The following is a 288,358-nucleotide window of genomic DNA, read 5'->3' on the forward strand; positions in this document are numbered from 1 at the left end:
ATCCCTGTAGTAGCAGTCTCTCCTGTTAACAAGTACAGACCAGGCTGAAAAAAATTCTACCCCTTGAGCCCTGCACAATCTTTCCAGGGCCGAATTGATTGACAGGGCTCTCATCATATACTCCCTCCTATCGTGTCTGGGCAGAATTGCTTTGATATTATATACTTGGATCTTAGAAAGGCTTTTGATACTGTTGCACATGGAAGACTGCTACACAAATTGGAGCAGTGTGACATTGGAGGCAAATTGCTGTATTGATAAAGGGGTGGTTGAGGGGGAGAAGACAGAGAGTGGTAATCAATGGACACTGCTCGTCGTGGACTAATGTTATTAGTGGAGTCCCTCAGGGCTCAGTGTTGGGTCCATTATTGTTTTCTGTATTTATAAATGATATTGATGATGGTATATCAAGCTTAATGTCCAAGTTTGCAGACGATACAAAGGTTGGCAGGGTTGTCAAGGACACTACTGACACTATGCTGCTGCAACAGGATCTGGAAAGGTTGAGCAGATGGGCTGAGAGGTGGCAAATGAAGTTTAACATTGACAAATGTAAAGTACTACACATGGGAAACAGCAACCCCGGAGCAACGTATCAACTCTGTGGTACTACACTGACAGTGGTAGAGAATGAAAGGGACTTGGGGGTGGTTGTGCAGGCAGATATGAAGTTCTCTGAGCAGTGCAGACGGGCTGCAAGAGTAGCTCATGGAGTATTGTCAATGATATACAGGAATTTTTCCAGCAGGGATAAGGAGGTGATTATTCCATTGTATAAGGCGATGGTCAGGCCCCACCTAGAATACTGTATACAGGTCTGGAGGCCTCATTTCAAGAAGGATGTAGAGCTGCTGGAACGAGTACAGAGAAGGGCAACAAGATTAGTGAATGGAACAAAGGGGTGCTCTTACGAAGAAAGGCTTAAGGTTTGCAAATTACAGTGTCTGGAGACTAGGCACCAGCGAGGTGATCTGATAGAGGTGTATGAAGCCTTGAATGGTTTAAGCATGCTCAATGCTGATGGGATTCTTCCTCTAGCTCAGAAAAATCACCTGAGAGGGCATAAATTCAAATTGAGGAAAGACAGATGTAGGATAGACGTGCGTAAATTTGCCTTTAGCCAGCGGGTGGTTGGTTGGTGGAACAGACTTCCATCCCTTGTGGTGGAGGTTGATAGCCTAAATAAGTTTAAGGCTCAGCTGGACAGGTATTTTGAACGAATAGAGGGGTGAAGTGGAAGTGGGTTTTTTTTTTTTTTTTTTGGGCTGATGCTGCATAAGCTTGCTTTCTTGCATCAAATGCCTCTACTAATAGGCCGCCGTAGCCTAGTGGTCAGGCGCGCGGGTGCATAAGTACACGTGCCTTGAGTGACCGGGGTTCAAGCCCGTGACTGCTGAATACGGTGCTGTTTCTTGTATTCTGTCTATGTTGTTAACTCCTCTGACTGTTTGGTCGTCCCGGAGTATAAACTGAAAATTTATTATTTATTAATGCTAATGCTAATGCTAATTTATATTAAATCAGATTGAGAGTATTGATTGAAAAGTTTGGTATTCTGAAAAAAAAAAAAAAAAAAGCCCCTGACTGCTAAATACGGTCGATCGGCAAACAACACTGAACATAAGTTAATGGTTTTGTTAACTGTAACCTGATAACTGTTCCGGGTTAACTGTAACCTGATAACTGTTCCGGGTTAACTGTAACCTGATAACTCTCGCTAATCAGGTTATTGTTAACCCGGATATCGGATTATTCTGTTCACTATTGAGTACTTTGAACGACACACGGGATTTACGTGTACTGTATTTAAAAATTTTAAATACACGTAATTTAAATACTATAAAAAGACAAAAAAAATTTATTTAAAAACTATAAAAAAGACGATGCAATTATCCGTCTACCAGATGGATAATTGCATTGTCTTTTTATAGTTTTTAAATAAAAACTCTACAGTGATATATGTTTTTTTTATTTTCATCAGCATTCCCTATATCATTAAAATTTCCATTTATTTGTGTTCTAATTTTTTTTTTAATCTTTTAGGGCTATCTTTTGCTTCAGTAAACCGGATGATCCCCTTCCCCCAATTAATGCGGATTAGCGTGGATATATTGTACTGTACTGCTATAACTTAATTAATTAAATCTCACATAGATGTAGATGAATATTTCACATTCCTAAAAAAGATAAATACTGTATATATATATTTTTTTTTTTTTTCACTCCTGATCAGCATACTCATTGAAAAATTTATTTAATAAAATAAATCAATAAACTTGGATTACAATATGGCCATTGTAATCCAAATGCTGAAATCTTTTACATCAACAACTTTCATCCTGTTTTCCCTAAGTTGTCTCCAGGTCAAGGATTTTCAAAAGGTGGCAGCTCCAGGTGGTTTAAAAAAAAAAAAAAAAAAGTAGTGTATATGTGAGCCTGAAATGAGAAACCGCGGCCTTTAAAAGTTAATAGCCTGTTACAGCACATGCTACATAAATCGTTGTGCTATATTTTCCAAAATACGGACTGACATTTCTACTGCTCGGGTTGCTAGAACTCGTTATAAAACATTCGTGTTAGAGCTCCCAGTTCGCATTTCCGGTTGTGTGATTAAGAATGTGTTAAAAAATTGTAATACTGTACTGTAATTTAAACAAAATGGGGATTTTGCTTAGTTTGTTCGCTGGCCAGGTAACGGCACTTTTATTTTCACTGTAATACGTAATACTATGAATATTTACTAAATATTACACAGCACATAATGCCATGTATTATTATTATTATCATTGCTTCATGCAAAATAATAGCCTTAGCTTATATTATTATTGAAAAGATGCACGTGTTCATTTGTAAACATGTCTGTGCTCAGCCAGTAATTACGCTGGTTGAGTGTAAAGTCATTCAACCGAAACTACACTCGTTTTCATTTCCCCCAGCAATACGAACTCCCTAAATATATGATATTAATATGCCAAAGTACGTGCCTCTAACCTGCCATAATGTCAAAGCTACAAAACACGTTCACATCAGGGTTGTCAACCGTCCGTAAAAAATTGCTAAAATTGGACGTTGCGTTTTAAATCCAATCGAATAATTTTCAGGAATTTACAGAATATGTATTATATATATTCTTTCATTTCACTCTCCTCTATGAAAGCATTACAACACCCTCTCTAATAATGGACATTGAAAATGGGAAATATACTCCCTTAATTATACCTTCTTGTGCAACAATTTAAGATTAACACAAAGTTACAATCACATGCTGCCTAAAAACTATACACTACGGAAAGAACTGTCAAAAGAACATAGGCATAGTTACTATCCCCCAATCCTAGAAGGCGCAATATGGCCAAAGTTGCTTTTGCAAAAAATGCAACAACCAACCAATCCTAGATAGCATTAGTAGAAGCATATGATGCAAGAAAGCAAGCTTATGCAGCATCAGCCAAAAAAAAAAAAACCATTCCCATTTCACCCCTCCATTCTTTCCAAATACCTGTCCAGCTCAGCCTTAAATTTATTTAGGCTATCAACCTCCACAACAAGGGATGGAAGTTTGTTCCACGAACCAACCACCCGCTGGCTAAAGGCAAACTTCCACACATCTATCCTACATCTGTCTTTCCTCAATTTGAATTTATGCCCTCTCAGGCGATTATTCTGAGCAAGAGGAAGAATCCCATTAGCACTGGGTGCTCAAACCATTCAAGGCTTTATCCACCTCAATCAGATCACCTCGCAGGTGCCTAGTCTCCAGACACTGTAATTGGCAATGCCTTTCTTCATCAGAGCAATTTTTATTCTCTGCCATTATGTCTCATTAGTTCATCTGACGCCGACCAGGTTAGCCAGGTGGGTAAAGTGACTGCCTGGCAACCCAAAGGTCATGGGCTCGAATCCCGCCTCGGGCTTGGATCAAAGTACTGCAAAAACATTGGGAGGTGCATTATGGCCACAGAAGCTGATGCACCAACAACTACCAAAAAAAAAAAAAAAAAGTTCATCTGACATCCATTTAGGCCTAAACCTTGAACAATATTTCTTAGTTGGTATGTAAAGCCTAGTAGCTTCCAAGATAAGTTCTTTGAATGCTTCCCATTTTGCATTTGCTGTTGGTAACATCATCAGTTGGCCCCAAATTATAACAGTATTCAAATTATAGAATTTGAATACTGTCTCAGACCACCATTGTCACCTTTACAAAAGCAAAAACCTTTCCCTTCACCCCTGATGGTAGTTACCTCTTTGAGTAAATCCCACTTCAGCACACTGTGATCACTGCCACCTAGTGGTTCCTTTATCTTCAGATTCTTAGTGCATGAAGAATCACTGCTGATAATCAGATCAAGAGTATTACTCTCTCAAGTTGCCTCCCAAACATGCTGATGTAGAAAACAAACATCCAATAAATCCACAAAAGCCTTGCTAGTGTGTGAGTGACCAACCCACAAATTCCAGTCAATATCTGGGAAATTAAAATCCCCCATTATAAGACTCTCTGATTTACTGGCCCACTCTATTTTCCTGTAGAGTTTCTTATTATACTCATCAGAGTCATTAGGCCTATAGCACACTCCTACTCTCAATTTTGATCTCCCAATGCTTATAACCCCAGGCTCACATCTGGTGAGTATGGGCTTCACACACCCAGTGTCCTGAGCTGGATATCATAATTCTTCCTTTTCTTTTTGATTCCCTTCTACTTCTCTCTCTCTCTCTCTCGGGGTAATTCAGAAATTTTTTTTTTTGCCTGGTGCAGCATAAGCCCCAGGCTTCCTGACACCATATGGTTAATAATAATGTCACACCAAACTGACTCAACACTGCACTGTCCAGCAATGTCGATTGGCTTCACTTCCTTGGATTTTATGTGTTTCTTAACTAATAGTATAACCCCTCCTCCCTTTCTATTCTGCCTGTACTCCCCAAATTCTAGTTCTGCATTCCTTATATCGGTGTGACACTACGTCTCTGATATCCCAACAATATCTGCCTTTGATGTTTTTAGCAATACTTCAAATTCATCAAATTTATATACCAGACTCCTAGCATTGGTGTACACGCAAGTATACATGTTCCTATTCTTAGCTACCCTAACACAGCCCATGTGTTACTTGTACTGCAATGACTCCCAGCAGTCTCTGAAATATCCTGCATCTTATTCTCCAGGCTGCGGCTCATTCCAATAGAAGCAGTGGAAGAATCACTTTCACCCCTACCAGTGGCTACTGTTAATCTATTAGTTCTTGTATTCCCCCCAAGCTAGCAGTTTTCTGACCCATCTAACACTGCCTCGATAGCATCAGCAAATACTCTTGCATCCTTTCTATTTAAGTGCATCCCATCCCTGTAGAAGCAGTCTCTCCTGTTAACAAGTACAGACTAGGCCGAAAAAAATTCTACCCCTTGAGCCTTGCACAATCCTTCCAGGGCCGAATTGATTGACAAGGCACTCATCATATACTCCCTCCTATCGTGTCTGGGCAGACACTTTCAAATTCAACCCTAATTCATGCCTGTTTTTCAACAGTGACCTGTACTTGTTAAGTAATTCCACCAGTCTCCTACTCTTAATATCATTAGTGCCAACATGTACAACAATATCACCTTTTGTGCCCTTATCCACTGTACAACGTCATCAACCTTTGCCCCTGGCAGACATACCCTGGTCCTGGTCCACCTATCCTTTTTACGTACCATGTTCCCTGTTTCCCTGACAACAGAGTCTCCAACAACTACTAGTTCCTGTGGGACCGGTGCATTCTGCCTTGGAAGTTGCCGTAATGTTGCGTGATGGTCAAGTGCAAGCTCTGGCTTTGATGGCGGCAGCTGAGAGCTTGATGGGCCTCTCAATTTAGATCCTTCGAGGGCATCCACCCTGTCCTTCAAACTCTCATATAAGCCCATAACAACGCTGAGTTGTCGCCTCATTTCCTCACACTCCTTACATCATGCACACACAAAGACATCCCCCTTGACAATATCATGTCCCATACCTGATTGCTCCACAAACATTAAGCAAGCAGTGCATTTTAAAAGGCTGTGATTCAGAGGGCAACTGCCTCCCTCAGTTCTCCCCTGAGTCACAGCAATCCCATTAGCTTGAGCCTTTTGCTTTGCTGCTCTTGTCTAAGTCATGATTTTGATTCAATTTCAATAAAATTTCAATTCCAGTACAAAATTATAACCCTAAACCTGTATCCCAACGCAGTTATAACACTATATATCTATATATTTATTTCAGTATCGAGTATTATCTCCGAGTCCGATATATAACTTCCGTATCAAGTTATGTATTAATTAATTATGTTAAGTTTGCAAAATCTAAGTCATTATATGTATTTAGTTAAAAAGTACAATTTAATTGACAGTGAAGTTTAACAAGATTAATAAATATTTCTGATTAATTGATAATATTATATACTATTCCATACTAAGCTAATGCTATCTAGTTCGGGATATAAAGAATCGTATAACAATGGTGGAAAGTTACAAACGGTAAATCTACGGACACTTAAGTATTAATGAACTTCCAAAATCTCGCTGTGTAAATTCAGAATAAACCAAAGATCTTGTCTAGGTCTATACGCTACTTATAGAAAATAATTAAATATAACAATTAGTCAATTAAGCAGCTAAATATACCAAAAAAAAAACTTTGTTTGTCGGAGCTGCAAAACTTGTAAAACACGTGGATTGGATACCCTTGCCAATTTTAATACCCTTTGGCAATTTTAACTATTTATTATTGATTAATTGCTGGGAGGCTGAATTGCCATTCTTTGGATAGTTCTGCGCATTTCGAATACTTTCTGTGTGAAATATGCAAATGCTTTATAATTTGATTCTTCTATGGTGAACAGATGTTTTTCTTCCCTGGGAATGTGTGCCCTGTCTTCACTCCCGCCACAGGTGCAGTTTGGGTTATGTCAGGCCTAAGGAGGTTAGTTTCGCCTTTAGGGAGCCATGACCTGTCAATGTAAATGTTGAAAAAAGTCCAAGGGCATACCACTTAGGTGGCTTTGGGCAAAAAATTGCCACCCATGGTAGAAACCGTTTGGTAACCAGACCTCTGGTTTCCTGCTCCCACTTTGTTTGCCCTAGCTCATGGAGCTTTGTGGCTATTCTTTTTTTTTTTTCATCATTGAAGGTGTTGGCTAACGCTAAAAATTCTGTGGGTATGCCCTTTTTAAATCTATAATATAAGCCTCTTTTGGCTACTTCCAGGTAAAGTGGGAGAGCTCTGGCCAGCAGCTGTAGTGCAGGTGTGCTTACTGTGCGACATGCTCTGGTAATAGTGAGTAGTATTGTCCTTTGTATTGATTCTAATTTTTTCCTATTTCTTACTATGGGCGAGCAGGTGAACCACACACCGGCTCCATAGGTGATAATAGGTAGGAATATTGCATGGTATATGATTGCCAGGGTCTTTTTCTTGAGCCCCCCAGTCTGCTCAACTGATCCTGGCAATCTTACCTGCATAATTTCTCATTTTCTTCGCCAAGTAGATCAAATGGGGGTAAAAAGTTAATTTTGAATCAAAGACCACTCCAAGATATTTTAGTTCTGATAACATTTTTATAGTGGTTGTGTTAATTTTGATTTGTGTCACAGGTGCAAATTCTTATGTCCAAATTGCCTTTTAAAAGTATTTGTTTGGTTTTTTTCAGGCGATATTTTGAGCATGTGCATTTGTGCCCACTCCAGCAGCTGCAAGAAGGCAGCATTTGATCTTTGCTCTACAACCACTTGCGTGTTACCATTTACAAGGAAAATAATGTCATCTGCAAAGGCTAGGCTTTCTACGGGACCGAGATCCAAGGCCAGAAATTCATCCAGAACAATGTTCCAGAAGAAAGGGCCGAGGATTTAACCCTGCAGGCAGCCTTTATTCATAGGGCATGTCAGTTCCTGGAACCTTGTGCATACTGAGACACTTCTGTCTGTAAGGTAGCTGTTTATTACCTTATAGAGGTTTTGTGGGGCATTTCCTGGCGGAGTCTCCTAAGGACACTAGGCCACCAGAGTGAGTCAAGTGCCCCAGCAAAGTCAATGGAAATTGCCGGCATATATTTCTCCTCTGAGTTTTTAACTGTTGTCAGTAGGTGGTGCATGGCATCCTCCATAGAGTTGCCCTGCTTAAAACCATACTGATTGTTACAATGTAAACCTGCTTCTGTGTAGTACTGAGCTAATCTGCTATATATTAGTCTTTCATATATTTTCCAGGCGCCTACGTAGCCAGGTAGGAAGGAGCAGCAGTGCGTAGCACACGCTTCTTGATTAGACCGGGGATCGAGCCCGTCACCACCAAATACGGAGGATGTGGAAAGGTCAAGGAATGACCACCGCATATCCCTGGAGCAATATGGCCTTAGTTGCTAATGCTCCTAAAAAACTAAACAACATGTTTATCATATATTTTCCCTAGTACAGGGAGTAGGGCTATTGGTCTATATGATTTGGGATCAGTAGGCGGTTTCTCGGGGTTTTTGAGAATTAATCTTAACACAGCTTTTTTCCATATTTTTGGGAATATACCTTGTCATACAGTTATGATATAGTGCTATTAATTTTTCTGGTGTTATTTCCACTATTTTTTTGATAATCTCAACTTTTAAGAGATCAAAATCTGGCATTTATTGTTTTTGGTTTTAGATAGTGCTATTTCTAAGTCTTGTATAGTAAACAGAGGATCAATATTGGCATTGTCATATTCATAAATCCACTCTTGCTAGCTGTTTGTGGGACTGGAACTAAAAAGTTTGAAGAATGTGTTTAATTCTTCAGTGCCTTGGATCCAGATGGACAGAATGCCATCAAAATAGCTTAGAAAAAATTTAGTTTGAAAGGATGTTTTTCTCAGAAATTCTTTTTCAACATTGGATATGAACATTTCTGCAAGAAGACTTCATTACTTATGTAAACTGTAGAAGGAAGGGTATGAATCAGATTGGCCCACTTGATATTGATGATCTGATACTGATATTGCATATACATTCACACTGAAGAATTCTTTGGGGAAAGATATAGCAGAAGTTTATCAAACTCTTAACAGAGAACTAGATTATTTTGTGATAAATGAAAGGAAAATATAAGCAAAAACTTTTGAAGCTAAGAATGAAAAAGGCACCTTGAATGGATGGGATATTATTATTATTATTAGCCATATGGTGCAAGGAAACCTGAGGCTTATGTTGCACCAGCCAAAAAGAATTCCCAAGTTACCCTGAGAGAGAGAGAGAGAGAGAGAGAGAGAGAGAGAGAGAGAGAGAGAGAGAGAGAGAGAGAGAGAGAGAGAGAGAGTGTCAGAAGTAGAAAGGAATTACCAAGAAAGAGAAGAATGGTGATATCCAGCTCAGGACCCTGGGTGTGCCAAGCCCATACTCACTAGATGTGAGTCCCTGGGGTATGTTAAGGGAGGCAGCAAAGGGGGTAATCATTAGCATTATAATTAGTAAAGGGATATAAGGCAAGAAAACAAGTTCATACAGCATCAACCAATAAAAAAATAAAAAAATCCTTCCCATTTCACTCATACATTTGCTCCAAATGTTTGTCCAGTTCTTCCTTGAATTTATTTAAACTATCAATTTCCACAACAACAGATAGATGCTTTTCAGCAGTCAACCACCCGCTGGCTAAAGGCAGAATTCCATACATCTATTCTATAACTGTCTTTTCTCAATTTGAATTTGATCACCTTGCAGGTGCCTAGTCAGATGAAGGGATGAATGAGATTGGTCCACTTGATATCGATGGTTCAACTGTTGATGATCCTGCTCAGGTAGCTAGCAAACTAAATTAATATATTCTGCATCTACATTCACACATAAGGAGTTATTCAGGGAGGGGAATGCCAGAGGTGTATTCAACTCTGGCAATAAGCTAGATAATCTTGTAATAACTGAGAGTAAAGTGGAGGAGAAATTGTTGAAGATAAACATAAGAAAGGCACCTGGGGTGGATGGAATCTATCCAGTTAGATTCCATCCACCCCAGGGTTGTTAATGACACTAATGACAGTACACTGCTGCAACAGGATCTAGAAAAGTTGAGCAGATGGGCTGAGAGGGGGAAAATGAAGTTTAACATTGACAAATGTAAAGTACTACATATGGGAAGCAGTAATCCCAGAATAACGTATCAACTCTGTGGTACCACACTGACAGTGGGGGTAATTGTGCAGGCAGATATGAAGTTTTCTGAGCAGTACAGACGGTCTGCAAGAGTAGCTCATGGTGTCTTGTCAATGAAATACAGGAATTTTTCTAGCAGGGATAACGAGGTGATTATCCTCTTGTATAAGACAATGGTCAGGCTACATCTTCAGCCCATCTGCTCCAGGTCTGGAGGCCTCATTTTATGAAGGATGTAGAACTGTTGGAACGAGTACAGAGAAGGGCAACAAGATTAGTGAACAGAACAAAGGGTTGCTCTTACGAAGAAAGGCTTAAGTTTTGCAAATTACAGTGTCTGGAGACTAGGCACCTGCAAGGTGATCTGATTGATGTATAAAGCCTTGAATGGTTTGAACATGCTCAATGCTGATGGGATTCTTCCTCTTGCTCAGAATAATCACCTGAGAGGGCATAAATTCAAATTGAGGAAAGATGGTTGTAGGATAGATGTGCGGAAGTTTACCTTTAGCCAGCGGTTGGTTGATTGCTGGAACAAACTTCCATCTGTTGTTGTAGAAGTTGATAGCTTAAATAGATTCAAGGCAGAACTTGACAAACATTTGGTGTGAGGGGATGTGTGAAATAAGGGGTGTTTTTTTTTTTTTTTTTTTTTGGCTGATGCTATATAAGCTTGCTTTCTTGCATCATGTGCCCTTGCTAATGCTAATCTCCATATGTTGCAATTGGCAGAACTTAAGCCTTTCTTGATAAGAGCAACCCTTTCTTTCTCCCACCAATCTTGTTGTCTTTCTTTGTACTCATTCCAGCAGCTCTACATCCTTCCTAAAATGAGGCCTCCAGACCTGTATGCAGTGCAGTGCAGTACTCAAAGTGTGGCCTGACCATTGCTTTATAGAAGGGGATAATCACCTCCTTATCCCTGCTAGAAAAACTCCTGTATATCATTGACAAGACACGGTGAGCTAATCTTGCTGACTGTCTGCACTGCTCAGAAAATTTCCTATCTGACTACACAATTACACCCAGATCTTTTTCACTTTCCACTATCCTGAATGTAGTACCACAGAGTTGGTATGTTACTCTAGGGTTACTGCTATCCATATGCAGTACTTTGTATTTCTCAATGTTAAACTTCACTTGCCACCCCTCAGCTCATTTGCTCAACTTTTCCAGATCCTGTTGAAGTAGCATACTGTAACAACCCTGTCAACCTTCGTTTCATTCTCAGACTTGGATGTTAAACCTGATATACCTTCTTAAATATCATTGATAAATACAGAAAACAATGAGCCCAACATGGACCCCTGGGGGACTCCACTAATAACATTAGTCCACAAAGAACAGTGTCCATTGATTACAACTCTGTCTTCTCCCACTCAACCATCCCTTTATTCTTAGCAGCAGGTTGTTCTTAATGCCGTACTGCTCCAATTTGTACAGTAGCCTTCCATATGCGACAGTATCAAAAGCTTTCATGAAATCCAAGTATATCATATCAAAATTATTTTTTGCCTCTGGTTCCTTTGTGTCTACATCATAGTATCAAATCAAATTGATCAGATAAGATTAACAAACCCATGCTGTGTCTGAACTATAACTGCAGTCTTGTCTAGATGCTCCTGCAGTGCTTCTTTAACCAGTGACTCCATTATTTTCCCTGACAGGTCTCTAATTACCCTTGTCACCCTATGATCTCCCTTTGTGAATTGGAGCTATATTTGCATGTCTGCAGTCTGTGAGAACCTTCCGAGTCCAAGTTGCACTCACAATTATGGCTAAGGGTTTGCTTACTTCCTTTGCTGCCTCTAATATAACTGGATAGATCCCAACCACTCTAGGTACCTTTCTTATGTTTAACTTCTCTTAGCATAATATGAGAGCAACTTTCGATTCATTACGGGTTCCTGTGTACTGGAAATGTGTGAATGTATCTCAAATTTATAAAGGAGGATGGAAAGCTGACATGAGTAATTGCTGACCTGTTAGTTTGACTTCAAAGAGGTAACTACCGTCAGGGGTAAAGGAAAGGGTTTTTGCTTCCGTAAAGGGGAGTACAGTGGTCTCAGACAGTTTTTAAATTCTGTACAGTGGGATCGACTGACGATGTTACAAACAGTAAATTCTAAGTGGGAAGCATTCAAGGAATTAATCGTGGAAGCTACTAGACTTTTCATACCGATGAAGAAATATTGTTCAAGGTTTAGGCCTAAATGGTTATCAAATGAACTAATGAGACTCGTGACAGAGAAGAAAAATGCATGGGATGCATATAAATTATCAGGCGACGCAGAAGCCTGTAGCAGATATAAGCTAGTCTGTAATCAGGTCACAAAGGAGGTTCGGCAGGCAAAGGCGGATTACGAGAAATCTTTGGCAAAAGATGCTAAGAAAAACAGCAAGGATTTCTTTACTTATATAAACTCTAAAAGGAAGGGGCTGAATATGATTGGTCCACTTGACATCGATGGTTCGACTGTTGATGATCCTGCTCAGATAGCAAACAAACTGAATGAGTATTTTGCATCTACATTCACACGTGAGGAATCATTACAGTTTGAAAATGGAAGAAGGTTATCAAATTGTAGCAGTGTGCTTAATGATTTTGTAATAACTGAGAGCAAAGTGGAGGAGAAATTGTTGAAGTTAAACATAAGAAAGGCACCTGGGGTGGATGGGATCTATCCAGTTATATTAAAGGAGGCGGCAAAGCAACTAAGCAAACCCTTAGCCATAATTATGAGAGCATCCTTGGATTCAGGGGAGGTTCCCACGGACTGGAGATGTGCAAATGTATCCCCAATTCACAAAGGAGGTTCGAAGGGTGACACGAATAATTACAGACCAGTTAGTTTAACTTCTGTTCCGGGTAAAATAATAGACTCACTGGTTAAAGATGCATTGCAGGATCATCTAGACAAGACTGCAGCAATAATTCAGACACAGCATGGGTTTGTTAAGGGAAAGTCTTGTCTGACAAATTTGATTGGTTATTATGATGTGGTCACAAAGGAACTGGATGCAAAAAATAATTTTGATATCATATACTTGGATTTCAGGAAAGCTTTTGACACTGTTGCGCATGGAAGACTACTGTACAAATTGGAGCAGAATGGTATTAAGGGTAAGTTGCTACAATGGATAAAAGGATGGTTAAGTGGAGAAGACAGAGGGTGGTAATCAATGGGTGCTGCTCTTCGTGGACTAATGTTATTAGTGGAGTCCCACAGGGTTCGGTGTTGGGTCCACTGTTTTGTATATTTATCAATGATATTGATGAAGGTATATCAGGCTTAATGTCGAAGTTTGCAGATGACACGAAGGTTGGCAGGGTTGTTAATGACAGTAATGGCAGTGTGCTACTGCAACAGGATCTAGATAATTTGGGCAGATGGGCTAAGAAGTGGCAACTGAAGTTTAACCTTGACAAATGCAAAGTACTGCATATGGGTAGAAGTAACCCCAGAGAAACGTACCAACTGTGTGGTACTACACTTAAGGTGGTAGAAAATGAAAAAGACCTGGGAGTAATTATGCAGTCAGATATGAAGTTTTCTGAGCAATGTAGACAGGCTGCTAGGGCAGGTCATGGGGTTTTGTCAATGATATATAGGAATTTTGCTAGCAGGGAAAAGGAGGTGATTGTCCCTCTGTATAAGGCAATGGTCAGGCCACGCCTTGAGTACTGCGTACAGGTCTGGAGGCCTCATTTTAGGAAGGATGTAGATTTGCTTGAGCGTGTACAGAGAAGAGCAACATGATTGGTGAGGGGAATGAAGGGATACTCTTACCAAGAGAGGCTTAAGTTCTGCAAATTGCAGTGGCTGGAGACTAGGCACCTGCGCGGTGATCTGATTGAGGTCTATAAGGCCTTGAATGGGTTGAGCACGCTGAATTCTGATGGGATCCTCCCACTTGTTCAGAATACGAACCTACGGGGACATAAGTTCAAATTAAGAAAGGATAGATGTAGAATAGATGTGCGGAAATTTGCCTTTAGCCAGCGGGTGGTTAATTGCTGGAACAAATTTCCATCTGTCGTTGTGGAAGTTGATAGGTTAAATAAATTTAAGGAGGAACTGGACAGGCAATTGGAGGGTATGGTGTGATTTTTTTTTTTTTTTTTTTTTTTGGCTGATGCTGCATAAGCTCCTACACTTGCTTTCTTGCATCAAGTGCCACTACTACTACTACTACTACTACTACTACTATTCCCCTCACCAATCATGTTGCTCTTCTCTGTACATGCTCAAGCAAATCTACATCCTTCCTAAAATGAGGCCTCCATACCTGTACGCAGTACTCAAGGCGTGGCCTGACCATTGCCTTATACAGAGGGACAATCACCTCCTTTTCCCTGCTAGCAAAATTCCTATATATCATTGACAAAACCCCATGACCCGCCCTAGCAGCCTGTCTGCACTGGTCAGAAAACTTCATATCTGACTGCACAATTACTCCCAGGTCTTTTTCATTTTCTACCACCTTAAGTGTAGTACCACACAGTTGGTACGTTTCTCTGGGGTTACTTCTACCCATATGCAGTACTTTGCATTTGTCAAGGTTGAACTTCAGTTGCCACTTCTTAGCCCATCTGCCCAAATTATCTAGATCCTGTTGCAGTAGCACACTGCCATTACTGTCATTAACAACCCTGCCAACCTTTGTGTCATCTGCAAACTTCGCCATTAAGCCTGATATACCTTCATCAATATCATTGATAAATACACAAAACAACAGTGGACCCAACACCGAACCCTGTGGGACTCCACTAATAACATTAGTCCACGAAGAGCAGCACCCATTGATTACCACCCTCTGTCTTCTCCCACTTAACCATCCTTTTATCCATTGTAGCAACTTACCCTTAATACCATTCTGCTCCAATTTGTACAGTAGTCTTCCATGTGCAACAGTGTCAAAAGCTTTCCTGAAATCCAAGTATATGATATCAAAATTATTTTTTGCATCCAGTTCCTTTGTGACCACATCATAATAACCAATCAAATTTGTGAGACAAGACTTTCCCTTAACAAACCCATGCTGTGTTTGAATTATTGCTGCAGTCTTGTCTAGATGATCCTGCAATGCATCTTTAACCAGCGACTCCATTATTTTACCCGGAACAGAAGTTAAACTAACTGGTCTGTAATGATATCAACAAGGGTATATTAGGCTTAATGTTTAAGTTTGCAGACCATACTACGGTTGACAGGGTGGTTAATGACAGTAATGACGGTATGCTATTGCAACAAGGTTTAAAAAAATTAGGCAGATGGGCTGAGAAGTAGCAGTTGAAGTTTAATATTGACAAATGGAAATTACTGCATGTGGATAGCAGTAATGTCAGATGAACATACCAACTCTGTGACACTACTCTCATCTTATGGGAAAATGAAAAAAAGACTGGGGGGGGATGAATGCATTCAGATAATGAATTTCTACAAGCAGTGTGGGAGGGATTATCTCATTCTACAAGGCAGTGGTTAGGCTGTGTCTTGAGTACTGCATACAGGTCTGGATGGCTCATTTTAGGAAGAATGTAGATCTGCTGGATGTAGAGAAGGTCAATGATTGGTGAAGGGAACAGAAGTGTGTCCTTACCATGAAAGGTGTCAGTTCTGCAGGTTAGTATTGTCTGGAAACTAGGCACGTGCAAAGGGGTTTTAAGGCTTTGAATGGATTGAGCATGCTCAATGCTGATGTCATTCTTCTTCTTGCTCACATTATGCTCAGGAGGGTTCATAAATTCAAATTATAGTAGGATAGTTGTGCGGAAGTATGCCTTCTGGAAGTGGGTGTTTGATTGTTGCAACGAACTTCCATCTGTTGTTCTGGAAGTGCGTAGTTTGATAAATTTAAGCAAGAACTAGTTAAATTTTAGGTGATGTGGAAACTTTTTTTTTTTTTTTTTTTTTGTTGATGCTTCATAATTTTGCTTTCTGCATCATTTTCCGCTACTGATACTATCATCTTCAATATGATTTGGGCTAGCTTCATGAATAGTTGGAGAAATGGAAGTTTCATTTTAATGCTGCCAATTAAGGAAAATAATATCCTCTGATTAACTTGTACACTATTGGAGGAAATTGAGTTGAAAGAAATAAATGAGCAGAAAACCTGAGTGTTATGACACAGTCAGACACGAAGGTTACTATGTGGTGTAAGTAGGTGGTCTTGAAGGTATTTGTTGTCTCATTAGCATTAGCAAGGGCACGTGATGCAAGAAAGCAAGCTTATATAGAATCAGCCAAAAAAAAAAAACACACACCCTTCTCATTTCACCCATTCACTCGCTCCAAATGTTTGCCTAGTTCTGCCTTGAATCTATTTAAGCTATCAACTTCTACAACGACAGCTGGAAGTTTGTTCCAGCAATCAACCACCCGCTGGCTAAAGGCAAACTGTCTACAACTGTCTTTCCTCAATTTGAATTTATGCCCTCTCAGGCAATTATTCTGAGCAAGAGAAAGAATCCCATCAGCATTGAGCATGCTCAAACCATTCAAGGCTTTATACACCTCAGTGAGATCACCTTGCAGGTGCCTAGTCTCTAGACACTGTAATTTGCAAAACTTAAGCCTTTCTTTGTAAGAGCAATCCTTTGTTCCATTCACTAATCTTGTTGCCCTTCTCTGTACTCATTCCAACAGCTCTGTATCTTTCTTAAAATGAGGCCTCCAGACCTGTATACAGTACTCAAGGTGTGGCCTGACCATTGACTTATACAAGAGGATAATCACCTCCTTATCCCTGCTAGAAAAATTCCTGTATATCATTGACAAGACACCATGACCTACTCTTGCAGACCGTCTGCACTGCTCAGAAAACTTCATATCTGCCTGCACAATTACCACCAGGTCCTTTTCACTCTCTACCACTGTCAGTATAGTACCACACAGTTGATACATTACTCTGGGGTTACTGCTTTCCATATGCAGTACTTTACATTTGTCAATGTTAAACTTCAGTTGCCACCTCCCAGCCCATCTGCTCAACTTTTCTAGATCCTGTTACCACAGTGTACAGTCATTATTGTCATTAACAACCCTATCGACCTTCATATCATCTGCAAACTTGGACATTAAGCCTGACATAACATCATCAGTATCATTAATGAATACAGAAAACTACAATGGATCCAACACTGAACCCTGGGGGACTCCACTAATATCATTAGTCAAAAAAGAGCAGTGTCCATTGATTAGCACTCTGTCTTCTCTCACTCAACCATCCCATTATCCATAGCAGCAATTTGCCTCCAATGTCACCCAGTCCAATTTGTGCATCAGTCTTCATTGTGCAACAGCATCAAAAGCCTTTCTAAGATCCAAATATATGATACCAAAAGTATTCTTTGCAACCAGTTCCTTCGTAACTACATCATAGTATCCAATCAAATTGGTCAGACAAGACTTCCCCTTAACAAACCCATGCTGTGTCCGAGCTTTAACTGAAGTCTTGTCTAGATGATCCTACAATGCTTCTTTAACCAATATATCCATTAATTTTCCTGGAACAGAAGTTAAACTAACAGGTCTATAATTACATGTCTCCCTTTTATCCTCCTTTGTGGATTGGGGTGGCATTTGCACATTTCCAGTCCATGGGTACCTCCCCTGAATCCAGGGAAGCTCTCATAATTATGGCTAAAGGGTTTGCTTACTTCCTTTGCTGCCTCCTTTAATATAACTGGATAGATTCCATCCACCCCAGGTGCCTTTCTTATGTTTATCTTCAACAATTTCTCCTCCACTTTACTCTCAGTTATTACAAGATTATCTAGCTTACTACCAGAGTTTAATACACCTCTGGCATTCCCCTCCATGAATAACTCCTCATGTGTGAATATAGATGCAAAATATTCATTTAGTTCATTAGCTACCTGAGCAGGATCATCAACAGTTGAACCATCGATATCAAGTGGACCAATCTGATTCATCCCCTTCCTTCTAGAGTTTACCTAAGTAAAGAACTCTTTTCTGTTTTTCTTTGCATCCTTTGCTAAAGATTTCTCGTAATCTGCCTTTGCCCGTCTAACCTCCTTTGTGACTTGGTTACAGACCTACTTTTATCTATCATAGGCTTCTGTGTCACCTGTTAATTTATATGTATCCCATGCATTTTTCTTCTCTGCCACATGTCTAATTAGTTCTTCTGACATCTACTTAGGCCTAAATCTTGAACAGTATTTCTTAGTTGGTATGAAAAACCTAGTAGCTGCCAAGGTTATTTCTTTGAATTCTTCCCATTTTGAATGGGAAGAATTCAAAACATCATCAGTTGGTCCCACCATATAGAATTTAAATACTGTCTCAGTCCATCGTAGTCGCCTTTACGAAAGCAATAACCCTTCCCTTTACACCTGATGGTAGTTACCTCTTTGAGTAAATCCCACTTCACTACACTGTGATCACTGCCACCTAGTGGTTCCTTTATCTGCAGATTCTTAATGCATGAAGAATCACTACTGATAATCAGATCAAGTGTATTACTCCCTCTATTTTAGCATTAGCATTAGCATTAGCATTAGTAGAGGCATTTGATGCAAGAAAGCAAGCTTATGCAGCATCAGCCAAAAAAAAAAAAAAAAAAAACCCACTTCCACTTCACCCCTCTGTTCGTTCAAAATACCTGTCCAGCTGAGCCTTAAACTTATTTAGGCTATCAACTTCCACGACAAGGGATGGAAGTCTGTTCCACCCACCAACCACCCGCTGGCTAAAGGCAAATTTCCGCACATCTATCCTACATCTGTCTTTCCTCAATTTGAATTTATGCCCTCTCAGGTGATTTTTCTGAGCTAGAGGAAGAATCCCATCAGCATTGAGCATGCTCAAACCATTCAAGGCTTTGTACACCTCTATCAGATCACCTCGCTGGTGCCTAGTTTCCAGACACTGTAATTTGCAAAACTTAAGCCTTTCTTCGTAAGAGAACCCCTTTGTCCCATTCACCAATCTAGTTGCCCTTCTCTGTACTCGTTCCAGCAGCTCTACATCCTTCCTGAAATGAGGCCTCCAGGCCTGTATACAGTACTCTAGGTGTGGCCTGACCATTGCCTTATACAAGGGAATAATCACCTCCTTATCCCTGCTAGAAAAATTCCTATATATCATTGACAATACACCATGAGCTACTCTTGCAGCTCGTCTGCACTGCTCAGAGAACTTCATATCTGCCTGCACCACCACCCCCAGGTCCCTTTCATTCTCTACCACTGTCAGTGTAGTACCACAGAGTTGATACGTTGCTCTGGGGTTGCTGTTTCCCATATGTAGTACTTTACATTTGTCAATGTTAAACTTCATTTGCCACCTCGAAGCCCATCTGCTCAACCTTTCCAAATCCTGTTGCAGCAGCATAGTGTCAGTAGTGTCCTTGACAACCCTGCCAACCTTCGTATCGTCTGCAAACTTGGACATTAAGCCTGATATACCATCATCAATATCATTTATAAATACAGAAAACAATAAAGGCCCCAATACTGAACCCTGAGGGACTCCACTAATAACATTAGTCCACGATGAGCAGTGTCCATTGATTACCACTCTCTGTCTTCTCCCCCTCAACCACCCCTTTATCCATAGCAGCAACTTGCCTCCAATGCCACACTGCTCCAATTTGTGCAGCAGTCTTCCATGTGCAACAGTATCAAAAGCCTTTCTAAGATCCAAGTATATAATATCAAAGTTATTCCCTGCATCCAGTTCTTTTGTGACTGCATCATAGTATCCAATCAAATTGGTCAGGCAAGACTTCCCCTTAACAAAACCATGCTGTGTCCTAGCTATAACTGAAGTCTTGTCTAGATGATCCTGCAGTGCTTCTTTCACCAGTGCCTCCATTAATTTTCCGGGAACAGAAGTTAAACTCACAGGTCTATAATTACTTGTGTCAGCCTTTGATCCCCCTTTGTGAATTGGGGTCACATTTGCACATCTCCAGTCAATGGGTACCTCCCCTGAGTCCAAGGAAGCTCTCATAATTATGGCTAAGGGTTTGCTTACCTCCTTTGCTGCCTCCTTTAATATAACTGGATAGATCCCATCCACCCCAGGTGCCTTTCTTGTGTTTATCTTCAACATTTTCTCCTCCACTTTGCTCTCAGTTATTACAAGATTCTCTAGCTTACTGCTAGAGTTGAATACACCTCTGGCATTCCCCTCGCTGAATAACTCCTCATGTGTGAATGTCGATGCAAAATATTCATTTAGTTTGTTAGCTACCCGAGCAGGGTCATCAACAGTTGACCCATCGATCTCAAGTGGACCAATCTGATTCATCCCCTTCCTTCTAGAGTTTACATAAGTAAAGAACTCTTTGCTGTTTTTCTTCGCATCCCTTGCCAAGGATCTCTCGTAATCTGCCTTCGCCTGCCTAACCTCCTTTGTAACTTGGTTACAGATCAACTTGTATCTATCATAGGCTTCCATGTCACCCATTAATTTATATGTATCCCATGCATTTTTCTTCTCTGCCACATGTCTCATTAGTTCATCTGACAACCATTTAGGCCTAAACCTTGAACAATATTTCTTAGTTGGTATGTAAAGCCTAGTAGCTTCCACAATAAGTTCTTTGAATGCTTCCCATTTTGAATTTGCTGTTGGCAATATCATCAGTTGATCCCACTGTATAGAATTTAAATACTGTCTCAGTCCATTGTAGTCGCCTTTACGAAAGCAATACCCCTTCCCTTTACCCCTAATGGTAGTTACCTCTTTGAGTAACTCCCACTTCAGCACACTGTGATCACTGCCACCAAGTGGTTCATTTATCTGCAGATTCTTAATGCATGAAGAATCACTACTGATAATCAAATCAAGAGTATTACTCCCTCTAGTTGCTTCCCGAACATGCTGCTGTAGAAAACAATCATCCAATAAATCTACAAAAGCCTTGCTAGTGTGTGAGTGACCAACCCACAAATTCCAGTGAATATCTTGGAAATTAAAATCCCCCATTATAAGACACTGATTTACTGGCCCACTCTATTTCTCTGCACAGTTGCTCATTATACTCATCAGATTCGTTAGGCCTATAACACACAACTACTCGCTCGCATTTTCTTTCCCCAGTGCTTTTGTCATACCAAACAGACTCAACATTGCATCGTCCACCAACATCAATTGGATGCACTACCTTAGATTTTATATGTTTCTTAACTAACAGTATAAACCCTCCTCCCTTCCTGTTGTGTCTATCCTTTCTGTCCACATTGTACTCCCCAAATTCCAATTCTGCACTGCTTATGTCTGTGTGACACCACATCTCTGATATCCCAATATCTGCCTTTGATGTCTTGAATAGCAGTTCAATCTCATCAAATTTATTAACTATACTTCTCATATTGGTGTACATGCAAATATACATGCACCTGTTTCTGCTCTTAGTTACCCTAACACAGCCCATGTATTTTCTTGTTCCACTATGACTTCCAGCAGTCCTGAAATCCCCATTGTCTTGCTTTCCAGGCTGCTGCTCAATTGCATTTCAATAAAGCAGTGCAAGAATCACTTTCACCTCTGCCAACAGCTACTGTTAATCTATTAGTCCGTGTATGCCCCCAAGCTAGCAGTTTTCTGACTCACCTAACTCTGCCTCGATAGCATCAGCAAATATTCTTGAACTCTTTCTATTTAAATGTTTCCCATCCACGTAGAAGCAGTTTCTCCTGTTAACTAGCAAGTTATTTACTATACCTTTACATCTGGGAAGGAGGATGTATACCATTATGTAAGTGAATAATGAATCTGCATTGCTTTCAAGGTTTGGAGGATCCGTGTAAAGAAAGATTGGACAGCTTGTATGATGACAATAGCAAAGGGGCATCCATGTAATGGACCCCAAAGCTGAGGATTCACACCATTTGGAAATTTGGCATCTCATGAGGGAGGGATGGGTAGAAGTTAATGATGGTAGTATTTCACAACAAGACTAAATCGGGGGTGGACATAAATATAAACTGTTGGGAAAACTAATAGATGGAAGAATAGATTGATCAGTATGTTGATGAAAATGTAAAAAAAATAAAATAAAATAAAATAAGATAAACTGTCTTCCTGGGTGTTTGAGGCTGATACATTGGGGTAATTTTAAGAGCAGCAGCTGTATTTGTACTTTCCAGAAGCGGATTATGATAAGGGTTGATTATAGGTTATATAGATAATTTTTTTTATTATTTTTGAAGCACGATTCAAATAGCTTTCATTTCTTATGTTGAAAGATTTGATAGTAGGCCGTGATTAGTTCTACACAGAATATTTTATTATTCTTTGCCATCATGGCATAAAAAATGGCTTAACTGTACTTAAGTGTGGTTTGACGGGTGGTTGATTGCTGGAACAAACTTCCATCTATCATTGTAGAAGTTGATAGCTTAAACAGATTCAAGGCAGAAGACAAGCATTTGGAGTGAGTGGATGGGTGAAATGAGAAGGGGGTGTATTTTTTGGCTGATGCTATATAAGCTTGCTTTCTTGCATCATGTGCCCTTGCTAATGCTAGTGATACATGATCCAAAAAAATTTTCAAAAATGCGTACATTGACATTTTAGACTTTTGGGAATTATTCTCTTCTATTTTGTTCTCAACTTACATAGTTTGTATATATAACAATGTGATACAGATTCTTATTGATAATTATTTGAATTCAGTAAATATAATAATGTTTTTCAGCTTGCTTGTTGCTGTGGAAGTGCAGCTTGTGGTCTGTGTTGTGCTGCTTGTCCTTCTTGTAAAAATTCCACATCAACTCGTCTCATGTATGCCGTTATGTTATTCCTCACTACTGTCGTGTCTTGCATTTTGTTAACACCATCTTTAGAAAAGGAATTGAGACAAGTAAGTATGTGTGTATATTAAAATTAAAGGTTGCAAAACCTTAACTTTCCAATCTCATTCATAGAAATGTGTTTTGTTTTTTTTCCCAATTTTAATTAAAATCAAAAATTTAGTTTATAAGTAAATTTCTTATCAGAGCAAAAAAAAAAAAATGTATAATGAAAGATGACATTACACTGCATGAAGCAAAAGTACAGTCCATTCCGGTTATTTGGGACACATCGGGACTAGTGCATTTTGGCCCGATTAAGCGGCTGCCCCAATTATCCGAAGTTTCATGTAAATAGTTAAAAATACAATGACCCCCCCTTTGCAATTAGTTCAGTGTATAATCAAATCATGTTACAACGAACTCAACATAGTAAAGTACCGTTCACTATACGATGTACAGTAAGTGCCGGTCATTGTGATCACGTTTGTGAATTGAATTTTAATTCTATTAAACAATGATTCTAATTAGCGAAAATAGGAGGAATATTATCCACAGGCTATAAAAGCAAAAATATATTAAGCACAAATTTACCCTTTATTACCTTACCAATTAAAAAATTAAATGATACGTGAAAATTGGAAGAATATACATGATAATCGGAATAATTAATATGTACTGTAATATGTACATACGAACTAGTTGACATTTCTGTTCACTGCCATTTGTGGGTAGCGGTTAAAATTTAAAACAGTAAAGAGATAAGCAATCAATAACAAAGAACACGGCACACACGCAAGTAACACGATACGTGTAAGTGAGAACCGAGTAACGAGTTACAAAGCTTTCAAAATACGAATGAAGAGAAGATCTGAAAATTAATTTTTTTATATGATTGAAGATTTCATGGAAGTGTAAACACATTTCACCATAATAACCCACAGAATTCCAGCTGTCGGTATTATCTCAAATTCGGTAAGATCGAGTTTACTGTCCATTTATGATAGATTTCACTAACAGAAAAGCCCAATAAACAGGTGACTGCTAATTGTTTTTATTGTTTTATGGTTGTGACCTCCAGAATTTCGACTGAACCACGTGGTACCATCGGAGACAATCGTAGGGTAATCTCCAGTGCTGTGGTCTCCTGCCCCGATTAAACGGCATGCTGTCCCAATTAAGTGAAGTAAATCCTGGCTATTTTCTCGAATGGTTTCTGTTTTTTAAGAATTGCCCCAAATAATCGGCTGCCCCGATTAACCGGTGGCCCAAATAACCGGAATCCACTGTATTTGTATAAATATTTTTATTAGTTCAAGTGGGAATTAAGAGGATGACTCTTGGGAATATACAACACAGCATAGTGGACCTTGGAGAAATGTTTAAAGAAAATAAATGAATAAAATAGATGGAGATATGAAAAACACTATTATAATAAAATAGTGTAACTGTAAGTTTAAAGTCTCCTTATGTGCTGTATTATAATGACTAAGTATATTAAAGTAGCACTGCTTAATTTTCAGCACTCACCTCTTGACGAATCTGCTTGAATGTGATGAGATTATAGAAGACACATAGTTAATAAGAATAAGAGGCTTACTTGTACTAAATGGCACCTCCGTAGCCAGGTGGGCAGGAGTAGCAGTGCGTAGCATACGCTTCTTGATTAGACCGGGGTTTGGGCCCGTGAACACCAAATATGGAGGATGCGGAAAGGTCAGGAAATGACCACCGCATATCCCCAGAGCAATATGGCCTTAGTTGCTAATGCTCCTAAAAACCAAATAACAAACAAACAAACAACAAACTTGTACTAAATGATTACTGAAGTTGTGGTTCAATTTAAATTAAAAAATTAAACATGAAATTAATTTAAACCCATTAAAATATGCACGTAAGAAAGGGAGTGTACGTTCCATTCCGCGGTTGTCAATTAAAATCGTAAAGGTGGGGGATAACCTTGAATAGATTAATTTTTAATGAAAAGCCAATAGTTGTGCACGAGCAACTTTCGATATTCGTCTTCAGTTAGCTTTGTGAGAAGAGGAACGCGAACGTTATTAATAAGAAGAGCTATTACCCGAGATGCAATTCAGAGCACATGGGAACTTTATCTGTGCCAAGTCCCAAATAGGGGACAGGTTGATTGGGAGTTTTGTGTTTAACAAGTTCAATGACGTATGTCGCCGAAACCATTCAATAACTAAAGCTTCATTTTGGAGAATTTTATAATTAGATTCCAATTTAATTATAGTAATAGCTGAAGTTATCAGTGGATTATGATTGTGGGAATGAACATGCTGTGTTAACTCCTTACTAGATAGGTTAGACTTAAAACTATAAAAATGAAAATATGCGCACGTATTTGAGATTTTTGAAGTGCCGAATTTAGTCATAGTTCTCCCAATATAATAGGCATTACAGTCAATTTGGCATTGAATTAGATATATAATATTATTATAATCCTGTGTAGTGTATTTGTGTGTTGTTCTTATATGCATTGATTTGGAACCTAGTTTATTATATGACGAAAAAACTATGGTTATATTTGTGTTTGCAAAGACTTGCCAAAGACGTTTCGCAAATTGCCTTGTGGTAAGGGAGAACGACTTGGGTTCCTAGTTTCCCATCATGATGATTGTTACGTTGATGTGGGTTATTAATTCTGTTATTAATCTTGACAATGGTATCATTTATCAATTGTAATGAATACATCCTATCTAAGAATTTTTCAGTGAGGTATTTAAGTTCAACGCCAAGATTATCTTGTGTATAATTGTATTTAACAGCATTATGGATCTGGTTAAAAAGAATCGCTTCTTTAATGTATAGAGGATGATGCGAATGAAAATGTCGAAATTTACCCGTGTATTCGCATCATCCTTTATACATTAAAGAAGCAGTTATTTTTAACCAGATCCATAATGCCGTTAAATATAGCTATACACAAGATGATCTTGGCGTTGAACTTAAATACCTCACTGAAAAATTCTTAGATAGGAAATATCCACTACAACTGATAAATGATACCATTATCTAGGTTAATAACAGAATTAATAACCCACTTCAACATAACAATTGTCATGATGGGAAACTAGGAACCCAAGTCGTTCTCCCTTACCACAAGGCAATTTGCGAAACGTCTTTGGCAAATCTTTGCAAACACAAATATAACCATAGTTTTTTCGTCATATAATAAACTAGGTTTCCAAATTCAATGCATATAGAACGACACACAAATACACTACACAGGATTATAATAATATTATATATCTAATTCAATGCCAAATTGACTGTGTAATGCCTGTTATATTGGGAGCACCACGAATAAATTTGGCACTTCCAAAATCTCTAATACGCACACATATTATCATTTTAGTAGTTTTAAGTCTAACTTATCTAGTACGGAGTTAGCATTAGCATTAGTAGAGGCATATGATGCAAGAAAGCAAGCTTATGCAGCATCAGCCAAAAAAAAAAAAAAAAAAAAAAAAAACCCTTCCACTTCACCCCTCCGTTCGTTCGAAATACCTGTCCAGCTGAGTCTTAAATTTATTTAAGCTATCCCTCCGGGCTAAGTTATTTGAGCATAGTCTGGAGCCTGATCCGTACTGCACATGCAAACAGATTTATGTGAATTGTTATTGTGTTGATTTATGTCAATTTTAGGCTATCAACTTCCACAACAAGGGATGGAAGTCTGTTCCATCAACCAACCACGCGCTGGCTAAAGGCAAATTTCCTCACGTCTATCCTACATCTGTCCTTCCTCAGTTTGAATTTATGCCCTCTCAGGTGATTATTCTGAGCAAGAGGAAGAATCCCATCAGCATTGAGCATGCTCAAACCGTTCAAGGCTTTATACACCTCTATTAGATCACCTCGCTGGTGCCTAGTCTCCAGACACTGTAATTTGCAAAACTTAAGCCTTTCTTCATAAGAGCACCCCTTTGTTCCATTCACTAATCTTGTTGCCCTTCTCTGTACTCGTTCCAGCCCACTATTTCTCTGCACAATTGCTCATTATACTCATCAGATTCATTAGGCCTATAACACACACACCTACTCTCATTTTTCCTTTCCCAGTGCTTATGTCATACCAGACTCAACATTGCATTGTCCACCAACATCAATTAGATGCACGTCCTTAGATTTTGTGTTTCTTAACTAACAGCATAACCCCCCCTCCTCCTCCTCCTCCTTCCTTCCTGTTTTGTCTATCCTTTCTTTGTAAAATAATAAGTTTACCTCAATATAGTACGTAGAACACTTCCGTATGGTGGTACTCTCCAGAAATTAAAACGAAAAAATCGAAAACTTACATTAGAATAAAAAATAAATAATTAAAAACAAATTTAACACAATTCAAATCAGTTTAACACAATTAAAAATCAATTTAACACAATTAAAAATTAAAAAGAATCTAACGAAAATATTCAAAACGATTTTCCTTCCTGAAGCTGACAACATTGTCAGCTTCAGGAATTGTATTAAATTAATTTTTTTTAATTGCATTAAATTGATTTGAATTGTGTTAAATTGGTTTTTAATTATTTATTTTTTACTCTAATGTAAGTTTTCGTTTTTTTTGTTTTAATTTCTGGAGATTGTCATACGGAAGTGTTCTACGTACTATATTGAGGTAAACTCCTCTTATTATTTTACAAATATTGTCTATCATAGGGTCTATCATATCAGCGTAGAACATATTGAGTATTACAGCTCTGATTCACACTGTCTATCCTTTCTGTACACATTGTATGCCCCAAATTCCAATTCTGCACTGCTTATGCCTGTGTGACACCACATCTCTAATATCCCAACAATATCTGCCTTTGAAGTCTTGACTAGCAGTTCAAGCTCATCAAATTTATTAACTATACTCCTAGCATTGGTGTATATGCAAGTATACATGCACCTATTTCTACTCTTAGTTACCCTACCACAGCTCATGTATTTACTCGTTCCACTATGACTCTCAGCAGTCCTGGAAATCCCATTGCCTTGCTTTCCAGGCTGCTGCTCAATTGCATTTCAATAGAAGCAGTGCAAGAATCACTTTCACCTTTGCCAGTGGCTACTGTTAATCTATTAGTCCATGTATCCCACCAAGCTAGCAGTTTTCCGACCCATCTAACTCTGCCTCGATAGCATCAGCAAATATTCCTGCACCCTTTCTATTTAAGTGTATCCCATCCCTGTAGAAGCAGTCTCTCCTGTTAACAAACACAGACCAGGCTGAGAAAAATTTTACCCCTTGAGCCCTGTACAATCTCTCCATGGCTGAATTAATCGACAAGGCTCTCATCATATACTCCCTCCTATCATGTCTGGGCAGAATTGCAGACACTTTCAAATTAAATCCTAACTCATGGCTTTTTTTCAACATTGACCTGCACTTGTTAAGTAATTCCACCAGTCTCTGGAGACATACCCTTGTCCTGTTCCACCTATCCTTTTTGCACAATATGTTCCCCGTTTCCCTGACAATAGAGTCACTGACAAAAACTAGTTACTTTGGGACCAGAGCATTCTGTCTTGTGGGTTGCTGCTGTTTTGCATGATGTTCAAGGCATTGATGTAGGCAGCAGAGAGCTTGATGGGCCCCTTTGAGGGCATCCACCCTGTCCATAACGCTGAATTGGTGCCTGATTTCCTCACACTCCTTACATTGTGCACACACAAAGACATTCCCCTTGGCAATATCATGTCCCATTCCTGATATAATCAAAAACATTAAACAAGCAGTGCATTTCAAAAGGCTGTGATTCAGAGGACAACTGCCCCCTCAGTTCTCCCCTCATCCACAGCACTCCCATTAGTTTGAGCCTTTTGCTTTGCTACTCTGATCTAAGTCATGATTTCTATTCAATTTCAAATAAAATTCCAATACAATATATATAACCCTAAACTTATATCCCAATGCAGTTATCACACTATATATATGTATTTCAGTATTGAATATTATCTCAGAGTTACGTTATATGACTTTCTTATCGCCTGTCAAGTTATACGTATTATTTTATAATGTTATGTTTGTAAAAACTAGGTCATTATATGTATTTAGTTAAAAAAGTACAATTTAATTGACAAAGAAATTTAATAAGATTAGTAAATTTTACTGATTAATTGATACTACTATACTCGCTATCTAGTTTTCCTTTAAACCTTACACTATCTATTTCAGGGTACACGTTGTATTGTATAACAATGGCGGCAAGTTACGAATGGTGAATCTATGGACACAAAGTATTAATTACTTTCAAAATTGCGCTATCTAAATTCAAAATAAACCACGGACCTTGACTAGGCCTATATAGCTAGGCCTATAGCTTCTTATAGAAAATAACTTAATCTAATAATTAATCAATAAACCGGCTAAATATAATTAAAAACTTAGCATTCATGGGAGCTTTAAAACTTGTCCAACACGGGGATTAGATGATATACTTGGATTTCAGGAAAGCTTTTGACACTGTTGCACATGGAAGATTGCAGTACAAATTGGAGAGGTATGGCCTTAAGGGTAAGTTGCTACAATGGATAAAGGGATGGTTGAGTGGGAGACGACAGAGAGAGGTAATCCACTGCTCTTCGTGGACAAATGTTATTAGTGGAGTTCCCCAGTGTTCGGTGTTGGGCCCATTGTTGTTTTCTATATTTATCAATGATAATGATGAAGGTATGTCAGGTTTAATGTTCAAGTTTGCAGATGATACAAAGGTTGGCAGGGTTGTTAACGACAGTAAAGACAATATGCTACTCCAACTGGATCTAGATAAGTTGGGCAAATGGGCTGAGAAGTGGCAAGTGAAGTTAAACATTGACAAATGCAAAGTACTGCATATGGGTAGCAATAACCGAAGAGCAACGTACCAACTGTGTGGTACTACACTCAGGGAAGTGGAAAGTGAAAAAGACCTGGGGGTAATTGTACAGTCAAATATGAAGTTTGCTGAGAAGTGCAGACAGGCTGCCAGGGCAGGTCAATGGAGTCTTGTCAATGATATATAGGAATTTTGCTAGAAGGGACAGGAAGGTGATTATCCCATTATACAATGCAATGCTCGGGCCACACCTAGAGTATTGTGTACAGGTCTGGAGGCATCGTTTTAGGAAAGATGTAGAGTTGCTAGAACAAGTACAAAGAAGGGGAACAAAGTGGTGCTCTTACCAAGAAAGGCTTAAGTTCTGCAAATTACAGTGCCTGGAGACTAGGCACCTGCAATGTGATCTGATTGAGATGTATAAGGCCTTGAATGGGTTGAGCAAGCTAAATGTTGATGAGATTCTTCCTCTTGCTCAGATTAAGAACCTGAGGGAGCACAGTTTCAACTTGAGGAATGACAGTTGTAGAATAGATGTGCAGAAATTTGCCTTTAGCCAGCGGGTAGTTGATTGGTGAAAGACTTTCAACTTTTGTTGTGGAAGTTGATAGCCTAAATAAATTTAAGGCTGAGCTGGACAGGCATTTGGCACGAATGGAGGGGTGAAATGGGAGGTTTTTTTTTTTTTTTTGACCGATGCTGCATAAGCTTGCTTTCTTGCATTATATGCCTCTACTAATGCTAATGCTGTAGAGATCACAAGCACTTGAAATATCTGAATGATATTTCAAGCACCATTTCACAGTTATCTGATATAGTGGAAGTATAACCTCTATGTCTACAGGCATTTGTTTATTAAATAATTTACAGGATTCCCTGGGTCTTTTTGCTGCCAGTGTGCACTGCATGGAGAATTTCCTGCCTGCCTAAATCATAACTCCCAATATAACCTCTGATACTTTACTCCCCATACTTTCTAATTTAACCTCTGAAGGAGCCCATATCCGTTTAGGAGCCTGAAGACAGCAGAAGAGTTCAGCAGAATCTTGAAACATAGCCAACCTGTACTAACACTTCACTTAAACATCTTAAAAGAAATTTTCATATGGGTAACAATGTCTTCTAGTTTAATTTGACCCACGTATTGTATCCCTTTCAAACAGTTACTGAGAAATATTCATAAATGATCATGTTATAAGACTAAATTTGAAAAAAGGTGATATTGCTATCTCTATCTGCCTAATTACATTACAAAAATGTAGAATCTTTGTTCATAAAATGTTTTTACCATTCATATTTTTACATTAATAATAACTATAACAATCATCATTTATTTCAGTCTTAAATATTCTTTTGGTAGATATGATCTGTTTAATTCTTTCTATTCATTTTGATAGGTACCATTTTGTAAATACAATGTGACATCTTTGAGCAGTGTATGCCAGAATGCTGTAGGATACCTGTCTGTGTATCGGATTCTCTTTATTTTGACATTATTTTTTTTGTTGCTTTCTACAATAATGATTGGTGTGAAATCTTCAAAAGATTCCCGTGCCGGTATACAAAATGGGTAAAGTAAAATAATTGGAATTTTCCTTCTTTTTTAGAGTTTTTTAATGGAAATAGCTCACAACCTAAACAACTCATTTAAAGTTATGATCAGATACACATATGGACAGAATGCAGTGTGAACAATAATAGAACAAGAAAAATCTGATGAGAGGAATGTCTTGGCCTGTCTTCATTGGAAATTGAAATTTTGAAAGAATGCAAAGATAGAATTTCTTTCGTTGGTTTCAGCTGCACAATTACAAAGTAATTACACATGTAATGTAATCCAGTTGAATATTAGAGATTTCTGATGAATAGAGCTAAGGATGGGGAACAAGGAGACATTTCTTGTATGCTAATGCAAAAAAGAAGCAGTAAATGATCTCTTTATACTCTGGCACAACCACATAAATCAGAGGAGTTTAGACCAATAATTTTTTGATGAGAATACAATCATTTCCATATTTAGTAGTTATGTGGGACTTGAACCATGGTCAGTTCAGATGTGTGTGCACTGCACTCCCTCCAGATTCGAAGTAGTGAAATGATAGACAGTTTGCAAATGAATTAACAAGTACAGTCCATTCCGGTTATTTGGGACAAATCGGGACTAGTGCATTTTGGCCCAATTAAGCGGCTGCCCCAATTATCTGAAGTTTCATGTAAATAGTTAAAAATACAATGTACCCTCCCCCTTTACAATTGGTTCACTGTACAGTCAGTCCTCGTATAGCACGATAGTTGTGTTCCTAGAAACCCTCGTGCAATGCAAAATCGTGCAATATAAACAACAGGCCCTATGGGAAAAACAGGGTTAGGTGCCGACCACCCAAGATTGAACACACATTTGTAACCAAAACATTACCAAACACAATAAATAATTGTAATAAAATACGTAAATATTTTATTACGATTATTTATTGTTATACATAATAAAATACGTAATACGTAAGCATTTTAATTACTTCAGTGTTTTAAGTATTACTTAAATACGTATTTTATTACGACTATTACGTAATAAAATATTGCTAATGCTTTTGCTTCTATCGTAAGCAAACTTTTTTGTTTGATTTTCTATCCAAACAGATGACAGCCGTTTCATCTCTTCCAATTCTTTGTGTCTTAATCTAATGGATTTTAATTACACTTTGAGTTGTTCCTGCTGTGAAAGTTGTTTTTATTTTCTCTGCATTCTTTGTAATTCTCGGCATTGCCTCATTTAGGTCTGTAGCACGTGCAATATCACATGGTCTTTCATTTCGCTCAAATTAAATTTCACAATTTAATATTTTTTCTCTATCGACAGAAGCGAACTGGCCATAAGCCTTATCTGGGAAACCCCAGTGGGCCGAAGGCCGCTGTGATTTTGGCCATAAACCATAGTATGATGCCACTACAAATTTTTCTGGGTAAGAATTTTTGATCCAGTCCGCCTCTGTTTATGGATATTGTTTTTCTTTTTCTCTCTGAATCTGCAGTGTCTTCACTAGGACGTTTCCTTTTCACATCTTTTAAGTATTTTACTCATTTTTAGGGAATAAAGCACAATTACAAAACGAGGAGGCATGCTTGATACACATAAACAAAGCTGTTCGCGTGTAGCAACTGAATAAACAACACCGTAAAGGCAGAGATACACTATTAACACCCCACATTTTACTAAAGCACATTTCTAGGGGTTACTACCATAAAACAATAAAAACAATTTCCAGTTGCGTTTCTGCGAGTGGAATCTGTTATAAACTGGTAGTAAACTCGATCTAATTGCATTTGCGATTATACCGATAGATAGAATTGTGTTGGTTTTTACGTTATTATGGTGAAATGTGTTTCCCCTTCACTGATATAAAAAACAAATATATTTTCAGAATCTTCTCTTCGTTCCTATCGTGTTGCTTTCAGTTGTGGTGATTCCGCGTTCGACTGCCATTTCTTGCAAACACAAAGGCGAATAGTGCATAAGCGAATTCGGTTCGTGTTATATAAGATATCGTTCCCCTATTTATAAATCGCGTATGATCAAATTCGAGTAGTGTAAACATGTGTTATACGAGGACTTATTGTACAATCAAATCATGTTACTACGAACTCAACATAGTAAAGTACCGTTCACTATACGATGTGCAGTAAGCGCCGGTCATTGTGATCACGTTTGTGAATTGAAGTTTAATTCTATTAAACAGCAATTCTAATTAGCGAAAATAGGAGGAATATTATCCACAGGCTATAAAAGCAAAAATATATTAAGCACAAATTTACCCTTTATTACCTTACCAATTAAAAAATTAAATGATACATGAAAATCGGAAGAATATACGTGATAATCAGAATAATTAATATGTACTGTAATATGTACATACGAACTAGTTGACATTTCTGTTCACTGACATTTGTGGGTGGTGGTTAAAATTTAAAACAGTAAAAAGATAAGCAATCAATAACAAAGAACACAGTACACACAAATTGCAAGTAACACAATACGCGCAAGTGAGAATGGAGTAACAAGTTACAAAGCTTTAAAAATAGGAATGAAGAGAAGATCTGAAAATAAATTTTTTTATATGATTGAAGATTTCATGGAAATGTAAACACATTTCACCATAATAACCCACAGAATTCCAGCTGTCGGTATTATCGCAAATTCAGTAAGATCGAGTTTACTATCTGTTTATGATAGATTTCACTAACAGAAAAGCCCAATAAACAGGTGACTGCTAATTGTTTTTATTGTTTTATGGTTGTGACCTCCAGAATTTCAACCAAACCACGTGATACTGTCAGAGACAATCGTAGGGTAATCTCCAGTGCTGCAGTCTCCTGCTCCGATTAAACGGCATGCTCTCCCAATTAAGCGAAGTAAACCCTGTCTATTTTCTTGATTGGTTTCTGTTTTTTAAGATTTGCCCCGATTAACTGGTGGCCCAAATAAACGGAATCCGCTGTATTTTGCATCTATTTTTACAATTGAATGCATGTTTAAACTAGGGGAAGAGGAAGAAGAAGAAGAAGAAGAAGAAGAAGCAATGGAGAGTCAGAACATAGTGAGATTAGTGATATATAGCATTAGTGATGTACATAGTGATCTGTGCCCCAACAAGTTGAATATGTAACATGCAATCTCTTTCAACTGATGATTTAAGATACTGCCTATTTCATATAGATCACCTCATGATACAAATACCTCAAAAAGAAGTAAAATAAATAATAAACTAAATAAATAAAAACAGTTTCAAAGTGATTTGTACAAAAATGAAATATGCTCAATGCTTAAACAGCCTTCTTGCCTGCATGTTGTCAGAGTTGCATCTCTTCTGAAACTGCAGATCTGTTCGTAAAATATCAGGACTCTCAGAAACAAATCTGAATTTACTGTATCAAATATTATCTTTAGACTTAATTTTATCATCCTAATTGAAACCTCACTGAGAGACAGTCACTACAATCATTAACACTCAGTTTAAGCTATGAAGAAAAATTGTTTATCTGCTTAACAAAAGATTTGGAGAAATTTTAGTCCTATTCCAAACATGTCTAAAAGTTATAAAATTTATTACATTTGGAGACAGCACTGTCAAAGTTGTAATGACTACATATTGTGCCTTTGTGAGAAAAGTGACACGAGTCAAAACTCAGTTTTCAAGAAACATTGAAGCATATGGATTTATGTATCTACCATCTATATTCAAAATATAAATTGATTTCATGATTCATTATTTGGTACAAAGTGAAGATAAAAATTATATTTATTTATAAATCACTGAAACTCCCGTGGGTTAATATTTCTATACCTATTTTGATTTGTGTCACATCAGAATAATCTAATATTAAAATTTTAAAGTTTCAACATAATTTTTAAGTTATTAGCATTAAAAATGGTAAAATGTGACGTATACTTGTAATTCTTTTTATTATAAATGCAAAAATGTAAAAAAAAAAGATATTGTGTTAAATTTACTATATAATATATAGTAAATTTAATTTTAATGATATCAGAATTTTGAAAATACAAAAAATAAAATTATTACCTGTTACAAACAGTAGTACTGAATTATCATTTAGCTTTATTAAGCTCAGAATATCTTATTTCTTTTTATTCGCTCAAAGGAAGATTTTTACATAAGCATAAGCAAAATTATTTTTTTATCTTTTAGCTGCTTTGGTGTTTGATAACTGTCTTTTGCAGACAGTCTCTAAATTCTGAATCTGAATTTAAATTTGTACAAAACTAAATTACTAGTTGAAATTACAAATTTTTATGTTACCTATATTCAGTGGTAATATTCAAATTATTTAACAACTGATACTCTAAGGCAGCGATTTCCAAACTGGGAAGTGCGGACTAGTGCAAAAGGAGGTGCGAAAAGTTTAACAGAAATGTAATTTTCATAACATAACATATATAAATAAAAATATATATACATATAAATAAACTTTCATAACATAACATTAAATTTTATAACCTATTTTTTAAAGCATTTACTGCCACCTATCTCACTCAACTTCGATATAAACACGAGAAACATTTATTTGGAAAAAAAATATTATATTTTGCTGAAATGGATTGATGAATTATGATTGATATGATGTAATGTAATGTAATGTATATAATTTAGTGTGCACTATGTGTGACATATATAGGTAGATTGCGTAGTATAGCATTAGCTGCATGGTTGAAAATATGGTTTCAGCGGTGTGTGATTTTGTTTTTGGTGTGATTACTTACTGATAATAATTGTTAGTAATTTAGAAGTTGTATTTTTTAAGAATATAAATTTAATCAAAATATTTTTAGACGAATGGATAAATTTTTGACTGGTTACAAGAGAAAATCCACTAATAATGAAGATACTGATGCTGATGCAAGTAAAGGTAGTGAGAATACAAGCAACAGGGAACAAGGAGACAAGAAAATACAATTCATCCTATTTATCATTAGGATTCACGAGTGTTATTATAGATGGCTTGGAAAAACCAATGTGTTTGTTTTGTACGAAAGTTTTGGCTGCAGATAGTATGAGACCAGGCAAATTAAAACGGCACCCTAAAACTGTGCATTCTGAATACGTTGGTAAGCCCATAGAATTTTTTCAAAGAAAATTAGATGAGTTTAATAAACAAAAGCAAACGTTCAAAAAAATAGTTTCTGTTCCATCAAATGCATTGCTAGTGTCGTACCAAGTTACTTACAGAATCGCGAAATGTAAAAAACCACGCACAATAGGAGAAACTCTAGTTTTGCCAGCAGCTATTGATATGGTTAAAATAATGTTTGGCGAATCATATGCGAAACAGTTGCGACAAATACCGCTTGCTGATAATACAGTTGGCAGAAGAATCGATGATAAATCTGAAGATCTTTGCGATCAGTTAGTTTCTTGACTGTGTACTTTGAAATTCACCATATAAGTAGATGAGGCAACTGATGTAGCTAAAGATGCTCATTTAATTGCGTATGTTCGATATGGTGCAGAAACTAATATAATAGAAGATATATTATTTTGCAACCCCATTCCTGGAAAGGCCACATCCAATGAAATTTTTAATATAATTGACACTTTTTTTGATGAGAACGACATAAAGTGTAATAACTGCATTGGACTCTGTACTGACAGAGTGCAGTCAATGTCAGGATGCGAGGCAGGTCTTCGAGCATTAGTTAAAAAGAAAGCACCTGAAGTTATCTGGACGCACTGCACGCTTCACAGAGAAGCTCTTGTGTCAAAAAATATGAGCGAGGAACTTAACAACATTTTTACAAAAGTTATGAAAGTTATAAACTACATAAAAAAACAGTCCTTTAAAAGTTAGCTTGTTTGCAAAGCTGTGTGAAGATATGGAAGCTAATTATACCTCACTTTTATACTATTGTGAAGTGTGCTGGCTATCTTTTGCAAAAGTGATTCAAAGGGTGTTTGAACTCAAAGAAGAGATTGCAATTTTTATTGATGAAAATCATAATGAAAAGGCAAATTTATTTAGGAATGATAACTTTATTGTTAAACTTGCCTGTTTGGTTGAAATTTTTGGAAAATTGAGTGTTTTGAATAAATCAATGCAAGGACCACAAATGCATTCACTGATTCAAAAAGACAAAGTGAAAGCATTCGTAAAAAAAGTGGAGCTATGGAAATCACATTTACAAAAAAATAAGTTCAACACGTTTCCACTTTTAAATGATTTCTGCACCAGAGTTAATATTGAAGCAAACAAAAATCTATTTATTGAACACTTGGATGGTTTGCTAATGCACTTTTCACATTATTTCGAAGATCTTGATTTTACAAAGTTCGCGTGGATACAGAATCCATTTGTCGATGAACAAGATGATGAATTTGGATTGACAACTATTGAAAAGGAAAAATTGATAGAATTATCATGCGATACTTCATCGAAACAAAAATTTCAGAGTGAAACCCTAGTTCAGTTTTGGTTGAATCAAAGTGAAGAATATAATACTTTGTCAAGCAAAGCGAGTTAATTAGTTAGTTATTTGGTTTTTTGGAGCATTAGCAACTAAGGCGATATTGCTCCGGAGATATGCGGTGGTCATTCCCTGACCTTTCCGCATCCTCCGTATTTTGTGGGCACGGGCTCGAACCCCGGTCTAATCAAGAAGCGTGTGTTGTGCACTGCTGCTCCTGCCCACCTGGCTACGGAGGCGCACCCAAGCAAAGGATGCAAGTACTGCTGCCATTCGTAACATCATATTTATGTGAAACGGGATTTTCTGCATTAGCTGCAATGAAATCCAAATATCGAGCCCGTTTAGTAGTAGAAAAAGAGCTATGAGTAGCACTCTACTCAATGACACCTAGATTTGATGAACTTTGTGCTAATAAAAAAGCACATCCATCGCATTAAAAACAAATTAATTTAAAAATGAATATATATATATAGTAAAACCTTGTTATTATTCTGTCAATTACGTTTTTTTCATTTTTTGTATTAATACATTTTTTATCATTTAAAAATGTCTATATTATTTTATGAAATAGAGGGGGGGAGGTGCCAAGATTAGATTTTTTTTTTTTTAAAAGGGGGCGTAGTAACATAAAGTTTGAAAACCACTGCTCTACGGTTTTATGTATAGGGAATGCAGGTAATCAAAATTAAGAAAAACAAACTTTAATGGCAAGAAAAGGAAACATTTTAATTAACATAAATAATATTGAAATAAACATAATTTTTAGCCAACAATGTTGTACAACACGGTATTTTAATAATTTCCAAATCATTGATTGGTTTTGGGAAATTGTTTTTGATGCCTTTTCTTTGACACAATTATCGCTTGCTAGATGATGTCCCTGCCTGAGCCATGATTTGACATATGGAATTGCATCAAATTCTTTCAGCGATTTTCCCATTAAATTGATGGTCATTAGGTGACGTTGTTTCCATAGTAAGAGAATTTCATTTATTCTCAATGATATTATTCATGGTACTAAAGCCTCTTTCAGCTTCTGCAGCATTAACAGTGATAACTTTTAAGATTCTTTTAGCCTTTAAAATACTGTCAGGCTCAGGCACATTATTATACATGATGTCTCTGCTATCAACGAAATCTCAAAAGTCATTTACTGGAATATTGTATTTAATTAGTTGACTTAATTGTTTTAATTTATTTTCACCTTCAATCCATAGAGCTTCACAAACATTACCTGGCTAAGTTTCAGGGTTTAATAGGTTGAAATCTGGGAGTCTGGGGGCGAGGTTAGCCTGTGCGGACGAAGCTCCTTGAAGCTCTTGGAACAGAGAAGTTTTTCCTGATTTATTTTCTGATTTATTAGCTTAAATTGTCATATTAACTTATTTTCTAGAGTAGCTTTATATTCCTAGTTACGATACTTAGTTTAAAGTTTAACTTAGACAGAGATTTGTAGATTATAGACCTAGTCAGGATCCTTAGTTTATTCTAAATTGAGATAGCGAGATTTGGAAGCTAATCAATACTTACGAGTCCGTAGAAGTACCGTTCGAGAATTCCCGCCATTTTTACACGATAGCATAAGCTTAGTGTAGTATAGTGCATAATATAATATTGTCAATTAATCAGTAAATCTATTAATCTTGATAAACTTTATTGTCAATTAAATTGTATTTTTAACTCTATATATATATAACGACTTAATCGTAACAAATAATTAATACATAACTATAGTGGTACACGTGATACGGAAGTTGTATAAAGGGAACTCGTAGAAAACATTAGATACCGAAAAAAAAAAATATAACATAACTGTTTTGGGATATAACTTAAGGATTTAATTTTTGTTTTGAAATTTTATTGAATTAAATCGGAATCATGACTCAGACCAGAGCAGCAAAGCAAAAGGCTCAAGCTAATGGGAGTGCTGTGGTTCAGGGGAGAACTGAGGGGGGGCAGTTGCCCTCTGAATCACAGTCTTTTAAAATGCACTGTTTGCTTGATGTTTGCAGAGCAGTCGGGTACGGGACATGATACTGCCAAGGGGGATGTCTTTGTGTGTGCACGATGTAAGGAGTGCAAGGAAATCAGGCGACAACTCAGCGTTGTTATGGGCCTTTATGAGAGCTTGAAGGACAGGGTGGATGCCCTCGAAGGAAATAAATTGAGGGGCCCATCAAGCTCTCAGCTGCCCACATCAATGCCAGAGCTTGCACTTTGTCATCAGGCAACACAGAGGCAGCCCCCTAGGCAGAATGCGCTGGTCCCACAGGAACTAGTAGTTGTTGGTGACTCTATTGTCAGGGAAATGGGGAACATGCTTTGTAAAAAGGATAGGTGGAATAGGACCAGGGTATGTCTGCCAGGGGCAAAGGTTGATGACGTTGTAGAGCGGATATCATCTTTTAAGGGCACAAAAGGTGATATAGTTGTACACGTTGGCACTAATAATATTAAGAGTAGGAGACCGGTGGAATTACTTAGCAAGTACAGGTCACTGTTGAAAAAAAAGCTGTGAATTAGGGTTGAATTTGAAAGTGTCTGCAATTCTGCCCAGACATGATAGGAGGGAGTTTTTGATGAGAGCCTTGTCGATCATTTCGGCCCTGGAAGGATTGTGCAAGGCTCAAGGGATAGAATTTTTTTCAGCCTGCACTGTACTTGTTAACAGGAGAGATTGCTTCTACAGGGATGGGATACACTTAAATAGAAAGGGTGCAAGAATTTTTGCTGATGCTGTCGAGGCAGTGTTAGGTGGGTCGGAAAACTGCTAGTTGGGGGGGATAAAGGACTAATAGATTAACAGTAACCACTGGCAGAGGTGGAAGTGATTCTTGCACTGCTTCTATTGAAATGAGCAGAAGCCTGAAAAACAAGATGCAGGATATTTCAGAGACTGCTGGGAGTCATTGCGGTACAAGTAAACACATGGGTTGTGTTAGGGTAGCTAAGAATAGAAACAGGTGCATGTATACCTGCATGTACACCAATGCTAGGAGTTTGGTAAATAAATTTGATGAATTTGAGGTATTGCTCAAAACATCAAAGGCAGATATTGTTGGGATAACAGAGACGTGGTGTCACACAGATATAAGTAATGCGGAACTGGAATTTGGGGAATACAATGTGTATAGAAAGGATAGACAGGACAGGAGGGGAGGAGGGGTTATGCTATTAATTAAGAAACACATAAAGTCAAAGGAAGTGAAGCCAGTCGACATCGATGGACAGGGCAGTGTCGAGTCAGTTTCGTGTGACATAAGCATAGGGAAATCAAAATTGAGAGTAGGAGTGTGCTATAGGCCTAATGACTCTGATGAGTATAATAATATATTGTACAGGGAAATAGAGTGGGCCAGTAAATCAGAGAGTCTTATAATGGGGGATTTTAATTTCCCAGATATTGACTGGAATTTGTGGGTTGGTCACTCGCACACTAGCAAGGCTTTTGTGGATTTATTGGATGATTGTTTTCTACATCAGCATGTTCGTGAGGCAACAAGAGGGAGCAATACTCTTGATCTGATTATCAGTAGTGATTCTTCATGCATTAAGAATCTGCAGATAAATGAACCACTAGGTGGCAGTGATCACAGTGTGTTGAAGTGGGATTTACTCAAGGAGGTAACTACCATCAGAGGTAAAGCGAAGGGTTTTTGTTTTCGTAAAGGCTACTATGATGGTCTGAGACAGTGTTTAAATTCTATACAGGGGACCAACTGATGATGTTACCAACAGCAAACTCAAAATGGGAAGCATTCAAGGAACTAATCTTGGAGGCTACCAGGCTTTACATACCAACTAAGAAATATTGTTCAAGGTTTAGGCCTAAATGGTTGTCAGATGAACTAATGAGACATGTGGCAGAGAAGAAAAATGCATGGGATACATACAAATTAGTGGGTGACATGGAAGCCTATGATAGATATAAGTTTGTCTGTAACCAAGTCACAAAGGAGATTAGGCAGGCAAAGGCAGACTACGAAAAATCCTTGGCAAAGGATGCAAAGAAAAACAGAAAGGAGTTCTTTACATACTTGAACTCGAGAAGGAAAGGGATGAATCAGATTGGTCCACTGGATATTGATGGTTCAACAGTTGAGGATCCTGCTCAGGTGGCTAACAATCTAAACGAGTATTTTGCATCTACATTCACACATGAGGAGTTATTCAGGAAGGAGAATGATGTAGGTAAAGTAAACATTGGCAGTAAGCTGGATGATTTTGTAATAACAGAGGAAAGTGGAGGAGAGATTGTTGAGGATAAACATAAAAAAGGCACCTGGGGTGGATGGGATCTATCCAGTTATATTAAAGGAGGCAGCAAAGGAAGTATGCAAACCCCTAGCCATAATTATGAGAGCTTCTTTGGACTCAGGGGAGGTACCCATAGACTGGAGATGTGCAAATGTAACCCTAATTCACAAAGGAGGATCAAAGGCTGACACAAGTAATTATAGACCTGTTAGTTTAACTTCTGTTCCAGGTAAATTAATGGAGGCACTGGTTAAAGAAGCACTGCAGGATCATCTAGACAAGAATTCAGTTATAGCTCAGACGCAGCATGGTTTTGTTAAGGGCAGGTCTTGCCTGACCAATTTGATTGGATACTATGATGTAGTCACAAAAGAACTGGATGCAGGGAATAACTTTGATATTATATATTTGGATCTTAGAAAGGCTTTTGATACTGTTGCACATGGAAGACTGCTGCACAAATTGGAGCAGTGTGGCATTGGAGGCAAATTGCTGCTATGGATAAGGGGATGGTTGAGTGGCAGAAGACAGAGAGTGGTAATCAATGGACACTGCTCAACGTGGACTAATGTTATTAGTGGAGTTCCTCAAGGTTCAGTGTTGGGTCCATTGTTGTTTTCGGTGTTTATGAATGATATTGATGATGGGATATCAAGTTTAATGTCTAAGTTTGCAGATGATACAAAGGTTGGCAGGGTCGTTAAGGACACTACTGACGCTATGCTGCTGCAACAGGATCTGGAAAGGTTGAACAGATGGGCTGAGAGGTGGCAAATGAAGTTTAACATTGACAAATGTAAAGTACTACATATGGGTCACAGTAACCCCAGAGCAATGTATCAACTCTGCGGTACTACACTGACAGTGGTGGAGAATGAAAAGGACCTGGGGGTAATTGTGCAGGCAGGTATGAAGTTCTCTGAGCAGTGCAGACGAGCTGCAAGAGTAGCTCATGGTGTCTTGTCAATGATATACAGGAATTTTTCTAGCAGGGATAAGGAGGTGATTATTCCCTTGTATAAGGCAATGGTTAGGCCACATCTTGAGTACTGTATACAGGTCTGGAGGCCTCATTTCAAGAAGGATGTATAGCTGCTGGAACGGGTACAGAGAAGGGCAACAAGATTAGTAAATGGAACAAAGGGTTGCTCTTACGAAGAAAGGCTTAAGTTTTGCAAATTACAGAGTCTGGAGACTAGGCACCGGCGAGGTGATCTGATAGAGGTGTATAAGGCTTTGAATGGTTTGAGCATGCTCAATGCCAATGGGATTCTTCATCTTTCTCAGAATAATCACCTCAGAGGGCATAAATTCAAATTGAGGAAGGACGGATGTCGGATAGATGTGCGGAAATTTGCCTTTGGCCAGCGGGTGGTTGGTTGGTGGAACCGACTTCCATCACTTGTTGTTGAAGTTGATAGCCTAAACAAATTTAAAGCTCAACTGGACAGGTATTTCGAACGAACGGAGGGGTGAAATGGGAGAGGGTTTTTTTTTTTTTTTTTTTGGCTGGTGCTGAATAAGCTTGCTTTCTTGCATCATATGCCTCTACTAATGCTAATGCTAATTATACTTCTTATTTTTCATATCTTCTGCTTCTTTTTCATGTGGTCCTTTATTTGATTTCATATATTCAATTCATTTTATTGTTTGATGAATTAATCTATCAGCTTTGAATAATGAAATATTTCTTTCTTGTAAAGCTAAAAATAGTTGTAGAATAGATGTGTGGAAATTTGCCTTTAGCCTGCTAGTAGTTGATTGGTGGAACAGGCTTCCATCTTTTATTGTGGAAGCTAATAGCCTTAATAAAATTAAGGCTGAGCTGGACAGGCATTTGGAACGAATGGAGGGTTGAAATGGGAGGGATTTTATTTTATTTTTTTGGCTGATGCTGCACAAGCTCGCTTTCTTCATCGTATTCCTCTACTAATGCTAATGCTAATAAGGCAATAGTTAGGCCACACTTTGAGTACTGCATAAGGTCTGGAGGCTGCATTTTAGGGAAGATGTAGAGTTGCTGGAACGAGCAATTTCATTGCTCGTTCCAGCAGCTCTACAGCAGCTCGTTCCAGTTTCATTACTCAGAGAAGAGTAATGAAATTGGTGAGGGGGACAAAGGGTTTCTCTTACCGAGAAAGGCTTAAGTTCGGCAAATTGCTGCTTTTGGAGACTAGGCACCTGCAACGTGATCTGATTGAAGTGCATAAGTTCTTGAATGGTTTGGGCAAGCTCAATGCTAATGGAATTCTTCCTTGCTTAGATTATGTATCTGAGTGTGCATAAAGTCAAACTGAGGAAAGACAATTGTAGAATAGATGTGCAGAAATTTGCCTTTAGCCAGTAACTTGTCCTAATCGCACATGCCCTAACATTTACTGTAATGGTGAAAAAAGGTCAGGTTACCTCGACTTGAATCTCATGGGAGCTTGAACCTCTCCCGAAATGGAGGTGGTTGATTGCTGGAACAAACTTCCATTTGCCGCAGAAGTCTTATATATTCAAGGAAGAACTGGAAAAACCTTTGCAGCGAGTCAATGAATGAAATGGGAAATTTTTTTGCTGATGCTGCATAAGCATGTCTTCTTGCATCACATGCCTCTATTAATGCTAATCAATGCAAGTGTATGCGAAACTTATTTCTAATTTTAATTCCCAAATATATTTTGTTGTGTTCATTGATCATTACAAAATATATTGAAATAACTGTTTACAATTATTTATTGTTATTTTTTTTGGCCTTGGGGATGCTAATAAGACTGCACAAAGGTGCCTCATAGGCACGTGGTAGCCTTGGCTAGGCTGTTGGGCGAAGGTCAAGAAAGCCTGCACGAGAACGACAAGAAACGTCGGATAACTTACATGGAAAATTAGTTTGCCGATACGGCACTCTAGCGCTGCTCACTCGGTAAACAGACGGTAGGTGTTATTGGTCTGGAGCAAAGTCGAGAACGATATACTGATTGAGGCATGGCAAACGACATGCTGATTGGTGCGCAAACACAACACACGATAACATCGGTTTAGTATCACTGTAGCAGCACTAATGGTAACTTGTCCTAATCGCACATGCCCTAACATTTACTGTAATAGTGAAAAAAGGTCAGGTTACCTCGACTTGAATCTCATGGGAGCTTGAACCTCTCCCAAAATGGAGGGGGTAACCTAACCTTTTTTCTTTAGAATCATGAGTGGACTAGCACATAAATTGTTTATTAATAAAATATTAATTTTTTATTACTATACTTTTATTTTTAAAGACACTCATGCGGATACACACGTATCATTATCTCGATCAGCACGTTAATAGCTATTCAGTATATATATATATATATACAAAGAATCTTTCTTTCTTTTTCTATTATTTCTCAACGTAACATTTAAGTTTAAGTCACAAAGTACAAGGAAACATTTTCTTTTATTTCCTAACCTACCATTTAAGCTCAGGTTATGAAATACAACGAAAAACAAAGAAACCTTTTCCTTTTTTCGTAACCAAACCTAAATCAATAATACAGTAAAAGCACTCATCAACTCCAAAAATATGCTTTTAATAATGAGAAAAAAAACACAATGAAGAACATAAAAATGAACAAAACGAAACTTTCTCAGAAAAAAAATTCATGAGTACAAATCATACAGTTAGACCTGAATAGCTATTCGCAATTTGAGTAACAATATTGTGAAAAGTATCTTTATAATTTTTCCCATAAATATTATGCCACATATATTCATTAATGTGACCCATCAACATATGTTTACAGCTGCCATTTACTCCTTTAGTTACACTTTTTGGTTTCTTCCACTGGGCTTCGATATTATTCGTATGTGCTCCTGTATGTGGATCTACAAAATGTTCCTTGTGTTTCACCGTTAAATGTTTGTACTTCTTTTTTTCTAAGGCCGTAATATGGCTATATGTACGCCATTCATCTGTTATGATGGTAGTATTTTTCTTCACTACTTTTCTAATAATGCGCAAAAGAGTTTTTGCTTTCTGATTTTTTATCAATTTCATGAAGACAAATTTAGATTCTCTTTTGAACACACCAAACACCCATTTCTTCTTAGCAGTTAAATTTCGTCCTCTGTGATGTTTTGGTTGTACCAATACAGTTTTGTCTACTTCTACAATTTTCCCCGATCCACCCAACTTAATGGATTTTTTTATTAACTGTAATTTGCAAATATCTCTTAGTTTCTTGCTAATGCTAACTTAATTGCTGTCACTTTTGAAATTTCCAGATGGAATGCTGTCTTAGTTACTGGCATGCATGTTAACTAAAAGTATATAATGTACATTATCTTTTTCAATGAAACTTTTGTATTTTCCATAAAACTATGTTTCAATAAAGAAACTCGTGAAGAATATTTTTTGCAACACCACAACTTTTCACATGACTCTGTTCGTGATTCAATTAGTTGAAAATAATCATTGCACTTAAAATAGTACAATTTCGGTCTTATCAATTTAGTTTTCATCAAAAAATCAAGCAATGTTTTATTTTCCTTACAAATTTCTTCCATCTTTAAAAGATTCATTGCTACTATTACCTGTTCACCATTCATTACAAAAATATTATGCACCGTTCTTTACTGGTAAATACACATAATGCCAACCAATGACTACGCAGTAGCTTGTCGTCTGTCATGCCCACCACCAATCATTTCATCGTTCGCCACGCCTACCTGTCAATCAATATATCCTCAATTTCTGCTCCAGACCGAGCAGCGCTAGAGTGCCGTATCGGGAAGCTAATTTTCCATGTAAGTTATCCAATATTTCTCGTCGTTCTCGTGCAGGCTTTCTTTACCCAAGCCGACTGTTGTTATTACTAGTTTACACACAAGCTGTGTGTTTTATTAGTTTGTAAAGGACACACACACATTACACATTAAGCAGTGAGTTTCACTGAGATTCAGCTGCTAGGACAAGGCCTCCTCACACAAACATCAAAGGTCAAGGCAGTGCAGAGAAGGGCAGCAAGATTGATGAGGGGAATGAAAGGATAGTCTTAAGAAGAAAGGCTTAAGTTCTGCAAATTAGTGTCTGGAGACTAGGCACCACCTGTGAGGTGATCTGATCAAGATGTATAAGGCCTTGAATGGGTTGAGCAGGAAGGATCCCATCAATTCTGATGGGATTCTTCCTGTTGCTCAGATTACAAACCTGAGGGGGGCATAAATTCAAATTGAGGAAAGACAGTTATAGAATAGATGTGTGATATTTGCCTTTAGCCAGCAGGTAGTTGATTACTGGAACAAACTTCCATCTGTTGTTGTGGAAGTCGATAGCTTAAATAAACTCAAGGAGGAACTGGACAAGAGTTTAGAGGGAATGGATGTGTGAAATGTGTTTTTTTTTTTTTTTTTTTTGGCTGATACTATATAAGCTTGCTTTCTTGCATCACATGTCTTGATTACTACTACTACTACTACACAAAATAGACTAGTGTATTTCTTTCATCATGGGACTCTGGAGAGAATCCTTGGAGAAGTGCCAATATATATATATTACCAATATATAAAGGCAGTTCTAAGAGTAATGTTAGTATCTCACTCACCAGTAACTCTCTCACCAGTCTGACTTCAGTGGTAGGAAAAATCTCGGAAGCAGAATGGCATTTTGAAGGACACACAACATGGTTTTGTTAAGGAAAAATCATGTTTAACTAACTTAGTCAGCTATTTTGACAGTTATGCATGAGATGAATGTAGGGAACAATTTTGACATAGTTTATTTGGATTTTAGCATGGCATGAGAGGTTACCATGTAAGCTGAAACATGTTGGGATTACTGACAAGATTCTAAAATCAATCACAGGGTGGCTGCAGGGCAGAAGGCAGAGGTTTATGATTAATGAATATTCTTCAGATTGGTGTAATGACAGAAGTGGGATTCCCCAAGGATCTGTTCTTGGATCATCACTGTTTCTGATTTTCATAAATGTCATTGCATTGACGAAGGGATGGAGGATGTGTTGTCAAAATTTACAGTTGATGTAAAAGTTGGGAGAGTCATTAATGATCAATGCCAAGCAGTTTTCCTTCAGGATGGCTTCAACAGGTTTCACGAATGGTCAGAAAAGTGGGCTGTGTTTTAATGTAGCAAAATGCAAACACTTGGGAAAAAAAGCAACCCCAAAATAACCTATACATTTGGTGTGGTTGGATTAACTGTAGAGGAAGAAAGGGATCTGGGAGTTAAGATATGGACAGAAAGAAATTCTCTGAGCAGTGTAAACAGGTGGCCAGGAAATCCCATGGCATCTTGTGATGATTTATTAAACAATAACCTGTAGAAGGTCATAATTCACTATATAAGGCAATTGTATGACTGCACTTGAAATACTGTCTTCAAGTATGGAGATCTCATCTTAAAAAAAAAAAAAAAATCTGAAAGGGCTCATAGACAAGCAGCTTACATGGGCAAAAGGGCCACTGTATGAGAAAAGTCTTCAGTTATGTGGGTTACGGAGTTTGGCAACCAGGCACCTTAAAGAGGACTGATTGAGGTTTATAAAACTGAGAGAAGTTAGTAAAATGGAATGAAGTGAAATTTTCACAGTTATAATTACAGAACTAGAGGACATAAATTCAAATTAAAGGGGAAGAGATTTAGACTAGACTGTAAAAAGTTTTGTTTTAGCCAGCGAGTTTTGATTACTGAAAGCATTGCCTCTGCAGGTAGTTGAGGACAACAATTTGAAGAAATCCAGAGTTCAACTGGATAGTTACCTAAGTAAGGAAGGAAGTACCTAATGTGTCTATTTTCTTATCTACTCTCTTTTTTTTTTTCTTTTTTTTTTTTTTTTTTTTTCGGCTAGTGCGGCAAAAGCCTGTGGCTTCCTTGCACTATATAGCTAATACTATTACAAATAATGTAATGGTATTAATGCCTGTTATATTTAAAATTCATTACTTTGTTTGTTCAATGAATGCATTTGTCATCATATCATTGGAGTACAGTACATGAAAAATTACCATTTGCCCAATGACATATAAGTTAACAACTCATTTTCATTTTAACAGCTCATTTCCTAAAACTGCCATGAAGTAAGGTATAACTGTAGTTTATTACATATCATAATAACATCCATGATTTTCCTGCTGCATTGTATAATTTTCATTAACTGCTTCTTAGCAGTTAATTGATTTTGATGAAGTATTCTAGAACAGCAGTTCAAGCATGTTCTGCTTAATCTTTATTATAAATTTTTGAGGTTCTGAATTCTAAAAGTTAGTAGATATTTATTTAATCCTTGTATTATTGAAACAATTTGAAGTAATTTATTGAAATAATGAAATAATGAAGTATTGAAATAATTTATATGAAAATTGTCAATAAGCGTATTATTTATTTCTTTTTTAGCTTTTGGGGAATAAAATACCTTATTTTAATTGGTGGTATAGTTGGAGCATTCTTTATACCTGAAGCTAATTTATTTGGTAAAGGTAGGCAAAAATATCTTTGTGTATACTGTCATATATATTTTTACTTATCCTCAGAGAAAATATAATAAATATATATATAATTCAAATTAAATCCAAATGAATCGAATATTAGATGGAAAAAATAAATGCAAAATTAAATGAAAATAAAAAATAAAGATAGCAGAGCAGACATCTATATATTATTTTATTTATTTATTATTATTATTATTTTATTTATTTATTATTATTATTATTTTATTTATTTATTATTATTATTTTATTTATTTATTATTTATTTATTTATTATTTATTTATTTATTATTATTTATTATTATTATTTTTTTTTTCATTATAGTTTCTTGAGAAGTATAAAAATGCACCAGATAAGCCACATTTTTGGAATGGGTGCAGAGAAGAGTAACCAAATTAGTCAAGATGACAATAGTATACTCTTACCTTTTTATGCAGAAAGACTTTTGGTTCAGCAAATTGCAGCTCTTAGAAACTAGGCACTTGCAAGGAGACCTAATTGAAGTTTTAAGGCTTTAAATGGATTGAGTAAACTTAATGATGATGGTATTCTTACTTTTCTTAGACCACACATGACAGTATACAGTCAGTCCTCGTATAACACGTGTTTACACTACACGAATTCGATCATACACGATTTATAAATAGGGGAACGATATCCTACATAACACAAACCGAATTCGCTTATGCACGATTCGCCTTTGTGTTTACAAGAAATGGCAGTCGAACGCAGAATCACCCTAACCGAACGCAACACGATAGGAATGAAGAGAAGATTCTGAAAATGTATTTATGTTTTTTATATCAGTGAAGAGGAAACACATTTCACCATAATAACGTAAAATTCCAGCTATCGGTATTATCGCAAATGCAATTAGATCGAGTTTACTACCAGTTTATAACAGATTCCACTGGCAGAAACGCAACCGGAAATTGTTTTTATTGTTTTATGGTAGTAACCCTTAGAAATGTGCTTTAGTAAAATGTGAGGTGTTAATAGTGTATCTCAGCCTTTACGGTGTTGTTTATTCAATTGCTACACACGCGCAGCTTTGTTTATGTGTATCAAGCGTGCCTCCTCGTTTTGTAATTGTGCTTTGTTCCCTAAAAATGAGAAAAATACTTAAAAAGTGTGAAAAGGAAGCGTCCTGGTGAAGATACTGCAGATTCGGAGAGAAAAAGAAAAGCAATATCGATAAACAGAGGTGGACTGGGTCAAAAATTCTTACCCAGGAAAATTTATAGTGGCCTCATACTATGGTTTATGGCCAAAATCACACCAGCCTCCAGCCCACCGGGGTTTCCCCGGAAAGGTTTATGGCCAGGCCACCTCTGTCGATAGAGAAAAAATATGAAATTGTGAAGCGCTTTGAGTGAAATGAAAGACCATGGTATGTTGCACGTGCTACAGACCTAAATGAGGCAACGCCGAGAATTAGAAAGAATGCAGAGAAAATAAAAACAACTTTCATAGCAGGAACAACTCAAAGTGTAATTAAAATCCATTAGATTAAGACACAAAGAATTGGAAGAGATGGAATGCCTGTCATCTGTTTGGATAGAAAATCAAACAAAAAACAAGTTTGCTTACGATAGAAGTAAAAGCATTAGCAATATTTTATTACGTAATAGTCGTAATAAAATGCATAAGTATTTTATTACGATTATTTATTGTGTTTGGTAATGTTTTGGTTACAAATGTGTGTTCAATCTTGGGTGGTCGGCACCTAACCCCATTTCCCATAGGGCCTGTTGTTTATATTGCACGATTTTGCATTGCATGAGAGTTTCTAGGAACGCAACTATCGTGCTATACGAGGACTGACTGTACAAGGGAAAAAGGATGGATGCAGGATTGATCTGTGCAAATTTGCTTTCAGCCAAAATAATTGATTGTTGGAACAAGCTACCATATGGTGTTGTAGAAGTGGTGGATAGTTTTAATAAATTTAAGAAAGAATTAGCCATTGTTAGAGGGGATGGAAAATTGGGTAGTGTTTTCATTTGCTGCTGCTGCTAGTAATAATAATAATAATATATTAGACATAAGTCTACAAATTCTGTGCTCATTTAAGCTGTTAGGGGATCATTTGGATCACGTGCAGTTAAAAGATTTGTTTACCAATCTGTTTTTGGAAGTTGATAGCTTAAATAAATTGTAGGAAGAACATTTTGGACCAAATGGACAAACATTTTGGAGCAAATGGACAGGTGAAATGGGAAGGCTTTTTTTTTTATGTTAAAACATCTTTGGCGACACCTACTAAAATAATGAAAATGTGAGATGGAAATGATGCAAATGATGTCACTTCCAAGATGATGCTATTGATGCTGTCTCAGTCACTAACATTGATTCAGTAGAGTAAATAGTGGGCTTGAGTATAAGACATTACATTGTTCATAACTTCTGTTCTAGCTGTTTAATTTTAAAAATTTAAACAGTTTTTATTTTCTTTCGTTGTCTACTATCGAATTGTGAAAAGTGTTGAAAATATCTCTAACATGATATCATATACTTGGTTTTCAGGAAAGTTTTTAAAAACCCAGGGGCTCACATCTGGTGAGTGTGGGCTTGGCACAGCCAGGGTCCTCAGCTGGATATCAACATTCTTCCCTTTCTTGATGATTTCCTTCTAATTCTCTCTCTCTCTCTCACAGAGTAACTCGGGAATTTTTTTTTTTTGGATGTTGCAGCATAAGCATCAGGCTTCCTTGCACCATGTACCTAATAATAATAATACTGTTGCACAAGAAAAACTGTTAAAAATTGAAAAAAAAGTCGCAAGTTAGGGTTAAATTTGAAAGTTTCTGCACTTCTGCCCAGACATGATAGGAAGGAATATATGGTGAGAGAACACTTTTTTCAAGAAAAGGGTGAACAGAAAGTGGACATGGAAGAGTCCAAATGGATTAACAACTAATGAAATCGACTTCATCCTCACTAACAGAAGATATATTGTGAATGATGTTACCGTCCTGAATAAGGTAAATGTTGGAAGTGATCACAGAATGGTAAGATGTACACTTGATATAGATGTAGGAAAGGAAAGGAAAAAACTGACTCGAGTAAATAATACAAAGGTCTTTGAGATAACAGAGGAGGAGAAAAAGCAGTATGTACTGGAACTTAAAAACAAGTTTGAGCTTCTGCAGACTGCTGAGGACCAAGATATCGACGAGGAATATTACAACTTTCTGAAAGTGATAAAGCCCAAGAAACCTATAGGGAAACAGAAATCCAAAGGAGAAAAAATTAGTCAAGAAACACTTGTCATGATGAACCGAAGACGACAAATGAAGAGTGGGAAAAACACTGACAGGGAGAAAATTGAGTATACTGAGTTATGCAAAGCCATTAGAAAGAGACTCAGAGAGGACATAAGAAGATTTAACACAAGAAAAGTAGAACAAGCATTAAGGGAAAACAAAGGATTTAAATCAGCAGCCATGAGCAGTAATACAGAAAGACAAATGATACTGAAACTGAAGAATAGCGATGGTGTACTTATAAACAGCAGAAAAGGCATAATTCAAATAGCAGAAGACTACTATAGAGAATTATACAAGGAGCGAGGGAATGATACCAGCAGTGGGGAAGATGGATTGCAAAGTAGCAACACATACGACATACCCAATATTCTTCCTGATGAGGTAGAACATGCATTGAAGAAAATGAAGAATCGGAAAGCCCCGGGGGAAGATAAAGTTACTGTAGAGTGGTTAAAATTGGGAGGAAGAGACATAACACAAAAACTGGCAAGGCTCTTCACAAAGCGCATTAGAAAAGGTGTGATGCCTAAGCAGTGGAATAATGCAATCATAGTTTTGCTGCATAAGAAAGGAGATAAATCAGAAATTGGAAATTATAGACCAATTAGCTTGTTATCCAACATCTGCAAGTTGTTCACAAGGGTCATTACTAACAGATTAGAAAGAATACTTGATGAGAATCAACCGAAAGAGCAAGCTGGCTTTAGGACAGGATTCTCAACTATGGATCACCTTCACGTAATATCACAGCTAATGGAGAAAGCAAATGAATATAAAACACCATTATGGCTGGCATTTGTGGATTATGAAAAGGCATTTGACTCCATACAGTATAAGGCAATGTTTCGGACACTGGAAAGACAAGGCATAGATACCCCATATATTATGATTTTGAAGAAAATATATGAGAGTGCTACCTCCTTTATTAGAATAGACAAAGACAGTAGCAAATTTAAAATCGAGAAATTAGTTCGACAAGGAGACACAATATCTCCGAAGCTGTTTACTGCTGCCCTTGAGGAAGCTTTCAGAAGATTAGACTGGTCGCAGAAAGGAGTCAATGTGAACGGAGAGTACCTAAACCATTTACGATTTGCAGATGACATTGTGATTATAAGCCACGATCCCAAAGAATTAGAGGAAAATCTTAATCAGTTATGCACAGTTAGTAAGGACTTTGGACTAAAGATGAATATGGCTAAAACAAAAGTAATGATGAACAAGTATGCCACGGAAAGGGAAATAATGATTGAAGGAGCAGTAATTGAAAAGGTGGAGTCATATACTTATCTGGGACAAGTTATTAGCTGTAATAATGATAAATGGCTGGAAGTCAAGAGAACAATAAATTTTGGATGGATAGCATTCAGGAAATATAGTCACATACTGAAGAGCAATATCCCAGTTTGTCTGAAACGTAAAATAATGAACCAATGTATACTTCCCACCATGACCTATGGAAGTGAAACTTGGGCACTTACCAAAAGAATGGAAGAGAAGCTGAGAACTACACAGCGAAGAATGGAACGAATTATATTGGGAATCAGACTGTTAGATAAGAAGAGAAACACATGGATTAGGCAGCAAACTCAAGTAAAGGACATTCTTATCAAAACTAAAGAACTAAAATGGTCTTGGGCAGGACACATAGCTCGAAGACATGATGACAGATGGACTAAGAAAATAACGGAATGGTACCCAAGAGGAGCTAGAAGAAAACCTAGAAGACAAAGGCGGAGATGGATAGATGAAATTCATGAGTTTTTGGGTAGTAAATGGATGGCCAGTGCTCAAAACAGAAGGAACTGGAAAGTTGCTGGAGAGGCCTTCATCCTGCAGTGGATTGAAAATGGCTGATGATGATGATGATGATGATGATATGGTGAGTGCCTTGTCAATCAATTCGACCCTGTAGAGACTGTGCAAGGCTCATAGGGTAGAATTTTTCTCAGCGTAGTCTCTGCTTCTTAACAGAAGACTGTCTTTACAAGAGATGATATGCTTAATTAAAAGGGATGCAAAAGATATTTGCTAATGCTAATGAGGCAGTGTTAGGTGGGGTGGAAAACTGCTAGGTTGGGGGAATACACAGACTATTCCATGTTTGGAAGACTACTGTACAAATTGGAGCAGAGTGGTATTAAGGGTAAGTTGCTACAATGGATAAAATGGTGGTTAAGTGGGAGAAGACAGAGGGTGGTAATCAATGGATGCTGCTCTTTGTGGACTAATGTTATTAGTAGAGGCCCACTGTTGTTTTGTATATTTATCAATGATATTGATGAAGGTATATCATGCCATTACTGTCATGTTAATGAGAGTAATGGCAGTGTGCTACTGCAACAGGATCTTGAAAATTTGGGCAAATGAGCTGAGAAGTGGCAACTGAAGTTTAACATTGACAAATGCAAATTACTGCATATGGGCAGAAGTAACCCCAGAGGAATGTACCAACGGTGTGGTACTACACTTAGGGTGGTAGAAAATGAAAAAGACCTGGGAGTAATTGTGCAGTCAGATATCAAATTTTTTGAGCAATGCAGACATACTACAAGAGCACGTCATGGGTTATACAGGAATTTTGCTAGCAGGGAAAAGGAAGTGATTATCCCTTTGTATAAGGCAATGGTCAGGCCATGCCTTAAGTACTGCATAAAAGTCTGGAGGCCTCATTTTAGGAAGGATGTAGATTTGCTTGAGTGTGTACAGAGAAGGGCAACAAGATTGATGAGGAGGAATAAAAAGATCCTCTTACCAAGAGAAGATTAAGTTCTGCAAATTGCAGCATCTGGAGACTAGGCACTTGTGAGGTGATCTGATTGAGGTGTATAAGGCCTTGAATGGGTTGATCATGCTGAATTCTGATGGGATTCTTCCACTTGCTTAGATTACGAACCTAAGGAGGCATAAGTTCAAATTGAGGAAAGAATTTGTAGAATAGATGTGCAGACATTTGCCTTTACCCACGGGCAGTTAATTGCTGGAACAAACTTCCATCTGTCGTTGTGGAAGTTGATAGCTTAAATAAATTCAAGAAAGTATTCGACAAACATTTAGAGGGAATCATTGTGTAATTTAATTTTTTCTATGTAAACCCCAAACACGAAGTATTAGAACCTATAGTACTTAGTACCGTGCTTGGGTTGGAGGTTGAGAAGACGAAAAAAAGATATTTTTTGACATTGGACTTGAACTTCTGTAGACTGTAATTTTCAGGAAATACGTATGAAGGAAGGTTGTTCCAGAAAACGGCATTTGATAGAATAAACGTGGAAGATGAAAAGTTGGTTCTGTGAGTTTTAAGTTGGACAGTAAATGGATGTTGGCTGGTGGCGGCATGTGTTCGGACTGTTTTGAAAGAGAGAGCGGGAATTATAGAAGCCAATTCAGAAGAACAGTGCCCATGGAAGTATCTGTAGAAGAGGCATGAAGCAGAAACAGTACATCTATGAGACAGCGAGTGGAGAGACTCTGTTAGAGATGATTCATTAATTAACATAACTGCCCTCATCTGGATGGAATCAAGCAGCCTGAGAGAGGTTTTGGGGGCACCACCCCAGATGTGGGAACAATATTCCATGGTAATGCGGATTTGCGATTTATACAGAGTGAGCAGCTGTTTAGAAGAAAAGTAACACCGAGAGCGAAAGAGAAAACCAAGTTTTTTAGATGCAGAGGAAGCAATATTTGTAATGTGCTTGTGCCAAGAGAGAGATTAGAAGTCAGGGTAATCCCCAAAAGAGATATATCATTTTGCCTAGAAATCGGGGTGCCACTACGGATAAGCATAGGAGCAGAAGAATCCTTTTTGTGAGATATAAGACAAGACTGAGTTTTAGAAGGGTTGAAATCAACAAAGTTGTCTTTGCCCCACTGGAAAATTACATGAAGATTGGCATTTAAGGAATTGGTAGCAGATCTTCGAGAAGTTGAAGCTAATTGAGCAGGACAAAGTTTCTCAAAATGGAAAGTGGAATGCAATGTGCTATCATCGCCAAAACTATGGATAGGATTTCCAGTCAATTGAAGAAGGTCATTAATATACAAGAGGAATAGAGTGGGGGAAAGAACTGAACCTTGGGGGACACCGGCATTAGTGGAGAAGTTAGAAGACAGAGAGCCATCTCCATCACCCTCAGTGAGCGATCAGAGAGAAAACTGGATAACCAATTCCTAAAAAAAGTGGCAAACCATAAGATGGAAGCTTGTTTAGAAGACCTTTATGCCAAACACAATCAAAAGCCTTTGAGATGTCAAGAGCAACTACTTGTGTTTCACCGAACCTTTCCATTGAATTTGTCCATAAATGGGTAACATAAGCCAGAATATCACCAGTGGATCGACACTGATGGAATCCATACTGGCGATTGATCAGATGGAGGGTTTCTAGGTAGCTTAAGAGTTGGCGGTTAATTGATTTCTCCATTACTTTAGAAAGAGTAGAACTAATTGCAATGGGACAATAATTGGATGGTAGAGATTTGTCACCCTTTTTAGGAACTGGCTGGATATGAGCAAATTTCCAAACAGAAGGAAAAACACCTTTGGAATAAGAAAGTGAAAAAAGGCGACAAAGAATAGGAGTAAGTTCAGGAGCACAGGTTTTGAGAACAAGTAGAGAAATACCATCGGGACCTGGAGCTTTCTTAGCATCAAGATTCGTCAAAATCCTTCTGACATCCTTTTGACGGAAGACCACAGGAGGCATTGAATGTAGCATGTTGGGAATGGTGGGAGGCGTTTTACCAAGATCATTAATACATGAGTTGGAAGAAAAATGGGATGCTAGCAGGTCAGCTTTATCCTTGGCTGAAGTGACAACAGAACCATCTGGTTTTGACAGAGGTGGGAGCAGAGATGGGAAAAATTTGCGGCCAATAGCTTTGGCAAGAGACCAGAATGCTCGGCTACCGTTAGGGCAAGAAGCAAGTTTTCTACTCTTAGCCTGTTCGAACTCTAGTTTGGACTGATTAATAACTGCTTTTCAAATGTTGCGAGCTTCGGTGTAGGCAGAAAATGAAACTGAAGAATTAGAAACAAGCCAATTACGATATGCAACATTCTTCTCTTGAACAGCCTTAGCACATTTATTGGAAAACCAAGGTTTAGATAAAGGACGAGATTTTAAAGTGGAGTGTGGGATATAGGATTCCATTCCTGGCAGAATAATTTCACTGACACGATCTGAGCAAACGTTTACATCAGAAGTTTTGAAACAGTAATCCGACCAAGGAAAAGAAGAAAAGAAATCTCACAGGTCATCCCATTTTGCATTCTTGTAATGCCAAACAACATAAACAACAAATAAACAAACATAAACTTCCTCCACAGTTAAGGACAACTGAAATGGCCAGTTTGATAAAAATTCACAGGCTTCCCACGCTGATTAGGGTGAAATGCCTTACCACAACTGTAAATATGATCACTGGAAAGATCTCGGCACCATCATTCTGGGACCTGTGCTCTTGGAGAGTCCCTCAGCCTTCCCTCAGAGCGACTCCAACTCTATGCCCACATCTCAGCCGTCTCCACCTATCCGATAGGTTTCTGCCATATCAGCTACTTTCATGTGCCCAGTCTTTGGATACTGACCTTAATAAGTTTTCTAGTGATAAGCAGTACAGACGCCACATCCTTAAATTGTACTTCTCCGTCCCTGATTCTGCTCCTTGAAGCTCGCCTTAACACCGCAATCCAGCAATGCGACATGAAGATGGCTTACCAACCAACCTTGTAGTTTTCCACCTGTATATTCTTTGTACATTGTGATGTTTATAATTGTGTTATACTTTGAGTGTTGAGCTCTATTTACTTTTGATTCGTTCATATATGTATTTTATATTTAATTTATTAATTTCCTTTCTTACATATTGTAATATTACTGTTAACCCTGGCCTTGTGGCCATGAAGGGCTTATTGCAATGTATCCATTGTATTACTATTATTATTATTATTGCAATAAAGATTTCTTACATCATGTTGGGAATAGCCACGAGATAAAGGTTCCATTGGAGAAGAGACAATCACCAAGTTGTGATCTGAAGTGCCTAAAGGACCTCTCAATTCGACTATGTACTTAGAAGGGTTGTTTGTGAGAAAAAGATCAAGCATATGGGCTGTATGATTAGGATTCTTGTAGGTAAATGAACAGTCTGTTCAAGGTCATTAGTAATTGCAAAAGCCTCAGCATCTCGACCAGCTGGGTCGGTGTGACTAGAAAACGGAAGCCAGCTGGAGTTGGGAACATTAAAATCACCAAGGAAAATTACCTCACTGTTAGGAAAGTTGGACTGAAGAAAGTCAAGTTGCAAAGAGAGGAAGTCAAAGAACTCCAAGTGATTAGTGGAGTTGGGAGAACGGTAGAGACAACAGATGAATTTGACACAATGAGGTAGAGAGATTTTAAGCCAGAGAAGATCAAAGAGAGGAGATTCCAAATTGCCAAGTGTCTGACAGGGAATATCAGAATGGACATATGTACAATTACCACCTGTGAGGCGAAAGGAATCATACAGCGAATAATTTGGGCATCTGAGATGAGCAATAGTTGAATCAACCGATAACTGAGATTCTGTCAGAAAAAGTAAATGGGGTTTGGCAGACTGCAAGTGGAAATGGACACCGTTGAGATTAGAATTGAGACCACGTATATTTATGAAATGAATTAGGAAATGCTTTGGAGGTTTAGATCTTTTCACAGTTAAGCTTGCTCTATTAGTTTGACAATTCATAGTGTATTCAATAGTAAGAAAAAGTGGGTGGGATATGTTGTATGAAGTAATGAAATTTTTGGATATGGCATACACATGGTAAGAATATACCCAGATCCTTGACATAACGTGGCAATGCCAATGCTCCCCGCATACACACTACTCGGACTCCCTCCAGTCACTCTCTGGCAGAGTAGAGGTAGCAAGATTATACACTAGCTGATCCGGAAGCCTCCTAGAGAGTTACCAATAGGTTAGGTCCGGTGTACTAACTAGCAGCTGGCCTGCGAACACTGTTTTAGAGCTGTACCCTCGAAATGTAAGAAATATTGGATCTCGCCACAATGTTCATCATAACCTCAAAAGTCATGAATTATACTGTATGATGGAAGAGATAGGGAAGGGTTGACCGGAACTTAGCTCTAGAGACTAAACATGGGTTCCACCACTTCAAGCCTCCAATAAGCAAAGTGGTGGTATTGCACAGGTTGATAAGAGTCATGTACCACCTAGTACTGCCTGGTAACATAAGGCAGTACTAGGTAACATAAGTTCATACACTTCCTTTCTTGCATCACATGCATCTATTACCATTACAAATAGATTAATTAGAGCTTAGGCAGAGGTGAAAGTGATTTCTGCACTGCTAGTATTGGAACAAACAACAGCCTGGAAAGCAAAGTGCAATGGATTTCAACAACTGCTGGGAGTTACTATGGAAAAGTATATATATGTGCTGTGTTTAAGGTAACTAAGAGTAAGAACAGGTGCACGTATACTTGCATGTACATGAACCCACATGTTCCAATAAATCAGAATGTCTTATAATGTGAGATTTTTAACCTTACAGATATTGACCGAAACTTGTGGTTGGTCACTCGCACACTATCATGGCTTTTGTGGATATATTGTATGACCTTTTCCTACAGCAGAATGTTCGACAGACAACCAGAGGGAGTAGTACTCTTGATCTGATTATCGCCAGTGATTATTCATGCATTAATAATCTGCACATAAAGGAACAACTAGGCGGCAGTGATCACAGTGTACTGATGTGTTATACAAATGGTTGCTCTTATGAAGAAAGGCTTAAGTTTTGCAAATTACAGTGCCTGGAGACTAGGCACCTGTGAGGTGATCTGATTGAGGTGTATAAAGCCTTGAATGGTTTGAGCATGCTTAATGCTGATGGGATTCTTCCTCTTGCTCAGAATAATCACTTTAGAGGGCATAAATTCAAATAGAGGAAAGAAAGATGCAGGATAGATGTGCAGAAGTTTGCCTTTAGCCAGCAGGTAATTGGTTGGTGGAACAGACTTCCATCCCTTATTGTGGAAGTTGATAGCCTAAATAAATTTAAGGCTGAGCTGGACAGGTATTTGGAACGAATGGAGGGGTGAATTTTTTTTTTGCTGATGCTGCATAAGCTTGTTTTCTTGCATCATATGCCAATGCTAATATGGGGTTTACTTAAAGATGTAAACTTAAAGATGTAAAGATGCAACATCTTTTCTGTCTGTAAAGAGAAGGGTTTTTGCTTTTGTAAAGGTGACTACAGTTGGTCTCAGACAGTTTTTAAATTCTATATAGCAAAACCAACTGATGATGTTATCAACAGAATATTCTAGGAATTTTCTGTTGATAACATTAATTATGGAAGTTACTAGGCTTTTCATACCAGCTAAGAAATACTTTTCAAGATTTAGGCCTAAATGAACATCAGATTGTTCATCAAAATCTGATGTGCTAAATGAACATCAGACTTGTGACAGAGAGGAGAAATGAATTGGATGCATATAAATCATTAGGTGACACAGATGCCTATATACATATAATTAAGGCACAGAGGAGGTTAAAAGGAAAGGTGGGAAGGAAGATTATGAGAAATACGAGTAAAGGGAGATTATGAGAAATCTTTGGCAAAGGATGCAAAGATTATGTAGCTGAGTGTGCAGTAGCACGTGCTCTTTGAATGGACCCGGGATTCAAGCCCGTGACTGCTAAATATGATTAACATTTATATTGGCAATTGGAAATTGGTAAATTCCACTGACCTGGTGGTTGTGCTGAAGTATAAACAAAAATAGTTAAGACTTCTTAGCTTATGTAAATTAGGAGGGGATGAATCAAATTGGACCACTTGATATCGATGGTTTCACTGTTGATGATCCTGCTCAGATAGCTGACAAACTGAATGAGTATACTGCATCTACATTCACACATGAGGAATTATCTAGGGAAGTGGAGCCCAGAAGTTTATCAGACTAATAGGCAGCTAAATGATTTTGTGAGAGGAAAGTGATAAAGAAATTGTTGAAGTTAAACATAAGAAAAGCTCCTGGGGTGAATGTGATCTATTCAATTATATTATGGGAGGCAGCAAAGGAAGTAAGCAAACCCTAGGCGTAATTATGAGAGCATCTTTGGATTCAGGGTAGGTCCCTATGGAATTGAGAAGTGTGAATGTATCCTCAATTCACAAAGGGAGATCAAAGAATGACACAAGTAATTACAGAACTGTTAGTTTAACTTCGGTTCCGGGGCACTACTGACTGGTAGTGTTTCGCGTTCTGACCTTGAGGCCATTGCAACTGCCACTTCATCCACTACCTCTGTTCCAATACAGGGTTGTCCCCTGCCTGGAATTACACGTAACTACACCTGTAGTTAGGTGTTAGTTCGAAGCCCTACTGATGTCAAAGATCCTTTAAGTTTCTGATATTCACATAGTGCTGCATCAGCATTACTATTATTCTTGTAGAACAGTTTTACTAAACAAGCACACTCCCTTTTTGTAAGAGCCATAATGGTTATTGATGGTGGATTGGCCTTTCTGCTTTTATCTAACAGGATGTCATTTGCATAAGCAACGTGTCTTGAAGTAAATGACAACATTTACATATGTGCAGTGCCTTTTCCCCTGGTGGCAAAAATTTGAACTATTTTTTTTTCTTCTACAAATCGCTTCTCCATACCCTAAATGACAAATTACTGATTTTCACAGCATTAACTCTATATTTTTGACACTAGGATCTCCTGAATAGGAAAACTTATTTTATAACCACCCCTGTATATGCAAGTAGATGATAAGTTTATGTGTAGGAGTACCAACCTGACAGGTGTAGTTACAATGGAAAAAATTAAATGCCTGAAAAATAAAAGCAGATTACTTAAAAAAATTATATAAATAAAATTAAATGAAAATATATAAATGGTACTTAATGTGTAGGTCCTAAGATTTTTAGCTATGTCATCAAGGGCCAGCAGCCAAAACCCAATAAAGGATTCAAAGCAGTAAGCAAGGCCTCTGTTTCTGTTATGATGTATACGTGGCGAGCAGAAAAAGTGAGCAAATGTATATATCGTAGCCAACCCAATAGAGACCAAAATGAAATAGAAAAAAAAAAACAAATTAATACTAAAATAAATAAAAAGTAAAATGCAAAATTAAGCTAAAGTTAAAACCAATTGATTCCAGTTAAAGAAAAAAGAATAATGAATAGCAAACTGCACTACATGAAATTTAACAAAGAAAGTGAAATATCAGGACGAAAGAAAAAAGCCAGGAAGTGACAACTTACTGTTGAACCATGTGAAAAGAACATAACAGGGCTGTAATGGAGACCAAAGGAGTAGGTCAATAGCAAATTTATAACAGCTAAAGTAACCCCAAGTATAGGGGAAAAGCAGGTGTGAATTAGTCAAAGTGAACTGCACCCATGTGATGGGAGGAGCATTAGCATTAGTAGAGGCATTTGATGCAAGAAAGCAAGCTTATGCAGCATCAGCCAAAAAAAAAAAAAAATAAAGTAAAATAAATAAATAAAAAATAACCACTTTCACTTCACCCCTCTGTTCGTTCGAAATACCTGTCCAGCTGAGCCTTAAACTTATTTAGGCTATCAACTTCCACGACAAGGGATGGAAGTCTGTTCCACCTACCAACCACCCGCTGGCTAAAGGCAAATTTCCGCACATCTATCCTCCAGCTGTCTTTCCTCAATTTGAATTTATGCCCTCTCAGGTGATTATTCTGAGCAAGAGGAAGAATCCCATCAGCATCGAGCATGCTCAAACCATTCAAGGCTTTGTACACCTCTATCAGATCACCTCGCTGGTGCCTAGTCTCCAGACACTGTAATTCGCAAAACTTAAGCCTTTCTTCGTAAGAGCACCCCTTTGTTCCATTCACTAATCTTGTTGCCCTTCTCTGTACTCATTCCAGCAGCTCTACATCCTTCTTGAAATGAGGCCTCTAGGCCTGTATACAGTACTCTAGGTGTGGCCTGACCATTGCCTTATACAAGGGAATAATCACCTCCTTATCCCTGCTAGAAAAATTCCTATATATCATTGACAATACACCATGAGCTACTCTTGCAGCCCGTCTGCACTGCTCAGAGAACTTCATATCTGCCTGCACAACCACCCCCAGGTCCCTTTCATTCTCTACCACTGTCAGTGTAGTACCACAGAGTTGATACATTGCTCTGGGGTTGCTGTTTCCCATATGTAGTACTTTACATTTGTCAATATTAAACTTCATTTGCCACCTCTCAGCCCATCTGCTCAACCTTTCCAGATCCTGTTGCAGCAGCATAGTGTCAGTAGTGTCCTTGACAACCCTGCCAACCTTCTTATCGTCTGCAAACTTAGACATTAAGCTTGATATACCATCATCAATATCATTTATAAATACAGAAAACAATAAAGGACCCAATATTGAACCCTGAGGGACTCCACTAATAACATTAGTCCACGATGAGCAGTGTCCATTGATTACCACTCTCTGTCTTCTCCCCCTCAACCACCCCTTTATCCATAGCAGCAATTTGCCTCCAATGCCACACTGCTCCAATTTGTGCAGCAGTCTTCCATGTGCAACAGTATCAAAAGCCTTTCTAAGATCCAAGTATATAATATCAAAGTTATTTCCTGCATCCAGTTCTTTTGTGACTGCATCATAGTATCCAATCAGAGTAGGCAATTAAACAGATGAGGCTAATAGGCCAAGAAAGACGAGAAAATTAGACAAAGAAAAGTAGTGTTGAAAGACTCTAGTAAACTTTGTACTAGAAGAATAAAGAAGTGATAGCAGAAAAATAGGACTTAGGAGTAGCCTAAGCTAAATATCAGGATAAAAGAAAATAGCCAGGAAATGACAACTTACTGTTGAACCATGTGAAAATAACATAACAGGGCTATGTTCAGGGCTATGAACATAACAGGAACATAACACAATCATATGCCTCATGTATTTAAATCAGTAATGGTATTGTAATGGTAAGGTATTGTAATTGTATCAGTAATGGTAAGGGGCTTAGAGGGGAACAGGTATCCTGTGTGTTATCAGACACTCAGCCTAAAACACTGATGGATCCAATATCTCTCTATTACAGAAGATTTAGGAGAAGTCCGGTTGGCCTGCCTCCCTAAAATCCACTCATGCACACCTTCTCGATGGTAAGCCCTGTTACGTCACTTAGGTGGCAACGAACGTGTAGAGTGGTTCTCTTCAAGACGCCTGGTCAGCGTGAAGAGGAAAAGACCAAACCCTCCAGCAATGAGAGCACAACAATACAAATGGCCCTCAGTCCCCAGCAGCTTTCATTCTCCCTCTTACGGCAGCGAGAGGATCAGAGTGGAAGCAGAGGGTGCTAAGAATCTCTGGGTACGACCAGGCTGCCATGCACGGAAATTGAACTTGGCCTGTTATAACGTACGATCACTCATCGGTGAAGACAGGATATTAGAGCTGGAAAAGGAATTAGAAAATGTGAATTGGAATATCATCGGTTTGGCTGAAACAAGAAGAAGAAATGAATCACTTATAAGTTTATCAAGTGGAAATCTGCTGTACACCAATGGAAACAGTGAAAGGAGTGAAGGTGGAGTTGGGTTTCTGGTCCATAAAGATTTTAAAAACAACATTTTGGAATTCAAAAGTACATCACCAAGGGTGTCAAGACTAATACTCAAGATTTCTAAGAGGTACAAGCTAAAGATTATAATGATTTATGCACCAACATCGAGCCATGATGATGAAGAGGTTGAAGAAATGTACACTGAAATTGAGTCTTCAAGATGAGCAGAAAACCCACTACACTATTATTATGGGGGACTTCAATGCTAAGGTTGGAAAAAGGCAAAACAGCGCAGAAAGAGGAACTATAGGAAATTTTGGAATTGGTGAAAGAAATAAAAGAGGTGAAAGACTTGTGGAATTTGCAGAATCTCAAGGAATGTCAGTAATGAACACTTTTTTCAAGAAAAGGGTGAACAGAAAGTGGACATGGAAGAGTCCAAATGGATTAACAACTAATGAAATCGACTTCATCCTCATTAACAGAAGATATATTGTGAATGATGTTACCGTCCTGAATAAGGTAAATGTTGGAAGTGATCACAGAATGGTAAGATGTACACTTGATATAGGTGTAGGAAAGGAAAGGAAAAAACTGACTCGAGTAAATAACATAAAGGTCTTTGAAATAACAGAGGAGGAGAAAAAGCAGTATGTACCGAAATTTAAGAACAAGTTTGAGCTTCTGCAGACTGCTCAGGACCAAGATATCGACAAGGAATATTACAACTTTCTGAAAGTGATAAAGCCCAAGAAACCTATAGGGAAACAGAAATCCAAAGAAGAAAAAATTAGTCAGGAAACACTTGTCATGATGAACCAAAGACGACAAATGAAGAGCAAGAAAAACACTGACAGGGAGAAAATTGAGTATACTGAGTTATGCAAAGTCATTAGAAAGAGACTCAGAGAGGACATAAGAAGATTTAACACAAGAAAAGTAGAACAAGCATTAAGGGAAAACAAAGGATTTAAATCAGCAGCCATGAGCAGTAATACAGAAAGACAAATGATACTGAAACTGAAGAATAGCGATGGTATACTTATAAACAGCAGAGAAGGCATAATTCAAATAGCAGAAGACTACTATAGAGAATTATACAAGGAGCGAGGGAATGATACCAGCAGTGGGGAAGATGGATTGCAAAGTAGCAACACATACGACATACCCGATATTCTTCCTGATGAGGTAGAACATGCATTGAAGAAAATGAAGAATCGGAAAGCCCCGGGGGAAGATGAAGTTACTGTAGAGTTGTTAAAATTGGGAGGAAGAGACATAACACAAAAACTGGCAAGGCTCTTCACAAAGTGCATTAGAAAAGGTGTGACGCCTAAGCAGTGGAATAATGCAATCATAGTTTTGCTGCATAAGAAAGGAGATAAATCAGAAATTGGAAATTATAGACCAATTAGCTTGTTATCCCATATCTACAAGTTGTTCACAAGGGTCATTACTAACAGGTTAGAAAGAATACTTGATGAGAATCAACCGAAAGAGCAAGCTGGCTTTAGGACAGGATTCTCAACTATGGATCACCTTCACGTAATATCACAGCTAATGGAGAAAGCAAATGAATATAAAACACCATTATGCATGGCATTTGTGGATTATGAAAAGGCATTTGACTCCATACAGCATAAGGCAATGTTTCGGGCACTGGAAAGACAAGGCATAGATACTCCATATATTATGATTTTGAAGAAAATATATGAGAGTGTTACATCCTTTATTAGACTAGACAAAGACAGTAGCAAATTTAAAATCGAGAAAGGAGTTCGACAAGGAGACACAATATCTCCGAAGCTGTTTACTGCTGCCCTTGAGGAAGCTTTCAGAAGATTAGACTGGTCGCAGAAAGGAGTCAATGTGAACGGAGAGTACCTAAACCATTTACGATTTGCAGATGACATTGTGGTCATAAGCCACGATCCCAAAGAATTAGAGGAAAATCTTAATCACTTATGCACAGTTAGTAAGGATTTTGGACTAAAGATGAATATGGCTAAAACAAAAGTAATGATGAACAAGTATGCCACGGAAAGGGAAATAATGATTGAAGGAGCAGTAATTGAAAAGGTGGAGTCATATACTTATCTGGGACAAGTTATTAGCTGTAATAATGATAAATGGCTGGAAGTCAAGAGAACAATAAATTTTGGATGGATAGCATTCAGGAAATATAGTTACATACTGAAGAGCAATATCCCAGTTTGTCTGAAACGTAAAATAATGAATCAATGTATACTCCCCACCATGACTTATGGAAGTGAAACTTTGGCACTCAACAAAAGAATGGAAGAGAAGCTAAGAACTACACAGCGAAGAATGGAACGAATTATATTGGGAATCAGACTGTTAGATAAGAAGAGAAACACATGGATTAGGCAGCAAACTCAAGTAAAGGACATTCTTATCAAAACTAAAGAACTAAAATGGTCTTGGGCAGGACACATAGCTCGAAGACATGATGACAGATGGACTAAGAAAATAACAGAATGGTACCCAAGAGGAGCTAGAAGAAAACCTGGAAGACAAAGGCGGAGATGGATAGATGAAATTCATGAGTTTTTGAGTAGTAAATGGATGGCCAGTGCTCAAAACAGAAGGAACTGGAAAGTTGCTGGAGAGGCCTTCATCCTGCAGTGGATTGAAAATGGCTGATGATGATGAATGGTATTGTTATTATTTTTTTATTTTTCAGGCACTTTTAATTTTTTCCATTGGAACTACACCTGTCAGGTCAGCACTCCTACACAACTTATTTATTTGTATGCATGCGTGGTATATACAGGTAGTTCCCAACTTTACGAGTTAATTCATTCCTAGTGCGCGCTCGTAAAGCAGGAATTTATTTCCCATAGACATAATGTTAAAAATAGGGGTTATGTTCTTAACAATGAAATTAGTTTGTTTAAACAATGATTGATTTATCCAAAGAAATGAAACATAGCCTGTAAAATCAAGCAAATTATAATAATAAATAAATTATTTATGACTTACAAATGTTAAAGAATGTTTATTCTTCGTCGACTAAATGCACACTCGTTGATCACTCATTATTGGCTCAGCACTCGTTGGTTTTTGCACAAGGAAGCATCTTCTTCAGAAATGCTTTAAGAGGTGCTTGTTTCCGGAATAATCTACTCTTTTCTTCATAAATTTCAATAGCATGCATAAGCATTTTTTAACGGAATGCACAAATTGCAACTAACACGATTTACGCAGAGTAACAAGTTTATGAAGTTTAAAAAAAAAAAGGAATGAAGAGAAGATTCTGAAAATTTATTTATGTTTTTTTATATGATTGAATATTTCAATAAAGGGGAACACATTTCACCATAATAACATAGAAAACCACACAATATCAGCTATCAATATTTTCACAAATGCAATAACACGGAGTTTACTACCCGTTTATAACTGCCTGCAGTAGCAGAAAAGCCTAATAAACTGGAAAGTGCAAATTGTTTTTATTGTTTTATGGTCATGACCTCCAGAAATATGCTTTAGAAAAATGTCACAAAGCCGTTCAAAATTTGTTCTTATAACAGAACATATGATAACAATGAAAGTGTAGTGCATTTTAATGATTTGAATTGGTAACTAATGCAACTTACACTATAGCGAAAATTTCAACTTCCGAGGTCGTGGAACAAATTTCCAAAAAACAATGTGTTATTGGGTTCACATTATGATATTTTCACTGACTGGGCTAGCTGGGTGAGTAAAGTGCCTGCCTGGCTACCCAAAGGTCGTGGGTTCGAATCCCACCTCGGGCTTGGATCAGAGTAAATGCAAAAACTTTAGGAGGTGCATTATGACCACAGAAGCCGATTCATCAACAACTTAAAAAAAAAAAACAATATTTTCACAATACAATGGTGTCTCTGGAATGGATTAATATCGTAAAGTGGGGTACCTGGTATTGTACAACTACATGCATGGTTTAAAATGCAGTATTTATAAATGTTTAACATTCATTTTTTTGTATTTAACGTTCATATTTTCCATTTTGTTGATACTTGATAAAAAAAAAAACTCAGGACTCATAAAGCAGGAACTGTCTGGGTCTGGTCTATTCTGGTCTGGTCTGCACTGCACTGCGCTGCACACAAACTGCTCATTGCATGAGCAGTTTGTGTTGGAATTATTTAACCCTTTGGGGTCCATCATTATTTCTGCTGTCCTCCCATTCTGGTCCAGCACAGGGGGGATGAATACTGAATATGAGCTCTTCAAACATTATTTTTTTGAGTTTAGATGAGCTATTATAATAAAAGTGATTGATAAAACAAAAAAAAAACCATTTCAGACATTTTGAATATTTGTTATTTTTTTGAGTTTAGTGATGGTATTTCTTGAAACATTCACCAGGATGCAATTCTGGTTTTCTGAAGCATGTCTCATAAGACTAAACTGTTTGTTTTCTTCCACTGCTAAACTTTCTGTCACTACATACTAACAAGAAAATACAGTGTGCAATAACACTCCGTGTTATTGCACACTGTATTTTCTTGTTTCATCACAAATGAATACACCCATTCAATCTCTCTTTGGCATTTGAACTTGATGGACTTTTTCTGGAAAGGACATTCTTATTTTGGACATCTCTTACTAGCTGAACAAGCAAATTCTTTCGAAACTGCCTGTGACAAAGGTTTTTTTGAGATAGATCTGCCACCTTCAACAAGATGAAGCTGTTCACAATTGAGACTTCTAATACCCAGAAAAACAACTTTCTCCAACATTTCATTGATTTCTGAGTGAACAAATAACTTGCATAGTAATGGTCAGTTCTGCCTACCATTCCCATACTTTTTGTATATTCACAAATAGCAATGGGCTTTTCAATCTGTAACAATTCCCTCCTTTTACCTTTCTTGTTGTGACTACAATTTGGGTATCATAGAAAGTAGAAAGCAAAAGTACAGTTCTTTTTGTCTTTCCACGAACTGTATCCTCCTTTCAGAAACCAACAACTCTGTTTTTCAATTTTCTTTGTTGTCTTGATCTCTAATGGTAAACCTTCCTCTTTCCCATAACAGTGCCCATTAGGTGTATATTCAATTTATGTAGTTCTTCTGCTAGTTGAATATTAGTGTAAAATCGGTCAGTGAACAAACGAAATCCACTACCCTCAATGCTTTGAAGAATTTTTTGAATGAGATGAAGCCACACCAGCATTGGTTGACAGTTTGTTATCGACTTCTTCAACACTGCTGCAAGATATATCATTGAGGTAGAAAATAACATCATCCTCACCATTGGACAAAATTAAATCAAATTCTGAATCGGAAAAAGTTCTAACAGTTTCTCAGTTTTTTTCATCAGACAAAAAAGCCTTGTTTTTGTCAGAGAGTAAATACACGGTGAACACTAAAAATGAAGAAGAAAAACTACAGCCACCGGCTGTTAACAATTGAATGTAAGCATTCAATTAGTTCATGAAAGTGTTTATATGACGTATAAATAGAAGGCAGTTTGATATTACAGGAGTGGGAAAACAAGTTATAAAATTGGCAGAACAAAAAGGTGCATCTGATGGAACATTGGACCACAGAGGATTAATCTATGTTATGCTATATATAAAGTTTTTAATTTTTTTTAAATTTTTAATCTATGCTAAGTGTAAAATGGATTACCAGTACAATATTTGAATAACTTTTATTCATTGGTGAAATAGGAGGTTATTTTTATTTTATTTTTTATATTTTGAATATGTCCAAATCTTTTTTCGGTTTTTGTGTAGGGTAATGAAATTTGCCAAATTTATCCACAATTTACAAATTACATGTTTATAAAAATAAATAAAAATTTTTTATTTATTTTTATTTACCAATCATGACAACCAGGTAGTTTTTATTATTACTAGAAAACTGAACTTGCTATGCAGACAGCAGGTTCAGTTTTTCACTGAGCAGGTATCTCTTCTCTTGTTTTTACAGCGAAATTTTTTTTTTTATCTTTTCTAATATCTGCTCAGTTAATTGTTTTAATGTGTAATTTCATTTGTTTAAGTTTGTATTGTGGCTTCTTCCATTCTCCCCTTCCCACACATGCACATATATGACTGTTTGGGAGTACGTTTACAGTGTTGGTAATGGTTCATTTATCTGTGTATCTGGTGGGTTTTCTAGTACAGCACTATAAATTTTAAATTTGACATCTTAAATTTGGGAATTAGTTCTTTTATACTAAATTAACATGAACACTACTCTCTCTGAGTGAGCAGTGTTCATATTGTTGTGATTCTTAGAAGAGTCGGCTTTAATTTTTAAATTTTTATTAAATATTGCTATATTGCATTAACTGTTGTTGTTATTTTAAATAGTGTGGATGTATTTTGGAATGGTTGGAGGCTTTTTATTCATTTTGATCCAGCTTGTTCTCATTATTGATTTTGCACACGGATGGGCAGAGAGTTGGGTTGAGAAATATGAGGAAAATGAATCCAAAAAATGGTATTTTGGTAAGTATGAATAATGGATTTCTTTATAATTAACGAGTATTTTATTTCTTATTGGATTATCCACCCAAGCTTTATCAAATTTAACTCCTATAAAGGCCAGTAAATATCTGTAGCAATTTTTAATGTAAGTACTAATAATAATAATAATAAAATTCAAAAAACCTCCTAGTCTTATAATTCAGCTTGGGCAGTTTGTATTAGCATTATTTAATCTACACCGAGCTTGAGTTTTCTCAAATTTTGCTTTCCACTAATTAAACATTTGATTAAAAACTTACGCATAAATAGTGCCAAAGCCATTTGATTTTCAGCAGACTATTTTTCTAGTTAATGTTATTTGCTGGCATATTACAGCTGCCGTTTGCTTCTACAGTGGCAGACAAAAAAACCATCACTTGTGAATTTTCAAATAATATGTTTTGCGCTGCATTGTTGGTTGCAGAAATGTTCAAAATGCATTTGTTAGATGGGATATATATATATATATATATCATGAAAATTTCTTTAGCAATATGCAATAAGTTTCTAAATCCTAAATGTATAGGCCATGTGAATTTAAGATAACCGAGACAAGGCTAACTTAAAGACCAGTATTGTATTAACGCCAATACCTATATGTAAAAAACACCAGTACTTAAGAAAATCGAACTATTATAAATGTGTATATATATATATATATATATATATCTGGAATGAAATCCAATAAAAAGACTCTACCTGATATACCTAATTGCCATAAATATCTTTCCAAAGGGTGTAATTAATGAAAATATGAGGAAATCATGCAAATGGCAATCATGACAACCAAACATACATTTTATTGCATTTACGTGTACAAACTTAAATGACAAGTTAATGTAATAGTATTATGTACTGTAAATCAGCAAAATAAGTCCTCAATATTTTGTTGTTCCTCCTCGAGCTGCAATTACAGCCTTGCAATGATCTGGCATAGAGTTAATCAACTTCTGGATGTATGGTTGCCTAATTTCATGGTACTACACCCTTACAATGTTCTCCTGCAGCTAAATCTTACTTGTTGGCTTTTTCTGAGCAATTTTAGATGACATTATGTACCACCAATTTTTAATTGGATTCAAATCTGGATTGTTGCCAGGCCAGTCCAACACTGTATTGCTAGCATTTCTGAGGTATGACTGCACCTTAAGGAGAAAAACGACGGAAAACATTTGTGTAAGTATGTTTTAAGCCTTGTGAGAAAAGAAGACAAACCCATCATTAAATCTAAATAGCATAAAACTTACCAATTTTGTTGTGTGGCAAGGTGCTGAGTCCTGTTGAAAAATGCAGTTTTGAACGTCTGTGTGGTGATCTCAAATAACGGGTTTCAGGCACTCCTCCAAGATAGTGTAGGTTTCTGCATTCACCGTTCTGTTAATAAACTTAATTCGCCCCCACCCCTTTGCTTGTTATGTATCCCCAGACCATCTGACCAGCAGGGAACTTTTTTTTTTTTTTTTTTTTGTAGTTATTGGCGCATCGGCTTCTGTGGCCATAATGCACCTCCCAAGGTTTTTGCAGTACTTTGATCCAAGCCCGAGGCGGGAATCGAACCCGCGACCTTTGGGTTGCCAGGCAGGCACTTTACCCACCTGGCTAGCCCGGTCGGCCCAGGGAACTTTACAGTCGTTGTTATGCAGTCAGGATGGTATGCCTCCAATTTTCGTCTTCTGACATAGGTGGCAGGACCTGCCAGAGTGAAACTAAAACTACTGGGTTCCTGGTCTGCCTCCACAGGGCGAAGGTGGGGCAACGTTGGGCCTCAGCAGGGGTCCAGCGGCTAAACGACCAGATGAACAACGGTACACGACATCACACAGATACAAAGCCCACACACTTTTAAATCTCTGGCATTTCCCAGTGAACTGGTACACCCACAATGAAAGCAACACGGAGATGGGGGAAACCCCTGGTGCCGTCTGACACTAAATACACCTTACCTTACCTTACACTTTACCTTACCTTCCCATCTGAGCCATGCAGGTTGAATTTTGATTCGTCAAAAAAGATGGTGTCCCATTGCTCAAAAAAGATGGTGTCCATGAAACATGTTTTAGCCCAGGCAAGTCACTTCTTCCTCATTTGTCTTTCTTGGGCCAATAGACATGCAGGCCACATTCCGAAAGCCGTCTTTGGATAGTTCGTGTCCTTGTTTCAACACCAGAGGCCATCTCAAAGTCCAGTTTTAGATCAGGAGCACTAGCATGGCAATTACATAGAAATTACGAAGGCATAATCATTTCAAATATCAATCTATGGAAGGCGTAGTCACTCTCTTACGGCTTGATCTGGACCTTCTCTTCACATCACATGTTTCAGGCTTTAATTTCAGCACCTGGGATACTTTTGACTGGTGGCAGCCTATTTTATCAGCAATCGCAAGCATAGAAAACCCTTCCTGGGACAGAGCAACAGCTACACTTTTTTTTCCTTGGTGTCAATTGAACATATGGAGCAATGATTACACCTCCACAAAACAGGATACTAATTAGCATGTATACCCTTCCAACACCGTATTTATAGAAATGGCTGATGCAATACCTTTCAATTACTGTGTGATACAATAGAAGCGTTATCTGATGCAATACCTTTTCTTTGTGACAAACAAAATGACTGTTTTCAAATGATATCTTATATGTTTCACTACAAATGTTAATTTTTTTAAGGTGATGCAGTTTTATTGTCCACCACTGTAGATAAAAAAAAGTAAAGTGCAACCATTATCAACCCACTGCAGGATGGAAGCCTCCTCAACAATTCATGCTGAGGGAAATGGACCATAATCTGCCACGCTGGTCCAGTGCGGGTTGGCAGATCGACCGTATTCAGCAGTCAGGGGCTTGAACCCCGGTCTACTCAAAGAGCGTGTGCTACTGCACTCCCGCTCCTGCCCACTTGGCTACGGAGGCCATCCACTGTAGATATAGTGCACCAAATTCCATATTGTTAGTATGTGATATGACAGCATTGTGTTTGGATGCACACTACTGTGAAAATTTTTGGAATGGATAGTTATTGATTTTAAAAAGGCAGTAAAAAAAAAAAAAAAAAAAATAGGGAATGATAATGATAATTCAAATTCTAAGAAGCAAGGACATTAATTAAGTCTTGATAACTACTGGAATGAATATATAAAACTTAGGCTTAAGTACTGGACTTGTTAGCCGTTGTATAACTAGTACTTTAGTGTATAAGTGGGTACTAAGAAACACTGGACAAGTGTGAAAGTTAAACATAGTGTTATGAATGTAAAATGACTACTAGTAAAGAACATATATTTTACTGACTGATATTAATGATGGAACACCACTCTGCATGAAGTTAAAGCTATGTTTATTGACCAGTAGTAGCAACTGTCATTCTGTTAGTTTATAAAATTGGTGCCAAATGAGCACAGAAAAATATATGGTCAGAAGCAGGGCCTGAGAGAGGTGAGATGGGACTAGACCAGTCATAAATGTTGAGTCCCATCATCATCAGCCATTTGCAATCCACTGCAGGATGAAGAGGCCTCTCCAGCAACTTTCCAGTTCCTTCTGTTTTGTGCAATGCACATGAGTCCCATACCACTCTGAAAGCCATAAATATACATGAATAAAATCAATATAACAAATAAAAACAGATTTTTCACCACTTATGAAAAGAAACTTTAATTTATATAACAGAAATTATTTATCATACCAATTACAATTCTTCGCAACTTCCATAATATTTGTTTATTTGGGCCATAATTTGACAACCTGAATTTCGAAAGGAATTAAAGTTATTTTAAAAATGCTTTTCGAGCTTTTTTTTTCTTTTTTTTCTTTTTTGAAACTTCCTATATTATAAGGTTTACTTCAAAAAATAAAAATTCTCTCATAAACTACCCCAAAAGAAATTGTAAGATATATTTCTTTAAAGGTCTCATATTGTCTAATGCATTTAATTCATTTTTAAATCTCTCATACATGTAATAATTCCAAGACATGGAAAATAAAAATACAGGTAGCCCTCAATTAACACGGTAGTTTGGTTCTGCAAAAAACACTACGTAATTCAAAACCATGTTAATTGAGACTAAGAACTAATTTAAAATAGGGAGTTAAGTTCCAGAAAATTAAACAAATAAAGATGATTATTTCAATACATATATTTCCCCAACTCTTTCCCATCTCTTCCATCATGCAGTATGATTGACGACTTTTGAGGTTATGATGAACATCATGGCAGGATTCAATATTTCTTACATTTTGAGGGTACAGCTCTAAAACAGTGTTCGCAGGCCAGCCGCTAGTTAGTACACCAGACCAAACTTATTGGTAACTCTCTAGGAGGCTTCTGGATCAGCTAGTGTATAATCTTGCTACCTCTACTCTGCCAGACAGTAACTGGAGGGAGTCCGAGTAGTGTGTATGCGGGGAGCATTGGCATTGTCGAGGCCACGTTATGTCAAGGATCTGGGTATATTCTTACCATGTGTATGCCATATCCAAAAATTTCATTGCTTCATACAACATATCCCACCCACTTTTTCTTACTATTGAATACACCATGAATTGTCAAACTAATAGAGCAAGATTAACTGCGAAAAGATCTAAACCTCCAAAGCATTTCCTAATTCATTTCACAAATATATGTGGTCTCAATTCTAATCTCAACGTTGTCCATTTCCACTTGCAGTCTGCCAAACCCCATGTACTTTTTCTGACAGAATCTCAGTTATCGGTTGATTCAACTACTGCTCATCTCAGATGCCCAAATTATTCGCTGTATGATTCCTTTCGCCTCAAAGGTGGTACTTGTGCATATGTCCGTTCTGATATTCCCTGTCAGAGACTTGGCAATTTGGAATCTCCTCTCTTTGATCTTCTCTGGCTTAAAATCTCTCTACCTCATTGTATCAAATTCATCTGTGGTCTCTACCGTTCTCCCAACTCCACTAATCACTTGGAGCTCTTTGACTTCCTCTCTTTGCAACTTGACTTTCTCCAGTCCAACTTTCCTAACAGTGAGGTAATTTTCCTTGGTGATTTTAATGTTCACAACTCCAGCTGGCTTCCATTTTCTAATCACACTGACCCAGCTGGTCGAGATGCTGAGGCTTTTGCAATTACTAATGACCTTGCACAGATTGTTCATTTACCTACAAGAATACTGGACAATCCTAACCATACAGCCAACACGCTTGATCTTTTTCTCACAAACAACCCTTCTAAGTACATGGTCGAATTGAGAGGTCCTTTAGACACTCAGGTCAAAACTTGGTGATTTTCTCTTCTCCAATGGAGCCTTTATCTCATGGCTATTCTCAACCTCATGTTGTTTGGCATTACAAGAATGCAAAATGGGATGACTTGCGAGATTTCTTTTCTTCTTTTCATTGGTCAGATTACTGTTTCAAAACTTCAGATGTCAACGTCAAATCGTGTCAGTGAAATTATTCTTGAAGGAATGGAATCCTTTATCCCACACTCCACTTTAAAAACTCGTCCTTTATCTAAACCCTGGTTTTCCAATAAATGTGCTAAGGCTGTTCAAGAGATGAATGTTGCATATCGTAATTGGCTTGTATCTAATTCTTCAGTTTCATTTTCTGCCTACACCAAAGCTCGCAACAATTGTAAAGCAGTTATTAATCAGTCCAAACTAGAGTTCGAACAGGCTAAGAGTAGAAAACTTGCTTCTTGCCCTAATGGTAGCTGAGCATTCTGGTCTCTTGCCGAAGCTATTGGCCGCACCTTTTGCCCAACTCTACCCATCTCTGCTCCCACCTCTGTCCAAACCAGATGGTTCTGTTGTCACTTCACCCATGGATAAAGCTGACCTGCTAGCATCCCATTTTTCTTCCAGCTCATGTATTAATGATCTTGGTAAAACACCTCCCACCATTCCCAACACACTACATTCAATGTCTCCTGTGGTCTTCCATCAAAACGATGTCAGAAAGATTTTGACGAATCTTGATGCTAAGAAAGCTCTAGGTTCTGATGGTATTTCTACACTTGTTCTCAAAACTTGTGCTCCTGAACTTACTCCTATTCTTTGCCGCCTTCTTTTCAATTTCTTACCCTCCTGCTTGGAAATTAGCATTACTAGAGGCATTTGATGCAAGAAAGCAAGCTTATGCAGCATCAGCCAAAAAAAAAAATAATAAAATAAAATAAATAAATAAAAAATAACCACTTCCACTTCACACATCTGTTCGTTCGAAATACCTGTCCAGCTGAGCCTTAAACTTATTTAGGCTATCAACTTCCACGACAAGGGATGGAAGTCTGTTCCACCAACCAACCACCCGCTGGCTAAAGGCAAATTTCCTCACATCTATCCTACATCTGTCTTTCCTCAATTTGAATTTATGCCCTCTCAGGTGATTATTCTGAGCAAGAGGAAGAATCCCATCAGCCTTGAGCATGCTCAAACCATTCAAGGCTTTATACACCTCTATCAGATCACCTCGCTGGTGCCTAGTCTCCAGACACTGTAATTTGCAAAACTTAAGCCTTTCTTCGTAAGAGCACCCCTTTGTTCCATTCACCAATCTTGTTGCCCTTCTCTGTACTCGTTCCAGCATCTCTACATGCTTGTTGAAATGAGGCTTCCAGACCTGTATACAGTACTCTAGGTGTGGCCTGACCATTGACTTATACAAGGGAATAATCACCTCCTTATCCCTGCTAGAAAAATTCCTATAGATCATCGACAATACACCATGAGCTACTCTTGCAGCCCATCTGCACTGCTCAGAAAACTTCATATCTGCCTGCACACGAACCCCCAGGTCCCTTTCATTCTCTACCACTGTCAGTGTAGTACCACAGAGTTGATACGTTGCTCTGGGGTTGCTGTTTCACATATGTAGTATTTTACATTTGTCAATGTTAAACTTCATATGCCACCCCTCAGCCCATCTGCTCAACATTTTCAGATCCTGTTGCAGTAGCATAGTGTCAGTAGTGTCCTTGACAACCCTGCCAACCTTCGTATCGTCTGCAAACTTGGACATTAAGCTTGATATACCATCATCAATATCATTTATAAATACAGAAAACAATAATGGACCCAATACTGAACCCTGAGGGACTCCACTAATAACATTAGTCCACGATGAGCAGTGTCCATTCATTACCACTCTATCTTCTCCCCCTCAACCACCCCTTTATCCATAGCAGCAATTTGCATCCAATGCCACACTGCTCCAATTTGTGCAGCAGTCTTCCATTATGCAACAGTATCAAAAGCCTTTGTAAGATCCAAGTATATAATATCAAAGTTATTCCCTGCATCCAGTTCTTTTGTGACTGCATCATAGTATCCAATCAGATTGGTCAGGCAAGACTTCCCCTTAACAAAACCATGCTGTGTCTGAGCTATAACTGAAGTCTTGTCTAGATGATCCTGCAGTGCTTAGTTAACCAGTGCCTCCATTAATTTTCCGGGAACAGAAGTTAAACTAACAGGTCTATAATTACTTGTGTCGCCCTTTGATCCTCCTTTGTGAATTGGGGTCACATTTGCACATCTCCAATCCATGGGTACTTCCCCTGAGTCCAAGGAAGCTCTCATAATTATGGCTAAGGGTTTGCTTACTTCCTTTGCTTCCTCCTTTAATATAACTGGATGGATCCCATCCACCCCAGGTGCCTTTCTTGTAATTATCTTCACAATTTCTCCTCCACTTTACTCTCAGTTATTACAAGATTCTCTAGCTTACTGCCAGAGTGATATCCCCCCTGTGGCATTCCCCTCGCTGAATAACTCCTCATGTGTGAATGTCAATGCAAAATATTCATTTAGTTTGTTAGCTAACTGAGCAGGATCATCAACAGTGACCCATCGATATCAAGTGGACCAATCTGATTCATCCCCTTCCTTCTAGAGTTTACATAAGTAAAGAACTCTGCTGTTTTTCTTTGCATTCCTTGCCAAAGATTTCTCGTAATCTGCCTTCACCTGCCTAACTTCCTTTGTAACTTGGTTACATATCAACTTGTACCTATCATAGGCTTCTGTGTCACGTGTTAATTTGTATGTATCCCATGCATTTTTCTTCTCTGCCATATGTCTCATTGGTTCATCTGACATCCACTTAGGCCTAAACCTTGAACAATATTTCTTAGTTGGTATGTAAAGCCTAGTAGCTTCCAAGATAAGTTCTTTGAATGCTTCCCATTTCAAATTTGCTGTTGGTAACATCAGTTGATCCCACTGTATAGAATTTAAATACTGTCTCAGTCCATCGTAGTCGCCTTTACGAAAGCAATAACCCTTCCCTTTACTCCTAATGGTAGTTACCTCTTTGAGTAAATCCCACTTGAGCACACTGTGATCACTGCCACCTAGTGGTTCATTTACCTGCAGATTCTTAATGCATGAAGAATCACTACTGATAATCAAATCAAGAGTATTACTCCCTCTAGTTGCCTCCCAAACATGCTGATGTACAAAACAATCATCCAATAAATCCACAAAAGCCTTGCTAGTGTGTGAGTGACTAGCCCCCCAAATTCCAATCGATATCTGGGAAATTAAAATCCCCCATTATAAGACTCTCTGATTTACTGGTCCACTCTATTTCCCTGTACAATTTCTTATTATACTCATCAGAGTCATTAGGCCTATAGCACACTCCTATTCTCAATTTTGATCTCCCAATGCTTATGTCACACCAAACTGCCTCAACACTGCACTGTCCATCAATGTCGACTGGCTTCACTTCCTTGGATTTTATGTATTTCTTAACATATCTGCTGACGAGGGTACTAGAGACGGTCGTGTTCAAAGCCGCTAAGTGGATTTTTCTTGTTTATTGATTTGAAATTATTGTTTTTCTAAAACTTTTGATTTAAATTTAGTAGTATAACATTATTTTGTGATTTTCTGATTAATTTGGTGTATTTATTCTTTACTCGGCCTTGTAATTGCATAAAAGTATCAGTAAAGGTTTCCACGTGTTTCAACTCCGCTACTGTTCGTAATTTTCCCGCCTTTGTGATACGATAGTTATATACCGTACTAGATAGCGTTAGTTGAACTTCGTTAGCAGTTAAATTGTACGTTTAAATAAATACATATAACAACTTAGATTACAAACGTAATATAATTAATTATATTTAACATAATTAATAACATAACATAATTAATTATAATTAATTAATAAATTAATAGAATCATGAATCAGACCAGAGCAGCAAAGCAAAAGGCTCAAGCTAATGGAAGTGCTGTGGCTCAGAGCAGAACTGAGGGGGGCAGTTGTCCTCTGACTCACAGCCTTATAAAATGCACTGTTTGCTTGATGTTTGCAGAGCAATCGGGTACGGGACATGATACTGCCAAGGGGGATGTCTTTGTGTGTGTGCGCGATGCAAGGAGTGTATCGATATCAGGCAACAACTCGGCATTCTTGTGGGCCTATATGAGAGCTTGAAGGACAGGGTGGATGCCCTCAAAGAAACTAAATTGAGGGGCCCATCAAGCTCTCAGCTGCCCACATCAACGCCAGAGCTTGCACTTGGGCATCACGTGACACAGAGACAACCCCCAAGGCAGAATGCGCTGGTCCCGAAGGAACTAGTAGTTGTTGGTGACTCTATTGTCAGGGAAACGGGGAACATGCTTTGTAAAAAAGATAGGTGGAACAGGACCAGGGTATGTCTGCCAGGGGCAAAGGTTGATGACATTGTAGAGCGAATATCATCTTTTAAGGGCACAAAAGGTGATATAGTTGTACACATTGGCACTAATAATATTAAGAGTAGGAGACCGGCAGAATTACTTAACAAGTACAGGTCACTGTTGAACAAAAGCCGAGAATTAGGGTTGAATTTGAAAGTGTCTGCAATTCTGCCCAGACACGATAGGAGGGAGTATATGATGAGAGCCTTGTCGATCAATTCGGCCCTGGAAAGATTGTGCAAGGCTCAAGGGGTAGAATTTTTTTCAGCCTGGACTGTACTTGTTAACAGGAGAGAGAGATTGCTTCTACAGGGATGGGATACACTTAAATAGAAAGGGCGCAAGAATATTTGCCGATGCTATCGAGGCAGTGTTAGGTGGGTCGGAAAACTGCTAGCTTGGGGGGAGACAAAGACCAATAGATTGACAGTAGCCACTGGCAGAGGTGAAAGAGATTCTTGCACTGCTTCTATTAGAATGAGCAGAAGCCTGAAAAACAAGATGCATGGTATTTCAGAGCCTGCTGCGAGCCATTGCGGTACAAGTAAACACATGGGTTGTGTTAGGGTAGCTAAGAATAGAAACAGGTGCAGGTATACTTGCGTGTACACCAATGCTAGGAGTTTAGTAAATAAATTTGATGAATTTGAGGTATTGCTCAAAACATCAAAGGCAGATATTGTTGGGATATCAGAGACGTGGTGTCACACAGATATAAGAGATGCAGAACTGGAATTTGGGGAGTACAACGTCTACAGAAAGGATAGACAGGATAGGAAGGGGGGAGGGGTTATGCTATTAGTTAAGAAACACATAAAAACCAAGGAAGTGAAGCCAGTCGACATCGCCGGACAGTGCAGTGTTGAGTCAGTTTGGTGTGACATGAGCATTGGGAGATCAAAATTGAGAGTAGGAGTGTGCTATAGGCCTAATGACTCTGAGGAGTATAATAAGGAACTGTGCAGGGAAATAGAGTGGGCCAGTAAATCAGAGAGTCTTATAATGGGAGATTTTAATTTCCCAGATATTGACTGGAATATAGGGGCTGGTTTCTCAGACACTAGCAGGGCTTTTGTGGATTTATTGGATGATTGTTTTCTACATCAGCATGTTCGGGAGGCATCTAGAGAGAGTAATACTCTTGATTTGATTATTAGCAGTGATTCTTCATGCATTAAGAATCTGCAGATAAATGAACCACTAGGTGGCAGTGATCACAGTGTGTTGAAGCGGGATTTACTCAAGGAGGTAACTACCATCAGAGGTAAAGCGAAGGGTTTTTGTTTTCGTAAAGGCGACTATGTTGGTCTGAGACAGTGTTTAAATTCTATACAGGGGACCAACTGATGATGTTACCAACAGCAAACTCAAAATGGGAAGCATTCAAAGAACTTATCTTGGAAGCTACTAGGCTTTACATACCAACTAAGAAATATTGTTCAAGGTTTAGGCCAAAATGGATGTCAGATGAACTAATGAGGCATATGGCAGAGAAGAAAAATGCATGGGATACTTACAAATTAACACATGACACAGAAGCCTATGATAGATACAAGTTGATATGCAACCAAGTTACAAAGGAGGTTAGGCAGGCGAAGGCAGATTACGAGAAATCCTTGGCAAGGGATGCAAAGAAAAACAGCAAAGAGTTCTTTACTTATGTTAACTCTAGAAGGAAGGGGATGAATCAGATTGGTCCACTTGATATTGATGGGTCAACTGTTGATGATCCTGCTCAGGTAGCTAACAAACTAAATGAATATTTTGCATCGACATTCACACATGAGGAGTTATTCAGCAAGGGGAATGCCAGAAGTGTATTCAACTCTAGCAGTAAGCTACAGAATCTTGAAATAACTGGGAGTAAAGTGGAGGAGAAACTGTTGAAGATAAACACAAGAAAGGCACCCGGAGTGGATGGGATCTATCCAGTTATATTAAAAGAGGCAGCAAAGGAAGTAAGCAAACCTTTAGCCATAATTATGAGAGCTTTCTTGGACTCAGGGGAGGTACCCATAGACTGGAAATGTGCAAATGTGACCCCAATTCACAAAGGAGGATCAAAGGCTGACACAAGTAATTATAGACCTGTGAGCTTAACTTCTGTTCCAGGAAAATTAATGGAGGCACTGGTTAAAGAAGCACTGCAGGATCATTTAGACAAGACTTCAGTTATAGCTCAGACACAGCATGGTTTTGTTAAGGGGAAGTCTTGCCTGACCAACTTGATTGGATACTATGATGCAGTCTCAAAAGAACTGGATGCAGGGAATAACTCTGATATTATATACTTGGATCTTAGACAGGCTTTTGATACTGTTGCACATGGAAGACTGCTACACAAATTGGAGCAGTGTGACATTGGAGGCAAATTGCTGCTATGGATAAAGGGGTGGTTGAGGGCGAGAAGACAGAGAGTGGTAATCAATGGACACTGCTCATCGTGGATTAATGTTATTAGTGGAGTCCCTCAGGGCTCATTGTTGTGTCCATTATTGTTTTCTGTATTTATAAATGATATTGATGATGGTATATCAAGCTTAATGTCCAAGTTTGCAGATGATACAAAGGTTATCAGGGTTGTCAAGGACACTACTGACACTATGCTGCTGCAACAGGATCTGGAAAGGTTGAGCAGATGGGCTGAGAGGTGGCAAATGAAGTTTAACATTGACAAATGTAAAGTACTACACATGGGAAACAGCAACCCCAGAGCAACGTATCAACTTTGTTGTACTACACTGACAGTGGTAGAGAATGAAAGGGACTTGGGGGTGGTTGTGCAGGCAGATATGAAGTTCTCTGAGCAGTGCAGACGGGCTGCAAGAGTAGCTCATGGAGTATTGTCAATGATATACAGGAATTTTTCCAGCAGGGATAAGGAGGTGATTATTCCATTGTATAAGGCAATGGTCAGGCCACACCTAGAGTACTGTATACAGGTCTGGAGGCCTCATTTCAAGAAGGATGTAGAGCTGCTGGAACGAGTACAGAGAAGGGCAACAAGATTAGTGAATGGAACAAAGGGGTGCTCTTACGAAGAAAGGCTTAAGTTTTGCAAATTACAGTGTCTGGAGACTAGGCACCAGCAAGGTGATCTGATAGAGGTGTATAAAGCCTTGAATAGTTTAAGCATGCTCAATGCTGATGGGATTCTTCCTCTAGCTCAGAAAAATCACCTGAGAGGGCATAAATTCAAATTGAGGAAAGACAGATGCAGGATAGACGTGCGGAAATTTGTCTTTAGCCAGCGGGTGGTTGGTTGGTGGAACAGACTTCCATCCCTTTTGGTGGAGGTTGATAGCCTAAATAAGTTTAAGGCTCAGCTGGACAGGTATTTTGAACGAACAGAGGGGTGAAGTGGAAATGGTTTTTTTTTTTTTTTTTTGGCTGATGCTGCATAAGCTTGCTTTCTTGCATCAAATGCCTCTACTAATGCTAATAGCATAACCCCTCTCATATCCAGCCAATTCCTTAAAAGGGTGACAAATCTCAGGCATCCAATTATCGTCCCATTGCAATTACTTCTACTCTTTCTAAAGTAATGGAGAAATCAATTAACTGCCAACTTTTAAACTACCTAGAAACCTTCCGTCTTATCAATGATCGCCAGTATGGATTCCGGCGGTGTCGATCCACTGGTAATATTCTGGCTTATGTTGCACATTTATGGACTAATTCAATGGAACGGTTTGGTGAAACAGAAGTAGTTGCTCTTGACATCTCAAAGGCTTTCGATCGTGTTTGACATAAAGGTCTTCTAAACAAGCTTCCATCTTGTGGTTTGCCAACTGATTTTTGTAATTGGTTATCCAGTTTTCTCTCTGATCGCTCACTGAGGGTGATGGTAGGGATGGCTCTCTGTCTTCTAACTTCTCCACTAACGCCGGTGTCCTCCAAGGTTCAGTTCTTTCCCCCACTCTTTTCCTCATGTATATTAATGACCTTCTTCCATTGACTGGAAATCCTATCCATAGTGTTGCCGATGATAGCACATTGCATTTCACTTTCCATTTTGAGAAACCATTCCCTGCTCAAACAGCTTCAACTTCCTGAAAATCTCTTACCAATTCCTTAAATGCTGATCTTCGGGTAATTCTCCAGTGGGATAAAGAAAACTTAGTTGATTTCAACCCTTCTAAAACTCAGTCTTGTCTTATATCTCGCAAAAAGGATTCTTCTGCTGCTATGCTTATCTTTGGTGACACTCCCATTTCTAGGCAAAATGATATATCTCTTTTGGGGATTACCCTGACTTCTAATCTCCCTTGGCACAAGCACATTACAAAAACTGCTTCTTCTGCATCTAAAATACTTGGTTTTCTCTTTCGCTCTCGTCGTAACTTTTCTTCCAAACATCTGCTCACTCTGTATAAATCGCCAATCCACCCTTCCATGGAATATTGTTCCCACATCTGGGGTGGTGCTCCCCAAAACCTCTTTCAGGCTTCTTGATTCCATTCAGAAGAGGGCAGTTAGGTTAATTAATGATTCATCTCTAACAGAGTCTCTCCACTTGCTGTCTCATAGACGTACTGTTTCTGCTGCATGCCTCTTCTACAGATACTTCCATGGGCACTGTTCTTCTGAATTGGCTTCTATAATTCCCGCTCTCTCTTTCAAAACAGTCTGAACACGTGCAGCCAACATCCATTTACTGTCCAACTTCAAACCCACGAACGAACTTTTCATCTTCCTCATTTATTCATTCAACTGCCGTTTTCTGGAATAACCTTCCTTCATACGTATTTCCTGAAAATTACAATCTACAGAAGTTCAAGTACAATGTCAACAAATATCTTCTTTCGTCTTCTCAACCTCCAACCCAAGCACGGTACTAAGTACTACAGGTTCTAATACCTCTTATGTTTGGGGTTTACATAAAAAAAAAAAAAAAAAAAATTTCTTAAATAAATACATAATAAAAAAATAACAAAAAAGCAATTTGCTTTCATTAAAAAAAATCTGTCTTTTGTTTCAATAACTTAATTGAAATTTGAGAACATTGGTCCATATTACGAAAATTCGGACCAATTATATTCAGTTTCAAGTTTAATTATTTTCAAGAATTGAGTTATTGATGTTGCTTTTTCCTTACATGTTGCAAGTTTTCATCACTAGAACACATTTTCTTTAGCTTTACATGTATTAGTTTTTAAGAATTCTATGATAAGTGATTGTTTGTTTTTTTTTTCTGTAAATCTTTATAGATTTCTTGATATGGAGCCAAAGATCTTTGCAATTTTCTTCGAAATTTTAGACTCCTCTCCACAGAAGGATCATTATCCATAAAATAACCTTCTAACTTATTAACAAATTTTGGACTGCTTCATCTGAACTGCTTTGATGATTACAATCTATATATTTTTTTTTTTTTTTAGGAGCATTAGCAACTAAGGCCATATTGCTACGGGATATGCGGTGGTCATTCCCTGACCTTTCCGCATCCTCCGAATTTGGTGGTGACGGGCTCGAACCCCGGTCTAATCAAGAAGCGTGTGCTACGCACTGCTGCTCCTTCCCACCTGGCTACAGAGGCGCCTCTATATGTGCTGAATTAGAATTGTTATAGGTTGCCATTTCCATCAGCTCTTCTGTTAAACTTTGTTCCATTAGCAATTCACAAACCTTCTAGACAGCCATGTCTTCAAATCCTTTTCCACCAATAGAATTGGCTAGATTCACAATACAACAGAATTCATTCTCCATTGGTGGAATGAAATTTTCTGTTACAACCACTTTTGGCCATAGCTTTCCAGCAAGCATTTTGTGTAGAAGATTGCACTTCTTCAACTGCAACATGGGGAGCTGACCGATTTACACTGCTGCACCTGTACCCTGCACTAATACGGTCATGACTAGATTATGTGTACAGCTAGACCAAGCACACTAAAATGGCTTGATCCTATACATCATAGTGGTCTTCGCTTTACACTTGGTGCATATCATACATCTCCAATCCAAAGCCTTTATGTTGAAGCCAATACACTTTCCTTACATTTATGCAGAGAAACTCAAAAGATAACTGTATCACTCAACTTGGAAACTACTTTTCTCTCCAAAATGGGGAAACCTTTACAGAGCCTACCCATCCACAGGGATATGTCTTTAGTCTACATTTAGTGAGTGGCAACTTGACTTAAATGATATAAAACCTATTGTACATACAGTATTTCTTCCCCTCCCCCACTGTGCAATTTATCACTTTCAACATGGGAGAAAAAAATTTTCTCTCGGCAAAATATATTACAATTGTATGTATCACTGACAGCACAATATGCATAGTTCACTCCAGTGTATACAGACCGATCGAAAACTAACAGTCACGTCGGTGCAGCTGCTTTTCCCAGTAGCTAAGAAACCATAGTTAAGAACTTCCAATTGAATGTAGTAGTTTCACTGCAGAACTCTATGCAATTATAGCTTTAAATTTTGCTTGTGAAACAAAAAATACTGCTTATTATTATATACATGGATTCAATCAGCGCAATTCAAGCTATCCAGTGGAAGAAAAAGCATGTCAATCCTTTACTCTTAAAGATCTGAAATATTCTAACTAAATTAATTGGAAACAACCAGAGCATCACCTTTTGCTGGATCCCTGATCATAACAGTATCTCAAGAAATGAGTGTGTAGATTTAGCTGCCAAAACTACAGTTAACTATTGATCCTTCAATTTACCATTTTCAAATTACAAGTCTATCATTACACAGCGATGTGCAAAAAAATGGCAACAAATCTGGGGAAACCAAACTAACAACAAGTTATTCCGTAGAAAGAAAGACCTGAAAGAATGGAAATCCACTATCAGGGATAATAGACAAGAAGAAATATACTCGCTGTGCTTAGGATGGCACACCCACCTAACTCATTTGCATCTACTTGAGGCTACCGATCCTTGAGAATATCCAGACTGTAATACACAGCTCACAGTTCAACATCTTATAGATTGTCCCTTACACGACAGTGACAGACAGGCTGCCTTTGGCTCGTTTTCTACCATATGTACAACATTAGCCCAACTGTTAGCAGATACACCAGATGTAGCCAGAATTTTTACTTATCTCAAATGCATTTGATATTATAATCTGCTATAAATATTAAGAAAAAAAAATTTCAGTAAACTGTATATCATTCTTCACCTGAGATTAAGCACATTATGGCCTAGCTGCCCTTGTGCCATGAAATCCAAAGAAACAATAACAGAAAATTTTCAGCACTAGACTATGATTTCATTGGATGGATGAAAATGACAAATTAGGATTTAGTTTGAAAATGACAAAAGTAGAATTTATAGATGAATGAGTAAGGCCTGGTAATAAAGATCTTAAAATAAGAGATGAGAAAAAGAAAATTTTTTTTCGTTCTGAAATTATGAAATCATATTTTTTTATTATTTTATTACTTCATTCAATAGTAATGTATGCTGGAAAAGAAAGCAGGAATTGAAATATTAGTTAGTTGTTAATATTTAAATTAGTAATTAATAGAATTAATTTCTTTTTAAGAAGCAGTTTAAAAAGTAGAAATTTCTTTATTAAGAAGGTTATCATGCAGCATTCAGAATTTAAAAATGGTCAAAAACTAACAGTTTTTTTAATTCTATAAATACTAAGTGCAAATTACAGAGTAAAAGAAACTCCACAAAGTTGTGAGCTAAAGCTTGTTTATTTATTTATTATTATTATTATTTTTTTTTCCAGCACTCATGCTTTTCACTATCATGCATTATGTTCTAGTAATTTGTGGAGTAGTTCTCCTGTATACTTTTTATACTAAGGTAAGTTATGCATGTGTTATTACAGAAAAATTTTAAGCAAAATCTCACCAAGTTATATTTTAATTTTTATTTAGAATATTTTGGATTTTCAAAATTTATATATATTCTCATGTTTAATTTGCTTATTAGTTTGTATTAGCTCTTCTTTCTGAATTTTTGGCAAAATAATTATGTTGGAACATTACACAGTCACAGCTGAAAATGGTTTCCCAAGTCATATTTTATATCTATGTAATTATAGACAGAGAATGCAATTAAAACATGAAATCGCTATTGTTTAGCATTGTATTAAGTCCTCTTTGACAGTATAGTAGGTTCACTATTTGTTGTCATTCATATGGAGAGATCTGGGTTTAAAAATCTTGGAGACTGGAGGAATTTTAAAGGTGGCTTTTATTCTGTGTTTTTCAGCCTGCATAAAATTGGCCCATGTTTGTACAGATATAATACATGATAAACCATGAATTGAAGTGTTCAGAGGGATGAAAAGTAATGCTTCAAATAAGATTTATGTTTTACTTGAATTAGATTTCAGGCACAGATATAGTTCTGCTCTCACTGCAAACAGAAGGCCAAGTATTCAACCTTATGGCTTGGACTTATGTTCATCTTAGAGACAAATACCATTATTGATGGTTCTGCCTAAGTTGCTAGTATCCTTTTTTAAACTATATAGCTTCACCAGAGAAGGTGAATCCACTATACATTTAAAAAATCTAGATATCACTAGACAGGTGGTCTCTATTAGCAAATATATGCCAAACTCTGAATAAGGTATTTTGTCTAAGTGAACAGCTAAGCATTGTACAAAAAACTTCATTTAAAAACCATAACTGGTGTGTGCATGTGCCTTTAATCTCAGAATCTGGTCACCATTTGCTTTATGCAGTACAATCATAAGGGATTTTAGGGATATTTCAGTGCAGTAATTGAAATCATCAGATATGTTTGATTTCAGTTTGATGATTCCTATATTTTGTTTGCAACTGACTCAGTTGCAGAGAGCTCTTTCTACTCTCACTGAAGCCAGGGGCTGAGTATTTTTAATATTTGATAATAGACACCATGTGCCAGCTGCCATGGTACTGTTTTGAAACTCGCTGAATCCAGTGAGTTTCAAAACTCGACAGCATCTCTGGTTTTTAAATGTGTGTTGAATTCACTTTTTCTGGTGATGTTCTACAATTTAGAAAGATATTAGCTTAAAATATATAAAGATATTTAAGATATATTAAAAGACTTTTTAATATTTAAAGGTACAAGATATTAACTTAGGCAGAATCATAAATATCAGTATTTATCTCTAAGTTGAATATGAGCCCAAATCATAAGATCAAATACTCTCTCCATAATTGAAAACAGGTAAAGTGCATGGATTTTAATTTCAGCTATTGCACTGAAATATACTCCTGTAAAGTAATCTCAGAGTTACATAGAATTTTGAAAGAGCACAGAAAATTTAGAACTAACCTAACTGACTTGATACACTTTTTGTCATCACTTAAGAAGCTTTTGTATGCTATTCAGGTGAAATTTTTTCAGATGAGATGCCAACCATCTTTTTTACAGCTGCTTTATCAGGATAATATATGTTTCCTTATAGATTATCTTTAACTTTGGGGTAAGGGAGACAAAATCTAGCTATAAGGACAATGTGAAACACTTTCAAATACCATAGACAAAATTCTTGTTATTCTTTCCAATATTTCATGGCTGCAATGAAAATCATTTGTGTTTTTTGTCATGTGACAGCAACATTACTACATTGCTTACTCTCTTTTTTGCCAAAATTTCAGTCTGCATAATACCCTAACATTTTCAGTTGTCAGGAATTCGATAACTGATCATTATTTGAACTGCATGTTTAAAGATGCTTTTATTTAAAGCAGTAACATTTAGATGGATAATTACACAGACTGGAAAGTATTAGCTGCAAAAACTGGAAAGTATTACACTAACTGGAAAGTAGTAACTCCATGGAAAACCCATTTGTAACTTGCTGCAGAACCTAGTACTGAAGTTGTGAACCAAGAGGCATCACTTTTCAGTTCACCCTTGTACGAAGTGGCACAGAATAACCAAAGTAGTTAATGCACCAAAAATTTCCAACTGACTAATTATACTGTAATATCTAAAATTTAAGAATTTACAAAAATTAATTAACCATAACCACATTTCACCTGTTATGTCATAGTCAAATGAGCCACTGGATAAGAAAGAAAAAAATTATCAGCTTTTTTTGTTTGCCTTGTTTTTTTTCGGGGGGAGGAAGAAGAGTGAGAATCTTCTTTTTGGCTGAGATGTTATTCTATAGATAGTTTGGTTCTGTTTGGATATTTTCTGGTTTCGAGTTGGCTTAAAAAGGTTGGGCATCCAGGGGCTCCCCCTTCCCCATGACATCAGAGTGGGATGAAGTTGGGCTCTTTCTGAGATTCTGTGGCTTGAAAAATATCTTGGGATTGGTGATATTTCGGGTCAGGGTTACAAGTATTTATGGCTGTTTTGCTCAGGAGATGCCAGAAGAATTGTCTGTGTATTAACTGCAACAAATTTTACTAAAATAAAAATTGAAATTTGAAAATAACTTGTATACAAGAATACTAAATTATACCACCAAACTAAATGAATGCAAAATTACATTATACTTAGCATTAGCAAAGGCACATGATGCAAGAAAGCAAGCTTATACAGCATCAGCCAAAAACAAAAAAAAAAAAAAACCTTCTCATTTCACCCATCCACTCGCTCCACGTAGTTTGTCTAGTTCGGCTTTGAATCTATTTAAGCTATCAATTTCTACAACAGATGGAAGTTTGTTCCAGCAATCAACCACCTGCTGGCTAAAGGCAAACTTCTGCAACTGTCTTTCCTCAATTTGAATTTATGCCCTCTCAGGCGATTATTCTCAGCAAGAGGAAGAATCCCATCAGCACTGATCATGCTCAAACCATTCAAGGCTTTATACACCTAAATCAGATCACCTCGCAGGTGCCTAGTCTCCAGACATTGTAATTTGCAAAACTTAAACCTTACTTCATAAGAGCACCCTTTGTTCCATTCACTAATCTTGTTGCCCTTCTCTGTACTCATTCCAACAGTTCTACATCCTTCTTAAAATGAGGCCTCCAGACCTGGAGCAGATGGGCTGAAGGTGTGGCCTGACCATTGCCTTATACAAGGGGATAATCACCTCCTAATCCCTGCTAGAAAAATTCCTGTATATCATTGACAAGACACCATGAGCTACTCTTGCAGACCGTCTGCACTGCTCACAAAACTTCATGTCTGCCTGCACAATAACCCCCAGGTCCTTTTCATTCTTTACCACTGTCAATGTGGTACCACGCAGTTGATACGGTACTTGGATGGTTCCAGAAATTTAAGATTTTGTCATAGGCTGGCTTTCAAAAAGTATGTGGAAAATGTGTTTTCCACAAAGTTTCCACACTTTTTTTTTTTTTTTTGAAAGAACATACCACAGTGGATGTAGACATTTTGTATTTCAGAACATGTAAAAGAAACTTTTCATTCGTGCATATACCAACTTACAGGCAGTTCTCGCTGTACGAGTTCCCGGGTTTACGTTTTTTTTTTTTTTTTTTTTTTTTTTTTCAAAGTATCACGTATCAACAAAATCGAAAATATGAACATTAATTGCAAAAAAATGAATGTTAAACATTCATAAATACCACATTTCAAACCACGCACGTAGCTATACAATACAGTGTATCCAGTTTTATGATATTAATCCATTCCAGAGACACCATCGTATCATGAAAATATCGTAATGTGAACCCAATAACACATTGTTTTTTAGAAATTCATTCCACGACCTCGGAAGTTGAAATTTTCACTATATAACTCTCTAAAAGGTCGTTTTTATAGTGCATATTGTATTAGTTACCAATTCAAATCAATAAAATGCATTACACTTTCATTGTTATCATATGTTCTGTTATAAGAACCAATTTTAAACGCCTTTGTGACATTTTTCTAAAGCACATTTCTGGAGGTCATGACCATAAAACAATAAAAACAATTTGCACTTTCTGGTTTATTGGGCTTTTCTGTTACTGAAAGCAATTATAAACAGGTAGTAAACTCGATGTTATTGCATATTCGAAAATACCGATAGCTGGAATTGTGTGGTTTTTTTCGTTATTATTGTGAAATGTGTTTCTCCTTTCTGAAATCTTCGATCATATAAAAAACATAAATAAATTTTCAGAATCTTCTCTTCATTCCTTTTTTTTTTACTTGTTAAATTTGTTACTCCACGCAAATAGTGTTATTTTCAATTTGTTATTCTTTGCAAATTGCAATTCGTTAAAAAATGCTTATGCATCTATTGAAATTTATAAAGAAAATAGAAGATTATCTTGGAAACAAATGCCTCTTGAAGCATTTCTGAAGAAGACGACTCCTTGTGCAACAAACCAACGAGTGCCAAGCCAATAATAAGTGATCAACGAGTGTACATTTAGTCGATGATGAAAAATAAACATTCTTTAAAATTTGTAAGTCGTAAATAATTTCTTTATTATTATAATTTGCTTGATTTTACAGGCTACATTTCCATTTCTTTGGATAAGTCAATCATTATCTAAACATAAATTAATTAGCTAACTAATTTCATTGTTGAGAACGTAACCCCTATTTTTAACATTGTCTATGGGATTTAATTCCTGCTTTACAAGTTTTCGCTTTACGAGCATGCGCTAGGAACGAATTAACTCGTAAAGTCAAGAACTACCTGTATAATGGAACCTGATATTTGTAGTGAAGAGGAGGAACTTACTGTTGTTGAACAAGAGATTTTGTTGAAGGATGCTGAATGAGGATTAGAACTTGTACATCATTTTTTTTCAGACAGCCTAACTGTGAAAGAGAATTAACCAATCATAATGACTGAAAATGACTGAAATTATATGCAGCCTCATAATTCACTTTTAAAACATGCCCTCCCACAAAAACAGTGCAGTTTCATTTTGAACTCTGAACCCAAATCCCTTCTCTATGGTTAGATCTTGATATATATAATATTTATGAAATATTGGAATAGATGTAAAATGTATATCAGATCAGATTAATGCCATCAATTGTAGATTAAACATTACATCAGTCTGTAATCTAATTACTTCTGTAAGAGTATAATTGGTACTATATAGGTACTCGGCGTATTAAAACATTGGCATAAAAGTATTAAGCAGGCCATAAATCCAAAAGAACCTATAAAGACTAAGATAGCCTGTGTTGATTTACATTGCTATACCCTATAAATAAACATATAATTAGCAATAAAATAAAAATAAAATAATGATTATGTAGTAATTATTGATAATCGGATACATTTAATGGCACTTTTTCAAGGGCTAACATCATTCAATATAAAGTAAAGTAAAGTGCAGCCATTATCAACCCACTGCAGGATGGAAGCCTCCTCAACAATTCATGCTGAGGGAATTGGACCATAATCTGCCACGCTGGTCCAGTGCGGGTTGGCAGATCGACCGTATTCAGCAGTCAGGGGCTTGAACCCCGGTCTACTCAAAGAGCGTGTGCTACTGCACTCCCACTCCTGCCCACTCGGCTACGGATTCAATATATCACACCAATAATTAGCAAGGGTATCTGTTTCTGATTGTTATCTGCCTTTTTAACTAGGTCCAAATTATAAACATAAAGGCATTCTATGCTAAACTTTAAATTTAACAGAAAACAGCTAGCCCGACAGATAGCTTTGAAACAAATAATACAGAAAGAGTGCCAACCATAATTTTCACTTCAGTTGTGGTATTTTTTATTTATTTTATACATGTGCAAAATAAAGCTTATGCTAACATAAGGAGAAAGGAGGTAAGGATAACTATATTAATAGTACCTCAGTTTCCCTCGAATTACTCTAATAGATCTTGAGGTATAAAATTTAGAAAGTAAAAAGTGAAAAGCAAAGAAAATAGCTTTTTATAATGGTACTTAGGATATACCAGAAGCGTAACTGCCTGATCCTTTAATAAGGGATCCTGGTATAACTACAAGGGGATTAATGGACCAAAAATGGGATTATAATAATAAAGAAATATAGATAGTAATAAGGAAATATGGAAATAAAATAAATAACTATTACCAAATGTAGGAATATTTAAATGAAAATTTCCATTTATAAGAATATTATAATATTTCATCCTATCTGATATAGTAATAAATTGGAAACCATCCGTACAGAACTGTTCAATTAAAAGTAACCAGTTGCAACAAAAAGAATAAATAGGAATATGCATCTTGCCACCCTACTCTGCACTAAGTATAAAAGAATGAATTTTTTGAGCACATGTTAACTATTATAAAACAAATAGCAACAACAGCACCCTCTCAGATCAGGTTTTTACATAACAGAAATAAAATGTACTGAATCTTTAGTTTCATTAGTTATAGCAAAGTTTATTTTTTAATATGCTTATTCCCAATACAATATGAGCCTTTTTTCTAATTGTTGTGAAAAGATTTCCAGTAAGAAATGTTTGTATAATGAAGCTATTGTAATACCCTTAAAATAATTTTAAGTATTTCCATAACTTAAGACTTTGTTCTAAATGTTTTATAAAATACGATATACTAGTATATTTTTCTTTTTGTCTAGCCTGGTGACTGTGGCCTTCAGAAGTTCTTTGTAAGCTTTAACCTAATATTTGCAATTGTGATATCTATTATTTCTGTTTTGCCAAAGGTCCAAGAAGGCAAGTTACATTTTTAGTTTCACTCCTAATTTTTATAGAATTCATAAGATATTTATAAATATGGTGGGTGGAACAGACTTCCATCCCTTGTCGTGGAAGTTGATAGCCTAAATAAGTTTAAGGCTCAGCTGGACAGGTATTTCGAACGAACAGAGGGAAGTGGAAGTGGTTATTTTTATTTATTTATGTTACTTTTTTTTTTTTTTTTTTTTTTGGCTGATGCTGCATAAGCTTGCTTTCTTGCATCAAATGCCTCTACTAATGCTAATGCTAATGCTAATATATGATTACAAATACAGTGATAACTCTGTATTTGAAATTTGTAATTACTAACAAAATTTCTTGCTGAATTCAATGATTTTGAGAAATTGAGCATTAGCATTAGCAAGGGCACATGATGCAAGAAAGCAAGCTTATATAGCATCAGCCAAAAAAAAAAAAAAAAAAAACACACCCCATTCTCATTTCACTCATCCACCTGCTCCAGATGTTTAAAAAAAATCTAATATCACAGTGTGTATTAACCCTTTTGAGAATGAGTGTACTGAATGTGTATGGGGATTCGGAGAGTCAGTTTTCTGCTTTGGACCAGTTCTGTAGTTTCTTTGTAGAATTTTTAAAAATGAAAACTGTACATAAATGCTTTTAATGGCATTGATATACACAGATTTTGGTTGATTGTAATTCAAGCTTGTGTGACTACTTAATACATCTATGTTCTTGTATTCTCTATCTTGAACTTTGGCCCTATATGGCTGTTAAAGATAAGAAAATATAAATTACAGTTGAAACCTGTTATAACACGATGCTCAGAGTCCAAAGAATCGCATCGCAATATAAGCAGGATTGCATTCGAAAATTATAGCCATTTTTTGGAATTCAAACTTCATATGTACTATCAATTTTGCTTGTTTCTTTTTTTGCACAATAATTACAATATGACATCCAATTAGGTTGTTATCCCATATCCACAAGTTGTTCACTTCCTATTCAGTTAGTCATTACTAACTGAATAGGAAGAATACTTGATGAGAATCAACTGAAATAGATCACCTTCACTTAATATCACAGCTAATGGAGAAAGCAAATGAATATAAAACACCATTATGCCTGGCATTTGTGGATTATGAAAAGGCATTTGACTCCATACAGCATAAGGCAATGTTTCGGGCACTGGAAAGACAAGGCATAGATACCCCATATATTATGATTTCGAAGAAAATATATGAGAACGCTACCTCCTTTATTACACTAGACAAAGACAGTAGCAAATTTAAAATTGAGAAAGGAGTTCGACAAAGAGACACATCTCCGAAGTTGTTTACTGCTGCCCTTGAGGAAGCTTTCAGAAGATTAAACTGGTCGCAGAAAGGAGTCAATGTGAATGGAGAGTACCTAAACCATTTATGATTTGCAGATGACATTGTGGTCATAAGCCACAATCCCCAAAAATTAGAGGAAAATCTTAAAATGCACAGTTAGTGAGGATTTTGGACTAAAAATGAATATGGCTAAAACAAAAGTAATGATGAACAAGTATGCCACAGAAAGGGACATAATGATTGAAGGAGCAGTAATTGAAAAGGTGGAGTCATATACTTATCTGGGACAAGTTATTAGCTGTAATAATGATAAATAGCTGGAAGTCAAGAGAAGAATAAATTTTGGATGGATAGCATTCAGGAAATAGTCACATACTGAGAAGCAATATCCCAGTTTCTCTTAAACGTAAAATAATGAACCAATGTATACTCCCCACTATGAATTTATGGAAGTGAAACGTGGGCACTCACCAAAACAATGGAAGAGAAGCTGAGAACTATGCAGCGAAGAATGGAACGAATTGTATTGGGAATCAGACTGTTAGCTAAGAAGAGAAACACATGGATTAGGCAACAAACTCAAATAAAGGACATTCTTGTCAAAACTAAAGAACTAAAATTGTCTTGGGCTGGACACATAGCTTGAAGACATGATGACAGATGGACTAAGAAAATAACAGAATGGTACCTAAGAGGAGATAGAAGAAAACCTGGAAGACAAAGGCGGAGATGGATAGGTGAAATTCACGAGTTTGTGGGTAGTAAATGGGTGGCCATTGCACAAAAGAGAAGGAACTGAAAAGTTGCTGGAGAGGCCTTCATCCTGAAGTGGATTGAAAATGGCTGATGATGATGAGTAAGCTTTTTTCCGTTTTTTTTTTTTTTTGAAGTTTCAGACATTACTACTAAAACCAAAACACATACTTCTAAAATCTTACTAAAATGCTTCAATTGTTGCTCAAGTGAATAGCCTATTGTGTATGTGTGCCTTATGTAAAACAAGACAGCTTGTCAGTTGTTCATTTGAAATACAGATCGTTACCAAATTGAAACAAGGGCGCATTATGGCCTTAGCTGCCAATGCACCATTAAAAACCAAATCAGATCAAGCATGAAACAATAAAAGGATTGTCTTGTATGCAAATGAATTCTGTGATTTTGCATCCAGTGAATTTTTTAAAAAAATACTGTAAATGTTCAAACACTTTGCAGTAAAGTTACAAGTCATTTTATTATTGTTCTTATGGAAATCGAAGAATGATGCATATCGCAGATTTTTGCGTTAAACTGAAAATATTGCCACGTGTTAACAAGAAATCCAAAAAGTTGATCTTCAGTGACTAAAAACAGATTTTCAATTGACGAAAAATGAATGAGAGCCATGTTTGAATCGCATTCTAACGAATCTCATTTTAACAGGTTTCAGCTGTATATGCTTCCGTCCTCACCCAGGTAACTATCCAGTTGACCTTTGAATTTATTCAAACTATCAGCCTCAACTACCTACGAAGGCAACGTGTTCCAGCAAGCAACGACTTGTTGGCTAAAAGAAAACTTCCTACAATCTAATTTAAACCTCAACCCCTGTAGTAATAAATTTATGATCCCTAGTTCTAGAATTGCTGACCGGGCTATCCAGGTGGGTAAAGTGCCTGCCGGCAACCCAAAGGTCGCGGGTTCGAATCCCGCCTCGGGCTTGGATCCAAGTGCCGCAAAAAACTTGGGAGGGGCACTATGGCCATAGAAGCCGATGCGCCAACAACTACCAAAAAAAAAAAAGTTCTAGAATTGTTTATAACAGCGAGAATTCCACCTTAGTTCATTTTACTAAGTTTTTAAAGTTTTTCTAATCCCTCTCAGAGCCTTATCTTCAATCAGGTTACCTCTGAGGTGCCTGGTTGCCAAGCTCTGTAAGCCCACATAATCAGTCTTTCCTCCTATGGTCATCATTCTGTTGATTTCACCAATCGAGTTGCCTGTCTTTGAATCCTTTTAAGAAGCTCAATATCTTTTTTCAGATAAGTTCTCTATAATTGTATCCCAAATGTGGTCTTACAATTGCTCAGTAATCCCAGATGTGGTCTTACAATTGCTCAGTATCCCAAATGTGGTCTTACAATTGCTCAGTAATCCCAGATGTGGTCTTACAATTGCTCAGTATCCCAAATGTGGTCTTACAATTGCCTTATACAGTGTGATTATGACCTCCCTATCTTTACAAGATAACATTCGATAAATAATCAATAGGACACAATGGGCTTTCCTGGCTGCCTGTTTACACTGTTCAGAAAACTTTATATTTGCCCATATTGTAACTCCCAGAATCTTTCCTCCTCCACTGTTTATAATTCATCCCCACCAAGTGTTGTTGTTGATTGGTTTTTAGGAGCATTAGCAACTAAGGCCATATTGCTCTGGGATATGTGGTGGTCATTTCCTGACCTTTCCACATCCTCCGTATTTGGTGGTGACGGGCTCGAACCCCGGTCTAATCAAGAAGCATGTGCTACGCACTGCTGCTCCTTCCCACCTGGCTATGGAGGCGCCACCCACCAAGTGCATAATTTATTTGTTGGTTGCTATTCCCAAAGTTGTTAGACTTTGCATTTCACAGCATTAAAGCATAGCTGCCACTTCTCTCACCATCTTTGAAGTCTATTCAAGTCATTCTGATGGAGCACGGCTTGGCCCTGATCATTAACAATTCTGCCAATCTTTCTCATCTGCAAATTTTGGCATCGCCTTCTATCCCTTCGTCAGTGTCATTTATGAAAATGAGAAACAAAGTAGTCCAAGAATCGATCCTTGGGGAACCTCACTCCTGACGTTATGCCAATCTGAAGAATATTCAAGCTTATACAGTAACCTCTCATGAGGGACAGAGTCAAATGCTTAGCTGAAATCCAAAAAAACTATGTCGAAATTGTTCTGTAAATCCAGCTCATGAGTAAATGTGTCAAAATAGCCTACTAAGTTAGTTAAGCATGATATACCCTTAATAAAGTCATGTTGTGTGTTATTCAGAATACAGTAAACCCCCGCTATTTGCGGTATCTGTATTCGCGGTTTCGCGTATTCGCGATCGCCGATTTAATATAAAATGAAACCTAAAAAAATGTGAATTTTATAGCGCCATGAATATTTTCCGCCATAAAAAAACATTGGCGTGGCTAAAATTATCTTTCCCGGTCAAAACAGCGCTCAGTGGGTGGGGGGAGAGGGGTGACAAAATCGCGAGCTTGGATGTTTCTCGCTAATCCTTGTTCAGTATGTGTTATGCGCTTGTCATGGAAGGTTTCGGCGTTTGCTTTTAATTTAAAATGCTTATAAATTGAATAAATTTATCAATTTATATGCTTACAAAAATAATAAATCTACCGTTCTGCAGACTTACTACCGTAAAACAGACTTTTTCGAGTGTGTTAACGAAAGAAAGTGACTTTATTGTGGACAAGTTCTTTCTAACCCCTACAAAAGTATGGCTACGAATAACAAGAGAAATGTGAAAATATCAAAGAAAGTGATGACATTAGCGAATAAAATTGAGTTATTAGATAAAATTTCTAATGGTGAAAGTGTCTCCTCAGTGGCCAAACATTATAAAATCACTGAGTCAACGGTACGGTCAATCCAAAAATCGGAAGAAAAAATCTGCCGTAGTGTCCATGAAAACGCGCTAATTGCTTCAAAAATTTGCTCTGTAACTCATGACGTTAAATTAGAAAAAATGGAAAAAGTTTTAAATTTGTGGATAGAAGACCGAACTCAAAATAAAATTCCGTTAAGTTCACTCATCATTTGTGAAAAGGCAAAACTCCTTTATCAACACTTTAGCGAAACTGGTGATAGCACCGGCGGGATAAGTTTTTTTTGCTAGCAAAGGCGCTGATTTGAAAGATTTGTTTGAAATTTCTAATAAATATTACATTTAATATTAAATTGTTTCTTATTTTCATTTCGATGCCATATGCTTACATTTCACTATGTACTGTCTATGTACATAGTCATATTATGAAGGTACATATAATACAAACATAGACAAAATTTTAGACTAGTTTTTCTTATATATTTCATACTTTGGAACGGAACCCCTTTATTACTATGGGAGCCATAACTCAGTATTCGCGTTTTCGGTATTCGCGACATTTCTCAGGAACGTAACCCCCGCGAATAGCGGGGGTTTACTGTATCTATATAAATGTCCCTGGATTGTACTCTTAATCATCATCAAGATTTTTTCTAACACTGAAGTCAGACTTACCAGTCTGTAGTTACCAACTTCACTCTTAGAACCACTTTTGTGTATTGGCACTACATTGGTACTTCTAAAATCCAAATGAATCTTCCCTGAGTCCAAAAATGTCCTTGTAATTAACATCAGTGGCTCAATACACTCTCTCGTGCTCTCCCTCAAAACTACAGGGTAAATGCCATTAACTCTGGAAGCCTTATTTGCATTTATGCTCAAAAGTTTTTCTAATAAACAATCATCTATAATTATGACATCACTAATGTCACATGGCTCAGACTCACTCGCACAGCCACTTCTCAACGTGAAGGGCCTTTCGTCAGTAAAGGTCAATGCAATGTGCCTATTCAATTCATCTGCAACATCAGATGGGTTATCTAAGACTTTCCCACACACATTGCACCTGGGTTCATTTAGCTTTCTTCTTTGTTGTATTCACATTAAAAATTCCGTGTCCCCATTCTTTGCTCTGTTAGCCAATGTTCTCTCATATGCAGCCTTGGCCTCCCTGCCTTATTTGTTGTTCTATTACAGATCAACTTGTACCTCTTGTTGGCTTCACTACTTTTCATTGTCTGTAACTGTCCCATGCTATCTTTTTCTGCTCTATTTGACCAGCCAGATCTGCATTCATCCATTGCAGCATCCTCCTCCTGCAATATTTTTTTATTGGATGTACATGTTCATGGCTTCAGTGATATTTGCTTTAAAAGTATTCCATAATTCAAATATGTTCACCTTCCAAACAATTCATAAATGCCATATAGTGCCTTAAACTGTCAAAGTGTCCTCTTCTGAAGTTGAAACCCGACTGAAGAAGTGTGAATATATCCCTAATTCTCAAAGGGTGACACGTGTAATAAGAGACCTGTTCATTTAACTTCTGTTCCAGGGAAAATAATCGAGTCGCTGGTTAAAGAAGCATTGCATAATCATCTAGACAAGACAGTAGTTATAGTTCAGACACAGCATGGTTTTGTTAAGCAGAAGTCTTGTCTGACCAATTTGACTACTACAATATGATTGCAATTGAATGTTGCAAAAAATAATTTTGATATCATATACTTGGATTTCAGGAAAGCTTTTGATGCTGTTGCACTTGGAAGACTACTGTACAAATTGGAGCAGTATGACATTAAGGGCAAGTTGTTGCTAGGGGTAAAGGGATGGTTGAGTGAAATAAGACAGAAATCGGTAAACAATGGACACTGCTCTTCATTGACTATTGTTATTAGTGGTGCCTCCCCCAGGGTTCAGGATTGGGCCCATTGTTGTTTTCTATATTTATTAATGATATTGGTGAAGGTATATCAGGCTTAGTGTCCAAGTTTGCAGATGATACAAAGGTTGGCAGGATTGTTAATGGTAGTAATGACAGTACGCTACTGCAGCAGCATCTAGAAAAGTTGGGCAAATGGGCTGAAAGATGGCAGCTAAAGTTTAATATTGACAAATGTAAAGTACTGCATATGGGTAGCAGTAACCCCAGATTAACATACAAACTGTGTAGTACTGCACCCTTGGATAGTGGAGAATGAAAAGGGCATGGGGATAATTGTGCATATGAAGAGTTTTGAGGAGTGCAGATGGGCTGCCAGAGCACCTTATGGGGTCTTGTCGGTGATATACAGGAATTTTGCTAGTAGGGATTGATAGGTGATTATCCCTTTGTATAAAGCAGTGGTCTGGCTACTCATTGGGTACTGCATGCAGGTCTGGAGGCCTGATTTTAGGAAAGATGTGGAGCTGCTGGAATGAGTACAGAGAAATTCCATGAGATTGGTTAGAGTGAACAAAGGGGTGCTCTTACTAAGAGAGGTTTAAGTTCTGCAAAGTGCAGCATCTGGAGACTAGCCAACTGCAAGGTGATTTGATTGAGGTGTATAAGACCTGAATGTTTTGAGCAAGCCCAATGCTGATGGGATTCTTTCTGTTGCTCAGATTAAACACCTGAGCGAGCATAAATGCAATTTGAGGAAAGACAGTTGTAGAATAGATGTACAGAATTTTGTCTTTAGCCAGTGAGTAGTTCATTGGTGAAACAAACTTCCATCTGTTGTTATTTAATTTGATAGGCTTAAATAAATTCAAGAAAGAACTGGACGAACTTTTGTAGTGAATGGGAAGTGTTGGGTGTTTTTTTTTTTTTTTTGCTGATGCTGTGTAAGTTTGCCTTTTTGCATCACATGCCTCTACTAATGAAATACTAATCAAATCAAAAATATTGCTTTCTATTTTTCCCTCAGTAATATGCTGCTATAGAAAACAGTCTTCCAGTAAATGAACAAAAGCCTTGGTACTGTGTGAGTGATCAAACTACCAGCTCTAGTCAATATCTGGAAAGTTAAAATCCTCCATCATAAGATGTGATTTACTCGTCCACTTTATATATCTGTACAGTTGCCTAGTATACTCATTGTGTCATTACGCACTTACCCCACACTGTCTCATTTTTTTATTTATTTATTATTTTTTTTTTATTCTAGTGCTGATTTCATACCAAACTGACTCAATATAAAGGTGCAAGAATATTTTCTGATGCTATCGAGGCAGTTAGATGGGTTGAAAAAGTGCTAGCTTGGTGGGGATTCACAGACTAAGAGATTAACAGTAGCCGCAGGCAGAGATGAAAGTGATCCTTGTGCTTCTTCTATTGGTATGAGCAGCAGCCTGGAAAACAAGGTGCTGGGGATTTCGAGGATACTAGGAATCATCATGGAACAAGTATAAGATATCAAAATTATTTTTTGCAACCAGAAACTCTCTTAATTATTTTGATATCATATACTTGTTAATTGGTCAGACAAGACTTGCCCTTAACAAACCCATGTGTCTGAACTAAGATAAGAGTAAGAAAGGTGCATGTATACTTCCATGTACAACAATGCTAGGAGTATAATAAATAAAGTTGATGAATTTGAGGTAGTGGTCTGGACATCAAAGGCAGTTATTGTTGGGATATCACAGACATGGTATCACACAGATATAAGGAATGCAGAATGGAAATTTCGGGAGTAGAATGTGTACAGAAAGGATAGAAATGGAGGAGGGCTCATGCTGTTAGTTAAGAAACATAAAATCTAAGTAACTGCATCCAGTTGACATGGGTGCACAGTACAGACCAGAGTTGACAAAGAGTGGGGCAGTTAATCAGATTGTCTTATAATGGGAAATTTTAAATTACCAGATATAGACTGGAACTTGTAGGTTGGTCATTCACACACTAGAAGAGCTTTTGTGGATTTATTCGATGATTGTTTTCGCAGCAGCATGTTCAAGAGGCAACCAGGGGAGTGGTACTCTTGATCTGATTATCAACAGTGATTATTCATTCATTAAGAATATGCAGATAAAGAAACCACCCACTAGATGGCAGTGATCAAAATGTACTGATGTGGGATTTACTCAAAAGATGTAACTACCATCAGTGGCAGAGAAGAAAAATGCGTGGGATTCATATAAACTAATGGATGACATGGACGCCTATGATAGATATAAGCTGATCTTTAACCAAGTCACAAAGGAGGTTAGGCAGGCAGAGGCAGATTACGAGAAATCATTGGTAAAGGAGAAAGGAGGCAAAGAAAAACAGCAAAGAGTTCTTTACATATGTAAACTCTAGAAGGAAGGGGATGAATCAGATTGGTCCACTGGATATCGATGGTTCAACTGTTGATGATCCTGCTCAGGTAGCTAACAAACTAAATGAGTATTTTGCGTCTACATTCACACATGAGGAGTTATTCAGGTAGGGGAATGCCAAAGGTGAATTAAACTCTGGCAGTGAGCTGGATGATTTTGTAATAACTGAGAGCAAAGTTGTGGCAGAATTGTCGAAGTTTATCATAAGAAAGTCACCTGGGGTGGATTGGATCTATCCAATTATATTCATGTAAGCAGCAAAGGAAGTAAGCATGCCTTTAGCCATGATTATGATAGCATCCTTGAACTCAATTTAGGTCATGGACTGGAGATGTGACACTTTTTCCCCACTTCAGAAATGGGTATCGAAAGGTGACACAAGTAATTTCAAACCTGTTAATTTAACTTCTGGTCCAGGGAAAATAATGGGGTCACTGGTTAAAAGAAGCACTGCAGGATCATCTAGACAAGGCTGCTGTTATAGTTAAGACTCAGCATGGGTTTGTTAAGGGAAAGTCTTGTCTGACCAGTTTGATTGAGTACTATGATGTCACAAAGGAACTGGTTGCAAAAAATAATTTTGATATCATATACTTGGATTTTAGGAAAGCTTTTGATACTGTTGCACGTGGAAGACTATGTACCAGTCGGAGCAGTATGGCATTAAGGGCAAGTTGCTCCTATGTTAAAGGGATGGTTGAGTGGGAGAAGACAGAGTGGTAATCAATGGACACTGTTATTAATGGACTAATGTGATTATTTGAGTCTTTGCAGATGATACAAAGGTTGGTAGTGTTGTGAACAAGAGTAAAGACGATATGTTACTGCAACAAAATCTAGAAAAGTTGAGCAGATGGGCTGAGAGGTGGCAACTGAAGTTGAACCTTAACAAATGTAAAGTGCTGTATATGGGAAGCAGTAACCCCAGAGTAACAAATCAACTGTGTAGTACTACACTGACAGTGATAGAAAATGAAAAGAACCTAGGGGGTAATTGTGCAGTTAGATATGAAGTTTTCTGAGCAGTACAGACAGTCTGCAATTGTAGCTCATGGGGGCTTGTCAATGATATATTGGAAGTTTGCTAGCAGGTATAAGGAGGTAATTGTCCCTTTGTATAAGACGATGGTCAAGCCACACCTTGAGTATTGCATTCCATTCTGTAAGCCTCATTTTAGGAAAGATATACAGCTGCTGGAATGAGTACCGTGAAGGGCAACAAGATTAGTAAGTGGAACAAAGGGTTGCTGTTACTAAGAAAGGCTTAAGTTCTGCAAATTGCAGCATCTGGAGACTAGCACCCACAAGGTGATCTTATTGAGTTGTATAAGGCCTTGAATGGATTGAGCAAGCCCAATGCTAATTGGATTCGGCGCCTACGTAGCCATGTGTCAAGGAGCAGCAGTGCATAGCACACACTTCTTGATTAGACCGGGGTTCGAGCCTGTCACCACCAAATACGGAGGATGTGGAAAGGTCAGGGAATGACCACCGCATATTCCCGGAGCAATATGGCCTTAGTTGCTAATGCTCCTAAAAACCAAATAACAACAATCGCTAATGGGATTCTTCCTCTTGCTCAGATTCCTCACCTGAGAGGGCATAAATTGAATTTGAGGAAAGACAGTTGTAGAATAGATGTGTGGAAATTTGACTTTAGCCAGCAGATGGTTGATTGCTGGAACCAATTTTCATCTGTCATTGTAAGTTGGCAGCTTAAATTAATTCAAGACTGAACTAGACATACTTTTGGATGAATGGATTGATGAAATGAGGAGGGTTTTTTTTTTTTTTTTTTTTGGCTGATGCTATATTAACTTACTTTCTTGCATCATATGCCTATGCTAATATTGCACTGGCCACCCATTTCAACCGAATGTGCTGGCTTACATTTTATATGCTTCCTAACTAAGAGCATATAACTCGTTCTCCTCCTGTACACATTGTTCTTCTTGTATTCAAATTCTGCATCCCTTATATCTGTCTAAGTGACACAATATCTCCAATATCCCTACAATGTCTGTGTTTGATGGCTTAAACATACTTCAAATTCATTACATTTATTGTCAGTTCATTTTCTGGTTGGCCTGATAAATTTGCTAGTTTATCAAGACTGACATAAATTATTTTTCTTCTTGATGGGAGTCCATATTTGCCAATTAAGTTTGTCACATTTTGTTTGCTGTGAAGAGTTTGAGTTTTCATGTATTCCCTGATTTTCATCCAGTAGCATATATAAAATTAGAGTGTATCACTACTTAGGTCAAACAATTTAAAAAAGCTACTGCTGTTATATGATTATAATACTTTAATGTTACATAGAAAATATAAAACATTGGTAAGAAATATACAGAACCACCCACAGGATAAGCCTTTTTAAATAGAAAATAGATAATGATCACTGCCATGCACAGACTTTCCTTCCAGAGAGTGTCAGCCTGATAATTAATATTTTTAATTAATATTTAATTAATTAATTAAATTTTAATTTTTAATTAATTAATAATTAATATTTTTAATTAATAGTTTTCATTAAAAAAATAGGTACAAAAAAAAAGCAATGGTACAAAATATATCCTACATGATAATTAAATAACTTTTAAGTAACTTAAATAACTGAGAAAGTAATGAAAGAGAATAACTCCAGAAATAACTACAAATTTCCTGACACTGTCACAAAAAACTTAAAATTGAATACAGTGCCTTTCATAAAGGTTATTTCAACAGGTATCTGCTTCTCAAAAAAAGTCAGAAATTGTGTGCATTTTCAGTTTGAAAAAAAAATTTAATTCTCTAAGGAAAGTTTATGTGGTATTTGAACAACTCTTTTGGCATCACTACTCAAAAGAACAATTAAGTAAATATACAAAGAAGCAAAGAGATCATTTTAATTTGATTTAAATTATTGAATAAAGCAGAATATATGTGAATGTGTAAATCATAACTGCAATTTGTTGTTCTTAATTTAGCACAACCCCGGTCAGGTCTTCTTCAGTCATCTGTTGTTGCTTTGTATATTACATACCTTACCTGGGCTGCAATGAATAATTCTACAAGTAAGTATATTGTCAGGCATGGAAAAGTAATGTTATATATTTATAATTAATTATTTTCTCTTGCTGTAATATGGAAGCAAAATATATAAAATATACATTCAAATACTTGTTATCAAAATATATGAAGTTCTCTGAGCATTGCAGACAACTACCAGGACAGCCCATGGGATTTTGTCAATGATATACAGGAATTTTGCTAACAGAGATAAGGAGGTGATTATCCCAACTTGTAAGGCAATGGTTAGAGTGTGTCTTACATACTGCATTCAGGTCGAAAGATCTCATTTTAGGAAGTGAAACCATATCATTATGTTTAAATAATTCTGTATTTGCAATTATATCTGTGACAGCTATGGATTCAGTATTTAGTCCACAGATCACCAGTTTAGTTATAGAAACTTTTGAACATGATGTCCTCCCCAAGTTCCCCCTTTCATATTACCAATTACATTGTGGAAAAGATATACTGATGATATATTCACCCTTCTCTCATAGGATTGTGTGGGGGGGGGGGACAAATCCTTTTTAACTTATCTCAATGGATGTTCCAGTTTTCTAAAATTTACAATAAAGATTGAGAATGCCCTGGCTTTCCTTGGTAAACAGGATAGGCTTCATCATCAGTATGTTATTTGGGGGTCAGTGTACTAATTGCAGGTTGTTCGTGCTTCTTCACACCACAATGGTACAATTTACACACTCATGGACTGGCCATGGTCACACTATCAATCAGAAACAAACAGATATGAACAAATTGCTAGATGTAATAGGACCAAGGTATGTCTACCAGGGGCAAAAGTTGATGATGTAGAGCAGATATCATCTTTTAAGGGCACAAAAGGTGATATTGTTGTACACGTTGGCACTAATTACATTAAGTGTAGGAAATCTGTGGATTTAAGTACATGTCAAATGTTTAAAAAAACATTGCAAGTTAGGGTTAAACTTGAAAGTATCTACTATCCTGCCCAGACAAATAAGAGTATATGATGAGAGACTTGTCAATCAATTTGGACCTGGACATGTGATGCAAGAAAGCAAGCTTATGCAGCATCAACCAAAAAAAAAAACATCCCATTTCACCCATTAATTCACTCTAATTGCCTTATCTCAACCTTAAATTTATTTAAGCTATCAACTTCCACAAGAGATGGAAGTCTGTTCCAGTAATCAACTACCCGCTAACTAAAGGCAAATTTTCACACATCTATTCTACTACTGTCTTTCCTCAATTTGTATCAATGCCCCAACAGTTTTGTAATCTGAGCAAGAGTAATTTTCACATCAGCATTGAGCTTGCTCAACCCATTCAAGGACTTGTACACCTCAATCAGAGCACCTCGCAGATGCCTAGTCTCCAGGAGCTGCAATTTGCAAAACTTACGCCTTTCTTTGTAAGAGCATCCCTTTGTTCCCCTCACTAATCTTGTTGCCCTTCTTTGTACTCATTCTAGCAACTCTACATCCTTCCTAAAATGAGACCTCCAGACCTTCACACCTTGAGTACCTGTACACAGTACTCAAGGTGTGGCCTGACCATTGCCTTGTACAATGGGATAATCACCTCTTTGTTTCTGTTAGCAAAATTCCTAGATATCATTGAAAAGACTCCATGACCTGCTCAGCAAAGTTCATATCTGACTGCACAATAACTACCAGGTCTTTTTCATTCTCCACTTCCCTAAGTGTAATACCACACAGTTGGTATGTTTCTCTTGGGTTACTGCTACCCATATGCAGTACTTTGCATTTGTCAATGTTAAACTTCACTTGACAATTCTAAGCCCATTTCTCCACCCTATCTAGATCCTATTGCAGTAGCATACTGTCTTTACTGTCATTAATAACCCTGCCAATCTTTGTATCATCTGCAAAATTCAACATTAAGCCTGATGTACCTTCATCAATATCATTAATGAATACACAAAACAACAATGGGCCCAGCACCGAACCCCCTGGGAAACTCCACTAATAACATTAGTCCACGAAGAGCAGTGTCCATTAATTATCACTTTCTGTCGTCTCCCACTGAACCATCCCTTTATCCACTGTAGCAACTTCCTTTAATGCCATACCGCTCCAATTTGTATAGCAGTCTTCCATGTGCAACAGTATCAAAAGCTTTCCTGAAAATCAAGTATATGATATCAAAATTATTTTTTGCATTCAGTTCCTTTGTGACCATATCATAGTATCCAGTCAGATTTCTCAGACAAGACTTTCTCTTAACAAACCCATGCTGTGTATGAATTAATGCTGCAGTCTTGTCTAATTGGATTGTGCAGAGAAATATTGAGCCAGTAAATCTGAATGTCTAATAATGGGGGGATTTTAACTTTCCAGATATTGATTGGAACTTGTGAGTTGGTCACTCACACACTAGCAAGGCTTTTGTGGATTTATTGAATGATTGTTTTCTATAGCAGCATGTTAGAGTGGCAACCAGATGCAGAAACACCCTTGATCTCATTATAAAGCATCTCAGATAAAGCATCCACTAGGTGGCAGTGATCACAGTGTCATGATGTGGGATTTACTCAAAGCGGTACCTACACAGGTGTGCAAAACTTAAGGACCAGTCAGTTTTTCACCTGTAGCTTCTAATAATGGAGGGGCCCAGATATGGGAAAAGCATACCAAAGGAACCTCGTGAGGTACAGAAATGAAGAAGGAAACACTGACACAACAATGGAAACAAAATGGTCCAGAGGTACTTTATTCAAAAATGGCAACATAGCACTGACTGCCGTGATACAGACACATCACTGCCAAACATGGAACATAAGAACCCATGGACTGGAGATGTGCAAATGTGACCCCAGTTCACAAAGGAGGATCAAAGGCTGACACAAGTAATTATAGACCTGTGAGTTTAACTTCTGTTCCCGGAAAATTAATGGAGGCACTGGTTAAAGAAGCACTGCAGGATCATCTAGACAAGACTTCAGTTATAGCTCAGACACAGCATGGTTTTGTTAAGGGGAAGTCTTGCCTGACCAATTTGATTGGATACTATGATGCAGTCACAAAAGAACTGGATGCAGGGAATAACTTTGATATTATATACTTGGATCTTAGAAAGGCTTTTGATACTGTTGCACATGGAAGACTGCTGCACAAATTGGAGCAGTGTGGCATTGGAGGCAAATTGCTGCTATGGATAAAGGGGGGGGTTGACGGGGAGAAGACAGAGAGTGGTAATCAATGGACACTGCTCATCGTGGACTAATGTTATTAGTGGAGTCCCTCAGGGTTCAGTATTGGGTCCTTTATTGTTTTCTGTATTTATAAATGATATTGATGATGGTATATCAAGCTTAATGTCCAAATTTGCAGACGATACGAAGGTTGGCAGGGTTGTCAAGGACACTACTGACACTATGCTGCTGCAACAGGATCTGGAAAGGTTGAGCAGATGGGCTGAGAGGTGGCAAATGAAGTTTAACATTGACAAATGTAAAGTACTACATATGGGAAACAGCAACCCCAGAGCAACGTATCAACTCTGTGGTACTAAACTGACAGTGCTAGAGAATGAAAGGGACCTGGGGGTGGTTGTGCAGGCAGATATGAAGTTCTCTGAGCAGTGCAGACAGGCTGCAAGAGTAGCTCATGGTGTATTGTCAATGATATATAGGAATTTTTCTAGCAGGGATAAGGAGGTGATTATTCCCTTGTATAAGGCAATGGTCAGGCCACACCTAGAGTACTGTATACAGGCCTGGAGACCTCATTTCAAGAAGGATGTAGAGCTGCTGGAACAAGTACAGAGAAGGGCAACAAGATTAGTGAATGGAACAAAGGGGTGCTCTTATGAAGAAAGGCTTAAGTTTTGCGAATTACAGTGTCTGGAGACTAGGCAGCAGCGAGGTGATCTGATAGAGGTGTACAAAGCCTTGAATGGTTTGAGCATGCTCAATGCTGATAGGATTCTTCCTCTTGCTCAGAATAATCACCTGAGAGGGTATAAATTCAAATTGAGGAAAGACAGATGTAGGATAGATGTGCGGAAATTTGCCTTTAGCCAGCGGGTGGTTGGTAGGTGGAACAGACTTTCATCCCTTGTTGTGGAAGTTGATAGCCTAAATAAGTTTAAGGCTCGGCTGGACAGGTATTTCGAACGAACAGAGGGGTGAAGTGGAAGTGGTTATTTTTTATTTATTTATTTTACTTTAATTTTTTTTGTCTGATACTGCATAAGCTTGCTTTCTTGCATCAAATGCCTCTACTAATGCTAATGCTAAGGAAGAGGTGGTCCACAGTAGGAGATGTGGCCACCCCTAATGTCGATGCAGGATTTTCACCACCTGTCCGTACTTAGAACAATGTTGTTGATAAGTTCTTGCAGTAACATCATCCATTCCTCTGTCAGTGCCATCTTCAGCTGGTGAGCATTTTCTGGTGGTTGTGGATGTGCCGCTAGTCATCTCCTCAGAGCGTCTCATATGTGTTCGATCGGATTTAGATCGGGGGAAAGGGCATGCCAATCCATATGAACAATGTCATTAGTTTCCAAAAGCATATCAACAGCTGCAGTGCGATGGGGTGTTACCGTTATCATCCATAAACATGAACTCAGGGCCAATGGCACCTCGGAACAGATGCACATGGGGAAGGATTACCTCAATGTAGTAGTGTGCAACGGTTACAGTATCGGATTAGCATTAGCATTAGTAGAGGCATATGATGCAAGAAAGCAAGCTTATGCAGCATCAGCCAAAAAAAAAAAACCCTTCCACTTCACCCCTCCATTTGTTCGAAATACCTTTTTTTTTTTTTTTTTTTTTTTTTATGAAACCCCAAACATGAAAGGTATCGAAACCTATAGTACTTAGTACCATGCATGGGTTTAAGGAGAAGTATGGGGCAAGGGGATGCCGGAAACTTTGCTCTAGACACTAAACATGGGTTTCACCACTTCAAGCCTCCAATAAGCAAAGTGGTGGTATTTCACCGGTTGATGAAAGTCATCTACCACCATTGACCTGTCCAGCTGAGCCTTAAATTTATTTAGGCTATCAACTTCCACAACAAGGAATGGAAGTCTGTTCCACCAACCAACTACCCGCTGGCTAAAGGCAAATTTCTGCACATCTATCCTACATCTGTCTTTCCTCAATATGAATTTAGGCAATCTCAGGTGATTATTCTGACCAAGAGGCAGTATCCCATCAGCATTGAGCATGCTCAAACCATTCAAGATTTTGTACACCTCTATCAGATCACCTCGCCGGTGCCTAGTCTCCAGGCACTGTAATTTGCAAAACTTAAGCCTTTCTTCTTAAGAGCAACCCTTCGTTCCGTTCACTAACCTTGTTGCCCTTCTCTGTACTCGTTCCAGCAGCTCTACATCCTTCCTGAAATGACGCCTCCAGACCTGTATACAGTACTCAAGGTGAGGCCTGACCATTGCCTTATACAAGGGAATAATCACCTCCCTATCCCTGCTAGAAAAATTCCTGTATATCATAAAATAGAATCATGACTCAGACCAGAGCAGCAAAGCAAAAGGCTCAAGCTAATGGAAGTGCTATGGCTCAGAGCAGAACTGAGGGGGGGAAGTTGTCCTCTGATTCACAGCCTTATAAAATGCACTGTTTGCTTGATGTTTGCAGAGCAATCGGGTACGGGACATGATATTGCCAAGGGGGGATGTCTTTGTGTGTGCGCGATGCAAGGAGTTTATCGATATCAGGCAACAACTCGGCGTTCTTGTGGGCCTATATGACAGCTTGAAGGACAGGGTGGATGCCCTCGAAGAAACTAAATTGAGGGGCCCATCAAGCTCTCAGCTGCCCACATCAACGCCAGAGCTTGCACTTGGGCATCGCGTGACACAGAGACAACCCCAAGGCAGAATGCGCTGGTCCCACAGGAACTAGTAGTTGTTGGTGACTCTATTGTCAGGGAAACAGGGAACATGCTTTGTAAAAAAGAATGGTGGAACAGGACCAGGGTATGTCTGCCAGGGGCAAAGGTTGATGACGTTGTAGAGCATATATCATCTTTTAAGGGCACAAAAGGTGATATAGTTGTACACGTTGGCATAATAATATTAAGAGTAAGAGACCGGGAGAATTACTTAGCAAGTACAGATCACTGCTGAACAAAAGCCGAGAATTAGGGTTGAATTTGAAAGTGTCTGCAATTCTGCCCAGACACGATAGGAGGGAGTATATGATGAGAGCCTTGTCGATCAATTCGGCCCTAGAAAGATTGCGCAAGGCTCAAGGGGTAGAATTTTTTTCAGCCTGGACTGTACTTGTTAACAGGAGAGATTGCTTCTACAGGGATGGGATACACTTAAATAGAAAGGGTGCAAGAATATTTGCTGATGCTATCGAGGCAGTGTTAGGTGGGTCGGAAAACTGCTAGCTTGGAGGGAGACAAAGACCAATAGATTGACAGTAGCCACTGGCAGAGGTGAAAGAGATTCTTGCACTGCTTCTATTAGAATGAGCAGAAGCCTGAAAAACAAGATGCATGGTATTTCAGAGCCTGCTGCGAGCCATTGCGGTACAAGTAAACACATGGGTTGTGTTAGGGTAGCTATGAATAGAAACAGGTGCAGGTATACTTGCGTGTACACCAATGCTAGGAGTTTAGTAAATAAATTTGATGAATTTGAGGTATTGCTCAAAACATCAAAGGCAGATATTGTTGGGATATCAGAGACATGGTGTCACACAGATATAAAGGGATGCAGAACTGCAATTTGGGGAGTACAACGTCTACAGAAAGGATAGACAGGATAGGAAGGGGGGAGGGGTTATGCTATTAGTTAAGAAACACATAAAAACCAAGGAAGTGAAGCCAGTCGACATCGCCGGGCAGTGCAGTGTTGTCAGTTTCGTGTGACATAAGCATTGGGAGATCAAAATTGAGAGTAGGAGTGTGCTATAGGCCTAATGATTCTAATGATGAGTATAATAAGGAACTGTACAGGGAAATAGAGTGGGCCAGTAAATCAGAGAGTCTTATAATGGGGGATTTTAATTTCCCAGATATTGACTGGAATTTGGGGACTGGTTACTCAGACACTAGCAGGGCTTTTGTGGATTTATTGGATGATTGTTTTCTACATCAGCATGTTCGGGAGGCAACTAGAGGGAGTAATAATCTTGATATGATTATCAGCAGTGATTCTCCATGCATTAAGAATATGCAGATAAATGAACCACTAGGTGGCAGTGATCACAGTGTGCTGAAGTGGGATTTACTCAAAGAGGTAACTACCATTAGGGGTAAAGGGAAGGGTTATTGCTTCCGTAAAGGCGACTACGATGGACTGAGACAGTATTTAAATTCTATACAGTGGGACCAACTGATGATGTTACCAACAGCAAATTCAAAATGGGAAGCATTCAAAGAACTTATTTTGGAAGCTACAAGGCTTTACATACCAACTAAGAAATATTGTTCAAGGTTTAGGCCAAAATGGATGTCAGATGAACTAATGAGGCATATGGCAGAGAAGAAAAATGCATGGGATACTTACAAATTAACACATGACACAGAAGCCTGTGATAGATACAAGTTGATATGCAACCAAGTTACAAAGGAGGTTAGGCAGGCGAAGGCAGATTACAAGAAATCTTTGGCAAGGGATGCAAAGAAAAACAGCAAAGAGTTCTTTACTTATGTAAACTCTAGAAGGAAGGGGATGAATCAGATTGGTCCACTTGATATTGATGGGTCAACTGTTGATGCTCCTGCTCAGGTAGCTAACAAACTAAATGAATATTTTGCATCGACATTCACACATGAGGAGTTATTCAGCGAGGGGAATGCCAGAGGTGTATTCAACTCTAGCAGTAAGCTACAGAATCTTGAAATAACTGGGAGTAAAGTGGAGGAGAAACTGTTGAAGATAAACACAAGAAAGGCACCCGGGGTGGATGGGATCTATCCAGTTATATTAAAGGAGGCAGCAAAGGAAGTAAGCAAACCCTTAGCCATAATTATGAGAGCTTCCTTGGATTCAGGGGAGGTACCCATAGACTGGAAATGTGCAAATGTGACCCCAATTCACAAAGGAGGATCAAAGGCTGACACAAGTAATTATAGACCTGTGAGCTTAACTTCTGTTCCAGGAAAATTAATGGAGGCACTGGTTAAAGAAGAACTGCAGGATCATTTAGACAAGACTTCAGTTATAGCTCAGACACAGCATGGTTTTGTTAAGGGGAAGTCTTGCCTGACCAACTTGATTGGATACTATGATGCAGTCACAAAAGAACTGGATGCAGGGAATAACTTTGATATTATATACTTGGATCTTAGAAAGGCTTTTGATACTGTTGCACATGGAAGACTGCTACACAAATTGGAGCAGTGTGACATTGGAGGCAAATTGCTGCTATGGATAAAGGGGTGGTTGAGGGGGAGAAGACAGAGAGTGGTAATCAATGGACACTGCTCATCGAGGACTAATGTTATTAGTGGAGTCCCTCAGGGCTCGGTGTTGGGTCCATTATTGTTTTCTGTATTTATAAATGATATTGATGATGGTATATCAGGCTTAATGTCCAAGTTTGCAGACGATACAAAGGTTGGCAGGGTTGTCAAGGACACTACTGACACTGTGCTGCTGCAACAGGATCTGGAAAGGTTTAGCAGATGGGCTGAGAGGTGGCAAATGAAGTTTAACATTGACAAATGTAAAGTACTACACATGGGAAACAGCAACCCCAGAGCAACGTATCAACTCTGTGGTACTACACTGACAGTGGTAGAGAATGAAAGGGACTTGGGGGTGGTTGTGCAGGCAGACATGAAGTTCTCTGAGCAGTGCAGACGGGCTGCAAGAGTAGCTCATGGAGTATTGTCAATGATATACAGGAATTTTTCCAGCAGGGATAAGGAGGTGATTATTCCATTGTATAAGGCAATGGTCAAGCCACACCTAGAGTACTGTATACAGGTCTGGAGGCCTCATTTCAAGAAGGATGTAGAGCTGCTGGAACGAGTACAGAGAAAGGCAACAAGATTAGTGAATGGAACAAAGGGGTGCTCTTACGAAGAAAGGCTTAAGTTTTGCAAATTACAGTGTCTGGAGACTAGGCACCAGCGAGGTGATCTGATAGAGGTGTATAAAGCCTTGAATGGTTTAAGCATGCTCAATGCTGATGGGATTCTACCTCTAGCTCAGAAAAATCACCTGAGAGGGCATAAATTCAAATTGAGGAAAGACAGATGTAGGATATACGTGCGGAAATTTGCCTTTAGCCAGCGGGTGGTTGGTTGGTGGAACAGACTTCCATCCCTTGTGGTGGAGGTTGATAGCCTAAATAAGTTTAAGGCTCAGCTGGACAGGTATTTTGAATGAACAGAGGGGTGAAGTGGTAGTGGGTTTTTTTTTTTTTTTTGGCTGATGCTGCATAAGCTTGCTTTCTTCCATCAAATGCCTCTACTAATGCTAATGCTAATCATTGATAAGACACCATGAGCTACTCTTGCAGCCCATCTGCACTGCTCAGAGAACTTCATATCTGCCTGCACAAAAACCCCCAGGTCCTTTTCATTCTCTACCACTCTCAGTTTAGTACCACAGAGTTGATACATTGCTCTGGGGTTGCTGTTTCCCATATGTAGTACTTTACATTTGTCAATGTTAAACTTCATTTGCCACCTCTCAGCCCATCTGCTCAACCTTTCCAGATCCTGTTGCAGTAGCATAGCATCAGTAGCATCCTTAACAACCCTGCCAACCTTTGTATTTTCTGCAAACTTGGACATTAAGCTTGATATTGATAACTCATCATCAATATTATTTATAAATACAGAAAACAAAAAATGGACCAAACACTGAACCCTGAGGGACTCCACTAATAACATTAGTCTACATTGAGCAGTGTCCATTAATAACCACTCTCTGTCTTCTCCCACTCAACTATCCCTTTATCCATAGCAACAATTTGCCACCAATGCCACACTGCTCCAATTTGTGCAACAGTCTTCCATGTGCAACAGTATCAAAAGCCTTTCTAAGATCCAAATATATAATATCAAGGTTATTCCCTGCATCCAATTCTTTTGTGACTACATCATAGTATCCCATCAAATTGGTCAGGCAAGACCTTCCCTTAACAAAACCATGCTGTGTCTAGCTATAACTGAATTCTTGTCAAGATGATCCTGCAATGCTTCTTTAACCAGTGCTTCCATTAATTTTCCTGGAACAGGAGTTAAACTCACAGGTTTATAATTACTTGTGTCAGCCTTTGATCCTCCTTTGTGAATTGGGGTTACATTTGCACATCTCCAGTCTGTGGATACCTCCCCTGAGTCCAAGGAAGCTCTCATAATTATGGTTAACAGATTGCTTACTTCCTTTGCTGCCTCCTTTAATATAACTGGATAGATCCCATCCACCCCAGGTGCCTTTCTTGTATTTATCTTCAACAATTTCTCCTCCACTTTACTCTCAATTATTACAAGATCATCTAGCTCACTACCAGTGTTTACTTCATCTATGGCATTCCCCTTCCTGAATAACTCCTCATGTGTGAATGTAGATGCAAGATATTGATTTAGTTTGTTAGCTACGTCAGCAGTATCATGAACAGTTGAACCATCGATATCAAGTGGACAAATCTGATTCATTCCCTTCCTTCTCGAGTTTACATAAGTAAAGAACTCCTTGCTGTTTTTCTTTGCATCCCTTGCCAAAGATTTCTCGTAATATGCCTTCGCCTGTAGCACTGTATCACACCAATTGAATGTCTGTAACAATCGTGCTCACCATTCGGAGGCGCCTCCGTAGCCAGGTGGGAAGGAGCAGCAGTGCATAGCACACTCTTCTTGATTAGACCGGGGTTCGAGCCCGTCACCACCAAATATGGAGGATGCGGAAAGGCCAGGGAATGACCACCGCATATCCCGGAGCAATATGGCCTTAGTTGCTAATGCTCCTAAAAACCAAATAACAAACAAGCTCACCATTCGGTAATTTGCACATAACTGCTTAACTGCTGTTTTTATCTGTTTGTGAGTCCTCTCATCATGATCCAAATTTTTGCATGTGCACCAGCTTTCTACCGAACGGCCACAGTTATGCAAATTGCCACAGTCTGTTTCGTGTGATTTTGTGGTTCTAACCTTTAGAAATAGTGTTGGTCTCTAAGTTTTGCACACCAGTGTACCATCAGGGGTAAAGGGAAGGGTTTTTGCTTTCATAAAGGTGACTATAGTAGTCTCAGACAGTTTTTAAATTCTATACAGTGGGATCAACTGATGATATTATCAACGGTGAATTCTGAATGGGAAGCCTTCAGGGACTTAATCTTGGTGGCTACTAGGCTTTTCATACCAACTAAGAAATATTGGCAAGGTTTAAGCCTAAATGGATGTCAGATGAAGTAATGTTCGTGGCAGCAAAGAAAAATGCTGGGATGCATGTAAATTACCAGGCGACACAGAAGCCTATAGCAAATATAAGCTCATCTGTAATCAGTTCACAAAGGAGGTTAGGCAAGTGAAGGCAGATTACAAGAAATCTTTGGCAAAAGATGCAAAGAAAAACAACAAAGAATTCTTTACTTATGGAAACTCTCGAAGGAAAGGGATTTAGATTAGTCCACTTAACATAGATGGTTTGACTATTGATGATCCTGCTCAAGTAGCTGATAAACTGAATGAGTATTTTGCATCTACATTCACACATGAGGAGTTATTCAAGGAAGGGAATGCCAGAAGTTTATCAAACTCTCACATGGAGCTAAGTGATTTTGTATTAACTGAGAGCAAAGTGGAGGAGAAATTGTTGAACTTAAACATAAGGAAAAAGCACCTGGAGAGGATGGGATCTATCCACTTATATTAAAGGAGGCAGAAAGGAAGTAAGCAAACCCTTGGCCATAATTATGGGATCTTTGTTGGAGTCAGGGGAGGTCTCCTAGGACTGTCATAACAGTAGTAGTAATGGGAGTGTTTGCTACTACCACCAAGATCTGCACCAGTGGTGGCTTATGCCTGGCATCTTCCATGCACGGTTCTGCGACCCTCCTACTCAGTATGCTGCTGCAACAGGATCTGGAAAGTTGGGCAGATGGGCGGAAAAGTGGCAAGTGAAATTTAACATTGACAAATACAAAGTAGTGCATATTGGTTGTAGTAACCCCAGATAAATGTACCAACTGGTTGGAGTTACACTCACGGTAGTGGAGAATGAAATAGAGCTTGGGGTAATTGTGAAGTCAGATATGAAGATTTCTGAGCAGTGCAGACAGGCTACCAGAGTAGGTAATGGGGGTCTTGTCAATGATATACAGTAATTTTGGTAGCAGGGATAACGAAATGATTATCCTCTTGTATAAGACAATGGTCAGGCCACACCTTGAGTATTGTCTACAGATCTGGAAGCCTCGTTTTAGGAAGGATGTAGAGTTGCTAGAATGAACAAAGAGAAAGGCAACAATATTGGTGAGAAGAACAGAGGGGTGCTCTTAAGAAGAAAGGCTTAAGTTCTGGAGACTCGTCACCTGCAAGGTGATCTGATTGAGGTATATAAGGCCTTGAATGGATTGAGCATGCTCAATGCTGATGGGATTCTTCCTCTTGTTCAGATGACAAACCTGAGCGGGCATAAACTGAAATTTAGAAAAGACAGATGTTGAATAGATGTGCAGAAATTTGCAATAGATGTGCAGAAATTTGCCATTTGCCAACAACAGGTCATTGATTGCTGGAACAAACTTCCATGTCATTGTGGAAGTTGATAGCTTAAATGAATTCAAGGAAGAAATGAACAAACTTTTGGAGTGAATAGATGGGTGAAATGGGAAGTGTTTTTTTTTTTTTTTTTTTGCTGATGCTATATTAGCTTGCTTTCTTGCATCATATGCCTTTACTAATGCTAAATAAAAAGAGTTAGAATGACCCATTAGACACGAGATTTTCCTAAAGAAAAGTTAAATTACTGGTTATTGCTTTTAAACACAGAAAACACAACATTCGCACACACACCCCAATTGTGGACTCCAAACTGAGCTTTCAGTATGGCTTGCATATGCCTTCTATCCAGGGGTATCTCTCGGTATTGCTAGGATTTTGCAATACACTGTGCTGGTTCCTGGTAAGAAACTACAAACTGTATCTCCCCTTTTAAAAAATCCCTGTGCTAGTTATATAAAGGGGTGGGGTATTTTATAGTACACATCAGTAGTGCTGCATAAGTTAGATGTACATCAGCCCCAACCTCCTCTCAGCTTTCCCCTCTTCCTTTGAGTAATTCATGGGTGATTTGCGATTGCACTAACTTCGGGACTGTCAGAAAATACTTCTTTCCTTTCCTTCATTTCTATTCTCTGTAATGGTTCTACAGTTTTTTTTTTTTTTTTTGTTTGTTTGTTTTTTTTTCCTCTTGTGTATGCAAGGAAGCTCACTGCCTCCTTGCAAATTTTGCAGTTAATAAAGACAACCTATGGATGCTGAAAGGTTGTATGTTTTTAAATTTTTATTTCATTATGTTTTTAATGAAATAAATGGAAAATTTAACTTTTAATTCAGTATATTTTAAACATTTTACTGTAATATTTTATTGTCAATTAATGCAAAGTTATATAGATTATATTTGTATATTTAAAAAAAAAATATATATATATATATTCTTGCCCTGCTTGGGAATCTCTGCTTTTCCAACCAGGGTAAGAAGAAATATTTCATAAATTTCCTTCCTCCTTCCAGAACAAGTTAAAATAAACAGATTTGAGATAAAATAAAATATGCTTCAAACCTAGATTAGTGGTGATTTTGTCCATATTTCATTAAAGTGCTTCATAAAACAACTCATGGCCCACACATTGGGAAACTGTCCTGTGGGCAGTATAGTGCCTAGCTCACCTTGTGCTTATGCCGAATAATATATGCATTTATTATCCATGCTCTGATTTTATCATCGTGCTGCCCGATGAACTTCCTCATCCATGGTGAAATACTTTCTTGAAAGGTGGTGTTTCAGAGAGCTGAACAAATGGAAGTCTGAAGGCGCTAAGTCTGGACTGTAGGGGGAATGTGACAGATTTTTTCCTAATGAGTACAGTGCAACCACTCTTGAGTGGTGTGGGCAGTGTGTGGAGTTGCATTATCTTGTAACAAAATCACGCCACTTGTCGAGAGTCCTGGTCAGTTGCATGGAACGTTGGCTCTCAGTTTTTCCAACATTGCACAGTAAAGCTGTGCATTGATTGTTCCTCCCTTCGGCAAGAAATCTATCAACAGAATGCCTTGACGATCCCAGAACACTGTGGCCATCACTTTTCAGACACTGGGAACAGTTTTGAAATTTTTGTGCACAGCAGATTGTGGATGTTTCCAGATCATGGAGTCTTGTTTGCTCTCCGGGGTAAAGTGATAAACCCACATTTCATCTGCTGTGACTATGCTAGCTAGAAATTCCTCACCTTCATCACTGTATCGCAACAGGGTCTCCAGACACATCCCCATGCATTTTGTTTTGTCCTCCTCTCACAATTGTCTGGGCACACAGTGGCAGCACACCTTTCGAAAGCCAAGGACATTGTGAACAATTTCATGAACAGTCCACTTACATGTTCACTATATGTGCAATTTCACACAGTTTCACTCGCCTGTTTTCAAGAACGATGCCCTTAATGCACAAAATGTTGTCTTCTGTCTTGCTCGATGAAGGCCTGCCCGCCCAATGTCACCTTTTCGCTATACGCAGCAACCAGTTCACGGTGAATATCACTTAGTAAAGACCCTTTTGCTTGCAGAAAGCAAATAATTTCACGAGCACCTGTTTTGGACCACACTCGCATGGTAGCTGCCATTTTGCAACTAGAATCTGCTGTGTAGCAACTGTACCGCAACACTCCACTGGCAGTTTTTTTAACATTAATGGGTCTATCTGACCACTGCATTTCATCTCATTCCCTTTCACCATTATTAAGAAAAAAAATCTGTTACCTTACTTTTCGAAACCCCTCATAGTATCTGCTTCTAAAGCGAATTTCATTTCTGTGTTTGACAATGTCAACTCTTGACTGTGCAAACAATCCATATATATTTGGTTATATTTGTGATAACTATGGTGTGGTGAAACAAAAGCAGGATATGCTGCATATTTTGAAAAAATGAAGTGACCAAGATAAAAGTTGTCTCCATAAGTGTGCTGTACAAGTGTGAAAGGCTTGTGATCATGAAAACGTGGTATTAGCATTAGCAAAGGCACCTGATGCAAGAAAGCAAGCTTATATAGCATCAGTCGGGGAAAAAAAAAAAAAAAAAAACTTATTTCACCCATCCACTCGCTCCAAATGTTTGTCAAGTTCTGCCTTGAATCTATTTAAGCTATCAACTTCTACAACAACAGATGGAAGTTTGTTCCAGCAATCAACCACCCACTTGCTAAAGGCAAACTTCCGCAAATCTATCCTACATCTTTCCTCAATTTGAATTTATGCCCTCTCAGGCGATTATTCTGAGCAAGAGGAAGAATCCCATCAGCTTTAAGCATGCTCAAACCATTCAAGGCTTTATACACCTCAATCAGATCACCTCACAGGTGCCTAGTCTCCAGACACTGTAATTTGCAAAACTTAAGCCTTTCTTCGTAAGAGCAACCTTTGTTCCATTCACTAGTCTTATTGCCCTTCTCCATACTCATTCCAACAGCTCTGCATCCTTCTTAAAATGAGGCCTCCAGACCTGTATACAGTACTGAAGGTGTGGCCTGACCATTGCCTTATACAAGGGGATAATCACCTCCTTATTCCTGCTATAAAAAATTCCTGTACATCATTGACAAGACACCATGAGCTACTCTTGCAGACCACCTGCACTGCTCAGAAAACTTCATATCTGCCTGCACAATTACTCCCAGGCTCTTTTCATTTTCTACCACTGTCAATGTGGCACGACAGAGTTGATACATTACTCTGGGATTACTGCTTCCCACATGTAGTACTTTACATTTATCAATGTTAAACTTCATTTGCCACCTCTCAGCCCATCTGCTCAACTTTTCTAGATCCTGTTGCAGCAGTGTACTGTTATTAGTGTCATTAACAACCCTGCCAACCTTTGTATCGTCTGAAAACTTGGGCATTAAGCCTAATATACCATCATCAGTATCATTTATAAATACAAAAAACAACAATGGACCCAACACTGAACCCTGAGGGACTCCACTAATAACATTAGTCCACGAAGAGCAGTGTCCATTGATTATCACTCTCTGTCTTCTTCCACTCAACCGTCTCTTTATCCATAGCAGCAAGAAATCTTCGCAATTGTGCAGCAGTCTTCCATGTGCAACAGTATGAAAGGCCTTTCTAAGATCCAAATATATGATATCAAAGTTATTCTTTGCATCCAGTTCCTTTGTGACTACATCATAGTATCCAATCAAATTAATCATACAAGTCTTCCCCTTAACAAACCCATGCTGTGTCTGAGCTATAACTGAGATCTTGTCTAGATGATCCTGCAGTGCTTCTTTAACCAGTGCCTCCATTAATTTCCCTGGAACAGAAGTTAAACTAACAGGTCTATAATTACTTGTCTCCCTTTGATCCTCCTTTGTGGATTGGGGTCACATTTGCACATCTCCAGTCCATTGGTACCTCCCCTGAGTCCAGGGAAGCTCTCATAATCATGGATAAGGGTTTGCTTACTTCCTTTGCCACCTCCTTTAATATAACTGATTAGATTCCATCCACCCCAGATGCCTTTCTTGCGTTTATCTTCAACAATTTCTCCTCCACTTTACTCTCAGTTATTACAAGATTGCCTAGCTTACTGCCAGAGTTGAATACACCTCTGGCATTCCCCTCCCTGAATAACTCCTCATGTGTGAATGTTGATGCAAAATATTCATTTAGTTTGTTAGTTACCTGAGCAGGATCATCAACAGTTGAACCATCGATATCTAGTGGACCAATCTGATTCATCCCCTTCCTTCTAGAGTTTACATAAGTAAAGAACTCTTTGCTGTTCTTCTTTGCATCCTTTACCGAAGATTTCTCGTAATCTGCCTAACCTCCTTTGTAACTTGGTTACAGACCAGCTTATATCTATCATAATCTTCTGTGTCACACATTAATTTATAAATCACATGCATTTTTCTTCTCTGTCACATGTCTAATTAGTTCATCTGATTTCCATTCAGGCCTAAATCTTGAACGATATTTCTTTGTTGGTATGAAAAACCTAGTAGCTTCCAAGATTAATTTTTTGAATACTTCCCATTTTGAATTTGCTGTTGGTAACATCATCAATTGGTTCGACCATATCGAATTTAAATACTGTCTCAGACCACCGTAGTCACCTTTACGAAAGCAAAAACCCTTCCCTTTAAACTTGATGGTAGTTACCTCTTTGAGTAAATCCCACTTCAGCACACTGTGATCACTGCCACCTAGTGGTTTCTTTATCTGCAGAATTTTTATGCATGAAGAATCATTACTGATAATCAGATCAAGTGTATTACTCCCTCTAGTTGCCTCCCGAACATGCTTCTGTAGAAAACAATCATCCAATAAATTCACAAAAGCCTTGCTAGTGTGTGAGTGACCAACCCACAAATTCCAGTCAATATCCGGGAAATTAAAATCCCCCATTATAAGATACTCTGATTTACTGGCCCACTCTATTTCTCTGCACTGCTCATTATACTCATCAGATTCATTAGGCCTATAACACACACCTACTCTCATTTTTCCTTTCCCAGTGCTTATGTCACACCAAACAGACTCAACATTGCATTGTCTATTAGGCGACTCCATAGCCAGGTGGGAAGGAGCAGCAGTGCATAGCACACGCTTCTTGATTAGACCGGGGTTCGAGCCCGTCACCACCAAATATGGAGGATGTGGAAAGGTCAGGCAATGACCACCGCATATCCCGGACCAATATGGCCTTAGTTGCTAATGCTCCTAAAAACCAAACAACACACAACGCATTGTCCACAAACATCATTGGATCCACTTCCTTAGATTTTGTGTTTCTTAACTAACTGCATAACCCTTCCTGTCCTGTCTATCCTCTCTGTACACATTGTACTCCTCAAATTCCAGCTCAGCTCAGCACTGCTTATGTCTATGTGACACTGTGTCTCTGATATCCCAACAATATCTGCCTTTGATGTCTTGACTAGCACTTTAAGCTTATTGAATTTATTAACTATGCTTCTAGCATTGGTGTACATATAAGTATACATGCACCTGTTTCTGCTCTTAGTTACCCTAACACAGCCCATGTATTTACTTGTTCCACCATGACTCCCAGTAGTCCTGGTAATTCCCATTTCCTTGCTTTCCAGGCTGCTGCTCAATTCCATTTCAACAGAAGTAGTGCAAGAATCACTTTTACCTCTACCAGCGACTACTGTTAATCTATTAGTCTGTGTATTCCCCCCAAGCTAGCAGTTTTCCAATCCACCTAACTCTGCCTCGATAGCATCAGCAAATATTCTTGCACCCTTTCTATTTAAGTGTATCACATCCCTGTATAAGCAGTCTCTCCTGTTAACAAGCATGGGCCAGGCTGAGAAAAATTCTACCCCTTGATCCTTGCACAAAATCTCCAGGGCCAAATTGATTGACAAGGTCCTCATTATATACTCCCTCCTATCTTGTCTGGGCACAATTGCAGACACTTTCAAATTCAACCCTAACTTACGGCTTTTTTTTTTCAGCATAGTCTTGTACTTGTTAAGTAATTCTGCCGGTCTCCTACTCTTAATATCATTAGTGCCAACGTGCACAACAATATCATGCTTTGTGCCCATAAAGGATGATATCTGGCCTACAACGTCATCAACCATTGCCCCTGGCAGACATACCTTGGTCCTGTTCCATGTATCCTTTTTGCACAATATGTTCCCCATTTCCCTGACAATGGAGTCACCTACAACTAGTTCCTTTGGGACCAGTACATTCTGCCTTGTGGGTTGTTGCTGTGTTGCATGATGTCCAAGTGCAAGCGCTGGCTTTGACGTGGGCAGCTGAGAGCTTGATGGGCCCCTCAATTTAAATCCTTCAAGGGCATCCACCCTGTCCTTCAAGCTCTCATAGGCACTTCCGTAGCCAGGTGGGAAGGAGCAGCAGTGCGTAGCACACGCTTCTTGATTAGACCGGGGTTCGAGCCCGTCACCACCAAATACGGAGAATGCGGAAAGGTCAGGGAATGACCACCGCATATCCCGGAGCAATATGGCCTTAGTTGCTAATGCTCCTAAAAACCAAATAACTAACTCAAGCTCTCATATAAGCCCATAACAATGCCGAGTTGGCACCTTATTTCCTCGCACTCCTTACATCGCGCACACACAAAGACATTCCCCTTGTCAATATCATGTCCCGTTCCTGATTGCTCCACAAACATCAAACAAGCAGTGCATTTCAATAGACTGTGATTCAGAGGAAAACTGCCCCATCAGTTCTACCCTGAGCCACAGCACTTCCACTAGTTTGAGCCTTTTGCTTTGCTGCTCTGGTCTGAGTCATGATTTCTATTCAAGTTCAATAAAATTCCAATACAAAATGTAACCCTAAACCTATATCCCAAGCAGTTATAACACTATATATATATGTATTTCGGTATTGAATTCGGAATTATCTCCGAGTAATGTTATACGACTTTCTTATCCACTGTCAACTTATATGTATTAATTTATGATGTTATGTTTGTAATAACTAGGTTGCTATATTTATTTAGTTAAAAAAGTACAATTCAATTGACAATGAAATTTAATAAGATTAATAAATTTTACTGATTAATTGATACTACTGTACTCGCTATCTAGTTTTCCGTTAAACTTTACTCTATCTAGTTTTCCGTTAGACCTTATGCTATCTAGTTCGGTGCGCACGTTGTATCGTATAACAATGGCGGATAGTTACGAATGGTTAATCTACGGACACGAAGTATTATTTACTTTCAAAATCACGCTATCTAAATTGAAAATAAACCACGGATCTTGACTAGGTCTATAAGCTACTTATAGAAAATAATTTAATCTAACAATTAAGTCATTAATGCGGCTAAGTGTAATTAAAAACTTTCGTTTGCGTGAGCTGCAAAATCTGTCCACACGTGGATTTGATACCGTTACGGATACTAAGTAATAACCTACAAAATCTCTATCTAAATTCAATTTAAACTAAAGTATTGTTACTAGGAATATAAAGCAACTCTAAAAAATAAATTAATATGCCAATTTAAGTTAATAAAAAAGCAAAAACTTCCCTATTTGCTGGAGCTGTAAAAACTTTGCCTGTTCACATGTACTCTCTCACCCACTCCCAGTTTCACAGTTATCTTTTTTTGGTAAAAAGATAACTGTGAAAGCTTTGTCATTCCCATGGTGTGGAGAAAACTTTGGGATTCTATATTGACTGCTACTTTTGTTCCATAAATGGAACAGATTATAATGTGAAGAACAAACAAAGCATTGTTCTTCACCTTATAACCAACATTACTTCAGCTGTAAGATCAGTATCCAATGGACCTGAACTACCAGCTTCCACCACTTGTTCTTGAATGTATGCCATCACATTCTGAATCTGGCATTTGTCATCTAGAAAATTATATAAAGTGTGATAAAGAAAGTCACAAAGCTCTGGACCAAGATATTTACAGTAAATTGACTCTATGATATTGCGAGAGATTTAAATCTACCCGAAATTTCTGCAGTGTTTAGGATCAGGACTGAAATATAATAATCTGCTGGTCCCAGCATCAATCTTTTCATGATACTGATATCATGAAAAAAGAATTAGTTCCTCCATTTCCCAAAGAAGGCTGAATGATATATTGCAACAGCATTGCAGTCATGAAAGTTTTTGGAATTTTCTACCATTCACCATAGCAGAGCCTATAAATTGACTTATTGAAGTAAAGCCTCAATGAGTTTTCCTTCATAATGGACACAAGTATGCATCCATACTTGTTGCCCATTCTGCACATTTAAAAGAAAACTGTGAAAATGTTAAGCTTTGGAAAAAATTCAGTATATGGATCATGGTTGGCTAGTACATGGATATTTTAAAGTTATTGGTCTGATACTTTGCCAACAATTTGGTTACACTAAAATGCCTTGCTTTCTGTGTGAATTGGATAGTTGAGCAAGATGTGAAGATTTGGAAAGAGAAGTGTGGTCTCTGACACTAGGTTGAAGAACATTGAAGATGAGCCACTAATAGATTGAAACAAAGTACTTTTATATCCTCTGCATATAAAGCTAGTTTTAATGAAACTGTTGTCCAAGCTCTTAATAAAGAAGGAAATTGTTTCAAGTATGTTTGCACTAAATTTCCATCACTTACATACAAAAAAAAATCAAAGCAGGAATTTTTGTTCAGCCTCATATCTGCGAGATGCTTCGACTGGCTTTAAAAATGTAGTAAGTAATTTTTTGTGAAACTGTATACATGAGATGACCATGAGAGACATGCTGGAGAAGTTCAGAAAACCAAGCCATAATATGAATGTTAAGTTACCTTTCTTGCAGTCTCATTTCAACTATTTTCCAGAAAATTTAAGCAGTTTAAGTGAAGAGCAAGAGGAAATATTCCATTAGGATATAAGGGGAATGGATTATCATTACGATGGCTGATCGCTGATGGTGCTAAAAATAGGAAGAGCCACTGAAATAGTTTCCTGAGGGAACCAGAAGAGGTGCAAGTTTAACTCAGTCTAGGTTATTATATGAAATGTAGTTTGCATTAGTATTAGTAATGGCCATATGGTGCAAAGAAGTCTAAAGCTTATGCTGTACCAGCCAAAAAAAAAAGAGTAAAATAATAATAAAATAAATGAATAATAACTAATAAAAGAAAAGGAAATAGACAACCTATGCATTTTACTCCTCCCATAGGTAATTATATAGCTGACCTTTGAATTTCCCCTAACTATAACTTTCTGACTCACTGGCTAAAATAAAACTTCCTGCAATCCAGTCTAAACATCCCCCCCCCCCCAACTTGAATTTATGGCCCCTAGTTTTAGAATTATTTATAACCATGAAAATTTCGCCCTCATTTCATTTTACTTTTGTCTCTCAGAGCATTCAACACGTCAATCAAGTTTCCTCTAAGGTGCCTAGCTTTCAAGTGATGCATCCCACATATTCATTGTCTTTCCTCTTGTGGATGCCCTTTTGTTGATCTCACCAGGCGAGTTACCTATCTTTGGACCCTTTCAAGAAGCTCGATGTCTTTCTTTAAGGGGGCCTCCATACTTGAACACAGTATTCTAAGTGTGCTCTGACAATAGCCTTATATAATGGGATTATGACATCCTTATCTCTACTAGCAAATGTTCGATAAATCATAGATAGGACATCATGGGCCTTCCTTGCAACTAGTCTACAATGCTCAGAGAACTTCATGTCTGACTGTATCGTAATACCTAAGTCCCTTTCCTCCACTACCAGCTTTAGTTCAACTCCGCCAAGTGTATAAATTATTTTGGGGTTACTACTCCACAGGTGTAATACTTTACACTTTGCTGAATTAAAGCATAACTGCCATTTTTCGGACCATTCCTGAAATCTGTCTAGGTCACTCTGAAGAAGCTCTGCTTGGCAGTAATCATTAACTACTCTACCAATCTTTACATCATCTGCAAAGTTAGACATCACACCCTCTATCCCTTCTTCAGTGTCATTTAAGAAAATCAAAAACAACATTGGTCCCAATACTGATCCCAGGGGAACCCCACTTCTTACATTAACCCAATCTGAGGAATAACCATTTATCACAACCCTCTGCTTCCTGCCATGAAGCCATACTGCTATCCATCTAAGAATTTTCCCTATTATTCCAACCTGTTCCAGCTTATAAATTAAACCACTCATGTGGACTGAGTCAAATGTTTTGCTGAAATCTAAATAAACAATGTCAGAATTGTTCCCTAAATCCAGCTCATGAGTGACCCTGTCAAAATAGCTAACTAGATTTGTTAAACATGATTTTCCCTTTACAAACCATGTTGTGTATCTTTCAGAAGCCTATGGCAGATATAAGTTAATCTGTAATCAGGTCACAAAAGAGGTTCGGCAGGCGAAGGCAGATTATGAGAAATCCGTGGGAAAAGATGCTAAGAAAAACAGCAAGGATTTCTTTACTTATATAAACTCTAAAAGGAAGTGGATGAATCTGATTGGTCCACTTGACATCAATGGTTCGACTGTTGATGATCCTGCTCAGATAGCAAACAAACTGAATGAGTATTTTGCATCTACATTCACACGTGAGGAATTATTAAGGTTTGAAATTGGCAGAAGGTTATCAAATTGTAGCAGGGTGCTTAATGATCTTGTAATAACTGAGAGCAGAGTGGAGGAGAAATTGTTGAAGTTAAACGTAAGAAAAGCACATGGGGTGGTTGGGATCTATCCAGTTATATTAAAGGAGGCGGCAAAGCAACTAAGCAAACCCTTAGCCATAATTATGAGAGCATCCTTGGACTCAGGGGAGGTTCCCACGGACTGGAGATGTGCAAATGTATCCCCAATTCACAAAGGGGGATCGAAGGGTGACACGAGTAATTACAGACCAGTTAGTTTAACTTCTGTTCCAGGTAAAATAATAATGGAGTCGCTGGTTAAAGATGCATTGCAGGATCATCAAGACAAGACTGCAGCAATAATTCAGACACAGCATGGGTTTGTTAAGGGAAAGTCTTGTCTGACAAATTTGATAGGATATTATGATGTGGTTACAAAGGAACTGGATGCAAAAAATAATTTTGATATCATATATTTGGATTTCAGGAAAGCTTTTGACACTGTTGTGCATGGAAGACTATTGTACAAATTGGAGCAGAATGGTATTAAGGGTAAGTTGCTACAATGGATAAAAGGATGTTTAAGTGCGAGAAGACAGAGGGTGGTAATCAATGGGTGCTGCTCTTCTTGGACTAATGTTATTAGTGGAGTCCCACAGGGTTCGGTGTTAGGTCCACTGTTGTTTTGTATATTTATCAATAATATTGAAGAAGGTATATCAGGCTTAATGTCGAAGTTTGCAGATGATACAAAGGTTGGCAGGGTTGTTAATGACAGTAATGGCAGTGTGCTACTGCAACAGGATCTAGATAATTTGGACAGATGGGCTAAGAAGTGGCAACTGAAGTTTAACCTTGACAAATGCAAAGATGGGTAGAAGTAACCCCAGAGAAACGTACCAACTGTGTGGTACTACACTTAAGGTGGTAGAAAATGAAAAAGACCTGGGAGTAATTGTGCAGTCAGATATGAAGTTCTCTGAGCAATGCAGACAGGCTGCCAGGGCAGGTCATGGCGTTTTGTCAATGATATATAGGAATTTTTCCAGCAGGGATAAGGAGGTGATTATTCCCTTGTATAAGGCAATGGTCAGGCCACGCCTTGAGTACTGCGTACAGGTCTGGAGGCCTCATTTTAGGAAGGATGCAGATTTACTTGAGCGTGTACAGAGAAGGGCAACAAGATTGGTGAGGGAAATGAAGGAATCCTCTTACCAAGAGAGGCTTAAGTTCTGCAAATTGCAGTGGCTGGAGACTAGGCACCTGCGCGGTGATCTGATTGAGGTATATAAGGCCTTGAATGGGTTGAGCACGCTGAATTCTGATGGGATCCTTCCACTTGTTCAGATGACGAACCTAAGGGGGCATAAATTCAAATTAAGAAAAGACAGATGTAGATTAGATGTGCGGAAATTTGCCTTTAGCCAGTGGGTGGTTAATTGCTGGAACAAACTTCCATCTGTCGTTGTGGAAGTTGATAGGTTGAATAAATTTAAGGAGGAACTGGACAGGCATTTGGAGGGAATGGTGTGATTTTTTTTTTTTTTGGCTGATGCTGCATAAGCTCATACATTTGCTTTCTTGCATCACATGCCACTACTACTACTACTACTACTACAGAGTTCCACTTCTATCTGAATGATTGTGAACCCCAGGTACTCACATCTGGTGAGTATGGGCTTGGCTCACCTAGGGTTCTGAGCTGGATATCATCATTCTTCTCTTTTTTGGTGATTCCTTCCTACTTTTGATTTTCTCTCCCCCCCTCTCTCTCTCTCTCTCTCTCTCGGGGTAACTCAGAATTTTTTTCTTTTTTTGGCTGGTACAGCATAAGCCTCAGACTTCCTTGCACTATAAGGCTAATAATAATAATAATAATTTCCACGCTTGATCATTGCCTTCATGAATTTCCCTACTACTGAAGTTAGACTGACTGGTCGGTAATTTCCCACTACATTCTTAGAACCACCTTTATGTATTGGAGATTACATTAGTACTTTTCAATCCAATGGAATCCCTCCTGAGTCAAGTTATGCTCTCATAATTAGTCTTAATGGTTTAATGCACTCACTTGCCACCTCCCTTAAAACTATAGAGTAATATGCCATCAACCCAGGCGCCTTACTCGCATGTAAGCTCAAAAAGCTTTCTCGTTAAATTTGCTCCGATAGTGAAATTTCACTAACATTAATTACATATTTTTCAATTTCACTGCCGTAATTTCTCATTGATCTAAAGGGTTTTTCTTCTGTTAATATCAATGCAAAGTAACTGTTGAGTTCAACTGCAACATCAGCTGGGGTATCTGATACTATCCCAACTCCATTACATAAGGGTCCAATCTGATTTGTCCCTCTCTTCTTTTTATATATTAGATAGTATGAATCAGAGCTGTAATACTCAATATGTTCTACGTTGATAATAATATTAGTAAATTAATAAGAGGAGTTTACCTCAATATAGTACGTGGAACACTTCCGTATGATACCCTCCAGAAATTAAAACGGAAAAAACGAAAAAATCGACAACTTACCGGTCCATTAAAGTAAAATATAAATAATTAAAGTAAAATATAAATAATTAAAGTAAAATATAAATAATTAAATAATCAATTTAACACAATTCAAAATCAATTCAAAACAATTAAAATTCAAATTAACGCAATTAAAAGAATAACGAAAATATTCAAAACGATCTTCTTGAATTTTAATTGTTTTGAATTGATTTTGAATTGTGTTAAATTGATTATTTAATTATTTATATTTTACTTTAATTATTTATATTTTACTTTAATGGACCGGTAAGTTGTCGTTTTTTTGTTTTTTCCGTTTTAATTTCTGGAGGGTATCATACGGAAGTGTTCCACGTACTATATTGAGGTAAACTCCTCTTATTAATTTACTAATCTTTTTATATATATATATATATATATATATGTGTGTGTGTGTGTGTGTGTGTGTGTGTGTGTGTGTGTGTGTGTGTGTGTGTGTGAAGAATTCCTTATCCCCACACTTATAATCTGCCTTTGCTGGCCTTTTCTGGCCTTCCTACAATAGCTACAATTTGTAGCTATTGTAGGCTTCGGTACTTTTTATTGCTCTGTAACTTTTCCATGCCATCTTTTTCTTCTCAAAGTAATCTGGCAATTTCATTATTCATCCAACTTGGAATCCTGCTCATAGAGTATTTTTTTTAATGGTATATATGCATTCAAGGCCTCTGTGATTAATCCTGAAGTTATACCATAATTCAATTGTATCTTTAAGAGATCTACCCATTTAATAGAGGCCATGTAGCACCTTAAGCCATCGAATTTCCTTTCCTGAAATTATAACTCTTTCCTTGCCTTTAACTACTGCTATCTCTGTCTCTCTTCTAAATTCCTTTCCTGAAATTATTAACCCATTCCTTTGCCTTTAACCACTGCTACCTTTCTCTCTCTCTCTCTCTCTTTCTTCATTGTCTGGCGCTTCCATAGCCAGGTGGGCAGGCGCAGCAGTGCGTAGCACACACTTCTTGATTAGACCGGGGTACGAGCCCGTGACCACCAAATACGGAGGATGCGAAAAGGTCAGGCAATGACCACCGCATATCCCCAGAGCAATATGGCCTTAGTTGCTAATGCTCCTAAAAACCAAATAACAAACAACAACAACAATCTTCATTGACCTCCTTGACCACCATAGAACTCCATGATTACTCCCTACTACTGGTTCCTGTATTGTCAGGCCTATTACATCATCTAGTTCATGGATAATGATCAGATCTAGAATATTTTTTCCCCTAGTACTTTCCCTGGGAACAGGTATCCTTTGTGTTATCAGACACTCAGCCTAAAACACTGATGGATCCAATATCTCTCTATTACAGAAGATTTAGGAGAGGTCCGGTTGGCCTGCCTCCCTAAAATCCACTCATGCACACCTTCTTAATGGTAAGCCCTGTTACATCACTCAGGTCCTTGAGGTTGTCACAGACATTCTCTCAGATATGCCAGACAAGCTGTACTTGCTACCTGTGAGTCTAAAACGCTGATGGAACTGATATTCGGGTGACACTCAAGTCAAGTGGACCCAATTTCGGAGAAGTCCGGACGGTCTGTGACAGCCAAATCCTCTGCTTGCACCTTCACGATGGTGGGACTGTTAGTAATCCTGGGTATAACCTCCATGCACAAGTACATGGTGGGTGACCACCCAGGTGTGAACCAACGTAAGCAGGGGTCGAGGTGTGGCACCCACACCACATGGAGGAATGCCACCCCTCTATGTTACCAGGCAATACTAGGTGGTAGATGACTCTCATCAACCGGTGAAATACCACCACTTTGCTTATTGGAGGCTTGAAGTGGTGGAACCCATGTTTAGTCTCTAGAGCTAAGTTCCGGTCAACCCTTCCCTATCTCTTCCATCATGCAGTATGATTGATGACTTTTGAGGTAATGATGAACGTCGTGGCGAGATCCAATATTCCTTACATTTCGAGGGTACAGTTCTAAAATGGTGTTCGCAGGCCGGCCGCTAATTAGTACACCGGACCGAACCTATTGGTAACTCTCTAGGGTGCTTCCAGATCAGCTAGTGTATAATCTTGCTACCTCTACTCTGCCAGATAGTGACTGGAGGGAGTCCGAGTAGTGTGTGTGCGGGGAGCATTGTCGAGGCCACGTTATGTCAAGGATCTCGGTATATTCTTACCACGTGTACGCCATATCCAAAAATTTCATTACTTCATACAGCATGTCCCACCCACTTTTTCTCGCTATTGATTACACCATGAATTGTCAAACTAATAGAGCAAGCTTATCTGCAAAAAGATCTAAACCTCCCAAGCACAAGCACTTCCTAATTCATTTCACAAATATACGTGGTCTCAATTCTAATCTCAATGATGTCCATTTCCACTTGCAGTCTGCCAAATCCCATGTACTTTTTCTGACAGAATCTCAGTTATTGGTTGGTTCAACTACTGCTCATCTCAGATGCCCAAATTACTCGCTGTATGATTCCTTTCGCCTCAAAGGTGGTACTTATGAATATGTCCGTTCTGATATTCCCTGTCAGAGACTTGGCAATTTGGAATCTCCTCTCTTTGATCTTCTCTGGCTTAAAATCTCTCTACCTCATTGTGTCAAATTCGTCTGTTGTCTCTACCGTTCTCCCAACTCCACTAATCACTTGGAGCTCTTTGACTTCCTCTCTTTGCAACTTGACTTTCTCCAGTCCAACTTTCCTAACAGTGAGGTAATTTTCCTTGGTGATTTTAATGTTCACAACTCCAGCTGGCTTCCGTTTTCTAGTCACACCAACCCAGCTGGTCGAGATGAGACTGAGACTTTTGCAATTACTAATGACCTTGCACAGATTGTTCATTAACTACAAGAATACCGGACAATCCTAACCATACAGCCAACACGCTTGATCTTTTTCCTCACAAACAACCCTTCTAAGTACACGGTCGAAGTGAGAGGTCCTTTAGGCACTTCAGATCACAACTTGGTGATTGTCTCTTCTCCAATGGAACCTTTATCTCAGGGCTATTCCCAACCTCGTGTTGTTTGGCATTACAAGAATGCAAAATGGGATGATCTGCGAGACTTCTTTTCTTCTTTTCCTTGGCCGGATTACTGTTTCAAAACTTCTGATGTCAACGTTTGCTCAGATCGTGTCAGTGAAATTATTCTTGCAGGAATGGAATCCTTTATCCCACACTCCACTTTAAAATCTCGTCCTTTATCTAAACCTTGGTTTTCCAATAAATGTGCTAAGGCTGTTCAAGAGAAGAATGTTGCATATCGTAATTGGCTTGTTTCTAATTCTTCAGTTTCATTTTCTGCCTACATCAAAGCTTGCAACAATTGTAAAGCAGTTATTAATCAGTCCAAACTAGAGTTTGAACAGGCTAAGAGTAGAAAACTTGCTTCTTACCCTAATGGTAGCCGAGCATTCTGGTCTCTTGCCAAAGCTATTGGCCGCAACTTTTTCCCATCTCTGCTCCCACCTCTGTCCAAACCAAATGGTTCTGTTGTCACTTCAACCAAGGATAAAGCTGATCTGCTAGCATCCCATTTTTCTTCCAGCTCACATATTAATGATCTTGGTAAAACACCTCCCACCATTCCCAACATGCTCCATTCAATGCCTCCTGTGGTCTTCCGTCAAAAGGATATCAGAAGGATTTTGATGAATCTTGATGCTAAGAAAGCTCCAGGTCCTGATGGTATTTCTCCACTTGTTCTCAAAACCTGTGCTCCTGAACTTACTCCTATTCTTTGCCGCCTTTTTTCACTTTCTTATTCCAAAGATGTTTTTCCGTCTGCTTGGAAATTTGCTCATATCCAGCCAGTTCCTAAAAAGCGTGACAAATCCCTCCCAACTAATTATCGTCCCATTGCAATTACTTCTACTCTTTCTAAAGTAATGGAGAAATCAATTAACCGCCAACTCTTAAACTACCTAGAAACCTTCCGTCTGATCAACGATCGCAGCATGGATTCCGTCAGTGTCGATCCACTGGTGATATTCTGGCTTATGTTACCCATTTATGGACTAATTCAAAGGTTCGGTGAAACACAAGTAGTTGCTCTTGACATCTCAAAGGCTTTTGATCGTGTTTAGTATAAAGGTCTTCTAAACAAGCTTCCATCTTATGGTTTGCCAACTGTTTTTAGTAATTGGTTATCCAGTTTTCTCTCTGATCGCTCACTAAGGGTGATGGTAGATGGCTCTCTGTCTTCTAACTTCTCCACTAATGCCGATGTCCCCCAAGGTTCAGTTCTTTCCCCCACTCTTTTCCTCTTGTATATTAATGACCTTCTTCCATTGACTGGAAATCCTATCCATAGTTTTGCCGATGATAGCACATTGCATTCCACTTTCCATTTTGAGAAACCTTGACCTGCTGAATCAGCTTCAACTTCTCGAAAATCTGCTACCAATTCCTTAAATGCCGATCTTCAGGTAATTCTCCAGTGGGGCAAAGACAACTTAGTTGATTTCAACCCTTCTAAAACTCAGTCTTATCTTAAATCTCGCAAAAAGAATTCTTCTGCTCCTATGCTTTAGTGACACTCCGATTTCTAGGCAAAATGATATATCTCTTTTGGCGATTACCCTGACTTCTAATCTCTCTTGGCATAAGCACATTACAAATATTGCTTCCTCTGCATCTAAGAAACTTGGTTCTCTTTTGCTCTCGGTGTTATTTTTCTTCCAAACAGCTGCTCAGCCGAGTGGGTAAAGTACCTGCCCGGCAACCCAAAGGTCGCGGGTTCGATTCCCGCCTTGGGCTTGGATCAAAGTACTGCAAAAACCTTGGGAGGTGCAATATGGCCACAGAAGCCGATGCGCCAATAACTACCAAATCAAAAAAAAAAAAAAAAAAAAAAACAGCTGCTCACTCTGTATAAATCGCAAATCTGCCCTGCCATGGAATATTGTTCTCACATCTGGGGTGGTGCCCCCAAAACCTCTCTCAGGCTTTTTGATTCCATTCAGAAGAGGGCAGTTAATTTAATTAATGATTCATCTCTAACAGAGTCTCTCCTCTCGCTTTGTCATAGACGTACTGTTTTTGCTGCATGCTCTTCTACAGATACTTCCATGGGCACTGTTCTTCTGAATTAGCTTTTATAATTCCCGCTCTCTCTTTCAAAACAGTCCGAACACGTGCAGTCAACATCCATTTACTGTCCAACTTCAAACCCACAGAACCAACTTTTCATCTTTCTCATTTATTCATTCAACTGCCGTTTTCTGAAATAACCTTTCTTCATATGTATTTCCTGAAAATTACCATCTACAGAAGTTCAAGTCCAATGTCAACAAATATCTTCTTTCGTCTTCTCAACCTCCAACCCAAGCACGGTACTAAGTACTATAGGTTCTAATACCTCTCGTGTTTGGGGTTCACATAAAAAAAAAAAAAAAAGGTGGCAACGAATGTGTAGAGTGTTATGAATCACATAAGTTTATCAAGTGGAAATCTGCTGTACACCAATAGAAACAGTGAAAGGGGTGAAGGTGGAGTTGGGTTTCTGGTCCATAAATATTTTAAAAACAACATTTTGGAATTCAAAAGCACATCACCAAGGGTGTCAAGACTAATACTCAAGATTTCTAAGAGGTACAAGCTAAAGGTTATAATGATTTAACATTGAGCCATGATGATGATGAGGTTGAAGAAATGTACACCGAAATTGAGAGTCTTCTAGATGAGCAGAAAACCCACTACACTATTATTATGGAGAACTTCAATGCTAAGGTTGGAAAAAGACAAAACAACGCAGAAAGGGGAACTATAGGAAATTTTGGAATTGGTGAAAGAAATGAAAGAGGTGAAAGACTTGTGGAATTTACAGAATCTCAAGGACTGTCAGTAATGAACACTTTTTTCAAGAAAAGGGTGAACAGAAAGTGGACATGGAAGAGTCCAAATGGATTAACAACTAATGAAATCGACTTCATCCTTCAATAACAGATGATATATTGTGAATGATGTTATCGTCCTGAATAAGGTAAATCTTGGAAGTGATCACAGAATAGTAAGATTTACACTTGATATAGATGTAGGAAAGGAAAAAACTGACTCGAGTAAATAATACAAAGGTCTTTGAGATAACAGAGGAGGAGAAAAGGCAGTATGTACTGGAACTTAAAAACAAGTTTGAGCTTCTGCAGACTGCTCAGGACCAAGATATCAACGAGGAATATTAAAACTTTCTGAAAGTGATAAAGCTCAAAACACCTATAGGGAAAAAGAAATCCAAAGAAGAAAAATATTAGTCAAGAAACACTTGTCATGATGAACTGAAGACGACAAATGAAAAGCAAGAAAAACACTTAAAGGGAGAAAACTTAGTATACTGAGTTATGCAAAGCCATTAGAAAGAGCCTCGGAGAGGACATAAGAAGATTTAACACAAGAAAAGTAGAACATGCATTAAGGGAAAACAAAGGATTTAAATCAGCAGCCATGAGCAGTAATACAGAAAGACAAATGAAACTGAAGAATTGCAATGGTGTACTTATAAACAGCAGAGAATGCATAATTCAAATAGCAGAAGACTACTATAGAGAATTATACAAGGAGCGACGGAATGATGCCAGCAGTGGGTAAGATGGATTGCAAAGTAGCAACACATACGACATACCCGATATTCTTCCTGATGAGGTAGAACATACATTGAAGAAAATGAAGAATCAGAAAGCCCCAGGGGAAGATGAAGTTACTGTAGAGTTGTTAAAATTGGGAGGAAGAGACATAACACAAAAACTGGCAAGGCTCTTCACAAAGTGCATTAGAAAAGGTGTGGCGCCTAAGCAGTGGAATAATGCAATCGTAGTTTTGCTGCATAAGAAAGGAGATAAATCAGAAATTGGAAATTATAGACCAATTAGCTTGTTATCCCTCATCTACAAGTTGTTCACAAGGATCATTACTAACAGATTAGAAAGAATACTTGATGAGAATCAACCGAAAGAGCAAGCTGGCTTTAGGACAGGATTCTCAACTGTGGATCACCTTCACATAAAATCACAGCTAATGGAGAAAGCAAATGAATATAAAACACCATTATGCTTGGCATTTGTGGATTATGAAAAGGTATTTGACTCCATACAGCATAAGGCAATGTTTTGGGCACTGGAAAGACAAGGCATAGATACCCCACATATTATGATTTTGAAGAAAATACATGAGAGTGCTATCTCCTTTATTAGACTAGACAAAGACAGTAAGAAATTTAAAATCGAAAAAGGAGTTCGACAAGGAGACACAATATCTCTGAAGCTGTTTACTGATGCCCTTGAGCAAGCTTTCAGAAGATTAGACTGGTCGCAGAAAGGAGTAAATGTGAATGGAGAGTACCTAAACCATTTACGTTTTGCAGATGACATTGTGGTCATAAGCCACGATCCCAAAGAATTAGAGGAAAATCTTAATCAGTTATGCCCAGTTAGTAAGGATTTTGGACTAAAGATGAATATGGCTAAAACAAAAGTAATGATGAACAAGTATGCCACAGAAAGGGAAATAATGATTGAAGGAGCAGTAATTGAAAAGGTGGAGTCATATACTTATCTGGGACAAGTTATTAGCTGTAATAATGATAAATGGCTTGAAGTCAAGAGAAGAATAAATTTTGGATGGATAGCATTCAGGAAATATAGTCACATACTGAAGAGCAATATCCCAGTTTGTCTGAAACATAAAATAATGAACCAATGTATACTCTCCACTATGACTTAGGAAGTGAAACTTGGGCACTCACCAAAAGAATGGAAGAGAAGCTGAGAACTACACAGCGAAGAATGGAACAAATTATATTGGGAATCAGACTGTTAGATAAGAAGAGAAACACATGGATTAGGCAGCAAACTCAAGTAACGGACATTCTTATCAAAACTAAAGAACTAAAATGGTCTTGGGCAGGACACATAGCTCGAAGACATGATGACAGATGGACTAAGAAAATAACAGAATGGTACCCAAGAAGAGATAGAAGAAAACCTGGAAGACAAAAACAGAGATGGATAGATGAAATTCATGAGTTTGTGGGTAGTAAATGGATGGTCAGTGCTCAAAACAGAAGGAACTGGAAAGTTGCTGGAGAGGCCTTCATCCTGCAGTGGATTGAAAATGGCTGATGATGACTTTCCCTGACATGTTGATACAAATCACAATCATCTAGTTGATTTAAAAATTTTGTTTCCCATGTAGAGTATCCTTCCCATTTGCTCCAATCAATTACAGGCAAATTAAAATCATCCATAACTTGTGCTGCTTGACTAGAGGATGTTGCCTTTGATATTTCTTATTTGAAATGGTTATTTAGTATTTTTATATAAAAATAACTTATTTTTAAAAACCAGAAGCACTTTCACCAATACTTGTTTCTTTTTTTTTTTTTTTAATTCTGATGTAATAGAGCAAACATTTATTAAAAATAAAAATTAGTTGAAATTTGAAAAAAATTTAAAATTTTTTTAAAAGTATAGTTCATATTTATTATTAACAGTAAAACAGTGAACATTTTTTTTAAAAATGTAAAAAATAAATTATAAATGTAGATAAGTATATATATACTATATCAATATATCAAAAAATATATATAGTATCTTTTATTTAGAGAAATATAGAAAGTATATAACAAATCATGCATTTTCTGAATTGAAAACATTTGAATTCTTTAAAAAAAACAATTAATTTGTGAAAATTGTTTTTTTAACTGAGTTTCCTGTGAATTCAGAAAATAACTTGTTTTTTGATTAATCTGGTCTCCAACTCCTCATCATTAGCTGGAATAATCAAGGTTTCAATGTAGAAATTATAATTTCTATAAAAATACATCAGATTTTACTTTTTCCTTTTTTAATATATATATATATATATATATATATATATATATTAAAAATATATATTATATATATTATATATATATATATATATATATATATATATATATATATATTTTTTTTTTTTGTATAGTTTAAGTACAATTAGTAAAATAGGTAAGATATATTACATATAGGATAAGCTGGTAGCTACTTAACCCAATAATAGCCATAACTGGTCCACGAGGTCAAACCTAGTAAAGGATGATCATTAGTCAAAGTAAAAGTAAAAATAAAACAATTAATAAACATAATAATAATATATATCAAGTCAATTATAGGTAATAGGACACATTGAAAGGGACTTTATCGAGGGCTAACCCTTTCAGTATGTCCCCCTACAATTAACCCGGCTATCAGTTTCTGATATCATCTGCCTGTTTAACCCGGTGAAAAGGTAATTTATGCGATAAATGGATAACTCGTGAACCAGTTATGGCTATTATAGGGTTAAGTAGCTACGAGCTTATCCTATATGTAATATATCTTACCTATTTTACTAATTGTACTTAAACTATACAAAAAAATATATAATAAGACTGATGTAATGTTCTATCTAGATATGTATAGATGGCATTAATTAGTTCTTGTTTAGTTTACTTTTCATAAGTTATTTATTAATTTTCTATATTTTATATTTATATATATATATATACACATATATATACATATATAATTTTTTTTTTCAAGATGATGTGTGTAAGCCTAAGATTTTCCACAGCTCTTCTGAAGCAAGTTTTGATTCTCAAAGTATTGTAGGATTAGTCATTTGGTTTTCATGTGTCCTTTACTCCAGGTGAGTTTAGATTCACTATTAATAATTCACTGTTCAAAAAAAATTCTTTGAATTTGTTTCCTTTCTTAAAATAGGCAAACTTTACTAATTTTGGGTAGAGAAAAACAAATATGGCTCTGGTTTTTAAGATAGAGTACTTTCGCTATTGTTTAAGAATATACTAATTTCTGTAGCAGTCAGAGTGAAAAGTAATGTTAAAACAATTTCATATTTACATTTCCTTGATACAACATAATCACAGTTGTTATTAATTAAAACATAAAAACCCAAGAACACAAGAAAACTGCATGGAACCGAAAATACTTTCTCAAAATGTGGCCTATTAGATATTGAATAGGCCTTGATATCGATGGTTCGACTGTTGATGATCCTGCTCAGATAGCAAACAAACTGAATGAGTATTTTGCATCTACATTCACACATAAGGAGTTATAAAGGTTTGAAAATGCCACAAGGTTATCAAATTATAACAGGGTGCTTAATGATTTTGTGTTAACTGAGAACAAAGTAGAGGAGAAATCATTGAAGTTAAACATAAGAAAGGCATCTGGGGTGGATGGGATCTATCCAGTTATATTAAAGGAGGCAGCAAAGGAAGTAAGCAAACCCTTAGCCCTAATTATGAGATGATCCTTGGACTCGGGGGAGGCCCCCACGGACTGGAGATGTGCAAATGTGTCAAATTCACAAAAGGGATCGAAGGGTGACACGAGTAATTACAGACCAGTTAGTTTAACTTCTGTTCCAGGTAAAATAATAATGGAGTCACTGGTTAAAGATGCATTGCAGGATCATCTAGACAAGACTGCAGCAATAATTCAGTCACAGCATGGGTTTGTTAAGGGAAAGTCTTGTCTGACAAATTTGATTGGTTATTATCATGTGGTTACAAAGGAACTGGATGAAAAAATAATTTTGATATCATATACTTGGATTTCAGGAAAGCTTTTGACACTGTTGTGCATGGAAGACTACTGTATAAATTGGAGCAGAATGGTATTAAGGGTAAGTTGCTACAATGGATAAAAGGATGGTTGAGTGGGAGAAGACAGAGGGTGGTAAACAATGGGTGCTGCTTTTTGTGGACTAATGTTATTAGTGGAGTCCCACAAGGTTCTGTGTTGGATCCACTGTTGTTTTGTATATTTATCAGTGATATTGATGAAGGTATATCAGGCTTAGTATCGAAGTTTGCAAATGATACAAAGATTTGCAGGGTCGTTAATGACAATAATGGCAGCGTGTTACTGCAACAGGATCTAGAAAATTTGGGCAGATGGGCTAAGAAGTGGCAACTGAAGTTTAACCTTGACAAATGTAAAGTACTGCATACGGGTAGAAGTAACCCTAGAGAAACGTACCAACTGTGTGGTACTACACTTAAGGAGGTAGAAAATGAAAAAGATCTGGGAGTAATTGTGCAGTCAGATATGAAGTTTTCTGAGCAATGTAGACAGGCTGCCAGGGCAGATCATGGGGTGTTGTCGATGATATACAGGAATTTTGTTAGCAGGGAAAAGGAGGTGATTGTCCCTCTGTATAAGGCAATGGTCAGGCCACGCCTTGAGTACTGCATGCAGGTGTGAAGGCCTCATTTTAGGAAGGATGTAGATTTTCTTGAGTGTGTTCGGAGAAGGGCAACAAGATTAGTGAGGGGAATGAAGGGATCCTCTTAACAGGAGAGGCTTAAGTTCTGCAAATTGCAGCAGCTAGAGACTAGGCACCTGCGAGGTGATCTGATTGAGGTGTATAAGGCCTTGAATGGGTTGAGCATGCTGAGCTCTGATGGGATTCTTCCACTTGTTCAGATTACAAACCTATGGGGGCATAAATTGAAATTGAGGAAGAACAGATGTAGAATAGATGTGTGGAAATTTACCTTTAGCCAGTGGGTGTTTAATTGCTGGAACAAACTTCCATCTGTCGTTGTGGAAGTTGATAGGTTAAATAAATTTAAGGAGGAACTGGACAAATATTTAGAGGGGATTGTTTTGTATTTTTTTTTTTTGTTTTGTTTTTTGGCTGATGCTGCATAAGCTGATACGCATGCTTTCTTGCCTCACATGCCACTACTGCTACTATTACTATTCATGACAGTGCCTTCTAGTCGCTTGTATTCCACTTCTGGGGCATCTCTTGTTACTGTCCAACAGTAGTCAGCAAGCATAGAAACATTCCACCTACCCTGATATCTTCTTTCCATTGCTGAAATGACTTGGAGAAATCCCTTACCGTGCTCGTCACTCACTGCACTACAGTTATCAAGGAAGAAGTCCAGATGAGAGTCGAAAAACTGAATTTTCAGTGATGTTGCAGCATAATTGATGATACTTTTCTAGAAGGTCATTAGCATTAGCAAGGGCACATGATGCAAGAAAGCAAGCTTATATAGCATCAGCCAAAAAAAAAAAAAAAAAACCCTTATTTCACTCGCTCCAAATGTTTGTCAAGTTCTGCCTTGAAACTATTTAAGCTATCAACTTCTGCAACAACAGATGGAAGTTTGTTCCAGCAATCAACCACCTGGCTAAAGGCAAACTTCCGCACATCTATCCTACAACTGTCTTTCCTCAGTTTGAATCTATGCCCTCTCAGGTGATTATTCTAAGCAAGAGGAAGAATCCCACAAGCATTGAGCATGCTCAAACCATCCAGAGCTTTACACACCTCAATCAGATCACCTCACAGGAGCCTAGTCTCCAGACACTGTAATTTGCAAAACTTAAGCCTTTCTTCGTAAGAGCAACCCTTTGTTCTGTTCACTAACCTTGTTGCCCTTCTTGTACTCGTTCGAACAGCTCTACATCCTTCTTAAAATGAGGCTTCCAGACCTGTATACAGTACTCAAGGTGTGGCCTGACCATTGCCTTATACAAGGGGATAGTCACCTCCTCATCCCTGCTTGAAAAATTCCTGTATATCATTGACAAGACACCATGAGCTACCCTTGCAGACCACCTGCACTGCTCAGAAAACTTCATATCTGCCTGCAAAATTACCCCCAGGTCCATTTCATTCTCTACCACTGTCAGTGTGGTACCACAGAGTTGATACGTTACTCTGGGATTACTGCTTCCCATATGTAGTACTTTACATTTATCAATGTTAAACTTCATTTGCAACCTCTCAGCCCATCTGCTTAACTTTTCTGGATGCTGGTGCAGCAGTGTACTGTCATTAACAACCCTGCCAACCTTCGTATTGTCTGCAAACTTGGACATTAAGCCTGATATACTATCATCAATATCATTTATAAATACAAAAAACAACAATGAACCCTGAGGGACTCCACTAATAACATTAGTCCACGAAGAGCAGTGTCCATTGATTTCCACTCTCTGTCTTCTCCCCCCTCAACCATCCCTTTATCCATAGCAGCAATTTCCCTCCAATGCCACACTGCTCCAATTTGTGCAGCAGTCTTCCATGTGCAACAGTATAAAAGACCTTTCTAAGATCCAAATATATGATATCAAAGTTATTCTTTGCATCCAGTTCCTTTCTGACTACATCATAGTATCCAATAAAATCAGTCAGACATAGTATACATCATAGTATCCAATAAAATCAGTCAGACAAGACTTGCTCTTAACAAACCCATGCTGTCCGATCTGTAACTGAAGTCTTGTCTAGATGATCCTGCAATGCTTCTTTAACCAATGCCTCCATTAATTTCCCTGGAACAGAAGTTACAGAACTAACAGGTCTGTAATTACCTGTGCCTCCCTTTGATCCTCCTTTGTGGATTGGTGTCACATTTGAACATCTCCAGTCTATGGGTACCTCATCCTCTCATAATTATGGCTAAGGGTTTGCTTACTTCCTTTGCCGCCTCCTTTAATATAATGATAGATTCCATCCACCCCAGGTGATTTTCTTATGTTTATCTTCAACAATTTCCCCTCCACTTTATTCTCAGTTATTACAAGAATACCTTACTGCCAGAGTTGAATAAACCTCTGGCATTCCCCTCCCTGAATAACTCCTCATGTGTGAATGTTGATGCAAAATATTCATTTAGTTTGTTAGCTACCTGAGCAGGATCATCAACAGTTGAACCATTGATATCAAGTAGACCAATCTGATTCATTCCCTTCCTTCTAGAGTTTACATAAGTAACTCTTTGCTGTTTTTCTTTGCATCCTTTACCAAAGATTTCTCGTAATCTGCCTGTAACTGGTTACAAACCAGATTATATCTATCATAGGCTTCTGTGTCACATGTTAATTTATATGTATCCCATGCATTTTTATTCTCTGTCACATGTCTAATTAGTTCATCTGACATCCATTTAGGCCTAAATCTTGATATGAAAAGCCTAATAGCTGCCAAGATTAATTCATTGAATGCTTCCCAATTTGAATTTGCTGTTGGTAACATCATCAGTTGGTCCCACTGTGTAGAATTTAAATACTGTCTCAGACCACCATAGTGACCTTTACGAAAGCAAAAACCCTTCCCTTTACTCTTGATGGTAGTTACCTCTTTGAGTAAATCCCACTTCAGCACACTGTGATCACTGCCACCTAGTGGTTCCTTCATCTGCAGATTCTTGATGCATGAAGACTCACTACTGATAATCAGATTAAGAGTATTACTCCCTCTAGTTGCCTCCCGAACATGCTGCTGTTGAAAGCGATCATCCAGTAAATCCACAAAAGCCTTGCTAGTGTGTGAGTGACCAACCCACAAATTGCAGTCAATCTCTAGGAAATTAAAATCCCCCATTATAAGACACTCTGATTTACTGGCCCACTCTATTTCTCTGCACAATTGCTTATTATACTCATCAGATTCATTTGGCCTATAACACACACCTACTCTTATTTTTCCTTTCCCAGTGCTTACATCACACCAAACAGACTCAACATTGCATTGTCCACCAACATCAGTTGGATGCACTTCTTTGGATTTTATGTGTTTCTTAACTGACAGTATAACCCTTCCTCCCTTTCTGTCCTGTCTATCCTTTCTGTACACATTGTACTCCCCAAATTCCAGTTCTGCACTGCTTATGTCTGTGTGACACCATGTCTCTGATATCCCAACAATATCTGCCTTTTATGTCTTGATTAGCACTTCAAACTTATTGAATTTATTAACTATACTCCTAGCATTGGTGTACATGCAAGTATACATGCACCTGTTTCTACTCTTAATTACCCTAACACGGCCCATGTATTTCTTTGTTCCACTATGACTCCCAGCAGTCCTGGAAATCCCCATTGCCTTGCTTTCCAGGCTGCTGCTCAATTGCATTTCAATAGAAGTAGTGCAAGAATCACTTTTACCTCTGTTAGTGGCTACTGTTAATCTATTAGTTAATCTATTATCAGAGACATGGTGTCACACAGATATAAGGGATGCAGAACTGGAATTTGGGGAGTACAACGTCTACAGAAAGGATAGACAGGATAGGAAGGGGGGAGGGGTTAAGAAAGGGTTAAGAAACACATAAAAACCAAGGAAGTGAAGCTAGTCGACATCGCTGGACAATGCAGTGTTGAGTCAGTTTGGTGTGACATAAGCATTGGGAGATCAAAATTGAGAGTAGGAGTGTGCTATAGGCCTAATGACTCTGATGAGTATAATAAGAAACTGTACAGGAAAATAGAGTGGGCCAGAAAATCAGAGAGTCTTATAATGGGAGATTTTAATTTCCCAGATATTGACTGGAATTTGGGGGTTGGTCACTCACACACTAGCAGGGCTTTTGTGGATTTATTGGATGATTGTTTTCTACATCAGCATGTTCGGGAGGCAACTAGAGGGAGTAATACTCCTGATTTGATTATCAGCAGTGATTCTTCATGCATTAAGAATCTGAAGATAAATGAACCACTAGGTGGCAGTGATCACAGTGTGGTGAAGTGGGATTTACTCAAAGAGGTAACTACCATTAGGGGCAAAAGGAAGGGTTATTGCTTCCGTAAAGGCAACTACGATGGACTCAGACAGTATTTAAATTCTATACAGTGGGACCAACTGATGATGTTACCAACAGCAAATTCAAAATGGGAAGCATTCAAAGAACTTATCTTGGAAGCTACTAGGCTTTACATACCAACTAAGAAGTATTGTTTAAGGTTTAGGCCAAAATGGATGTCAGATGAACTAATGAGGCATATGGCAGAGAAGAAAAATGCATGGGATACTTACAAATTAACACATGACACAGAAGCCTATGATAGATACAAGTTGATCTGTAACCAAGTTACAAAGGAGGTTAGGCAAGCCAAGGCAGATTACGAGAGATCCTTGTCAAGGGATGCAAAGAAAAATAGCAAAGAGTTCTTTACTTATGTAAACTCTAGAAGGAAGGGGATGAATCAGATTGGTCCACTTGATATCGATGGGTCAACTGTTGATGCTCCTGCTCAGGTAGCTAACAAACTAAATGAATATTTTGCATCGACATTCACACGTGAGGAGTTATTCAGCGAGGGGAATGCCAGAGGTGTATTCAACTCTAGCAGTAAGCTACAGAATCTTGAAATAACTGGGAGTAAAGTGGAGGAGAAACTGTTGAAGATAAACACAAGAAAGGCACCCGGGGTGGATGGGATCTATCCAGTTATATTAAAGGAGGCAGCAAAGGAAGTAAGCAAACCCTTAGCCATAATTATAAGAGCTTCCTTGGACTCAGGGGAGGTACCCATAGACTGGAGATGTGCAAATGTGACCCCAATTCACAAAGGAGGATCAAAGGCTGACACAAGTAATTATAGACCTGTGAGCTTAACTTCTGTTCCAGGAAAATTAATGGAGGCATGGTTAAAGAAGCACTGCAGGATCATTTAGACAAGACTTCAGTTATAGCTCGGACACAGCATGGTTTTGTTAAGGGGAAGTCTTGCCTGACCAATTTGATTGGATACTATGATGCAGTCACAAAAGAACTGGATGCACGGAATAGCTTTGATATTATATACTTGGATCTTAGAAAGGCTTTTGATGCTGTTGCACATGGAAGACTGCTACACAAATTGGAGCAGTGTGACATTGGAGGCAAATTGCTGCTATGGATAAAGGGGTGGTTGAGGGGGAGAAGACAGAGAGTGGTAATCAATGGACACTGCTCATCGTGGACTAATGTTATTAGTGGAGTCCCTCAGGGCTCAGTGTTGGGTCCATTATTGTTTTCTGTATTTATAAATGATATTGATGATGGTATATCAATCTCTACCACTTTCATTCTCTACCACTGTCAGTGTAGTACCACTCTGTGGTACTACACTGACAGTGGTAGAGAATGAAAGGGACTTGGGGTTGTTGTGCAGGCAGATATGAAGTTCTCTGAGCAGTGCAGACGAGCTCAAGAGTAGCTCATGGAGTATTGTCAATGATATACAGGGATTTTTCCAGCAGGGATAAGGAGGTGATTATTCCCTTGTATAAGGCAACAGTCACGGCACACCTAGAGTACTGTATACAGGTCTGGAGGCCTCATTTCAAGAAGGATGTAGAGCTGCTGGAACGAGTACAGAGAAGGGCAACAAGATTAGTGAATGGAACAAAGGGGTGCTCTTACGAAGAAAGGCTTAAGTTTTGCAAATTACAGTGTCTGGAGAGTAGGCACCAGCGAGGTGATCTGATAGAGGTGTATAAAGCCTTGAATGGTTTGAGCATGCTCAATGCTGATGGGATTCTTCCTCCAGCTCAGAATAATCACCTGAGAGGGCATAAATTCAAATTGAGGAAAGACAGATGTAGGATAGACGTGCGGAAATTTGCCTTTAGCCAGCGGATGGTTGGTTGGTGGAACAGACTTCCATCCCTTGTAGTGGAAGTTGATAGCCTAAATAAGTTTAAGGCTCAGCTGGACAGGTATTTTGAATGAACAGAGGGGTAAAGTGGAAGTGGGTTTTTTTTTTTTTTTCTGGCTGATGCTGCATAAGCTTGCTTTCTTGCATCAAATGCCTCTACTAATGCTAATGCCAATGTATTCTCCTCAAGCTAGCAGTTTTCCGACCCATATAACTCTGCCTCTATATCATCAGCAAATATTTTTGCACCCATCTTATTCACACTTCTTCACAGTCTCAACATAGTTTCCAGCTCTTCGGTTTCCCAGGAAGTCATGCACAACACTTTTAAATGCTTCCCCAGCTGCGATCTCATTATCCTGGAGGACTCGCTCAAAGTTTTCATCCTTTAAAAATTCACGAATTTTTGGAACAAGAAAGATTCCTTCCTTAAACCTTTAGCATCATTCAACAGTGTAAATTGTCCTCCCAGGTACTTGAAAGCTTCTCCATCCTGATTCATCCCCTTAACAAAGTTCTTCATGAGTCCCATTTTGATGTTTAAAGGGAGCAGAAGAATTTTTGGTTCGATCAACAAGAGGATTGTGCAGGTCATTTTTTTACCCGAGGTACAGATTTTCCCTTATAGCATTGCTGATGACTTTGGGTGATCTCTATAAACCCCATAACCAAAATTCCATAACCATAGCTCCGTAACCAAAAATCACAGGGCATCGGGTCTGGAGAGCTCGTGGCCATTCTTGCTGAATGTGACGGCTTATCATTCGATTCTCTCCCAACATTGAGAGTAACAGTTGTTTCACAGGAGAAGCAATATGGGGTGGTGCTCCATCCTCCATGAATGTCACAACATCCAAAGCTTGCCTTTCCCTCAGGCTAGGGATAACGCAGTTTCATAACAGGTCAGCATAATGCTGACCTGTGACAATGAGAGTTTCAAAACCAGAGCCACTGATTTCCTGAAAGAAAAATGGCCCTGTAACAAAAGAAGAGGTGAATCCACACCACTCCATTACTTTTGACTGATGCAATGGACTTTCCATATAAAGTCAAGGGTTTTACGTCGCCCAAATTCTGCAATTGTATGTGTTTACAGTGGCATTGAGAGTGAAATGGGCTTCATCTGTCCACGAAACATTTGACAGCCAGTTATCACATTCTTCAGTTCACTGAAAGAACCATAACGTGAATGTTTCCCGCTTTGCAAAATTGGAATGTTAAATTTTTTACAGTTATCTATGGAGGACTACTCTTAGTGCTTCCACACACTCCCATATGGGATGCCAGTTCAACGTAAAACTTCACAAGAGCTTGCTTCTCCATGTGATGATGATGATGCCATTAGAGTATCCATGTCTTCAGCAACTTCAGCTGCAGTTGTAGCACATGTTGCTGGTCTTCCACTTCATGGACGATCTTGTAATGAACCAGTTGTCTCAAATTCCTTAATCATCATCTTTAGTCCTGCAATAGTTATTGGTCCTTTACCACATTGCATACCCTTCAGCTGACCGAAAGATCACAAAGCTGCAGTTGCAGATTCAGTTTAAGATAATAACATTTCACCAACAGTGCTTTATCCAGTAATGATAACATGACCGCTTAGTTCTTTTCTTTTTCTTTCCCAAACGTTCACTAAACTGCTTAGCTGTTGTTCTTGCAGTGCCTTTATAGCAGACACTTGCATGACATCATTTATGGTACCGCACCACCTGATGGGCATATTTGGAACTAATTTTGACATTCTTTTGGAAAAAACTCCACATAATTCTATGCATTTCGTCAAAATTCACAGAAATTTATTTTTTTGTTTATTTAATTGTTTACTGACTTTTGGATCATCCGATATATATCTATATATATATATATTATTCTTTTGTAATATGATAATTCATGTTGTATTTTATTTTTAATATGCTTTTATAGTAGTTTTACTTAATTTATTTCTATCTCTAGCTTTTTCTGTTGTCCCAGTAGCTGTTTTAGCAATGCATGGGTACGAACAGAGTACATATTGTTATTTCTTTTTGTATTATCATTCTATTGTGGTTTATTCCGTCTTTGTTCATTTTCTTAATCACAGGTATTTTCTACACATAGGTATTATAGTTAATACATTACTGGTCTTTAAGCTAGCCTAATCTCGGTTATCTTAATTTCCCCTGGCCTATACATTCAGGATTTTTCAACTTGTTACGTATTGCTAAAAAAATTCATATCAATTATTGATGAAAAACTGTAGCAATACTATTTTAAAACAATATGATATAATATTAAACATATTTATACATTTTTGTATTACATCTTTATACATTTTTGTATTACATCACATCATCCCTACTTCATCGGGGGCTTTGAGCGGATTGACGGTCCATTCGATGTAATGCATTTCTTACTTACCCGTTTCTGTTTGCATCTATCACAGCTTTGCTATTTTATCCAATTACTAAATTCTAAGTTTATATTTTTAATTTATTTTTTGGTCCCATGTTTATCTTAATTGTTATTAGTTAAATCAGTATTATTTATTATAAATTTATTATGAACCAAATTAATTCCCCATAATTTCTACAGCAACTGTGATAGAATATACAAAGCCCAACGGGCAAGTTTATTTAATATATTGCAATAACATTACTTACATGATGTGTTTCAATGGAGGTCGTAGATTCGAAGAGTCGAAAAAGGGAAGTTTCCCGCCCTTAACTTGTTTTAAGGATGGCTATTTTTATTGCGCAGTCGCAATGACGTTTCAATGTGTTACTTCCATTAGGTTTCACGTTTCACTTCCATTAGGTTGTGTGCCGATGGTGTATTGGCTGAAGTCCCCGATCTTCAGGCCAATGTCTATTATGGTGGTTTTGTAGTTGGATTTCGATGAATTTACTTAGTTGTGTATTTACATAATTTTTACATTTATTTTTATTTTTACATTTATTTTATGCCTTACCTCGGACAGTGCCGGTACCGCTTTTCCAAGGCGTAACAGCACTTGATTGTCCTGAGGCAAAGCTATATACATATATACAGCCTCTTACAATGGGTGTGTTTGTGGGGGGGGGGTGAATTTTGGCAATAGGTCGTAGTGCAGTCAGGCGACGAGCCTCGCCTGAGTGCAATAAACCTAATAAATAAGGGACTACTCTTCTGAGCAAATACTATTATATTTTTAGCTGGCTTTTGATAAATGCATGTGGGTCTACATTGGGATGGTGTTTTCTACTATTTGCGTATATGGCAGTTTTTATGTGATATCTACTGTATTGTTTGGGAATTTTGTTTCTATCCAGCGTTATAATGAGTTTTTTAATAGCTATAATTACGTTATTTATATTGTTGCATATTTGTAATAGTCTGTTTGTCTGATTTCTTATGGTATTACCATGTACATGCTTTGCTATGTTGCTTTCCCAGTGTGTGAGTTTTATTGTTTCGAAATTAAAATGGTCTCTTTTATCATAGTGATTTGTATATATTTTGTCTGGGTGGATGTCAATTTCGCTGTCTAAGTAGACAGCTTTTTGGTTGTTACCCGGATTTGTACATTCAATTTTAAGGTCTGCTGGGTAATTGTTCTTTGCTACATTTATAAAGTTGTCATGGTTGAACACAATTACGTCATCTATATATCTATAGAATTTTATATCGTCCGTAATGTTACTTTCATAATAGTGCAGATAGAGGTTAGCCATGGCGCAAGAACTGCTGGATCCCATAGCTATACCCCTGCATTGTATATACGCTTTGCCTCCCATTAGAATGTAGTTCCCTTTTACACTGATTTTAGTAAGGTCATTCTAGTATTGTTTTTTGCATTGTAGTATGCTGTGATATTTTTGGTAATATATCTGTAGTACTTCCATTAGGTTGTCGTGTGCTATGCTTGTAAAGAGGTTTTTGAAGTCGTACGTGTTTATACTTTTAATATTATTGTTTTGTTTTTTAATAACATCCAAATATTCTTTGTTGTTATTGATAATTCTGGTGTTTTTAATTTCTTTGGTGATGTTTTTTAATTTGTCTTCCATGATCTTACTGGTATACTTGATATAGCTGTTTTTGCCTGAGGTAATGAATCTTTTTCCCGTAGGAATCTTGTGATATTTTGGAATCCAATATATGTAGGGGTTGTATCTTGTCTATTTTAATTTTAAGCTTTTTGGGCATAGCCAATACTTTTTTGCTGATGCTGTTTGGATTGGAGTCTATGTACTTGTATGTTTCATTGTCATTCAATTCCTCTTTGATGGCTTCTATGTAGAATCTTTTGCAAATGATACTGAAATTATTGTTTGCTTTGTCGGTTCTAGTGATAACAAATTTGTTTTGTATTTCTTTGATTTTATTGTAGATATTTTTTAAATTTAATTGATTGTTATTTATATGATGTTTTTTTAAGTTTTCCTTGAAACGGTCTAGTATGTTTTCAGTATTGGCGTTTATCCAACATTGGAATGATTCTATGGGTTCATTGTTTTTGTATGCGATTTTGAATGCAAATTGTAACAGATCTGTGTATATTGATTTTTTAATATTTTCCAATCTAATTGGGGTGTTGGGTCTGAATTTTGTACCCTTTTTCATTGTTTCTCTTAGTGTTTTGTCTTCGATGATATTGAGGTCTCCTGTTACTATATGATTGTAATGTGTATTGATGAATTTTTTATATCTACTTTCCTGGCAGTGACAAGGTTGTTCTCCTTCATTCATATTATTAATGGTGTTTTTGTAATTGCAGATGGTTAGTCCTATTGGCTTGGTGTATCTGTATCTAATATTTATTTGTGTGTTTTTGATGGGTAGGTAACATTTGTTATTATTTATGATATTACTTATATTAACTGTGTCGTATAAACGGTTTTGGTATTTAATTATGCAGTACTCTTTTTTATTGCGTTCGTTGAAATTTATGCCTATTCTGAATTTAAATATATCTTCAAGTATATTGTTGAGGTGTATATTCTGTGTCTTTTGCCTTTGGTATATTTTGTTAAGTGCTTTAAGTTTGCTTATTTTAATAGAGAAAAGTATGTTGTGTATATTTTTGATGTTTATGGGGTTTGTGTCCCATTCTGTTAGTAGTTTTTCGAAATCATTTATATTTATTGGTATTTTGCTGTTGTTTTTGTTGTATTCCTGTAATTTTCCGTTTTTAATCCCGTTATATTGCCAGTTTTTACTGATCTGGAAGATGTTGTAAGTACATGTTTCTGGGCTGGTGAATGCGAAGTTCCTTCCATTGAGATTGTTTAATCCATAGGGATATAGGGATTTATATAAAAGAATGAACATATCTTCCATGATTCCTCTTTGTGTGTTGTTATCGATGATGGTTAGAATGGCAATGGATACTTTGGCGAAGTCATGCTTTTTGAAGTGTCTGTATTCGATTTCGTTATTGTATTTGTCTGTCCTGTTTTGAGCGTCTATTGCAGCGTTTTCATCAAATCTGTTTATTTGTGATCTGTGAAGGTTCATACGAAGGTGGAGCTCCGTACTTGTTTGTCCGATGTATTGTATCCCACATATCCCGCATGTAATTAGGTAGATTACATTTTTGGTGTGACAGAATGTTGGTGCTTCTTCAGAATTTAGATGGTGTCTGTACATGTAGGGACAGGTTTTACAGAGTTTGCTGTTGCATTTTTTGAAATTGAGTTGCTTCATGTGTAGCCCGATATTTTCATTGTTTATATGTTTTTGGTTATTTGCTTCTTTACTCCCATGTGGTGTGACGGCATTGTATGCTAAGTGACCATTGTTATGAAGAGACGGGTCCCGCGTGGTCATATTCGGTCCCGGGGTGCCATTTATGCTGTGATACCCATACAGCATGTTATTCTTATTTGTATTAGCTTCCATGTTGTTATTTATTGTGCATTTTGTGATTAATGCATTTTGTTATTAATTTAAGGCCCTTTATGTATGTCCCGTAATACCCCTGGATAGGAATTTTTTTAAAATGGTTCTTTTCGTATTTTATTTTTAATATGCTATTATAATAGTTTATTTAATTTCTTTCTTTCTAGCTTTTTCTGTTGTCCCAGTAGCTGTTTTAGCAGTGATTGGGTACAAACAGAGTACTTAATATTATTCTTTTGTAATATGATAATTCATGTTGTATTTTATTTTTAATATGCTTTTATAGTAGTTTTACTTAATTTATTTCTATCTCTAGCTTTTTCTGTTGTCCCAGTAGCTGTTTTAGCAATGCAATTTAAGATAACCGAGATTAGGCTAGCTTAAAGACCAGTAATGTATTAACTATAATACCTATGTGTAGAAAATACCTGTGATTAAGAAAATGAACAAAGATGGAATAAACCACAATAGAATGATAATACAAAAAGAAATAACTATATATATATATATATATATATATATTTTTTTTTTTTTTTTTTATTATTTCTCCCCTCAGACTGATTGGGTGTCTATCTGGGGGGAATTTTTGTCTCCCTCCAGATTGATTGACTCTCTGGGAGTAGAATAATTTTTGTTGTTTTGTGTTGTGCTTAATGGATTCGCATTGTCTTTATATTATTAAGTATCAGGAAGATAATACTGATATGATTTCCACTCTTGTGGGTATGTATGGTTTCCCCCCCCCTTACTCGCACGAGTGTGGTCCCCCCCCAGGCATCGGGCAGATTTTGCTGGTGCGGGATATCGATCTTGTGGGTTTGTTAAACACGTTTTTTTTTTTTTTTGCTGGCTTCTTAGATGTGGGCAGCCTGGGAGCAGGACTGCAGGCACCCATCAGTCTTGCACTACTACTGATGGATATGGGATTGTGTGCTTACAGCATAGAAAGTTTAGTAGACCCAGTTTCGGTTTTGCATGCCAGTAAGGGGCGCCAAGTAGCGGATGCCCTGGTGGTTAAGTGGCCTGCCAAAAACGCAAACAACTACACTTACATTAACACATTTACACTGCAGGCCTATATGTGAAAGATCCACTCAAATACAGAAGATACAAGGTGGAGATGGGCATTAACGTGGGTGCCGCCAAAGACAAGTTCACATATGATACGATAACCATTTTAGCACTAGGGTCTCCTGAATAGGGAAACCTATTTTATAATCACCCGGTATATAGATGGTAAAAGTTTCAATATTTGTTAACAATATTAGCATTAGTAGAGAACCTGAGGGACCATAGATGTAAATTGAGATAAGACAGTTGTAGAGTAGACGTGCAGTTTTTCTTCAGCCGACGGGTAGTTGATTGCTGGAACAGACTTCCATCTATTGTGGAAGTTGATAGCTTAAATAAATTTAAAGCTGGACTAGACAAACATTTGAAGTGACCAGATGTGTGAAATGGTAAGGTTTTTTTTTTTTTTTGGCTGATGCTCTCTAAGCTTGCTTTCTTGCATCATATGCCTCAACTAATGCTAAAGAAGATGCCTTGAAAAACAAGCCTTGAGCTTCGGGTTGCATATCAGATCTTTCTAGCGAAGACCAACAGACTGACTTAAAATAAATAAGTAATATCTATATAAAATACTAAAACAGAGATAAAATAAGATAAAAGTAATAAAATACAATAAAATATGGATAAACTAATAAAATATACCATAACTTTATCCATATTTTATTGTATTTTAATGCTCAGTTTAGTCAGTGAATGGTGTATTGCAGTGTGTGTGTATGTATATATATGTGTGTGTGTGTGTGTGTGTGTGTGTGTGTGTGTGTGTGTGTGTGTGTGTGTGTGTGTGTGTGTGTGTGTTACTATGGCAAAAGTCAGCAGAGCATGATCGTGCATCACGAGTCTGGTATCGGTAAAGCAGAATTACACACATGTGAAGATCGCCAGTGCTCATCATCTTGCAAAATAGTAAGTAGATTCCATAATTGGGTGCATGTGTGATTCATATGTTGTTATGTTGTTATTTGGTTTTTAGGAGCATTAGCAACTAAGGCCATATTGCTCCGGGGATATGCGGTGGTCATTCCCTGACCTTTCCGTATCCTCTGTATTTAGTGGTGACGGGCTTGAACCCCGGTCTAATCAAGAAGCGTGTGCTACGCACTGCTGCTCCTTCCCACCTGGCTACGGAAGCGCCCTGTGATTCATAGTGCAGGCAGTTCTCGCTTTACGAGTTCTTGGGTTTCCGAGTTTTTTCCCAAGTATCAAGTATCAAAAAAATGTTAATCATAAGAATGTTAATCATAAATACTGCATTTCAAACCACATGTGTAGCTATACAATACAGTGTTGTACCCAGCTTTACGATATTAATCCATTCTAGAGACACCATCATGTCGTTAAAATATCGTATTGTGAACCCAATAACACATTGTTTTTTGGTAATTCGTTTCAAGATCTCGGAATTTGAAATTTTCGCTGTATATCTCTCTAAAATGTCATTTTAAGGTCATAAGCATGACCTTAAGGCCATATAAAAGGTCATGAGCGTGGTTTGTAAATTGTATTAGTTACCAATTCAAATCATTGAAATGCACTACACTTTCATTGTTATCATATGTTCTGTTATAAGAATCAATTTTAAACACCTTTGTGATATTTTTCTAAAGCACATTTCTGGAGGTCACAACCATAAAATAATAAAAACAATTTGCACTTTCCAGATTATTGGGTTTTTCTGTTAGTGCAAGCAATTATAAACAGGTACTAAACTCGATCTTCTTGCATTTGCGAAAATACTGATAGCTGAAATTCTGTGGTTTTTTATGCTATTATGGTGAAATGTGTTTCCCCTTTACTGAAATCTTCAATCGTATAAAAAAAATAAATAAATTTTCAGACTCTTCTCTTCATTCCTTTTTTTTAAGTTTTGTAAACTTGTTACTTCACACGAATCATGTTAGTTACAATTTGTGTGTGCCGTTAAAAAATGCTTATGCATGCAATCATGAAATTTATAATCAAAAGAGATTATCTTGAAAACAAATACCTTTATTAAATATTTCTGAAGAAAACAACTCCTTGTGCAACAAACCAACGAGTGCCGAGCCAATAATAAGTGATCAACGAGTGTGCATTTATTCGACGATGATGAAGAAAAAACATTCTTTAACATTTGTAAGTTGTAAATAATTTCTCTATTATTATAATTTACTTGATTTTACAGGCTATGTTTTCATTTTTTCGAATAAATCAATCATTGTTTAAACATAAACTAATTAGCTAACTAATTTCATTGTTAAGAACATAACCCCTATTTTTAACCTTATATCTATGGGAAATAAATTCCCGCTTTACGAGCACGCGAATTAACTCGTAAAGTCGAGAACTACCTGTACTTAGTGCGATTCATGATCCGATTACTGTTAGCTATGTGCAGTGCCTCAAGCCGTCAGTACTGGTGGTAATCATGTGACTAGTCGACGATTTCAATATCCCGTTGGGGATCAAGATCTGCTCAACCCAATAATGCTTGGCGACTGTGGAGCGTTCAAAATTAGTGGTTCGCAGAGTCACCTCTTGTTCAGAAACCCGATCTTTTAATCTCCTGCTGGACTCACCTAAATAACACCCCCACAATCCAGACATGTAATGCGGTATACAGAGCCACTCCATGGGAGTGGAGGAACTGGTGTTTTTGCCTTAGAAATAATAGATTCCAAGGAGGAAATTTCAATCTATTAATTGCTGGAACAAACTTCCATATATCATTGTGGAAGTTGATAGTTTAAATAAATTCAAGGAGGAACTGGACAAACTTTTAGAGGGAATGGTTATATGAAATTTTTTTTTGCTGATGCTGCATAAGCTCATACGCTTGCTTTCTTGCATCATATGCCTTTATTACTACTACTACCACCACCTGTTCCTCCTCTCCTATGGAGTGGTTCCATATACCGCATTACATGTCCAGATTGTGGGGGTTGTTATGTAGGCGCGTCCAGCAGGAGATTGAAAGATCAGGTTTTTGAACATGAGGTGGCTCTTCAAACCACTAATTTTGAATGCTCCAGTGTTGCCGAGCATTATTGGATTGAGCAGCACAATTTTGATCCCTTTTTTTTTTTTTTTTTTTTTATGAAAACCCCAAACACGAAAGGTATCAAAACCTATAGTACTTAGTACCGTGCATGGGTTGAAGGAGAAGTATGGGGGGAGGGGGATGCCGGAAACTTTGCTCTAGAGACTAAACATGGGTTTCACCACTTCAAGCTTCCATTAAGCAAAGTGGTGGTATTTCACCGGTTGATGGAAGTCATCTACCACCTACTATTCACATGATTACCACCAGTGCGAAGAGTGCTGGCGATCATCACATACGTAATTCTGCTGTACCAATACCAGACTCGTGATGCATGATCATGCTCAGCTGACTTTTACTGTTGTTACCAAAATATGTATACTGCAATATACCATTCACCGACTAATGATGAAGAGGCACTTCATCTCGAAAGCTACTGTATATATTTTATTAGTTTTATCCATATTTTATTGTATCTTAATGCTTTTATTTTATATTTTATCTCTGTGTTAGTGTTTTATGTAGATATTATTTATTTTAATAAATTTATTTTAAGTCAAGTTTGTCGGTTGTCTCTAGAAAGTTTTGTGAAGAAGATGCCTGACATGAATGCAGTTCTGCAGCATTCTGGCTAAAGTTGAATGCTTTCAAGTCTTTAATTTATTTCTAAAAGTTAGGTGGTGTGTTATAATGGTAGTAATTTGTAGATTAGCCTAAGAGTGTGTGGCTTTGAATAAGTGCACACATATATTTTAGTTTTAGTTGGAAAAAAAAAAAAAAAAATGTGTAGCTCTATTTTGATTTCAAAATTCTTACTTTATTTCAGTATCCGTACTGCCAGTAACAGCCAAGTTGGAAAACTTACTTTGACTGAGAAGATACTGATTAAAAATTCTTCAGGTAAGTTAATATAGAGAACTTAATATTATGCATTTTATTTTGATTTTTTAAAATTAATAAAAATATTTAAAAGGCCTCAATTAGTGAAAAATTGTAATTATTATAATTTATTTATGCATGCATAATAAAATATGGGCACGCACATTCCTAAAGTTTCTTTCTGATGTTCTTGAAATGATGGCAGCTAAAAATTTGATAGTCTAAAATGCTGATGGAGTTGATATTCCCATTGCAAGTCAAGTGAATTGAATTTTGGTAAAGTCTAGTTGCTCTTCAACATCCAGATCCTCAGATTACACCTTCATAATCGTAGGATTTTTTCATGTATTATGGTTCATGTCTTTTGAGGTGATGATGGGCATAATGTTGCGATCCAGTATTACTTACATTTTGGGAGTGCAACTCTAAAAGAATTTTTGAAACCTTTCCACTAGATAGTCCACCATAACAAACCTGTTGGTAACACATTTTGGGAGCATCTGAATCAGCTAGTGCATAATTTCACTGCCTCTATTCTGACAGATATGACGAGAGAGAGAGAGAGAGAGAGAGAGAGAGAGAGAGAGAGAGTGTCCAAGGAGTTCGTGCATAGACAGGTGTCACTGATAAGCTTATGTTTTAACAAGAAGTCAGACATATTTTTGTTCATTACCATTAGTAGAGGCATATGATGCAAGAAAGCAAGCTTACACAGCATCAACCAAAATACAAAAACTTCCCATTTCACCCATCCATTTGCTCCAAACGTTTGTCCCATTCTACTTTGAATTTCTTTAACATTTCTTTAGCAACTTCCACAATGGCAGATGGCAGTTTGTTCCAGCAATCAACCACCCAGTGGCTAGAGGCAATTTCCACACATTTATTTTATAACTGTCTTTCCTCAATTTGAATTAATGTCCCCTCAGGTGTGTAATCTAATCTGAACAAGAGGAAAAATCCCATCACCACTGAGTTGCTCAAACCATTCAAGGCCTTATACACCTAAATCAGATTACCATGCAAGTACCTAGTCTCTAGACGCTGAAATTTGCAAAACTTAAGCCTTTCTTCATAAGAGCAACCCTCTGTTCCATTCACTAATCTTGTTGCCCTTTTCTGTACTCGCTCCAGCAGCTCTAGATCCTTCCTAATCTGAACAAGAGGAAAAATCCCATCACCACTGAGTTGCTCAAACCATTCAAGGCCTTATACACCTAAATCAGATTACCATGCAAGTGCCTAGTCTCTAGACGCTGAAATTTGCAAAACTTAAGCCTTTCTTCATAAGAGCAACCCTCTGTTCCATTCACTAATCTTGTTGCCCTTTTCTGTACTCGCTCCAGCAGCTCTAGATCCTTCCTAAAATGAGACCTACATTCAGTACTCAAGGTGTGACCTGACTGTTGCCTTATACAAGGGGATAATCACCTCCTTATCCCTGCTAGCAAAATTTCTCAATATCATTGACAAAACCCCATGAGCTGCTCCGGCAGCCTGTCTTCACTGCTCAGAAAACTTCATATCTGATTGCACAATTACCCCATGTATCTTCTATTCTCCACGACCCTGAGTGTAGTACCGCACAAGTACTTTACTCTGGAATTACTGCTACCCATATGCAGTACTTTGCATTTGTCAATGTTAAACTTCAGTTGCCACCTTTTCTAGATTTCTTTCTCCGCCCAAGTTTTCTAGATCCTGTTGCAGTAGCATACTATCATTCTGTAGCCGAGTGGTCGGGAGCTGGAGTGGATTAGCACACGCTCTTTGAGTAGATCGGGGTTCAAGCCCCTGACTGCTAAATACGGTCGATCTGCCAACCCGCACTGGACCAGCGTGGCAGATTACGGTCCATTTCCCTCAGCATGAATTGTTGAGGAGGCTTCCATCCTGCAGTGGGTTGATAATGGCTGCAGTTAACTTTAACTTTTAACTGTCATTACTCATAAAAAAAACTCTGCCAACCTTCGTATCATCTGCAAACTTGGACCTTAAGCCTAATATACCTTCACCAATATAATATGTGTCAATGAGAAATTATGGGAGGGAAGTTGAAAAAAATGTCATTAATGATATTGAAATTTCACATTTTAATTAATAAAAACTTTTGAGCCTACAGGCTAGTAAGGCTCCTGGGTTGGTGGCATATACCCTATAATCTTAAGGGAGGTGCAAATGAGTGCATTGAACCATTGAGGTTAATTATGAGAGCATCACTGGACTCAGGAGTAATTCCATTGGATTGGAAAAGTGCCAATGTATCTCCAATACATAAAGGTGGTTCTAAGAGTTAAATGGGAAATTACCAGCCGGTCAGTCTAACTTCAGTAGTATAAGAGACTATGGAGACCATGATCAAAGGTGGAATTTGGGATCATTTAGATAAAAATGGAATTCTGAAGGATACTCAACATGGTTTCGTAAAGGGAAAATCATGTTTAACTAATCTGGCTAGCTATTTTGACAGGGTCACTCAAGAGCTAGACTTAGTGAATAATTTTGAAATTGTTTATTTGGATTTCAGCAAAGCATTTGACTCAGTACATGAGCAGTTACTTTATAAGCTAGAACAGGTTGGAATCAGGGAAAATCCTTAGATGGATGGCTTCAGGACAGGAGGCAGAGGGTTGTGATAAATGTCTATTCCTTAGATTGGGTTGATGTAAGAAGTGGGGTTCCCCAAGGATCAGTATTAGAACCACTGTTGTTTTTGATTTTCATAATTTACATCGATGAAGGGATGGAGGGCATGATGACTAAATGTGCAGATGATGTAAAGATTGGTAGAGTAATTAATGATCACTGCCAAGTAGAGCTTCTTCAGAGTGACCTAGATAGACTTCAGGGATGGTCAGAAAAATGGCAGCTGTGCTTTAATCCAACAAAGTTTAAGGTATTACACCTGGGGAACAGTAACCCCAAAATAACTTATGCACTTGGTGGAGTTTAACTAAAGCCAGTAGTGGAAGAAAGCCACTTGGGTGTTACGATACAGTCAGACGTGAAGTTCACCGAGCATTGCAGATAGGCTGCAAGGAAAACCCATGGTGTCCTATTGATCATTTATCGAACAATTTCTAGTAGAGATAAGGACGTCATAATCCCATTATATAAGGCTATTGTTAGAATACACTTGGAATTGTGTTCTAGTATGGAGACCACACCTAAAAGAAAGACATTGTGATTCTTGAAAGGGTTCAAAGATGGGTAACTCGCCGTGTGAGATTGGCAAAAGGATGTCCATATGAGGAAAGACTTCGAATATGTGGTTTGCAGAACTTGGAAACTAGGCACCTTAGAGGAAACTTGATTGAGGTGTTTAAAAGCTCTGAGTGGCATAAGTAAAATGAATGAGGACAAAATTTCACTGTTATAAATGATTCTAGAACTAAGGGCCATAATTTCAAGTTACTGGGGGAGACATTTAGAGTGAATTGCAGAAAGTTTTATTTTAGCCAGTGAGTTATAACTTACTGTAACAAGTTACCTACATGGGTGGTAGAGGCTGACAGTTTGGAGAAATTCAAAAGTCAGCTGGATAATTACCTGCTGGAGGAAGGAAACACATAGTTGTATGTTTCTTTTTCTCTAATTAATTTTTTTTTAAAATTTTCTTCTTTTTTTATTATTATTTTATTGTTGTTATTATTATTATTTTTTTTTTTATTTTATTTTTTTTGCAACGTAATTTTTATTTATTTTTATGGCTGATGCAACATAAGCCATAGGCTTCCTTGCACCATTTGGCCATTGTAAATACTAATACTAATATTATTATTATTATTAGCCATGTGTTGCAAGGAAGCCTAAGGCTTATGCTGCACCAGCCAAAAAAAAAAAATTTCCTTATTACCCTATGTGATAGGTGGGGGGAGATGGGGGAAGAGAGAGAGGGAGAATGATGATATCCAACTCAAGACCCTACTTGTGCCAAGCCCATACTCACCAGAGCCGCTGGGGGTAAAATATCATTGATAAATATAGAAAACAACGAGGTCCAACACACTGAACCCTGGGCACTCCACTAATAACATTAGTCCATGAAGAGCAGTGTCCATTTATTACCACTCCCTGTCTTCTCCCACTCAACCATCCCTTTATCCATAGCAGCAATTTGCCTTTACTGTTGTACTGCACTCTTCCATGTGCAACAATATCAAACACTCTTCTGAAATCCAAGTATATGATATCAAAATTATTTTTTGCATTCAGTTCCTTTGTGACCACATCAAAGTAACATAAGCCAGAATATCACCAGTGGAACGACACTGACGTAATCCATACTGGCGATCATTGATCAGACGGAAGGTTTCTAGGTAGTTTAAGTGTTGGCAGTTAATTGATTTCTCCATTACTTTAGAAAGAGTAGAAGTAATTGCAATGGAACAATAATTGGATGGGAGGGATTTGCCACACTTTTTAGGAACTGGCTGGATATGAGCAAATTTCCAAGCAGAAGGAAAAACACCTTTGGAATAAGAAAGTGAAAAAAGGCTGCAAAGAATAGAAGTAAGTTCAGGAGCACAGGTTTTGAGTACAAGTGGAGAAATACCATCGGGACCTGGAGCTTTTTTAGCATCAAGATTCGTCAAAATCCTTCTGACATCCTTTTGACGGAAGACCACAGGAGGCATTGAATGGAGCGTGTCGGGAATGGTGGGAGGTGTTTTACCAAGGTCATTAATACATGAGTTGGAAGAAAAATGAGATACTAGCAGGTCAGCTTTATCCTTGGCTAAAGTGACAACAGAGCCATCTGGTTTTGAGAGAGGTGGGAACAGAGATGGACAAAAGTTGCGGCCAATAGCTTTGGCAAGAGACCAGAATGCTCAGCTATGATTAGGGCAAGAAGCAAGTTTTCTACACTTAGTCTGTTCAAAATCTAGTTTGGACTGATTAATAACTGCTTTACAATTGTTTTGAGCTTTGGTGTACGCAGAAAATGAAACTGAAGAATTGGAAACAAGTCAAATACAATATGCAACATTCCTGCAATATGAGAGGAAATTGCAACATTCCTGCAATTCACAAAGGAGGATCAAAGGCTGACACAAGTAATCTCATATTCATGCAATATGAGAGCTTCTTTGGACTCAGGGGAGGTACCCACAGACTGGAGATGTGCAAATGTGACCCCAATTCACAAAGGAGGATCAAAGGCTGACACAAGTAATTATAGACCTGTGAGTTTAACTTCTGTTCCAGGAAAATTAATGGAGGCACTAGTTAAAGAAGCACTGCAGGATCATTTAGACAAGACTTCAGTTATAGCTCAGACACAGCATGGTTTTGTTAAGGGGAAGTCTTGCCTGACCAATTTGATTGGATACTATGATGCAGTCACAAAGGAACTGGATGCAGGGAATAACTTTGATATTATATACTTGAATCTTAGAAAGGCTTTTGATACTGTTGCACATGGAAGACTGCTGCACAAATTGGAGCAGTGTGACATTGGAGGCAAATTGCTGCTGTGGATAAAGGGGTGGCTGAGGGGGAGAAGACAGAGAGTGGTAATCAATGGACACTGCTCGTCGTGGACTAATGTTATTAGTGGAGTCCCTCAGGGCTCAGTGTTGGGTCCATTATTGTTTTCTGTATTCATAAATGATATTGATGATGGTATATCAAGCTTAATGTCGAAGTTTGCAGACGATACAAAGGTAGGCAGGGTTGTCAAGGACACTACTGACACTATGCTGCTGCAACAGGATCTGGAAAGGTTGAGCAGATGGGCTGAGAGGTGGCAAATGAAGTTTAACATTGACAAATGTAAAGTACTACACATGGGAAACAGCAACCCCAGAGCAACGTATCAACTCTGTGGTACTACACTGACAGTGGTAGAGAATGAAAGGGACCTGGGGGTGGTTGTGCAGGCAGATATGAAGTTCTCTGAGCAGTGCAGACGGGCTGCAAGAGTAGCTCATGGTGTATTGTCAATGATATATAGGAATTTTTCTAGCAGGGGTAAGGAGGTGATTATTCCCTTGTATAAGGCAATGGTCAGACCACACCTAGAGTACTGTACACAGGTCTGGAGGCCTCATTTCAAGAAGGATGTAGAGCTGCTGGAACGAATACAGAGAAGGGCAACAAAATTAGTGAATGGAACAAAGGGGTGCTCTTACGAAGAAAGGCTTAAGTTTTGCAAATTACAGTGTCTGGAGACTAGGCACCAGCGAGGTGATCTGATAGAGGCGTATAAAGCCTTCAATGGTTTGAGCATGCTCAATGCTGATGGGATTCTTCCTCTCACTCAGAATAATCACCTGAGAGGGCATAAATTCAAATTGAGGAAAGACAGATGTAGGATAGACGTGCGGAAATTTGCCTTTAGCCAGCAGGTGGTTGGTTGGTAGAACAGACTTCCATCCCTTGTTGTGGAAGTTGATAGCCTAAATAAGTTTAAGGCTCAGCTGGACAGGTATTTTGAACGAACAGAGGGGTGAAGTGGAAGTGGTTTTTTTTTTTTGGCTGATGCTGCATAAGCTTGCTTTCTTGCATCGAGTGCTTCTACTAATGCTAATGCTAATTCTTCTCTTGAACAGCCTTAGCATATTTATTGGAAAACCAAGGTTATCCAATAAAAAAAAAACGTTGACATCAAATAACGTTTTTTTTTTTGTTGACATCAACAAAAAAAACGTTGAGCAAACGTTGACATCAGAAGTTTTGAAACAGTAATCCGACCAAGGAAAAGAAGAGAAGAAATCTTGCAGGTCATTCCATTTTGCATTTTTGTAATGCCAAACAATATGAGGTTGGGAATAGCCATGAGATAAAGGCTCCATTGAAGAAGAGACAATCACCAAGTTATGATCTGAGATGCCTAAATGACCACTCACTTTGAAGTGTTGTTTGTGAGAAAAAGATCAAGCAAGTTGGCTGTATGGTTGGGATTATCCGGTATCCTTGTAGGTAAATGAACAATCTGTGCAAGGTCATTAATAATTGCAAAAGCCTCAGCATCTCGACCAACTGGATTGGTGTGACTAGAAAACAGAAGCCAGCTGGAGTTGTGAACATTAAAATCACCAAGGAAAATTACCTCTCTGTTAGTAAAATTGGACTAGAGAAAGTCAAGTTGCAAAGAGAGGAAGTCAAAGAGCTCGAAGTGATTAGTGAAGTTGGGAGAACGGTAGACAACAGATGAATTTGACACAATGAGGCAGAGAGATTCTAAGCCAGAGAAGCTCGAAAAGAGGAGATTCTAAATTACGAAGTCTCTGACAGGGAATATCTGAACGGACATAAGTACAAGTACCACCTTTGCATATAAAAGGAATCATACAGAGAATAATTTGGGCAACTGAGATGAGCAGTAGTTGAATCTACCGATAACTAAGATGCAAGTGGAAACGGACGTTGTTGAGATTAGAATTGAGACGACGTGTATTTGTGAAATGAACCAGGAATTGTTTGAGAGGTTTAGATATTTTTGCAGATAAGCTTACTCTATTAGAATACAATTCATGGTGTATTCAATAGTAGAAAATGTGGGGGGGGGGGACATGCTGTATGAAGTAATGAAATTTTTGGATATGGCGTATACTTGGTAAGAATATACCCAGATCCTTGACATAACATGGCCTCGACAATGCCCCCTGCATACACGCCTCCTAAAGAGTTACCAATAGGTTTGGTTCGATGTACTAACTAGCGGCCGTCCTGCAAACACCGTTTTAGAGCTGTACCCTTGAAATGTAAGGAAGATTGAATCTCGCCATGATGTCCATCATAACCTCAGAAGTCATCAGTCATACTGCATGAATGGAAGAGGTGGGGAAGGGTTGACTGGAACTTAGCTCTGGAGACTAAACATGGGTTCCACCACTTCAGACGCCTCCTTAGCCAGGTGGGCAGGAGCAGCAGTGCGTAGCACATGCTCCTTGATTATACCGGGGTTCGAGCCCATGACCACCAAATACGGAGGATGCGGAAAGGTCAGGGAATGATCACCGCATATCTCCGGAGCAATACGGCCTTAGTTGCTAATGCTCCTAAAAAAAAAACAAATAACAATAACAAATCTAAAAACCAAATAACAACAACAACAACAACCACCGCCACCACCACCACTTCAAGCCCCCCAACAAGCAAAGTGAAATAAAGTGGGGGGGAAAAAATAGTGAAATTAATTGAACAGACTTATCTGCAAACAGATTAGAGAGAGAGAGAGAGAGAGAGAGAGAGAGAGAGAGAGAGAGAGAGAGAGAGAGAGAGAGAGATAATCTTTAAATGCCCTTCACGGCCAAAAAGCCAGGGGTTTACATTTTTACAGCCTCCCGAAACTTCCGGGAAAATAGAACAATTAATTTACAAAAACAGGTAATTTTACAAAAGACCATTAATCTCATTTGTCATTATTATTCAGTCTGTGATTTGTTTTGCTTTAAAGATACTACTTCTTGAATGCTATCACTTATTGGAAAACCAAGGTTTAGTTAATGGCAAGATTTTAGTGTGGAATATCCACTTCCAGTTTTCATTGTCCTAATCTGAAATCACCTCTTTTTGATGTTATCTAGTTTAAAATTTTTTTACCCCATTCTGTCAAAACCATCTGTTTCCTCTATCATTCTTCAAACTCTACTTTTTCCATGCTTTGCTAACAGCAAAGTAATTTTATTTGGTGATTTTAATATTCACAACCAAAGCTGGCTTAAATTTTCTAGCTGCACCCAGTAGTACTTATGATATTTGTAAGGCTGAATTATGCATTACTTTATAAAGATATCCTTGTTCAAAATTTAGTTTACTCAGCTGTAGTAAACTAAATGCCTTGAATACCACAGTGAAGCTACCTTGCAGATTGTTGGTTTCCAAGCAGATTTACAGATCTCATACCCCCTCCTTGATGAGCTTCCCCTTTTTCCCTTGTTAAAAACTACTCGTACTTCTCTCTGCTCTCTCCAGCAGCTCTCATCTTTTCAAAAATGGAGACTCCAAGCCTTTATGAAGTATTCAAGATGCAATACCATTGTTTTATAATCCATTATCTATATAATCTAGTGCCATTGCATATAATGAAATAACAACCTCTTTGTATCTACTGCAGTGCTTCTATAAGTCATTCACAGAACACTATTGAGCTATCCTATATTGTTCATGTCACTTCATATCAGATTTTATAGCTACTCCCAAGTTCTTTTCATTACCAATGAAAAGCATTTTGGAGTAGCTGTACAGTTTGGTGCTGCTCATGTGGTAAATCTTTTAAAGCTTACTGCCACCCAGATCCAAAACTTATCTTTTTGTGTGCTAAACTGCATTTCATGCCATTTCTCATCTATCTAAATAATTTACCAATTTTTTTTGTTGAAGTAACTTATTCCAATTTCTCTCGTTAACCACTCTGTATATATTTGTGTACCATAAGAAAACTTAGATATTAAACTTTAAATGCTCTCTCTCTCTCTCTCTCTCTCTCTCTCTCTCTCTCTCTCTCACACACACACACACACACACACACACACACACACACACACACACACACACACACACACACACACACACACACACACACACACACACACCTCTTAATCCATAATAGTACCTTCCTTCTAATACTGCATTGCTCCAATTTACAATTATTATTCATGTAAAACTCTATCAGAAGCTTTATTAAAATTTATGTAAATGAGGTCAAAATCACACTTTTGCATCCAGTACTTTTGTAACAACCTCATCATAGTTAATCAGATTGGTCAGATATCTCCTCTTAACAAAGCATGCTGTAATTTTCAGGAATTACATTCCTGTCCATGTATTGCATTGTTGCATTGTTGTTTGGTTTTTAGGAGCATTAGCAACTAAGGCCATATTGCTCCGAGAATATGCGGTGGTCAATCCCTGACCTTTCCGCATCCTTCGTATTTGGTGGTGACGGGCTCGAAACCCGGTGTAATCAAGAAGCGTGTGCTACACACTGCTGCTCCTTCCCACCTGGCTACAGAGGCGCCTTCCTGTCCATGTGATCCTGACCCATACTGTAAACTAAGGAGGCCATATTCTTCCATGGCACACTTAGTTTGTGGTTGCTCTCTTCACCCTTTCAGCAATCCTGGTGAATAGGAGAGATGTTTGCATATCTCCAGTTTATGCAGTGAAAAGAAATCAGAGAAAACAATGATAATGTGGTGTAATTTGACATCATCTTTCGGAAAACTCTGATATCATTAATAGTAATTATTTTTTTGCATTAATCAGAAACCTGCTTGTCATTAACTATCCAAACAGATACAGAATTGGTGGTCATCAACTACTAACTTCTTTAAAAATATCAGATCGTCCCTTGAGCAGTGACATTTTTGTATTGCCAGATTGCTTTATTTGTGCACTTCATATGCTAATTTGCTTAGATTAATCGTCATTCAGCATGCAGGTTTTAACGAATTAACAGTGGCTGATTTTTTTTCAGACATAAAAGACATCTCAGAAAAATATATTTTGCATATAATGTTTTATGAATTTTATAAAGAGAATAATGCAACTGTCGAAAAACATTCAAAATTTGTATGGTGATGATCTCTAAATTGAAGAAATATTAGTGGTTGTTCCAGAATCCCCTGATTACTGCTTCTCTGGTGAAGCACACTCAAGCTGACCGATTCAGTTTGATAGTAACCTGATGTATTTGTATTGTACAAATACAAATTCCTCATATCACAAAGGGATACTCTATCATCCCTATTCTTCTATCTGTTTTTCTCCCCAGTCTTCACTAAATCGACCAAGGTACACCCTTAACGATGCCGCCAAATTCTAATCAACATCTAAATTCCACCGGTTTCATCTAAATCTCTAAGACAACAAACACTATTAGCTTTTATCTAGCGTATAGCCTCACGTCTAAATTTAATAACATCAAAATTTTGCCCGACCTATTAGGCCTTTAACACATCTCTTTAGCGTTCAACCCCAACCAGCGATTTCCAAACAGCAATCCCATTAAGCACCTAATGTCAAATGCGTAGATTTTTTTTTTTTTTAGATCGTAGCCACTGAAATCCCAGGAAACTAGGTGGCAGGACCTGCCAGAGCAATTTGTTGTGATACTGGATACACCCAGCTGGCCTCCACGTGGCAGCGTATGGGCAACGTCAGGCCCCACTAGGGGCCTGGCAGCCAATAAGCCGGTCAAACAATGAGCACAACATATCACACTGCACAGACACGGCCCCACACACTTTCAAGTCTCTGGCTTGACAGTGTACTGTTCTCGATACAGCAAAACACACGTGAAGTTGGCAGAAATCCCAGCTGCTGTTTGACACAAACATACCTTATCACAAAGTGGTGTGAGGAAGCAGGCTTATCTAACATCACCCATAAAATCACTGTCATATGTCATCTTCCCTCACTTCATTTATCCATTTCTTTTAAGTATTTGCCCATTCTCTCCTTAAATTTAGATAAACACTCAACCTCTACAAGTAAGGATAGATGGGAGTTTATTCCTATATTTTTAAAAATATTAATAAAATAAACTATCTATTTTGACTACCTCCTCATAATAAACAACTAGAATTTTTACACTGAAATGGGACACAAAAACCAGGGGACATGAACTATCAGAAAAAGCTAATAGAGTGGATTTAGGGAATTTACATTTGGTCAGCATGTTGTTGGCCACTCAAATAAACTGCATTCCTGGGTGGTTGACATTTAGTCAGATTTAACAAGCAACTTAATTAGTACTTTCTTGCACTGCAAAGGGTATGTGTATTTTTGTACAAAGATGGGTTTTTCCCTATGCATCAAAAGCTTAGCCTCCTTTCATCTTTCAGCCTATATTAATATTTGGGCCTTCTGGTAAGATGTAATAATTTCATGAAAGAAAGAAACAGACATGATTATTTTTATATTTCTGAAGTTGCTATAGGTCATCTCAGATTTAAACTGAAGACTTCTCTTGATTATTTTGTTTAAATAGGCAAGTATGATAAAATTGAGAAAAAAATGTTTTTTAATACATATAGATAGTTGCAAGCCTGGAGATTTAGAAAATAGCAAGGTTTGGGACAATGAAGATGATCAAGTGGCATATAATTGGTCATTTTTTCATATAATGTTTGCTTTGGCAACTCTGTATGTTATGATGACACTTACAAACTGGTATCAGTAAGTATCTCTTAAATTAACTCTTCAATAGTTAAGTTTCATTTGTAATGTAAATAGTATTGGTATTAGTAATGGCCATATAATGCACGGAAGCCTAAGGCTTATTAGCATTAGCATTAGCATTAGTAGAGGCATATGATGCAAGAAAGCAAGCTTATTCAGCATCAGCCAAAAAAAAAAAAAAAACCCTCTCAAATTTCACCCCTCCGTTCGTTCGAAATACCTGTCCAGTTGAGCTTTAAATTTGTTTAGGCTATCAACTTCAACAACAAGTGATGGAAGTCGGTTCCACCAACCAACCACCCGCTGGCCAAAGGCAAATTTCCGCACATCTATCCGACATCCGTCCTTCCTCAATTTGAATTTATGCCCTCTGAGGTGATTATTCTGAGAAAGATGAAGAATCCCATTGGCATTGAGCATGCTCAAAACATTCAAAGCCTTATACACCTCTATCAGATCACCTCGCCGGTGCCTAGTCTCCAGACTCTGTAATTTGCAAAACTTAAGCCTTTCTTCGTAAGAGCAACCCTTTGTTCCATTTACTAATCTTGTTGCCCTTCTCTGTACCAGTTCCAGCAGCTCTACATCCTTCTTGAAATGAGGCCTCCAGACCTGTATACAGTACTCAAGATGTGGCCTAACCATTGCCTTATACAAGGGAATAATCACCTCCTTATCCCTGCTAGAAAAATTCCTGCATATTATTGACGAGACACCATGAGCTACTCTTGCAGCTCGTCTGCACTGCTCAGAGAACTTCATATCTGCCTGCACAATTACCCCCAGGTCCTTTTCATTCTCCACCACTGTCAGTGTAGTACCGCAGAGTTGATACATTGCTCTGGGGTTACTGTTACCCATATGTAGTACTTTACATTTGTCAATGTTAAACTTCATTTGCCACCTCTCAGCCCATCTGTTCAACCTTTCCAGATCCTGTTGCAGCAGCATAGCGTCAGTAGTGTCCTTAACGACCCTGCCAACCTTTGTATCATCTGCAAACTTAGACATTAAACTTGATATCCCATCATCAATATCATTCATAAACACCGAAAACAACAATGGACCCAACACTGAACCTTGAGGAACTCCACTAATAACATTAGTCCACGTTGAGCAGTGTCCATTGATTACCACTCTCTGTCTTCTGCCACTCAACCATCCCCTTATCCATAGCAGCAATTTGCCTCCAATGCCACACTGCTCCAATTTGTGCAGCAGTCTTCCATGTGCAACAGTATCAAAAGCCTTTCTAAGATCCAAATATATAATATCAAAGTTATTCCCTGCATCCAGTTCTTTTGTGACTACATCATAGTATCCAATCAAATTGGTCAGGCAAGACCTGCCCTTAACAAAACCATGCTGCGTCTGAGCTATAACTGAATTCTTGTCTAGATGATCCTGCAGTGCTTCTTTAACCAGTGCCTCCATTAATTTACCTGGAACAGAAGTTAAACTAACAGGTCTATAATTACTTGTGTCAGCCTTTGATCCTCCTTTGTGAATTGGGGTTACATTTGCACATCTCCAGTCTATGGGTACCTCCCCTGAGTCCAAAGAAGCTCTCATAATTATGGCTAGGGGTTTGCATACTTCCTTTGCTGCCTCCTTTAATATAACTGGATAGATCCCATCCACCCCAGTTGCCTTTTTTATGTTTATCCTCAACTATCTCTCCTCCACTTTCCTCTCAGTTATTACAAAATCATCCAGCTCACTGCCAATGTTTACTTTACCTACATCATTCTCCTTCCTGAATAACTCCTCATGCGTGAATGTAGATGCAAAATACTCGTTTAGATTGTTAGCCACCTGAGCAGGATCCTCAACTGTTGAACCATCAATATCCAGTGGACCAATCTGATTCATCCCTTTCCTTCTCGAGTTCAAGTATGTAAAGAACTCCTTTCTGTTTTTCTTTGCATCCTTTGCCAAGGATTTTTCGTAGTCTGCCTTTGCCTGCCTAATCTCCTTTGTGACTTGGTTACAGACCAACTTATATCTATCATACGCTTCCATGTCACCCATTAATTTGTATGTATCCCATGCATTTTTCTTCTCTGCCACATGTCTCATTAGTCCATCTGACAACCATTTAGGCCTAAACCTTGAACAATATTTCTTAGTTGGTATGTAAAGCCTGGTAGCCACCAAGATTAGTTCCTTGAATGCTTCCCATTTTGAGTTTGCTGTTGGTAACATCATCAGTTGGTCCCACTGTATAGAATTTAAATACTGTCTCAGACCATCATAGTCGCCTTTACAAAAACAAAAACCCTTCCCTTTACCTCTGATGGTAGTTACCTCCTTGAGTAAATCCCACTTCAACACACTGTGATCACTGCCACCTAGTGGTTCATTTATCTGCAGGTTCGTAATGCATGAAGAATCACTACTGATAATCAGATCAAGAGTATTGCTCCCTCTTGTTGCCTCACGAACATGCTGATGTAGAAAACAATCATCCAATAAATCCACAAAAGCCTTGCTAGTGTGCGAGTGACCAACCCACAAATTCCAGTCAATATCTGGGAAATTAAAATCCCCCATTATAAGACTCTCTGATTTACTGGCCCACTCTATTTCCCTGTACAATATATTATTATACTCATCAGAGTCATTAGGCCTATAGCACACTCCTACTCTCAATTTTGATTTCCCTATGCTTATGTCACACCAAACTGACTCGACACTGCCCTGTCCATCGATGTCAACTGGCTTCACTTCCTTTGACTTTATGTGTTTCTTAATTAATAGCATAACCCCTCCTCCCCTCCTGTCCTGTCTATCCTTTCTATATACATTGTATTCCCCAAATTCCAGTTCCGCATTACTTATATCTGTGTGACACCACGTCTCTGATATCCCAACAATATCTGCCTTTGATGTTTTGAGCAATACCTCAAATTCATCAAATTTATTATGCTGCACCAGCCAAAAAAAAAATGTAAAATAATAATAATAAAAGAAAGGAAATAAACAACTTCCTATAAGTAATTTATTCCAGTAATTTATAACCCCCCCCCCCTGGCTAAAATAAAACTTCCTGAAATCCACTTTAAACATCTTCCCCCATAACTTGAATTTATGGCCCCCAGTTCTAGAATCGTTTATAACCATGAAAATTTTGTCCTCTTTCATTTTACTTTTGCCTCTCAGAGCCTTAATACCTCAGTCAAGTCTCCTCTAAAATGCCTAGTTTTCCTTTAAGGTGCCTAGTTAAATAGGCATATGAAGATTTTTTATTTTTGGAATCTTCTTTTCGCCATTTACATAAACTGATATCTTCATATGCCCATTTATGCAATTGTGAATAATGTATTAGAAGATGAAATGCACAAGCCATAATTTCTTATGGATTTTGGTAATTTACTATATTATATCAGTGTAGATATTATATTGTTAAGATTATCTACACCGATATTATATAGTTAATTACCAAAACCCATAAGAAATTATGCCTTGTGCATTTCATCTTCTAATGCATTATTATTTATACACCATTTGGCATCTCTCATATTGTGGAAATAACTTTGCAACTGTGATGGCATATTGCATTACCAGGGTACCTGCCCACTCACTGATGATTTTTATTATTATTATTATTTATTATTATTACAAGCCATATGGTCCAAGGAAGCCGAAGCTTATGCTGCACCAGCAATAAAAAAAAAAAAAAAAATCCCCAAGTTACCCTGAGAGAGAGAGAGAGAGAGAGAGAGAGAGAGAGAGAGAGAGAGAGAGAGAGAGAGAGAGAGAGAGAGTCAAAACTAGAAGAGAATCACCAAGAAAGAGAAGAATGATGATCTCTTTGACAATTTTTAAATTAGTAGTACAACTAGTGTTTGGAAGGAAGCTATGGAAAAATATCAGAAATACACCCTCACTTTTTATTAATTTTTAATTAAATTATTTAATTAGACTACATTAAATTATAAAATAATATTTGAATAAAAAAATTAAAATACATAAAAGAATGACAGTCTTTTATGAATAATTCTGGAGTGCACTACCAATTTGTTAGCAAGAGGCTTGCTTGAGATGAATTTCATTTCAGATAAGAGTCATCCCTGATTAAAATAGTCTTAAATTTTTATAATCTTAATTTTTTTTTTTTTAAAAAAGGGGCTTGCATGAGGGTCTCCCCTTGCCAAGCATCCTCCATCACACTCCTAGATTAAAACCAGATCTTTGTAAATGGTCCCTGAACAGATAGCAAGGGGTCTATAGTGGCAACATGCAGACAAAACAATTGTAAAGAAGTTGTTCAATGGGAGCTATCATGTGGTATATGAAATCAGCATTTTCAAATTTGTAATACAGCTAAATTTCTTTCGAAAGTAGTGCAAAACTATGGCAACTCATTACAAAGGCAAGTTTGTTTTGCTGTGAAAATTAAGACCTTATAAAATACATGCAGTTTAATTTTCCAGCTCACAAAAACAGATGAAAGTAGTAAGCAAGATAGTCATAAATGTTTAAAGATGGAAATGCTTCCATTTCATATTCATTTAAACCAATTCCTCTAAAACTGCTCAACCACTAAGTTTATCTCTCTAAAATCTGCAAAATTTTTTAATCTGGTACTTCTCAATCCCCGATGGTGCCAGAGTTTACTGTATATTGTATATTTTGTGAACTGTATATGTTCACGAAATGTTAAATAGACAAATATGAAAGTATTTTATTCTCAATCACTTTATTTTCAAAAGCTCATATTTGTGTAGTTGTTGAAGTTGAACAAAATTAATATTGAGCTATGAGTGCGTAAACTGAATGTGAGGTGCCAAAAATTTCTGTTAGCCCGTTTCATGTAAATCATGCAATTACTATACAGGGTGTCTCAAAAATATTGGTACAAACATTTAGGGGAAGTAAGCAACATCCAAAGGAACGCGAACCGCACAGGAACCCATAACCGGAAACGTCACGGGAAAGTAGTAGCAGAGGCACAAGGAGCAGAAATGACACAAGACAGTAATTAGTGGCAAACATTTATTTGACATAATATTAACAATAGAGTACAAGATGGATGCATTTCATGATGTTACAACAGATGCTCGAAGGTTCCACCATGAGACGCGATGCATGCGTGACACCGACGCAGCATGGATTGGCGGGCACGGTCGAACACATCTGGAGTTTCTTGGACAGTAGCAGCAGCGCAGATGAGTTTCGCCACGAGATCCATTTCCGTCTCCACAGGCGATTCATACACGATAGATTTGAGGGCATCCCCCCCCCCACAGAAAGAAATCAAGGCTTGATAAATCAGGTGAGCGTGGGGGCCAGGCAACGTGTCCACCACGGCCAATCCATCGATGCCCAAAACGCCTGTTTAAATGGTCATGAACACACCTTCCATAATGGGCAGGTGCCCCGTCATGTTGAAACCAAATGTTGCGTCTCACGCTTGCTGGAACATCGTCAAGTAACCTGGTAGAACTTGTTCAAGAAAGATCCGATATTTAGCAGAGTTCATGCGGGATGGTAACAGGTATGGGCCGACTAAGCAGTCACCGGCCATACCTGCCCACACATTTATTGCCAGGCGATGTTGTGCCGCATGGGGGCGCACACCGTGTGGGCCCATACATTAGGTGCATGTATGCTAATCCATACACTAGGTGCATATCTGTCAGCTCACAGTTCGTATATCTACCATAAGTCGGTACAGCACCGTGTACCGACTTACGGTGACGTTTCCGGTTATGGGCCCCTACGCGACTCGCACTCCCCCAGACGTCATCTACCTCCCCTAAATGATCTGCCATGCACAGTTATAGAATAAAAAAAACAGATTTCCATTACGAATTTGAGAAGATGATATCTGCTGAATCTTGTAATGGAAATAAAAATCAAGCAACCTTTGTGTGAGTAAAATTAATTCTGCCACAATATGACAAAAGCTCAGGTATTTTTCCTTTATACTACATGGAAAAAAAAACTCAGGTATTTTTCCATGAAGCATAAAGGAAAGTGATTGGTAACTGTTCTAGTCATAAAAGTTTGATGGTACAACATATGTGACTACCACAAAAGCAAGAGCAAAATAAGAACAAACGGGCCCTGGGGCAAGAAAGATTGTTGTCCACTTGTGCCAAGTATATGTTACAGATTTAATTGTTGTTGAACATCGTACGAAAAGGTCATTTATAAATAGGTTACTAATCATGCTCTAGAATAGCAACAGATAATCACAAGACCTAACAAACTTGTTACATTATAAAATAATTATTGTGACCTCACTTTGAAGTCACAATATTTATTTTGCACAGAATGGTAAGAACTTTTATGACATTGAGTTGAAACTGTGCACTGCATTCAAGGAAATTTAAAAAAAAAATTAAATAAGTGCTTATTTATTTTTCAACATTTTTATGGCTTTCAATTTTAATAGTATTAGTAGTGGCAAATGATGTAAGAAAGTAAACTTATACAGCATCAGCAAAAAAAAAAAAAAAAAACCTTCTCATTTTACCTATCCATCCTATCCTAAATTTATGCTCCCTCATGAACTTAGTCTGAGCAAGAGGAAGAATCCCATCAGCACCAAGTCCACCCAATACACTCAAAGCCCCGAACACCTCAATCAGACCAGCCCTCACAGATGACCAGCCTCCTCCAAACACTGCAATTTGCAGATCTGAAGCTTTTCTTGATAAGAGTGCCCCTCCCTTTGTTCCCCCTCACCAATCTGTTGTCTTCTCTGTACCCACTCCTGCAGCTCTACATCCTTTCTAAAATGAGGCCTCTGACCATTGCCTTGTACAATGGGATAATCACTTCCTTATTGTTGCTAGCAAAATTCCTGTATATCACTGACAAAATGCCATGAGCTGTCCTGGCAACCTGTCTGCACTGCTCAGAGAATTTCATATCTGACTCCACAATTACCCCCAGGACTATTTCATTTTCCACTACCCTGTGCGTAGTACCACGCATTTGGTACATTATTCTGGTATTATTGCTACCTATACTCTGGTGTTACTGCTACCAATGAGTCAAAACATTATGACCAGCGAGTTGTTATGCAAATTGAAGCAACTGTAGGTTAACTACAGCACTCCGTTAATCAGTGTTACTCTTATTCTTCATAAAGGAAAGGCAGCGGACTTAAGCAAGTTTTACAAAGTCCAAATTGTAATGGCCAGATGACTGGGTCAGAGCATATCTGGCGGGGTGCTCACAGTCAGCAGTGGTTAGTATCTACTGAAAGCAGTCTGAGGAGGGAAAACCCACGAAGCGCCAGCAAGGTGTTGAATGGCATGGCTCATCGATGCTCGAGGTGAACAAAGGCTCTCCCGGATGGTATGTGGCAACAGAAGGGCAACTGTGATGCAACTCGCCAGTAATTAGAATGCTGGTGACAGGAGTAAGGTGTCACAACACAGTACATCGAACCCTGCTGAAAATGGAGCTGCATAGCCACAGGCCACTTCGAGTGCCCATGCTAACCATGGTTGTTGGCGACAGCACCTACAATGGGCACACAAGCATTGAAACTGGACCTTGAGTGATTGGAAGAAGGTTGTCTGGTTCGATGAATCACGTTTCCTGTTGCAGCATGTGGACGACCAGGTATGTGTGCGTCATTTATCTGGGGAAGTGATGGCGCCTGGATGCACCGTGGGACGAAAACAAGCCAGTGGTGGCGGTGTCATGCTTTGGGCGATGTTCTGCTGGGATACCCTGAAGCCTAATAGCTTCGAAATGATCGTCTGGGTGGTTGTATCCACTGAAAATAAATAACACTAGTCTTCCCTACTAGAGAAGCGTTATTTATTTGAGGTAGTGCAATACCAGCTATCTCATTGTGAAGGCACCCACAATATGAGATACAATTAAAATGATGGCTTGTACACTACAATGTAGCCCAAATTTATGGGTAAATATGGATAGGAATTGTGAATATATTTTAGAATTAAAATGTATTCATAATTGTGATATCTAACTTTTTCAGCGAGTTGAGGGGGGGGGGGGTCTCCTGCTATTGCAGCTGAATATGAATGTTTATTGTTGGCATTTTTTTCCAGTCAAATAAGTATAGTGAAAGATGCTACAAATTTTTCAAAAACTTGTATTTAATGAAATAATACATCTGAAAGTAGCAGTTCCCCACCCCCCATTTACAATGTAATTTACATTATAATTGATATCTGCATTACAAGCATCCTTCCCTAGTATTGAAAACAGGTTGGGTTCAAATCAAGATATTCAAATCTGGGTAAAAATTAGACAATCGAGAAATTCTATGGACTTTTTCATGCCAACCAGTTTAATCAGTCTTGAGCAAAGTTGTATGGTTTTCATTCAGAAAAACAGGTAAACCAACCTTAGAATACATGCAATTTTTAGACATTATACAATCAAAGCTGTTTATAGTGACCCCTCTTTCTAACATCCCAACACATAATGTCCTATGTGGTTGGTCCCAGCCAATGTCTCATCAACCTAATGCTATTTTACATTCAGTATAATGACATTAAACTAAAAGGATTTCTCTATAATGAACATAAATTTGTACCTCTTAATCTGAATTTTTACTTTTTTTATTACAATAGTTGCATTTAAAAATGAGAGAATTCTTCGAATATATTGAAGTATTTGATGAGTTTGCTGCCTGACCTTGAGAGATCATTTGTTAGATTTCCCATGCTCTTTTCTGGCAGGTGCCTCCGTAGCCAGGTGGGCAGGAGCGGCAGTGCATAGCACACGCTTCTTGATTAGACCGGGGTTCGATCCTGTCACCACCAAATGCGGAGGATGCGGAAAGGTCAGGGAATGACCACCGCATATTCCCGCAGCAATATGGCCTTAGTTGCTAATGCTCCTAAAAACCAAATAACAAAATAACAAACCAAATATCTTTTCTGGCAGTGTGGTAATGAAATGAACATTGACTAGAAGTTAATTTCATTATTAGAGTATATGTTTATTGGCAAAGCTATCTGCTCCAAGAAAGCAGATAGCTTTGCCAATTGCAGATAAAATTAGGATTTTGCAAACTGTTGATAATGGTGTGCATTCGAAGATTGACATCACCAAACAGTTCAGCATTCCTATGGGTGCTCTGTTCACTATTCTGAAAGATTGGAAAAGATTGAAAGTTAAGAGACATCTGCTGCAGGATTCGAGCACGAAAGGCAAAGTGTCTGGATCTTAAAAAGGTACTTTTGGAATGGCTAATGGTGATGCGTGCAAAAAACGTTCCCATAGATGATAAGCTTTTAAAAGCTAAGGCTGAATGATTTGCGCATCAAATGGATATTGAAGAATTTAAAAGTTCAGTTTAATGGTTCTGGAAATTTTATGACACATCATAGCCTGTCTTTCAAAAACATGTGTGGCGAAAGTGCAGCCATGGCCTTTGACACCACAAAGGAATGGAAAGAAAATTGTTTAAAAAATGTTTTGCTGACATATAACCATAATAAAATCTTCAATGCTGATGAAACTGGACTGTTTTTAAATTGCTACTAGATAAAACACATTTAAAGGCAAGAAATGTAGTGGTGAAAAAAAAAAAAAAGTGAAGCAACAGATTACCATTCTCCTAGACATGTCTGGCACAAGGAAGTTTCCTCTTTTAATCATTGGGAAAGCCCAGAAGCCTCGATTCTTTAAAGGTTTGAAGACATTACCGACTATGTATCAAGCAAACAAAAAGGCATGGATGACATCACAAATCTCGAAAAATGGAACAGAGGCTTAGACCATAGGATGAGCGAGAAGAATAGAAAAATTACACTAGTTGTGGGCAACTGCATATCTCATTGTCAAGTAAATGACCTACATGCAATCACTGTCAAGTACCTACCACCAAATATAACATCATTCTTCAGCGACTTGATCGAGGTGTGATCCTGTGTTTTAAGAAAACTACTGAAGAATACTATTAAACAAAATTGTGCTGTGTCTTGAAAGCAGAATTCAATGTGAAATCGATATCCTTCAGGCAATGCATTTCAGCATGGGGTGAAGTTGATGAAAAAGTGATTGCCAACTGTTTCAAACATGCTGGATTTACTGCCTTGAATGATGCAATGCATGAAATTTTGCATGCTGCTTCTTCTGTTAATTGCAAAGAACAGTCTGATGATAGGGAAGAAATATTTGAGCATGTGCACCATCGCCTAAACTTATAGAGAAACTTCAGCTTCAAAGGTTACACAGAATTGTAAGTGGACATTGAATGTTTCAGGATATGTATGAATGAAGAGGAACTTATTGCAGACATAATGAATCTTCTGAAATTTGTAGTGCTGAAGATGAGAAACCTACTGTGGTTGAACAAGAAGTTTGCTCCTGAAGGATTAGAACTTTTACATAGATTTTTTTTTTTTTTCTTTCTTTTCAAGCACAGCCTAACTGCAAAAGTGAAATAACTGCTATTACACATCTTCATAATTCTCTTTTAAAACATGCTCTACCATTGAAACGGTATTTTGGCAGATTATTTTAAAGTATAGAATAATTCTTTTGTTAGATCTTTATAAGTATATAGCATGTGTAGTGAAATTTACAATCATAATTTTCTTGTTTAATACTGCAGTACATATTTTAAATTAAGATTATACTATATTGTATTAGTAGAATTACATTAAATGTTCAAGCTTTTACTTGTTTTATTGCTGATTTCATGAATGATCAATACAACGACCATTTTTCTCATTCCCCTGAGGTGAGGGTCGTTAAATAGAGCTTCAACTGTATATCAAATTTCATGTCATTCATGGCAATTATTATAAACAACTAACTGGCCTCCCCTAGTATATCAGAATGGGCATCATTAAGAATTAACAGCGTGTAAAAACTCCTGACTTTTTCACTGCTCTCCCACTGAAGTCTTTTATGATAAGAATACCCTTTTGTGTACTTGACTAATCTGTGGTTGCTCTTTACACTCACTTGCAAGAGATCCACATCCTTCTTAAAATGAAGTTTCCAGACTTCTGTGCAATATCCAAGATGTGACTTAACCATTGCCTTATACAGTAGAATAATTACCTCCTTGTCCCTGCTGGCAAAATTCCTGTATCTCATTGAAAAACCCCACAAGTAGTACTACAGCCTCTGCACTGCTCAGGCAACTTCATGTTGAGCTGTGCAATTATCTCTGCCACCTTGAGTGTAGTAAAAACTCATTTGGTAAGCTGTTTTGTAATTAGCCCATGTGAATTATTTACCTTCCATTTATCAATGTTCAATTTCAATTGCTACTTGATTGAATCAAGGTGTACCACTTCAACCTTTGTATCATCTACAAACTTATACATAAACTTTTAAGCCTCCATTAGTATTCTTAATAAATATTGAAAACAGCAAGGGGGTCAGCATTGAACCCTGAGAGACTCCATTAATAACATTATCCCAAAAAGAGCAGTGCCCATTTTTGACCACCATCTGTCTTCTATCACTTCTGTCATCCCTTCATCCATAACAGTAACTTGACCCTAATGCCACATTGCTCCATTTTATACAGCAGTCTTTAATATGGCTCAAAAGTTTTACTGAAATCTGAGTATATGATGTCAGAATTATGTTTTTTGCATCCAGTTCCTTTGTTACTGTGTCATAGTAGGTAAACAGATTGGTCAGACAAGAAATCCGTGCTGTGGTTTTTGTATAACTGCATTCCTGTCAAGATGATCCTGTAATGCTTGTTTAACACTTGACTCCATTATTAATGATATTCATGAAGGTATGTCGGGCTCAATGTCTAAGTTCGCAGATGATACAAAAGTTGGCCGGGTGGTTAATGACAGTCATCAGGCTGAGCCACTGCAACAAAATCTAGTAAAATTGGATTGATGGGCTGGAAATGGCAATTTAACTAACATTCACAAATATAAAGTACTGGATACCAGTAATCCCAGAGAAGCTCAACTGTGTGATTAGCATTAGCATTTGATGCAAGAAAGCAAGCTTATGCAGCATCAGCCAAAAAAAAAAATAAAAATAACCACTTCCACTTCACCCCTCTGTTCGTTCGAAATACCTGTCCAGCTGAGCCTTAAACTTATTTAGGCTATCAACTTCCACGACAAGGGATGGAAGTCTGTTCAACCAACCAACCATCCGCTGGGTAAAGGCAAATTTCCGCACGTCTAGCCTACATCTGTCTTTCCTCAATTTGAATTTATGCCCTCTCAGGTGATTATTCTGAGCAAGAGGAAGAATCCCATCAGCATTGAGCATGCTCAAACCATTCAAGGCTTTATACACCTCTATCAGATCACCTCGCTGGTGCCTAGTCTCCAGACACTGTAATTTGCAAAACTTAAGCCTTTCTTCGTAAGAGCACCCCTTTGTTCCATTCCCTAATCTTGTTGCCCTTCTCTGTATTCATTCCAGCAGCTCTACATCCTTCTTGAAATGAAGCCTCCAGGCCTGTATACAGTACTCTAGTTGTGAGCTGACCATTGCCTTATACAAGGGAATAATCACCTCCTTATCCCTGCTAGAAAAATTCCTATATATCATTGACGATACACCATGAGCTCCTCTCACAGCCCGTCTGCACAACCTTTCCAGATCCTGTTGCAGCAGCGTAGTGTCCTTGACAACCCTGACAACCTTCGTATCGTCTGCAAACTTGGACATTAAGCTTGATATACCATCATCAATATCATTTATAAATACAGAAAACAATAATGGACCCAATACGGAACCCTGAGGGACTCCACTAATAACATTAGTCCACAATGAGCAGTGTCCATTGATTACCACTCTCTGTCTTCTCCCCCTCAACCACCCCTTTATTCATAGCAGCAATTTGCCTCAAATTCCACACTGCTCCAATTTGTGCAGCAGTCTTCCATGTGCAACAGTATCAAAAGCCTTTCTAAGATCCAAGTATATAATATCAAAGTTATTCCCTGCATCCAGTTCTTTTGTGACTGCATCATAGTATCCAATCAAATTGGTAAGGCAAGACTTCCCCTTAACAAAACCATGCTGTGTCCGAGCTATAACTGAAGTCTTGTCTAGATGATCCTGCAGTACTTCTTTAACCAGTGCCGCCAAGCATTTAACCAGCATTTTAATCCTCCTTTGTGAATTGGGGTCACATTTGCACATCTCCAGTCCATGGGTACCTCCCCAGAGTCCAAGGAAGCTCTCATAATTATGGCTAAGGGTTTGCTTACTTCCTTTGCTGTCTCCTTTAATATAACTGGATAGATCCCATCCACCCCAGGTGCTTTTCTTATGTTTATCTTCAACAATTTCTCCTCCACTTTACTCTCAGTTATTACAAGATTCTCTAGCTTACTGCCAGAGTTGAATACACCTCTGGCATTCCCCTCACTGAATAACTCCTCATGTGTGAATGTCAATGCAAAATATTCATTTAGTTTGTTAGCTACCTGAACAGGAGCATCAACAGTTGACCCATCGATATCAAGTGGACCAATCTGATTCATCCCCTTCCTTCTAGAGTTTACATAAGTAAAGAACTCTTTGCTGTTTTTCTTTGCATCCCTTGCCAAAGATTTCTCGTAATCTACCTTCGCCTGCCTAACCTCCTTTGTAACTTGGTTACAGATCAACTTGTATCTATCATAGGCTTCTGTGATTGGAACTTGTGGGTTGGTCACTCACACACTAGTCAGACTTTTGTGGATTTATTGGATGATTGTTTTCTGCAGCAGCATGTTCGAGAGACAACAAGAGAAAGTAATACTCTTGATCTGGTTATCAGCAGTGATCATTCGTGTATTAAGAATTTGCAGATAAAGGAACCACTAGGTGGCAGTGATCACAGTGTACTGATGTTGGATTTACTTAAAGATTTAATTACCATCAGGGGTAAAGAAAAGGGTTTTTGCTTCCGTAAAGGTGAGTACAGTGGTCTCCGACAGTTTTTAAATTCTGTACAGTGGGATAAACTGATGATGTTACCAACAATAAATTCTAAGTGGGAAGCATTCAAGGAATTAATCGTGGAAGCTACTAAAAGTTTCATACCTATTAAGAAATATTGTTCAAGGTTTAGGCCTAAATGGTTATCTAATGAACTAATGAGATTCGTAATAGAGAAGAAAAATGCATGGGATGCATATAAATTATCAAGCGACTCAGAAGCATATGGCAGATATAAGCTAGTCTGTAATCAGGTGACATATGAGGTTAGGCAGGCGAAGGCAGATTACGAGAAATCCTTGGCAAAAGATGCTAAGAAAAACAGCAAGGATTTCTTTACTTATATAAACTCTAAAAGGAAGGGGATGAATCTGATGGGTCCACTTGACATCGATGGTTTGACTGTTGATGATCCTGCTCAGATAGCAAACAAACTGAATGAGTATTTTGCATCTACATTCACACATGAGGAATTATTAAGGTTTGAAAATGGCAGAAGGTTATCAAATTGTAGCAGGATACTTAATGATTTTGTAATAACTGAAAGCAATAACTGAAAGTGTAATAACTGAAAGTGGAGGAGAAATTGTTGAAGTTAAACATAAGAAAAGCACCTGGGGTGGATGGGATCTATCCAGTTATATTAAAGGAGGCGGCAAAGCAACTAAGCAAACCCTTAGCCATAATTATGAGAGCGTCCTTGGACTCAGGGGAGGTTCCCACGTACTGGAGATGTGTAAATGTATCCCCAATTCACAAAGGGGGATCGAAGGGTGACACGAGTAATTACAGACCAGTTAGTTTAACTTCTGTTCCGGGTAAAATAATGGAGTCACTGGTTAAAGATGCATTGCAGGATCATCAAGACAAGACTGCAGCAATAATTCAGACACAGCATGGGTTTGTTAAGGGAAAGTCTTGTCTGACAAATTTGATAGGATATTATGATGTGGTTACAAAGGAACTGGATGCAAAAAATAATTTTGATATCATATATTTGGATTTCAGGAAAGCTTTTGACACTGTTGCACATGGAAGACTTGTACAAATTGGAGCAGAATGGTATTAAGGGTAAGTTGCTACAATGGATAAAAGGATGGTTAAGTGGGAGAAGACAGAGGGTGGTAATCAATGGGTGCTGCTCTTCTTGGACTAATGTTATTAGTGGAGTCCCACAGGGTTCGGTGTTAGGTCCACTGTTGTTTTGTATATTTATCAATGATATTGATGAAGGTATATCAGGCTTAATGTCGAAGTTTGCAGATGACACAAAGGTTGGCAGGGTTGTTAATGACAGTAATGGCAGTGTGCTACTGCAACAAGATCTAGATAATTTGGGCAGATGGGCTAAGAAGTGGCAACTGAAGTTTAACCTTGACCAATGCAAAGTACTGCATATGGGTAGAAGTAACCCCAGAGAAACGTACCAACTGTGTGGTACTACACTTAAGGTGGTAGAAAATGAAAAAGACCTGGGAGTAATTATGCAGTCAGATAAGAAGTTTTCTGAGCAATGCAGACAGGCTGCCAGGGCACGTCATGGGGTTTTGTCAATGATATATAGGAATTTTGCTAGCAGGGAAAAGAGGTGATTATCCCTCTGTATAAGTCAATGGTCAGGCCGCGCCTTGAGTACTGCATACAGGTCTGGAGGCCTCATTTTAGGAAGGATGTAGATTTACTTGAGTGTGTACAGAGAAGGGCGACAAGATTGGTGAGGGGAATGAAGGGATCCTCTTACCAAGAGAGGCTTAAGTTCTGCAAATTGCTGTGGCTGGAGACTAGGCACCTGCACGGTGATCTGATTGAGGTGTATAAGGCCTTGAATGGGTTCAGCACGCTGAATTCTGATGGGATCCTTCCACTTGTTCAGATTACGAACCTAAGGGGTCATAAATTCAAATGAAGAAAAGACAGATGTAGATTAGATGTGCGGAAATTTGCCTTTAGCCAGCGGGTGGTTAATTGCTGGAACAAACTTCCATCTGTTGTTGTGGAAGTTGATAGGTTGAATAAATTTAAGGAGGAACTGGACAGGCATTTGGAGGGAATGGTGTGATTTTTTTTTTTTTTTTTTTGGCTGATGCTGCATAAGCTCATACACTTGCTTTCTTGCATCAAATGCCACTACTACTACTACTACATGTTAATTTGTATGTATCCCATGTATTTTTCTTCTCTGCCATATATCTCATTAGTTCATCTGACATCCATTTAGGCCTAAACCTTGAACAATATTTCTTAGTTGGTATGTAAAGCCTAGTAGCTTCCAAGAGAAGTTCTTTGAATGCGTCCCATTTTGTATTTGCTGTTGGTAACATCATCATTTGGTCCCACTGTATAGAATTTAAATACTGTCTCAGTCCATCGTAGTCGCCTTTACGAAAGCAATAACCCTTCCCCTTACCCCTAATGGTAGTTACCTCTTTGAGTAAATCCCACTTCAGCACACTGTGATCACTGCCACCTAGTGGTTCATTTATCTGCAGATTCTTAATGCATGAAGAATCACTACTGATAATCAAATCAAGAGTATTGCTCCCTCTAGTTGCCTCCCGAACATGCTGATGTAGAAAACAATCATCCAATAAATCCACAAAAGCCTTGCTAGTGTGTGTGACCAGCCTTCAAATTCCAGTCAATATCTGGAAAATTAAAATCCCCCATTATAAGACTCTCTGATTTACTGGCCCACTCTATTTCCCTGTACAGTTTCTTATTATACTCATCAGAGTCATTAGGCCTATAGAACACTCCTGCTCTCAATTTTGATCTCCCAATGCTTATGTCACACCAAACTGACTGGACACTGCACTGTCCAGCGATGTCGACTGACTTCACTTCCTTGGATTTTATGTATTTCTTAACTAATAGCATAACCCCTCCTCCCTTCCTATCCTGTCTATCCTTTCTGTAGACATTGTACTCCCCAAATTCCAGTTCTGCATTCCTTATATCTGTGTGACACCACGTCTCTGAAATCCCAACAATATCTGCCTTTGATGTTTTGAGCAATACCTCAAATTCATCAAATTTATTTACTAAACTCCTAGCATTGGTGTACACGCAAGTATACATGCACCTGTTCTTTTTCTTAGCTACCCTAACACAACTCATGTGTTTACTTGTACCCCAATGATTCCCAGCAGTCTCTGAAATATCCTGCATCTTGTTTTCCAGGCTGCTGCTCATTCCAATAGAAGCAGTGCAAGAATCACTTTCACCTCTGCCAGTGGCTACTGTTAGTCTATTAGTCCTTGTATCCCCCCCCCCAATCTAACAGTTTTCCAACCCATCTAACACTGCCTCGACCGCATCAGCAAATATTCTTGCACCCTTTCTATTTAAGTGTATCCCATCCCTGTAGTAGCAGTCTCTCCTGTTAACAACACAGTGTGATACTACACTCAGGGTAGTGGAAAATGAAAAAGACCTTTCATATGCAGTCAGATATGAAATTCTCTTAGCAGTGCAGATAGGCTTCCAGGACAGCTCATAGGGGAAGGCAGTTGTCAATGATATATAGAAACTTTGGTAGCAAGGATGAGGAGGTGATTATCCCTTTGTGCAAGGCATGGTTAGCCACATCTTGAGTACTATATACAGGTGTGGAAGCCTTACTTTGGAAAGGATGTAGATATGCAGGTATGGGTGCAGAGAAGGGCAACCAGATTGGTGAAGGAAACAAAAGGGTGCTCTTACCAAGAAAAGCTTCACTTCTGCAAATTGCAGCATCTGGAGACTAGGCACCTCCAAGGAGATCTCTGATTTGTTTAAGGCCTTCAAAGGTTGAATAAGCTAAATGTTAATGGCATTCTTCCTCTTGCTGAGACTACACGTGTGTACATGAGGGGGCATAAATTCAAGTTTAGGAAGGATAACTGCAGGAATAGATGTGTCAACATTTCCACAACAAACAGGGTTCCATCTGTTGTGGAAATGGGTGGTTTAAATAAATTTCAAGAACTAAACAAATTCTTGCATGGTTTGGCGGATGGGTAAAGTGTGTAGTTTTTTTTTTTGTTTTTTTCTTAGCCAGGCATTTAAATCTAAACAAACCAGTTTGCAATTGGTTTGTTTAGAAATATGTGCATACTGCAATATGTAAATAATATATTTTTCTAATTTGTAAATTAAAAATTAAAATTTCATTTCTTGAGATGAGGTATCTATTTTATCCCTTGCATGATAAAGATATTAGTCCTTGCTGTGTTGTGGTGAAATCTGTAGTATTGTAAATTTTCAAAGTAAATTTTTTATATTCAGTGATAAGAAAATAGTACAATACTTCAATCAGTACAAGACTTTAATGCTGTTGATATCTTCTTTTCAATAAAATTATCAAACACTATTACCTACTTTTCATTAATATTGCTTTGCCTTATCTGTAAATCATTTCTTCAGAAAGATTTATTTTCTTCTTTCATTACAGACCCGACACATCTTCAGGGAATCTCAGTGCCAGTAATGCAGCCATGTGGGTGAAAATTATCTCTAGTTGGTTATGCATTTTGCTCTATATTTGGACTTTAATTGCCCCTCTCGTTTTGAAAAACAGGGAATTCAGCTAAAAATTTAATAAAATAAAACTTTATTCAACTTTTAGTTGAATAAACTATAAACTAAAAGAATCTCATCTGAAATAAATTATAATATATATTTTTACATGCTTTAATAAATGTATTTAATTTATATTACAGTCGGACTTATTTGAGAGAATGTGCATAATAATATCTAAAATATAGTTATGCAATTAATGACTTTATTGTAACAGATTGCTAAACTGGGTCTCTCAGAAACTTTTCTTGCAGGCTATTTCAGCCAACTTCATAAAAAAAAAAAAAAAGTGCTATTAAAAAAAAAAAAAGTAGTTTTCTAGAAATGAAAAGTGTTTTAGCTTCCCACTTTTAGAAATTTTTTAAGGATGTTGTCATTAAGTACAAGCTACTCAGGAAATTGAAACTTTGTTTCAGATGCTGTTAAATTTTTTAAATACCTTTTAAATTTCTTTGATGCAGTAGGAAAGTTTTAATTAAAAATAATCTTGGTATATTTATTGCTATTTAGGTAAGACCAACCCAAAGTTAACTTTTGCAAGATCTAAAATTTTAACTTGACTGATGCACTTTTTATGCAAGGTCGCAGGAAACTAATAATGTCTGAAAATTTTAAATTTAACTCTACTTAGTTAAAACATTTTGGCACATGTTATTTATATTTATATAAATATCAGGTATTGAGTTACAGTTAATGCTTTAAAAGTTCAAGATCTGTTATGGCTCATTTCTGAGTACATATGAAATGTTCAACAGTTTCTCTCATTACAGCTGAATGCAGTTCTGTGTCCATCATACTTAGGATTTTAACATTTAGCTAAATGACTAAAAGGTTATAACTGTGTAGTTGAATGATAGTTGATTGAGTGGATTCATTCAAAGACCCTGTAGCACATAAGCCCTAGATATTAGCCTTAGCAGAGGCATATGATGCAAGAAAAAGCAAGTTTTATACAGCATCAGCCAAAAAAAAAAAAAAAAAAAAGACTTCCCATTTCACCCATCCATTTGCTTATATCTACTTAGCAGCACTGCTCAGAAAATAAACCAAAACTTCCAGAAAACTAGAAGATATCTAAGGAAAGAAAACATCGAGACTATGCTTCTGAATTCCTGTGATGGGGGAGATTGCAAACAGACTGAAGTAAATAGTATGGGGTTGTTTTTTTTGTATGTTACAGTTTTTATATTATTGTCAAGGTAGCAATGGTTACCTTGTATTAATATTATCAAGGTCATAATGAATTGTTTTTTTGCAAAATATATTGTTATAATTTGTTGATTTGATAATAAAAGTTCAAGGAATGATATTTATTTAAAAGTAATAAACTTCTGAAAATTGGAATCAGCCTTGAATTTCAAACTGTGTAAGACATTATTATGAATTCATAAAATTGCTGATTATTAGTAGTAAATTTAGCTGGATGCTCCAAATCCTAATCATATTAAGTATGATTAGGATTTGGATATAGAAAAGGTATAGTTATGTCAAACATAACTATACCTTTTTTATTCTCCACTTTATGCTAGATATATTTTTAAATGCAGAAAGTGCCATAAGAATTTAAAAATTAAATTTTACAAAATCTAAAAAATCATAATGCTATACAGAATGACACTCATAGTTGTTTGGCAAAATGGGTTTGGAATTTTTCAGCATGATTTGTTTTATGACCTGTAGTTTTAGCATTTGAAGCTATACCCTATATATCATTAGCATTAGTAGAGGCATATGATGCAAGAAAGCAAGCTTATATAGCATCAGCCAAAAAAATTAAAATTAAAATAAAACCCCCTTCCCATTTCACCCATCCATTCACTCAAAATGTTTGTCTAGTTCTGCCTTAAACTTATTTAAGTTGCTGACCTCCACTACAACAGATGGATGTTTTTTCCAACTATCAACCACCGGCCGCTAGCTAAAGGCGAATTTCCACACATCTATTCTACAGTTGTCATCTGTCTATCTCTAATAATTTCCCTAGTGCTTTTTAAATTTATTCAAACTGTCCACTTCCACAACACCAGATGGAAGTCTGATCCAACTATCAATTTCTCTATGGCTGACATTTCGATTTTTTCCATTTATTTGTACACACAATTCTTTACATTTTATATACAAGAACTTACAGAGAATATATATATATATACAATTTTATATACATTAGCATTATCATTCTCATTATACCTATATATATACTATATTATATATGAACACGTGTGTGTGTGTGTGTGTGTGTGTGTGTGTGTGTGTGTGTGTGTGTGTGTGTGTGTGTGTGTGTGTGTGTGTGTGTGTGTGTGTGTGTGTGTTTTACCTGTATCAAGGGTGGCTCCTAGGCCTTAGCCCATCTCCACCTTGCACGTCTGTGGTGGTGCAGAAACTCAGCAAGCTTTTTATCGCTTGTGTATGTCCACCCTGCCACCAGGGAGCAGCCAACACCCAGGCAGCCGCTGCCTGCCGCCAGGCACAAGCAGCCAAGCCTGGGTCTACTATTACCTTTAGTGCCTTGGGCACAAATCCCACACCCACCGGAGATAGTGCAATACCGGTGGGTGCCAGCAATCCCGTCCCCAGGTTGCCCAAACCTGGAAACCAGCAAAAAAAAAAAAAAAAAAAAAAAAACGAAGTAAATATTTACATATGTACAAAAGATAATAAAATTTTGACTCTAAATCCTAGTAATACAATTCAATTTACATATCTGACATCAAGTCATCCTATTTATATTTAATGGGATACCAACATTTATATTAACTGCTCAGCTGTCAGATTTATACTCAATTTTGGATTTCAGTTCTCAGTTGAAGTCTTTTCTTAAAGACCGATTCTGCAAAGGTCTGGAACGTCTCAAAGTTTGTTTTGTTCTCAACTAGTATTTTCACGTTGTCCTCAGCTAGACCTGGAACCTGATTAAGTAGCAATACTCGATGGTCTGTATATTGCGGACAAAACAGTAAAACATGGATCCAGTCCTCCATTTGACCACAGGTGCAAAAAGGATCCGGCTCCAAACCTCTGTCGAAAAGTTTGGCCCTCAGAGATCCATGGCCTGTTAATAAATACGTCGTAAACATGCTTGGTGCAAACCACGAAACAGAAGGTTGAGTAGAAGCAAACTCAACATTTTCAATATACTTCTTTGTGACTTCGCCGTGCACAGACTCATTCCATCTACTTTGCCAAATACTAATCATTTCACTCCATAATCTTTTCCGTTCTGTCTTTAAGTTACTAACTGGGTCGGTTGTAATTCCTATAATAGATACCTGCAGTCCTTTCTTATGTTTATAAATCATGCCACGGTATAAGATAAATAAATCTAAAGGCAGTTCTCCTCCAAGAATTTGGAGGGCATTGTTTGATACTGTACGAGGGGCATTGTTTAATGCCAGAAGCATTGTCCTTTGAATTGATAGTAACTTGTTTTTAATTTTCACCTTAACGACGTTCTGGTGCCAAATACCTGCCAATAATAATGTTTAGTCCAGCTATACGAAACTATAGGCAGAAATATTGCTTTATAATATAGTTTCAAGGTCTTTTTATTCAAACCCCAGTCTCTTTTGGAGATTCTTATGACCGAAGCAGTAAAATTTCTAATTTTTTCCTTCAGTTTGGTGACATGAGGGAGAAAGGTTAATTTATCATCAAGAATTATGCCAAGATATTTGTTTTGAGGAACATAAGGTATCTGTAAACCATTCAGTCGAATTCTTGGTGGTCTTCCGTAATTAAAGTGGTTTTTAAATGTCATGAAATTCGTTTTACTCGGAGATATCTTGAGCTTGTTGATGTCAGCCCATGCCACCAAATCATCTAAGATGGGTTGAATTTTGTCCTCTAATACCTTACGTGACCTTCCTTCTATAGCAATCACGAGATCATCGGCGTAGGCCACCTTTAGAGAATCCTCGTGTGATTTCGTGAGCCACTGATCTAGTACGGCATTCCAGAGGAGAGGCCCCAACACCGACCCCTGGGGGCATCCTCTCGAAACCTGGGCCTTGTAAGACAGATGCTTTGCCTTGACCATGATGTATCTCTCATTAAAGTATGATCTCAGTACCCTGTACACATAATTATCACATTTAGCCAGCCTTAAAGACCTGAGGGCACTCTCCCACCAGAGGGAGTCGAAAGCGCCCTCAAAGTCCACAAAAATTGCCAAAACATATTTAGAAGATGAATTCTGGATAAAGTTCATCACCGTAAGAATAGCATCGTCGGTGGACCTCCCTTTTTTTGAAGCCAAACTGACAGTTTGAGCATAGTTGGTTTTCCTCAAATTTCTTTAGTATTCTGGGAGCCAGAAGACATTCATATAACTTTCCCAGATTAGCAAGTAAGGAAATTGGTCTGTAAGCACGGGGATCGGATATATTTTTCCCTGTCTTGTGAAGAATCTTGAGCAATGCCAATTTCCACTGATTTGGAAAGTATCCTTTCAGGAGGCATTTGTTCAAGAGATTTAGCAGTACTTGTGGGTAAAAGTTGAAAAACTTGACGATAACAAGATTCTCCACAAGGTCAATTCCGGGGCATTTTTTGCTGTTTAGTCCAGCTATGGCAGAACCCAACTCCAACAGATTGAAACACTCAATATCAGTTGAACCTGTGTACATACTGTTTTCAAGACGTATCTTGCCTTGCTCCAATGTATCCAACTCTGGAATATCTTTAGGGAACAGACTTGACACTATAGCATGTACCGTGGAGCTCCAGTCCTCAGATTCTGCTCCGTTTATTCTTACTGTATTGTACACTTCTCCACAGATTAATTTGTTTCTGGAGATTTTGTAAACTAATCCCCACGGTTCTGAATTTCCAACCTGTTTGACAAATCCTTGCCAACAATCTATTTTAGCATTAGCTATTTCTTTGTGGTATCTCCTTCGAAGATCTCTATAAGAATCCTTGTATGCTTGAACATCCTGTCGAGACAGATGTCTGTGATTTTGATATTCCTTCCTTGCGTTCTGAACTTGCGATCTTAAATTTGCAAGATCTGAGTTCCACCAAGGGACAGGAGTTGTCTTGTTGTGTTTTTTCTTTGCTGCGTAATCCGTGGCCAGATACAGCTGGGTTTGAACAAAATCAACAATCTCCTCAGCCATTAATATATTAAGGGATTCGATCATTTCGGTCGTAAAGACAGCAGAGAGGAAATCTTTAAATTTGTTCCATTTAATAGTCTTAATGGAAAATCTCCTAAGATCAGTAAGTTGAAGGTCATCAACTCGCTGCCCAGGAAGAAGACCATAAACTATGGCACGGTGGTCACTGTTGATTAACTCTGGGACAACATCCCAATGAGAGATACAACAATCAATTTTGACAGAGGTCAGAGTAATATCAATGTTGCTTTCACCGTTGACGGTCGAAAAAGTGTAGGGTTTATTAGGCAAATTTTGAACAGTAAGTCCATGAGCAAGAATAACATCTTCCAAGGCCGAACCACGAGGGTCATTAAACCCGCTATGCCACATATTGGATTTTGCATTTACATCACCAGAAATTATCAAGTTTTTCGAGGCAAACTTTGTACATAATCTATCTATACTGTGCAGAGCCAATTGGAAGTCTTCTGACGGCGGGCAATAGAGAGAAACGATATAGAAATTTATAAATTTCGAGGAGACAAGCACACAGACTGCGTTCTGAGAACACTCACCAGAAATAGAGGTGACCACTAAATCGTTATTCAGAATGACGATAGCTGTCTTGGGTGAACTGTCAAGCGAGTGCACAATTCTTGCAGAAGTTGGGAAGCCCATTAGCTTAAATGCTCTACCACCAATTTGTGCAGAGCAATAAGGTTCCTGAATACAAATAATATCCATTTTATTCTCAAATGCCGCCACCCTTATCTCGTCCATAGTTGCTCTAGCTCTTTGGCCGTTAATTTGCAGGATTTTAATGCCCTGGTAAGAATAATTTACACTCAAAAGAGGATTTGGATTAGCCGTGTTATTCATATTGTGTTCTCTTTTCTGTCAGTTCCACCGCTCTTATGTATTCGGGACAGCAGCTATCACGAACAGAATGTTGAAAATCTCGATTTCTCCTCTTACAGTTGACACATTTTGGTGGCTCCTCTTTGTGCGTGCATTCCGAGAAGACGTGGCCTCCATTGGCACAATGGCCGCACGAGACTGTTTTGTGCAAACAGTTTTGCGCTGAATGTCCATACCCCAGACAGCGAAAACATTTAGAAACAGCTGTAAAATGACGAAACCTGTGTGAGGAGAACCCCAGAAAAATACGATCATTTTGCATTATATATTTGTATATTTTTGGAGCTAATCCAATGACCCAGTTAGTAACACGATTCCCTGCACCAGAACTGAACCTGAAAGTGGTTCCTTGCCTCACCTCTTCCAAGCTACAGCCAAAGTCTTTCAAGTTTTTAATGTAGAGATCCTCTACAATGCCCTCTTTGGAATAATCCTTGGAGATATTGTATATTAGAACAGTGGGACGTTGCAAACGGGGTTTATCCATAGCCAGACCAATACCAGTCAGCGTTGTGGAATTGCAAATGGTTTTTGCATCTGTATAGTTTGTCGTTTCGACTAGAACACCATTGTTTCTTAACAATCTAATGTTTTTAATCTTGATATTTCTGTGCTCTTTTCTTATTGTGTCGGTGACCTTGTTTTTTATGTCCTGACCACTGGATATTGAACTGTCAGGTGAAGGCTTTAATATTATTATATTGTTAGGATCACTACTAACCGCACTTTTGTTCCTGGGTTTATCATATTCTGTAGTTCTGGATTCAGATACACTTTTGTGTTCTTTAGTAATAACTCCTGAGGGGATAGTCCGATCAGCCGGACATTGTGCCCAAGTTCCCAGTGTCTTCTCTAACAACGTCCGCATAAGACGTAAGTTTAGGATCTTCTTTAAAAAGGCTTTCAAAAAGGTTTGCTCTTATTTGCAATTCCCCTGCCTTGACTTTTAAACTCTCATTCTCAATTATTAGTGCAGTAGTTACAGCCTCAAAATCTGACCATAAACCCTGGATACAATTAGAGGCAACCTTTGTTACCTTACTCGATTCGGATGCTAAGTATTCCCCTAGAGATCTTTTAATTTTTGTAATTGTATTATATACCCTTGTTGGGTCAAGAGGTTCAGAAAAATCAAATCCTTCCACAAAAGAAGTGTTTTGTGTTAAGTCAGACTTGGGCAAAGCTTGTTCCTTTTCGGGATTTTTATCTACTTCAGAGTATTCATGTACAATTTCTTGATTACTCAGAGAACTTAAGTTTGAGGTATCCTGTGCATCATGATTCTTACATACCTTTACTTCACTGAAATCCGAAGTAAGAGAGTTTTTCTTTTCATCAGTATTGGAGATCTGAACACATTTTTTGATCACTGTCTTAGTTTTGGCGAAGCTAGATGTTAGCAATTCCTTTTCTCCTTTTTTACCAACAGTTTTTACATTTGCTGTCTTAGCTATCCACTCCCCAGCATCTACGTCAGTCCGTTTTGGGCCCTCTTTTCCAGCTTGCTTTAAAAAGGGCTGAGAAGCTGATTTAACTGGGAATTCGTTGTCTGAATCAGACATAATCGTGGTACGTTTTTTCCTGGCACTCTTAGACAGGAGTTCTGGTGCAGATTTAGCACTCGCATCTGAGTCCATAGTCTCAGACTCAGAGTTCTGAGAGCTAGGTATGTTTTCATCCATGGGATTGAAAAAAAAACACGCACAAGATATATTAATTAAAATCCTCTTCCCTGAAAGCGAAATAAGTTTATTTTGCTTTGTAGGTGAATTCGGTGGCAGGTAGCTTCTGCACAGCAGCTGGACGAAAAGAAAACTAGCAATACAGTGCTAAGATGAGTGAAGACTAATGAACATATGATATTAAGTCAAAATACTGCGATGGCGCTAGTAAATGTTTTCCGTCTCCATGACAAAATTCAAAAATGGAATATTTCAAGTCGCCATTATCATCCATACAAAGTCTATGGGATAATGGTATCTCTATGGGAGATTTCAGAGTTTTAAGTATAAGCACTATGCAATGCAATGTACAACTATGAAATCAATTGCTCAGTTTGTAATATAATCTCATGCAAATAATTCCACAACCTCACGGTCCCAACAACCAAAAATCACTATGCACTATGCAATGCAATGTACGACTATGAAATCAATTACTCAGTTTGTAATATAATCTCATGCAAATAATTCCACAACCCCACGGTCCCAACAACCAAAAAATCACCTATGAACTCACCACAACTTTAACTTCTAAGAACATATATTTATACATAGCGGGGTTGTCAATGAACACATTAAATATCTCAAAAAGCAGGAGCACATTCACTACACATGAGCCACACTGGACGACACCTAGCGACACTGGTGGTTGCAGAATGGCTGCAAGATAGATGTGGGAAAATTTTCTGCAGCCATCCTTTTTCAATTTAACGGCCTTTAATTTTGCCTGCTGGCAAAATTCCTGTATATCATTGACAGAACACCATGAGTGCCAGGACAGCTCATTGGATTCTGTCAGTAATATAATTGGATTCTGTCAGTATAGGAATTCACTGCTCAGAGAACTTTGTGTCGATACAATTATCCCTAGGTCTCTTTCATTCTCCACCACCTCAAGTGTAGTACCACCCAATTGGCAAGCTATTTTGGGGTTACTGCTTCTCATATGAAGTACTTACCTTGCATTTATTATTGTTAAACCTCAGTTGCCACTTATCAGCCTCTCTAATATTGCTAGGTTTTTGTTGCAGTAGTAGTCTGCCTTGATTCTTATTAACCACCCTGGCAACTTTTGTGACATATAAAAATTATACATTAAGCATTATGGTAAAAGAAGCTTTATGCAGTTCTATGAGTGCTCTACCTTGGGGCCTGACGTAGCCGAATGGTCAGGAGTGAGAGTGCAGTAGCATGTGCTCTTTGAGTGGACCTGGATTCAAGCCTGTGACTACTTAATATGATTAATATTTGTATTGATGATTTATTGTAAACTCCACTGACTTGGTGTTCGTGCCGGAGTATAAACAAGAACTTCTTCCAACTCGTGTATTAATGATCTTGTTAAAACACCTCCTACCATTCCCGACACGCTCCATTCAATGCCTCCTGTGGTCTTCCGTCAAAAGGATGTCAGAAGGATTTTGACGAATCTTGATGCTAAAAAAGCTCCAGGTCCCGATGGTATTTCTCCACTTGTACTCAAAACCTGTGCTCCTGAACTTACTTCTATTCTTTGCAGCCTTTTTTCACTTTCTTATTCCAAAGGTGTTTTTCCTTCTGCTTGGAAATTTGCTCATATCCAGCCAGTTCCTAAAAAGGGTGACAAATCCCTCCCATCCAATTATCGTCCCATTGCAATTACTTCTACTCTTTCTAAAGTAATGGAGAAATCAATTAACCGCCAACTCTTAAACCACCTAGAAACCTTCCATCTGACCAACGATCGCCAGTATGGATTCCGTCAGTGTCGATCCACTGGTGATATTCTGGCTTATGTTACCCATTTATGGACTAATTCAATGGAAAGGTTCGATGAAACACAAGTAGTTGCTCTTGACATCTCAAAGGCTTTCGATCATGTTTGGCATAAAGGTCTTCTGAACAAGCTTCCATCTTATGGTTTGCCAACTGTTTTTTGTAATTGGTTATCCAGTTTTCTCTCTGATCGTTCACTGAGGGTGATCGTAGATGGCTCTCTGTCTTCTAACTTCTCCACTAATGCCGGTGTCCCCCAAGGTTCAGTTCTTTCCCCCACTCTTTTCCTCTTGTATATTAATGACCTTCTTCCATTGACTGGAAATCCTATCCATAGTTTTGCTGATGATAGCACATTGCATTTCACTTTCCATTTTGAGAAACCATTCCCTGCTCGATCAGCTTCAACTTCCCGAAAATCTCCTACCAGTTCCTTAAATGCTGATCTTCGAGTAATTCTCCAGTGGGATAAAGACAACTTAGTTGATTTCAACCCTTCTAAAACTCAGTCTTGTCTTATATCTCGCAAAAAGGATTCTTCTGCTCCTATGCTTATCTTTAGTGACACCCCGATTTCTAGGCAAAATGATATATCTCTTTTGGGGATTACCCTGACTTCTAATCTCTCTTGGCACAAGCACATTATAAATATTGCTTCCTCTGCATCTAAAAAAACTTGGTTTTCTCTTTCATTCTCGGCGTTACTTTTCTTCTAAACAGCTGCTCACTCTATAAATCGCAAATCCACCCTACCATGGAATATTGTTCCCACATCTGGGGTGGTCCCCCAAAACCTCTCTCAGGCTTCTTGATTCCATTCAGAAGAGGGCAGTTAGGTTAATTAATGATTCATCTCTAACAGAGTCTCTCCACTCGCTTTCTCATAGACGTACTGTTTCTGCTGCATGCCTCTTCTACAGATACTTCCATGGGCACTGTTCTTCTGAATTGGCTTCTATAATTCCCGCTCTCTCTTTCAAAACAGTCCGAACACGTGCTGCCACCAGCCAAAATCCATTTACACTCCAACTTCAAACTCACAGAACCATCTTTTCATCTTCCTCATTTATTCATTCAACTGCCGTTTTCTGGAACAACCTTCCTTCATAAGTATTTCCTGAAAATTACAGTCTATAGAAGTTCAAGTCCAATGTCAACAAATATCTTCTTTCGTCTTCTCAACCTCCACCCAAGCACGGTACTAAGTACTATAGGTTCTAATACCTCTCGTGTTTGGGGTTTACATAAAAAAAAAAGAACATTTTTTTTTAAAGGTAATTTGTGCACCAGTGCAATTCAATGAAGTGTTACAACTTCATTGAATTGCTAACTTCATAGCCAGCGGGTGGTTAATTGCTGGAACAAACTTCCATCTGTTGTTGTGGAAGTTGATAGGTTGAATAAATTTAAGGAGGAACTGGACAGGCATTTGGAGGGAATGGTGTGATTTTTTTTTTTTTTTTTTGGCTGATGCTGCATAAGCTCATACACTTGCTTTCTTGCATCACATGTCACTAATACTACTTCAAAAATTTAACACTCATTGCAGAAGCTGTATGATTTTACAAATAAATTTAATATATTGTGGACCTAGATTGGCTACATGCTGAGTTTCTCTCATGGATTCCTAAGACTAAAGAATGTCTGCTGGCTCAAATAGAATTCTTAGTCGACAACTTGGTTTTTGTAAAGATTAATTACATTTAAATTAAATGTATGTTATTTAACATTTAATTTAAATGTTGCATTTGAAGAACTGAGTTGTCATCCAGTAGTGCTATTTGGAGAACAGGTTTTTTGAATCAAATTGAAATGAATCAATTTTAAGAGAAAAAAAAAGTTTCCTAGTACTTCTTAGTATTATTGAAGATAAATAAATAAATGGATAACTCTTCTTTCATAATGAAAAAAAGAGCTCATACTAATGAAAGAAGGAAGAATTAATGTACTTGATTGGGAAGTGCGCAAGGAAACTTTAAATTTAACAAATTATCCTAAATTATGTTTGCATTTTAACAGTGGTTCATAGCAATGCTGATTGTGAAAAAATATTCATTGAGGTAAAAAAAAAACCATCCGCAACAGTATGCTTCTTGAAGCCATAATCAGTTGATGTCTGAAAGCACAATATACTGATAAACTATGGCTATATTTTAATATCAGATGTGTATGTTAACAGTGAAATTTAATTTCTAGTGTCGTGTGGACTTTAAAAAACATTGCTTTTTTTTTTTTTTTTTTTTTTAACTGTTTCATCAAAAGAACCTTTTTTTCATCCTGCTTTTTAAAAATCAAAGGTTGGCGGCTGTGTACTTGGAATCCTGTTATCAGACCAGAAGATTGAGTTAAACCTCCGAGAGAAGTCTATGTGCTTTGGAATTTCTGAATATTTCATTCCTTTGTGTTGTGGTCAAGGAGCAGATGTCTGTCTCTGAGAGTTTACTTCCATCCCTTAGCCTCTAGAAACAGCCATATTTACAGTAGATACTGGGAGTTTGCTCTCTCTCTCTCTCTCTCTCTCTCTCTCTCTCTCTCTCTCTCTCTCTCTCTCTCTCTCTCTCTCTCTCTCTCAGTTTTACTCCATGTGAATTTAAATTTTTTAATATATATACATCCTTCAACTTGCACAAAATGTCATGATATCTTTGAGGATGTTTCAGTAAGGGTGATACAACTTTAACAAAAGTACCATTCTTTTAACATGAGTCCATTTAGATTGCTTATTGAGACTAATAACGAATAGATAGACTTGATGTGTTAATGCACCCGAGGCAATGCTGATTTACTTATCACAAATAGAGAAATTGATGTTACCAGATGCTTTTTTTTTTTTTTTTTCAGAGAGTACTGTAATTCTATTTTTTAACTTTAAATCCAAAAGCTGCACTCGTTTTTAATATTTTTTTGGAAGAAGTTCAAAATTTAATCCCATCTCATCAAAAGTATAGTTCAATTAATAAATCTTGGAAGCATAAGCATTAGTTTTTTTTTTTTTCCTGATGCCTTATAAGCTTGCTTTCATGCATTATTTACTACTATCAATACCAATGTTTTTCAGCAGTGATTTTAAATTTCTCTGTAAATGCTATTTACAGAGAATGATGATGATTAACTGCATTTTCCAAAGTGATGAAGTTGCTATTTACTTGGAACAATGCTTTCTTCTCCATCAGTTTGTTTTTATAATGATATCACTCTTTTCCTTAAGAATTATACTACAAATTGGTATTTCCCTACTCCACTCCTGAGCAACCAAAGCCACGACATCACATCAAAAATCTTGAGCTCAGCTTTTTTTCAATACACAGCATTAACAGATAGTTGTTTCTGATTCAAATTGCATTAAAAATCTTATAATTATCTCCTACTTATAAAGACTTTACCATTATTCAGTTTTTCTAAGGCTTCATAGCTTTTGTCTGTAGAAAGAAGTGTGCTTCCATTTGTTACTCAGATAGAGTAATATATGGAAACACTGAGTGTTAATATAATACTAGAGTATCATATTAACACTATAAACAACTAATTAGATTGAGAGGCATTATAATGAAAGGCAAATGTGACATTTAAACAAACTGAAATACAAATAAACAAAGTCTTATATAAGTATTTAAAGACATCATATAGGAAGCAATAACTATATTCAGTGTTTTTATTATATGCAAATAAATCTAACACATATTTTAAAATGTGCATTAGATTTATAGGAGACTTGTATAGACATATAAATAAAAGATCCATAGAAAAGAACTAAATAAATTCCCATTATCAGAATGACAGTTCAGTCATTGTGTTGATTCTTGATGTGTAAACAAGGTCAGTTAAGCTAGATGGTCAGTTGATTTGAGGCTGATTAAGAGGGTTTGTTGTGTTAAGTGTTTTTATACACATCTACTGAAAAAAAAATATATTTTTTTTTAACCAGTGCATGCACACTGATGATAAATTGATAGAGGTGTATGTAACTATGCAAATAATGGCATTCATTTGATAGTAAACAAATACTTTTAAGAATGCATAACTAAAAAGCATATTCAGAATAGTTCAAATATGAATCACAATGAATTAACAGTTTGATTCACACAACTACATGCAGTCTGAGTAACAGATTTAATAAAGACATTTTTCCATGCAAATTATTTTAATTAGTTGGTATTGGTATGCCAAAAAAATTGTTGTTACAGTTAGATCCCAAACAATCCCAATAGCTAAATAAACAAAAAGCATATTCAGAATAGTTCAAATATGAATCACAATGAATTAACAGTTTGATTCACACAACTACATGCAGTCTGAGTAACAGATTTAATAAAGACATTTTTCCATGCAAATTATTTTAATTAGTTGGTATTGGTATGCCAAAAAAATTGTTGTTACAGTTAGATCCCAAACAATCCCAATAGCTAAATAAACAAAAAGCATATTCAGAATAGTTCAGATATGAATCACAATGAATTAACAGTTTGATTCACACAACTACATGCAGTCTGAGTAACAGATTTAATAAAGACATTTTTCCATGCAAATTATTTTAATTAGTTGGTATTGGTATGCCAAAAAAATTGTTGTTACAGTTAGATCCCAAACAATCCCAATAGCTAAATAAAATTTGCCACATCTCATATTTCCATATTAAAATCCCAATTCAGACTTGGATTTTTGAGTTTGAGAAGAGTTTGCTAACTTGACCATGGGAGACCAAACTGCACCATTGGAGAAACTAAATTGCACCACACAGTGGTGCAATTTAGTTTCTCCAATGGTGCAGTTATTGTTGTTTGTTTGATTTATTGGTGCAGGGGCTACTGAGGCCATAATGCACACAATCAGTTGGTACAGTTTGGACTCCCATAGTCAAGTTATAGAACTCATCCCAAAACTCCAAATACGAAGGATTTTGATATTAAAATCCAGAATGTTGCCAATTTTGTTTAATATACTTAGGGAAGGATTCTATCACAACACAGACGCAAGATCTACAATCAGTTATCTGCAAACCATTGCGATCCTACCTTTCTGTATGCCTCTGAAATATGGGCCTCCGTGGTACCTTCTCTCACGAAGCCCATCCTCGCCAGCGAATACTGGATACTGAAGTGGGCAAACATAGACTTCCCCCCCTCCAACAGAGGACCACCAGCATGGCTAGCTAACTTAAAATCCCACGGCTGCCTCAAATAATCGGCATGAGGAGAACTGTGACCACAGTCAAAAATGCTGGTTGGCAAGATCAGCTCCCCTGACTTCTGGGATATATGTCAGCGGCATGTTTCCCTACCTTCTCTAAGAGCCACCCCTCTTCTTCAGCTACAGTGTAACAGGCTGAAGATCAGTGACAGATTTCTACAGTTTCAGGTACTTCTTACAATACAAGCCCTGATAATGATCGGAGTAGACCTCCAGAAATTCGCTTCGGATCGCAATTACAGGCGCTCATTGGCCAAACTTGTTCCGCTTTTGTTTGGCCCCTGATGTCGACTCATACTGATATCCCCACCTGTTATCTATTTGAGGCGCAGAACAGCACGTTGCAGGTACACCGACGAACTGTTTCACAAGAAAATGCAAAACCGTATACCGAACAACTTAATGCACGCATGTGAAATATTTTGACTTCTGTGAATATTCTGAAATATGTGCCTTGTACATATCAACGTGTACATACCTTGGTGTACTGTCTGCCTCAGAACTATATATATACTCATATCTATAGAACGGTTAATGCCACGTTTTTAAGTTAATTTCATGTTATGATATCTTTTGGTTATACTGTACATATTTTTATATCACCCTATAAAATTGTCAACCCCCTGGCTGTGGCAGGCACATTATTGTATTGTTACAGTACAATAAAGATTTCTTCTTCTTATGTGGTTGTTTTCCATTAAGGTTATTATTATATTAATACCACTCTTCTACCACGTAGGCACTTCCGTAGCCAGGTGAGCAGGAGCAGCAGTGCGTAGCACATGCTTCTTGATTAGACCGGGGTTCGAGCCCGTGACCACCAAATACGGAGGATACAGAAAGGTCAGGGAATGACCACCGCATATCTCTGGAGTAATATGGCCTTAGTTGCTAATGCTCCTAAAAACCAAATAACAAATTCTACCACATGAAATTAATAATATAGCTTATTAGGCTGTTCGCCTAAATTAGTATACATTAAGGTTACCAATACCCGATGCTCCCAGAAACCTGATCTCCGTACAGGCAAGAGGTGCTGCCAGCAGTTAAATTATAGGTGAGGGATTAACTCCACTAGCCAACAGGATAATGCCAAATTTTTTATCCTGGATCCAGGGTTCTTGTGTAGTGGAAGCCTGTGGTGACCATTCTCTGGCTATCAGGGTTGTTGTGCAGGCTGGTTCGGATGGACTGGAGGGAGTTGTATTTGGTCTATTTTCTTTTCCTGGTGTTTCATTCCTTCTATTTTCTTATTGCAGATTGAATTCCTATTGCTTGCTGAGGTTCTGAACATTTTTATGAAGTAGGAAGAAGTCATGAATGAGACTGTTGTTGGTCCGTACCTAGATCCAATATAGTTAGGGTAGGATTCTACGTGGTTGTTTTCCATTAAGGTTATTATTATATCAGTACCACTTTTATATCACATGAAATTAATAATATAGTTTATTAGGCTGTTCACCTAAATTATTATACATTAAGGTGACATTTTGGGTATTTTAAGAACCCTGTATCCAGGATAAAAAACTTGGCACTATCCTATTGGCTTATGGAGTTAATCCCTTGTCTATAAATTAACTGCTGGCAGTGCCTCTTGCCTGTATGCACATCAGGTTTCTGGGAGCATCAGCAGGAGGAGTCTGTCAGCAGGTAACAATTTAACCTCTGTATTTACCATAGATTTGCAAATTGTAACTGTAATATTCTAAAATATTCAAATTTGTAACTCTTTCTATTTTCTGTTCCCCCCAACAGTGTGGTCTAATGATAGGTATCAGTAAGATGCCTGAAACATCACCTTAATGTTTAGTAATTTAGGTGAATAGCCTAATAAATTATATTATTAATTTCACATGTTTTTTTTTTTTATATATATATATATATATATATATATATATGTTTGTTTGTTTGTTATTTGGTTTTTAGGAGCATTAGCAACTAAGGCCATATTGCTCCGGGATATGCGGTGGTCAATCCTTGACCTTTCCACATCCTCCGTATTTGGTGGTGACGGGCTCGAACCCCGGTCTAATCAAGAAGCATGTGCTACGCACTGCTGCTCCTTCCCGCCTGGCTACGGAGGCGCCTATATATATATATATATATGAAAACCCCAAACACGAGAGGTATTAGAACCTATAGTACTTAGTACCGTGCATGGGTTGGAGGTTGAAAAGACAAAAGAAGATATTTGTTGATATTAGACTTGAACTTCTGTAGACTATAATTTTCAGGAAATACGTATAAAGGAAGGTTGTTCCAGAAAACATCAGTTGAATGAATAAATGAGGAAAATGAAAAGTTGGTTCTGTGAGTTTGAAGATGGAAAGTAAATGGATGTTGGCTGCATGTGTTCAGACTGTTTTGAAAGAGAGCGGGAATTATAGAAGCCAATTCAGAAGAACAGTGCCCATGGAAGTATCTGTAGAAAAGGCATGCAGCAGACACAGTAAATCTATGAGACAGAGTGGAGAGACTCTTATACAGAGTGGTATTAATACAATAATAACCTTAATGCAATTTTATTTAATTATTGATATTGTTTGGGGTCTAATTGTACCAGTTATCCTTGCCTACAATTCATGTGGAAAGGTTTCTTTTTTAAATCTCATACTTATAACCCTCCACCTAATGTCCTTCATCAAGTAAAGGCAGTCTTGATTTATGGTACAGTGGTGGATTTAATGAAATTTGTTTAAATATTAAAATGTTTGGTGAATGAGTAGAACTGTTTGTTCTTCACTCAATTTAAAATAATTGGCATCAAGTGTATTTCCTTCATGTATTTTTAAAAGTTCCTAAAAGAAATCTTATCTTGTGATATCTCAACTTGCAGTTGTTAATCTGCTCTTCAATTCCACTGCACAAAATATTAGGCTTCATTTGGATTCTACTGTTTTAAATTTATCTAGATTTAACCAAATATAAATTCAGATTCGACCACAGTAAGCCCTCAGTAACTTATTGTTTATTTTCTTTCTCTATGGCACTTATGTGTTTGTATGATACAGTATTGGTGAACATTGCTAAATTATAAAGTATATGCATTTCTCCTTTCTGTTTTTAAATTTGTGTACATTTGTACATCATGCTTATGAATGCCAAATACTGTATTTTTACCTTAAGCTTTTTTAACATTGTAATTATTTGTTCCATATTTTGTGTGTGTATTAGTATATTTTATATACAGTATTAGCAACTAATAAAAATACAATTTGTACATTCTATGGTACGAATTATCGCTGTTAAGCTCTTTGTATTTTTAGTTTTTTATATTGTTAATAATAAAAAAAGATATAAATGAGAGTGCTGTATCACTTAATTCAGTAATTTCCAAAACAGTTTTCTCCATCATTCTTTAAGGCATCAATGAATACTCCTCGTTGATTCCCCCCCCTTCCATCAGTACAACTCTAAGCATGGTGAAGTTAAGATATATTCATAATGTAGTAACTTTTCAACAATATTTGCAATCAAAAGCAAGTTCAAATCTTTGGGGAGGAATGTTAGAGTCAGACTGCTGAAAAATAAGTAATGATCTTGACATGCAGAATTAAGGACAGCAAGGCTGTAGAGGTTGATGTTATGTGTTCAGTTGTAATTCAAAAGGCTGCTTGTGGATATATCAAACCATTGAGAATGTTAATGAGAGAGAGCCTCGTTAGATCTAAAGGGATCTGCTTACACTGGAACAATGCTAATATCTCCACTTCAGACAGGTGGTGCTAAAGAGGTGTTGAACGGCCATAGGCTGGTTTGACTTCTGTGGTAGGAAAGATTGTGCATTCTATAGTTAAGGATGTGATTCAGGACCATCTCAACAAGAATGCTATCTTGAATAAATCCCAGCATGGGTTTGTTAAGGGGAATCATGCTTAACTGGTAAATTACTGTGTGATCATTAAACAGGTGGATTATATATCACAACTTGAATAAACTTTTCATACCATCCCACATGGAGAAACCTGCATATAAATTTTTTCTTTTATGTAGTGGAAGTGACATTTGTGATATGCTTATGCCAATAAAGGTTGTAAATCAGGATTCACAGTAAAGGTATGCAATCTTGTCTTGAATATGTTGTTGAAAGCAAACACAAGAAGAGTAGAATTTTTCTTGGAAGAAATAAGATAAGGCTAAGGTTTAGAAGGGTTGATGTTAAATAGATTTTCTCCTTTCTACTTGAGATAGCATTTAGAAAATTGGAGGTAGATAATGTTTAAATAGCATGTTTAAATACTTTGATTAAATTACTTGAAATGAAAGCACTTTTCCCCCTTGTGTAGATTGCACAATCTGTTTACAATGGAGTCTAACAATCATACCTGTTGTGGATATTTTCTCTTCCACTTCAGTGATCCTACAAGTGCATCATAAAAAAACATTTCAAAATACCAAATTGACAAACTCTCAAGTGACTGCAGGATTACAATCATTGAAGACAAGGAAAAAAACATTTATGAAACTTATTATTGTTGGGCTATTACTAATAAATTGATTTTAAATACTCAGATGAAGGTGCTTTCATTTCATATTTGATCAATATAGCTAGTTAGACTACTATAATGTAAACATTATACTAGTCTAACTTTCATAAAAAGAAAACTATCCAACAGCTTAATAAGCATGAAAAGAACAGCTTCCAATTTCTCAGTTTGGTTTTGGTGTTTTTGTTTACATTCACTGAAGAAGCAGAGGAAAAAACATCCATGAAATGTGTGTGTTAGACTCTATTAGTAATAAGTAGATTCTAAACCCTATATAGGTGAACTGCTTTCATTCCAAATAATTTGGTGTTCGATATTCTACAGATACTAGCTCTTTGAGCAGGGCATGATTTCCCAATTTCAAAACATTAAATGAGCACTTCACCTGTATAAGTTTTCAATCTATTAACTATTAGAAATTAATACAATCATCTAAGTCCACAGATATTTTAATCTTTCTGTTTAATGATAAATCCAAGATCTAAAAAGGTTTTAGGGCTGAAAACCTCAGACTACAGGAAATTCACTAATCGAACAAGTTAATGCATAGCATCATTTTAGTTTGAAGTAAATGACTGAAGTAGGTGAAATGGCATAGTCTTTGTTATATCTCATATTGTGACTGTCTTTACAATGAGTTACCTTCTATTGGAATAAGCAGAAGCCTGGAAAACAAAATGCAGGATATTTCAGAGACTGCTGGGAGACATTACGGTACAAATAAACACGTGGGTTGTTAGGGTAGCTAAGAATAGCAACAGGTGCATGTATACTTGCGTGTGCACCAATGCTAGGAGTTTGGTAAATAGATTTGATGAATTTGAGGTATTGCTCAAAGCATCAAAGGCGGAAATTGTTGGGATATCAGAGACATGGTGTCACACAGATATAAGGAATGCAGAACTGGAATTTGGGGAGTACAACGTCTGCAGAAAGGATACACAGGATAGGAAGGGAGGAAGGGTTATGCTTTTAGTTAAGCAACACATAAAATCCAAGGAAGTGAAGCCAGTCAACATCGCTGGACAGTGCAGTGTCGAGTCAGTTTGGTGTGACATAACCATTGGGAGATCAAAATTGAGAGTAGGAGTGTGCTATAGTCCTAATGACTCTGATGAGTATAATAAGAAACTGTACAGGGAAATAGAGTGGACCAGTAAACCAGAGAGTCTTTTAATGGGGGATTTTAATTTCCCAGATATTGACTGGAATTTGTGCGTTGGTTACTCACACACTACCAAAGCTTTTGTGGATTTATTCTATTATTGTTTTCTACATCAGCATGTTCGGGAGGCAATTAGAGGGAGTAATACTCTTGATTTGATTATCAGTAGTGATTCTTCGTGCATTAAGAATCTGCAGATAAAGGAACCACTAGGTGGCAGTGATCACAGTGTGCTGAAGTGGGATTTACTCAAAGAGGTAATTACCATCAGGGGTAAAGGGAAGGGATATTGCTTTCGTAAAGGCGACTATGATGGTCTGAGACAGTATTTAAATTCTATACAGTGGGACCAACTGATGATGTTACCAACAGCAAATTCAAAATGGGAAGCATTCAAAGAACTTCTCTTGGAAGCTACTAGGCTTTGCATACCAACTAAGAAATATTGTTCAGGGTTTAGGCCTAAATGGATGTCAGATGAACTAATGAGACATGGCAGAGAAGAAAAATACAGGGGATACATATAAATTAACATGTGACTCAGAAGCCTTTTTTTTTTTTTTTATTATGAAAACCTCAAACACAAAAGGAATCAAAACCTATAGTACTTAGTACCATGCATAGGTTGAAGGAGAAGTATGGGGGGAGGGGGATGCCGGAAACTTGGTTCTAGAGACTAAACATGGGTTCACCACTTCAAGCCTCCAATAAGCAAAGTGGTGGTATTTCACTGGTTGATGAAAGTCATCTACAGCCTATGATAGATATAAGTTGATCTGTAACGAAGTTACAAAGGAGGTTAGGCAGGCGAAGGCAGATTACGAGAAATCTTTGGCAAGGGATGCAAAGAAAAACAACAAAGAGTCCTTTACTTATGTAAACTCTAGAAGGAACGGGATGAATCAGAGTGGTCCACTTGATATCGATGGTTCAACTGTTGATGATCCTGCTCAAGTAGCTAACAAACTAAATGAATATTTTGCATCGACATTCACACATGAGGAGTTATTCAGCGAGGGGAATGCCAGAGGTATATTCAACTCTGGCAGTAAGCTAGATAATCTTGTAATAACTGACAGTAAAGTGGAGGAGAAATTGTTGAAGATAAACACAAGAAAGGCACCTGGGTGGATGGGATCTATATTAAAAAAAAAAAAAAGTAAAGTGCAGCCATTATCAACCCACTGCAGGATGGAAGCCTCCTCAACATTTCATGCTGAGGGAAATGGACCATAATCTGCCACGCTGGTCCAGTGCAGGTTGGCAGATCGACCGTATTCAGCAGTCAGGGGCTTGAACCCCGGTCTACTCAAAGAGTGTGCTACTGTAATCCCGTTCCTGACCATTCGGCTACGGACAGAGTTATATTAAAGGAGGCAGAAAAGGAAGTAAGCAAACCCTTAGCCATAATTTTGAGAGCTTCCTTGGACTCAGAGGAGGTACCCATAGACTGGAGATGTGCAAATGTGACCCCAATTCACAAAGGAGGATCAAAGGCTGACAAGTAATTATAGACCTGTGAGTTTAACTTCTGTTCCAGGAAAATTAATGGAGGCACTGTTTAAAGAAGCACTGCAAGATTATCTAGACAAGACTTCAGTTGTAGCTCGGACACAGCATGGTTTTGTAAAGGGGAAGTCTTGCCTGACCAATTTGATTGGATACTATGATGCAGTCACAAAAGAACTGGATGCAGGGAATAACTTTGATCTTAGAAAGGCTTTTGATACTGTTGCACATGGCAGACTGCTGAACAAATTGAAGCAGTGTGGCATTGGAGGCAAATTGCTGCTATGGATAAAGGGGTGGTTGAGGGGGAGAAGACAGAGAGTGGTAATCAATGGACACTGCTCATCGTGGATTAATGTTATTAGTGGAGTCCCTCAGGGTTCAGTGTTGGGTCCATTATTATGGTATATCAAGCTTAATATCCAAGTTTGTAGACAATACAAAGGTTGGCAGGGTTGTTAAGGACACTACTGATGCTACGCTGTTGCAACAGGATCTGGAAAGGTTGAACAGGTGGGCTGAGAGGTGGCAAATGAAGTTTAACATTGACAAATGTAAAGTACTACATATGGGAAACAGCAACGTATCAAATCTGTGGTACTACACTGATAGTGGTAGAGAATGAAAAGGACCTCGGGGTAATTGTGCAGGCAGATGTGAAGTTCTCTGAACAGTCCGGAGGGGCTGCAAAAGTAGCTCGTGGTGTCTTGTCAATGATATACAGGAATTTTTCCAGCAGGGATAAGGAGGTGATTATTCCCTTGTATAAGGCAATGGTCAGGCCACACCTTGAGTACTGTATACAGGTCTGGAGGCCTCATTTCAAGAAGGATGTAGAGCTGCTGGAACGAGTACAGAGATGGGCAACAAGATTAGTGAATGGAACAAAGGGTTGCTCTTACGAAGAAAGGCTTAAGTTTTGCAAATTAGTGTCTGGAGACTAGGCACCGGCGAGATGATCTGATAGAGGTGTATAAAGCCTTGAATGGTTTGAGCATGCTCAATGCTGATGGGATTCTTCCTCTTGCATAAATTCAGATTGAGGAAAGACGTAGGATAGATGTGCGGAAATTTGCCTTTAGCCAGCGTGTAGTTGGTTGGTGGAACAGCTAGACGTATTTCGAACGAACGGAGGGGTGAAGTGGAAGTTTTTTTTTTTTGGCTGATGCTGCATAAGCTTGCCTTCTTGCATCATATGCCTCTACTAATGCTAATATTTTTTTTGTAATTAAAACAAAACAGGGAGGGATTAAATAGGTACAATGTGAGTGTCCTTATTACAATTGATGATGTAAGTGAGTGAAGGTTAAAAAAAATTTAAAAAGTATCCTCTGTCAGACACCATGCTAGCAGAGAAAGATTAATGATATTGATGAAAACATATCCTAACCTAAACATAACCTAAGTTTATAGATGATATAAAGGTTGGCAGAGTGGTTAATCACAGTAATCAGGATATGTTACTGCAACAAGATTGAGAAAAATTAGGCAGATTGGCTGAGAAGTGGCATTCAAGTTTAAACATTGAAGAATGCAATGTTCTGCATATGGGTAGCAGTAATTCTAGATTAAAATACTAGCTGTATGGTACTACAGTCAAGGTCGTGGAGAATGAAAAAGACCTGGGGATAACTCAACACTTATATATGAAGTTCTCTGAGCAATGCAGACGGGCTGCCATGCGATTTTGCCAATGATATACAAGAATTATGCTAGCAGGGATATGGGGGTGTAATTATCCTATTCTTTAAGAAAGAAGATGGATGCCATCCTCTTGCTCAGAAAGCACAAATTGGAGGAGCATCGATTTAAGTTGAGTAATAAAGGCAGATATACAGAAACTTGCCTTCAGACAGCAGGTAGTTTATTGTTGGAACAAACTTCTGTCTAGTGTTGTGGAAGCAGTATTTTGAATAAATTTAAGGAGCTAAACAAATTGAGGAATGGACAGGTGATGTGGAAAGTGTTTTCTTTTTTTCTTTGGCTGATGTTGTGTAAGCATGCTTTCTTGCATCATATGCCTCTACTTATGCTAATGCTAATACTTGAATAAGTAACACTTTGCCAGTGGAGAAGACTAATGTTACTTATTCTTGGTAGTACTACCACCCAGATGGCACTGTTTCAAGACTTTTTTTTTCTCTATATGGGAATGATCAGGCCACACGTAGAGTACTGCATACAGTTCTGGCACCCTCATTTTAGAAAGGATGGGCAGCTGCTGGAAAGATTAAAGAGAAGACCAGTGAGTCGGGCAGAGACGGTTGCTCTTACTAAGAACAACTTAAATACTGCAAATTATGCCGTCTGGAGACCAGGCACCTTCAAGGTGATCTGATTGAGATGTATAAGGCCTTGAATGGTTTGAACAAGCTCAGTGCTGATGGGATTCTTCCTCTTGCTCAGATTGTGCACCTTAGGGAGCATAAATTCAAGTTGAGGAAAGACAGTTGTAGAACAGTTGGTTGAAATTTGCCTTTAGCCAGTGGGTGGTTGATTGCTGGAACAAACTTCCATTTGTCAAGAAGTTGACAAACTTTTGGAGCATTTTTGTGGATGAAATGGGGTTTTTTTTTTTTTTTTTTTTTGTTGCTGCTGTAGAAGCTTGCTTTTTTGCTCATATGCCTCTACTAATGCTAATTTTAAAAAGCTTTTAATGCTGTTGGACATAAGAGCGCTGTACAATTGCTACAATGTTTCGTGTGTTCTGCGATCGATTTTGTCTTTTTGAAGAAAAACCCAAGTTTCCGGAATAAAAAATTTGTGCTCCCATGCACCGACCAATTTTAGAGGCCTTTTTTTCACCGTTGTGAAAAAAAGCCCCTAACAAATCCCCTCATCATCAACTGGACTCTATTTTAGGTCTTGTCTACCCAATGTGAAGAGGATGGCGATTGCACCAACTGCACAACCCATGAGGGCATCGGTGTGCATTAAGGACATATTACTGCTATGGATGAGTGGGAGAAGACAGAGTGTAGTTATTACATCGCTCTTCATGGATTGATGTAAGTGGAGTGTCCCAGGAGTTAGAACTTTTCTTCTTGTCCAATAATCTATAGCCACTGGTTTGGTGAATAAATTTAATTTCATCACTTTCTATCCTGTTCTAATCTTTTGATTTTGTTCTAATCTTTTGATTTAATTGTCCAAATTTCACTTCTGTAGCATTAGCATTAGCATTAGCATTAGTAGAGGCATTTGATGCAAGAAAGCAAGCTTATGCAGCATCAGCCAAAAAAAAAAAAAAAAGTAACATAAATAAATAAAAATAACCACTTCCACTTCACCCCTCTGTTCGTTCGAAATACCTGTCCAGCTGAGCCTTAAACTTATTTAGGCTATCAACTTCCACGACAAGGGATGGAAGTCTGTTCCACCCACCAACCACCCGCTGGCTAAAGGCAAATTTCCGCACATCTATCCTACATCTGTCTTTCCTCAATTTGAATTTATGCCCTCTCAGGTGATTTTTCTGAGCTAGAGGAAGAATCCCATCAGCATTGAGCATGCTCAAACCATTCAAGGCTTTGTACACCTCTCTCAGATCACCCCGCTGGTGCCTAGTTTCCAGACACTGTAATTTGCAAAACTTAAGCCTTTCTTCGTAAGAGAACCCCTTTGTCCCATTCACCAATCTAGTTGCCCTTCTCTGTACTCGTTCCAGCAGCTCTACATCCTTCCTGAAATGAGGCCTCCAGGCCTGTATACAGTACTCTAGGTGTGGCCTGACCATTGCCTTATACAAGGGAATAATCACCTCCTTATCCCTGCTAGAAAAATTTCTATATATCATTGACAATACACCATGAGCTACTCTTGCAGCTCGTCTGCACTGCTCAGAGAACTTCATATCTGCCTGCACCACCACCCCCAGGTCCCTTTCATTCTCTACCACTGTCAGTGTAGTACCACAGAGTTGATACGTTGCTCTGGGGTTGCTGTTTCCCATATGTAGTACTTTACATTTGTCAATGTTAAACTTCATTTGCCACCTCGAAGCCCATCTGCTCAACCTTTCCAAATCCTGTTGCAGCAGCATAGTGTCAGTAGTGTCCTTGACAACCCTGCCAACCTTTGTATCGTCTGCAAACTTGGACATTAAGCCTGATATACCATCATCAATATCATTTATAAATACAGAAAACAATAAAGGCCCCAATACTGAACCCTGAGGGACTCCACTAATAACATTAGTCCACGATGAGCAGTGTCCATTGATTACCACTCTCTGTCTTCTCCCCCTCAACCACCCCTTTATCCATAGCAGCAACTTGCCTCCAATGCCACACTGCTCCAATTTGTGCAGCAGTCTTCCATGTGCAACAGTATCAAAAGCCTTTCTAAGATCCAAGTATATAATATCAAAGTTATTCCCTGCATCCAGTTCTTTTGTGACTGCATCATAGTATCCAATCAAATTGGTCAGGCAAGACTTCCCCTTAACAAAACCATGCTGTGTCCTAGCTATAACTGAAGTCTTGTCTAAATGATCCTGCAGTTCTTCTTTAACCAGTGCCTCCATTAATTTTCCGGGAACAGAAGTTAAACTCACAGGTCTATAATTACTTGTGTCAGCCTTTGATCCCCCTTTGTGAATTGGGGTCACATTTGCACATCTCCAGTCAATGGGTACCTCCCCTGAGTCCAAGGAAGCTCTCATAATTATGGCTAAGGGTTTGCTTACCTCCTTTGCTGCCTCCTTTAATATAACTGGATAGATCCCATCCACCCCAGGTGCCTTTCTTGTGTTTATCTTCAACAATTTCTCCTCCACTTTGCTCTCAGTTATTACAAGATTCTCTAGCTTACTGCTAGAGTTGAATACACCTCTGGCATTCCCCTCGCTGAATAACTCCTCATGTGTGAATGTCGATGCAAAATATTCATTTAGTTTGTTAGCTACCCGAGCAGGGTCATCAACAGTTGACCCATCGATCTCAAGTGGACCAATCTGATTCATCCCCTTCCTTCTAGAGTTTACATAAGTAAAGAACTCTTTGCTGTTTTTCTTCGCATCCCTTGCCAAGGATCTCTCGTAATCTGCCTTCGCCTGCCTAACCTCCTTTGTAACTTGGTTACAGATCAACTTGTATCTATCATAGGCATCCGTGTCACGTGTTAATTTGTATGTATCCCATGCATTTTTCTTCTCTGCCATATGCCTCATTAGTTCATCTGACAACCATTTAGGCCTAAACCTTGAACAATATTTCTTAGTTGGTATGTAAAGCCTAGTAGCTTCCACGATAAGTTCTTTGAATGCTTCCCATTTTGAATTTGCTGTTGGCAATATCATCAGTTGATCCCACTGTATAGAATTTAAATACTGTCTCAGTCCATTGTAGTCGCCTTTACGAAAGCAATACCCCTTCCCTTTACCCCTAATGGTAGTTACCTCTTTGAGTAACTCCCACTTCAGCACACTGTGATCACTGCCACCAAGTGGTTCATTTATCTGCAGATTCTGAATGCATGAAGAATCACTACTGATAATCAAATCAAGAGTATTACTCCCTCTAGTTGCCTCCCGAACATGCTGATGTAGAAAACAATCATCCAATAAATCCACAAAAGCCTTGCTACTGTGTGAGTGACCAGCCCCCAAATTCCAGTCAATATCTGGGAAATTAAAATCCCCCATTATAAGACTCTCTGATTTACTGGCCCACTCTATTTCTCCGAACAGTTTCTTATTATACTCATCAGAGTCATTAGGCCTATAGCACACTCCTACTCTCAATTTTGATCTCCCAATGCTTATGTCACACCAAACTGACTCGACACTGCACTGTCCAGCGATGTCGACTGGCTTCACTTCCTTGGATTTTATGTGTTTCTTAATTAATAGCATAACCCCTCCTCCCTTCCTATCCTGTCTATCCTTTCTGTACACATTGTACTCCCCAAATTCCAGTTCTGCATTTCTTATATCTGTGTGACACCACGTCTCTGAAATCCCCACAATATCTGCCTTTGATGTTTTGAGCAATACCTCAAATTCATCAAATTTATTTACTAAACAATGCTCCTTGTTGAGGGTCCTGTAGAGTAAAGTGACTCTTGATACCACATAAGCTTTATTCCTTGTACGCTTTTGAACTTTATTTGGATTTAGGATATTGTCAATTAAACCTGTAACTTTTAGGAAATTTAGAAAGTTTTAATTCTATATCTTTTTCTTCAACATAAGATAGATGACATCCAAGATACTTAAATGAATTGACTTGCTCCAGAATGATATTTTCTATTATTATTTTACTTCTTTGGGTAATTCTGATTTGATTTGGGTAATTACCTTTAAATGCCATAACTTTAGTCTTTTCATTTGAGAAAAGGTAATTACCTTTTCAAAAAAGGTAATTACCTATAAATGCCATAACTTTAGTCTTTTCATTTGAGATTTCCATTATAAATGTTTTGGCAATATTGTTTAAGGTATAAATTCAATTTTGAAATTGGTCTTCATTCTGAATTATTATTATTTGATCGTCAGCAAATAAAGTATTTAATTTAGTTATTCGGTCAATTTTAAAACCACAATTAATAGTATTCTTCTGTTCTTTGACTATTGCATTTATATAAATATTAAACAAAGATGGTGACATCTGGCATTCTTGACAAACTCCTCGATTGATTGATTTCCATTCAGTTATACGATAGTTAGACTTTACTGCAATTCATTTTTACTGCACTCCACTTTAAAATCTCGTCCTTTATCTAAGATTTCCAATAAATGTCCTGAGGCTGTTCAAGAGAAGAATGTTGCATATCGTAATTGGCTTGTTTCCAATTCTTCAGTTTCATTTTCTGCCTACACCAAAGCTCGCAACAATTGTAAATCAGTTATTAATCAGTCCAAACTAGATTTCGAACAGGCTAAAAGTAGAAAACTTACTTCTTGCCCTAATGGTAGCCGAGCATTCTGGTCTCTTGCCAAAGCTATTGGCCCCAACTTTTTCCCATCACTGCTCCACCTCTCTCAAAACCAGATGGTTCTGATGTCACTTCAGCCAAGGATAAAGCCGACCTGCTAGCATCCCATTTTTCTTCCAACTCGTGTATTAATGATCTTGATAAAACACCTCCCACCATTCCCAACATGCTCCATTCAATGCCTCCTGTGGTCTTCCGTCAAAAGGATATTAGAAGGATTTCGACGATTCTTGATGTAAAGAAAGAAAGAACGAGGTCCTGATGGTATTTCTCCACTTGTTCTCAAAACCTGTACTCCTGAGCATACCCCTGTTCTTTGCCGCCTTTTTCACTTTCTTATTCCAAAGGCGTTTTTCTTTCTGCTTGGAAATTTTCTCATATCCAGCCAGTTCCTAAAAAGTGTGACAAATATTTTCCATCCAATTATCGTCCCATTGCAATTACTTCTACTCTTTCTAAAGCAATGGAGAAATCAATTAACTGCCAACTCTTCAACTACCCAGAACTTTTCCGTCCGATTAACGATCGACAGTATGGATTCTGTTAGTGTCGATCCACTAGTGATATTCTGGTTTGTTACCCATTTATGGACAAATTCAATGGAAAAGTTCAGTGAAACACAAGCAGTTGCTCTTGACTTCTGAAAGGCTTTCGATCGTGTTTGGCATAATGGTCTAAACAAGCTTCCGCCTTATGGTTTGCCAACTGTTTTTTATGGCTTGCCAACTGTTTGGTTATCGAGTTTTCTCTCTGATCATTCACTGAGGGTGATAGTAGATGGCTCTATCTTCTAACTCCTCCACTAATGCTGGTGTCCCCCACTCTTTTCCTCGTATATTAATAACCTTCTTCCATTGACTGGAAATCCTATCCATATGTATTTTCTGAAAATTGCAGTCTACAGAAGTTCAGTTCAAGTTTAACATCAACAAATATGTTCTCTCGTCTTCTCAACCTACAACCCAAGCACGGTACTAAGTACTATAGGTTCAAATACCTCTTGTGTTTTTTTTTTTTTTTTTTTTTTTTTTATTTATTTATGGTGGCTCCTAGACATTTGTCCAAATCCACCTAATATCACTAGCTTTATTATACTTAAACAATCCTGGTAAAAAAAGATATTAAAAAAGTGTTAGGGTTGTGTAAGTGTGAGTTTATGTTATATACAGGACACTCAGCCACCAGAGAGCAGCCACCACCCAGGATAACTGCTATCTGATGACCGTCATTATGAACCTGGAGCCGGACCAACTACCCGCTGGCTAAAGGCAAACTTCCACACAGCTATCCTACTTAGCATATTTTCTTTTCTTTTCAACCTTAGGGTCAATATTAAGGTCGCACACAATGTTTAAACACGTGAAATTATTATGCTTCCTAATATGGTAACAGAAAGCTCTATACAGGGTGTCTCAAAAATATTGGTACAAACGTTTAGGGATCTAAAGGAATGTGAATCGCATAGGAATCCATAACCGGAAACGTCACCATAAGTCGGTAGAAGGCGCTGTCTACCGATGCTGTAGACACCGCACGAAGAGCATGCATCGATATACGAACTGTGAGCTGGCAGACATGCACTTAGTGTATGGATTAGCAGAGGGCAACGGACGAGCCGCTCAACGAATTTATGGAGTACGCTTCACCGTTTGTTTGCGCATGTGCATCAAAATTTGTGCGATTATGGGTCATTTAGAGGTAACAGGAGTAGTGCGGGCAGACCACGTTCGACGCTAACTCCGGCCATGGAAAAAAGTGTGTTGAATGCCGTCCAGAATAATCCTACTACCAGCACACGTGCCGTTGCCTCTGCTTTAGGAGTGTCTCGTTGCAGTGTACAGTGTGTCTGGCACGACGATTCCTTACACCCCTTTCATCTCCAAAGGGTTCAGTTACTGCTCCCCCCAAGATCATCCTGCACGTGTGGCTTTTGCGCAGTGGTTTCTCCAAGAAAGTGTTCAAGACTTGAATTTTCCAGCCTGTGTTTTGTTCACGGGTGAGGCTTATTTCACTCGGGAAGGCTTATTCAATCAGCAAAATGCTCATGTGTGGGCTCACGACAACCCACACGGTGTGCGCCCCCATGCGGCACAACATCGCTTCGCAATAAATGTGTGTGCAGGTATGGTCGGTGACTGCTTGGTCGGCCCATACCTGTTACCATCCCGCATGAACTCCACTAAATATCGGATCTTTCTTGAACAAGTTCTACCAGAGTTACTTGACGATGTTCCAGTAAATGTGAGTCGCAACATTTGGTTTCAACATGACGGGGCGCCTACCCATTATGGAAGGTGTGTTCGTGACCATTTGAACAGGCGTTTTGGGCGTCGATGGATTGGCCGTGATGGACCCGTTGCCTGGCCCCCACGCTCACCTGATTTATCGAGCCTTGATTTCTTTCTGTGGGGGGGGCCTCAAATCAATCGTGTATGAATCGCCTGTGTAGACGGAAATGGATCTCGTGGCGAGACTCGTCTGCGCTGCTACTGTCAAAGAAATTCCAGGTGTGTTCGACCGTGTCTGCCAATCCATGCTGCGTCGGTGTCACGCATGCATCGCGTCTCATGGTGGAACCTTCGAGCATCTGTTGTAACATCATGAAATGCATCCATCTCGTACGCCATTGTTAATATTATGTCAAATAAATGTTTGCCACTAATTACTGTCTTTTGTCATTTCTGCTTCTTGTGCCTCTGCTACTACTTTCCCGTGACGTTTCCGGTTGTGGGTTCCTAGGCGATTCACATTCCTTTAGTTGTTACCTACCTCCCCTAAACGTTTGTACCAATATATTTGAGACGCCCTGTATATTATAAAAAGATCTAACGGTATGTGGCCAGCTAATACCTGCAGGGCATTTGTTGACACAGTTCTGCAAACCCTCTCAATTGCCAACACTCTTCTTTGAACATAATTTAACTTGGCTTTAAACTTAATCTTATTTACACAAGTTACCAACACTGATGATACATAAGTCACTATTGGCAGAAATATAATAAAGATTTAAAACTGATCTACGTAGTCCCCATTCTGATCTAGAAATCCGAATTACTGCTGCACTAAAACGCTTAATTTTATTCATCAAATAATGAAAATGTGGAACAAACGTTAACCTAGCATCTAATAAGACACCTAGACACTTAGTTTGGGTAAAGAATTTAACAAAATGTTTGGTGGTCCATTGATATCAAGGTGACCTTTACAAACATCATAACTGTTTTTTCTTCTGAAACCGTTAATTTATTTACAATAGCCCATGATGTTAGACTCTGAAGAACCATTGCAGCCTTCTCTTCAATGTCCCTTCTTGAGTTACCATACACACAAATAAGCAGATCATCCGCAATTTATGGCAAACTGTTTGTCTCAATTTAATCCATTGGTTCAGAACCAAATCTAGAATAGGGGACCCAACACAGATCCCTGTGGCATCCCCTAGACACTAGTTTCCTGTAAGTTAAACGCTATGCCCTTACAATTATCTGCCTTGAGGTTAAATAGCTTATTACAACCCGGAATATTTTCCCTGGACAATGGAGCTGTCTTAATGAGTAGAGAATACTCTCGTGCCAGACTGCATCAAAAGCTCCTGCAAAGTCAATGAACAGAGCAAGAACATATTTACTATCTGCATTTTTAACGTAACCTCTCCTGTTTGGGGTTTTCTTAAAAAAAAAAAAAAAAAAAAACACATGTTCTCATGATCTTTAAATCCTCTTCTATGTCATCCACCTTTTCCGCCGTCTTTCTCTGGCTCTTCAAAAATCTGACGATGTCCGCACCCTGAATAAGATTGTGAAGTTCATGGTTTATTCTGATCCTCCAGGCTCCATTAATGTGTTGTACGGGCCCAAAGACTTTTCGCAAAATTCTACCCTCGAACACTCTCAACAACTGCTCATCTTTACTCGTTAATGTTCAAGATTCACAACCGTATGTTTCAACTGGTGTAATGAGACTTTTGTTTATTCTTAATTTTAAATGTCTGTTCAGTTCTCTGGACTTCATTAGTTTTTCATGTTCATAGAAGCATGTGTTTCCACTCTGAATATGGGAAGCAGTAACCCATAAGCAACAAGACAATAAGACAAGCAAGTTGCAATAAGCAACGTGCTTGTCTTGAACAGCATTAGCACATTTATTGAAAACCCAAGGTTTGGATAAAGTACGAGACTTTAAGGTGGATTGTGGAATTATTATTAATTATATTTATTTATTTATTATTATACTATGGTCACCAATAATTCATTACATAAACCCGGATTTGTGTCTGTGAATTGCGTGTTTCTCTGGTCGATTTGGCTGTTTTGCTGGACGAAAAAAAAAACCTTGCTATCTACGCCTGACACCGACTAACTCAGCCACGAAGCGAAAGAAGCCCGATGAAATTCCTCACGTCATCACCAGGATTCGAACTCAAGTTTTTTCCACCCGGTGTGGGGAGGACGGTGACGATACCGCTATGCTACCCGCGCAGAAGTTGGAGAGTGGAATAGAGGATTTCACCCCTACAAGAATATGTGAATATGTAGATGTGTTTTTGTAAAGGGCGGCACCTGGAACGTCAGTTCATCTTCTCCTCGTATCTCTGTGAAGAACAGTGCCACTGCACAAGGGCCAGATACTGTATGTGGGTAATATAAGTTTGTATGTATTATACGTGTGTTGTGTTGTTCTACCCTCTTGGCTACCCAGAAGAATGAATCACCTGGAGAGATGATTCTGGGTACTCGCCCTTACCATGGGAATGTAAGCCAGATTCCTCTGGGAGTACTCTCCAGTGGAGGAAGGGGAAAAAAAAAAGTTCCAATGGTGTTGAAAAAAAAAAAATGTGTGTGTATATATATATATATATATATATATATAAACCAAAAATAATAAATTAATAAAAATAAAATAAATAAATAATATAATATAAAAATAAAATGAAATAAAACAATACATAAATAAATAAAACATTATACTTCTTATTCGTAGATCCTATAACAATTAACATCCTTTACGATAGACAATACCTTATAATCAAAACAGACTTTGAAGATAAGGTATTGTACAAACAGATGGCGTAAGTTATACTGCACCATATAAGTATTCTATGCTTATAAAATGCAAAGTTCTATATCACAAGCCAGAACAAAGTCAATACAAATGAATGCAGATCAGTTTAAAGTCAAAGTAGTGAAAAAGTCAATGAAAATGACATCCCAGGATAACCACCGACAACTAATACCAAGTCAGATAATCTAAAGAATATTAATCACTAATAATCAGCTCCATTAGCCAAAGGAACAACATTATTCGTAGCCGTTCAACTGATTCTTCCTGTAAAAACAGGAAGAATCAGAGGGCATAAATTCAAATTGAGGAAAGACAGAAGTAGAATAGATGTGTGGAAGTTTGCCTTTAGCCAGCGGGAGGTTGAATGCTAGAACAATCTTCCATCTGTCGTTGGAATATGATAGCTTAAACAGATTCAAGGCAGATTCCCTTCAGCCATCACTTATCCATCGCAGCAATTTGCCTCCTATGCCACACTGTCCAACTCCTGCAGCAGTCTTCCCTTTGCAACAGTATTAAAACCCTTTCTTAGATCCAAATATATAATATCAAAGTTATTCACTGCATCCAGTTGTTTTGTGACTGCATCATAATATCAAACCAAATTGGTCAGGGAAGACTTTCCCTTCACAAAACCATGCTGTGTCCGAGCTATAACTGAAGTCTTGTCTAGATGATTCTGCAGTGTTCCTTTAACCACTGCCTCCATTAATTTTCCTGGAACAGAAATTAAACTCACACATCTATAATTACTTGTGTCAGCCTTTGATCCTCCTTTGTGAATTGGGGTCACATTTGCACATCTCCAGTCTATGGGTACCTACCCTGAGTCCAAAGAAGCTCTCATAATTATTCTTAAGGGTTTCCTTACTTCCTTTGCTGCCACCTTTAATATAACTGGATAGATTGCTTCCACTCTGGGTGCCTTTTTTATGTTTCTCCTCCACTTTCCTCTCAGTTATTACAAAATCATGTAGCTCACTGCCAGAGTTTACGTCACCTCTGGCATTCCCCTTCCTGAATAACTCCTCATTTGTGAATGTAGGTGCAAAATACTCGTTTAGTTTATTAGCCACCTCAGCAGGATCCTCAACTGTTGAACCATCAATATCCAGTGGAACAATCTGATTCATCCCTTTCTTTCTAGAGTTTACATAGGTAAAGAACTCTTTTCTGTTTTTCTTTGCTTCCTTTGCCAAGGATTTCTCATAATCTGCCTTTGCCATAATATTGTTCAAATTTTTCTCATAATATTGTTCAAAACTTTGAACAATATTTCTTAGTTGGTATGTAAAGCCTAGTAGCTTCCAAGATAAGTTCTTTGAAAGCTTCCCATTTTGAATATGCTGTTGGTAACATCATCAGTTGGTCCCACTGTTTAAAATTTAAATACTATCGCAGACTATCATAGTCGCCTTTACGAAAGCAAAAACCGTTCCCTTTACCCCTGATGGTAGTTACCTCTTTTGAGTAAATCCCTCTTAAGCACACTGATCACTGCCACCTAGTGGTTCCTTTATCTGCAGATTCTTAATGCATGAAGAATCACTGCTGATAATCAAATCAAGAGTATTACTCCCTCTAGTTGCCTCCCGAACATGCTGATGTAGAAAACAATCATCCAATAAATCCACAAAAGCCTTGCTATTGTGTGAGTGACCAATCTACAAATTCCAGTCAATATCAGGGAAATTAAAATCTCCCATTATAAGACTCTCTGATTTACTGGCCCACTCTATTTCCCTGTACAGTTTCTTATTATACTCATCATAGTCATTAGGCCTATAGCACACTCCTACTCTCAATTTTGATCTTCCAATGCTTATGTCACACCAAACTGACTCGACACTGCACTGTCCAGCGATGTCGACTGGCTTCACTTCCTTGGATTTTATGTGTTTCTTAACTAATAGCATAACCCCTCCTCCCTTCCTGTCCTGTCTATTCTTTCTGTACACATTCTGCGCGGGTAGCACAGTGATATCGTCACCGTCCTCCCCACACCGGGTGGAAAAGGCCTGGGTTCGAATCCCGTCGATGACGCGAGGAACTTTAATGGGCTTTTTTCACTCCGTGGCTGAGTTAGTTGGTCTGAGGCGTAGATAGCAAGGTTTTTCTCCCCAGTAACTGGGTTTTTTTCGTCTAGTAAAACAGGTAAATCAACCATAGAACATACGCAATTTACAGACACAAATACGGGTTAATGTATTTAATTACGGGCAACCCTAAAATAATAATTTGATTTTTTTTTTTTTGTTTTTTTTCTGTACACATTGTACTCCAGGGAACAAACCAGATCGAACCTTTACGTAAGGGAAAGGAGATAGTAATAAATACACCAGCTGCCGTTGCAGATGAACTCAACAGTTATTTTGCATCGATATTTACTAGATTTGATACTAGAGAGCTATTACGTGCTCGATAATTCCTATATTCTATTATATTATGAATCAACAGGGCTTACCTTTATTTTTTGATATAGGAAACTTCTTTTCCAACTCTCCTTGTCCAACTCGCTAATAATTCATGGGGAAGGCGGTGTCAATTTTGCAAAACATTGTCATGAAGTTAGATTTTGGAGGTCTAAACGGGCTAATAATTAAGGATCGATTTTTCTTTTTGGTCCTGTCGCTGGAATTTTGAGTTAAATTTAGGGGTATAATAATTGGGTAAGGGGCGGGGGTGGGGGTAGGGGATGGGGGTTATTCTCTACATTCCTTAAGTTGGACTGGAACTTTTCGGGGCATCATGTTCATCGATATTTACAAATGAAAAGCCTTTTGTGGCAATGGGAAATTGTGGGAGCGAAGTTAAAAAATATGTAATTAATGATATTGAAATTTCGCAAGATTATTTAATGAAAAAACTTTCGAGCCTACAGACCAGTAAGGCTCCTGGAGTTGATGGAATATACCCTATAATCTTAAGAGAGGCGGCAAGCGAGTGCATTGAACCATTGAGGCTAATTATGCGAGCATCACTAGACTCTGGGGAGATTCCCTTGGATTGGAAAAGTGCAAATGTATCTCCCATACATAAGGGTGGCTCTAAAAGTGAAGTTGGAAATTATCGACCTGTGAGTCTGACTTCAGTAGTAGGGAAAATCATGGAGGCAATGATCAAGGGTGGAATTCAGGATTATTTGGATCGAATTGAAATTCTCAAGGATACTCAGCATGGTTTTGTAAAGGGAAAATCATGTTTAACAAATCTGGTTCGCTATTTCGAAAGGGTCACTCACGAGCTGGATTTAGGGAATAATTTCGACATTGTTTATTTAGATTTCAGCAAAGCTTTTGACTCAGTCCCACATGAGCGGTTGCTTTATAAGCTGGAACAGGTTGGAATCACTGGGAAAATCCTTAGATGGATAGAAGGATGGCTTCAGGGCAGGAGGCAAAGGGTTGTGATAAACCTCAGATTGGGTTGATGTAAGAAGTGCGGTTCCCCAAGGATCAGTATTAGGACCACTGTTGTTTTTAATTTTCATAAACGACATTGATGAAGGGATAGAGGGCGTGATGTCTAAATTTGCAGATGATGTTAAAATTGGTAGAGTAGTTAATGATCACTGTCAAGCTGAGCTTCTTCAGAGAGACCTAGATAGACTTCAAGAATGGTCAGAAAAATGGCAGCTGTGCTTTAATCCAACAAAGTGTAAGGTATTACACCTGGGAAACAGTAATCCCAAAAAAACTTATTTACTTAGTGGAGTTCAACTAAACCCAGTACTGGAGGAAAGGGACTTGGGTGTTACGATACGGTCAGACATGAAATTCTCTGAGCATTGTAAACAGGTTGCAAGGAAGGCCCATGGTGTCCTATCGATGATCTATCGAACTTTTGCAAGTAGAGATAGGGACGTGATAATCCCATTATATAAGGCTTATGTTAGACCACACTTGGAATACTGTGTTCACGTATGGAGACCGCACCTAAAGAAAGACATCGAGCTTCTTGAAAGGGTGCAAAGAAGGGTAACTCGCCTGGTGAGATCGGCAAAAGGGCGTCCTTATGAAGAAAGACTACGAATATGTGGGTTGCAGAGTTTGGAAACTAGACACCTTAGAGGAGATTTGATTGAGGTGTTTAAGGCTCTGAGAGGCATCAGTAAAATGAATGAGGACAAAATTTTCAAGATTATAAATGATGCTAGAACTAGGGGACATAAATTCAAGTTACGGGGGGGAAATGTTTAGATTTGACTGCAGGAAGTTTATTTTTGCCACCGAGTTATAAATTACTGGAATAAGTTGCCTTCATGGGTGGTAGAGGCCGACAGTTTGGGGAAATTCAAAGGTCATCTGGATAGTACTTTCGGGTAAGGGAAGCGCATAGAATGATAGGTTTAATTTCCTTTTTATTTTATTTATTTTTTTATTTATTAATTATTATTATTTAGTTATTTATTTTATTTATTTATTTTTTTTTTTTTTGTTTTTATCATTGTTTTGTTCGGATTTTTTTTTTTTTTTTTTTTTGGCTAGTGCAGCATAAGCCATAGGCTTTCTTGCACCATGCGGCCGTTACTAATACTAATACTAATACTCCCAAAATTCCAGTTCTGCATTCATTATATCTGTGTGGGTTGATGTGGGTTGGGATATCAGAGACACCACGTCTCTGATATCCCAACAATATCTGCCTTTGATGATTTGAGCAATACCTCAAATTCATCAAATTTATTTACCAAACTGCTAGCATTTGTGTACACACAAGTATACGCGCACCTGTTCCTATTCTTAGCGACCCTAACACAACCTATGTGTTTACTTGTACCGCAATGACTCCCAGCAGTCTCTGAAATATCCTGCATCTTGTTTTCCAGGCTGCTGCTCATTCCAATAGAAGCAATGCAAGAATCACCTTCACCTCTTCCAGTGGCTACTGTTAATCTATTAGTCTTTGTGTTCCCCCAAGCTAGCAGTTTTCCGACCCCCCTAACACTGCATCGATAGCATCAGCAAATATTCTTGCACCTTTCTATTTAAGTATGTCCCATCCCTGTAAAACAGTCTCTTCTGTTAACAAGTACAGTCCAGGCTGAAAAAAGTTCACCCCTTGAACCTTGCACAATCTTTCCAGGGCCGAATTGATCGACAAGGCTCTCATCATATGCTCCCTCCTATCATGTTTGGGCAGAATTGCAGACACTTTCAATTCACGGCTTTTTTTCAACAATGACCTGTACTTGTTAAGTAATTCTGCCGGTCTCCTACTCTTAATATCATTAGTGCCAACGTGTACAACTATATCACCTTTTGTTCCCTTAAAAGATGTTATCCGTTCTACAACGTCATCAACCTTTGCCCCTGGGAGACATACCCTAGTCGCGTTCCACCAATCTTTTTACAAAGCATGTTCCTCGTTTCCCTGACAATAGAGTCACCAACAACTACTAGTTCTTTTGGGACCAGCGCATTCTGCCTTGGGGGTTGCCGCTGTGTTGCGTGATGGCCAAGTGCTAACTCTGGCGTTGATGTGGGCAGCTGAGAGCTTGATGGGCCCCTCAATTTAGATCCTTCGTAGGCATCCACCCTGTCCTTCAAGCTCATATATAAGCCCATAACCATCTACGAGTTCCGTTTATATAACTTCCGTATCAAGTTTTGTATTAATTAATTATGTTACGTTTGTAATCTAAGTCGTTATATGTATTTATTTAAAAAGTACAATTTAATTGACAATGAAGTTTAACAAGATTAATAGATTTTACTGATTGATTGACAATATTATATTATATAATATTATATAATACTATCTTTTCTGGATATAACGTTGTATCGTTGCATCCTGCTGACCGTAACTGTTCGAGAGCATTCTGCCACCATAGAGAGTCAAAAGTGCCCTAAAAATCAACAAAGATAGCTAAGATGTACTTTGATGATGAATTCTCAATAATACGAACGTAATTCAACAAGGGCATCTTCCCAGGCCTTTACTACACAGAACCCATATAGATTCGAGACACCATATTTTTCGACTGAAGCAAATCAGTAACACGCAAGGTCATTAGGCGCCTAAGAAACTTCAAGGATTTTAATTGGTGGTTTTTAATCAGTAGGGAGACCTCCTTGATGACATTTATTAAAAAGCAAAAGCGACATCAGTGGACGCAATTTCAATAATCGCAAAACAAATATATTTTCAGGAAGCTCTATCCCTGGACATTTCTTAACATTAATCTTTTTAGCAACAGAGGTTAACTCATCAATGGTAAATTTTTCTGTCTGGATATTGGTGGTATAATTACCCAGGGGCTCAGATGTGGTGAGTATGGGCTGGGCACACCCAGAATCCTGAGCTGGATATCATCATTCTTCTCTTTCTTGATATTTCCGCCCTCTCTCTCTCTCTCTCTCTCTCTCTCTCTCTCTCTCTCTCTCTCTCTCTCTCTCTCTCTCTCTCAGCGTAATTCAGAAATTTTTTTTGGTTATTGCAGCATCAGCCTCAGGCTTCCTTGCATCATATGGCTAATAATAATAAGGCGGACGTGAAACTGGAATATTTGAATGTACAACAGAAGCAGTAGTTAAAATTAGTAATAGTAGAGGCATATGATGCAAGAAAGCAAGCTTATATAACAAAAAGAAAACAAAAAAAAAAAACATTTCACAAATCCATTCCCTCTAACGTTTGTTTAGTTCCTCCTTGAATTTATTTAAGCCATCAAACTCCACAACGACAGATGGAAATTTCTTCCAGCAATCAACAACCCGCTGGCTAGAGGCAAATTTCCCCACATCTATTCTACAACTATCTTTCTGCAATTTGAGTTTATGCCGCCTCGTTTTCGTAATACGAGCAAGAGCAAGAATCCCATTAGAATTGAGCCTACTCAACCCATTCAGTCCCTTATATACCTCAATCAGATCACATCGCAGGTGCCTACTCTCCAGACGCTGCAATTTTCAGCCCTTCAGCCTTTCTTGGTAAGACCACCTCTTCGTTTCCCTCACCAATCTTGTTGCCCTTCTCTGTACTCGCTCAAACAACTCTACATCGTTCCTATAATTAGGCTTCCAGACCTGTATGCAGTACTCAAGGCATGCCTGACCATTGCCTTATAAACGATGGCCACTGAAAGACTGAAGGGTTTGAAAAAGTCATAACTTGCTCATTTTTAATCTTTTTTATTTTATTTTTTTACAGGTTATAGAGAATCCCTTGGAGATTAAAATGTAGTTAAAATTAGCAATAGTAGAGGCATATGATGCAAAAAAGCAAGCTTATGTAACAAAAATAAAACAATAAAAAAAAACTTTCAGAAATCCATTCCCTCTAACGTTTGTTTAGTTCCTCCTTAAATTTATTTAGAATAGAATATAATCTTTAATTGCAGCAATGATAGACATACAATTAGTTCCGTCACGGCATGGTGGTGCCAGGGGTTAACAAAACATATTTACAAAAGATACATGAGAAAAACATAAGTTACATCAGATTATTAACAAAGCACAGTTTTACATTTTCAGTTCGATGAGGATACCCTTCCTGTATTTTTTATTATTGACCACTTCTTGGAGGTCCCCGTCGATGGCTTGCAGTGAGGGCAGCATTTGCTTTGGCAGGAATCTGTCGATTAGTACTAGCCGGTTACGGTTTGCTAGCAGCTGTGCTGAAGATCGGAGATAAGGGGGAGGAATGCGCCAAGAGCAGTGATCCCAGAAGTTCGGCTCTGTAATTTTACCGGTGGCCATCTTGATGGTGAACAGCAGCCTTCTTTCTCCGATGTAGGACCGGAGCCTGCGTAGTTGAAGAGCTTCTGCTAACTGCGTTGATCTGAGAGCTGGGGGAAGGTGGAGTTTGCTGTTGGCCCATTTTAGAAGCCAGAATTCGGCAGAGAACATTCTTTTAATGTTGGATTCGGCGGCCGATGCCCATATCTCTGAAGCATACAGTATTGTCGTGTAAAGGATTGATACGATGTATCTTTTTACCAGTTGTGGGTCAGTGGTATGGAGCAGGTGTTGTTTGGCGACCCAGCGTAGTGAATTGAGCCTCGACTGTATGAGGTTTATGTGATCGTTGAAAGATAGTTTGGAGTCGAAGACGACCCCCAGATCTTTGTGTGTTCGAACACTTGGAACTGAGGAGCCGTTAAGCACAGGCTCCAACGTTGTTGGGCTGCCCTTTAGAGAATAAGTTATTTGTGCCGATTTTAGGGGGTTGATTTGGAGGTTGAAGGTATTGAAGTAGTCAGCCATGTCCTGCATTTAAGCTATCAAACTCCACAACGACAGATGGAAATTTCTTCCAGCAATCAACAACCCGCTGGCTAGAGGCAAATTTCCGCACATCTGTTCTACACTGTCTTTTCTACATCTATTCTTCAACTATGTAGCATAGATGTCCAACAACGTTGCTGGACATCTATGCTACATATGATGTCCAGCAACGAATAAAACTCGTTGGGTTTTTCTATTCTAGTGAAAGGTCAATTATTGAAACTCAGAGAAAATACCGGCAACATTTTAAAGTCCTCCTAGCCATAACATGATTCGGAACCTAATCATCCGGTTTGAAAGAACTGGATCAGTCGGTGATCTTCCGGGAAGAGGTCCTAAGCGCACTGTGCGCACTGACGCAGCGATGGAAGCTGTACGGCAGAGTGTCCTTGAGAATCCATCTGCCTCTACCCGTCGTCGCTCTGCTTAACTAGGCATCGCCAGAACATCGCTTCAGAAGATTCTGAAAGGGTGGTCAGTATTTCAGTGTCCACATTTTAATCTCCAAGGGATGCTCTGTAACCTGTAAAAAAAGAAAATAAGAAAGATTAAAAATGAATAAGTTATGACTTTTTCAAACCCTTCAGTATTTCAGTGGCCACCCTGTACAAGGGATAATCACCTCGTTTTCCCTACTAGCAAAATTCCCGTGTATCGTTAACAATATCCCCATGACACTGTTGCACATGGAAGACTGCTGTAGAAATTGGAGAGGTATGGCATTAAGGGTAAGTTGCTACAATGGATAAAGGGATGGTTGAGTGAGAGACGACAGAGAATTGTAGTCAATGGACACTGTTCTTCCTGGATAAATATTATTAGTGGAGTTCGCCAGGGTTCGGCGATGGGCCCATTGTTGTTTTGTATGTGTATCAATGATATTGATGAATTTATATCAGGTTTAATGTCCAAATTTGCAGATGATACAAAGGTTGGCAGCGTTGTTAACGACAGTAAAGACAGTATGCTACACCAACTGAATCTAGATAAGTTAGGCAAATGGGCTGAAAGGTGGCAACTGAAGTTTATCATCGACAAATGAAAAGTACTGCATATGGGTACAATAAACGAAGAGAAACTTATCGACTCTGTGGTACTACACTCAGGGAAGTGGAAAGTGAAAAAGACCTCGGGTTAATTGTGCAGTCAAATATGAATTTCGCTGAGCAGTGCAGAGGGACTGCCAGGGCAGTCATGGATTCTTGTCAATGATATATAGGAATATTTTCTAGCAGGGACAAAGAGGTGTTTATCGCGTTATACATGGCAATGGTCAGGCCACAACTAGAGTACTGTGTACAGTTCTTTTAGGAAGGATGTAGAGTTGCTAGAACGAGTAAAAAGAAGGGCAACAAGATCGGCGAGGGGAACAAAGGGGTGTTCTTACCAAGAAAGACTTAAGTTCTGCATATTGCAGCTCCTGGAGAGTAGGCACCTGCGAGGTGGTCTGATTGAGGTCTGATTGTATAAGGCCTTGAATGGGTCGAGCAAGCTGAATGCTGATGGGATTCTTCCTCTTGCTCAGATTAAGAACCTGGGACTGCACAGATTCAAATTGAGGAAAGACAGTTGTAGAATAGATGTACAGAAATTTGCCTTTCCAGTGGGTAGTTGATTGGCGAAAAGATTTCCATCTTTTGTTGTGTAAGTTGGTAGCCTAAATAAATTTAAGGCTCAGCTGGACATGCATTTGGAACGAATGGAGGGGTGAAATGAGAGGGTTTGTTTTTGGCTGATGCTGCATAAGCTTGCTTTCTTGCATCGTATACGTCTACTAATGCTAATCCTGATGATAAGAGTATTACTCTCTCTAGTTAGATCATGCATCGGGAATAGTCTGGCAAGAATAACATTAACTGTATTCATCAAATAAGTAGTCTCCAAGAAATCTTCCTTCACAGTCCCGTATACATCTAAAGAATGAATCTTGCTACGAGCTACCTTATAAATAAGACGCCAAAGATTATCATTACCCGCACTGTGAAGAAACTGCTTCCATGTTGCCGCCGTACGTGTGGGGATAGCCTTGACGTAACGTTTGAATGAAATGTATTGAGAGTAAAAATAAGCTACTTCATCAGAATTCCAACCTGAAGTAATGACTGGTGTAATAAGATAGCAATTACAGCAGTAAAAGCGTGAAGAGGCAAAAAGTCTTGTTTAGGGAAATCTGAACAAATTTAGGAATCAAATGATTCCCAGTTTATGTGATTTATGGAAAAACTGACTATAGTAAAAATTGATTATTATTATTATTATTATTATTATTTATTTTTTAGCAGTATGGAGCAAGGAAACCTGAGACTTATGCTGCACCAGCCAAAAGAAAAAAAAAAAAAAAAATTCTGAATTGACCTGAGAGAGACAGAGAGGAATTACCAAGAAAGAGAAGAATGATGATAACAAGCTCTGGACTCTGGGTGTGCCTAGCCCATACTCACCAGATGTGAACCCCTGGCGTTAAATGATCTCCAGGTTTAAAAAAAAAAAAATCATTAACAACAAAAAATAGAACACTGATGATCACTTGTCCAATCATTAATTACCACCCTATCACGAACTTTAAAATGAAAATTAGTTAATGTCACATCAATATTTGATTCTCTAACAGAGCTGGAAAAGTCCGTTTCTAATTGAGGTACTTTATTAAACTAAAGATGTTATTAATAATAAATTCCTTCAACATATGACCACGACGAGCAGTTCCATTACTAGACCAAAGTGGAGTTTTAGCATTTACATCCAAAGTTATTAATACGCACAAGAATATTTTTAAAATTATTATTATACTGTATTAGGGTTATCTGTAATTGATTACATAAACCCGTATTTGTGTCTGGAAATTGCATAGGTTCTCTGGTAGATTTATCTGTTTTGCTGGACGAAAAAAAAAACGCAGTATCTGGGGAAAAAACTGCTAACTACTCCTGAGACTGACTGACTCGGCCCTGGAGTGAAAAAATGCCGCTAGGGGGGTACTCTCGTCATCGACGAGATTCGAACTCGGGCCTTTACCACGCGGTGAAAGGAGGAGGGTGACGATACCACTGTGGTAGCACAGTGGTATCGTCACCCTCCTCCTTACAACTACCCTCGAAGACTTACTACGAGGGTAGTTGTAAGGAGGAGGGTGACGATATGAGCATACATTGAATCAGATAATTTTAAATCTTAATCGAATCGAGGAAAAAAAGGAAAGAAATTTCTGAGATCATCCCATTTTGCATTCTTCTAAGGCCAAGCAACACGAGGATGAGTATGACCTCGAGAAAATACGTACAGAACTACACACCTCGTTTAAATACTTGGAATGGTTGTTTGTGAGAAAACGTCAAAGTGTGTTAGCTGCGTGGTCAGGATCGTCTGGTAGGCAAATGAGCAATCTGTACGAGTTCATTAGTAATTAGTAAGCTTCGGCACATCGACCAGCTAGGTCGGTGTGCTTGTTAAACTCACAAAATCAACTCACTGTCAGGAAAGTTGGAGTGGAAAAAGTCAATTTTCCTAACAGTGAGTTAATTTTCCTTGATGATATTACTGTTTACGAAGGTAAAGTGTTCAAAGTGATTATTGGAGTTCGGAAAATAATAGAGGCAACAGATGAATCTGACTAGAATGTGGTAGAGAGATTTTAAGCCAGAGAAGATTGAAAAGAGGAGATTCCAAATTACTAAGGCTCTGATAGGCTATAACAGAACGAACCTATACACAAATGCTGCATAAGCTTGCTTTCTTGCATCAAATGCCTCTACTAATGCTAATGCTCAGTGATTAACAAATACCACTACCTGTGAAGCGAAAGGAATCATATAGCAAATAATTCGGACAAATGAGATTATCAGCGGTTGACTCATACGATAACTGGGATTGTTTCAGAAAAGTCTATGGGGTTTGGAAGACTGTAAGTGGAAATGGACATCATTGAGATTAGAACTGAGACCATGGTTATTGGTGAAATAAACGGGGACATTTTTCGGAGCATTTTTCAGATAAGTTTGATCTCTTAGTTTGACTATTCATGATGTATGCAGTAGTAAGAAAAGTTGGAGAAGATCATGCTGTTTGAAGTAGTTGTTATAGTAATAGGGTTTTAGGAGCATCAGAATTAAGGCCTTATTCTTCTTTCTGTATTTCCTTTAAATTGCATATGTTCTATGGTCGATTTTCTGCTTACTAAACGGAAAAACTGCTAGATTGGGGGGGATACAAGGACTAACAGATTAACAGTTGCCACTGGCAGAGGTGAAAGTGATTCTTGCACTGCTTCTATTGGAATGAGCCGCAGCCTGGAAAATAAGATGCAGGATATTTCAAAGACTGCTGGGAATCATTGGGGTACAAGTAAACACATGGGTTGTGTTAGGGTAGCTAAGAAAAAGAACAGGTGCATGTATACTTGAGTGTACACCAATGCTAGGAGTTTAGTAAATAAATTTGATGAATTTGAGGTATTGCTCAAAACATCAAAGGCAAATATTGTGGGGATTTCAGAGACGTGGTGTCACACAGATATAAGGAATGCAGAACTGGAATTTGCGGAGTACAATGTCTACAGAAAGGATAGACAGGACAGGAAGGGAGGAGGGGTTATGCTATTAGTTAAGAAATACATAAAATCCAAGGAAGTGAAGCCAGTCGACATCGCTGGACAGTGCAGTGTCGAGTCAGTTTGGTGTGACATAAGCATTGGGAGATCAAAATTGAGAGTAGGAGTGTGCTATAGGCCTAATGACTCTGATGAGTACAAAAAGAAACTGTACAGGGAAATAGAGTGGGCCAGTAAATCAGAGAGTCTTATAATGGGGGATTTTTAATTTCCCAAATATTGACTGGAATTTGGGGGCTGGTCACTCACACACTAGCAAGGCTTTTGTGCATTTATTGGATGATTCTTTTCTACATCAGCATGTTCGGAAGACAACTAGAGGGAGTAATCAGTAGTGATTCTTCATGCATTAAGAATCTGCAGGTAAATGAACCACTAGGGGGCAGTGATCACAGTGTGCTGAAGTGGGATTTACTCAAAGAGGTAACTACCATTAGGGGTAAAGGGAAGGGTTATTCCTTTCGTAAAGGCTACTACAATGGACTGAGACAGTATTTAAATTCTATACAGTGGGAACAACTAAAGATGTTACCAACAGCAAATTCAAAATGGGAAGTATTCAAAAAACTTATCTTGGAAGCTACTAGGCTTTACATACCAACTAAGAAATATTGTTCAAGTTTTAGGCCTAAGTGGATGTGAGATGAACTAATGAGACATGTGGCAGAGAAGAAAAATGCATGGGATACATACAAATTAACAGGTGACACAGAAGCCTATGATAGATACAAGTTGATCTGTAACCAAGTTACAAAGATGGTTAGGCAGGCGAAGGCAGATTACGAGAAATCTTTGGCAAGGGATGCAAAGAAAAACAGCAAAGAGTCCTTTACTTATGTAAACTCTAGAAGGAAGAGGATGAATAAGATTGGTCCACTTGATATCGATGGGTCAACTGTTGATGATCCTGCTCAGATAGCTAACAAACTAAATGAATATTTTGCATCGACATTGATGTCCAAGTTTGCACACGATACAAAGGTTCGTGGAGTTGTTAAGGGCACTACTGACGCTACGCTGCTGCAACAGGATCTGGAAAGGTTGAGCAGATGGGTGAGACGTGGCAAATTAAATTTAACCTTAATAAATGTAAAATACTACGTATGGGAAACAGCAACCCCAGAGCAACGTATCAACACTGTGGTACTACACTGACAGCGGTAGAAAATGAAAAGTAGTAGTAGTAGTAGTAGTAGTAGTGGCACTTGATGCAAGAAAGCAAGTGTAGGAGCTTATGCAGCATCAGCCAAAAAAAAAAAAAAAAAAAAAAAATCACACCATACCCTCCAATTGCCTGTCCAGTTCCTCCTTAAATTTATTTAACCTATCAACTTCCACAACGACAGATGGAAGTTTGTTCCAGCAATTAACCACCCGCTGGCTAAAGGCAAATTTCCGCACATCTATTCTACATCTATCCTTTCTTAATTTGAACTTATGTCCCCATAGGTTCGTATTCTGAACAAGTGGGAGGATCCCATCAGAATTCAGCGTGCTCAACCCATTCAAGGCCTTATAGACCTCAATCAGATCACCGCGCAGGTGCCTAGTCTCCAGCCACTGCAATTTGCAGAACTTAAGCCTCTCTTGGTAAGAGGATCCCTTCATTCCCCTCACCAATCGTGTTGCTCTTCTCTGTACACGCTCAAGCAAATCTACATCCTTCCTAAAATGAGGCCTCCAGACCTGTACGCAGTACTCAGGGCGTGGCCTGACCATTGCCTTATACAGAGGGACAATCACCTCCTTTTCCCTGCTAGCAAAATTCCTATATATCATTGACAAAACCCCATGACCTGCCCTAGCAGCCTGTCTACATTGCTCAGAAAACTTCATATCTGACTGCACAATTACTCCCAGGTCTTTTTCATTTTCTACCACCTTAAGTGTAGTACCACACAGTTGGTACGTTTCTCTGGGGTTACTTCTACCCATATGCAGTACTTTGCACTTGTCAAGGTTAAACTTCAGTTGCCACTTCTTAGCCCATCTGCCCAAATTATCTAGATCCTGTTGCAGTAGCACACTGCCATTACTGTCATTAACAACCCTGCCAACCTTCGTGTCATCTGCAAACTTCGACATTAAGCCTGATATACCTTCATCAATATCATTGATAAATATACAAAACAACAGTGGACCCAACACCGAACCCTGTGGGACTCCACTAATAACATTAGTCCACGAAGAGCAGCACCCATTGATTACCACCCTCTGTCTTCTCCCACTTAACCATCCTTTTATCCATTGTACCAACTTACCCTTAATACCATTCTGCTCCAATTTGTACAGTAGTCTTCCATGCGCAACAGTGTCAAAAGCTTTCCTGAAATCCAAGTATATGATATCAAAATTATTTTTTGCATCCAGTTCCTTTGTGACCACATCATAATAACCAATCAAATTTGTCAGACAAGACTTTCCCTTAACAAACCCATGCTGTGTCTGAATTATTTCTGCAGTCTTGTCTAGATGATCCTGCAATGCATCTTTAACCAGTGACTCCATTATTTTACCCGGAACAGAAGTTAAACTAACTGGTCTGTAATTATTCGTGTCACCCTTCGAACCTCCTTTGTGAATTGGGGATACATTTGCACATCTCCAGTCCGTGGGAACCTCCCCTGAATCCAAGGATGCTCTCATAATTATGGCTAAGGGTTTGCTTAGTTGCTTTGCCGCCTCCTTTAATATAACTGGATAGATCCCATCCGCCCCAGGTGCCTTTCTTATGTTTAACTTCAACAATTTCTCCTCCACTTTGCTCTCAGTTATTACAAAATCATTAAGCACACTGCTACAATTTGATAACCTTCTTCCATTTTCAAACTGTAATGATTCCTCACGTGTGAATGTAGATGCAAAATACTCATTCAGTTTGTTTGCTATCTGAGCAGGATCATCAACAGTCGAACCATCGATGTCAAGTGGACCAATCATATTCAGCCCCTTCCTTTTAGAGTTTATATAAGTAAAGAAATCATTGCTGTTTTTCTTAGCATCTTTTGCCAAAGATTTCTCGTAATCCGCCTTTGCCTGCCGAACCTCCTTTGTGACCTGATTACAGACTAGCTTATATCTGCTACAGGCTTCTGCGTCGCCTGATAATTTATATGCATCCCATGCATTTTTCTTCTCTGTCACGAGTCACATTAGTTCATTTTATAACCATTTAGGCCTAAATCTTGAACAATATTTCTTCATCGGTATGAAAAGTCTAGTAGCTTCCACGATTAATTCCTTGAATGCTTCCCACTTAGAATTTACTGTTTGTAACATCGTCAGTCGATCCCACTGTACAGAATTTAAAAACTGTCTGAGACCACTGTACTCCCCTTTACGGAAGCAAAAACCCTTTCCTTTACCCCTGACGGTAGTTACCTCTTCGAGTAAATCCCACTTCAGCACACTGTGATCACTGCCACCTAGTGGTTCCTTTATCTGCAGATTCTTAATACACGAATGATCACTGCTGATAACCAGATCAAGAGTATTACTTTCTCTGGTTGCCTCTCGAACATGCTGCTGCAGAAAACAATCATCCAATAAATCCACAAAAGTCTGACTAGTGTGTGAGTGACCAACCCACAAGTTCCAGTCAATATCTGGGAAGTTAAAATCCCCCATTATAAGACATTCTGATTTACTGGCCCACTCTATTTCTCTGTACAATTGTTCATTGTACTCATTCGAGTCATTAGGCCTATAACACACTCCTACTCTTATTTTTGCTTTTGCAGTGCTTATGTCACACCTGGGGGTAATTCTGCAGGCAGATATGAAGTTCTCTGAGCAGTGCAGACGAGCTGCAAGAGTAGCTCATGGTGTCTTGTCAATGATATACAGGAATTTTCCTAGCAGGGATAAGGAGGTGATTATTATTATTTTTTTTTTATTCCCTTGTATAAGGAAATGGTCAGGCCACACCTTGAGTACTGTATACAGGTCTGGCGGCCTCATTTCAGGAAGGATGTAGAGCTGCTGGAACGAGTACAGAGAAGGGCAACAAGATTAGTGAATGGAACAAAGGGTTGGTCTTAGGATGAAAGGCTTACGTTTTGCAAATTACAGTGTCTGGAGACTAGGCACCGGCGTGGTGATCTAACTGAGGTTTATAAAGCCTTGAATGGTTTGAGCAAGCTCAATGCTGATGGGACGCTTCCTCTTGCTCAAAATAATCACCTGAGAGGGCATAAATTCAAATTGAGGAAAGACAGATGTAGGATAGATGTGCGGAAAGTTGCCTTTTGCCAGCGGGTAGTTGGTTGGTGGAACAGACTTGCATCCTATGTTGTGGAAGTTGATAGCCTAAATAACCAGGGGTAAAAGTTAATGACGTTGTAGGGCAGATATCATCTTTTAAGGGCACAAAATGTGATATTGTTGTACAAGTCGGCACTAATGACCTTAAGAGATCAACAGATCTGCAGATTTAGTTAACAAGTTCAGGTCAATGCTGAAAAGAAAGTATCGAGTTAGGATTGAATTTGGAAGTGTCTGCAATTCTTCCAGAGATGATAGGAGGAAGTATGTGATGAGAGCCTTGTCAATTAATTCGGTCCTGCAGAGATTGTGGAAGGCTCAAGGGGTAGAATTTTTTCAGCCTGGTCTGTACTTGTTAACAGGAGAGACTGCTTCTACAGGGATGGGATACACTTAAATAGAAAGGGTGCAAGAATATTTGCTAATGCTGTCGATGCCATGTTAGGTTGGTCGAAAAACTGCTCGATTGGGGGTGGGGGTGTTTTCAGACCAAAAGATTAACGAGAGCCGCCGGCTCAGGCGAAAATGATGCTTACACTGCTACAATTGTAATGATCAACAGCAGCCTAGAGAGCAAGTTGTTTCTGGACTCCAAGAGCTGCTGGTAGTCATCATGGAACAAGTAAATACATGGGCTGTGTTAGGGTAACAAACGTAGGAACATGTGCTTGTATACTTCCTTGTACACTACTGCTAGAAGTATAATAAATAAAATTGATGAATTTTATTTGAATTGAAGACATTAAAGGCAGATATTGTTAGGATATCACAGACATGGTGTCACACAGCCATAAGCAGTGCAGAACTCGACAGACAGGGTAGTAAGGAAAGAAGAGTTATGCTTTTAGTTAAGAAACACATAAAATCTAAGGAAGTGTATCCAGTTCATACGGGAGAACAGTGCAATATTGAGCTTGTTTGGAGTGACATAAACACTGGGAAAGGGAAAATGAGAGTAGGAGTATCTTATAGGTGTAATGAATCTGATGAGTACAATGCAGAGTTGTGCAGAGAAATAGAGTGAGCCAGTAAATCAGAATGTCTTGCAATGGGGGATTTTAACTTTCCAGATATTGACTGGAATTTGTGGTCAGCGTGCGAGTGACCAACTCGCACGCTAGCGAAAGTTTTGTGGAATTATTGGAGGCTTATTTTCTACAGCAACATGTTCCAGGAGCAAGCAAATGGAGTAATAGACTTGATCTGATTATCAGAAGTGATAATCAGATCAAGCCTCTCACTCGTTAAGAATTTACAGATAAAGGAAACACTAGGTGGCAGTGATCATAATGTACTGATGTGCGATTTACTTAAAGATGTAACTACCATCAAGGGTAAAGGGAAGGGTTTTTGTTTTCGTAAAGGTGACTACAGTGGTCTCAGTCAGTTTTTAAATTCTATACAATGGGATTAACTATTGATGTTACCAACGGTGAATTCTAAATGGGAAGCCTTCAGAAACTTAATTTTAGAGGCTACTAGGCTTTTCATAACAACTAAAAAATACTGTTCAAGATTCACACCTAAATGGATGTGAGATGAATTAATGAGGCTCGTGGCAGAGAAGAAAAATGCACGGGAGGCATATAAATTATCAGGCGACACAGAAGCCTATGGTAGATATAATGTAGTCTGTAATAAAGTCACAAAGGAGGTTAGGCAGGTGAGGGCAGATTACGAGAAATCTTTGGCAAGGGATGCAAAGAAAAACAGCAAAGAGTTCTTTACTTATGTAAACTCTAGAAGGAATGGGGTGAATCAGATTGGTCCACTTGATATCGATGGGTCAACTGTTGATGGTTCTGCTCAGATAGCTAACAAAATAAATATTTTGCATCGACATTCACACATGAGGGGTTATTCAGCGAAGGGAATGCCAGAGGTGTATTCAACTCTGGCAGTAAGCTAGATAATCTTGTAATAACTGAGAGTAAAGTGGAGGAGAAATTGTTGAAAATAAACACAAGAAAGGCACGTGGGGTGGATGGGATCTATCCAGTTATATTAAAGGTGGCAGCAAAAGAAGTAAGCAAACCCTTAGCCATAATCATGAGAGCTTCCTTGGACTCAGGGGAGGTACCCACAGACTGGAGATGTGCAAATGTGACCCAAATTCACAAAGGAGGATCAAAGGCTGACACAAGTAATTATAGACCTGTGAGTTTAATTTCTGTTCCAGGAAAATTAATGGAGGCACTGGTTAAAGAAGCACTGCAGGATCATCTAGACAAGACTTCAGTTATAGCTCGGGCACAGCATGGTTTTGTTAAGGGAAAGTCTTGCCTGACCAATTTGATTGGATACTATGATGCAGTCACAAAAGATCTGGATGCAGGGAATAACTTTGATGTTATATACTTGGATCTTAGAAAGGCTTTTGATTCTGTCGCAGACGATACGAATGTTGGCAGGGTTGTCAAGGACACTACTGACACTATGCTGCTGCAACAGGTTCTGGAAAGGTTGAGCAGATGGGCTGAGAGGTGCAAATGAAATTTAACATTGACAAATGTAAAGTACTACGTATGGGAAACAGCAACCCCAGAGCAACGTATCAACTCTGTGGTACTACACTGACAGTGGTAGAGAATGAAAGGGACGTGGGGGTGGTTGTGCAGGCAGATGAAGTTCTCTGAGCAGTTCAGACGGGCTGCAAGAGTAGCTCATGGTGTATTGTCAATGATATATAGGAATTTTTTTTAGCAGCGATAAGGAGGTGATTATTCCCTTGTATAAAGCATTGGTCAGGCCACAACTAGAGTACTGTATACAGGTCTGGAGGCCTCATTTCAAGAAGGATGTAGAGCTACTGAAACGAGTACAGAGAAGGGCAATAAGATTAGTGAATGGAACAAAGGGGTGCTCTTAAGAAAGGCTTAAGAAGGCTTTAGTTTTGCAAATTACAGTGGTGCTACTCCACAGGACTAGTACTGTAACCCAAGCGTGCTCAACCCATTCAAGGCCTTGAATGGGTTGGGCACGCTGAATTCTGATGGGATCCTTCCACTTGTTCAGATTACGAACCTCAGGGGGCATAAATTCAAATTAAGGGAAGACAGATGTAGAATTGATGTGCGGAAATTTGCCTTTAGCCAGCGGGTGGTTAATTGCTGGAACAAACTTTCATCTGTCGTTGTGGAAGTTGAAAAGTTGAATAAATTTAAGGTGGAACTGGACAGGCTTTTGGAGGGAATGTTGTGATTTTTTTTTTTTTTTTTGGCTGATGCTGCATAAGCTCATACACTTGCTTTCTTGCATCACATGCCACTACTACTACTACTACTGTCTGTGACAGACTGATGGACTCAACGATCAATCTCTATGAGAACTACAACCAATCGTAGCAGTCCAAGATCACTCCCCGCTAAGGCTTCCTGCAGCCTTATGATATGATCAGGGTCACGGGTAATGCTTAGGTCTAGAATACTCTTGCTCCTAAATTGAACGCATTCATATAAACAGTAAACATACACCTACCTAATACAATTTTTATTCATACTATTTAAACACACTTATTTATCCTTATTATTTTACCATTCAAAATCATTAACTATTGTTAAATAAAACACACAACCTTATGTCCGTGACCAATCAGAATCGAACCCATGTTTATATGAACATGACTTTTTTTTTTTTCTCCCTTCTTCTTTTGGATCTTTGATGGGTCCTAGAATTTTTTTCGAATAGTTTTGAAAGGACCTGTTATGTCCCATTAAAGTTGTAGCGTCTTTTTTTGGTCAACCTTGTATTTCGGAAGTAAAGGCAAGAACAAACTCAATTGTATTTGATATTGTTATTCTTTAGTTTTCCTTATTTTTTTATTGTGTTTTTTATAATAAAGTAGCAGGAGCGAAAAGTTTTACATGACGTATTTGTTTGATTTTTTTCTTATGAATCTTTTTTTTTTTTTTTTTTACAATAATTTTATTTGAATCAGCTCATTGTATACGAGAAGCTTAACACGAAGGAAGTAATTTATGATTCCACAAAGCAAGTTGGGCGTGGACTTTCTTGGTCATTCAGTGATTAGGCATTGGATGACCAGGGAAGTCATTCGATCGAAGGAAACTACAAATTGTGGAATCTCCACTCCCGCCCTAGTGAGAAACTTGAGTGGCCCACTGAGAAGCACACCGTTGTTTATTAGTAGGCACAGTCAAGCATATCTCACCTCCACTGTCATTTTGGCGGTTTCACCACTTTGAGCCAGTAATGTCTTACATATTTTATCCTTACTAATAAAGAAATTTAAAATTTTTGAAAATGTAATAAACGAAGTGCCTAAGAATGCGGCTCTGGAATGCACTTAAATTACGAATACACCATACCTCATTCTCATTGCATCACTTTGAACAAGCGGCTGAATGCCTTTTTGGGTGCTCAGCATGGTGTCTGAAAATTAAATAGTAGTGAAATGCTAATGGGGTGAGGGGGAAGTGAGGCTATTTTTTAGTCAAGTTTTACCAGCCTACTGTCCATATGAGGTCGATAATAAATAATAGAGTTGCTTCTTTTTTTTCTCTCTCTCAATCTCTATAAATGGATTTGTGACGTATTGTGGGAAAAACGTATTGAGTGTAAATTGTATACTGAGAAGTGAAGTTTGAATTGTTTTGGCATTGCATCAATGGGAAAACATTTTGCATGTTAGCAATACTGTTTTAATCGTGCTCAAATGAAGCAATATCTTCAGCGTTCACTTAGCCAGAGGCGGACCCAGGGAGGGGATAAAAGGGCATCTTCTCCATAATGTGGATTACTGTGACGCTCTGGTTAACCCTGGCCTTCTGGTCGTGAAGGACTTTCACAACAGTAGTGTTCATTTTTCTCGTTCTACAATAAGGAGTACAATAAGAGCGCCTTCCACGGAACACAGCTTTAGCCGCCCCCTTCCCCTAACAGTTTTAGACCTAATTCTGAATTTATAAGATTACTTTTGTATTGATAAGGGTGAACCTCGGGAACAAACTGCCTTCTCAACTTATTTTTCGAGAAAAAGAAAGACAGCGATTACGCCAAATTAGGTTTCGAGTGGCTGACTGAACCAAGTTGCTGATGGAGAACTAATAAAACTTATATAATACAAACAGTTGAACAAATGCGTCCTGAAAACTGATGCCAAATTAGGTTTCGAGTGGCTGACTGAACCAAGTTGCTGATGGAGAACTAATAAAACTTATATAATACAAACAGTTGAACAAATGCGTCCTGAAAACTGATGTTTTATCAACTAGGGACGGTCTCACAAACCGCCAATTTTTTCCCCCCCCTTTTGGTACAGTAGGAATATATTTTCAACTATATAAAATGATAATGAATACATATTAGATATACAAATAAAAATTCATTTTTTTATTATTATTTTTGTATTTACAAAAAGTGTTAAGGTAAACGAGAAAAAAATTAAACGAAATTTTCCAATTTTATCGAAATTTATAAAATGAAGATGTCATCAATTTGTTAAAAATAAAAGAAACCAAAAATACACGGAATAAAAACACATTTACAAAAATTAAAAAAATTAATTACACAAAGTTAGACAAAGTTAAAAAACTTTATGTAACTGTACTATTTACAGTATGATCTGTTAAGTTTCAAGCAGAATTTAAAAATTAACTACAAAAAATGTATGTTAGCTGATTACAAATTTGTATCAATGCTGTTGAGCAGGTCATAAAAGATGTATCAAAATGTTTGTGGCCATAAGTAAAATAGAACTGGCACAGGCAGAAAATTTAAATTTTTTGCTGTCTGAGAGAATGATTAGTCTATCTGGCAACCAGTATCATTGCTCATACAATTACAATACTAACAGTAATATTTCACTGTAATTAGAAAAACAAGTTTCTAAATGTGATCTGTTTTTTTTAGCTGTCAGTGAAATTATTGAGGTACATTGCAGTTGTTCATATGTGGAACTGATGATAATTTTGAAATTATGAAAAACTAGTTTCAGTACACAGTATGCATGAAGCTGCTACAGATGAAGTTTCTGAAATGTTAGAGAACCGTTGCATTTTAATGTTCAGTGGAAAAGATGTGCTTTATCCTTCACTGTTGTGTGTACAATTCAGTTTCAAACAAGAGTTCTACAACCAGTGCTCAACAGATATCATATTTATTATTATTTTGCATCATTCATATGCTGTTTTTCCCACCAGAAAGTTAATTATCACAAATGAAATCTGGTGTGTGTGTGTATATATATATATATATATACACAAGATATTTCAATTAAAAGGCACAAGATGTTTCAGTTAAAGGGTCTATCCCACTTATTTGTAGATTTAGATTATGCATTGCCTGAAAATTTTGTACATGCATTGAGCTTAAATACTTGAGTTTCATGTTAAAAGGAGTATATGATGAGAGCCATTTCGGTAAATTTGGCCTTGAAGAGACTGTGCAAGGCCCATGGTGTAAAATTTTTCTCATCGTGGTCTGTGCTTGCTAACAAGAGAGACTGTTTTTACAGCAATGGGATACACTTAAATAGAAGGTGTGTAAGATTATTTGCTGCTGCTATTGAGGCATTGTTAGTTGGGGTCAGAAAACTGTTAGCTTGGAGAGTCATCATCATCAGCCATTTTCAATCCACTGCAGGATGAAGGCCTCTCCAGCAACTTTCCAGTTCCTTCTGTTTTGAGCCCTGGCCATCCATTTACTACTCAAAAACTCATGAATTTCATCTATCCATCTCCGCCTTTGTCTTCCAGGCTTGGAGAGTAGTATATACAGAATAACAGTTTATGAGCAACTGTAGGCAGAGATGAAATTGATTCTTGCACAGCCTCTGTTGAGACACAAAGCAGCCAGGAAATGAAGGTTTAGATGATTACAAGCCCTGCTGGCAGCCTTTATAGAACAATCGTTTTAGCATTAGCATCAGTAAAGGCACATGATGCAAGAAAACAAGCATATATAGTAGCAGCCAAAAAAAAAAAAAAAAAACCTTCTCATTTCACCCATCCACTCATTCCAAATGTTTGTTTAGTTCTGCCTTGAATCTATTTAAGCAATCTACTTCTATGACAGATGGAAGTTTAGTTCCAGCAATCAACCACCCGCTGGCTAAAGGCAAACTTCCACACATCTATTCTACAACTGTCTTTCCTCAATTTGAATTTTTGCCCTCTCAGGTGATTATTCTGAGCAAGAGGAAAAATCCCATCAGCATTGAATATGCTCAAACCATTCAAGGCTTTATATACCTCTGGAGACTAGGCACTCACAGGTGCCTAGTCTCCAGACACTGCAATTTGCAAAACTTAGGCCTTTCTTCGTAAGAGCAATACTTTGTTCCATTCACTAATTAGCATTAGTATTAGTAGAGGCATACGATGCAAGAAAGCAAGCTTATACAGCATCAGCCAAAAAAAAAACCACTTCTACTTCACCCCTCCGTTCGTTCCAAATACCTGTCCAGCTCAGCCTTAAATTTATTTAGGCAATCAACTTCCACAACAAAAGATGAAAAGATGGAAGTGTGGTATTGGAGACAAATTGCTGCTATGGATAAAGGGATGGTTGAGTGGGAGAAGACAGAGAGTGGTAATCAATGGACACTACTCATCATGGACTAATGTTATTAGTGGAGCCCCTCAGGATTCAGTGTTGGGTGCATTATTGTTTTCTGTATTTATAAATGAAATTGATGATGATATATCAAGCCTAATGTCCAGGTTTGCAGACGATACAAAGGTTGGCAGGGTTGTTAAGGACACTACTGATGCTATGCTGCTGCAACAGGATCTGGAAAGGTTGAGCAGATGGGCTGAGAGGTGGCAAATGAAGTTTCCTTGACAAATGTAAAGTACTACATATGGGAAACAGCAACTCCAGAGCAACGTATCAACTCTGTGGAACTACACCGACAGTGGTAGAGAATGAAAAGGATCTGGGGATAATTGTGCAGGCAGATATGAAGTAAAACTTCAGTTGCCACCTCTCAGCCCATCTGCTCAACTTTTCTAGATCCTGTTGCAGCAGAGGAAGAATCCCATCAGTATTGAGCATGCTCAAACCATTCCGGATTTATACACCTCAATCAGATCACCTCACAGGTGCCTAAACTCCAAACACTGTAATTTTCAAAAGTTAAGCATTTCTCCGTAAGAGCAACCCTTTGTTCTATTCACTAATCTCGTTACCCTTCTCTGTACTCATTAAAACAGCTATCCTACAAGGGGATAATCACCTCCTTATCCCTGCTAGAAAAATTCCTGTATAATCTTGTTGTCCTTCTCAGTACTCATTCCAGCAGCTCTACATCCTTCTTAAAATGACACCTACAGACCTGTATACAGTACTCAAGGTGTGGCCTCACCATTGCCTTATACAAGGGGATAATCACCTCCTTATCCCTACTAAAAAAAATTCCTATATATCATTCACAAGACACCATGAGTTACTCTTACAGACCATCTGCACTGCTCAGAAAACTTCATATCTGCATGCACAATTATTCCCAGCTCCTTTTCATTCTCTACCACTGTCAATGTTGTACCACACAGTTGATACATTACTCCGGGTGCACCTCCGTAGCCAGGTCGGCAGAAGTAGCAGTGCATAACACACGCTTCTTGATTAGACCGGGGTTCGAGCCCATGACCATCAAAATTTAAGGGCACAAAAGGTGATATAGTTGTACACGTTGGCACTAATGATATGAAGAGTAGGAGACTGGCAGAATTGCTTAACACGTACAGGTCACTGTTGAAAAAAAGCTGTGAAATAGGGTTGAATTTGAAAGTGTCTTCAATTCTGCCCAGACACGATAGGAGGGAGTATATGATGAGAGCCTTGTCGATCAATTCAGCCCTGGAAAGATTGTGCAAGGCTCAAGGGGTAGAATTTTTTTCAGCCTGGACTGTACTTGTTAACAGGAGAGATTGCTTCTACAGGGATGGGATACACTTAAATAGAAAGGGTGCAAGAATATTTGCTGATGCTATCGAGGCAGTGTTAGGTGGGTCGGAAAACTGCTAGCTTGGGGGGAGACAAAGGCGAATAGATTAACAGTAGCCACCGGCAGAGGTGAAAGAGATTCGTGCATTTCTTCTATTGGAATGAGCTGAAGCCTGAAAAACAAGATGCAGGATATTTCAGAGACTGCTGGGAGTCATTGTGGTACAAGTAAACACATGGGTTGTGTTAGGGTAGCTAAGAATAGAAATAGGTGCATGTATACTTGCGTGTACACCAATGCTAGGAGTTTAGTAAATAAACTTGATGAATTTGAGGTATTGCTCAAAACATCAAAGGTAGATATTGTTGGGATATTAGAGACATGCTGTCACACAGATATAAGGAATGCAGAACTGGAATTTGGGGAGTACAACGTCTACAGAAAGGATAGACTGGATAGGAAGGGAGGAGGGGTTATGCTATTAGTTAAGAAATACATAAAATCCAAGGAAGTGAAGCCAGTCGACATCGCTGGACAGTGCAGTGTCGAGTCAGTTTGGTGTGACATAAGCATTGGGAGATCAAAATTGAGAGTAGGAGTGTGCTATAGGCCTAATGACTCTGATGAGTACAATAAGAAACTGTACAGGGAAATAGAGTGGGCCAGTAAATCAGAGAGTCTTATAATGGGAGATTTTAATTTCCCAGATATTGACTGGAATTTGGGGGCTGGTCACTCACACTAGCAAGGCTTTTGTGGATTTACTGGATGATTGTTTTCTACATCAGCATGTTCGGGAGGCAACTAGAGGGAGGAATACTCTTGATTTGATTATCAGCAGTGATTCTTCCTGCATTAAGAATCTGCAGATAAATGAACCACTAGGTGGCCGTGATCACAGTGTGCTGAAGTGGGATTTACTCAAAGAGGTAACTACCATAAGGGGTAAAAGGAAGGGTTATTGCTTTCGTGAAGGCGACTACGATGGACTGAGACAGTATTTAAATTCTATACAGTGGGACCAACTGATGATGTTACCAACAGCAAATGCAAAATGGGAAGCATTCAAAGAACTTATCTTGGAAGCTACTAGGCTTTACATACCAACTAAGAAATATTGTTCAAGGTTTAGGCCTAAATGGATGTCAGATGAACTGATGAGGCATATGGCAGAGAAGAAACATGCATGGTATACATACAAATTAACACATGACACAGAAGCCTATGATAGATACAAGTTGATCTGTAACCAAGTTACAAAGGAGGTTAGGCAGGCGAAGGCAGATTACGAGAAATCTTTGGCAAGGGAGGCAAAGAAAAACAGGAAAGAGTTCTTTACTTATGTAAACTCTAGAAGGAAGGGGATGAATCAGATTGGTCCACTTGATATCGATGGGTCAACTGTTGATGATCCTGCTCAGGTAGCTAACAAACTAAATGAATATTTTGCATCGATATTCACACATGAGGAGTTATTTAGCGAGGGGAAAGCCAGAGGTGTATTCAACTGTAGCAGTAAGCTAGAGAATCTTGTAATAACTGAGAGTAAAGTGGAGGAGAAATTGTTGAAGATAAATACAAGAAAGGCACCCGGGGTGGATGGGATCTATCCAGTTATATTAAAGGAGGCAGTAGAGGAAGTAAGCAAACCCTTATCCCATAATTATGAGAGCTTCTTTGGACTCAGGGTATGTACCCATAGACTGGAGATGTACAAATGTGATCCCAATTCACAAATGAGGATCAAAGGCTGACACAAGTAATTATAGACCTGTGAGTTTAATTTGTTGTTAAAATCGGGAGGAAGAGACATAACACAAAAACTGGCAAGGCTCTTCACAAAGTGCATTAGAAAAGGTGTGATGCCTAAGCAGTGGAATAATGCAATCATAGTTTTGCTGCATAAGAAAGGAGATAAATCAAAAATTGGAAATTATAGACCAATTAGCTTGTTATCCCATATCTACAAGTTATTCACAAGGGTCATTACTAACAGATTAGAAAGAATACTTGATGAGAATCAACTGAAAGAGCAAGCTGGCTTTAGGACAGGATTCTCAATTATGGATCACCTTCACGTAATATCACAGCTAATGGAGAAAGCAAATGAATATAAAACACCATTATGCCTGGCATTTGTGGATTATGAAAAGGCATTTGACTCCATACAGCATAAGGCAATGTTTCGGGCACTGGAAAGACAAGGCATAGATACTCCATATATTATGATTTTGAAGAAAATATATGAGAGTGCTACATCCTTTATTAGACTAGACAAAGACAGTAGTAAATTAAAATCGAGAAAGGAGTTCGACAAGGAGACACAATATCTCCGAAGCTGTTTACTGCTGCCCTTGAGGAAGCTTTCAGAAGATTAGACTGGTCGCAGAAAGGAGTCAATGTGAACGGAGAGAACCTAAACCATTTACGATTTGCAGATGACATTGTGGTCATAAGCCACGATCCCAAAGAATTAGAGGAAAATCTTAATCACTTATGCACAGTTAGTAAGGATTTTGGACTAAAGATGAATATGGCTAAAACAAAAGTAATGATGAACAAGTATGCCATGGAAAGGGAAATAATGATTGAAGGAGCAGTAATTGAAAAGGTGCAGTCATATACTTATCTGGGACAAGTTATTAGCTGTAATAATGATAAATGGCTGGAAGTCAAGAGAAGAATAAATTTTGGATGGATAGCATTCAGGAAATATAGCCACATACTGAAGAGCAATATCCCAGTTTGTCTGAAACGTAAAATAATGAATCAATGTATACTCCCCACCATGACCTATGGAAGTGAAACTTGGGCACTCACCAAAAGAATGGAAGAGAAGCTAAGAACTACACAGCGAAGAATGGAACGAATTATATTGGGAATCAGACTGTTAGATAAGAAGAGAAACACATGGATTAGGCAGCAAACTCAAGTAAAGGACATCCTTATCAAAACTAAAGAACTAAAATGGTCTTGGGCAGGACACATAGCTCGAAGACATGATGACAGATGGACTAAGAAAATAACAGAATGGTACCCAAGAGGGGCCATGGAAGACAAAGGCGGAGATGGATAGATGAAATTCATGAGTTTTTGAGTAGTAAATGGATGGCCAGTGCTCAAAACAGAAGGAACTGGAAAGTTGCTGGAGAGGCCTTCATCCTGCAGTGGATTGAAAATGGCTGATGATGATGAGTTTAATTTCTGTTCCAGGAAAATTAATGGAGGCACTGGTTAAAGAAGCACTGCAGGATCATCTAGACAAGACTTCAGTTATAGCTCGAACACAGCATGGTTTTGTTAAGGGGAAGTCTTGCCTGACCAATTTGATTGGATACTATGATGCAGTCACAAAGGAACTGGATGGAGGGAATAACTTTGATATTATATACTTGGATCTTAGAAAGGTTTTTGATACTGTTGCACATGGAAGACTGCTGCACAAATTGGAGCAGTGTGACATTGGAGGCAAATTGCTGCTGTGGATGAAGGGGTGGCTGAGGGGGAGAAGACAGAGAGTGGTAATCAATGGACACTGCTCGTCGGGGACTAATGTTATTAGTGGAGTCCCTCAGGGCTCAGTGTTGGGTCCATTATTGTTTTCTGTATTCGTAAATGATATTGATGTTGGTATATCAAGCTTAATGTTGAAGTTTGCAGATGATACAAAGGTAGGCAGGGTTGTCAAGGACACTACTGACACTATGCTGCTGCAACAGGATCTGGAAAGGTTGAGCAGATGGGCTGAGATGTGGCAAATGAAGTTTAACATTGACAAATGTAAAGTACTACACATGGGAAACAGCAACCCCAAAGCAATGTATCAACTCTGTGGTACTACACTGACAGTGGTAGAGAATGAAAGGGACCTGGGGGTGGTTGTGCAGGCAGATATGATGTTCTCTGAGCAGTGCAGACGGGCTGTAAGAGTAGTTCATGGTGTATTGTCACCTAAGGAGGTGATTATTCCATTGTATAAGGCGATGGTCAGGCCACACCTAGAGTACTGTATACAGGTCTGGAGGCCTCATTTCAAGAAGGATGTAGAGCTGCTGGAACGAGTACAGAGAAGGGCAACAAGATTAGTGAATGGAACAAAGGGGTGCTCTTATGAAGAAAGGCTTAAGTTTTGCAAATTACAGTATCTAGAGAGTAGGCAACAGCGAGGTGATCTGATAGAGGTGTATAAAGCCTTGAATGGATTTGAGCATGCTCAATGCTGATGGGATTCTTCCTCTCACTCAGAATAATCACCTGAGAGGGCATAAATTCAAATTGAGGAAAGACACATGTAGGATAGACTTGCAGAAATTTGTCTTTAGCCAGCGGGTGGTTGGTTGGTGGAACAGAGTTCCATCCCTTGTCGTGGAAGTTGATAGCCTAAATAAGTTTAAGGCTCAGCTGGACAGGTATTTTGAACGAACAGAGGGGTGAAGTGGAAGTGGAAGTGGTTTTTTTTTGTTTTTTTTTTTGGCTGATGCTGCATAAGCTTGCTTTCTTGCATCAAATGCCTCTACTAATGCTAATGTTAATGCTAACACGGACGATGCGGAAAGGTCAGTGAATGGCCACCGCATATCCCCCGAGCAATATGGCCTTAGTTCCTAATGCTCCTAAAAACCAAATAACAAACATTACTCTGGGGTTACTGTTTCCCATATGCAGTACTTTATATTTGTCAATGTTAAACTTGAGTTGCCACCTCTCAGCAAATCTGCTCAACTTCTCTAGATCCTGTTGCAGCAGCATACTGTCATTAGTGTGATTAACAACCCTGCTGAACTTCGTATCGTCTGCAAACTTGGACATTAAGGCTGATATACCATCATCAATATCATTGATGCGGGCTCACATCTAGTGAGTATGGGCTTGGCACACCCTGGGTCCTGAGCTGGATATCATCATTCTTCTCTTTCTTGGTGATTCCCTTCTACCTTTGACTCTCTCTCTCTCTCAGGGTAACTCGGGAACTTTTTTTTTTCCTGGTGCAGCATAAGCCTCAGGCTTCCTTGCACCATATGGCTATTAATAATAATAATAATAATAATAATAATACAGAAAACAACAATGGATCCAACACTGAACCATGGGACACTCCACTAATAACATTAGTCCACGAAGAGCAGTGTCCATTGATTACCACTCTCTGTCTTCTCCCACTCAACTATCCCTTTATCCATAGCAGCAATTTGCCTCCAATGCCACACTGCTCCCATTTCTGCAACAGTCTTCCATGTGTGTGCGACATTATCAAAAGCTTTTCTAAGATCCAAATATGTGATGTCAGAATTATCCTTTGCATCCAGTTCCTTTGTGATCACATGAAATTGGAATTTATTGGGATGTGTTAGGATTACTAAAATCAAAAGCAGGTATGCTTCTTTAACACTAATGATAGGAGTGTAGTAAAAAAATTTGATGAAGTTCAAGTATTGATGAACTAATTAGACATGTGGCAGAGAAGAAAAATGCATGGGATAAATATAAATTAACAGGAGATACAGAAGCCAGTGATAGATATAAAGTGGTCTCTAACCAAGTCACAAAGGAGGTTAGGCAGGCAAAGACAGATTACGAGAAATCTTTGGCAAAGGATGCAAAGCAAACAGCAAAGAGTTCTTTACTTATGTAAACTCTACAAGGAAGGGGATGAATCAGATTGGTTCACTTGATATCGATGGTTCAACTGTTAATGTTCCTGCTCAGGTAGCTAACAAATTAAATGAATATTTTGCATCTACATTCACATATGAGAAGTTATTCAGGGAGGGGAATGCCAGAGGTGTATTAAACTCTGGCAGTAAGCTAGACAATCTTTTAATAACTGAGAGTAAAGTGGAGGAGAAATTGTTGAAGAGAAACATAAAAAAGGCACCCGATGTGGATCGGATCTATTAATTATATTAAAGGAGGCAGCAAAGGAAGTAAGCAAACTCTTAGCCATAATTATGTGAGCCATCCTTGGACTCAGGTACCCACGCACTGTAGATGTGACCCCAATCCACAAAGGTGGATTAAAGGGAGACACAGGTAATTACAGACCTGTTAGTTTAACTTCTGTTCCAGGGAAATTAATGGAGGCACTGTTAAAGAAGCATTGCACTATCATCTAGACAAGATTTCAGTTATAGCTCGAACACAGCATGGGTTCATTAAGGGGAAGTCTTATCTGATCAATTTTATTGTATACTATGATGTAGTCACAAAGGAACTAGATGCAAAGAATAATTTTGATATCATATATTTGGATCTTAGAAAGGCTTTTGATACTGTTGTACATAGAAGACTGCTGCACACATTGTAGCAGTGTCACATTGGAGACAACTTACTGCTGTGGATAAAGGGATGGTTGAGTGGGAGTAGACAGAGAGTGGTAATCAGTGTACACTGCTCTTCTTAGACTAATGTTATTAGTGGAGGCCCCCAGGGTTCAGTGTTGGGTCCATTGTTGTTTTCTGTATTCATCAATGATATTGGTGATGGTATATCAGGCTTAATGTCCAAGTTTGCTGACAATACGAAGGTCAGCAGGGTTGTTAATGACAGTACGCTGCTGCAACAGGATCCAGAAAAGTTGAGCAGTTGGGCTGAGAGGTGGTAAATGAAGTTTAACATTGACAAATGTAAAGTACTGCATATGGGAAGCAATAACCTCAGAGTAATTGTATTAACTGTGTGGTACTACAATGACAGTGGAAGAGAGTGAAAAGGTACTTGGGGGTAATTGTGCAGGCAGATATCAAGTTTTCTGAGCAGTGCAGATGGTCTGCAAGAGTAGCTCATGGTGTCTTGTCAATAATATACAGGAATTTTTCGAATATAGATAAGGAGATGATTATCCCTTTGTATAAGGCAATGGTCAGGCAACACCTTGAGTACTGTATACAGGTCTGGAGGCCTCATTTTAAGAAGGATGTAGAGCTGTTGGAACAAGTAAAGAGAAGGGCAACAAGATTAGTGAATGAAACAAAGGGTTGCTCTTATGAAGAAAGGTTTAAGTTTTGCAAATTACAGTGTCTGGAGACAAGTCACCTGCGAATTGATCTGATTGTGGTGTGTAAAGCCATGAATGATTACAGCATGCTCAATGCTGATGGAATTCTTCCTCTTGCTCAGAATAATTGCTTGAGAGGGCAAAAATTCAAATTGAGGAAAGACAGTTGTAGAATAGATGTGCAGAAGTTTGCCTTTAGCCATCGGGTGGTTGATTGCTGGAACAAATTTGCACCTGCCGTTGTAGAGGTTGATAGCTTAAACAGATTCAAGGCAGAACTAGACAAACATTTGGAGTGAGTGGATGGGTGAAATAAGAAGGGTTTTTTTCTTTTTTGGCTGATGCTGTATATGCTTGCTTTCTTGCATCATGTGCCCTTGCTAATGCTCATGCTAATGTCTTGAACAATGGCAACACATCTGGCATAATCAGGCGAATAATAAGCTACTTAGTATAAAAAAAGATCTCAACCCATGGAAGTCCAGTATACTGGTTGAGTCATCAAATGCAAGCGTAGTAGAGATATCAAAGGCTGATGTTGGGATATCAGAGATATGGTGTCACACAGAGATAAGCAATGCAGAATTGGAATTTGGGAATACAATGTGTACAGAAAGGATAGACAGGATAGAACGGGAGGAGGTGATGCTTAGTTTAGAAACATAAAATCTAAGGAAGTGCATCCAGTTGTGGGTGGACAATGCAATGTTGAGTCAGTTTGGTGTGACAAAAACACTGGGAAAACCAAGTTGAGAGTAGTAATGTGTTATAGGCCTAATGACTCTGGTGAGTACATTGAACAACTGTACAGAGAAACAGAGTAGGCTAGTACATCAGATTTTCATATAGTGAGGAATTTAACTTTCCAGATATATATACTGAAACTTGTGGGTTGGTCACTCACACACACACTAGCAAGACTTTTGTGGATTTATTGGATGATTGTTTTCTAAAGCAGCATGTTTGAGAGCAATCAGAGTGAGTAACACTCTTGATCTGATTATCAGCAGTTATTATTCATGCATTAAGAATCTGCAGACAAAGGAACCACTAGGTGCCAGTGATCACAGAATACTAATGTGGGATTTACTTAAAGATATAATTACCATCAGGGGGTATAGGGAAGGGTTTTTGTTTCTGTAAAGGTGATTACAGTGGTCTCGGCCAGTTATTAAATTCTGTATGGTGAGATCAACTGATGATGTCACCAACAGCAAATTCTAAGTGGGAAGCATTCAAGGAACTAATATTGGAAACAGCTAGACTTTTCATACCAATTAAGAAATATTGTTCCAGGTTTAGGCCTAACTGGATATCACATGAACTAATGTGACTCGTGGTAGAGAAGAAAAATGCATATAAATTATCAGGTTGCCAATGGTAGATATAAGCTGGTCTGTAATCAAGTCTCAAAGGACGTTAGGCAAGAAATGGCAGATAACAAGAAATCTTTGGCAAAGGATATAAAGAAAAACAGTAAAGACTTCTTTACAGGTGGGTATATGGGATGTGTTAGGGTAACTAACACATCCCATCAGGAGCGGATTAAGGTCGGTTGAGGCCCCGGCGTAGAAGAAAATATTGGGCCCCTTAAAAAAAGGAGAGAGAAAGGGAAAATAAAAATACATGTTAACCAATTTTTTAAATTAATAAAAAATATTATGTACTATTAATGTTTTATTTCCAATAAAATTTGAATATAATATATGTATAATATAATTAATAATAGCATAATAATAATCACAAAGTTTTGAACTAATATGTTCAACTAATTTGTTGGTGTTTTGGGGCCCTTCAGAAGTCGGGGCCCAGGGCGCGTGCCCGGTGTGCCCGCCGTTAAATTCGCCTCTGCATCTGATATATTTCTAGCATTGCATGTATACCAAAGCTAGAAGTACTAGTAAATAAATTTGATGAATTTGAAGTGTTGGTCAAGACATGAAAGGCGGATATTGTTGGGATAGCAGAGACGTGGTGTCACACAGATATAAGGAATGCAGAACTGGAATTTGGGGAGTACAATGTGTACAGAAAGGATAGACAGAATAGGAAGGGAGGAGGTATTATGCTATTAATTAAGAAAAACATAAAATCAAAAGAAGTGCATCCATTGTGGAAATTTACAGCTTAAATAAATTCAAGTGTGAACTAAACAAACTTTTGGATTGAATGGATTAGAAACAGGAAGGGTGTTTTTTTTTTTTTTTTTTTTGGCTGATGCTATATAAGTTTGCTTTCTTGCATCATATGCCTCTAATAATGCAAATGCTAATATTGGAAACATAATGCCACTCACACAGGGGATGCAGAATAAAAGGTTTTAGGGCTGAAAGTCCTAAAACTGAGGCTTCACTATCACACACCACTGACATCTCTCATATTGTGGAGTTATACTTCATAACTGGGTTGTCACTTATTATATCACCAGGATACCTCCCTGCCCACTGATGAGAGGATAACGATCTTGGAAGTGGTGCCATCTGGGTGGTGGTGTCCACCGAACACTAATGTTCTCCTCTGGCGAAGAGCCAGGGGCCGTGCCAAGCCATTTTAGTACCCAAGGCAAGAATGAAAAATTACACCCTACTCTTAATGATGGCAACGTTGGCAATTATTTAATCTTTCTTTTGGCACTCCTTTCAGCTTTTAACCTGAGACAAGAGCCTCATTTGCCTCACCATAGGCACGTCTCTGTGTGAAGCATTGGTATTCGAGGTTGTGCAATATCAGGGAAACTCATGAAAGCATTCACACTATGAGATATAACAAAAATGATACCATTTTACCTACTTCATTGATTTACTATGAACTAAATTGATGATGTTATGCACTAACTTGTTCAATTCGGGATGCAGAATTTGAATGTGGGGAGTGAAATGTGTACTGATAGGATGGGGAGGGGGAGTAATGCTCTTGGTTGAGAAGCACATAGAATTTAAGGCAGTGCATGAAGTTGATGTGGGTGTCTAGTGCATTCATTTCGCTTAGTGCGAAATGAATTTAAGGCAGTGCATGAAGTTGATGTGGGTGTCTAGTGCATTCATTTCGCTTTGGCACTGAAAGAAAAAAATGAGAGCAGGAAAGTGTTATATGTGAAATGACTCTGACAAATATAAAGAACAATCATACAGACAGGAGAATAGGCTAATAGTTTGGAATGTCTCATAGTAAGGGACTTAAAAAACTTTATAGATTTGACTGGAACTTGAGTTTATTACCTACACAGTAGTAGAAATTTTTGGATTTATTAGATGACTGTGTTTCTACAGTACCATGTTAGAGGCAAAAAGAGAAAGCAATATTCTTGATCCAACTCTCAACAGTGTCTCATCATGCATTATGAATATCCAGTTAAAGGAACCGCTAGGTGGCAATGATCATAATATGTTGGAATATACTGAGAGATACAACTACTGTCAAGGATGAAGGGAAGAGATTTTGTTTTCACAAAAGCAACTATAGTGGTCACAAACAGTTTTTAAATTCCTTTTAGTGGAACCAACTGATGATGTTACCAAATGCAAATTCTAAATGGGTGACATTCAGGGAAATAATCATTGAAGCTACTAAGCTTTTCATACCAACAAAGAGATATTGTTCAAGCTATGGATGTCAGATGGACTGATTAGCATTAGCATTAGTAGAGGCATTTGATGCAAGAAAGCAAGCTTATGCAGCATCAGCCAAAAAAAAAAAATAAATAAAAAATAACCACTTCCACTTCACCCCTCTGTTCGTTCGAAATACCTGTCCAGCTGAGCCTTAAACTTATTTAGGCTATCAACTTCCACGACAAGGGATGGAAGTCTGTTCGACCTACCAACCACCCGTTGGCTAAAGGCAAATTTCCGCACATCTAACCTACATCTGTCTTTCCTCAATTTGAACTTATGCCCTCTCAGGTGATTATTCTGAGCAAGAGGAAGAATCCCATCAGCATCGAGCATGCTCAAACCATTCAAGGCTTTATACACCTCTATCAGATCACCTCGCTGGTGCCTAGTCTCCAGACACTGTAATTTGCAAAACTTAAGCCTATCTTCGTAAGAGCACCCCTTTGTTCCATTCACTAATCTTGTTGCCCTTCTCTGTACTCGTTCCAGCAGCTCTACATCCTTCTTGAAATGAGGCCTCCAGACCTGTATACAGTACTCTAGGTGTGGCCTGACCATTGCCTTATACAAGGGAATAATCACCTCCTTATCCCTGCTAGAAAAATTCCTATATATCATTGACAATACACCATGAGCTACTCTTGCAGCCCTTCTGCACTGCTTAGAGAACTTCACATCTGCCTGCACAACCACCTCCAGGTCCCTTTCATTCTCTACCACTGTCAGTGTAGTACCACAGAGTTGATACGTTGCTCTGGGGTTGCTGTTTCCCATATGTAGTACTTTACATCTACTCAACCTTTCCAGATCCTGTTGCAGCAGCATAGTGTCAGTAGTGTCCTTGACAACCCGACAACCCTGCCAACCTTCGTATCATCTGCAAACTTGGACGTTAAGCTCGATATACCATCAACAGTATCATTTATAAATACAGAAAACAATAATGGACCCAATACTGAACCCTGAGGGACTCCACTAATAACATTAGTCCACGATGAGCAGTGTCCACTGATTACCACTCTCTGTCTGTCTGATGGCAGAGAAAAAAATGCATGGGATTATTATAAATGAGCAGGGGACATGGAAACCTTTAACAAGTAAAAATTAGTCTGCAACAAGGACACTTAGGAAGTTTACAAGCTAAGGTAAATTATGAGAAGTCCTTGGTACATGAGAGGATTTAATTTTATTTGTGGAAATAAAATCATGTCATGTACTTTTCCCTGCCAATATTCTCTAACTGGTTATACTGTATTTTCTGTTTTCTTTTCGTTATACTACAAATTTATTACATTAAATTTTTATTTGGCATTTAAGAGACACCAAGTGAGCAAAAGCAGCAACCTTTCTTCTAGGCAACTTCCATTCCCACGTGTTATTTGTGAGATGCCAAAGACAGGTGTGTAATCTTAATGGAATACTTGGATTTCACTGGCTAATTATAAATAGCTGACAAAAATATAGACATCAGTGTTACTTCTTCCATGTGCTACACAAGCATCTGTGTTTCAATCTGTGGGGGTCAATGACTTTAAAAATTCTAAAATAATATGATAAAAACTTTATTAATTGTTTCTTTCATTTATTTTTGTTTGATATTTTTTGATTGGGTATAACAAATTGTAATTAATAGATAACTGTTTTCAATCAGTAAAACAGCTAAAAAATATTTGTTTGTAAAAGATAACAATCCTTAACAGGGTTATTAAGGACACTACTGATGCTATGCTGCTGCAACAGGATCTGGAAAAGTTGAGCAGATGGGCTGAGAGGTGGCAAATGAAGTTTAACATTGACAAATGTAAAGTACTACATATGGGAAACAGCAACCCCAGAGCAACGTATCAACTCTGTGGTACTACACTGACAGTGGTAGAGAATGAAAAGGACCTGGGGGTAATTGTGCAGGCAGATATGAAGTTCTCTGAACAGTGCAGATGGGCTGCAAGAGTAGCTCATGGTGTCTTGTCAATGATATACAGTAATTTTTCTAGCAGGGATAAGGAGGTGATTATTCCCTTGTATAAGGCAATGGTTAGGCCACATCTTGAGTACTGTATACAGGTCTGGAGGCCTCATTTCAAGAAGGATGTAGAGCTACTGGAATGAGTACAGAGAAGGGCAACAAGATTAGTGAATGGAACAAAGGGTTGCTCTTACGAAGAAAGGCTTAAGTTTTGCAAATTACAGTGTCTGGAGACTAGACACCGGCGAAGTGATCTGATTGAGGTGTATAAAGTCTTGAATGGTTTAAGCATGCTCAGTGCTGATGGGATTCAACACTGGCTCAGAATAATCGCCTGAGAGGGCATAAATTCAAATTGAAGAAAGACGGTTGTAGGATAGATGTGCAGAAGTTTGCCTCTAGCCCGCGGGTGGTTGATTGCTGGAACAAACTTCCATCTGTCATTGTAGAAGTTGTTAGCTTAAATAGATTCAAGGCAGAACTTGAGAAACATTTGGAGCGAGTGGATGGGTGAAATAAGGGTTTTTTTTTTGACTGATGCTATATAGTCTTGCTTTCTTGCATCATGTGCCTTTGCTAATGCTAACGACAGTTGCAGAATAGATGTGCAGAAATTTGCCTTAGCATTAGCATTAGCATTAGCATTAGTAGAGGCATTTGATGCAAGAAAGCAAGCTTATGCAGCATCAGCCAAAAAAAAAAAAAAAAAAAAAAAAAAGTAACATAAATAAATAAAAATAACCACTTCCACTTCACCCCTCTGTTCGTTCGAAATACCTGTCCAGCTGAGCCTTAAACTTATTTAGGCTATCAACTTCCACGACAAGGGACGGAAGTCTGTTCCACCCACCAACCACCCGCTGGCTAAAGGCAAATTTCCGCACATCTGTCCTACATCTGTCTTTCCTCAATTTGAATTTATGCCCTCTCAGGTGATTTTTCTGAGCTAGAGGAAGAATCCCATCAGCATTGAGCATGCTCAAACCATTCAAGGCTTTGTACACCTCTATCAGATCACCCCGCTGGTGCCTAGTTTCCAGACACTGTAATTTGCAAAACTTAAGCCTTTCTTCGTAAGAGAACCCCTTTGTCCCATTCACCAATCTAGTTGCCCTTCTCTGTACTCGTTCCAGCAGCTCTACATCCTTCCTGAAATGAGGCCTCCAGGCCTGTATACAGTACTCTAGGTGTGGCCTGACCATTGCCTTATACAAGGGAATAATCACCTCCTTATCCCTGCTAGAAAAATTCCTATATATCATTGACAATACACCATGAGCTACTCTTGCAGCTCGTCTGCACTGCTCAGAGAACTTCATATCTGCCTGCACCACCACCCCCAGGTCCCTTTCATTCTCTACCACTGTCAGTGTAGTACCACAGAGTTGATACGTTGCTCTGGGGTTGCTGTTTCCCATATGTAGTACTTTACATTTGTCAATGTTAAACTTCATTTGCCACCTCGAAGCCCATCTGCTCAACCTTTCCAAATCCTGTTGCAGCAGCATAGTGTCAGTAGTGTCCTTGACAACCCTGCCAACCTTCGTATCGTCTGCAAACTTGGACATTAAGCCTGATATACCATCATCAATATCATTTATAAATACAGAAAACAATAAAGGCCCCAATACTGAACCCTGAGGGACTCCACTAATAACATTAGTCCACGATGAGCAGTGTCCATTGATTACCACTCTCTGTCTTCTCCCCCTCAACCACCCCTTTATCCATAGCAGCAACTTGCCTCCAATGCCACACTGCTCCAATTTGTGCAGCAGTCTTCCATGTGCAACAGTATCAAAAGCCTTTCTAAGATCCAAGTATATAATATCAAAGTTATTCCCTGCATCCAGTTCTTTTGTGACTGCATCATAGTATCCAATCAAATTGGTCAGGCAAGACTTCCCCTTAACAAAACCATGCTGTGTCCTAGCTATAACTGAAGTCTTGTCTTGCCTTTAGCCAGCAGGTGGTTGATTGTTGGAACGAACTTCCATTGTCACTGTGGAAGTTGATACTTAAATGAATTCTTCAAACTCTGACAGGAAGAAGTGGACAAATTTTTGGAGCAAATGGATTGGGGAATTTATAAGTTTTTTTTTTTTTTTCTTTTGGCTATTGCTGTTTAAGCTTACTTTCTTGCATCATATGCCTATACTAATTATAACACTAACTCCACCATTAGTGAAGAATTAGAAGAGCCATCTAAAGCCACTTGCAGTGAGCAGTCAGGAAGAAAACTGGCTCATCAATTACAAGAAACAGTTGGCAAACCATAAGATGGAAGCTTATTTAGAAGACCTTTACTCGAAACACGATGGCGCCTCCGTAGCCAGGTGGGCAGGAGCAGCAGTGCGTAGCACATGCTTCTTGATTAGACCGGGGTTCGAGCCCGTGACCACCAAATACGGAGGATGCGGAAAGGTCAGGGAATGACCACCGTATATCCCCGAGCAATATGGCCTTAGTTGCTAATGCTCCTGAAAACCAAATAACAAACAAGCCAAACACGACTGAAAGCTTTTGAAATGTCAAGAGCAACTGCTTGAATGTTTCCATTGAATATGTCCATAGATAGGTAACATGATCCAGCATATCACCAGTGGATCAACACTGGCACAAGACTGGTGATCACTGATCAGATGGAAGGTTTCTCTGTGTAGTTTAGGAATTGACAATTGATGGATTGCTCTATTACTTTACAAAGAGTAGAAGTAAGTGCAATGGAAAGATAATTGGTTGGGAATTATTTGCCACCATTTATAGGAACTGCCTGGATTTGATCAAATTTACATGTAATACAGAAAACACTGGTGGAATAAGCAAGCGTAAAAAGGCAAGAAACATGAGAAAGCTGAGGAGCACAGGTTTAGAAACAAGTGAAGAAATACTATCAGGACTGTTCAAAATTCTTTTAATATCCTTTTGACCAAAGAAAACAGGAGGCAGTGAATTGAGTGTACTGGGAATGGCGGGAGGTGGTTTACCAAGATCATCAATATACAACTTAGAGGAAAAGTAGAATGCTAGCATGCCAGCTTTATCGTTAGCTGAAGTGTCAATGGAACCAGTGCTGTAGTCGTAAAATTAGCAGAAGATATACTCTGTGAATGTTACGTATGCAGAGAGTATACTGTGCTTATTAATTGAATTCCAAAGGGTGTATGTTATTTTGGATTAGATGTAAAAGGTATGTCAGATCAGATTAATGCCATCAATTGTAGATTGAACGTTACATCAGTCTGTAATATAATTACTATTGTAAGAGTATAATTGGTACTATATAGGTACTCAAAGTGTATTAAAACTAAGTTTTCTACTCTTAGCCTGGTCAAACTCTAGTTTAGACTGATTAATAACCACTTTACAACTGTTTCAACTTTTGTGTAGGCAGAAAATGAACCTTGACATTTCGATGCAAGCCAATTGCAGTATATAACATTCTTATCTTGAGCAGCCTTAGCACATTTATTGGAAAACCAAGGTTAGATAAAGGACAAGATTTGGAGTGTTGAATAAAGGATTTCATCCATAGAAAAATATTTTTGCTGACACAATCTGAGCAAATGTTGACATCAGAAAATTTAAAACAGTAATCTAACCAAGGAAAGGATGAAAAGAAATCTCGCAGATCATCTCATTTTGCTTTTTTGTAATGCCAAACAACATGAGGTTGAGAATGGCCACAAGAGAAAAACTCCATTGGAGAAGAGACCATTACCAAGTTCTGACCTGAGGAGCTTTAGAATACTACTCACCTTGACTGTGCACTTGGAAGGGTTGTTTATGAGAAAAAGTTCAAGAAAAAGCTTTACTCTGGAGACTAAACATTGGTTCTACAACTTCAAGCCTCCAATAAGCAAAGTGGTGTTACTGCACTGGTTGATGAGGGTCATCGACCACCTAGTATTGCCCGGTAACCAGGGGGTGGCTCGTCCATAGGCACTGTGGCACTCCTAGCTATTTAAACTAGATATACAGTGAATGGAGTTATACGAAATTTTGCGAACAATGCAATGCAATGAATATTTTTATTAACAGGACCCGCATATAGTATGTGCATCCTCTATTTCCAGTAATCATTTCAATAATAAACGAAATCGTCTCCAACTTAAGTTTAATTAACAGTAGGCCTCACTGTGTGCCAGGCAATGATACATTTTGTATTCCAGTGAATATCTGGTAGTTGGCTGCCATTGCCAACCAGCATATTGGCAACTTGCCAATATACATTTTTTTATAGGTGAAACTAATCAAAGTCAATGTAAAGCACGCAGTGCAGATTTCATCATTGATCATGATGGGTGTTTAGCCACAATGTCGGTGTCTTTTTGTTATTCGCCTGAATTCCCATTAAGTAACTAAATAATATCAGTGTTAAGTCAATACTCGACATTCAACAGTGTAATTATGTGATTACAGCTTAACTGTGAATTGAGCTTGAACTTGGTGAGTTGAAGTTAGATTATGAGGTGATGTGTAGTAAAACATTATTTCTACGACACATGATTTTGTGAAATTTGATTCGATCATGGCCTCCGTGCTTCCCCATGAAGTAAATCGCATGACAGTGAATAAACTTCAGCAACTTAGTTTTTCAAAATTATCTCTCCAAGAAAAAAATGCGATTAAAAAAGAAGGCCGCCCCACACCAAAGATTCAAATTTCTCAGCGGGGAATAATTAATAATAAGAAATATATTCGCAGTTTTAAAACTGAATGGTACCAAAGGAAAAGTTGGCTTTGTGGTTGTGAAGTTAAAAATGCATTGTTTTGTTTTCCTTGTTTACTGTTTGGAGCTGACAACGTGGACAAAAAGTGGCTTTACAAACATAAATGGAATGAAAGAAAAAACTCTAAAACATGATGAGAGTTCAAAGAAACATATTGATAATGCGATTTCACTATCGCTTTTAGGAAACATAAATATTAAAGAACAGCTTAGTGAGGCCTTCAGACTTTTGATCTGCAAACATAACAGAAAAGTTACCAAGAATTGTGAGATATTATCTAAAATAATAGACTGCATTAAATTTTGTGGACAGTTTGAAATTCCTTTACGTGGACAATTCCTTTACGTCGACATGACAAAAAAGACGATTCTAAAAATCCAGGAGTATTCAGAGGATTAATAAATTTTGCCTTTACATCAGATTCCAATTTAAAGAACCATTTAGAAAGTAAGAAAGTAAAGAACCATTTAAAAAGAAGGTGTGGTTGAGGGGGAGAAGACAGAGAGTGGTAATCAATGGACACTGTTCATCGTGGACTAATTTTATTAGTGGAGTCCCTCGGGGTTCACTATTGGGTCCATTATTGTTTTCTGTATTTATAAATGATATTGATGATGGTATATCAAGCTTAATGTCCAAGTTTGCAGACAGACGATACGAAGGTTGGCACTACTGACACTATGCTGCTGCAACAGGATCTGGAAAGGTTGAGCAGATGGGCTGAGAGGTGGCAAATGAAGTTTAACATTGACAAATGTAAAGTACTACATATGGGAAACAGCAACCCCAGAGCAACGTATCAACTCTGTGGTACTACACTGACAGCGGTAGAGAATGAAAGGGACCAGGGGGTGGTTGCACGCAGATATGAAGTTCTCTGAGCAGTGCAGATGGGCTGCAAGAGTAACTCATGGTGTATTGTCAGTGATATATAGGAATTTTTCTAGCAGGGATAAGGATTATTCCCTTGTATAAGGCAATAGTCAGGCCACACCTAGAGTACTGTATACAGGTCTGGAGGCCTCATTTCAAGAAAGATGTAGAGCTGCTGGAACGAGTACAGAGAAGGGCAACAAGATTAGTGAATGGAACAAAGGGGTGCTCTTATGAAGAAAGGCTTAAGTTTTGTAAATTACAGTGTCTGGAGACTAGGCACCAGCGACGTGGTCTGATAGAGGTGTATAAAGCCTTGAATGGTTTGAGCATGCTCAATGCTGATGGGATTCTTCCTCTTGCTCAGAATAATCACCTGAGAGGACATAAATTCAAATTGAGGAAAGACAGATATAGGATAGGCGTGCGGAAATTTGCCTTTAGCCAGCGGGTGGTTGGTTGGTGAAACAGACTTCCATCGCTTGTCGTGGAAGTTGATAGCCTAAATAAGTTTAAGGCTCAGCTTGACAGGAATTTCGAACGAACAGAGGGGTGAAGTGGAAGTGGTTTTTTTTTTTTTTTTTGGCTGATGCTGCATGAGCTTGCTTTCTTGCATCAAATGCCTCTACTAATGCTAATGCAGCATTTAAAGGCATTTCAAAAACTATTCAGAATGATATTCTTGACTATTTGCTGCAAATATGCCGGGATGAAATAAAAAGAGAAGTTAAAGAAGCTTCATTCATAGCTGTCATGGCTGATGACACAACAGATGTTTCAGAACACATACAAATGGTAATTGTTTTGAGATATGAACTGAATGGAGACATTTCTGTTTTTTTTTTACTCCAGAAAACCAAATGGCAGATGGAATATCGAAGTGCAGTCTAGATCAGTTAGACATAATCCTCAGAGGAAATATTCAAAAACTGGTTGCTCAGACATTTGATGGCACAAGTGTGTGATGAAAGGCAAGAAAGAGGGAGTTCAGGTTAAAATAAAAGAAGTGTACAAAAATGCATATTTTATTCACTGCTATGCACACCAACTGAATCTGATGATGAGAAATGCAGCAAGTAGTACTCGAGATTCAAGAATATTCTTTTCGAACCTCATGTCGATAACAACGTTTTTCTCGAGATCACCACAGCGTCTCTCTGTTCTCAAAAAGCATATAGACAGCCGTGTTGCCTGACCTTCCCCTACAAGATGGAACTTCAATATACGCACCGTGAACAGCATTTATGAAAATTTTGAATCCTTAAAAAAAGTGCATGGAGGAACTACAAGCAACAGCAAACGCAGATAAGACTCTTTTCTTCAAATAGGCCTCTGGGGTTGGGTATATTCATACTATGATTTTTAGCGTTTCTCACCAACCATTGAAGTAAAAACGAAAACCAAAATCTTAAAAAGCTTTATATTTAAATTTACAATAAATTTACAGTAGATCAAACAAAATAAATGTGATTATACAAATAAAATGTTACTGATAATGAAATACTGAATTAAGATAGAATAAAACAAATGTAGTTTACAGTGAATGTACAAATAAAATGATAATAAAATACTGAATTAAAATGCAATAAAATACTGAATTAAAATGCAATAAAATATACTAGATTAAAAGTGCTAAAATAACTGAAGCTTTCAAAAGCTTCTACCTTCTTTCTCAACAGTGCACTTCTATTCTGCGGTGCCTCATTATATACCAGCAGGTTCACGGTGCATCTCACTTAAACGTGTACTGTTCCCATACATGTTGGAACCGGAAGCAGCTCGGGAGCGTTCCAGGCAAAAACGTTCATCCCCTCCAAGGATTACCTCCTCAAAGAGGGGATGAATGCGTGTATCCCTGTCTCTATTTATATTATTCCCAATAGAACTAATTCGTAGGCTCTTGAGCCACTTGCTCCCAAAATCTATAGATAAGACAATTAGACGATTTCAGAAGCAACTGGAATTTTGCACATCTTGAGTAATGAAAAATTCGAGTTATGGTTAGAACTTTTCCATCAGATAATGCCTCACGCGGAAGTTATTATTTATAATCAAATGCAATCTTGAGAAATTGAAGCAGTTAAAATACAAGAATATATAGGAAACTTTAAGAATGCCATTCTAAGAATAAGGAATTCAATGTACTGTGAAAATCCTTCAAAAACACTCATGATTGAAACGAAGGAAGTGTGCGACTATATAAGTGTTGACATAGGTGAGAGATATTCTTTTACAAAGCAATTAATTGCTGTTAAATTGTTTAACAAGGAGAACTTTGTTATTTTTTGTACTAAAATGCCCATGGAAGAGGTACGGGAGACTACTGAGGCATATCCCATGATTGAAAGAAAAACTATTTATGGAATTACAAGTTTTCTATAGCAGACACGATCTACACAATTATTGCAAAATAACTGACTTGCTGAAATTTATCTCAGAAAATAATCTAGCTGAAGTTCTTGGTGAACTTACAAAACTCATAAAAGTTCTTTTGACCATTCCAATGGTGCCTCCGTAGCCAGGTGGGCAGGAGCAGCAGTGCTTAGCACACACTTCTTGATTAGACCGGGGTTCGAGCCCATGACCACCAAATACAGAAGATGCGGAAAGGTCAGGGAATGACCGCCGTATATCCCCAGAGCAATATGGCCTTAGTTGCTAATGCTCCTAAAAAAAACAAACCAACCAATCAATCAATCGACCATTCCGATAATACTTCAGAGCCCAAACGCTGCCATTCAACATTAAAAAGAATAAAAACATTTTTAAGGAGCACTATGAATTAGGAAAGGCTAAATGCTCAAGCAATGCTTTCAATAGAGAAAAGCTTGGTCAACAGTGCACCAAACTTGAATGAAAAAGTTATTAATCTATTTTCAACAAATAAAAACTGAAGAATGGATTTTGTTTTTAAATAAAAGTTCAAGTCTGTTAACGGTAAATGTCTAGTTAATGCTTTGTAGTATTTTTAACTTGCTTATTATTATTACTGTGTATGTCTACATGTCTTATAACCAAGGCAATCTAATGTAACTTTAAGACGCAGCACCTCCAAACATCAGAGTCACGAGCCACCACTGCTGGTAACACAGAGGTGGCATTCCTCCATGTGGTTTGGATGCCACACCTTGACTCCTGCTTACTCTGGTTTGCAAAATAACTGACAGTTTGCATGTAGGTGGTCACCAGTATACTAGGTGCCGTATTTCAGCACTTTCCCATGGGGAGTTATATTCCCAGAATTACTAATAGGACCACCATCATGAAGTCACAGGCAGAGGATTTGGTTGTTGCAGAAAGACCAGGACTTCACCAAAATTCTATCTACTTGACTCAAGCATCATCCAAATATCAGTTTCATCAGTGTTTTGGATTCCAGGTAGCAAGGTCAGCTTTCCATACCTAAGAGAATGTGACAGCCTTAAGGACCAAATATGGGTAGCATTAATCCAAAAATAATATACCAACTGTGTGGTACTGTACTCAAGGTAGTGGAGAACAAAAAATACCTGTGGGTAATTTTTCAATCAGATATGAAGTTCTCTGAGCAGTGTGGGATGGACTGCTAGGACAGCTCATCGGTTTATGCCAATGATATACAGGAATATTTCAAGCAGGGAGTTGATTATCCCACTGTATAAAGCAGCTGTTAGGCAGTATCTTGGGTAATGCCAAGAGGTCTGGAATCACATTTTAGGATTCGGATGTGTTATAGCAGTGGTTCCCAAACTATTGAGATCTACAGACCCCTTCAAAAATCAAAAAAAGTTTGCGGACCCCCTATATATATACAGGGGGTCTCTGGTATCCGAGTATTCATTATCTGAGTCCCCACAGTTATGAGGATTTGAAAATTACAGAATTAAAGGAAGCCCTTGAGAAATTGACCAAGCACTTGAATATTTTTGGGAGAACAACCCTCTTCGTGATTGTGCAACAAAAGTTAAGCGCGAAAAAGTTGAGCTTTTTATCTGAAAAAATACGACAAATAAACAAACAACTCTGGCTTTATTCTTTATTCATAAAACTGAAAAATAGTGCAACTTCAATAAACTTTACTTGACCTTACATTGTTCAACATATTATAACAAATAAAGTCCAATAAAATAATCGTCTCACTTTTCAGTTCCTTAAATCTATTTTTGAATGGTGCAAGTACATAATACACATTGGGTTCCCTGTTTTAAGTGGAATTTTCTGGAACCAATTATCCTTGGATAACAAGAGACCCCCTGCATGTCTATATGTGTGTGTGTGTGTGTGTGCGTGTGCGCATATGTTTTCTCTGTGTGTGTGTGTGTATATATGTATGATCTCTGGGTTGAAAAGAAAATTCAAAGTTTTATGTTTAAAACAACTCAACGTTATTCTTATTTTTACATAAATATATAATAATAACTTTATTTATCATCAATTTGTTATACATAGAATGAATAATTTGATCAGTTTCAGAGGGGGTTCATTTTGCAGACCCCCTGGAACTGGTCTACAAATCCCCAGGGGTCTGGTCTGCAGATCCCAGTTTGGGAAACACTGCTATAGCATGCACAGAGACATCCATGTGGTAGTTTGAATGAATTAAGGAAGAACTAGACATTATTGTATGGTAGATAGATGACATGTGAAATGGTTTTTTTTTTGGCTGATTGTATAAAAGCTTACTTCCTTATATTGTTTGCATCTTTTAATACTAATAGTATCTATTTTGATAATCTGTTGTCATCCAACTCAGAATTGATCCAAATTCCAGTGAGGTGTAGTGGGAATCACACATTGGCTTTTCTCCATTCAAAATTACACTGCTTAGAACAGCATAATTTTTAAGGTTTCATTTTATTGTACTGAAAAAAAAAAAAAAAAAAAGAAAAAAGTGAAATGTGGACAGTGACAACATTCTGGAAGAGAATAGAGAGTACTCCTTTTCTTTCTATATCATAACTGTATTATATAACATTCATGATTTGGAAACACTAATCCTAATATTGACATAAACAACAAGAACCTTGGACTATCTTCTGAGCAAATAGTGGTTTTTAGAAGTCTGGACTACGCTGTACACAAAATTTAGAAAGCAACATTTCAGGTAATCACCAAAAAGTTCAGTGCCAGAAGATAAGAACCCATTTCCCCAGCAAAGGCTGCAGGTAGTTTATGACAATTTGCCTATAATGATTTTGTCTATTCTGTCTATAATGGCCTATAATGATTTTGTCTATTCTGTCTATAATGATTTTGTCTATTCTGCTCACACACTGTGTGTGTGAGCAGAATAGACAAAATCATTTGCAGTGGTGTTGGGGACTGCTGAAATTGTCAGTGGAGCACACCAGAAATGTAATGTGGTCAGATGTATAATCTGACCACATTACATTCAAAAAATGATGAGAGTGTGGAAAAAGGTACAAGAAGCAATTGAATACTCAATTCATCCTGCCCTTTGGAGAGGGTGGTAACCTCATGTGGGGAGGAATTTTATAGTAAGTCAATGGCTATTCTCATTATTCTGGACATTTTTGTGGATCACATTCATCCCATAATGTTAATGTACTCATACAGTGATGGACTGTTCTGAGTATGACAGTGTCATAGTCCACAGGGCACAAATTATGCAGGAATGGTATGCAAGGTGCTGCATCTTCCACAGTGCACATAGTCAATGGACATGAATCTCACCAAGAACCTGCGGGATCATCTGATGACACATCTGAAGTAAGTCCCAGTAACCAACCAATCTTTAGGACCTAAAGGTCATTCTCAAATAGGAATGGAATAATTGCATTACCAAAGACACCTAGTTAAAATATGCTATGTTCATAGCATGAAACATAGCATATGTTTTTTATGCATTAAATACATATTTAACACAGCATATTGGTTTACTGTTAAATGTAAACCAATATGCTGTTAGGTACATTCTTTAATATTTTGGTATGGTAGTGTATATAATCACTGTCTAATACCTTAACTTTCTCTTCTGAAATCTATATTCGTTTATGGTTGTCAATAGTCCAGCTAGATCTAATGAGAGCAAAGGGTTCAGTATAAACTTCCATGCACATAATTGTCATCTCAAGTTCTCCACATTGTGTCCGAGTTATGCAGTCTCAGGCAAGAAATGCATGGCTTTTTCTCCCAGAAACTTGGGTATTTCTCATTCAGAAAACAGACTGAAGAATACACACAATGTAATGCCACATAATCTTATTTGCTTTGGCACTTAACACACACCTGACCTAATCCCAACTTCCAAACACTAATTGCCAGCACATAGTTATTTTGCACCTGGCAATGCAAATCCTAAAGCCAGTCGAGTATCAGGATGGAATGTAGCTAGGTATTAATGAACATTCACATGTCAGGAGTTTTATCCACTCTGAGTGAGAACCATTTCTGCTGTTAGTGAAATTCTGTCAGAATTTATATGAATACCCACAATGCTTATTGTGATAGTGGTATTGATGATAACTTGAATGAAGGACCATCAGAGGCAAGGACACCAATTGCTCTATTACTCACCAGTCTTGAGAAAGTTACAACTCATTCCAGGATGGATTTACCTGTTGCACACCTCTAGGCACACAACCTTCTGTGTTTCTAATGTGCCATTTTAGTTCAACAGAACACTAATGGTATGATACAGGCATCCCAAAGAAAATGCTTATGAATGCTTGTTTTCTCTGCATAGTGGGAAATGCAACCCTGAGTGCACTACTCTTATCTTGGCCAAACCAGTTCAGCTCACATTACTGTTCCATTACCATAATAATGTCACATAGTATACTGCAATGATACAATATCAATTCAGAAGCAGAGCAGAGCAGAGACAAGAATTGGGCAATAATACAAGGATAGGTTAATGAATGAATGCACAATTACACACACACACACACACACACATGGGCATAAGGAAAGGGGAATTTATAATGTATACTTGTACTACGAATTACCCATTAGCACACCTAATATCATTTTTCTGGTGTTTTTAGATATGAAGATATGGACAAACAGAGCCATTTCTGGCAACAGTGTGATGGAGTTCATGTTCAAATTGAGTGATCAGTCAGCCACATTATCCATTGAAAATGCCTGGCAATCTACAGGGACCAGACAGTTGATCAACATAATGTCCAGAGATGGCTCCAATGTTTCAGGAAGCTGATTTCGAAGTCAAGGACAAACCAAGGGCTAGAAGACCAACATCTGTCACAAACAGTGAAAATGAAGAACTCATTGACCAAATGCTGCAAAAATGTCAAAAGGAAGTGTTTTGCCCATCAGCAGACTGGGGTACAGAAAAATCTGTTCTCAGTGGGTACCAAAGCTGCTCATACAAGAGATGATGCCTGCAAAGAAAGAGATCTGTGAAGCTCTTCTGGAGAGGTTTAGTGCTTGTAGTCCTGAGTGCTTTAAAGGGATCATCCCATGTGATGAAACATGGCTGTTCCATTATGACCCACAAACCAAATGACAATCCATGAAAGGAACACACCCCACATGACCTGTAAACAAAAAGCCAAAACTTTCTAAATCATCACAACTTATGGTCACCTTCTTCTGGAATCAAAATGACATTTTTATCGATTTCTTGGAAAGTGGAACAACCATCAACAAAGAAAGATGGTGCTTGTCCCTGGAAAAGCTTAATCGAGCTCTAAAAACCAAAAGACCTGAACTGAATCGGCAGGACATCAAGTTTCATCAGAATAATGTGTGACTGCACACAACAGAGATAACTTTATCAAAGATCACTCAGCTGGAGTGGAGCATAATGACTTACCTACCCTATAGCCCTGATCTTGCCCATCAGATTTGTTTTTGTTTGGTAGACTGAACGCATACCTATATTCTGAAATAATCAAACTCATTAAGACATTAAACATTGATGTAAACATCAGCCTCCTGATTTTTATCAGAGTGCAGTCACTGTCTGGAAAGAATGCTGGAGAAAATGCAGTGAGTGTTGTAGTTTTTACATTGAGTGATATTTTTTAAAAAGTTGAAAGATTGTATTTTTTATGTGTGAAGTATGGTTATAGTATCTCAGATAATAAAGATGTTACAGCTTATAGTGCATTACTTATTGACCTGCACTTATATTAATTCACTTAGCATTAGCATTAGTAGAGGCATTTGATGCAAGAAAGCAAGCTTATGCAGCATCAGCCAAAAAAAAAAAAAAAAAAAAAACCCACTTCCACTTCACCCCTCTGTTCGTTCAAAATACCTGTCCAGCTGAGCCTTAAACTTATTTAGGCTATCAACCTCCACTACAAGGGATGGAAGTCTGTTCTACCAACCAACCACCCGCTGGCTAAAGGCAAATTTTCGCACATCTATCCTACATCTGTCTTTCCTCAATTTGAATTTATGCCCTCTCAGGTGATTTTTCTGGGCTAGAGGAAGAATCCCATCAGCATTGAGCATGCTCAAACCATTCAAGGCTTTATACACCTCTATCAGATCACCTCGCTGGTGCCTAGTCTCCAGACACTGTAGTTTGCAAAACTTAAGCCTTTCTTCATAAGAGCACCCCTTTGTTCCATTCACTAATCTTGTTGCCCTTCTCTGTACTCGTTTCAGCAGCTCTACATCCTTCTTGAAATGAGGCCTCCAGACCTGTATACAGTACTCTAGGTGTGGCCTGACCATTGCCTTATACAAGGGAATAATCACCTCCTTATCCCTGCTAGAAAAATTCCTGTATATCATTGACAATACTCCATGAGCTACTCTTGCAGCCCGTCTGCACTGCTCAGAGAACTTCATATCTGCCTGCACAACCATCCCCAAGTCCCTTTCATTCTCTACCACTGTCAGTGTAGTACCACAGAGTTGATACGTTGCTCTGGGGTTGCTGTTTCCCATGTGTAGTACTTTACATTTGTCAATGTTAAACTTCATTTGCCACCTATCAGCCCATCTGCTCAACCTTTCCAGATCCTGTTGCAGCAGCATAGTGTCAGTAGTGCCATTGACAACCCTGTCAACCTTTGTATCGTCTGCAAACTTGGACATTAAGCTTGATATACCATCATCAATATCATTTATAAATACAGAAAACAATAATGGACCCAACACTGAGCCCTGAGGGACTCCACTAACAACATTAGTCCACTAATAACATTTGGAACGGAACTTTCACTTTCACAGAGTGGAAGCTCTTTTCCAAATAAATTAATATGAAAATTGAGGAAAGGAGTTAGTATATTAGTACAGCATAGTCACACTCATCCAAGTAGAGTGGATGGTTTGCAGCTAATCATCAAATACTTTTGTAAGCTGGTGGTAGTTAGATTAAAAAATATACCCACTTTATTCAAAATTATACGAACAAATATAATTGTTCTCAAAAAGTACAAGTCAATGTTGAAAAAAAAGTCTTGAGTTATGGTTGAATGTGAGAGTGTCTGCAATTCTGCCCAGACATGATAGGAGGGTGTTATGGCTTTGGAGAGATTGTGCAAGACTTAAGGGCTAGAATTTTTTTCAGCCTGGTCTGTGCTTGTTGACAGGAGAGACTGCTTCTACAGGAATGGGGTACACTTAAATAGAAAGGGTGCAAGAATATTTGCTGATGCTATCAAGGCAGTGTTAGGTGGGTCAGAAAACTGCTAGCTTGGGGAGGATACACAGACTAAAAGGTTAACAGTGGCTGCAGGCAGAAGCAAAAGTGATTCTTGCACTGCTTCTATTAGAATGAGCAGCAGCATGGAAAGCAAGGGAGTGGAGATTTCCAGGACTGATGGGAGTTATAGTGGAACAAATAAATACATGGGCTTGTACTTGGGGGAGCAGTGCAGGATTGGAATTCCAGGAGTACAATGTGTATAGAAAGGACAGACAGGACAGGAAGGGAGGAGGGGTTATACTGTTAGTTAAGAAACACATAGAATCTAAGGAAGTGTATCGAATTGATGTTGATGGACAATGCAATGTTGAGTCTGTTTGGTGTGACATAAGCACTGTGAAAGGAAAAATGGGAATAGGTGTGTGTTATAAGCCTAATGAATCTGATGAGTATAATGAGCAATTGTGCAGAGAAATAAGAGTGGGCCAGTACACAGAATGTCTTATAATGTGGAATTTTAATTTTACAGATATTGACTGGAACTTGTGGGTTTGTCACTTTCACACTAGCAAGACTTTTTTGGATTTATTGGATGACTATTTTCTACAGCAGCTGCATGTTTGAGAGGCATGTTTTGATCTGATCACTAGGTGACAGTGATCAAAATGTACTGATATGGGAATTACTTAAAGACGTAACTACCATTAAGGCTAAAGGGAAGAGTTTTGCTTTCGTAAAGGTTACTACAGAGGTCTCTTATACAGAGTTTTTAAATTCTGTATAGTGGGATCAACTGATGATATTACCAACATTGAATTCTAAATGAGCAGCTTTCAGGGACTTAATCCTGGAGACTACTAGGCTTTTCATTCCATAAGAAATACTGTTCAAGGTTCAAGCTCAAATGGATGTCAGATGGATTAATGAGGCTCGTGGCTGAGAAGAAAATTGTATGGGATGCATATAAATTATCAGCTGACACAGAAGCTTGTGGCAGATATAAGCTAGTTTGTAATGAAGTCACAAAGGAGGTTAGGTTTATTTTTATGTAAACTCTAGAAGGAAAGGGATGAGTCAGATTGGACCACTTAACATAGCTGGGTTGACTATTGATGATCATGCTCAGGTAGCTGATAAACGGAATGAGAATTTTGCATCTACATTCATACATGAGTTATCCAACGAGGGTAATTCCAGAAGTTCATCAAATTCTAAACAGGAAGCTAAGTGATTTTGTAATAACTGAGAGCAAAACGGAGGAAAAATTGTTGAAGGCAAACAACAGGAAGGCACCTGTGGTGGATGGGATCTATCCAGTTATATTAAAGGAGGCAGCAAAGGAAGTAAGCAAACCCTTAGCCATAATTATGAGAGCTTTCTTGGATTCAAGGGGAGGTCCACATGGACTGGAGGTGTGCAAATGAATCAACAATTCACAAAGGGGGTTCAAAAGGTGACACAAGTAACTATAGACCTATTAGTTTAGCTTGTATTCCTGGGAAAATAATGGAGTAACTAGTTAAAGAAGCATTGCAGAATCATCTAGACAAGACTGCAGTAATAGTTAATACACAGCATGGGTTTGTTAAAGGGAGGTCTTGTCTGACCAATTTGATTGGATACTATGATCTGGTCACAAAGGAACTGAATGTCAAAAATAATTTTGATATTATTACTTGGATTTCAGGAAAGTTTTTGATACTGTTGCACAAGACTGCTGTAAAAATTGGAGAGGTATGGTATTAAGGGTAAGTTACCACAATGGATAGAGGGATGGTTGAGTGGGAGACGACAGAGAGTGGTAATCAATGGAGACTGCTCTTTGTGGACAGATGTTATTGGTGGAGTTAGGATTAGTAGAGACATATGATGCAAGAAAACAAGGTTATGCAGCATGAGCCAAAAAATAAAAAAACCCTCCCATTTCATCCCTCCATTCATTCCAAATGTCTGTGCAACTCAGCATTAAATTTATTTAGGCTATCAACTTCCACAACAAAATATGGAAGTCTGTTCCACCAATCAACTACCCGCTGGCCAAAGGCAAATTTCCGCACATCTATTCTACTATCTTTCCTTAATTTGAAACTTTGCCCCCTCAGGTTCTTAATCTGAGTAAGAAGAAAAATCCTATCAGCATTCAACTTGCTCAACCCATTCAAGTCCTTATACACTTCAGTCAGATCACCTCGCAGGTGGCTACTCTCCAGGTGCTGCAATTTACAGAACTTAAGCCTTTCTTGGTAAGAGCAACCCTTTGTTCCCTTGACCAATCTTGTTGCCCTTATTTGTACTCATTCTAGCAACTCTATGTTCTTTCTAAAATGAGGCCTCCAGACCTGTACACAATAGTCTAGGTGTGGCCCGACCATTGCCTTGTATAACAGGATAATCATCTTCCTGTCCGTGCTAGCAAAATTCATATATATCAATGACAAGAGTCCATGACCTGCCCTGGCAGCCTGTCTCAACTGCTCAATGAACTTAATATTTGACTACACAATAACCCCAGGTCTTTTTCACTTTCCACTTCCTGAGTGTAGTACCACATGCTTGGTACGTTTCTCTTCGGTTATTGCTACCCATATGCAGTACTTTCCATTTTTCAATGTTCAACTTCAGTTGCCACTTCTCAGCCCATTTGCCCAACTTATTATCTAGATCCAGTTAGAGTAGCATACTGTCTTTATTGTCGTTAACAACCCTGACAACCTTTGTATCATCTGCAAACTTGGACATTAAACTTGAAAGGTTCCAGGGTTCAGTGCTGGGCCCATTGTTGTTTTTTTTTATTCATTAATGATATTGATGAAGGTATATCAGGATTAATGTCCAAGTTTACAGATGATACAAAGGTTGGCTGGGTTGTTAATGACAGTAAAGACAGTATGCTACTCCAACTGGATCTAGATAAGTTAGGCAAATTGGGAGAAAAATGGGTAACTGCTGTTTAACATTGACAAATGCAAAGTACTGCATATGGGTAGCAATAATCCAAGAGAAACATACCAACTGTGTGGTACTACAGGGCATGTCATGGAGTCTTGTCAATGATATATAGGAATTTTGATAGCAGGGCAGGGAGGTGATTATCCTGTAGTAGAAGGCAATGGTCAGGCCACACCTAGAGTACTATGTACAGGTCTTGAGGCCTCATTTTAGGAAGGATGTAGAGTTGTTAGAACAAGTACAAGAAAGGGCAACAAGATTGGTGAGGGAATCAAAGGGGGTGCTCTTACCAAGATAGGATTAAGTTCTGCAAATTGCAGTACCTGGAGAGTAGGCACCTGCAGGGTGATCTGATTGAGGTGTATAAGGCCTTGAATGGGTTGAGCAAACTGAATGCTGATGGGATTATTCCTCTTACTCAGATTAAGAACCTGTGGGGGCATAGATTCAAATTGAGGAAAGACAGTTATAGAATGGATGTGTGGAAGTTTGCCTTTAGCCAGCAGGTGATTGATTGGTTGGTGGAACAAACTTTCATATTTTGTTGTGGAAGTTGATAGCCTAAATAAATTTAAGGCTGAGCTGGACAGGCATTTGGAACGAATGGAGGGGTTTTTTTTTTTTTTTTTTGGCTGATGCTGCATAAGCTTGCTTCCTTGCATTGTATGTCTCTACTAATGCTAATGCTAAATATATAATTATTTATTATTAATTTTTTTTACTAGACAAACAAAATTTTAAGCACTTGTTAGAAACTTTGTTCACACAATAAATTACAATCAGCCTTGTGTTCATATAGAGCTATTGGAACGAGTACAGAGAAGGGCAACAAGTTAGTGAATGGAACGTGGAACGAAGGGTTGCTCTTACGAAGAAAGGCTTAAGTTTTGCAAATTACAGTGTGTGGAGACTAGGCACCTGTGTGATGATCTGATTGAGGTGTATAAAGCCTTGAATGATTTGAGCATGCTCAATGCTGATGGGATTCTTCCTCTCACTCAGAATAATCACCTGAGAGGGCATAAATTCAAATTGAGGAAAGACAGATGCAGGATTGATGTGCAGAAGTGTGCCTTTAGCCAGCGTGTAGTTGGTTGGTGGAACAGACTTCCATCCTTTGTTGCAGAAGTTGATAGGCGAAATAAATTTAATTCTGAGCTGAACAGGTATTTGGAATGAACGGAGGGGTGAAATGGGAACCTTTTTTTTCTTTTTTTGGCTGATGCTGCATAAGCTTGCTTTCTTGCATTATATGTCTCTACTACTGCTAATGTTTATTATAGGAATACAGTTAATTAAATATGTTCAATGGCAATCATATAGGGGCTATAGTTCCTACCCATGAAAAAAATGGTTTTTTTTTTTTTTTTTTTTTGGTACTATGTGATCATTAAAGCTGAATGATTCCTCAGAGCACTGCATACCCTCTCTTGCAACTCCTGGGACCACCAGTGAAATCTGTCCATAATCAACAGTGAGAATGAGAGTATTAGTAGTGTACATAGTGAAGTCTTGATCATAAAATATAACCGCTTTTTTAATGAATATGCTTTAAAATAATTTTTAAAATTATGTAGATAAAATGTTCTTAAATTTGTAGATTTAACGATTGCTCAGTGTATATCGCACATGGAATTGTGTTGCAGCAATATAAGCAACAAAAAAAAAAAAAAAAAAAAAAAAACTTTATATTCACATTTGTGATGGCTGCAAATTTCTTTTTAGCAACTATGTTTTTTTATTTTTGATTTTTACCTCGGGATGGGGGGGGATCCGAAATATTGTATAAAAAAATATTTAGAACTATTAGGGGTACCAAAGCAATATTTTATTTTCACATTTAGCAGAGTCGGCGTGGGGAGATTGAGATTGAATTTCCTCTTGCTGTAATCGTATATGTGCACAACCATTAGGAGGGCCTCGAAATTATAAAAAAAAACTGTTGCTGGTGCGTAACATCGATTTTCCTAAAACCTTTGCGCTAATATAGCAGAAGAACTATTAGTTGTATCGGAAATTAAATTTGAAAAAAATGAAAACAGCAACTTAGTACAGTCGCCTTCAATTATATTTACACGACGGATATGTGTCAGCGAGCGAACCGAATCGGCGGAGTAGCATGTCACATACACAATTTAAATTTAAATAAGTCTGCTGAAAGAGCGGGAAGGCCAACTGTCATAAAAGCGGGCCTATGCTGATACATATTTTATGATTAACGAGCCACGTAAACCCGGACCTTTGTCAGTGCTGCATAGCACGAAAGGAAAAACATACCGTACAGAACTGTGTAGTGTTTTCACTACACGAATGTATACAAATACCGGTATCAATCTAAATGGGAATCAATTCGAATTGGAACCTTCTTTGGGTAGCACATTTTACAAGTGTATGGGGGTTATTTTTTCCTTGAAACAATCAGGACTTCTCCATTTAATCATGTGCATGTCGTAGTCCTAAACAGCTCTAACTTTTATGTACATTCGAAGAAATAATATTTATTCGAACGTATCTCCTTGTATCAATTAAATCTCCATCAAATTTTAAAAGAAGCGAAAGCAATAAAGGCCACTCCCGTTTATCAGAAAAAGAACCACGAGGAACAGCAAATGCTAGCGCCATCTGTTAGTAGCCAGATCAAAGGATGGTAGTCTGCTTTTTCAGTTAAGTCGAAGAGAGAGCGAACATTTTTATTTATTAAATACGGCAATCGGCTACTTATATACACTGGGTTTTGCAGACAAATCTCCAAAATATAATGCCGAGCCACATCATATGATTTGCTCCTTGAACTGAAGTAAAATACACAGATTATGCAGACGAACTCGAAAACATGAACAGCTAATGAATTGTCGAACCAGAGGAACTACGCGTCATCTTTTCTGTTGAGGCGATCCTAGTTGTCGCAACAGCACCTCTTCGGTCTGTACTGCACTGTATGGAGCCTTCGCTTGTCTTCTGAGTAAAGCCGTTTTGCTGTCGTTAATGATCATCATCTAGAAGTGTGCACTGTAGATGAAATTTCGTTACTGTGATGCATATATGTATGATTATTTTAGAATGTGAATTGGCGAAAAGCGGGAAAACTATACAAATTGTTTGCTAGAGCGCTCCGAACAAGAGCGCGGTGCTCTTGCTTCAAAGAGATCACATCGTCAGGAATTAAGTGGTTTTTCTTTTTTTCGTAAAGTTTGGAAACGAGGTACGTATTTATCGATAATTGTGCATTACATTTTTGAAGAACAGTTTGTTATGTGAAGTTGCGAACAGTGAATAGTTTTATTAAAAGTTTAGTTGGTTCTTGGTAGAGTTTTGGAAATTAGTAGGCTTACGTGGCAAGCTTAATTAAAGTTGAGTATAACATACAGTATATTATTTAGCTGTAAATATTTAAAATAATTGTTTTTCGTGAAATATGAACAGCGAAGAAAACCGAGGTGTGACTAACTAAATAATATTTTCTGGATTTTCTTTTGCAATTAGCATTCGTGCAGAACGTACTTCACGTGGTTTTCGCATATTGCGATCGGTTTTGCATTATTCTTAATCTTTAGTTTTTTTTGCTCTTCGATTGTTATGTGATGTGCATAGACAGCGGATCTATTTTAGGCACGTACTAGGTTTTAAAACCACGTGATCAGTGAATTGTTATTTTTATTATTATTATTCGATGCAGGCGAGTCCTGTGCAGGAAATGCCTTGTCTGGAGTCGATTGCAGAGCAGAGCATGGCTGCGGCGACCCTTTCGTTACTACTATTAGACCCGTGTTACACTGTTATGGGTACATTGTGTCAGATTTCGTTCTGTACTACTGCATCGATAATTCAGTAACGTTTTACCATTATTTCATTGCCGTGTATAGCCATATCGAATAAATAATTCTGAAACTGGCGTGGACTCGCATTGCAATTGTTCTTACACCACATTGAAATTAGATTAAACATTTCTAACAGCATAATGCGAATCTGTTAATTTATCAACAGATTAATTAACATTACGATGAATGGGTATGTATCATGGAACGAATTATTTCGTACGAGTTCTCCTCCTTGGACTGAGCTCCTCTTCCTCCCTCTCCAGATTGTGGCTTGTGTGCGATATATTAGCCATCTGTTTTGCTACTGAAGTGAATTCACTGAGATCCATGACCATTCCTTTGATGTTCACTCTGTGTTCACGTCTGACATTTCATCAAGTTTAAATTTTAAATATTTATATACGTCTTCAAGGACAAACCTATATATTCAAGCCAAAACCGGTTAAACTTAGTTATAATTAATCACCGTTTCTCCTTTATTTATAATCAATCTTATGTTATTAAATTATAAAAGGCCTCTTTTATAATTTAACCTGCGATAAGTTTATACTTTATATTTTTAATTCCTTAGTGATTAAGTATTAAACACCGTCTCCAACAACAAATTATCGTTACAGAAAGTGCTTATTCAAAGCACTTTTCGCGTCTTTATTCCAAAGGCAGTGAAAATGTAAAGTTTTTCAATTTAATTATACAGTATTATATATATGGAGAATTTGTCGGACGTAAATTGGGCTCGAAAGGATTTTTGAAAGATAATGACGAATATACAAATTATATATGTATATATATTTCAGTCAAACATAATGTGTAAAAAATATATATACATATATATAATTTCTTTTTTTTTAAATTATTATTCGTATTATCTCTTTTTGTTTGCAAAAGCAAAATATGATGAAAAACTAGTGCACAGAGGCATTTTGTGGGTTTTTCATATTGTGAGCAAGTTAACAATTGCCTGCTTTTGAATAAATAGCTGGGGTTAGGGTTGCATGTTTTTGTTTCTAATAGCTTAAGTTTTACATTCGCTGTAAACAAAGCAGATCCATGTATTTTGTAGACATGATATACTGTTATCTAGTCTTTTGTTTATGCATGATTTGCAGTCTTGACTACCTCAATGCTTATTTAAACCAACCTACATGTGACCACTGCTGCTTTGAAGGACATCTCAGCAAACAT

The 288,358-nt window shown here is 38.1% G+C and overlaps 1 protein-coding gene across 1 annotated transcript; it reads left to right on the forward strand.

The window, feature by feature from the left end:
* The first annotated feature begins 2,600 nt into the window (after window positions 1-2,600).
* On the forward strand, window positions 2,601-192,832 carry LOC150077643 (putative serine incorporator). The gene is made up of 12 exons (XM_090384811.1): window positions 2,601-2,691; window positions 22,824-22,988; window positions 31,142-31,314; window positions 49,349-49,431; window positions 71,619-71,756; window positions 89,139-89,215; window positions 95,856-95,952; window positions 108,135-108,221; window positions 143,558-143,663; window positions 162,208-162,285; window positions 174,222-174,389; window positions 192,694-192,832. The coding sequence occupies exons 1-12, from the start codon at window positions 2,659-2,661 to the stop codon at window positions 192,830-192,832; spliced, it is 1,344 nt and encodes a 447-aa protein (XP_090240937.1). The 5' UTR covers window positions 2,601-2,658.
* The last annotated feature ends 95,526 nt before the right edge of the window (window positions 192,833-288,358 follow it).

Source organism: Mastigoproctus giganteus, chromosome 11 (genome assembly GCF_048544385.1).
Source record: "Mastigoproctus giganteus isolate SK-2022 chromosome 11, ASM4854438v1, whole genome shotgun sequence".
Taxonomy (NCBI): domain Eukaryota; kingdom Metazoa; phylum Arthropoda; class Arachnida; order Uropygi; family Thelyphonidae; genus Mastigoproctus; species Mastigoproctus giganteus.

Coding starts and splice junctions, on each gene's coding strand:
- LOC150077643 (XM_090384811.1), top strand. CDS start 2,659: ATGGGGATTTTGCTTAGTTTGTTCGCTGGCCAG. Junction 49,432..71,618: donor AGCTAATTTATTTGGTAAAG/GTAGGCAAAAAT, acceptor TATTTTAAATAG/TGTGGATGTATTTTGGAATG. Junction 108,222..143,557: donor TGCAATGAATAATTCTACAA/GTAAGTATATTG, acceptor TTTTTTTTCAAG/ATGATGTGTGTAAGCCTAAG.